The sequence below is a fragment of the Pelobates fuscus genome, chromosome 1, assembly GCF_036172605.1.
Source record: "Pelobates fuscus isolate aPelFus1 chromosome 1, aPelFus1.pri, whole genome shotgun sequence".
NCBI lineage: Eukaryota > Metazoa > Chordata > Amphibia > Anura > Pelobatidae > Pelobates > Pelobates fuscus.
The window spans coordinates 174,044,284-174,332,641 of record NC_086317.1 but is presented as its reverse complement, the minus strand read 5'-3'; the positions used below and the strand labels follow the sequence as shown (position 1 = coordinate 174,332,641).

Genomic DNA, 288,358 nt, shown 5'->3' with positions numbered 1-288,358 from the left:
GCTGCTGCAACATGGTCTATATTGCAAATTGGAGAAGTGCAGTTTTGATCAGTCTCAGGTAGACTTTCTTGGATACGTGATTTCTGGGGAGGGTTTTAAAATGGATCCTGTAAAACTTCAATCTATTTTAGACTGGCCCTTGCCCAAAGGACTCAAGGCTATCCAAAGGTTTATTGGTTTTTCCAACTACTATAGGCGCTTCATTAAAGGATACTCCTCTATCATTGCGCCTATTACCAATATGACCAAACAAGGGGCTGATACTAAGTTCTGGTCTAAGGAAGCTCTGGGTGCTTTCAAGACTCTCAAGGAACTTTTTGCCTCGGCTCCCATTCTAGTCCATCCTGATACGACTCTGCCTTTCTTGCTCGAGGTCGATGCCTCTGAGACAGCAGTTGGGGCTGTTCTGTCTCAAAGGTTAGAGGTGGATAAACCGTTACACCCTTGTGGTTTCTTCTCTAAGAAATTTTCTGGGCCTGAGAGCAGATATGACATCGGGGAGAGGGAACTGTTAGCAGTCATTAAAGCCTTAAAGGAGTGGAGACATTTGTTGGAGGGGACCCTACACCCTATTACGATTTTGACGGACCACAAAAACTTGTCCTATATTGGGGAGGCTAAGCGCTTATCCTCTAGACAAGCTCGTTGGTCCTTATTCCTGACTCACTTCAATTATGTACTGACTTACAGACCTGGTTCTAAAAACTCTAAAGCCGATGCATTATCTCGCCAATATGAACCTTCTACTGTACCTGAACCAGTTCTTTCTTCTATAGTTCCGAAATGCAATATCATTGCTAATACGAATCTCAGGATTCATTCTCCATTACTGGCCGAGATCATTAAGTTGCAACATCTAGCACCTAAACAGACTCCTGCGGGCCGTCATTTCGTTCCTCCTGCTCTTCAACTGGAACTTTTACAGTGTTTACATAATAGCAAGATGGCGGGACATCCTGGTATTCGCAAAACTTACGCGTTGATCTCTAAGGACTTCTGGTGGCCTGCTTTACGGAGGGATATTGAGGAGTTCATCGCTGCATGTGAAGTTTGTACTAAAACCAAACAACCCCATACGCTTCCATGTGGATTCCTGCAACCCTTGGAGGTTCCAGAAAAACCATGGTCCTGTTTGGCCATGGACTTTATTGTCGATCTACCCATCTCTAAAAGACAGACTGTTATCCTCACCGTGGTTGACAGGTTTACTAAGATGGCACACTTCATTCCCCTGCCTAAACTCCCGTCTTCTCCCGAATTGGCAGAGATATTCGCTAAGGAGATTTTTCGCCTACATGGGATACCCTCTCAAATTGTATCGGACAGAGGCTCCCAATTTGTTTCCCGCTTTTGGAGGTCCTTCTGCTCTCAACTTGGTATTAAATTAAACTTTTCTTCTGCCTATCATCCTCAGTCTAACGGAGCTGCTGAACGTACCAACCAGAAAATTGAACAATATTTACGATGCTTTGTTTCTGAACACCAGGATGATTGGGTCGGTTTGATTCCTTGGGCGGAGTTTGCACACAACAATCTCGTTTGCGATTCTACTCATTCAAGCCCCTTCTTCATGAATTATGGTTTTCATCCGTCTATTCTTCCTTCGGATTCCCCTTCCCAGGGGGTGCCGTCGGTTGATGTTCATGTTGCCAATTTGAGGAAGTTGTGGGATCAAACTCGACAAATCCTTGTGCACAACTCTATGTTGGTCAAGAAACACGCTGATAAACGTAGAAGGGCGGCTCCGGTCTTTGTTCCAGGTGATAGGGTATGGCTGAGCACGAGGAACATCCGTTTAAAAGTGCCCTCCATGAAGTTCGCTCCTCGTTATATTGGACCCTACAGGGTGCTGACCCGTATCAATCCAGTTGCGTATCGTTTAGCTCTTCCTAATACCTTACGCATCCCGAACTCGTTTCACGTTTCATTGCTGAAACCACTCATATGTAACAGATTTTCCTCCACAATAGCCCCTCCTCGCCCCGTTCAGGTGGAGGGTCAGGAGGAGTATGAGGTTAACTCTATTATTGATTCTCGAATCTCCCGGGGGACAGTACAATATCTGGTTGATTGGAAGGGATATGGTCCTGAGGAGAGGAGTTGGGTACCTCAGGAGGATGTTCATGCTCCCCGTCTCCGCAGGGCGTATCACTCTCGCTTCCCATCTCGTCCCGGTTCATTCCGCCCGGTGGGCGTATCTGAGAGGGGGGGTACTGTCAGGGTACCTGTGGTCTCTACCTCCGAAAGAGGTAGAGACTTAGCTGTTCCTCCATCCAGACGGTCTGATGGCTCCCTTCCCCGCGGTCTATCCGGTCATGCTAGGCCGGCCGCGAGGGAGTGACTGCCTTTTACAGCATCTAGGCAGGAAGTAGTCATCAGGACACTCCCCCGGAACAACCTGTCAGTCAATGGCTGCAGGACCAATCAGGACGCCTTGGAGGCGTGGTTACTGCTCTGAACAGGGTATTTAACAGAGCTTCTTTCATTAGCTCATTGCCCTGTCGTGGTTCTAGCTTGTTCTAGTCACTCAGTGCTTGTGTATTCTATTATCCCTTTTGGTTTTGACCCGGCTTGTTTACCTTACTCTGCTTATCTCTGTTACCCTTGATTCGGCTTGTCTCTCGCTTACCTGTCTTCTGTTACCCTCGACCTCGGCTTGTCTTTGACCATTCTATACTGTACTACTTACGTTAGTCCGGCCATTCTAAGGTCCGGTATACGTATCTGGCTACTGTTTGTACTCTGCGTGTTGGATCCCTGTCCCGATCCTGACAGCTACACACTCTCACTATCACATATTGTTTGTGTATATAGTGGATTTATTGTATTTTACACTGTAATAGATTGAATAGCAGTTAGTTGTCTGCCAGCTTCTGTGTCAGGCTCACAGTGGATACTGTGCCCACTTGCCCAGTGCCACCACTCATATCTGGTGTCACAATAGCTTAAGCTTGACATTTAAAAAGAAAAAACTTTTTTCACTGTTATAGATTGAATAGCAGTTAGTTGTCTTCAAGCGGGTGTCAGGCTTTCAGCGTGTACTCTGCCAACCTCAGCAAGTGCACTTTGCCACTCATATCTGGTGTGACTATAGCGTGCCTTTAAAAACAAAAAAAGTTTTTCACTGTAAGCTAATAGCAGTTAGTTGTCTGCAAGCGTCTGGGTGTCAGGCCTTCAGCGTGTACTCTGCCAGCCTCAGCAAGTGCACTTTGCCACTCATATCTGGTGTGACTATAGCGTGCCTTTAAAAAAAAAAAAGGTTTTCACTGTAAGCTAATAGCAGTTAGTTGTCTGCAAGCGTCTAGGTGTCAGGCCTTCAGTGTGTACTTTGCCAACCTCAGCAAGTGCACTTTGCCACTCATATCTGGTGTGACTATAGCGTGCCTTTAAAAACAAAAAAAGTTTTTCACTGTAAGCTAATAGCAGTTAGTTGTCTGCAAGCGTCTGGGTGTCAGGCCTTCAGTGTGTACTCTGCCAACCTCAGCAAGTGCACTTTGCCACTCATATCTGGTGTGATTATAGCGTGCCTTTAAAAACAAAAAAAGTTTTTCACTGTAAGCTAATAGCAGTTAGTTGTCTGCAAGCGTCTGGGTGTCAGGCCTTCAGTGTGTACTCTGCCAACCTCAGCAAGTGCACTTTGCCACTCATATCTGGTGTGATTATAGCGTGCCTTTAAAAACAAAAAAAGTTTTTCACTGTAAGCTAATAGCAGTTAGTTGTCTGCAAGCGTCTGGGTGTCAGGCCTTCAGCGTGTACTCTGCCAACCTCAGCAAGTGCACTTTGCCACTCATATCTGGTGTGACTATAGCGTGCCTTTAAAAAAAAAAAGTTTTTCACTGTAAGCTAATAGCAGTTAGTTGTCTGCAAGCGTCTGGGTGTCAGGCCTTCAGCGTGAACTCTGCCAACCTCAGCAAGTGCACTTTGCCACTCATATCTGGTGTGACTATAGCGTGCCTTGAAAAACAAAAAAAGTTTTTCACTGTAAACTAATAGCAGTTAGTTGTCTGCAAGCGTCTGGGTGTCAGGCCTTCAGCGTGTACTCTGCCAACCTCAGCAAGTGCACTTTGCCACTCATATCTGGTGTGACTATAGCGTGCCTTTAAAAACAAAAAAAGTTTTTCACTGTAAGCTAATAGCAGTTAGTTGTCTGCAAGCGTCTCGGTGTCAGGCCTTCAGCGTGTTTTTTTCACTGTTATAGATTGAATAGCAGTTATTTGTCTTCAAGCGGGTGTCAATCCTTCAGCGTGTACTCTGCCAACCTCAGCCAGTGCACTTTGCCACTCATATCTGGTGTGACTATAGCGTGCCTTTAAAAACAAAAAACATTTTTTCACTGTAAGCTAATACAGATCAGGTGGGGGTTCATCCATGGAAGATCATCCATAAATAACATGCGCAGACTGATTGACATGCTAAATGCATTGCAACAAAGAGATATCCTGTTGTTAGATGCCGCAAAGGCCTTTGACATGGTTGGATGGATGTACCTCAAAAATACTTTGTTTGCTTTTAGTATTGAGAGTAGGATCTTGGATACTATTACGGCTTTATACTCTACACCAATAGCTAGGGTGGTGGGGAATAGGTTCAGCTCTGAATAGTTTGGTCTTTGTAACAGAACCATAGTAAAACAAAAGGGAATTGGGGGCTCACCCACAACATGCATCTTGCAGAAATGGGGCTGCCGTAGTGACCAAAATGTATACATAATACAGATTAAGGAACAGCACACTCATAAAATAAATTTCTAAAGGGAGCGGAGCTTGCCACAGACCTGAATGGCTGCAGGGTAGCTAAGCTCCATGAGGCAAATCAGCAAATCCCATCTGACAGGCTAATCAGTGAGATGGGACACCCAAAACGTTTCCAAACCTCTCAGCACTGCTCTGGCAAGACCCCGAGCAACAAAGGGGATTCCCTTCCGAAATTCTTCAAAGATAACCGCGACTCGCACAAAGCGCTGGAAAGCCCAGACATGGCACCGGCCTCTCCACAAGAATCTACCATCGAGCCCGGCTGTTTGAGAAAATTCCTCCCTAGCTGCAGAAGGGGACCTAAGGGACATCCTAAAGACTCTACCTTCTAAGTGTGACCTAGCCGCCATGCTAGGCAAACTAGAGGCTTAATTCCAGTCGATGCTGACATCAGCCATGTTGGGGACAGGATGTCCATCCTGGAAGATGACAGGGACCTTCTCCACACCCAGGTACAACACATGCAGTCCACAATTGAGTCGCATAATCATTACCTCTCCTCTATCCAACGGGCCATTGATGACCTAGATAACAGGGGACGATGCAATAACTTGCACATTAAAGGCCTACCAGAGAGAGAACATGGAGACCTATGAACCATTCTGGGGGATCTCTTTAACCTGATGCTGGGGAAGCCCACCGATGACCCCATAAAATTAGACCGGGCGCACAGAACGATGTTTTAACACATGAGATTATCTACGCCAACACTTTTTTGTGGGAGATCCACAAATCATTATAAATCCAATTATGACTGGTGTTGCCTTCAACCGAACATCCTTCAGGTCGTATGTGTTCCTACCTTTATTGGTACAATACCACCATTGCCAGATTTCAGGGTTGCATACACCTACCAATATAGTACCAAAAACACAAAATACAAAAGTATGTGTTTACAAAAAGTAATAAAAAAGGCAAAACTTAGCTTTGTGACAGCTTCCCTTGGCAACCTTTCCACATGGATGCCTGATAGAGCAAATGTATACAAGAAATAGGGGGAAGACGCTGTCTGAACCTACAAGAAAATTAACAACTCATAGTGAAAAAACATATAAAGCATGCATACAGACACGCTATCAGAAGCACTCACAGAGTGATAGCGGGAATTTTTTGTACTGCACATTTGTATTTTTATGTTTTAACTAAAGAGGTCCCTGAAGAAGTTCTACTAGATAGAACGAAACGCGTTGGACCAGTGCCCTTTTTACTAATAAATACACACAATATTTTTACACTCTGATTCCTGCTCTCTTCTGGTGTCCGGGTTCCTGAGTTCTGTAGATCCACACTCTACCCCCCTAATGGACTAGGGGCAGGGCCGCCATCAGGGGGTGACAACCGTGACAGTTGTCACGGGCCCGGCGGCCCTGGGGGGCCCGGACTGCTCGGGCCCCACTTTCCCTCCCTGCACACTGCTTCTTCTCATCTCCTCCCTGCTAATAACGCTCGCGAGACCCGGTTGACATGGCAACGCTCCGCGGGTCTCGCGAGAGTTATTGGAGGAGAGAAGAGGAGAAGCAGTGTGCTGCCTGGGCCCCCTCTGCGGTAACAGGGAACCCGGGGGGCCCCACCATGCCACCGGACCACCAGGGATGGAATCTCCCCCCTCCCTAGACACAGGTAAGCAGGGAGGGGGGAGAAACAATTTAATTACATTATTATTATTTTTTAAATAATGTTAAAATGCCCCCCCTCCCCCTCCTCATTGGACATTTACACACACACACTACATACACTGACACAACACACACACACTACATACACTGACACAACACACACACACACACACACACACACACTACATACACTGACACAACACACACACACACACTACATACACTGACACAACACACACACACACACACACACACACTACATACACTGACACAACACACACACACACTACATACACTGACACAACACACACACACACTACATACACTGACACAACACACACACACACTACATACACTGACACAACACACACACACTACATACACTGACACAACACACACACACTACATACACTGACACAACACACACACACACACTACATACACTGACACAACACACACACACACACACACACACACACTACATACACTGACACAACACACACACAATACATACACTGACACAACACACACACACACACTACATACACTGACACACACTATATACACTAACACAACACACACACACACTACATACACTGACACAACACACACACACACTACATACACTGACATAACACACACACACACACTACATACACTGACACAACACACACACACTACATACACTGACACAACACACACACACTACATACACTGACACAACACACACACACTACATACACTGACACAACACACACACACACTACATACACTGACACAACACACACACACACACACACTACATACACTGACAAAACACACACACACTGCATACACTGACACAACACACACACACACACTACATACACTGACACAACACACACACACACACACTACATACACTGACACAACACACACACACACACACCATACACTGACACAACACACACACACACTACATACACTGACACAACACACACACACTACATACACTGACACAACACACACACACTACATACACTGACACAACACACACACACACACTACATACACTGACACAACACACACACACACACACACACTACATACACTGACACAACACACACACACAATACATACACTGACACAACACACACACACACACTACATACACTGACACACACTATATACACTAACACAACACACACACACACTACATACACTGACACAACACACACACACACTACATACACTGACATAACACACACACACACACACTACATACACTGACACAACACACACACACTACATACACTGACACAACACACACACACTACATACACTGACACAACACACACACACTACATACACTGACACAACACACACACACACTACATACACTGACACAACACACACACACACACACACTACATACACTGACACAACACACACACACTACATACACTGACACAACACACACACACACTACATACACTGACACACACTATATACACTAACACAACACACACACACTACATACACTGACAAAACACACACACTGCATACACTGACACAACACACACACACACACACTACATACACTGACACAACACACACACACACACACCATACACTGACACAACACACACACACACTACATACACTGACACAACACACACACACACACTACATACACTGACACAACACACACACACACTATATACACTGACACAAAATACACACACTACATACACTGACACAACACACACACACACACTACATACACTGACACAACACACACAATATATACACTAACACAACACACACACACACTACATACACTGACACAACACACACACTACATACACTAACACAACACACACACACTGCATAAACTGACACAACACACACACCACATACACTAACACAACACACACACACTGCATACACTAACACAACACACACACACACTGCATACACTAACACAACACACACACACTGCATACACTGACACAACACACACACTCTGCATACACTGACACAACACACACACTGCATAGACTAACACAGCACACACTGCATACACTAACACAACACACACTGCATACACTAACACAACACACTCTGCATACACTGACACAACACACACTGCATACACTAATACAACACACACCGCATACACAAACACACACACTGCATACACTAATACAACACACACTGCATACACTAACACACACAGTGCATACACTAATACAATACACACACTGCATTCACTAATACAATATGCACTCTGCATACACTACACACTAACACACTCACTGCATCCGCTACACACTAACACACTCTCTGCATTCACTACACATTAACACTCTGCATTCACTACACTAACACAGACTCTGCATCCGCTACACACTAACACACTCTCTGCATTCACTACACATTAACACACTCTCTGCATTCACTACACATTAACACACTCTCTGCATTCACTACACTAACACTCTCTGCATTCACTAACACTAACACACTATCTGCATTCACTACACTAACACACTCTCTGCATTCACTACACTAACACACTCTCTGCATTCACTACACATTAACACACTCTCTGCATTCACTACACATTAACACACACTCTGCATTCACTACAAATTTACACACACACTACATTCATTACACTGACACACTCTGCATTCACTACACCCTAACACACACTCTGCATTTATTACACACTAACACACACTCTGCAGTCACTAAATACAATATGCACTCTGCATACACTACACACTAACACACACACTCTGCATCCGCTACACACTAACACACTCTGCATTCACTACACTAACACACACTCTGCATCCGCTACACACTAATACACTCTCTGCATTCACTACACATTAACACTCTGCATTCACTACACTAACACAGACTCTGCATCCGCTACACACTAAAACACTCTCTGCATTCACTACACACTAACACACTCTCTGCATTCACTACACTAACACACTCTCTGCATTCACTACACATTAACACACTCTCTGCATTCACTACACATTAACACACACTCTGCATTCACTACAAATTTACACACACACTACATTCATTACACTGACACACTCTGCATTCACTACACCCTAACACACACTCTGCATTTATTACACACTAACACACACTCTGCATTCACTAAACTATGCACACATTCTGGATTCACTATACTGACACACACTCTGCATTCACTACACTAACATACACTCTGCATCAACTGTACACACAGCATCCACTACACAAACATCCTGTATTCACAGTACACACACTACATCCACCACAAATTGAAACATTCTGCATTCACTATACACAGACAGTGTCTAATACACACACTTCATCCACTACAGACACTGCATCCACTAAGCACATTTCATCTAGTACATACAAACACTACATCCACTACACAAACACACACTACATCACTGTACACACACTACATCCACTACTCAAACACTCTCTACACTACACATTAACACACACTCTGCATTCACTACACATTTACAAACACTCTGCATTCACTGCACTAACACACACACTACATTCATTACACTGACAAACTCTGCATTCACTACACACTAACACACACTCTGCATTCATTACACACTAACACACACTCTGCATGCATTACACACTAACACACACTCTGCATTCATTACACACTAACACACACTCTGCATTCACTAAACTATGCACACACTCTGGATTCACTATACTGACACACACTCTGCATTAACTGTACACACAGCATCCACTACACAAACATCCTGTATTCACAGTACACACACTACATCCACCACAAATTGAAACACTCTGCATTCACTATACACAGACACTGCGTCTAATACACACACTACATCAACTACAGACACTGCATCCACTAAACACATTTCATCTAGTACATACAAACTCTACATCCACTACACAAACACACACTACATCACTGTACACACACTACATCCACTACTCAAACACACTCTGCGTTCACTATACATACTGCATCCGCTACACTAACACACTCTGCATTCACTGCACAAACAGTATCTAATGCACACAAACACTACATCCATTACACACATTCTAATTCACTTACACTATACACACCACATTCAGTCCCGCATCATTGTCAGCGGACTAGGTAGGGCGTGGGCGGGCCCGGGAGGGAGAGTGAGGGGTGGAGTGGGGGGGGGGCCTGACCTTGTGCTTTGTCAGGGGCCCCAAAATTTCTGCTGGCAGCCCTGACTAGGGGTGGCACTCTGATTCCTGCTCTCTTCTGGTGCCCGGGTTCCTGAGTTCTGTGGATCCACACTCTACCCCCCTAATGGACTAGGGGTGGCACCCTGAAATCGCTTTGATAGTCTCCACTCTGTGAGTGCTTCTGATAGCGTGTCTGTATGCATGCTTTTTATGGTTTTTAATAAATTGTTAATTTTCTTGTAGGTTCAGACAGCGTCTTCCCCCTATTTCTTGTATATATTTGCATACACCTACCCACTGTCAGATAGATATAAGCTTCCTCTTAACACTACAACCACACCTTGAGGGTGATGCAAGTACTATATATAAAGTAGCATACAAACAATAAATAACTACGATAAAAAACAAAACAAAAAATAAATAATAATTAAAAAATATATATATATAAATAAAAAATTAAATAATACTTTTTACTACACAACACATTATAATAATGACCACCAAAAGCACGATGGCACCTGTACAGTCTTGCAGTATCTACTAGTTTTTCCCTTGGGTAGACACCAAGACTTGGCACAATGGCCATAATCTAGATTCCAATTTTTCCATCCACTGAGATTATGCCACAAGATCACATCACACACAAACACTGCTATTCTGCATCTATCCAAAGTCTCTCACACCTTAACAGCCACCAACTTCCACTGCCACAACACTGACCTAGATGACCAAACCCCATTGACCCACCCAATCTCTAATACTCAGATCCTCTGTCCCACCGCTATTGCTCATGGGATTACTGCTGGCCCGAACAAGCCTTGTGTACCTTAACCCTTGACACAGTCAGCTCTCCCTACACACTCGCCCCCTGCCCACATTGGGTTTCAATGAATTATGCAGCAGGGCGACAAACACCTGCCTTGCTGTATCGTTATATTTCTGTTATATTGTACATAGTTTCGTTATGCTTTTGTTTTTAATCTTGTTTCTGTACCTACCTTATTTATGCGCTGCTGCCCTGGGGCTCGAACAGGGGTTTGGGGAACTGACACTAGCTCTACTATGGCTACCCTACAAGTTATTCCTTTGAACACAGGGGGGCTCAACACCCCAGATAAACCATCACTGGCTCTGTCAGAACTACACAAGTTAAAAGCAGATGTGGCCTTTCTACAGGAGACACATTTCTACAGGAGACACATTGCGTAACCAAAAATTTTCACATGGCTATTGGTGGACTGGTCCCTCCTCTTTGAAACCCTCAATTTTATAGGTTTTGGCCCCAACTGGTTGAAATGGCTCTTGGCAGTTTACTCGACCCCTAGCGCCCATATCCAAATCAATGGACAATTATCCAAACCAGTCCAAATCAAAAATGGCACGAGACAGGGGTGCCCTCTGTCCCCACTATTATGCGTTCTGATAATGGAACCGTTCCATCAAGGGATCATAGATCACCCACATACTTCCAAGTCACAAACAACGAACATAAAATTGCGACCTTTGCGCATAACCTCTTATTCACACTCACAGATCCACTGACCTCTATGCCTCACCTTATTGATGAAATTTCCCAATACAATGCGATATCTGAGAGAAATATCTAAACAAGAGTGGAGCAGTATAGTGAAGTAAACATTTAGGTGATAAGCCCATACCAAATATAGATAGTGAAAGAGTTGTAGTAATACTCAATAGTAGGTAGATGGCCCCAGGTTGACACATCTCTGCGCATATGAAAATAAATGCATAAAAACACATAATGGTGCAGACTGCATTAAATTAGTAATGCTTTTAACATTGTTTGTACCAAGATTCCCATGAAGTTAACCAAATATTTAGGTTAAGGAAATCAAGTTCAAATTAAATAATGAATAGCTCAGTTTCTATCAATAAAGTTCATTCCAAACTAATTTATTCATTAAAAATTCCAGGGTGATAAAAGATAAACACACTGTCTCTTACAGAGGAGCGTGGTGAGTAGGCTGGCATACGCCGTTACTCACTGCCATTCCTTCTGAGCTCCTACAATCTCCACCCCAACGTCTGATACTTTTTACCTATTATAAGAAGGAAGAAAAACAAGAAATGTACATTACAATAAATCCTTAAAATGCACTAAATTAATAAAGAACCTTTTCAATTAACCAAATATCCTAATAAAGTGAATAAGTATATATTCAGGGATTGAGCTTGTGCTTTCATTGTCAGGAAAAATAGATATTCATAAGGAAAAGAAGAAGAGAAATTTCACATTTTAAACAATGGTGCATATGTAGTTACATGCATACAGTTTATCCATAAAATCAGGGCCGGATTAAGAGCCCAGTAGGCCTGGTGCTGACAATTATGATGGGCCTAATTACAGATAATCGACCAAAAACACTAAAACAGTCATACCTACCAAGCATCTTGTATCTGATGGAGATGGTGTTGGAGGGAAACTCAAAGGATGCAGCCATAAGAAAACACATACTCTATGCTAATCTCTCTCTAATTTATGCTTTCATCTTTCAAGTAAATCCATACCTCCAAACAGCAGTGTCCAGTGAAGCAGGAAGTCAATGGGCTGGGTTAAAGGGTGTGCCACTGACGCGAATCACGTGACCAGAACTGCCAAAAGGGGCGAACATGCCCAAAAGGCTAGCCTGGCATCAGTGTCCCTATGTATTACAGTGTCAGTGTCCCCATGTCGCCCAGTCCTCTAGTCTCCCAGTGTCTCAGTGTCCTCATTTCTCCCCGTGTACCCATGTCACTGGGATACTAGGGAACACAGTGAGACATGTGGACACAGTGAGACACTGGGGGACTAGGGGACTGGGCGACACCAAGGAACACTGAGACACCAAGGAACACTGAGACACCAGGGGACACTGGGAGACACTTGTGGATACAGACATGGGGACACTTGGAGACATGGGGACACAGACACTAGGGACACAGAGACAAGGGGACACAGACACTGGGAGACATGGGGACACAGACACTGGGAGACTAGGGGACACTGGGAGACATGGGGAAACTGAGAAACTAGGGACACTGGCTGGGAGGCATGGGGATACTGAGACACTTGGGGACACTGTGAGACATAGACATGGGGACACTGAAAAATTTGGGGGCACTGGGAGACATGTGGAGACTGAGACACTAGGGACACTGGCTGGGAGTCATGTGGACACTGGGAGACAGATATTTGCGGACACTGGGAGACATGGGGACACTGAGACTCTAGGGACACTGAAAGACATGGGGACATAGACACTGAGAGACTAGGGGACACTGGGAGCCGTAGGGACACTGAGACCCTAGGGAAATTGGCTGGGAGATTTGGGGACACTGGGAGACATGGGGACACTGAAAACATTTGGGACACTGGGAGACATGGGGACACTGAGACACTAGGGACCCTGGCTGGGAGACATGTGGACACTGGGAGGCAGATATTTGGGGACACTGGGAGACATGGGGACACTGAGACTCTAGGGACACTGAGAGACATGGGGACATAGACACTGAGAGACTAGGGGACACTGGGAGCCGTGGGGACACTGAGACACTAGGGACATTGGCTGGGAGACATGGGGACACTAGGAGACATGGAGACACTGTGTCCCTAGTGTCTCCATGTCCCAATGTGTCTCCCAATGTCCATGTGTCTCACAGTGTCTCAGTGTCCCCATGTTTCCCTGCTGCCTTTCCCCCATCCTTCACTTCCCTGCCTTTCCCGACATCCTTCACTGGGAGACATGGGGACACTAAGACACTAGGGACACTGGCTGGGAGATATAGGGACCCTGGGAGACATGTGGACACTGGCTGGGAGACATGTGGACACTGGGAGACAGATATTTGCGGACACTGGGAGACATGAGGACAATGAGACTCTAGGGACACTGAGAGACATGGAGACATAGACACTGAGAGACATAGGGACACAGACACTGGGAGCTGTGGGGACACTGAGACACTAGGGACATTGGCTGGAAGACATGGGACACTAGGAGACATGGAGACACTGTTTCCCTAGTGTCTCCATGCCCCAATGTGTCTCCCAGTTTCCCTATGTTTACAGTGTCCCCTAGTGTCTCAGTGTCCCCATGTGTCTCAGTGTCCCCTAGTGTCTCAGTGTCCCCTAGTGTCTCAGTGTCCCCTAGTGTCTCAGTGTCCCCTAGTGTCTCAGTGTCCCCTAGTGTCTCAGTGTCCCCTAGTGTCTCAGTGTCCCCATGTTTACCTGCTGCCCCCCCCATCCTTTTCCCCCCATCCTTCGCTTCCCTGAGCTGCAGTCTGTCTGCAGACTGGGAGCTGCTGTCTGAACTCTCTGTGCTGTGTAGCTGTTCCCCTGCGAATCAGTGAGTAGAGAGGCAGGGAGGGAAATGCTGTAACTTCCTATCCCTGTCTCTCTCCACACACAGTGACCCCTACTGGCTGGTGCTGGTATTGCAGAGTAATCTCCATTTATACTGAGAAAAATATCTGCATTTGTATTACTGGCACGGCCAGGCAGACCCAAATACTGACTGTGCTGGTAAAATACCAGTCAGGTGGCAAACCCAAGAGTAGTGTGTAAAAAAAAAAAAAAAGTAAAAAAAAAAAAAACTTAAAAATAATGGTTGATACTCATATAATTTATTTTTAAAAATAGCACATTTCAAAATCATTGTTTAAGCCATTCAGGACCATGGTGTTCTGGACATAAATCCACTTAATTTCTGCCCGTCCTATTTTTTGGTTAAAATCACCGCCTCTCCAGTCTCCCCTTATTTTTTGAATTCCCATAAAAGTCAGCTTCTTAGGATCTGTAATCTCTAAAGTGCAGAGACACTTGGTGTAGTGCGAACTTCATGTTCACAGATCCGTGCGTAACATTCTTGTTGTGTGGCCTATGTAGTTAAGTCCACACAGGTAAGTGAGCATGTATATAACATTACGGGAGCTGCAAGTCATAACATCACTAATATTGTATGAACAACCATTAGCTTCAAATTTGTTGTAACACTTTTTCTTTGACCCAGTTTTTAAACAGGCATTGCAGTTGCCACATTTAAAAAAAACCTTGATATGTGTTTTAAAAATTCCTCTTTAAATTTTCTCCTGGGGCTTCTAAAATATTGTCTGTGAGGATTCTTTTAAGGTTGGATGCTCCTCTATGTACTATTTTTGGTCTTGAAGGCAAGATATATTTTAAGATCGGATCATCCAATAGTATGTGCCAATAGTTATTTATGATCCATCTCACCTTTTGATTATGTCTTCCAGAGTATTATTGACATATAAATAAATTATTGACATATAAATGGTATTGTACTAATCAAATCTTTTTCAGCCCTTTTTCTATATTCTAATAATTTAATTCTATCTACGTCTTGTACATCTTTAGTTGCGGTATTTAAAATCTCCTCACTATAACCTCGATCTTTAAAATCTTGAATCAGTTCTTGGCATTGTTGGATAAAAACACTCGTCTCTGTACAGTTTCTTTTCAACCTAGTTAGTTGGCTTTTAGGTGCGATATGTAACTTCCTGGTCAACATCACTAAAAGTTAAATTTTACCATTACATCTTAATCTGGACACGGTGGTCTCCCTAAAACAAAGGTTCCCGTTTACATGGACTACCTCAGCAATCACATATCTAGGGGTAAAACTACCACGAGACTTATCACAATTATATGAGCTGAACTTCCCACCTCTATTACAGGTTGTCTCTAAAGACCTTGCTGCATGGAACTTGCCACACTTTGGCTGGCTATGCCGCATACACATCCTAAAAATGAATATCCTCCTTAGATTCCTCTATCTCATACAAGTACTCCCCATAGCCTTACCAAAATCGTTCTTCACCTCGGTGAATCGGTCTCTGATATTGTTTATCTGGTCACACAAACACCCCAGACTGCCATATCTCAACCTAACTAAACACAAATGTAGCATGGGACTGGGGATGCCCAACCTGGATAATTATCATATAGCAATCATTCTTATAAATATTTATGAATTGACCACACTAGCAAACCCTAAACAATGGGTGACGCTTGTTAAACCTGTATTCTAGTACAGCTTCATACGATCCCATGGCGCTACCCATATATCCAGCCCAACCACTCTAACCATCCGACCATCACTTATGCACTAAAACTGTGGTCTACTATCAGGACTCACTGGACTTATCTCGCCAGCCCTCTCCCCTATATCCATTAACGCTTAACCCATTGTTTCTACAAGGACTGTCACCAAGTGCATACGCAGCCCTACATGACACACCTTATCTCAATTGAGGCACCACTTTAGACCCTCAAGGTATAAAACCATTAGTTTCCGACATGCACAATAAACCTATTTTCTGCAGTCCACTCCGGAACTCCTCAAGGGGGGCTAGGCACACACTACTTTTGAATCCCACTGTGAAATACAAAATCTTAAGACCAAACACCTATCCACATTCTATAATATACTCCAAAAGGAACATGACAACATACTACCGAAATTCACTGCAAAATGGTCCAGAGAATTAAATAATGGCTTATCCCTAGAGGAGTGGAGGCTTGTCCACTATGTCCACAAATCCTCGACCTGTAACAGTATCCACAAAAGCCAGTATAAACGAATAGCTCGATGGCACTACTTCCCAGCACGCATTCACGGTATCTTCTCCTCAGCCTAAGATGCTTGCTGGAGAGGCTGTCAGGAAGGATCCAGGTACACTCACACACATTTGGTGGTCATGCCCACATATCCAGGCATATTGGAAATGCATACATGCCCTTATACAACTGATCATAGATCCAAACATTCTTCTCACCCCAAAATCAATGCTATTCCTCATACACTCAATCAACCTACCAAAAACTAAACTCCTACTCCTTAATCATTTACTAACAACAGCCAATTTACTAATTCCATTGCTCTGGAAATCCATATGTACGCCGAGTATAAGAGAATGGATTAAAAAGGTAGAGTCCATACGGATCATAGAAGAACTCAGACACTATATAATACATAAATACACACTTTACAAAAACACCTGGAAACAGTGGTTGTGATTCTTCACTAACCACCCAGGTACTTGAAACACAAGGAACTTACCCCTAGCAAAATTCACGCACCATATTGCTCTTGAGTCCCAACGTGTCTTATCTGCCATATTATACACATAGCTTTGCCTAACACACGCTCAGGTATCAAATGCAAAATGCATGGAAAAATCAACCCCAAGGCAGCAGTGGACCCAAGTGGTCGATTCCTTTGTTTGACTAAAATTATGATTGTCGCAATGTTGCTTTGTGATTCAATGATCGATGCCTTCCATCCTTCTGTTGATCATCTGACGGGGACATTGCCCCTACAATACCCGGTTCATTACTACGACGGGATGCCACCCTTTCAGGGGCCTTAACACCAAAAGTTATGACAAATACTAGCTTTCAGGACATTTCTCTCATGTCCAGGGAAGTATCTGATCACCTTCCTATCTACAATGTTATATATTATTTGTGTATCATGAAGCCTTTGACTACCTATCATAATGATCTGTAATCCACTAATAAAATCTTTAAAAAAATTACATAAATAAATTCATTTTAAGGCTACTTCAAATCGCCTATCTCAGCAAACCAATATGGGGATTCAGCGCTACCATATGGCCAAGCTGGGGTGTTGGGCGGGGTGCTTAACCCTAAGGAAATCTGGTCTGGAATGCAAACTTCCATAGTAAATACAACAGGGAATTTGAGGCACAACTGGAACATGCATCTTGCAGGAATGGTGCTGCAGAAGTGACCAAAATTTACACATAATACAGATTAAGAAACAGAGCACTCATAACATACATTTCTAAATTCTATAAGGCAACTTAAAATTGCCTATCTCAGTAAACAAATTCAGTTCCACCATCTGGCCATAATGTGTTAAGCCCACCACTACTTCACAGTACCCCAATTTCGGTGGGTCCCACACTAATTCCAATATGTATTTTATGAATTCCTTATTTCTTAATCTGTATTTAGTAACAGAACCAGACAGGATCGCCCATTGTCCCCATTATTTTGTGTAATTTCATTTGAACCTCTATCAATTGCAATTAGAGGCAATGTTAACATTAGAGGATCTGAGACCAGATGGCTAAGCTCCAAGATGAATCTCTATGCCGATGATGTCACATTGACCTAACAAAGCACTAGACCTAACAAATGACAGTTCTCTGTCATTTGGGAGTTGAATTGCTTTGTTTTTATAGCCCTGGTTTCTGGGAATGCCTTTACTGTCCTTTTAATCTCATTTCACTCTCTTTGTTTAATTCGCTAATTTGATGATTTTTACCATACTGTCACATTCGGCTAAAGTATTTTTTTTAATCTCAAAATCTCAATATCAAAAAAATATTTCCTCTGTTCATAATTTGTATTTTTTCATTCCACCTAATTACCTGCTTCTCCTGTCCGCCACACTTTTCTCAATAAAGACCTGCAAGAAAGTATATCAGAACTTGTTAATGACTTGTCTTTTATATTATACATGCAATTATAGGAACCCAGACCACTTCAGCTAATCAAAGTAGTCTGGGTGCAGTGTCTGATGTACAGACCTATTATGGTGATGTTGTCTAGGCAGAGGGGACTATGTTCATATTTGATGGTCGTGCAACCTCTTCAGTTATTTTGGAAAATGACAGCAGGAAAGATCAAACAGCTACGTGAGAATGTTTTAAGAACAGAGTTTTATTTTTTTGTCACACATGGTATTACACAAACTAGTAAATCCCAAACGAGACTTCATTACTCATATTTGAATAACAGCAAACATTGCTAACCCCACACTGACTATTAGTAAAAGGTGAAATTATTTTTCAATTGTTATCAAAATGGAGAGGAGTATACTCAATCACCACAGCCCCATATACGACTCCAGTGTGTACTTAACTCATATCTCGAAAAGTGTTTTTTTTATTAATGTTTATTAAACCATGGTCTCCATAATATATTATATTTATCCAAGGATTGATAATTCAAGTAAAAGCCCTTTTCTAATTCCCCTTGGGAGTTTACTTGATTTCTGACTAAGTTCCAACAGATTTTGTCTTTTGATCATCAGTTTCTTGCTATAGTGATCTTCATAGCTTTAAAAATCTGTGTAATCAGATATCTATCTTTAAATCTAAATTCTCCCAAGTCCATGTGTGATAATGCCATCTTCGAAGATGAGATTACCTTTATTTTTAATATCTCGGAGATGGTTTCGAAGATAGTTTTCCAAGTATCATCTATTTGAGTACATTTCCACCACATGTGTAGGTAGCTACCATTTTGATCCCCACATTGCCAGGCTGTTATAATATCTGTACTCTTAAATTTTGCTAAATAAGTACTAAATAGCATCTATAGTTCAGTATTAAGTGTGTTTCTTGTAGTGATAAACAATGTGTAACTTTCCTTATATTTAAAGGCTGTTTATCCAATCCTTAATGTCCAAGGGTACCTTTTGCCATGCTAGCATCGCTCTCAATTTTAATTCTTGTTTTAAAGTAACCATTATTCTATGAATCCTCTTAATTAATTTTATTTAATTGATATTATTATTATATATTTGTGCACTCTGATATAATTATTAATTCTTATCCAAGAATAGTAGCCAGAATTTGTTAAGAGGTGCCTGATTTTGATTTTGTATTTATCATATGGAGATTTCAGCACTAAGTTTTGAATATTAAATTAAACATATTTTTAATAACTTTATCTTTTATTGGAGTTTTTTTTCTTAAATCTTGTCCAGGCTAAAATAATGTTATAAAAAATAATAGAATTATTATATCTGATTATTGTTTTAATTTCGTTATGATGAGCCCACAAAATATTTTCTAAGTTCTTAATTTTTAATAACTCAGATTCTATCAGGTACCAGTCTTCCTGTTTACAGCTGTCTACTTAAAATTTATGAACTTGAGTAATCAGAACTACATTAGCATAATTTTCTAATTTAGGTAGGCTTAATCCTCCTTGCTGTGCCGTAGAATATAGTGTGTTTCTGCCCCCAGCCATATGAAAATTTCTGTGATTTTTTTTGAAAATAATCACATTTTATAGGAATTTTAAGGGGGATCATGCGTAAGCGGTATAACCATATGGGAAATGCATAGGCTTTTATTATATTCATCCTGTCCATCCACGAAACAAAAAGATGTTTCCACTCTGCTCATTTTTTTTTCAGATTCCTTGATTAGAGCAAGAAAATTAGCTAGCCAAAGATTTTCAACGTTATTTGTTAAGATGATCCCCAAGTATGTAATCCCTGATTTGTTCACCTGGAGTCTGTATTGTCTTTGAATTTTATGTATGATTTCTTCTTCTATTGCTATTGACATAATTTCAGATTGACTTATATTTACTTTATAATTAGACAGAGAGCTATATACAGATATAGAAAAGAATGTAATAGGTGCTCACTCCAATATTAAATATAAAATAATTTGTAGGCAGTACAAGGATTCCCAACCTTGTGAAAAAAGAATTCAAACAAAAGAGAAAGAGGGACCGCGCCCCAGATAGTGATTTAAAAAGTAATATACGTACACAAAGAGTTTTTTCAAATGGTTCACATATAACCTCAAAGATAAAAACAGAGAGGAAACACAATAGTACCATATGATTTGGTAAATAGGTGAAGTTGTGGAGTGAATTAGAGCAATATACACTCACATTTGATAGAGCTAACCAGGAGCTCTACCGTAATTCGCATGGACGGAACAGTCCCCGTCTAAGGATCTATGTAGAGGCGAATGACTCCAATATTCCAAAAAGGCGGCAATATAGAAGATATAAAAGGAAACTCCAATAGTGCAATATATTCTGATAAAAATAATAAGAAATAAAATAAAGAATGTGGTACTCACATTTACTAGAGCAGAAACTTGCTCTAGTATACTCAGCTTAGGTGGTATAATCCCCACCAGAGGATATAATGACCAGGAAGTAAAGTGTTGGATCCAAAATAAATAGATGTATGTAACTTTAAAATACACTATTTAATGACATATTAGTAAAACAAAAACAAGATGGCTATAAAAAAGTCCCACTTAACGCATTTCGCCTATCACAGGCGTCTTCAGAAGTTTGGGAAAGTCTTTAAGAATGTCCTTTATATAGGTAGTACAGTTATAGAAAATTACTTCCTGGTGTGTCCAATATCCTGTTACCACTCGTGGAATGTACGCGTCGCACCGGAAGTGCCGCGGCGTAACTACATGTTGTAATATTATGTGTTCCAGCTTGGAACGCATCGTCGCCATTATGGGGCCGCATGCGTTCCATTCAGCAAATATCGCTTACCGGATATAGTTACAAAGAAAATTCTTTGAATTCCGACAGTATTAAGTCTATTGTAAATACATATCCCCATTTTCTTCTGTTATATGTTGTTGGTAGACGCGTGTTCCCGGCGTCCGTACGAGGTGACGTCACTGGGTCTTCGTGGGCATGCTCAGAATAAAGCAGCAGTTATTTCGGCCATATTGGTGAAGGGCAAAGTATGGGAAAAACATGAAAAGCTAAATCAGTGCTAATCATTACATGTTAATCTATTAGTATCCGCACATATCGTTCTCAAACTGGAATAAAAAAGTGGAGATGTCTAAAAAAAACCTCTAAAAAATGGGGATGAGTATATAAAAGATACAGACATAAAAGCCATATATCCAAGAGTATAAAAGAATATTGAATTAATATTGATAAAAAATATGAAAAAGGAAAAACACTTAAAAACATGGGTACATATTCATAATGTAAAACAAAGCACTAATATACATATGGAAAAAGATGGAAACATACATTGTTCCAGAGTTATAGTATGACAAGGATATATGAAAGATATAAAAAAATATAGTAGGTAACATAAATACCAGAGTGATGATGGAGAGGTCAGAGATGGAACAAGGGTCAGTATAAAGGCGTGAGAAAAAAAATAATAATATTGTTACAAACAATTGAACAAATCAAATTCTATATTTAATCCATTGGGATATAAAGTGTCCATATAGTAAACCCATTCCATCTCTGTGCGTCCTATTCTCTTAATATAGTCACCTCCTCTCCAGTGGTTCTTAACGGTGGCAATCCCCATAAAGATAAGGTCTTTGGGATCATTATTGTGAGTGCAGAAATGGGATGAAACAGAGTGGTTCTTATAACCCTTTTCTATATTTCTACAATGTTCTGCCACTCGTATTTTTAAAGGTCTGATCGTGCATCCAATGTATTGGAGGCCGCATGGACACTCTAACAAATATATCACATTTTTACTATTGCAAGTAATTGTCTCTTTAATATTATATATTTTACCGGTATTGTTTGATTTGAAGGTGGTTCTTAATTTAGATGTTTGTTTGGTCTTTCTGCATGCTACGCATGAATTACATTTATAAAAACCCTTAATACCTTTCATAAAATTGTCTATTTTCTTGTCTTCTACCTTTGTATAGTTTTTAGTAAGGTGTATCTTTAAATTTGGAATTAAATCTTTTAAGATAGTATCTTCTTTCAATAGGTGCCAATGTTTATTTAAGATTTTTATAAGTTCTCTGTTTTTGTTATTTTAATCCAATACAATTGGGAGAGATATATTCTGTTTTTGAACCCTTTTTTTGGATAATAAATATTTTTGGCTAGCTGCTAATGCTTGGTTGATTGTGGATTGAATTATTCTATTATCATACCCTTTTTGTAGGAAACTTTTTTTCATTTTTTTCTGCTTGTTTAAAAATAGTTGTTACCGTATAATTTCTCCTTAATCTAAGCATTTGGCTTTTTGGTATACTATCTAACCAAACTTTGTTGTGACAGCTATTCATATCTATATAGTTATTTATATGTACTTCTTTGAAATGTGTCTTTGTGTTTATTTTGTTATCTTTAAGCAGCGGATCTTTTCCATATAAATAAAAGATCATCTATATATCTCGAATAGGACACCAGGTTTTTTTGCCCAGCCATGTGCGGATACTAATAGATTAACATGTAATGATTAGCATTGATTTAGCTTTTCATGTTTTTCCCATACTTTGCCCTTCATCAATATGGCTGAAATAACTGCCGCTTGATTCTGAGCATGCCCACGAAGACCAAGTGACGTCACCTCGTACGGACGCCGGGAACACGCGTCCACCAACAACATATAACAGAAGAAAATGGTGATATGTATTTACAATAGACTTAATACTGTCGGAATTCAAAGAATTTTCTTTGTAACTATATCCGATAAGCGATATTTGCTGAATGGAACGCATGCGGTCCCATAATGGAGTCAATGTGTTCCAAGCTGGAACACATAATATTACCACATGTAGTTACGCCGCGGCACTTCTGGTGCGACGCGTACATTCCACGAGTGGTAACAGGATATTGGACACACCAGGAAGTAATTTCTATAACTGTACTACCTATATAAAGAACATTCTTAAAGACTTTCCCACACTTCTGAAGAAGCCTGTGATAGGCGAAACGCAATAAGTGGGACTTTTTTTATAGCCATCTTGTTTTTGTTTTACTAATATGTCATTAAATAGTGTATTTTAGGGGGGCGGAGCCAGCACTCAGCCCGATCGGGAGCATGCCTGCAGCTCTCCGCCGATCGGACTCCTTCAAACTCCCAAAAACCGACCAAACCGGCTGCCTGCTGCTGGGCAATAAGCTCCACGACACCCCAACACTAATGGGGAAAAAGACGAAAAAACTGCGTCCAGATCGGCCGCGGCACTCCGCCGATATTGGCGAACTATTCCGGAGGCCGCATGGCGCTGCAGGCCCTACGATGGCGGCCGAAGTGGATGAATACTCTGACAGCACGGATGATTTTCCACTGCACTGTCCGGGAACTCCAGCATATCGAGAGCCGGCAAAGCCAGTCCAACCGACAGCGGGCCACCCGGTGACTACAGAGATACTCACCTCTCTCCTCTCAGGTCTGCGCCAGTCATTATCGACAGAGATTTCACAAGTGAGGGATGATGTAAGAGAGTTCACCGCCCGCTTGAACACCGTTGAGCAACTCACCCATGCTCACACAACCCAGGTGACAGACCTCCAGACACAGGTGAAAGAAATCACCACAGCCCAAAATGCACTGTCCCACCAATTAGCTGCCATGGAGGACAAACGCAGATGGAAGCACATTAAAATCCGAGGTATTGCTGACACGCTGACCCCGGCAGAGCTACCCCACTTCCTCCGCAGGCTATTTGCAACCCTGCTACCCGCCAAGCAAGCAAAAGGGATACAGCTAGAGGGCATGTTTGGTCTACCCAAACCACCACAACTCAATGGCTCCGCTACTGGGGACCTCCTAGTCAAACTACTAAATGGGCAAGACAAAGCTGCGCTCATGGGCGCCATCAAAGGAAAAGACCCCTATAACTTCGAAGGCATGGACATAACATTTTACGCAGACCTATCCCGCACCACCCTGCAATGGCGGAAATCCCTACGACCACTGACGACTGCACTGGCGGCCAGAGGGGTGACATACCGCTGGGGACCTGCTCATGTGCTTATGGTACCACACCAGGACACTGAATACAGAGTCAGCGCTATAACAGAGATGGACACTGTAATGGCAAAACTAGGCCTTACTAACCCCCACACAACCACAACGACATGGGACCCAGCTAACATTGTTCCATTCATTCCGGAGCAGAGGGCGCACAGGGGGAGAAAACTTCAGGAACCACCACCTCCAGTCTAACATGGCGCTCAAGTTTAATGTGTTTTAGTTTAATATGTTTTTATCTATACCATGTTTTCGTTATTGTATCTTACACTATAAATACCGGGTTTGACCCGGGAAGCTGGCTCCAATATACCAACCAACCCCCCCCAACTCCAAACAGCACACAGCATGCTTTAGCTCACTACTGAGGAGTTGTGTTATACGCCGTCCAGGCACTACGACCCTCTTTCCCAACCCACATTGGTCTAGGCTAGGTCACGGCCCCACCTCATACCTAACCCACCGGCCCCCCTAACGGCCAATTACAGCTCTTACTCTGCACCCGAACTAGCACGGGTCCACCTGCCCTACCCCAATGTGGTCAGCTTTCCAAAAGCGGTGATTGATAAGTTATGCCCCTACAGCGCCCACCGAGGTACCACCGCCCTTAATAGCACCGCCGACCAGGCGGGAGCGAAGGCTTTCTATAAGTATCCTAGCTGCGGTTCCACTTTAAGTTTGCTAATACCAGGTACCGAATAACAGCACTTATCATTGCCATTTAGAAGTTATATATCTAGCAGACACACCTACCATAGCTGTCGCAACCTCTTTAATCTACAATCTCAAGTTTTTCCTTAATGTTTATCTTTCATCACTTAAAAATGTGCAGTAATTGCAAATGTCATACTATTGTTATACATATAACTGATGCGCTTGATCTAGCTGTTGTGGCTGTTCAAGCAAGTTGTAAAGCTCGCACGCCAAAAATAAAGAATTCAAAAAAAATAAATAGTGTATTTTAAAGTTACATACATCTATTTATTTTGGATCCAACACTTTACTTCCTGGTCATTATATCCTCTGGTGGGGATTGTACCACCTAAGCTGAGTATACTAGAGCAAGTTTCTGCTCTAGTAAATGTGAGTACAACATTCTTTATTTTATTTCTTATTATTATTATCAGAATATATTGCACTATTGGAGTTTCCTTTTATATCTTCTATATTGCCGCCTTTTTGGAATATTGGAGTAATTCGCCTCTACATAGATCCTTAGACGGGGATTGTTCCGTCCATGCGAATTACGGCAGAGCTCCTGGTTAGCTCTATCAAATGTGAGTGTATATTGCTCTAATTCCCTCCACAACTTCACCTATTTACCAAATCATATTGCACTATTGTGTTTCCTCTCTGTTTTTATCTTTGAGATTATATGTGAACCATTTGAAAAAACTCTTTGTGTAAGTATGTTACTTTTTAAATCACTATCTGGGGCGCAGTCCCTCTTTCTCTTTTGTTTAGAGAGCTATATACGTCTATCTCTTTAACCCCTTAAGGACACATGACATGTGTGATATGTCAAGATTCCCTTTTATTCCAGAAGTTTGGTCCTTAAGGGGTTAAATAAGTAAGATAAAGATGTTTCTGGAGAATCAAGAGTAACTAATACGTCGTCTGCATACATGGTTAATTTACATTCCATTGTGCCTATGTTTATGCCCTTAAAATCTCTGTTCTATGAAATAATAATAGCAAGTGGTTACAAGGATATGATATAGAGTATTGGAGCTAGAGGGCATCCTTGTCTTGTACCGTTCTTGATGTTCAACCAGTTGGAACACAACCCTTGACCTACCACTCTAGCAGATGGGGTTGAATATAATGCCACGACAGAGTCAATTAAGCTATCGCCAAAGTTAAATGCTCTCATAGTTTCTTCCAGAAACAGCCAATTGACCCTGTCAAAGGCCGGTTCCGCGTCAATAAACAGCATTAACATCGGCTGACGTTTTCGGCTTGTATTGCATAATTAAATGCATTATATTCCTAATATTACTATTTGACTGATGGGATCTCACAAACCCTGTTTAATCTATTCCAATTATTGAGGACAGGATTATATTAATTCTCTCAGCCAATATAGCCGAATAGATCTTAGTATCTGAGTAAATTAATGGTATTGTTCTATAATTTGAGACAACTGTGAGGTCCTTATTTTGTTTCGGAATGGGCAAGATGGATGCTTGAAGCATCTCTTACGGAAACTTTTTGTTTTATTTCATTAAAAAGATTTGTCATAGGAGGAAACAGTACTTCTGATAGGTTCTTATACAATATATTAGAAATTCCATCTGGTCCTGGGGATTTATTTGTTTTTAGATTTTTTTATGGCATTTTTGACCTCTATTGTTTGAAAGGGAGCATCCAGTTTTTCTTTGTTCCTGAGTTATTGTCGGTAAATTAGTTGTACTTAAGTATTCTTTAATTTTCTGTTTATTTTGTTCTTGCTGAGGGATATAATATAAGGTATTATAATAATTCTTAAATGCGATACCAATTTTGTCAGGGGATCTATAAACTTCTTTATTGTCCACTATTTTAAAAATTCTAGATTTCAAATTCTGATTTTTAACTTGATTAGTCAGAATTGTATTAGGTCTATTACCCATATAATACCATTTTGTTTCATTCTCAATAAAGATTTATTCGCTTTGTCTAATACCGTATATACTCGAGTATAAGCCGACCCGAATATAAGCCGAGGCCCCTAATTTTACCCCAAAAAACTGGGAAAACTTATTGACTCGAGTATAAGACTAGGGTGAGAAATGCAGCAGCTACTGGTAAATTTCTAAATAAAATTAGATCCTAAAAAAAATATATTAATTGAATATTTATTTACAGTGTGTGTATAATGAATGCAGTGTGTGTGTATGAATGCAGTGTGAGTGTATGAATGCAGCGTGTGTATGAGTGCAGCGTGTGTATGAGTGCAGCGTGTGTATGAGTGCAGCGTGTGTATGAGTGCAGCGTGTGTATGAGTGCAGCGTGTGTATATGAATGCAGCGTGTGTATATGAGTGCAGCGTGTGTATATGAGTGCAGCGTGTGTATATGAGTGCAGCGTGTGTATATGAGTGCAGCGTGAGTGTATGAGTGCAGCGTGAGTGTATGAGTGCAGCATGAGTGTATGAGTGCAGTGTGAGTGTATGAGTGCAGTGTGAGTGTATGAGTGCAGTGTGAGTGTATGAGTGCAGTGTGTGAGCGTATGAGTGCAGTGTGTGTGTGTGTGTGTGTGTGTGTTGCAGAGCCTTGGTGGGGGATGGGCAATTTTTTTTTTTTATTATTATTATTTTAATATTTTTTTATTATTATTTAATATTTTTATTTATTTAATTAATTTTTTTATTATTTTTGTATTATTATTTAATTTCTTTTTTTTTATTACTACTAATAATTTTTTTTTTCGTCCCCCCTCCCTGCTTGATACATGGCAGGGAGGGGGGCTCTCCTTCCCTGGTGGTCCAGCATTGGCAGTTCAGTGGGGGGCTGTGGGGGCTGTGAGAGATGTTACTTACCTCTCCTGCAGCTCCTGTCAGCTCTCTCCTCCTCTGCGCCGTCCGTGCAGCTCCCTCTGTCAGCTCCCAGTGTAAGTCTCGCGAGAGCCGCGGCTCTCGCGAGACTTACACTGGGAGCTGACCGAGGTGCTGAACGGACGGCGCGGAGGAGGAGAGAGCTGACAGGAGCTGCAGGAGAGGTAAGTAACATCTCTCACAGCCCCCACAGCCCCAGTCTGTATTATGGCAATGCGAATTGCCATAATACAGACTATTGACTCGAGTATAAGCCGAGTTGGGGTTTTTTAGCACAAAAAATGTGCTGAAAAACTCGGCTTATACTCGAGTATATACGGTAGTTGTTTTCTGATTTCATCTTTCAGGTGATCTATTTTAATTTTGATCATAGAAGACAGGCTTATATTAAATTCCCTTTTCAACTTTTCCAGTTGAATATACAGATCAGATATCGATTTATGGTTCTTTTTTTTTTTATATGTGTCTAACTTAATTATTTGCCCTCTAATTACTGACTTGTAGGTACACCATACATTTGTAAGGCTTGTATCACCTGTCAGATTCTCATTGAAAAAGCACTTACATTCTTTAAATAATGTTTCAATGTTTTCCTCACTTCTTAATATGGATTCCTTAAGCCTCCAATAGGGTAATACTTTAGAATATTTCCTTTCTATCTCCATAAATACTAAATTGTGACCTGACCATTTCAATGTTAATCTTTTTGCAATCCTTTATATTTATGTCTTTGATCAATTTCATATCCAATCTTGAATATGCGTTATGTCTAGTTGAATAAAAAGTATATTGTTTCTCTATTAAATTCAGTGTTATTATTATTATTGCCATTTATATATAGCAAACAGATTCTGTAGCGCTTTACAATATTATGAAAGGGGGATTTAACTATAAATAGGACAATTACAAAAAACCTACGGGAACAATAGGTTGAAGAGGACCCTGCTCAATCGAGCTTACATTCTATAGGAGGTGGGGTGTAAAACACATTAGGACAGGAATTTGCAGCCAAATAAGGTGGGCTGCCCTTTAGGAGAGAGCAAGAGACAGGTATGTGAGGTAGAGGTTAGCCTTGGATGCCATAAGCTTTCCTAAAGAGATGGGTTTTAAGGCACTTCTTAAAAGATGCAAGATTAGGGGAGAGTCTGATGGCGGTAGGCAGGCTATTCCATAGGAAGGGACCCACCCTTGAGAAGTCCTGCAAGCATGAGTTGGCCGTACGGGTGCAGACAACGGACAGGAGGTGGTCACGGGCAGAGCGGAGAGACCGAGAAGGGACATACCTATGGATCTGTGAGGAGATATAAGAGGGGCTAGAGTTGTTCAGTGCTTTATAGGTGTGAATTAGTACCTTGAACTGACTCCTATAGCATACAGGAAGCCAATGTAGGGACTGGCAGAGGGGTGAGGTGTGAGAGAACCAACTAGAGAGGAAAATTAGTCTGGCAGCAGCGTTCATTCTGGACTGTAGTAATTTCATATGGTTTCTCAAGTGTTTTATTAATAAAATGCACTTGTTTTTTGTTAGGAGCATAGGTGTTCAAGAAAGAGAAAATTGTGTCATCCAATTTGCAAATCAAGAAGAGATATCAAACCTGTTTATCTGCCTGTTTAAAAATTAACTCATATTTTATATTGTTCGATATCATTATCGCCACCCTCCTTCTTTTCTCCCTTTTGTAAAGAGGAGTATTCAACATGTGGATATCTCTTGCTGATTAAATGATTAGCATCTTGGACAATCAACTGAGTCTCTTGTAGACAACATACATGTATTCTGTTTTTTTCCCCAACATATCTTGTAACATGACTCCTTTTTTGGGGTACATTTAAGCCTGTTACATTAAGAGTAATCACCCTTAAATTACTCATCCTTTATTTTTCAGTGCGTATCTAAAGCTTACCCATTTAAATCCTCGCCGCATGGAACTACATATCCAAAAGAGGTAATAAGTTTGCCAAGAGAGGCAGTATAAAGAGAAAATAGAAGAGGACCAAGGACAGAGCCTTGGGGGACTTCAACCGAGATAGGACGAGGGGAGGAAGTATCATTAGAAAAGGAGACACTGAATGAGCGTTGGGAGAGATAAGAGGAAAACCACAAGAGGACAGAGTCACAGTCTTCTCCATAAGTCGTATAATTTGTATTTACCCAATGTTTCCTGAAATGCTCTAGACATCCCTCTCTGAGAGGGGTCTATACTTTTCCCCTCTGGAATACTTTTATCAAGGTTAATATCTGACATACAGTTAAAATCTCCCAGGCATACAAAGGTACCTTGAGTAACATGACTCTTGTAACATGACTCTCTTTTGGGGTACATTTAAGCCTTTTACATTAAGAGTAATCACCCTTAAATTACTCATCCTTTATTTTTCAGTGCGTATCTAAAGCTTGCCCGTTTAAATCCTTCGCCGCATGGAACTACATATGCATAGTAAAAAATCCCCCCAAAAACACAGACATAAACAGACATAAAAACTTACACAACGCAAGTTAAAATACTTAAATCCCCCCAAATTCTGATTGAGAATCGAATATATACTGCCCATTTAGAAAGGAGATGGATACAAGGATACCAAAGTTCCCCACATACATGAGAAAAAAAAGAAAGAGTCACAGACTCGGATGAGATGCCTTTGCAGGTGCAGATGTGTTATACAGATGCAAGAAAAAGTATGTGAACCCTTTGGAATGATATGGATTTCTGCACAAATTGGTCATAAAATGTGATCTGATCATCATCTAAGTCACAACAATAGACAATCACAGTCTGCTTAAACTAATAACACACAAAGAATGAAATGTTGCCATGTTTTTATTGAACACACCATGTAAACATTCACAGTGCAGGTGGAAAAAGTATGTGAACCCCTAGACTAATGACATCTCCAAGAGCTAATTGGAGTGAGATGTCAGCCAACTGGAGTCAATGAGATGAATCAATGAGATGAGATTGGAGGTGTTGGTTACAGCTGCCCTGCCCTATAAAAAACACACACCAGTTCTGGGTTTGCTTTTCACAAGAAGCATTGCCTGATGTGAATGATGCCTCGCACAAAAGAGCTCTCAGAAGACCTACATTTAAGAATTGTTGACTTGCATAAAGCTGGAAAGGGTTATAAAAGTATCTCCAAAAGCCATCAGTCCACGGTAAGACAAATTGTCTATAAATGGAGAAAGTTCAGCACTGCTGCTACTCTCCCTAGGAGTGGCCGTCCTGTAAAGATGACTGCAAGAGCACAGCGCAGACTGCTCAATGAGGTGAAGAAGAATCCTATAGTGTCTGCTAAAGAGTTACAAAAGTCACTGGCAAATGCTAACATCCCTGTTAGTGAATCTACAATGCGTAAAACACTAAACAAGAATAGATTTCATGGGAGGATACCACAGAGGAAGCCACTTCTGTCCAAACAAAAAATTGCTGCACGTTTACAGTTTGCACAAGAGCACCTGGATGTTCCACAGCAGTACTGGCAAAATATTCTGTGGACAGATGAAACCAAAGTTGAGTTGTTTGGAAGAAACACACAACACTATGTGTGGCAAAAAAGAGGCACAGCACACCAACATCAAAAAGGCAATGCCGCGCATGCGCATTAGTGCTCCCCATAGGAAAGCATTGAAAACGAATTTCAATGCTTTCCTATGGGGATTTGAGCAACGCTGGAGGTCCTCACGTCCAGCGACGCTCTAGCACATGTTTCCTGTGCTATGAAGCAGGAAGTTCCCTCTAGTGGCTGTCTAGTAGAGGTGGAGTTAACCCTGCAAGGTAATTATTGCAGTTTATAAAAAACTGCAATAATTACACTTGCAGGGTTAAGAGTAGTGGGAGTTGGCACCCAGACCACTCCAATGAGCAGAAGTGGTCTGGGTGCCTAGAGTGTCCCTTTAAGGGGTTAAACACACTTCTTTTTTGTCTTGTTGTAATTGATAAATCTTGAAAGAAGGACACATTTGTAAATCTTTTGTCTGTTTGAGTAAAATTTCTGGCTGCTTGGAGGATCTTTTCTCTAATATAGAAGGAGGAGAAACAAATTATTATATCTCTAGGTAGTTCTTCAGGAATACCTCATAGTTTGAAGATTCTGTGCGCTCTCTCTATTACTGATTCGCTGTTTGCTTCTTCAATCGCCATCTCTTTAAATAGGTCCAGCAGGAATTTGCAAGGTTTCTATTTTCTCTGTAACCCCCTTATCCTTAAATTCTTTCTACAGCTCTGATCTTCATTATCAGTTATTTTATCTTCTATTACAGTTAACTTCTTTTTTAACTCCGCAATTTGTGCTTTGGCTTGCTGAAGTTCAAAATGCAATCCTTCAATCTTTTCTTCCTGATGTACCCAGTTTTATTATTTCTTCTTTAAAATTTGTGTACTGAGATTTCAATTCTTTTTTTATTTGCTCAATATGATTATCCAAGCAATTTTGTAATTGGGTAATATATTGCGTTTCTAGCATTGAGGTACTTAGAGAGGTTCTTCTCGATATATATCCAAGGTTCCTCCTACCGAGATTAAGGAATCTTCATGAGATTCTTCATCGTTGTTTTTTTTTCTTTGAGATTTGTAGGGAAAACATAAAAGTTAATTTCTGTTTTTGATCTACTTCTGCTCTCTTCTCCTTTTTTGTATTTATGTTCGATTCTCTTGTTTCTTTTTTTAAAGCATTTTCTGCGTGTTTCTCTGTAACTCAGAACACTGTTACTGGTTATCTGAGTATAATTCTCATTCAATTTACAAGTTCCCTCCTCTCTTTCTTTACTTTACGTTTCAAAGCCTTTGCTTCTTCTCTATGTCCCTCTTTCTCTAAAAAAAATACTCTTTTCATCTTGCGTCTCTTTTGTGACTGCTTTTCCTTTATGTTTCCTCTCCCTTTTTCTCCACTGCTTTCATCTCCCTTTCTATCCACTGCTTCCCCTCCTATATTTTACTCAGCTGAGCCCTCCTTTTCTCAGCTGAGTCCCCCTCAGGACTAAGCTGAGACCAATATTAAAAAAAGCAAAAAAAACATTGAAGTGTAGGAAGCCTGGAAGGCAAAAGGAAGATATTTCCCTTTATCTTGCTCTTTGACAATATCTCACTTTACTTAGATTTATCCCCCTTCATTTCCTTTCTCCTTGTCTTGCTTGCTTACTTCTTACCACTCGATATTCCCCTTATAGCCTATACTCACTGTTACCCACTCTCAGTATGGGTCTCGGCGTCTCTGGGGTTTCAGGGGTGGCTGCCCGGTGACCGGGACCCAGTAGGCCTGATCTTGATAGTGGAAGTCAATGTTTGGAAATGGATTATCAGGGCCTGGTGCAGTTTAACCGCACACCCCCTGGTGTTGAGCACCAGCGTTTGTGCGGCCACATACCAAGGCCCTGATGCAGCTTCTACGGATCCCAGGTGCCAGCTGACAAGAAGAAGACCTCCCAGGATCTGAATAGGGAGGCTCTGCAGCAGATATGTATCCTGTACTAGCAAAAAGGCAAGACTAGAACAGGCACCAAACAAGACAACAAGACAAAACTAGGAGAACCCAGAACCGGAGCAGGACAGAAAGCAGAGCCCAGAACATGTACACAAGACACGAGAAAAACAAGAATAGGGCAGGGCAGGACAGAAATAGAATAGAAATAGAAATAGAAAACCTGAAAAACCAAGAAAAACTAAACAAGAATTGTAAAAAGTGTACTGGATACCAGAAGCCAAGGCCAGACATCTCCGCAGAACAGAGCAGGATGTGACATGGGGTCAGGGACACTCTCCCCACGAGATTACTGTGCCCTATCGACCCGACACCACTGTGTCTCCACTCCAGGACCGCCACGCTCTTCTACCCCTGTCCTCTTTACAGCACAACTGAACTGAGAAAATTGGCACAGTATCCAGTATCTTGGAGTAGCAGACTGTTTGTTAGTTCTTTTGATGCAGGATCTTCCGGAGCTCGAGGAATCAGTCTGCATCCGCGGGCTTCTCAGACGCTCCGCCCACTCAGCGTCCTACGTCATGACACTTCATCTGCGCCCCATGAAATACATTTTTGTTGTATATTTGTCTTTGTAAAAGTATTATCGATATAACTTCTATTTATTTCTGATTGATATATACATCTGTTGTTTTATCTGTTTGTAAGACAAATAGCATAACGATTTAAAAAAGTCACCATTAGAGATGTAGCGAACATAAAATTTTCCCCACAGGGACTCTTTCTGGCCACATTAGTGATGGAAAAGTTGTTTCAAGGGGACTAACACCTGGACTGTGTCATGCCGGAGGGGGATCCATGGCAAAACTCCCATGGAAAATTACATAGTTGATGCAGAGTCTGGTTTAAATCCATAAAGGGCATAAATCACCTAACATTCCTAAATTGTTTGGAATAACATGCTTTAAAACATCACAGTGACAGACCAAACTCCCCATTTAACGCACCGCAAACAACCGCAAACAGTCCATTTGCACAACCGCAAACTCCCCATTTGCACAAGGTTCGATACCAAGCTAGCCATGTCCCGATCCTTGTCCTCACTGATGTCATTGAAGGTCTCTTCCTCCACCCAGCCACGTACAACACCAAGGGTCCCCGAAAGGTGACAACAAGCCCCCTGGGACGCCTGCTGTGTTTGGTCTTCCAACTCCTCAAAGCCACCTTCCTCTTCAGACTCCTCTTCTTCAGACTCCTCTCTCTGCGTTGCCTCTCTCTGCATTATTATAAGGTGTGTTAAGTAGTACTATTCCTATCAGTTTAATCTCTGTTACGTCCCCTATCAGGGGACGTGTATATGGCATCGATTTTAGGAACCGGGAGATGGAAAAAGATGCTTGGTCGGTCCTCCTACTTCAAATTTGGGGCACTGTGCGTGCAATCTAATGTGCCACCAGATAGGAGTGGTGTGTTAAGTAGTACTATTCTTATCAGTTTAATCCCTGTTACGTCCCCTATCAGGGGACGTGTATATGGCATCGATTTTAGGAACCGGGAGATGGAAAAAGATGCTTGGTTGGTCCTCCTACTTCAAATTTGGGGCACTGCGCGTGTAATCTAATGTGCCACCAGATAGGAGTGGTGTGTTAAGTAGTACTATTCTTATCAGTTTAATCCCTGTTACGTCCCCTATCAGGGGACGTGTATATGGCATCGTGTAATAGCTAAAAAAAATTGGAACGCCTCAGACTCCTCCAGCTTTTATGGTAAAAGCTGGCGGGCTAAGAGTTCAGACAAGCCAGCTGTCAGATGCCGGGCAAGGGGTGACTTTGTGACATTGGCTTCTTACGCTCAAACATGTCCTTGACAGACACCTGACTGTGGGCAGATGAGCAGGAACTGCTCAAGGCGATAGACGGAGTGGCGGATGGTTGAGAGGGGGCAAGGAGGACAGCAGTGGTTGAAGTGGCTGAAGATGCTGGACCAGGAGGAGGATGGCGGCTTTGAGTTTGTGTGCTGCTTGTACTCATGTGTTGATCCCATAGGTGTTTGTGATGTGCGATCATGTGCCTTCGCAAAGCAGTTGTACCTAGGTGGGTGTTGGACTTCCCACGACTCAGTTTCTTTTGGCACAGGTTGCAAATGGCATCGCTGTTGTCAGAGGCAGACACACAAAAAAAATGCCACACTGCTGAGCTGGTGGTGGGAACAGCATGCTTGATTGGCGTGCTGTCTGGCTGACCCCGGGTGCCGATGCATGCTGTCTGACTGTGCCACTAGCTCCTTGCGACGACCTCCCCCTGCTTACAACTCGTCTCCTCCTCCTCTCTGTCTCCCCATCTGAACTTTCCCCCTGTTCTTCTTCTCTTCTAGCGGGCACCCACGTGACATCCACGGTTGCATCGTCATCATCAACCGCTTCACTTGTATCTGACAACTCAGCAAAGGAAGCAGCAGTGGGTACAACATCATCATCATCACACAGTACGTCCATGTGTGTAATGCTGCCTGACTGAGACATATCCCTGTTATCTACATCCTCTGGCAATAATGGTTGTGCATCACTCATTTCTTCCAACTGATGTGTAAATAACTCCTCTGACAGATCAAGTGAAGCAGCTGTGGTGCTAGTGTTGGTGGTGGCGGCAGGCGGGCGAGTGGTAACTTGAGAGGTGCCCGAAGCTAAGCTGGAGGAGGATGGTGTGACAAGGTTCCGAGCGGAAGCTGTAGAAGATTGGGTGTCCTGTGTTAGCCAGTCAACTATGTCCTCAGAACTTTTCGAGTTCAGGGTACGTGGCCTCTGAACACTGGGCATTATTCTAGGGCCAAAGGGAATCACAGAACCACGACCACGACGGCCCTGGCGGGGTGGCCTGCCTCTGCCTGTAATTTTTTTTTGATTAGTGGTACTATGCGTGCAAGCTACTGTGACAACAGATATGAGTGGCACTGTGCACTGGCAGAAGTTGGCAGAGTAGACGCTGTAGGCCTGACACACACGCTTGCAGACAACTAACTGCTATTCAATCTATTACAGTCAAAAAAATTTTTTTTTAAATGTACACTACTGTTACACCAGATATGAGTTGCACTGGTGTGACACTGTGCCCTGGCAGGCCCTGAAACGCACACGTGTGAAGGAAACTGACTGCTATTATTTCACGGTCAAATTTCTAGTTTTTTTTTTAATGTACACTACTGTTACACCAGATATGAGTTGCACTGGTGTGACACTGTGCCCTGGAAGGCCCTGAAAGGCACACGCGTGAAGGAAACTGACTGCTATTATTTCACAGTCAAATTTCTAGTTTTTTTTTTTAATGTACACTAGTGTTACACCAGATATGAGTTGCACTGGTGTGACACTGTGCCCTGGCAGGCCCTGAAACGCACACGTGTGAAGGAAACTGACTGCTATTATTTCACAGTCAAATTTCTAGGTTTCTTTTTAATGTACACTACTGTTACACCAGATATGAGTTGCACTGGTGGGATACTGTGCCCTGGCAGGCCCTGAAACGCACACATGTGAAGGAAACTGACTGCTATTATTTCACAGTCAAATTTCTAGTTTTTTTTTTTTTAATGTACACTACTGTTACACCAGATATGAGTTGCACTGGTGTGACACTGTGCCCTGGAAGGCCCTGAAACGCACAAGTGTGAAGGAAACTGACTGCTATTATTTCACAGTCAAATTTCTAGTTATTTTTTAAATGTACACTACTGTTACACCAGATATGAGTTGCACTGGTGTGACACTGTTTCCTGGCAGGCCCTGAAACGCACACGCGTGAAGGAAACTGACTGCTATTATTTCACAGTCAAATTTCTAGTTAGTTTTTAAATGTACACTACTGTTACACCAGATATGAGTTGCACTGGTGTGACACTGTGCCCTGGCAGGCCCTGAAACGCACACGTGTGAAGGAAACTGACTGCTATTATTTCACAGTCAAATTTCTAGTTATTTTTTAAATGTACACTACTGTTACACCAGATATGAGTTGCACTGGTGTGACACTGTTTCCTGGCAGGCCCTGAAACGCACACGTGTGAAGGAAACTGACTGCTATTATTTCACAGTCAAATTTCTAGTTAGTTTTTAAATGTACACTACTGTTACACCAGATATGAGTTGCACTGGTGTGACACTGTGCCCTGGCAGGCCCTGAAACGCACACGCGTGAAGGAAACTGACTGCTATTATTTCACAGTCAAAAAAGTGTTTTTTTTTTTAAATGTACACTACTGTTACACCAGATATGAGTTGCACTGGTGTGACACTGTGCCCTGGCAGGCCCTGAAATGCACACGTGTGAAGGAAACTGACTGCTATTATATTACAGTCAAAAAAGTTTTTTGTTTTTTTAAATGCAAGCTATTGTGACACCAGATATGAGTGGTGGCACTGGGCAAGTGGGCACAGTATACGCTGTGAGCCTGACACACACGCTGGCAGGCAGGCAACTGCAATTAGATTACACAGGGAAAAAAAAAGCAGACTGATGTTCTAGCCCTAAAAAGGGCTTTTTGGGGTGCTGTCCTTACAGCAGAGATCAGATGAGTCCTTCAGGACTGTAGTGGACACTGAATACACTAGCCTAGCTATCGATTTCCCTATTAAATCAGCGGCAGCTACACTGTCCCTCCTCTCACTAAGAATGCAGCTTCTGAATGAATCTAAAATGGATGCTGTCCAGGAGGTGGGAGGGTCTGGGAGGGAGGGTCTGCTGCTGATTGGCTGGAATGTGTCTGCTGACTGTGAGGTACAGGGTCAACGTTTACTCAATGATGACGAATAGGGGGCGGACCGAACATCGCATATGTTCGCCCGCCGTGGCGAACGCGAACAAGCTATGCTCGCCAGGAACTATTCGCCAGCGAACTATTCGGGACATCTCTAGTCACCATTAGAACTCACAGGCCTGCTTTATTTTTCACTTTTATGTTAACCTTAATTGTATTTAATGTTGTACTCAAATGTTTTAATGAAAATGTTTATTGTAGAATGTTTTTCTAGAAATGTTTATTGTGGAACATTTGGCTCTTTCATTGTCTATTATTAAACTATCCTTAAAACAAATTAATTTAAAAAAGAAAAATATGTAGCACTATTCCTAACCCCAATTTAAATGTAATATGTAGGTCCTAGAAATTCAAGTTCTATGCTACTAGCCAGGCCTTAAAGGTTACTCTCCTAGAGGGTCCATTGCACACACTTCTTGCAAGAGCTATTTCCACTCACCAATGGCTAATGGTGTCTGGAAAGTTTTAATCTTATATTTATGTACACATAGTAATAGCCATTCATATGTCACAAAACAGTATTTATAAGTATATAAATTAAAAAAAAAACATTAAACTTATCCCCTATGCAGGTGTGCACGATTGGCTTGTTCTACCGTGAGTGCGCATGTTTGAGTTTAATCCACTCCCCTGTGTGTGAAGATGAGTGTGGTTTGTGGTTACCATGGGGATAATGCAATGCTTTCAGGCTATGGTGTGAGTGTTTCCAATTGGCTAAAATTGTTATGCGGGCGTGTATACATTTAAGTGATTGCTAAGGTGATCCGTATTTTTGATAGTAACATGGCTGCTTCACAGTGTCTTCAATTAAAGATTCCCACATCGGGAATATAATTTACCAATGTCCAAACATACCAGGATTTCCAGGTGAAAATAACATGCTAGATATTGAATACTGTGATCTAGGTTCCAACATTTAATAAAACAAAAAGTTTTTAATAAGTGTAAGAAGATATGGTTTTAAAATAGCTAAAAGTTCCATAAAGTGCTAAGAAGTTAGCTATATTTTAAAATGTGCAATTAAAGTGCTTCGTGCTGTTACAAATAAAAGTGCAAAAAGGTGTTACTGTCAATAGTTAATATATATAGTAAACAAAAAAAAAACACCAATACTGTATACTGCAAATTAAAAAATGTTGTTATAAAAATAAGGCTATGAAGAAAGATTCTCATCTACTGTGTACAGGCTACTCTTATTAAAGACAATCTAAAACTATTGTTAAAAATGTATGAATGTTGAAAATTTTCAGTTATCATAAAAATATACCAGGGGTGGCCATTAGGTAGGTCCCAACTCATGGGAGTTTCGTTGCACATGAGACACGGGTATATAACTGTGTTCTGGGTCTGTGTGGACAGACATGTCTCGCAAATTATTGTTCCGCTTGTATAAAATCATTATTTTATTTTTGAATGTTCTGGATAGGCTGTCATTGCTTGATAAAAGTCTCCAATTCACTGTGATTACAGATGCCAGTCTAGGAGTAACTGTAATGTACGTGACGGGAAATTGTATCCGCTGCATGTTGTCTGATTTTTATTGTTTTATTGTTTTTCTGGCATTTTATTGCGCTCTTTTTGGAGGTCATTGTATTTCTAACCTCTATTCCAGTATAGTTTGAACATACTCTGTAGTTGTTCTTCCATTTTGGCTTTATTAGAGTTGATCCTATGAACTCTAAGAAACTGGGCAATGTGAAAGTGATCTCTTGAGTGGTGGTCAGTGTGCACTTGTAGCATGCAATATCGTGTTGTGGTCTTTTGGATTAGAATACAAGCTGTATTGGATATTGCCACCTGTAATAGTTATTTCAAGGTAAAAAAAATTGGACAACATGTCTGTCAATATTTGTTGTCATTGACTGGTGTAGGTAGTTGGTTTATGGACTGAATCATATCACGTGCCTCATCTTCGCTACCCTTCCAGAAAAAAGTATGTCATCAATGTATCTGTAATATCCCTCTATTTTATATGGCCTGAGAATGTATCCTTCTTCAAATATAAAGATATATATGTTGGCATACATGAAGGCCATTGATACTCAAATCTAAAATAGTTTTTCTTGAGGGTTAATCTAATCTAATCTAATCTAGGCAAAAAAGTAGATGAGGTGTTTTTAAAAAAACTTTTAAAAACTAATAAAATCTGTCAACATTGAAGTTGCTGTTTAGTAGATAGGAGAGTGCGCTGGATCTTGTGTATTGTTTATTGTATAATATGGCCCCCAGCAGCACCCCATTTAAGCATGTTCAGGTGAGTGCAACCATCCCCCATGTTTCTTATATATATATATATATATATATATATATATATATATATATATATACATATATATATTGGAAAAAACAATATATATAAACCAGCCCTGTTTTATAAATTTCAGGCTGATCCTCCCTGAGTACTAGAGCAACGAGTGGTGCTTTTACCACTCCAATCTTGTGAGTGTAACACCTAAAGGGCACCTCTGTTTGCTTTATTCTATATATTTATGTGAATTACTATGCTGCACTAGGAGCTCTCTTTCTGTTTTTGTCTCCTTAATAGGTGTCAGAGTGATTTCCATGTTTGCAAGTATACCTACAGAATGTGCTTTGTTTCACCACAACCACTGTTTGTTTTTCATTTATTTATAATATTTCCACTCTGTAAACACCTCATTTTATGTACACAGGGTTACTTTCACTCTCTATATAAGAGTTCCATAGTGAATACAATTTTTTGTTGTTGCGCACCATCACTACTGTAAGTTATTTTATGTTCAAATCGTTTTACCAGGATTTTTTTTGTTGGTTGCTGCATGTACTAAGATCCTTCTCTCAATTGCGCCATCCTATTTATAATCGTTTTTTCATATATACACACAGTTTATTTATAATGTGACAATAATAATCATAACAATGTATATTATTATTCCTAATCCTGTGGTATGGTACATCCACTTTGGTAATACTTCTGTTAGGTTTGTCTACAATGTATAAATATCACAGTGATCAGCCCTCCATGTTATGAAAAATGCACCATACTGTGTAGCAGTTATTTTGCAGCATCCATTTTCTGTGAAGGTGCATACAATGAGTAATGGCCTGAGAAATCTGAGCGAGCTAATTTGCACTTGAAGTCTTTTCAGGTATATATTAGCTCTTTAACAACAGGCAGCTCTATAAAATCCTTAGCAGTCTGAAGAGAATGGAAGAGTGGGATTGTGATAGATGGTATGAGAAACTGTCTCTCCCTATTATACCTGCCTGTACATGTGCTGACTGCTCCCCCTGACTAGTTTTGTTTATCTGCTAGAAAAAAAAATCTTCTGAGCTAGGTTGTAATCAATTCATGACAACACTTCATACATTCTATTACTTTGTGCAGTTAGATAGAGAGATAGCAAACACAAGCCTAACTTCACATTTATACAGCAGAGTTCGAAAAAATATCTCCGGTTAAGAAAAAAAAAGATTTTTTCAAACACTACTACTTTTAAACTTTACAAGCTACTTGTCAAAGATCCATAGGTCTCTGTTCAGTGAATTAATACCACAGGGGGAAAAAAATCAAATACATATAAAAACAAAATAAGTAAAAAAAAATGTGGTAATAATAATAAAAAATAAACATCATCCAAAAAATGTACCGTAATTGTAAACTCAGAATTCTTGATGACAACAAAGGCCAATTGTATCAGGTTAATATTTATACTGATGCAATGTAATAGCCTTTTTGAGCAAATCACTACGCACTGATACTAAATTAAGCACATGTAGACAATATCAGTTTTGTCTGGAGGACTAGTGTCCCAAAGGCTGCCTTATCTATTGGCTTGACTTCATAAACAAAGATTTAGGAAGTGGGTATACGAGTGGAATGCCTTGCAGTTATTTTTCTAGAAGACATGTAGTGTTCCACTGGGCAGGGTAGTAGCCATGATGACTCAAATTAAAACCTTATACAGCAGAGTTATGCTCTTTCTATGAGGGATGCTGGCCTCAACAGAAGAAGAATGCATAAGTGGGACAGTTTATGTGACATTCATGTTTCATGTTTTTAGAAGAAATTTGAAAATACGATTCTTTTTATTATTTATGGCATTTATATAGAGTCAACTTATTCTGAAGCGTTTATAATGTTATAAAAGTGGGAAATTTAACAATAAATGAGACAATTACAAAAATGTTACACGAATAATAGGTTGATGAGGACCCTGCTCAATCGAGGTTACAATCTAGAGTCTTATAAACATAAACTCATCTAATACATACAAAACACATTAACCATTTCACAAGGCTCATGTTTTTTTGTCTTTTATATTTTGTACAGTTCTGTTAATGAACAGGTCGCTAGAGAGCTCTCTCTCTCTGTCTCTCTCTTTGTCTCTCTCTCTCTATATATATATATATATATATATATATAGCTATTTAAACTACTGGATCACAATGCCTACTCTTGACAAATCTGTTATTGTAGGGAATTGCATTTTTTTGCCCAAAAAAGTAGGAGAATGTTATCAAATTGCATGCTGTGGCTAAAATTTGCAATTTTCTGTTGAGTTTCTGACAATACATTAAGCTTTACCATCTTCTTTCTTTAGCTCCTGGAGCTTCATCAACCAGGAGCCCAAGTCACTGGTGCAGAGTAAAACGTTGATGTATGTCTGTAGAGGGTCCCTTGATACTATGGGAGCCTCCATGGATAAAGATTCTATTTTTATGAAATACTCATAAAAGAAGAATGTTTTGGTGACAAAGCCGCTTTAAAACAAATTTTTAAAGTTCTACAGAGCTCTGACACTTGATATGGTATCCAATTCTGTAGGTCAGAACTTCCTTTTACTCAGTTAACCAACACAAACCTATCTCAAGATACTCTGAATTAATGAATAATGGAGCTGAAAGAGCAAGTTAATGAGTCCTGATCATAGTAATTTTACATTTTCATTTTAATTAAATTAAGGTGAAACTTTTCACCTTCAAGACAGGAAATGAATAAGAGTAATGTAAGAGTAATGTAAGAGTTCAAACAGTTCAGGAGGAATTCTCTTCTTATACCCATATGGTGGCAAGGCATATAGGAACCAAGAGAAAAAAAGGGGTTTAAGCTGTCTACCTTAAAGACACGGAGGCCTGGAAGTTTAGAGCCTAAAAACTAAAAAGGCTCTAAAAAATGTGAGTAATGTTGTACTCACACTAAATACAAAATACTGTGTATATACAATATTGCACTATTATTCTGTATATCTCTCTTATTTTTCATGTACACCCCCACAAGCCATTAAAACCGGGGTGAGTCACTTGTACCATACATCAGATTGTATAAGCGCTGCACTCTAACCTGAGGCCTGGTGAGTGGAAACACTAACCAGGTCCCAAGTTATTCGTTCATTTTGGTGCTTTTCTATGGTGGGATATTGGGAATACCCACAGAGTGTTTACAGCAGCTGAAACTACTGCTACCATATAATCTTTCACTAAGCGCCAATCATTGTCACACCTTTTTGTTGTTTACAGTTCAAAGGAATTGGTTTGTCATGAACAGGGACTATGATTTGAATATGTTTCTTTAATAATTTTTATTTTCTTACTTTATCTTTACAGATTGGACCACAGGGGATGGCAACATGAAGCCTGGAACTCATGGTTTAAACTGGATTAGAATAATCCACAAAGTGGTTGTTAAAGTATAGGTACCCAAAGATACCTCATAGGGTTTGCCTCATTCCTCGGGTTAATTTTTATTTATTTATTTATTTTTTTTCCTTTATGGTCTTCTTTATACCCATTTACATTTATTTATATATATATATATATATATATATATATATATATAGCATCTCCCTCTCTAGTATAGAAGATGGCTATATTTCAGTTTATCCTCCCCATAGGGTATGGGCATAAAAAGTGATTAAGATGGAGGCTTGGGGACTGCGTTTATTATAGGGGAAGCTGGGTAAGAGTTGTGATGAGGACAATCTGTTGAGGTAGTTGACAGGCATAGGGTATTACCTGTACTGTACTGTGTTATAATATATTGTCAATATATTGATAGGCCGATTGTTGTTTATGTTTTATGTAATTTGTGTCATAGCAAGACTATTGTGAGAAATTTGTATCTATTCGAGTTTTATGTATTTTGTGATAAAACTAATAAAAAAAATGTAAAATTAAAAATAAAAAAGAATAATCCACAAACTACAAGATATCTTGTTTATAGTATGTTTAGGTAGAGTTAAAATAAATAATAGTGTTTATGGCTAATGATAAATTATGTAGCAGATTGTTTATTGCATATTGATATGGTTTGGTATCCAATCAACAGAATTTGAATTGGACGGTTTTTAATATGTGATTATTTCAATGTAGAAGACTTTACATAAAATTATATGTACCAAAAAGAAGTATTTTTATGGCACTAAATTGTATGCCACTTTTATTATTGTTTTTGCACTTTTTGATTGACACTTTATTTTGCAGGTGTCATTTGACTGTGCTCACATGTCTTATTACATGATCTAATATACACCTTGGAGTTTGCTCATTAAGATAATTAGGGGTGATACTCCACCTCATTTTGTTAATCAGAAGTCTATTTATACCTACACTTTTCAATTTAACAGGTACACAGGTCTAATTTAACAGACTGGATAATAGGTGGAGTGGGACCATATCTTTAAAGCGCATTAAATGAAAAGTAGACATGTCAAAACTGAATTTGTTTTGAATCAAATTTTAAACAAATTTGACAACATCAGAATTTAAAAATCTCTTTCAAATGGAAACAAACTGAAATTAGGGTCTAAAAAGTTTGTAGATAGCTCCCTAATTTGATATGCTTACCAGAAGTTGCCATAATTAAGGGTACTAAATTAGGGACTTATCTACTAAGCAACTGAAAGAGCAAATTTAAGAAAAGGGGCTTTTCTTATTTTTTTTTCCTTTCAGCTGTTTAGCAGATTACACCCTCATTTGGTATTCTACCCTTGCGTGGGGTTGCCATATTGAAGGGTACGTAATTACGGAGCTGTTGTGTTTTATTAGATAGCTTGCTAATTTAGTATCCTTGAAAATGGCAATCCCATATAAGGGTACCAAATTAGGTAGCTATCTACTAAGTCGCGTTTCTTAATTTTGATCTTTCAGCTTCATAATTTGCTATTTTGTATACATCAAATTCTGTACATATGCAGCCCATACATTCTGTATGAATGCAGCATTATCTCCTATACACAGTAGGGCTCAAAAGTTTGCATACCCTTGGAGAATTGGTAATATATGTACCATTTTAAAAAAAAACATGAGTGAGCAGGCAAAACACATTTCTTTTTTTCTTATGGGATTAATAGTCAACTGTAGGTTATAACAGAATGGCACAATCATAAAACATGACAACAAAGAAAAAAAATGGAATGACCCCTGTTCAAAAGTCTGCATACCCTTAGTTCTTAATACTGTGTATTGCCCTCTTTAGCATCAATGACAGCGTTCAGTCTTTTGTAATAGTTGTCTGTGAGGCCCCTAATTCTTTCAAGTTGTATAGCTGCCCATTCATCTAGGCAAAATGCCTCCAGGTCATGCAAAGTCTTTGGTTGTCTTGCATGAACCACACGTTTGAGATCTCCCCAGAGTGGCTCGATGATATTAAGGTCAGGAGACATTGATGGCCACTCCAGAACCTTCATCTTTTTCTGCTGTACCCACTGGAGGGTCAACTTGGCCTTGTGCTTAGGGTCATTGTCATGCTGTAAAGTCCAAGACTGTCCCATGTGCAGCCTTCATGCAGAAGAATGCAATTTGTCTGCCAGTATTTTCTGATAACATGCGGCATTCATCTTGCCATCAATTTTCACAAAATTCCCTGTGGAGCTCACCCTCCCAAAAAAACATCAGTGTGCCACTACCATGCTTCACAGTGGGGATGGTATTCTTTTCACTATAGGCTTTGTGGACCCCTTTCCAAGCATAGCGCTTATGGATGGTTTAATCACTCCAAATTACAGTGTGCCAGAAGCTGTGAGGCGTGTCAAGGTGAATCCCAAACAATTCTTCTGGCAGTTGTGGCTGAAATCTTTCTTAGTGTACCTGATCTTAGGTTAGAATTAAGAGACCCCAAATTTGTCACTTCTTAATAAGTGATTGAACAGTACTGACTGGCATTTTCTTTTTTGGTAAATTTTTGTTTATTCCATTTTTCAAGTTATATATGCAATGTTAACTGTGGACACGCAGGTCCGCTGATAAAACTGTTCAGAGTATTTCCTGAAGATAAAGTAAACATAAATGAAAAATAACAGTGGTGACGTGCAAGTCACCCAACCTCTGTCCGCAAACGTTTCAGGTAGGGCTCGCAGGACCTACAACATGGGTGAAGGCGGGCCTTGCCCCTTAACGAGTGGTCTCGAGAGCTATTCTGGGAACTCTACTGTAACGGGTGTTAACCCTGACCTGTGACTTGGTATATTAGTGATATACGATACACTCCCCTAAGGTGTGTCAGTGTGACGTCTCAGTCCTTCAGGTGTGGGCCTAAGGTCTACATTGTCGGTCAGTTTGGTCACTACCAGCCCGATCTGGGTGTTAGGTCTCAGGCCGTGCAGGGAACCCCTAGTTCACGTCTCTCGCTATATCGGGCACCCCTCTGTCCAGGTTCTCTGCGTCTGCCTACCCTTTCTGCTGTGTTGCCTCTCAGTTTTGGGTACCCCCGGGGAGAAGGGGGGGGGTGGTGGTGTGTATTAAGAGGGAGGGGGGGAGAGGGCGTGGGCCAGTTTCCATATTGGGTTGGTTTGCTTTATCTAACCTGCTTGATAGTGCTTTCGTGGTCCGGGTTCGGTGGTATGTCGTCAAGTCAGGCATCTCAGTCCGTCAGCAAGTCTCGGAAGTCTGCTCTGGTCGTTGTCAAGAGCCAGTGTGTCCAGATTGTCATATACGCCTGTGTCCTCCCCTCTGCCAGCAGGGAGAGCTCCTCCATCGCCCTCAACTCCTCCATCCATTGGAACCATGTGTCTAGAGGAGGTGCACATTACTTTTTCCAGTAGAGAGGGATCAGGCTCTTGGCCACATTAAGCATCCGGATGGTCAGGGATTTTTTATAGGTGGACATTTTAGTTGTAGTGTGATTGATCAGGAATGTTGCGGGATCTAAGGGTAGTGTGGTATCTGAGAGTCTTGTGATGATCTTGTGTATGGCTGTCCAGTATGGTCGGATGATCGGGCATTCCCACCATATGTGGAGGTATGTACCCGTGTGTGTGGTGCAGCGCCAGCATGTGTCGTTTTTCGTGGGGTCGTATAGGTGTGTTTGGAGTGGTGTGCGGTACCAGAGGGCTAGGATTTTGTATGCAGTTTCCTGCGTCCCGCTGGACGGTGCGCAGAGATTGTGAGAGGGTGCAGATTTTGTCCCACTGGTCAGGTGTGAATGTGATACCTAACATCGTTTCCCATTTCCCCATGAAGCTTGGGGGTGGCAGCCTCCTCATCCGCATGATCGTTTCATAGAGCGTTGACAGGCCTCTGGCCAAGGGATCTGGATCCATGCACAGCTCTTCGAAAGCCGTGAGTGGTCTGAGGGTGTGCCTGTTTTGAGTAGTGTCCCGTACGAACCCCGCTAGTTGTCTGTACCTGAATCGCGTCATAAATGAGTGATTGGGGGTTCCTGTCATGGCCTCCAGCGTCCTAGTGTGGCCGTTGTCCAGGGTGTGGCATAGCCTCGGTACTTCGTGGTTCAGAAGTAGAGCCAGCGACCTCGTTCTCTTCCCGGAGGGAAGGCTTGATTGTTGCCCAGTGGCAGCATTGGGGATGGTTTGGTGGTGAGCGAGAGTGGCGTTGCCATTGTGTGCCACACCTGCATGGTAGCTTTGATCAGGGGGTGTGGGGCTGCCAGTTGCCTACCCTGTTGGGGGTCTAGCCAGGGGAGGACTGCCATCGGTCTCCCTACTAGCGTCGCTTCCACGTCCTTCCATAATTTCTGCACCCCTTGTTTGGTCTACTCCAGTATCCTTTGGATATGGGTGGCCCTGTGGTATCTCTTGAAGTCTGGCAGGGCCAGACCTCCTTTGGCTTTCGGTAGTGTGAGCACGTCGTGTTTGATTCTCGCCTTTTGTTTCTGCCATGCGAACCCCAGGGCGAGTGATCTGAGGGAGGTGAAGAAGGCCTCCGGGATGGCCGCAGGGATGGCCTGGAACAGGTACAGGACCCTTGGGAGGATATTCATTTTGAGCACCCCCATTCTTCCGAACCACGAGAGGCGGACCTGGTCCCAATCTTGAAGATCCTTCTGTATGGCGGCCAGAAGCGGTTGGAAGTTTGCTTCGTATAAGCGGGAGAGGTCTTTTGTGAGCACTGCACCAAGATATTTCAGGGAAGTGTCTGACCATCGGAACGGTAACCCTCGTTGAAGGGCCTCTGCCCTGGGCCCCGGGATAGATACGTTGAGGATCGTGGATTTAGAGAAATTGATTTTAAGGTTCGATAGAGCCCCGTACGATTCAAATTCCTTCCTGATCTCGGGCATGGATACTTCTGGTTCGGTCACAAAAAACAAGAGATCGTCAGCGTATGCTGCGACCGAGTGTTTTCCATGTCCAGCCCTCAGCCCGGGGATGTTCGGATTGTCGCGCACCAAGTTCAGGAACGGCTCCAAGGCCAGTACAAAGAGCAGGGGGGAGAGTGGGCAGCCCTGCCTGGTCCCATTCCGTATTTGGAAGGGGTCGGTGAAGGCCCCGTTTATGCAAATTCGAGCAGTAGGTGTCGAGTATATTGCTCTGATCCAGGCCATCATGAATGGTCCCAGTCCTAGCGTTTCCAGAATCTGGAACATAAAGTCCCATGCGATCCTGTCGAACGCCTTCTCCGCGTCAGTTGAGAGCAGGAGAAGGCCCTCGTGTCTAGTCTTCGCGACGTGTATCAGGGACAGTGCTCTAATCGTGTTGTCTCGTGCCTCCCGGTGTGGGGTGAATCCCACCTGGTCTCCGTGTATCAAGTTCGGAAGATAGGCCTGTATTCGTTGTGCAAGTACCTTAGTGAACAGTTTCAGATCACAGTTGAGGAGTGATATGGGGCGGTAGTTCGCACAGTGTTCGGGATCTTTCCCTTCTTTGGGTATCAAGGCGATGTTAGCCGCCAAAGTCTGCGTCGGAAACTGCTGCCCTTCTCGGATCGTGTTCAGCGCTGTCGTGAGACGAGGGCCGAGAAGCTCCGCGTAGGTCTTGTAGTAGCGTGAGGGCAGGCCATCTGGACCGGGGCTCTTACCCGCCTTGGACTTTTTGAGGGCCCACGCCACTTCGTGTGCCTCGATTGGTTCATCCAGGTCCGCTCTCGCCTCTAGAGAGATGTGCTTGCGTATGCGCGGTTCTAGGTAGTCTGTTATCTTAGTCTTCCTGTCGGCTCCGGTCTCTTCTCCTCCTTGTGCGTCTAGCGAATATAGGCCAGCGTAATATGTCCGGATAGCTCTGGCCATCTCGGTTGGCATGGTTTGTAATTTCCCTTCCCCGTCCCGAATCCCTGGGATGTAAGCCGCCGCTCTCTTTTTGGCGATCATGCGGGCAAGGAGGGCACCACATTTGTTTGCGTTTGTGTGGAAAAATGCTTTGGTGTGTAGGTAGGCCCTGTTGTGAGTGGCGTTTAGGATGGTGGAAAGTTCCCTCCGAAGTTCCGTCAGTTGTGTCCAGTCTGCTGGTAGGTGGGTTTGTTTGTGTCTGTGTTCCAGGTCCTGTATATCCGTTATTAAGGTTTTAAGTTTCGCGGATCTGGCCTTCTTTAATGCGGCACTTTTTGCTATAAAGTGGCCCCGGATCACGCTTTTATGGGCCTCCCAGAGGCAGAGGGGTGTGACATCAGGCGTATCGTTCTCTGTAAAGTATTGTATCAGTCGTTCCCTAGTCTCCGTGGTCGTTACTACGTCATTTAGCATTGATTCGTTGAGTCTCCAGTTACTGCAAGTGGGCCTGTAAAGTGGGGAGACTAATGTCATTGTGATCGGGGCGTGGTCGGACCATGTCGCCGTCCCAATGTCAGTTCGTCTTACTTCGGTCAGGTAGTAATGCGGGATAAGGAAGTAGTCTATTCTGGAGTATGTGCTATGGGGAATGGAGTAAAAAGTGTAGTCACGGTCGTCAGGGTGAAGCGCTCTCCAGCAGTCCACTAGTCGCAGCTCTTTCATGGTTTTCGCAATATGGGTCAAGATGTGTTGGGGAGTCGCGGAGGACCCCATAGATGTGTCTATGTTTGGCGACAGGGCCACATTCAGGTCACCTCCCACGACTAGGCAACCCTCCCCAAATCCCTCAATCTTTTTGAGTGTCGTGCGGAGGAATTGGTGTTGGCGTTTGTTGGGGGTATACAGGTTCGCGAACGTGTATGTGCGGTTTGCGATCGTTCCTTTGACACAAACAAATCGTCCGTGGTCGTCTCGTAGTGTGTCGGTGGGAGCAAAATGAAGCGATCTGTGAATTAGTATCGCTGTGCCCTTGGATTTCCCTTCAGGGTTATTGCTTAAAAAACACTGTGCGTAGTGGCGGTCCGTCAGTCTGGGTACTTAGCCTTCTTTGAAATGTGTTTCCTGGATAAAAACTACCTGTGACTTCTGGCTATGAAAGTGTCGTAGGGCGTGTGAACGTTTTTCGGGCACATTCATGCCCTTAGCGTTAATGGAGAGGAATTTTATTTCGGCTTGTTTGTGTGTGGTGTGGGACGGCATATTCGGTACGGTTCTAAGTGAACAGGGTGTGACGGGTGGGAGTGGTCAGGGTGGGTGGGGGCGGCTGGCTTTCCCCGTGGGCCCCGCTGGGAGAGGCGAGCGTCAGCTACAAATAAACTGTAGAACAGGTTAGAACGATAAACCTTGTTGGTATCGAAGCACCAATAAAATGTGAACTAGAAGGATAAGGTGAAAAACACAAAAAGAAAAGACTAGGGTACTGGCTAAGCAGGAGTCGACTGCGCCGCACCTGTCGGCACCGTCGAGTCCCCTCGCCAATTTCTGTGTGCCCCTGTCTGTTGAGAGCGTGGCCTTGTGACCTATACCCCACTTTTCCCCCTTCCAAGGGCCAAGTGAGGAGTAACTCTTCCCTGTCTAGGTTCCCCATGTCCCCCGGCCCCTCTCTTCATGGGAGCTATCTGGTCGTTACGGGCGGTGTCGGCAGTTACCTGGCCCAACTTCCACCCTCCCCCTCCCACCTCGGTGTGTGTCCGTGAGCAAATCCCTGGAGTCGATCAAGTATCGCCTGAGTCACCTCCGCCACCCCACTGTCCCTTTGTGCGGCATTGTGTATCTGTATGCTAATGTGCAGGCTGGTGTGGCAGCTGTATGTGTCTGGTTGGCCTCGTTTGGTCCCTTACGTACTCCCACCCCCACCCTAGCGTTCGTGCTTCCCCGTTGAGGTTGTCCTGTAAGGTGGGGGGGCTCGGTTGGGGGTCTGACTGTGTTCCTCGGCTAGGGCATCTCGGGTTATCTTTTGGGGATTTCCTTCCCATGTGTCCCCCGGCTCCTTCTCCCTGCGGCCCAATACGTGGTCCCAATCCGTCCCTTCCTCCCCCCCCTCCAGATCCCCCACCCAATCAGGTGTTCATTAAGCATTAAGTCCCCAGTGCGTCTTTCTTGCTTCTCTAGGGTGAGCAGTCAGCTTATCCCAGATAAACTCTTCAGGGTACCCCCCCCTCCTCCCCCTCCTCCCCCCGTATCCCCCACCCAAGCAGGTGTGTAGTAGACATTAAGTCCCAGTGTGTCTTTTGCGCTTTTTCAGGGTGAGCAATCAGATTGTCCCGGATAACCTCTTCAGTGTACCTCCCTCCCCCCCTGGTACGTGTAGTGCAAGGTAGTGTAGTAGTGCATAATGTGGCCTAAAAGTGTTGTGGGCCTGTGTGTATATTGTCCCAATGCATAGTTACGAGTTCAGTGCGCTGCTCCCTGCTCGTTGGCTCGTCTCGGACGTCCTTTAGCGCGGTGCTCCAGCCGGTCTCACAGTCTCCAATCTCGTCCGGTTCCTGCGCTGTTGTGGTAAAGGTACTCCTTGCTGCATGGGTGGGCTATTGTAGAAATCCAGCGGGTCTGGCCAAGACATGTGGAGGGGAGGCAGGTGTAGTTCTTCTGACAGCTCTTGTAAGTCCTGCGGGGTGCGGATCAGCCATGGGCCTTGCTGGGTGGTGGCTATCAGGCCTGTAGGGAAGGTCCAGCGGTATCGGATTTTCTGCGATACAAGCAATCTGGTAAGTGGTTTCAGTGCTCTGCGATACCCCAAGGTGGCTGGGCATAGGTCTGGGTATAGTTGTAGTTGTCGGCCTTCGAAGTCGATGTCGCCTCTTGTGCGCGCAGCACGCAGGATGTCTTCCTTCAGGGAGTAGAGTGCCAGGCAGCAGATCACATCTCTAGGCGGTGCTTCTGGTGGACCCCTGGGTCTTAAAGCCCTGTGTGCTCTGATAAAGTCTATGGGAGTCTCTTTGGGGCGACTCAGGAGCTCGTTGAATATGGCCGTGAGTGTACCTTTAAGAAGAGCTGGTGAGTCTTCTCCTTCTGGCAGGCCCCTTATTCGTAGGTTTTGTCTGCGGCCTCTGTTATCCAGATCTTCTATATGTCTGGCCATTGCTTGCATTTGGGTGTTCTGTTTGGCTTGATTCACAGCATGGGCTGCTTGTGCTGCAGTGAGGGAGTCATGATCTGCTTCAATCTGGGCCATGCGGTCTGCTATGCCCTGGATATCAGCTCTCATCAGCTGTATGTCTGCCCTGATGGAGGACTGCAGGGCTGAGGTGGTCTGGGTAAGGTCTGCCCGTGTGGGCAGTGCTTGTAGGAGGGCTAGCCATTCTGGTGGAGGGGTTTCCCTGGCTTCATCACGGCCTGGGGAGAGGGAGTGTGGCGTGGAGGCCTCTGATGGTGTGTAGGCCTCGGACTGCACCTGGGATGGCGGGTCCGGCGCTGCGGCCAAGAACTGCCGCATGGAAGCGGTCTGACTCACCGGGCGGGTCCCCGAGGGTTTGGGGGTGCTCCCCGCCTTGGTGTGCTTCCCCATTCCGGTGTCCGTGGCTTGGTAATGTCGCTTGTTAGAGTGGGGCCGGAGGAGCTCGGTCTCTATGCGGCCATTCCGTTCCGCCGCCAAGCCACACCCCCCCTGACTGGCATTTTCAATGCTTTGGATATTTTTTTATATCCTTTAACATCTTTATAAAGTTATATTACCTTGTTACGCAGGTCTTTTGATAGTTTTTAACTTTTGATCAGGGCCATTTGGGTGATTTCATTTATCATTATTTAAATATGAGCCAAAAAACTATGTGATAATAAATGGTTTCATATGATCACTATCATTTAACAAAAAACATGTTTCAGTCATATTTTTTAAATCAATGCCAAGGTTATGCAAACTTTTGAGCACAACTGTACATGATGAAACACATACATTCTAAATACATGCATCATATTTACATTCTGTGTGCATGTACATACTATATACATGTAGTGCATACATTATATATACATATAACACTTAGAGCTACCCAGTGGACATGTGTCATCAGTGGCCTAGTGGTACGTTGCAGTGCCTAAACAGTGTGACCATACTCCTCTCATATAGTCAGCCAGCCCTGGGAGGAATTGAGTCGGCCCCTTCATTCCAGAAAAGCACTGAAGAAGGAGCACAGAGCAGAGGAGAGGGCAAAGAGGAGGGGGCTCACGCCGAGAAAGACAGCCCTTAACTCCTTACTGCCTCAGCCAGCAGACTGGACCCTAGGGAAACCACCTTCCTGCACCCAAACGGTAGAAAACTGAAGGGTGGCTCAAAAAAAGCACTGTATGTGTCATTGTGTGCTTTTTGTGTGTCTGTGTATCATTGTATGTATTTGTATGGCTGTGCATTTGTATGTGTGTCAGTGTGTATCTCGGTTTAAGTGTGTCAGTGTATGTATCTGTATGTCTGTGTATCTGCATGTGAATCAGTGTCTGTCTGTGTATCTGCATGTGTCATTGTGTTTCTTTGTCTTTGTATCTGTATGTGTGTCAGTGTGTGTATCTGTGTGTCTGTATATCTGCAAGTATGTCAGTGTGTGTATCTGTGAGCAGGGCCGGATTAACATAGGGGCTGATGGAGCTGCAGCTCCAGGCCCAGGCCCATGGAATAGGCCCATTGGTTTTAAAAAAAAAAAAAAATTTTTTTTTTTTACGCACTACTCTTAGGGTTGCCAGGTATTTCTCATGTATTTCTTAGGGTTGCCAGGTATTTCTCAGAAGTATTTCTCAGGTATTTGAGGCTGCCTAGCCGGTGCCGGTATTGCAGTAATACCGGCAATACAAATGTCTGTCTCAGTATAAACATAGATTATTCTGCAATAGCAGCGCCGGCCAGTAGGGGTCGCTGTTTGTGTGGAGAGAGGCAGTGATAAGAAGTTACAGCATCTCCCTCCCTGCCTCTCTCTACTCACTGATCCGCGGGGGAGCAGCTCTGCACAGAGAGTCCAGACAGCAGCTCCGAGACATGGGGATGCTGAGACATTGGGACACTGGGGAACATGGGGACCCTGAGCATGGACGTCCGCAGGAATTTTTCCGGGGAGAGATTGAATAATTGTAATGACATCCAAGCTTGGCACCTTTTTGACAGTGTCATGAAAGGGAAGGAGCATAGTCATTTTCACATAAAGCAAGGAGGAATAGCGTTTTCACAACTATGGTGTCAGGAATATATGTTTGTATTCCTGACACTATAGTGTTTCTTTCATCAAATTACAGGAACATTCTGGTCACCATAACAACTTTATCTAAATGAAAATGCTGTGATGCAAGGAGGCCCCTGGGTGCTCTTTCTTTGAAGGGGTGAAACCGCTCTCAAATGGTTTACCCCCCAAAGGCTTCCTTCAGCTCCAGATCTCCAGGTCGCTCAGTGGTATTCGACTTCTGAAACAGAGTGTCAGGAAGTGCAGATTGACGTTGGGCATGGGTGCCGCTGATTGGCTAGAGTGGTCAGCTGACACTCTAAGCCAATCGCTAGTTCCCGGTTCATAAAAATGTTTTACGTTTTTATGAATGGGGAGCTACTGATTGGCTTAGAGTGCTAGCTGACCCATCTAGTCAATCAGCGGCACCCCTACCCAGCGGCCCTCTGTGTTTCCTGACACTCAGTAAATAAAAGTGAACACATTAACACGGATATTGTTTGTTTTTACCTGGGGAGATGAGAAGGTCCAAAGTTTCCCTGCCAGGCCCAGGTACCAACGCCTTATGATGTGGTGTCCCGAAGGAAGTGCTCCAATCTCATTTTCTTCTCCTTCATTTGACACAGTCTTTTTTGTCTTCTGAGGCTCCTTCTGCTCCTTTACCTTTCTGCTACTTTCTGCTTATTTTGCGCCCTTCTGCTCATTTCTCTTTTTGATCCCTTTCTGCTCCTTGATGGCTCTTCCTGCTCCTTGATGGCCCTTCCTGCTTCTGGCAGACCCTTCCTGCTTCTGGCAGACCCTTCCTGCTTCTTACTGCCCTTCCTGCTTCTTTCTGCCCCTTCCAGCTTCTTGCAGCCCCTTACTGATCCTTTCTGTTCCTTCTGATTCTTCCTGCCCCTTCCTGCTCCTTGCAGACCCTTCCTGCTCCTTGCAGACCCTTCCTGCTTTTTGCAGGCCCTTCCTACTCCTAGCAGACCCTTACTACTCCTTGCGGACCCCTCCTGCCCCTTGCAGACCCTTTCTACTCCTTGCTGACCCCTCCTGCTCCTTGCTCCCTCTTCCTACTCCTTGCTGCCCCTTCCTACTCCTTGCTGCCCCTTCCTACTCCTTGCTGCCCCTTCCTGCTCCTTGCTGCCCCTTCCTGCTCCTTGCTGCCTCTTCCTACTCCTTGCTGCCTCTTCCTACTCCTTGCTGACCCCTCTTGCTCCTCGCAGACCCTTCCTACTCCTTGGTGACCCCTCCTGCTCCTTGCAGACCGTCCCTTACCATTCCTGCTGCCCCTTCCTATTCCTTGCTGACCCCTGTAACGGACCGTTTCACTTACAAGAGGATAAAACCCAGTTTAGGCGATAATCCCCGTTTCTAGAGACAGGCACAGCTACTGCAGAACACCAAACTCCCGATCTGGATACGAAATAACACTCCGAACTGGAACAGCTGAACAAGAAAAGCAATCCGCTTACACTCTTGGCAGTCAGCTTACAATCCATTTCCCCCCAAGAACGAGACGACACTTCATTTTGAGGGTTAAACAGGAACTACAGACTGGCTCATCCAGCCTGGCTTTTATTACAAACAAGTACATACAGGACACTCCCAGGGGGAGGATGAAATTAACCAATCACAGGGATGTACCTCCCACACATTTCCTCCCCTTAGATTAGCACTTAATATAATTATACCGTACACCCTTTTCCCCCAATTCCTGGATGTACCCCAAATACATATGCTACACCTCCAAAACAGGTATCCCCTGATAGCCCTTATTCAGGGGGACAACATATTCAAGAATCAGGTCATTCGGATGAATGGTTCGGGAGATATGAGGTTCCAAAGATTTGACCGACCGCATGGGTAAAGTATCCGAAAACAGTTCCATGCATTTTGGCCCTGTGGTCGGTCACAAACAAGTGAATGAAACAGACGAATTACTGGTGTTATAGAGACTAAGGGGGATTCGCATGAATCCCCTAGTTCGTACGTTTCTTTCTACCGAACGGCGGGCCGTTCGGTAGTTTCCCCACGAAATCCTGGAAGTCTGGAGGTCTCAGCGGTGTTTGCCTAGTCGAGTGTCCGATTTCAGTTCCAGACACTCGACGGCAAAACACCGCTGTTCGGTAGTTTAAGATGGCCGCCGCCACGTGTTTGTTTCCCGAATGGCGGCCACCCAGAGGACAAAGAATACATTACATGGATTGCCAATTACCTGTTTGCAACATTGTTGCAAACGGTAATTGGAGGCACACTTATTCCTGGGTGGTCTGGTTGTTCGGTAGTTTCACTCAATATAATGAATGGAGTGATTCTACCGAACGATCAGATGAATGCTGCATATATATCACCCAGGTTAACTGCATACAAAAATACATACATGACATTAAAGTATTAAAGGCAGGATTACTGTAATACGCTCCACAGTCTTAAAGGGACAGTAGTCCCAAAAGTCCCAATCTGTTCGTAGATGCTTTTAAAAGGGCCGGTAGCAGCAATATACATTATTACATGCCCAAATATAGTTTTTCCAGTATAATATGTCCAGGGGCCATAGTCGCAGGGCAGGAGGCTAGCAACCAGGCTTCTCCAGTTCACAGTGGCGAAGTTGGTTTCGCCACAACCCCTCCTGCCTCTTGCAGACCCTTTCTACTCCTTGCTGACCCCTCCTGCTCCTTGCTGACCCCTCCTGCTCCTTGCTGCTCCTTCTACTTTACCCTCCTGCTCCTTGAAAACCTTTCGACCCCTTCCTGCTTCTTGCTGCCCCTTTCTATTCCTTGCTGACCCCTCCTGCCCCTTGCAGAACCTTTCTGCTCCTTCTACTTTACCTTCCTCTATGCGGTCTCCCCCACCCCCCATCCCTCACTTACCTGCTCTGTGCTGCTCCCCTGCGGTTTCAGTCATGAGAGAGAGGCAAGGATAAACTGTCCCTAGTGTCTCAGTGGCCCCATGTCTCCCAGTGTCCCCATGTCTCTAAGTGTCCCCTAGTGTCCTAGTGACATCAGGACACTGGGAGACATGAGGACACAGACTCTAAGGGACACTGGGAGACATGGGGATACAAACACTAGGGGACACTGGGCGACATGGGGACACTGAGAGGCATGGAGACACAGGGAGACATGGGGACACTGGGCGACTTTGAGACATAGGAGACATGGCAGTGTCCCCATGTCTCCCAGCCAGTGTCCCTAGTATCTCAGTATCCCCATGTGTCCCTGGTGTCTCTCAGTGTCTGTAGTGTGCCAGTGTCCCTAGTGTCTCAGTGTTCCCTAGACTCCTAAAGTCCCCTAGTCTCCCAATGTCTCTGTGTCCCCATGTCTCCTAGTGTCTCAGTGTCCCCTAGTATAAAAGAAAAAATCTCAGGCACTCACTGTGATAGATTTAGACAGGTTTATTGGACACCGCAACATTTTGTCCTGTACCCAGGTTTTTATCAAGTCTCCAGTGTCCCCTATATATCACAGTGTCTCAGTGCCCCATGTCTCCCCGTGTCCCCTCGTGTCTGTCACCCAGTGCCCCCAAGAGTCTCAGATTTCCCAGGTCTCCCAGTGTTCCCTAGTATCTGTGTCCCCATGTCTCCCAGTGTCCCAATGTCTCTCAATGTCCCCTAGTGACATGGGGACACTGGGAGACATGAGGACACAAACACTAAGGGACTGGGAGACATAGGGACACAGACATTCCCCCTTTTTGTGTATGTTCGTCCTTTCGGCCGTTCTGGTTATGTGATTTGTGTCAGTAGCCCACCCTTTTACCGCATCTATAGACTTCCTGCTTTACTGGACACTGCTGTTAGGGGGTATGGGTTTACTTGAAAGATGAAAGCATGAGATTAGCAAAGGGTATGTGTTTTCTCATAGTTGCATCCTATGAGTTTCCCTACAGCATCATCTCCATCAGATACATGACGCTTAGGAGGTAGGACTGTTTTAGTGTTTTTGGTCAATAAGATTGTGATGTAATTCCAGTAAAATACAAGTTTAGCAGGCTAAGATTGCCACAAGGCATATGTATGTATATGTGTTTGTAGTATCAGTTAGTCAATTACACGTAGCTAAGATACTGTTATCACTGTACTGACCAGGTGCAGGAATGTAAGAACTGGAATTACGCGTCCCTCTCCTTTGTATCAGATGAGCCACGTGGTTAGACCGGATGGATGAGTTTAGACTCTATTCATTAAATAGGTTAAGGGTATGTGTGGGTGTAGTTAATTGTGGGAGGAGCTACAGTGCTATATAAGGAATGTACTCTATGTATTCAGTACTCAGACTTTGCTGTATTTTGGTGACGCTAGTCCCTCTGAGTCCCGATCGGTGATCCAATAAAGAATCTCTTCCTTCCTGAAGAAACCTGTGTCCATCTCTCTGTGCTTGGCTTCCGTCAGTTTCTCCGGTATCATTTGGTGCATTGGCCGGGAAGCTCATCGTTCAACGGTAGCTGAGAGGCAGAGGCGTGAGACGGTCTATCTTTGCCCACGTTCTCTACGGCTGCACCCCTGAACTTCTGCGTGGACCTCCCTTCGTCTCGGCGCCACTGGTCTGTTGTCCAGGAGATCATCGGCCTCTACGTGAGAAGTGCTGGGGTGTCCCCGTCGATGAGTGTGAACTCAGGTTCAGGAACGAGGAGGTAAGATAACTGCTGTTTTAGACGGCAGGACCCGCTAGGGGTATACCGATTGTGCGGTAGGCCCAAAGGGGTTTTTGAATCTGTATCTGCCCCCTCTGTCGGAGGGAAGGAGCGAAGGCGCACCGCTCGATCGAACGCTCTTTAGTCAGACCGTTTGATTTGGTTAGTCAGGCGGGGTCCTGGTGTAAATAGCCCTAGCCGGACACCGGTGTCTTGTCTAGACTAGCGTTCTAGGGTGTATATTACGTTCGCTAGGTCGGAGGGACCGGGAGACTAAGCGGCGCCTGTGTAAATTCGGTTCGCTAGTTCTCATCCTATCTGGGCTAAGTGGGAAGGCGTGTAAATTTGGAACCCACTAGACTTTTGATAGTACGACTAAGAGGCGCCTGTGTAAATTCGGATCTCTAGCTCGTTGTATAGTGCGACTAAGAGGCGCCTGTGTAAATTCGGTTCTCTAGCTCGCTATGTATATGTGGTGATTGGGCAGTGTGGCTAACCAAAACGGGTGTATATAGTTTTAGGTAGTCCATTCAAGGTACTGGCCAATAGTTTAGTTGGGAATTGTAAATGTGTTAACGATTGTTTTAGTAAAGTGTATATCTTGTTAGATAGCGCGAGCTCAGCCGTCTAGCGAGAGTGTTAATAGTGTGTTGCTGTATTATAGTGCACGGTACCATAACCCTGTATATTTACTGACACTGTATAATAAGTACTAATCATTGTCGTCCATTGCATGTTTAACACCATAACCACTAATAATTGTATTGTGACCTTAACTTGTGCTTTGACCTATGCTAACCGTACTGTAACCGCTATTTGTAAAAGACGATGTTACTGGGGTGTGTTATAGACGGGTAATTCGTATATAGAGAATTATAGCGTGGGTGACTGTGTAGTTACGCCAAAGGGCATAATATTGATTATATAGTGACTGGTGTAGCAGCTGTGTGTGTATGGGAATTCCCTGAGTGTTTATTGTTATTGTGTACGTTTCACTTGGTAACCATACCACGTGGTGCTGTTGCCAGAGGAAACGGGTGTGACTGTTGAATAGTACGCGTGTATAGTAATCGTTGTCGACGACGTTCCACTGTTAAATATGGGTGCGTCGCAGTCAACGATTCCTGATCCCTTAGGATGTATGGTTAAGAATTTTAAAAAGGGATTCAAAGTTTGTGATTTTGGGGTTAAGATGTCCCCTGTACGTTTGGTCACTTTGTGTACTAGGGAGTGGCCTACTTTGGTTGCGGCATGGCCGCCACGTGGCAGTTTGGATCCAACTCTGGTACAGCGCTTACACGTGGCTGTATCAGGTAGGCCTGAACTTTACGGCCAGTTTCCTTATATTGATTGTTGGAGACAGGCCGTAAATGACTCGCCAAAATGGCTCCGGACATGCCACGAGGAGCAGTGTCGCCTCATGGTAGCTAGGACTTGCTCGTCCACTAGGACTGGTGTTAGGCCCATTTTGGACACGCCCCCTGAGTCCGAGATCCCTTTGCCGCCCCCTTACTTTCCGGTAAGAGGAAGTGACGCAAATACAGGAAGTCCTGTAACCCTTCCCTCATTACCCTCATCCACTTCCGCTTCCTCCTCCAGTACAGGATCCACCCCCCCTCATACTAAATCTCCCCTTCCGGAACCAGAACCCACCCCCATTAGAAACGAATATCCTGATTTGGCGCCACTTCAGACTTCCGGTCAAGCTTCATCTAGCTCGGCCCGAAGTGTTCTATTCACTACCTTTTCCCAAAACCAACCTCCCACATCCCCATACCCTATATCTCCCCGACCGGAACCCATGACTGACGCTTCCCTACGTAGCCCCATCCAAACCCGACAGTTGACTGGTGCCCAACAATTAAAGCACTATCAGATGCCTCTTCGCTTAAATCCCGGGTCAGCTTATATCGATGCCGCAGGTCAAATGGCACACGCTGACCCTGTCTTCGTATATGTCCCTTTCACCACTACCGACCTTTTAAACTGGAAGACCCATAATTCCTCGTATACTGAGAAACCACAAGCCATGACTGATCTGTTCACCTCAATAGTACAGACACATAATCCGACATGGGCTGATTGCCAGCAGTTATTAATGACTTTATTTAACAATGAGGAAAGGACAAGAATAAATCAAGCAGCCATTAAAGCATTAGAGGATAGAGCCCGTGCTTTGAACCAAGCTAATCCAGCAGCATGGGCCGCAACACATTATCCCAACACTGATCCCGATTGGAACGTAAATGGTGCTGATATGGTTCAACTCAGAGCCTATAGAGACGCTATAATTGCTGGCATGAAAGCCGGAGGAAAGAAAGCCATTAACATGTCGAAGACAGTTGAGGTGATCCAGAAAAGCGATGAAGCGCCCAGTGTCTTTTATGACCGATTATTGGAGGCATACCGCTTGTATACCCCCTTTAATCCGGAAGACGCAGACAATTCCCGAATGGTTAACTCCGCCTTTGTCAGCCAAGCATACGGAGATATTAAGCGCAAGCTACAAAAGTTAGAAGGGTTTGCAGGTATGTCCATCACCCAACTAATGGAGGTAGCAAATAAGGTCTATATGAACAGGGATACAGAAAGTAAGAAAGAGGAAGAGCGCAAGATGCGTAAAAAGGCTGATATGCTAGCGGTAGCGATCGCAGGCGTAGATAAACGGGGCCCAGATAGAGGCAATAATAGATGGAGTAGGGAGCCTTTGAGTAGGGATCAATGCGCGTATTGCAAGGAAGAAGGGCATTGGAGGAACGAATGTCCGCAAAGAGAGCAGTACGAGAGAGACCAACCCAGGGCAGAGGTAGAGGAGGCCCCGGAGGGAGTAATGGTTATAGAGGGAGTAATGGGAACAGAGGAAGTGTTAGGGAAGACAGGTATATTCCAGCAGCGCAAAGGTCCCGCGATAGAGAAGGTAGGGACTTTGTAGGATTGGCTGACACTGTCATGGAGGACTATTGATACCGACCGGGCTCCATCCCCCTTGGTCGAGCGGAGCCTATGGTCGATGTATCAATAGGGGGGAAAAGGAGTGCGTTCATGATCGACACTGGTGCTGAACATTCAGTGGTGACTAATCTAGTTGCTCCTCCATCTGGAAGGACTATTACTGTGATAGGAGCAACTGGAAGAAGTGCTGAAAAACCGGTTCTTAAAAGTCGACTCTGTACATTGGGAGGCCACGTAGTAAAACACCAATTCCTTTATATGCCTGAATGTCCAGTCCAATTGCTGGGACGTGATATGCTATCCAAATTACAAGCGCAGATTACGTTCCTACCAGATGGAACAACATCTTTAAAGTTTAATGGACCTTCAGGTATTATGACTTTATCCGTACCAAAGGAAGAAGAGTGGCGACTTTATACAGTGTTGACTAGCCAAAACCCTAGGAGTGATGAGACATTGTTTAACATACCAGGAGTTTGGGCAGAGAACAACCCACCAGGACTGGCCCGCAATATTCCACCAATAAAAATTGAACTGAAACATGGGGTTTATCCAGTGAGCCTAAGACAATATCACATTCCGCAGAAGGCTAAGAAGAACATCCAATCCTATCTGGATAAGTTCATACGGTATGGTATCCTAAAATTCTGTACTTCCCCCTGGAACACCCCATTGCTGCCTGTTCAAAAGCCCGGCACAGATGAGTATCGACCTGTGCAGGACTTAAGAGCAGTCAATGATGCGGTTGTTAGCATACATCCAGTTGTACCCAATCCATATAACCTGCTTGCTTTAATTCCGGGCGGGGCTACTTACTTCACAGTTTTAGACCTCAAAGATGCCTTCTTTTGCCTCCGAATTGCCGCAGAAAGTCAATGTATTTTCGCTTTCCAATGGGAGAACGCTGTAACGGGCTCAAAACGCCAAATGACTTGGACAAGACTGCCCCAAGGGTTTAAAAATTCACCTACCCTATTTGGTTCAGCCCCAAGTCAAGATCTATTGGATTTCGAGTCCATCCCAGGAGAGTGTGTATTGTTACAATATGTAGATGACTTGTTGATAGCAGCAGTTACAAAAGAAATCTGTCAGCAAGCAACGCACGATCTACTACACATTCTCTGGAAGGCAGGATACAAGGTGTCTAGAAAGAAGGCTCAGTTGTGTTTGCCAACTGTCAAGTATCTAGGATTCCATATCTCTGAAGGTCAAAGAATTATGGGGCCAGAGAGAAAAGAGGCTGTCTGCCAAATACCAATACCCAAGAATAGAAGACAAGTGCGAGAATTCTTGGGGGCAGCAGGCTTCTGTAGGATATGGATTCCCAGCTATGCGATACTGGCAAAACCTCTGTACGCAGCTATCAAAGGTACAGAGCACGACCCCTTCCTATGGACCCAAGAACAGCAAACGGCATTTGAAGATGTGAAGAAGGCTTTGATGAGTGCCCCAGCATTAGGTCTACCTGATCACACACGACCATTCTACCTGTATGTACACGAGCAAAGAAGAATGGCTGTGGGAGTATTGACACAGTACTTGGGATCATGGCAAAGACCTGTTGCCTACATGTCTAAGCAACTGGATGCAGTGGCCAGCGGACTTCCACCTTGTCTAAGAGCCGTAGCTGCAGCCGCCCTGCTAGTAGCTGAAGCCGATAAACTCACTCTGGGTCAAGAACTTTATGTACGAGTCCCACATGCAGTACAGACGTTGTTGGATTACAAAGGAAATCATTGGTTTAGTAATAGCCGTATGACCAAGTATCAAGCAATGTTGTGTGAAAACCCAAGAGTGCATTTAGAGACTGTAAACACCTTAAATCCAGCTACCCTTTTGCCACAACCTACTGAAAGTCAACATGATTGTTTGGAAGTAATGGATGAAGTATTCTCAAGTAGACCAGATCTTCGTGATTTTCCCATCCAGAACCCCGATGTTCAATATTACACCGACGGCAGTAGTTATGTGAAAGAAGGGATCCGCTATGCAGGATATGCAGTGACAACAATAGACAAGGTGATAGAAGCTCGGCCACTGGCGAAAGGAACATCAGCACAAAAGGCAGAATTAATAGCACTAACACGAGCGTTACAATTGGCTGAAGGTTTAAGAGTAAATATCTATACGGACTCTAAGTATGCGTTTTTAACCACTCATGCCCACGGAGCTTTGTATAAAGAAAGAGGACTACTGAATTCAGAAGGCAAAGAAATCAAGTACGCAGCTGAAATCCTACAACTATTGGAAGCAGTGTGGGAGCCGAAAGAAGTCGGTATCATACATTGTCGAGCGCATCTGAGAGGAGATGGTGATGTAACCAAGGGAAATCGGATGGCAGATAGTGCAGCTAAGCGTGCTGCTGAATCAGGAAGACAGGAGTATGTAGGGCATATAGCTGCTCTTATACCAACTCCACTGTCCCAATGGACTCCAGTTTATACAGCTCAAGAAGAGGAGTGGTTAAAGACTGAACCGGGAAAGTATTTGGAGAACAAGTGGTATCAGCTAGAAGATGGAAGAATAGTTATACCAGCATCGCTAGCGGTAGAAATTGTCCAAAATTATCACAACGGGACACATTCTGGGAGAGACAGTACTGAAGAATCTCTTAGAAAACATTTCTACATACCAAGATTGTCCAACTTGACTCAGGCCATTGTACGCAGATGTGTAACGTGTGCTAAGAATAATGCAAGACAAGGACCAGTAAAGCCACCAGGAGTTCAGTTTATGGGGGGACTCCCCATGTCCGATCTACAAATAGACTTTACAGTGATGCCTAAATCGGGTGGACATCGTTACCTGCTGGTAATTGTGTGCACCTATTCAGGCTGGGTAGAAGCATGTCCTACTCGTACAGAGAAAGCAGGAGAAGTTGTGAGATTCCTGCTACGAGAAATAATACCCCGATATGGACTACCCTGTTCTATAGGATCGGACAATGGTCCAGCTTTTGTTCACCAGTGCCTACAACAACTGACTCATATGCTTGGTATAAAGTGGAGGCTTCATACTGCATATAGACCCCAGAGTTCTGGTAAGGTAGAGAGAATGAATAGAACTATAAAGAACCAGTTGGCTAAAATGTGTCAGGAAACCCAACTTAAGTGGAACGTTCTCTTACCCATAGCTTTATTGCGAATCCGCAGTACCCCTACCAGAAGGATGGGCCTCTCTCCTTTTGAAATCATGTATGGGCGACCACCTCCCGTACTTGGTAACTTAAGGGGGGACTTGAGTCAGTTGGGAGAAGGAATTACCCGGCAGCAGGTTGTAGAGTTGGGTAAGACTATGGAGGAGGTACAGAAATGGGTACAAGATAGATTACCTGTGAATATTTATCCCCCTGTTCATAGTTATCATCCAGGAGACCAAGTGTGGATTAAAGAGTGGAATAATGTACCGTTAGGGCCCAAGTGGAGAGGTCCTTATGTTGTTCTTTTGTCTACCCCTACAGCAATAAAAGTAGCAGAAGTGACTCCGTGGATACATCACTCCAGGGTTAAACCAGCAGCAGTCGATTCTTGGCAAGTTACAGCAGATCCAGAGAATCCCTGCAAGATCCGGTTAAAACGCACTACTCAGTCGGAGTAACGAGGAATTATTGTGGATTACAAATTTTATTGTTACAGGTGTGAGTGAGAAGGCCATAATAAAGCCTGTCCGCTTACCATCACATAGTGTATAAGCCAGGAAAGTCTCGAAGGGACACCTGTGAAGACGAGCAGAACTCCATTCCCTGCAGCCCCTCACATCCTGGAAGCTGAGGTTCCATCGCACGGACGAAGACTGAGGATGACGGCGAAAGATGTGCTTTTGATAGTGTTTATTTATATGTGTTTTTATATTCAGGAAGGTAGAGGTACCGACACTCCTAGCTGTGAGGTATGCATTAAGACTACGAGAACAGGTAACCATATTTCCCAAACCCTAATTTGGCATTCACAATACGAGTGTAAAGGAGATGTATCGAGATGTAGATACTTAAATATAGATTATAGTGTGTGCCATTTAGGAGTAGGAGAACCTAAGTGCTTCAGTCCGGAGTATCAACCTCGTACAATTTGGTTGACTCTCAGGAATGGAGATCCTCAGGGGACCCTAATTAATAAAACGGTGTTAGAATCCGTACATTCTTCGGGTGTTCTGCTATTTGATGCATGTAAGGCGATATCAAGTGGTAGAAAACCGTGGAATGTATGTGGGGATCTTAGATGGGAGAGGACGTATGGGTCTAACGATAAATATATTTGTCCCAGTAGCAAAAATAAATATGTAAGTCCTAGATGCCCAAATAGAGATTATAACTTTTGCCCATATTGGTCTTGTGTGGGGTGGGCGACTTGGGGACAGACAGTAGATAAAGACATGATAGTGACTAAGTTGCCGACTAGCCCTTATTGTAAGTCTATGGAATGCAACCCAGTCCATATACTTATTAATAACCCCGACAAGTTCCTAGATAAGTATGGAAATTTATTTGGGTTTCAGATATACGGGACGGGTTTAGATCCTGGGACATTATTGTTTATAGGAATAGAGACTGATACGGTATCCTCCCAGACTCATCAAGTATACCATTCCTTTTATGAAGAGATGAGTATAGATAATAAGATCCCCCATAACGCTAAAAACCTGTTCATTGACCTAGCTGAAAGTATTGCCGGTAGTCTTAATGTTACCAACTGCTATGTGTGTGGAGGTACTAACATGGGAGACCAATGGCCTTGGGAAGCAAAGGAGGTAATGTCCGGTTCTGAGGCAGTTGACCAACTAATATCTACACAAGCCGATTATCATTTGAGTGTTAGAGGTAAATCTGAGTGGAGATTAAAGACCTCCATCATAGGTTATGTTTGCATAGCAAGGAAAGGAATAATGTATAATACTTCTGTAGGAGAATTAACTTGTCTAGGGCAAAAAGCTTATGATGATGATACTAAAAATACAACTTGGTGGTCGGCTTCAAATGTCTCAGAACCATCTAACCCGTTTGCTAGATATGCCAATTTAAAGGATGTGTGGTTTGATCTATCCATCACATCTATTTGGAGAGCCCCAGCAAATTTGTACTGGATCTGTGGTAAGAAAGCCTATTCGGAGCTGCCACAGGACTGGGAAGGGGCATGTGTGTTGGGTATGCTCAAACCATCCTTCTTCTTGTTACCGATTGAAACAGGTGAGACTTTAGGTGTTAAAGTGTATGATGTGAATCATAGGAAGAAAAGGGGACCCATAGAGATAGGCGCCTGGGAAGATGATGAATGGCCTCCCCAGCGTATCATAGATTATTATGGGCCAGCCACGTGGGCTGAGGATGGTACCTTTGGTTATAGAACCCCTATTTATATGCTCAACCGTATTATAAGATTACAGGCGGTGGTTGAGATTATTACTAATGAGACCTCACAAGCACTCAATCTTCTAGCGAAGCATAATACCAGGATGAGGACAGCAGTGTACCAAAATAGATTAGCCTTGGATTACCTTTTGGCAGTAGAGGGAGGTGTATGTGGGAAGTTTAACCTAAGTAATTGCTGTCTTCAAATAGATGACGAAGGGCAAGCAATAGCTGAGCTTACTAGCCATATGGTTAAACTAGTGCATGTGCCTACTCAGGTATGGAAAGGGTACAATCCAAGTAGTTGGTTTGGTAGCTGGTATGAGTGGTTTGGAGGGCTTAAGGCAGTGGTAGGTGGAGTCCTACTGATTTTACTGTTGTGTCTACTCCTACCGTGTCTTATACCCTTAGTAGTTAGGTCTGTGCAAAGCCTGATAGGAAGTATAGCAGAGAGGAAGGCTGCTGCACAGATAATGGCGATATATAAGTATAAGGCTCTAGATCAGGGAGAACCAATGCAAGAAGATGAATGTTGAAGATTCACATCATAAGATAAGTCTGGTCTGGTTCATGGTAACCTGAGGTATATGCAAACCAAGGTTAAGTGATGCCTCAAGTAATTGTGAAATATCAGAGGCATCAAAGGGGGGAATGTGATGTAATTCCAGTAAAATACAAGTTTAGCAGGCTAAGATTGCCACAAGGCATATGTATGTATATGTGTTTGTAGTATCAGTTAGTTAATTACACGTAGCTAAGATACTGTTATCACTGTACTGACCAGGTGCAGGAATGTAAGAACTGGAATTACGCGTCCCTCTCCTTTGTATCAGATGAGCCACGTGGTTAGACCGGATGGATGAGTTTAGACTCTATTCATTAAATAGGTTAAGGGTATGTGTGGGTGTAGTTAATTGTGGGAGGAGCTACAGTGCTATATAAGGAATGTACTCTATGTATTCAGTACTCAGACTTTGCTGTATTTTGGTGACGCTAGTCCCTCTGAGTCCCGATCGGTGATCCAATAAAGAATCTCTTCCTTCCTGAAGAAACCTGTGTCCATCTCTCTGTGCTTGGCTTCCGTCAGTTTCTCCGGTATCAAGATTTTGTAATTAGGCCCATCATAATTATCAGCACCAGGCCCACTGGGCTCTTAATCCGGCCCTGACTACCAGTAATCTGTATAACTAAACACATGGCAAACTACCAGTAATCTGTATAACTAAAAACACATGGCAAACTACCAGTAATCTGTATAAATAAAAACACATAGCAAACTACCAGTAATCTGTATAAATAAAAACACATGGCAAACTACCAGTAATCTGTATAAATAAAAACACATGGCAAACTACCAGTAATCTGTATAAATAAAAACACATGGCAAACTACCAGTAATCTGTATAAATAAAAACACATGGCAAACTACCAGTAATCTGTATAAATAAACACATGGCAAACTACCAGTAATCTGTATAAATAAACACATGGCAAACTATCAGTAATCTGTATAAATAAACACATGAAAAAAACTATCAGTATTGTAAAGGAAACATTCCCCAAAGAAAATAAAAGAGCCAGAAAGGCACATAAATCTCACAACCAAGCATAGTTCATAACAATCATAAATAAATCACACTAAATCCCAAAGCCACCCACTAGAAGCAGGAGGCAGTGGTACTCTGACCTGTACTGATGCAGAGCAGCAAAGAAAGAGGAAATGGTGGCTTAGGAGGAGCCTTATATAGATACCTTATGTTTTTGTCTTTGGTGTTTATCTCTCTGTTAATGTGCTGCTGTGGAGTTCTAGTAAAGAGAGACTTAAGCAAGTATGAAGCCTCCTGTCATGCTATAAAATTACAATTGCAGGGTTAAGGGGACTGGGACAGTGCACCCAGACCACTTCAATGAGCTGAAGTGGTCTGGGTGCCTATAGTGTCCACTTACGTTTAGCTGGCATTGCTTACTCATGTCATCAAGACATTGGTGGTGTTTTTACTCACATGAAAACACTTGTACATGTTTTCGGTGTTCTATTTAATTGTACTTAGTGACTCAATGGGACACTTTAATCACCAGAACAACCACAGCTTAATGTATTTGTTCTAGTGGTTATAATCATTCCCTGCAGGATTTGTGCAGTAAACACAGTTTTTTTCCGTGAAAACGTAATGTTTACATAACAGACTAGGGATACCTCCAGTGGCTACTAGAGGTGTTTCCTGGGGCAGTGCTACACAATGTGCAGCACTGACATACAGTGTCTACATGGAGACACTGAACTTTCCTCATAGAGATGCATTGATTCAATGCATCTCTATGAGGAGATGCTGTTGGCCAGGGCTGTGTTTGACTTGTGTGGATCTGCCCCTGATCTGCCTCCTTGACAGTCTCAGTCAATCCAATGCTTTCCTATATGATATGATGTCAGCCTAGCAGGCAGATCAGCAGCAGAGCCAGCTGAGATTGTACTATATTTAGGGAGGGAAGGGGAGCTAGATTGTATTTTTAACACTATAGGGTCAGGGATACATGTTTGTGTTCCTGACCCTATAGTGTTCCCTTAGAAATTTAATTTGCTACGTATACAATAGTACTGTGCGTGTGTTAAAACTCTACTTTGGAAGGATGGTGATTACTTAAACTTAATATTTAACACAAGTTTAGTGCCCTTTTTCTGATAATGTTGAAAGTGTTGTGGAAAAGGTTTGGAATGGTGACATAATGATCCCTTTAACAGTGGTAGCCCTAAACAGGTCAATTATACCAACATATTACTTTAGGTTTCCCACAGTAATCAGCACCACCCAATACAGTTGATTCTCTAAGTAGTTTTGGATTTGTTAAATTTAGACATAAAAATTAAATCACATATTACATGGCCATATAAATATGCACCTAAAATGATCCTGTGAGTTTGTGGATCACTTGGTGAAATATTTTAACTACTAGATGCAGAAGACCATGAAGTAATACCTGAGGTTGCCACAGTTACTCCACACATTTCCATGATCTCTGGTATGAGCTAATGCAATCTGGACAGTCATTGTTTAGCCACACTAACTGGGACATCTTGAAGTAATGCCAGTTGCTGACCGAGACAACTTGACATTGCATAAATGTGCTTCAACCAACATGACATTGTGATTAGACAAGTTACCTTACTCCTTTGGCTCCTGATTGGAGGGCTCTCCTACTGATTGTTAATCCAAGTACTGATTTGAGTGTTCTAAATGCTGATTTCACTTATATTTCTGTATAAATATATTTCAATAAAATATATATCTGTCACTAGAGATGCAGTAACATACATAATCAATTTATCTTTGATGCTTCAGAAACAGATATATCTACAGGTCTTTCCTTAACTAATGTGATCAAGCAAATGAAGCATATGCAAAATACAATGCACCAACACACCTTTTATGCATTTGATAGCTTCTGTCTCAAATAATCAGCTAGATTATTGTATATCAAATTTTGCATAAAACATTTATTTATACATTTTCTGCAGAATCTTAATGGCACTTCATCTGATCTGCTATAGTGTCTTGACGGCTCTTTAGGTGGATTTGAAAGGGGAGTATTACAGTATTAGTAATGCACCAACCTCCATGATTGCGTCTTTTTGGCTGAGATTATCAGTGTAAATGATCTCAGCCAATGAAATGTTTCCCCATAGGGAAACATTGGGTGACTGGGGCACATGTACATCAAAACATTGCGCTGCCCCAATCAAATGGTCTCTATGAGACATCTGATTGAAAGGATGAGTTTAACTTTGTTATTGGAGGCTGCTCAATTCCCTCTCTCCAAGACTCGCTGCCTATAATCGCCAGAATAAGCACATCTCTTTAGTTAAATGGAAACTTTAGTGGCAGAAAAATGAACTAGTTTTCCTGCCACTATAGCTTCCCCCTCTGTCAAGATCCCCCCTCCCCTCGTGGTGCACTTATCTGGGTCCAGCGCCCATGTCCCTTGGTGCTGGCTCAGCTCCGCCCATGCTCCCTCCCTGTCAACATCACCTGGCAGACGAGACCTAATGAACATGCGCGGCAATGGGATTTCTCCATAGGAAAGCATTATTCAATGCCTTCCTATGAGGATTCCGGTGACGCTGAAAGTACTCATGCATAGCGTGAGGACGTCTTGCATTGTTTAGGTGACCAAAAGTTGCCTATCCACCCGGAAGTTCCTCTAGTGGCTTTCTGGTAGACAGCCACTAGAGAAGAAGTTAACCCTAGCAGGTAATTATTGAAGTTTATAAAAACTGCAATAATTACATGCTCAGGTTAAGAGTGATGGGAGTTTGCATCCAGACCACTCCAATGAGCTTAAGTGGTCTGGGAGCCTACAGTGTCCCTTTAATGGGGCACTCCCCCAAAACACCAAATTACCTCCTCCTCTTCCAGACTACAAGGTGACTCCCTTCTTCCTCTATATGGAACTACCTCCAAACACCTGCAATCCTCTCTTATGAGAACTCCTCCACTAACCACAATAACAGAGATACTCTGGCTCCCGATTGGTATGCCCTTATTGCCTCCCTACTTAAGAAAGAGGACTTCCAATTGACGAGGTGAAACAAACCTTCCGGAGTGATGGCTCTGGAACCAGCAGGCCCTGAAACACATCGCCCAGTGCTTGCCACCACTCAACACCATACACAGAGCATCATGGACTGCTACTGACATACAAGTCCCTCTACCCCATGAATGAAAGAATATATTGAACGCCAAATGTCCTTCCAGGGACACTGAACCAATCCCCTTAGCCAAAGTGGAGGAATAGTGCCATTTTGTTTTATAGCTGGTCTACAAGAACTATTCGATTTTGGTTTTGCCATTGGCTTCCTCAACCCTGTCTGCTGCAGCTCCTGATTGCTTTGTAACTATTGTTTGTTTATTTGTTTTTTAAATGTATTTACTAGTTGTCTTCTCTGCCCCACAACTCAAAGAAGACTCTTGATTGCCCACCGTAGGTACCACATACTCAGCTGGCACGGATCCCAACACCCATTACCATCTAACGAACAAGGTATGACTATTTGCAAACCACCTGGACTGACAGAAGATGTATTAGTGAGTGGTATGTACCAGGTGCTAACCTTGGACTGGGCTGTTTCTGTCAATATTGGAGTGGGTAGGATACCTACCGTAAGTTTTTACATTTATTTTAGCTTTCTGTTATTATTCTGTTGTCTTGCTGAATTTGTTAAAAAAAAGTGCAAGCAGGTAGTAGCGCTTAGGCCTTGTTACATCGCCAAATAGGCGCCCAATACTTTTTCCCACCTATACAATTATCCTATTCCCCCTAAGCATAGGATAAATTCAGCACAAGTATTTATAGTTCATCTAAACTGATGAGCTCACATAACTATTTCTTCGTGAATGTTTTAAAATAAGACCAAAATAGGGAAGGAGAGGTAAGGAAAATATGGAAAACAGGGAAAGAAGGGAAATATATAATAAAACAGAGTAAAAGTAGAAGAGGAAAGGGGAAAAAGAAAAGAGAAAAAGGAAAGAAAAGGAGAAAAAGTAAGCAAATAAAAATTAGGATAAGGGGCAAGAGGGAGTGTGGGGAAGGGAATAGGGATGAATTGACTAAGTTTGCATCGGAGGGGTTAGGGCAATGAAAGGAACTCTAGCAAAATGTGAGCAAATAGACATAAAATAAGAGACCATGGCATTGTTAAATCGGATATCTGCAGACTAAACCTTGGACACTTATCTGCTCACTTTTTTTCACTCTGTTTAATCTTACAGCTTTTTTCTGTACTTACTAAGAGCCCCCCTTGGACTTCTTGCCGTCACGCTGGAACTGGACAATAGGAGTAGCTGGTATCTCTTGACCTCGAGTCCCAGTGGCATACCTCCCCTACTAGTTGTTGCTCTGACAAATCTTACTTTACTTTTCTCCCTCTACACTCTCTTTTTTTCTTTTTTTAAGCACATGGTTACCAATTGGACAGAATTGCCTCTCTATACTATGAATGCAAGGGCGCTGTGAAAGCTGTGAGCAATGCAAATTTCCATAGCATTTTTCAGGAATCCCATTTCCTTTCCTCTAAAGCACCCTAGTTTTTAGATAAGTACTACTTCACATGGTTCTTTTCTAACAATCCCATTGCAAAAATTAAAGGTGTAGTGATCCTTTCTCAGCAGAAGTTTAATTTCCGATGTGTCCGGAGTTAGCGGATGCAGAGGCCAGGTACCTGTTCATTAGGGACCAATAAGTGCAATACAATTCACTTTAGCTAAATTATACATGCTAAATAAGGGTCAAAATACCCTTTTTGGCCGTAAAACATTACGTATTCTTAGATTATTCATTGTGGGCATACACATACTATGGGGTGATTTTAGTTTTCATCTGGAACTCAGGGTGGACACACCTGCTGGCACAACCCACCTCCCAAAACACAGGGAATACCTGCCCTTCGCCCTGACTTTCAGTTAATGGAGTGCTGGCGTGTATTACATCTCATCGGTAAAGGCTTTCTTCTCCCCACCATACAACACTTACTCATGAATAGATAATTTCCTCATAACACATAGACATCTAGACCAGTGTTTCCCAACCCAGTCCTCAAGGCACACCTACCAGTCCAGGATTTAAGGATTACCCAGTTTTGTCTAAGGTGTTTTTAGAAAAAAAAAGAAAAAAAACCTTAGACAAAACTGGGTAATCCTTAAATCCTGGACTGGTAGGTGTGCCTTGAGGACTGGGTTGGGAAACACTGATCTAGACAACCTACATTCTACTAACATTGTGGTTGAATAATGCCCCTGTGATCATCTCTATAATATCCCCACCCCACATTGAAATCAGTGGATCTGGAGGCTCAATTAATCACTTTTAAATTATCCCCTTACCCAATCGGATCTCTGTACTCACCTCGAACAGTTCTTCTTAACCAACGCTGACTCTGTATCTTCTCCCAACACCATAGCCTCTATGCCTTTTTGCATACACCTCAGCCTCTATCTCTCCATGTACCCACCTCATCCATTACAGCCTCTATGCCGCCCTGCACATATCACAACCCCATATCTGTCATCCCTATCCCTTCCTGCACCCAGTGCAGCACCTATACCTTCCAGCACCTGATTCTGCCAATACCACTCCTGCACCCACAACAGCCACTATCCCCAGCCCCATGCACACACTACTGTCCCTATGCCCCCTACACCTACTACAGTACCTGTGCTCTCCTGTGCCTACTACATCTCATATCCTTCTTATGCACTGCAGCCACTATGCACCTACTAACGTCCCTATGCTGCCCTGTTACTACTACAGTCCCTATGCCCCCCTGCACCCACTACAGTACATATCCCCCCATTCACAGCAGTCACTATCCGCACATATACTGCAACCTCTGTATCTCCCCCAAACAGTAGAGCCTCTAGTGTCCATACAAACACACACTACAGACCCAGTATCCCCCAGACACCTACTACAGCCTCCATCCCACACACATACAACAGCTCCTATCGACCAACAACCAGCCCTCTCCACACATGCACACCCACAAGGAACCTCACTGTATGCACATAATCCCACAAGCAGCATCTCCACACATGCAATACTAAATGCAGCCACTCTACACACACACATCACAAGCAGCATCCCCACACATGCAATACCGCATGCAGCCTCCTGACACACACATCAGAAGTATCATCCCTGCCATTGTACAACACAAAGGTTAAAATACAGTACAGGGCGCCACTTTCACAAAATATGAGGTACTGATAGTTAAGTGTCAAACTCACATGAAAAAGAGAAACAAAAAAATCATAGTGCAAACTTTAATAAACACAAAAAAGTTAAAATATGAAAGTAGGAACACTCACAAAAGTAATGGCACAATTGAAGCAAATCAATATGTGCACAAGCACTTTTGGTCTCAAATGTGCTAAGTCCCCAGAAATGTCAGTCAGCAATGTGTGTCTCAACTGGGCTTTCTCCGCATATTGCTAGTGATGAGGAAAAAGGGAGTCAGTCTTTAGATGCTGCTATGCTGAAGTCCTTTCTGGGATAATTATCTCCTCAACCAGTTTCGTTTCACTTCAGACTTCGTCAGGAGCATGTTCTCACTTCAAACTCTGGCATTTAAATATGCCGGGCAGCGTCCTTTCGCTGTGTCTGCGCATGGCGTGTAAAAAAAAGAATCACAAAATATAACAGTAAGGCCCATCTAATTGAAAAAGCAAGTAGAAAGGGGGGGGCGGAGCAGAGCGGACACAACCCAGCATAGCTCCCGACCAAAACCCGCATTAAAGCCTGTTATTTGAGGCTTAAAAACCTCAAATACCCACTCCTGACCGGGGGCATAAGTTGAACACAGCCAAGCTACCCCCCATTTGTGTACCCGGCACGGGCGAATCAGTGGAAACGCAGATCTGCGGCCTACAAACCCACAGCAGCCCTCGACTGGTTGGCACTGCTGGGCAGATTTGAACCACTGGGGGATCCAGAGGTGGGAGACTTCCACACAGGTCACATACCGACCCCGTTAACAATGGCCGTCAGTCTCAAAAACCTCCACCGGAATCACCCTCAGGGTCCAGGGACATAGGTGCCATTCTGCAACAACGACAACCGCCGCCAAAAATGGCGGGAACAGCGGAGCATAAAGTCGCCAAGGTACCTATAGACCCCCCACCACCTGACTTACCTCTAGAACGGGCACATACAACCAAGGGAAATCCGGATGGGTCAGCCCCAGTCACCCAGCGAGACTTTCACAACCTGGTTGGGGAAATCAAAAGTCTCCTGGCAACCAGCATAGCGGCCATTAAAGCAGACGTACAAGCTATCACTGACAGGATGCAGTCCGCGGAGGATGATATCTGAGGCATCAAGCAGGGACTGACAACCCTACAGGAATCTGCGCAGGCCTTACAAGCCCAACAACAAGCACTCTCCCTACACTACATAGCCCTCGATGACAGGACAAGGCGAAACCACATTAAGATCAGGGGAGTACCAGACGCCATCACTCCTGATGAACTGCCTCAATACATGAGGCGCCTTGTGGCCTCTATTCTGCCGCCAATGCATGACAAAAAAATGTAACATAGACGGGATATACCGTCTACCTCCCTCAAGCTGAACAGCCCCAATTATGACCAGAGATGTGATTGTATGCTGCGCCACTTCCCAGGACAAGTGAATCCTGATGACAGCCACTCGAGACAAGACGCCGCTCACATTTGAGGGAGCTCAACTCCCCATCTACCAAGACCTCACCAGATCCACGCTACAATGGCGCAGATCGTTGAACCCAGTCACCAGCACCCTCAGAGAAGCAGGGCTAGAATACCACTGGAGATCTCCCAGATTCCTGGTGGTCACACGTAAAGAAACGGTGCATAAACTCTCCACGCTAACTGAGTGCCCAACACTTTGTAAGGCTGTGGGCCTCCCCACACCCAAGCAGGATACTTACCAATGACCTGCTCCGGACGCCTGACCTCCATGGAAGCCGACTCTGCGACAGCAACCTGTGCATGCACTGTTAAGTTAAAATTGCCCTCTATTTCCCTGGATTGTGCTAAGCAATACACAGTCCACTTGTCCCACTTTCAGACGGCCTGCTCTGCCGACCCATTACAAACTTTTCTTTGCCTTAGATGAAATCTCCTTTTCTCCAGCCTAAATGCGTGACCTTGTGTCCTATGTATAGCTCTGTTTATGAATAGATTTCCAGATAATGGTTTGTACTGGCCCCGAATATATTTGTATAATGTTATCATATCCCCCCTGAGGCGCCATTTTTCCAAACTAAAGAGATTTACATTTTGTAACCTTTCTTCATAAATACAGTGGTACCTCGGTTTAACCTTTCTTCATAAAATGCTCCATTCCTTTTATCAATTTTGTAGCTCGTCTCTGCACTTTTTCTAATTACATGATATCCTTCTTTAGAACAGGTGCCCAAAATTGCACAGCATATTCAAGGTGTGGTCTTACCAGCGATTTATATAGAGGCAAAATTATATTTTCATCCCGAGAATTTGTGCCCCTATTTATACATGACAAAACCTTACTGACCTTAGCAACTGCAGATTGACATTGCATATTGCTGCCCAATTTGTTGTCTATAACAAATCCTTCTCGTGTGTGGTTATCCTATGTATACTTTTTATTAGAATTGCTATTCTGTTTCTATAACATGTGTACTATGTAACAGTGTTTATAATTCTTTTATTTCTGCTTATGTTTTATCCACAAATCTATTCTAGCATGGATACACGTTTTACTTTTTATTCACTCTTTCTTATAATCTGTATTTTATACATCAGTTTGAGATTTTAATGTTTTAATATCCAGATCTGTGGATATATTGTTCAGTAGCAAACGGCAAGAGACTCCGGCTTAAATGAATAAGTTCAGGGCTGTCCGTTTTTGCTCATAGCAATAAAGTTTGCTTGTGTTCCAAAGTGGAACGCGCATGCGCGGTAGACGATGACAGGGCGTAATGATATCATGCCATTACATAACCGCACATGTGCAGACACAGCAAAAGGACGCTGCCCGGCATATTTAAACGCCGGAGTTTGAAGAGAGAACAAGCTCCTGAAAAGATCTGAATCAAGACGAAACACGTTAAGCAGATAATTATCCCAGAAAGGACTTCAGCATAGCAGCATCTATAGACTGACTCGATTGTTCTTCATCACCTGCAGTATGCGGAGGAAGCCCAGTTGATGCACGGAGACACACATTGCTGACTGACGTTCCTGGGGACTAAGCCCATTGGAGGCTAAAAGCACTTTTGCACATATTGATTTGCTTCAACTGTGCCATTAATTTTTTGAGTGTTCCTACTTTCATATTTTTACTTTTTGTGTTTATTAAAGTTTGCACTGATTTTTTTTTTTGTTTCTCTTTTTCATGTGTTTGACACTTAACTCTACGTTATGGTAACTATCACTACCTCATATTTTGAGACTGTGGCGCACTGTACTGTATTTTACCCTTTGTGTTGTACAGTTTGCTTGCGCTTGGTTCTTTTGAAGGGATACAGGGAGTGTTTCACAGTTTTCAGTGGCTTGCCTGCACAATTGTGCACTTTGTTAATCACACTCACTTGTTATTTGGTTCCCCGTCATTGCAATACTGCATAGAGCATCCTTATACACATAATTGCAATTATTACAATTACTTATATAGCATCAACATATTCTGCAGCGCAGTACAATAGGTAAAACAAGAACAATGATTCATTCTACTTCAACATGTTGACATACAGGAACACAACATCACAAGCAGCATTCCACACACTGAACCCTACAAGTAGCCTCCAAACACTGGTGTTTGGAGGCTACTTGTATGGACATGAATGGTTGCACATGTGGGGCACGCTGCTTGTGATGTCACTAACAAACATGAAATAAATTTTGCTTTATTTCTTTATTTTAATTGAGAGGATGGGAGGGGGGGACTGAGGCATGCCAGTTACTGCATTCAAAAATAGTGTTTTATTATAACACCATTTTTGGTTCGATTAATCCCTTAAAAGAATATCTGGCCCTGTTTAAGGGGGTCCTGCAGGTGTGGGAGTCAGGACTGTGTGGCTCTCATACAGTCATTCTGAGTGCTGGGCAGCATGCATATGATATCTCTGTGAGAGCCACACAAACACCTTACAGCAGGGAAGGGGGCCTTGATCTCCTATTGACCTGTAAGTTGCCAGTCCGCCCCTGGTGGAGTCCATTTCCTTCTAGGCGCTTTTGCTAGCACAAAATCCCGTAAAAGCCCCTGCCCTGATGGGCTCACTGTTAAATTCAGTGGTACCTCAGTTTACAAACGCGTCGGGAAACATAAGTTTGGTTTACAAATGAAAATCCATTGAAAATAAGGCCTTGTTTTTTTTGCAATACAAAGCAAGTTTCCTCAGGATGCATTGCATCTGAGAGGTTTATAGCCCCGCACCCGTGCATGCTGGAGTCTGTGGGTAGCATGTGGCAACGAGTGTGGAGGTGTTGGAGGTGTTGAAGTGGTTTTTGCATCGAGTTTTGGAGCCATTTTGGAAAATCTTTTTAAGGGGTTTTGGGACTTTTTGGAACTTTTTTTGGTGCATTTTTCAAGCGGTGGAAAGGTAGGGAGCTGAGCTTTGTCGTTTGCATGCCTTTTACTGTGTGTTCTGCATTGTGGGTTGGTTTCCATGCCAGCTATTTTTCTTTTCTTCTGACCTCTGGATTAGTTGTTTTTTAATGCATTCCTATGGGAAACCACATTTCGGTTTAAAAAATGTTTTCAATAAAAAACATCCCAGAGAACGCATTAAATTCGTAAAACGAGGTACCACTGTACTCTAAAACATTTCTATACATTCTGGCCCCCCATTTACACTGCGTGTTCAAGCCAGCCAGGAGGAGAGCTATCTAAACCCCATACAGTAGCAGTACATGTAGTTGTTTTACTAAAGAGTGAAGACCCCTCTTTATGCCCAAGCTACAGGCCGAGCTCTCAAAGTGGAATTATTTGGTGAAATACTGGCAATCCACATACAACTACTTGTTCCAGACCTCACTCATCTGGACCAGGTGGTTATTGTTCAAGGCATGGAAGCCCAAGGTAATACCACAAAAGTACTTAACCTGATACATGTGACTCAGAAGCAAATCTAGCCCTCCCTCCTTATTTCAACAGATAGAGAAAAGGCATTAAACAGGGGGCAATTGCCCTTTTCATTCAAACACTATACTATACACTGGATTGCTGCACTATGCTCCAATACTTGTGAAGTATTCATTAATAGCATTAACCTCAACTCTTTGACATCAAGAACGGTACCAGAGAAGGCTGTCCTCTTGCATCCTCATTATTAATTTTGACTCCGGAGCCTTTTTTGAATTTTTGAATGCCATCTGAAACATCCAGACCATCCGGGATCTGTGGACATTGACAGCAAAGTCACTGCATATGCAGACAACCTGCTTTTTTTCAGTCTCTAACCCTGCCATTTCCGTCCATGCCATTATACAAGAGTTAAAGACTTGCGCACTGCTCTCAAACCTGAAAATCTATTTCTTGAAGTCAGAAATTCACATTTGATAGAACCCAGGCCTCTTTTCTTCAGGACTCCTTCCAATTTTGATGGTTTCCTGAAGCATTTAAATACTTGGGTGGTATGATCCTTGCCAACTTCTCAAGTACATACAAACGTAATTTCCCCCCGCTACATGAGAAAGTAAAGAAAGACGTATGGATGCTCCCACATATCCCTTGGTTTTATTGAAATTCAAAAGATGAACGTTTTTCCACGCTTCCAATATCTACTTCAAATGCTCCCGGTTCACATCCTATAAATCTTCTTTGTCCAAATTCGCAAAATCTTTTCAGAATATATATAGCACCACTAAAATGCCCAATAAAAATATGATCTACTGGTTCGACCTAAACAGCACAGAGGACTGGGGCTGCATGATCTTTCCAAATATCACAAAACGGGCCACCTTCGAAGAAAACTTTAAAGTGATATCTACTTCTGATAAGTTTTGGGTTCAAATGGAAGGTAATTTCCCTGAAGCTCCTTTTTATGCCCTTTCTTGACTCTCACCAAGTTCAAACTTTAGAGTATTGTTTTGGCACCCCCTATACCCAACACAATGTCAATTTAGAGACAGACCCATGTAGCCTCTTCCCGTTTGTTCCAGCTGTTTCCATTCACAGGATACCCTAACGTTTCACCAGTCACCTCCAGACTATTTGCTGTCTGTTTAGGCTTGTTCTATCCCCTTTGAGTAAAATTGATGTCTCCATCAATGATAAGCTTGCTCTATTATCAAACCTTAACATGGCACCCTATTTCATATTTGGTGGTCATGCCCTCTCATTCAGCCATACTGAAAGAGCGTGCATGCGATTCTCACCAAACTCACAGACATCCCCATAACTATCTCCTCAGAAGTATATCTATTGCACTCTTTCTATTCCATATACCATATATCCAGCAGTCTTATTTCAGGGTTCTGGAGACAAAGCATATTTCCAACAGTTCAAGATTGGATTAAAATAGTAGAAGACATATGCTCAATTAAAGAGCTGATATTGTTGACTTCAGACAATAGCCAAAAATACTCCTGTGTCTTGTTTTATTGGCTTTGGTGGCTTGTCTTCGGGTCAAGATATTCTTTCTTCACCACAGCCCTACGCTCCTTCCTAACCTCCATCTCTCCCCTGAAGGAAATGCACAGGTGAAGACTCCAACTAGTAGGTGTGATTTATTTTCCTTTCTTTCTCATTTTACTTCTTCATCTTCACTTTTCAAAGTATGACCGTCAACATCCCTCCCAAATTCTAACCTTACTGCTTGTGTACTCACTCCACACCACTATCTTATGGCTACCATAGACTTTGGATATTGATGACTTCTGCTACAAAATTATCACTGTTTTGGGACTACTTTTATTCAACATATATATAGTAGCCCAAATACAGACAGCATTGGGCTTTTGTGTTTTTGCTGACAAGCAGGATTGTTTGACTTGTATGTATGTATTTACACTGTGTGCAGAATTATTAGGCAAATGAGTATTTTGACCACATCATCCTCTTTATGCATGTTGTCTTACTCCAAGCTGTATAGGCTCGAAAGCCTACTACCAATTAAGCATATTAGGTGATGTGCATCTCTGTAATGAGAAGTGGTGTGGTCTAATGACATCAACACCCTATATCAGGTGTGCATAATTATTAGGCAACTTCCTTTCCTTTGGCAAAATGGGTCAAAAGAAGGACTTGACAGGCTCAGAAAAGTAAAAAATAGTGACATATCTTGCAGAGGGATGCAGCACTCTTAAAATTGCAAAGCTTCTGAAGCGTGATCATCAAACAATCAAGCGTTTCATTCAAAATAGTCAACAGGGTCGCAAGAAGCGTGTGGAGAAACCAAGGCGCAAAATAACTGCCCATGAACTGAGAAAAATCAAGCGTGCAGCTGCCAAGATGCCACTTGCCACCAGTTTGGCCATATTTCAGAGCTGCAACATCACTGGAGTGCCCGAAAGCACAAGGTGTGCAATACTCAGAGACATGGCCAAGGTAAGAAAGGCTGAAAGACGACCACCACTGAACAAGACACACAAGCTGAAACGTCAAGACTGGGCCAAGAAATATCTCAAGACTGATTTTTCTAAGGTTTTATGGACTGATGAAATGAGAGTGAGTATTGATGGGCCAGATGGATGGATTGGTAAAGGGCAGAGAGCTCCAGTCCGACTCAGACGCCAGCAAGGTGGAGGTGGAGTACTGGTTTGGGCTGGTATCATCAAAGATGAGCTTGTGGGGTCTTTTCGGGTTGAGGATGGAGTCAAGCTCAACTCCCAGTTTCTGGAAGACACCTTCTTCAAGCAGTGGTACAGGAAGAAGTCTGCATCCTTCAAGAAAAACATGATTTTCATGCAGGACAATGCTCCATCACATGCGTCCAAGTACTCCACAGCGTGGCTGGCAAGAAAGGGTATAAAAGAAGAAAATCTAATCGGGGTTCAGATCAGGTGAACAAGGAGGCCATGTCATTAGATTTTTCTAAGGTTTTATGGACTGATGAAATGAGAGTGAGTCTTGATGGGCCAGATGGATGGGCCCGTGGCTGGATTGGTAAAGGGCAGAGAGCTCCAGTCCGACTCAGACGCCAGCAAGTTGGAGGTGGAGTACTGGTTTGGGCTGGTATCATCAAAGATGAGCTTGTGGGGCCTTTTCGGGTTGAGGATGGAGTCAAGCTCAACTCCCAGTCCTACTGCCAGTTTCTGGAAGACACCTTCTTCAAGCAGTGGTACAGGAAGAAGTCTGCATCCTTCAAGAAAAACATGATTTTCATGCAGGACAATGCTCCATCACACGCCTCCAAGTACTCCACAGCGTGGCTGGCAAGAAAGGGTATAAAAGAAGAAAATCTAATGACATGGCCTCCTTGTTCACCTGATCTGAACCCCATTGAGAACCTGTGGTCCATCATCAAATGTGAGATTTACAAGGAGGGAAAACAGTACACCTCTCTGAACAGTGTCTGGGAGGCTGTGGTTGCTGCTGCATGCAATGTTGATGGTGAACAGATCAAAACACTGACAGAATCCATGGATGGCAGGCTTTTGAGTGTCCTTGCAAAGAAAGGTGGCTATATTGGTCACTGACTTGTTTTTGTTATGTTTTTGAATGTCAGAAATGTATATTTGTGAATGTTGAGATGTTATATTGGTTTCACTGGTAAAAATAAATAATTGAAATGGGTATATATTTGTTTTTTGTTAAGTTGCCTAATAATTATGCACAGTAATAGTCACCTGCACACACAGATATCCCCCTAAAATAGCTATAACTAAAAACAAACTTAAAACTACTTCCAAAAATATTCAGCTTTGATATTAATGAGTTTTTTGGGTTCATTGAGAACATGGTTGTTGTTCAATAATAAAATTAATCCTCAAAAATACAACTTGCCTAATAATTCTGCACTCCCTGTACATACTTTAATAAAACAAGACATGTAAAATTATGTATGACCAGATAATCCTTACATGGCAACTGTCATGTAGACAGAATAGATAGTGGAGCTGATGGAATTTGGAAATTCACTTCAAATTCCAGACAAAGCACCTGTCTGTCTGTGCTAAGAACATTTAAGAGTTCCCAAATACACACTGTTTTCAAAAGCATGAGCTATATGCTTATCACTGCATATTTCCCGATGGCAAAACATTTTACAAACCAAGGGGTACATTATAATCTATTTTTTTATTTATTTATTGAGACATTAAAATGTGCAGATGAGCGATTCAACATTAAAGTAATCCTGATGCCAATATTCTGATACTTTTCCATAACAAGTTTACCTTTAACAGTTTACTCAAACGGTGCCTCATTGAATACTGAAATTTGAGTGATTACAATTTTTCTGAAGAGGAATTATCAACACTTCAAATAAAAACAAGATTTGAGGTTAATTTATTTACACTATGATTTGGTAGATACATTTTGTAAAGATTGGACTGGATGAAAAACATGGACTGGATGAAAAACATCGAAAATAGGAAGTGAACAGATTTCTAAGCTATTGTGGTACTGAACTGGGGTTACACAGAATAGATTATATACAGGAACAGCATGAAGGCATTTATCAAACTGAGGATTTTGACATAGGCTTCCATTTAATATTATATATTTTTGGATACACTTTTAATATTTTTGGATAAAGTTTTAAAATATTTTTTCCATAATGTAAAAAATAGGGGTGCATGGCTTGGACATCGAAGGGAGCGGATGCATTTCCATTGAGCTTCCGCTGCATACACTGCTTATACCTTGTTTAAGGCATCTATTTACCCCTATTTTGCCTGAGATTTGCCAGGAAAATGGCTAAAAAGCTCAAAAACCCTCATGAGGGAAGGTTCCCACAGCACCAGCAACCACCGTCAGCTGCGACCAAGGCCTAAAATGGCAGTACCAGATATCCTTGATGCCCCTGACAACATACCTCATACAGAGGGTCTAGTCGCTCCACAACTGGAGGAACATTTGACAGCTGCAGCCACTAAGGGAGTCCAGCTACCAAAGATGGCCGCACTCACCAAATTTCAACGTGGAAGACTCCCCGCTTTCCCTTAGAGACTAGGCTTTAACTCATCCTCTGACAATGGCAATGGCCAGGTTTTTCTTGGAATGTATCTTGTAAGATTGTTCCTTTTACTCCACGCTCTGCCGTTGATACCGGCTGAAGAATGGGTGGACTCCTGGTTGATTGTACTGTGCTGGACCGAGCCTCTGATCAGTCTAATTTATTTAATGCTCTCCTTTTGCTATTTTCATTTCACGTTTATTATTGTTCACTTTTCTAAGATAAGCTCAGATGTAAAGGCATATTTCATGCCTCCCCCCAAGCGCTAAGGGGTTATTGAGTGGCACATTTCTTGTATTTACAAGTGTGGTTTTCTTCCTTTAATTATTTTTCAATTGACACTTTTCATGTTAAGATTTTACATGAGCCTAGCAGTATTGTCCTTGTAGTATGTTTTAACATGGTTAACTCATCTGACTCTGTACTACCTTCCAACCGTTATACTACTCATAGTTAGTTAGACAAATAGTCTAATTCCATTCACTTACTTACATAGCATAGTTGTTAGCCAGTATGTAGACCTGGGTCCCGAGCCTGAATGTGTTCACTTTGTACCTAACCCATGTGTCTTGCTTACCTACCAAGATTCACGGTACAGAGTCGCCTTATGTTTTGTTTTTTTGTCAATCTTTCTTTTATTATGGCATATGCGTTATGGGGTACAGAATAAAGAGAGGAGGCGGTGTGGGGTAATACAAGTTGATGGAAACAAGATGGTACATAGTACACTCCTATGAAGGACTGCCATATATTTTTTGTTTTTGAAACGTCAAGTAAACATAGTATTACAAGCAATTGTTGAAGAAATGGGTGCGACGGTCAGTTAGTAATTACTCAAATGGTAGGTTTCATGTGTACAATATAACAGGTTAGTCATGCTATGTGTTAAGCAGCTCTGGTTCTCGCTCAGTACATGTCAACATGGCATTGGTAGCTTACGGCACAACAGGTCAAGCGCTCTGGGTAAAGTAACAGGATTCTGCCACAGATTAATAACGTTAAACATATCCACATGGGCTAAACTCAGCTGTAGCGTGCTATAGTGAAAGATTACTCTGACTGCTCCTATTCTTAGGCAAGTTTGAGAAGAGACAAGCTTAGTGCATTATGTGTAGAGCATGTTAGGTATTTATCTACAGTGTCTGCGATCTATAAGCAGGTTTGTGTTGCCCTAGGAAATAGTACAAGCTAGCAATCCATGACATATCAGACATTTGTAGGGCTATTGCCCACAGCGCCATTTTCCATAGATTCGGCGTATATTAAAAATTCTAAAACAAGCGTGATAGGGATGTTAGAAGTGTTATGCAAGATACTATGTAGTAAGGCATAGACATACTGTGCACTCTGGGTATAAGGCATAGTTAACAGGTTAGGCTGGCTGTCGGTTTAGGCAGCATTAGGTTACATTGCATGCATGGTAAAAACAAAAAGAGATCCTCATAGAAATCTGCAACAATGCTAGGGCATGCTTGTGGAGTTGTCGACATGCTTGGCAGCCAATAAAATTAAGTAAATGATCAGGCCTAGGTAGTGAAAATAAAGAGGTAATCATGACTCTAGGCTTACAGTCTATTATAGTAGTGAGGGAGCGTCCAAAGTCCTGTTCTGTGTCCAAACTGGTAGTTGGGCTGCGATCTCTCACCCTATGCCACTGTTGTGCTGTATGAGGTATTCCACTCTGTGGTCTTGCGTGATGAACATGTAGGTGTTTCGTGGACCGCGTCGGCTGCCGCTCCAGCCCCAGGCCTCATGGAAGGTCTGCATCTGTATTCCACAGACTCGGGCATGCAGTGCAGCCGGGTCTTCCCCTTTATGGGCGCTACAGAGGACCCTGATATTGCGAAGCCGCCAGCGGCGGGCGGTTCTCCGGCGTCGTGGGCGATGCTGTGGGGGTTTACCCCTCTTGGCCTTCGGCCCAGGAAGGCAGGGAGCCTGGGTGGCGTGTGCTCCAGGCTGGGGTCTGCCCGAGCGGGACTCGCCCGGCCCTTTCATCTCGGTTTCTCTCACTTCCCGCGGCTTCGGTGCTTGCAGTGCCATACGCTGCTCCAATTGCTGCCAGAAGCGCTGGAATGCCTTGGCTATGCATCGGAGGGAGCGCTTGATTATGTCGTCGCCGTGGCCTGCATCAGTAGGCGCCATTAGTGTCGCAGCGTGCATGCTAGGCCCACTTTGTGTTGGGCCTGTGTCTTTGCAGGCTGTTAGGGTGTGAGCGAGAACCTGCTGCCTATCGATGGGGACCGTGATGACCCTCGCCGGTCCAAAGGGGGGAGAACAAGAGCCCAATATCGAGTGTCCAGTTTTTTTTTCAATGGGCTAGGTCGTGGTGTTTATTTAAAGTTTGAAAGGGGGCATACCACCATAACTTGATAACGGTAACATATTCACGTCAACTTTTTCACTTTACTTCCAAAACTTTTAACTTTTACCATTACTTAATTGCCAGTCAGTCATAGCTAACCTGACCGCCTTTTATATACAACCATTTAACACATATCCTTCCTCAGAACTTGAACCTGAGCATGACTTTGCCCCAAGCTTTCTAACACCACAATATTAATTATAAAGAAAGTTAGCAAATAGGGGAGGGAGGGCGGGGTCCATCCGTGCTTCTCCTGTCCTGCAAACAGCTGACAGGGATTGTGCTCGCGCTGACAGTTTTTATTCTTACCTGGCTTCCCACGCTTTGCTGGCTCGCAACCAGCAACCAATCCTCAGCCAGCTCTTGTCCCCATCAACAGCTGTGTCACTAAATCAGCCCAGCTACTTGTCCCACTCTGCCCAACAACCTAACCAGGGATCATGAACTCTCTCTAAACTTTTCCCTAACTGTACCAATAGGACAAATTAACCCTCTATTGCCACCATACAGATATGCCACAGTGTTTAATACCTGTGGCATCTTTTTTCATTAACACAAACAAAACAAGGCTAATGCTATATTCTAGTCACGTGTCTTTGCTATAACCCCTATTTCTTTTTTTCTGTATCGTATTACCAAATGCCTCAATAAAAGAAAGAAGAAGGAATGATAAAAAAATATTTTAAAAATATCAAAAATATGTCATATATAAAAATATATCAATAAAAAAAACTAAATATTTTTCCAAAGATATTAAATCATTGAAAAGCTTATCCAAAAATATTAAATCAATGCCACATTCAGCAGTTTTTTTTTTAAATCATAGTTTATCTTCCTTTGAACATGTACTAAAGAAGTTCTGTTTATATATTTTGTGTAACCTGGAACCATTGGACAGTTAGAAGCAGGGCCGGCCTCAGGCATTTGGGCGCCCTGTGCGAAAAATCTTCACAGCGCCCCCCCTTCCCGTCCCACCCTCCCCACTCCTTCCCCCTTCCCACACACCCTGTCACACACATACACAGGCAGACAGCCATACACACACACACACAAACACACTCAGGCAGTCATACACAGACAGCCACACACAAACACACACACACACACACACAAACACAGACATAGAATGTGACGGCAGATAAGAACCATTCGGCCCATCTAGTCTGCCCAGACAGTAACACATAGGCAGTCACACACACAAACACAGGCAGACAGCCACACACACAGAGGCAAACAGCCACACACACACACACACACAGACAGTCACACACACAGACAAACAGTCAAACACACACTGGCAGGCAGCCACACACACACACACAGGCAGACAGCCACACACACACACGCAGACAGTCACACACACACACGCACACACAGACAGTCACACACACAGGCAGACAACCACACACATACAGTCAGACACACACACACACACTCACTAACAGACACACACACTCAGACACACACATTCACAGAAACACACTAACAGAAACACACTAACAGAAACACACTAACAGACACACACTAACAGACACACACTAACAGTCACAGACACACACTAACAGTCACAGACACACACTCACAGAAACACACTAACAGAAACACACTAACAGAAACACACTAACAGACACACACTAACAGACACACACTAACAGTCACAGACACACACTAACAGACACACGCTAACAGACACATGCTAACAGACACACACTAACAGACACAGACACACACTAACAGACACAGACACACACTAACAGACACACACACTAAGACACACACACTAACAGTCACAGACACACACTAACAGACACACACACTAACAGACACACACACTAACAGTCACAGACACACACTAACAGACACACACACTAACAGTCACAGACACACACTCTAACAGTCACAGACACACTAACAGACACACACACTAACAGTCACAGACACACACTAACAGTCACAGACACACACTAACAGACACACACTCACCCACATTAACACATTTTTTAAAATGTATTTAAACATCCGCCCCTCCAGCCTCCTTACCTTTGGGAATGCTGGGGGAGGAGGTCTCTTCCTCCGTGGTGGTCCAGTGGCTGCTGGGCGAGCGGCACTGGCTGGCTGGCGGGCGGGCGGCTGGCGAGGGAGCACTTCCTCTGAGCTGTCTGCTCAGCTCCCTCGCGCGCCTCAGAGTGAGGCTGGGAGCCGGAATATGATGTCATATTTCGGCTCCCAGCCTCACTCTGCGGCGCGCGAGGGAGCTGAGCAGACAGCTCAGAGGAAGTGCTCCCTCGCTAGCCGCCCACCAGCGCAGCCCAGCAGCCCAGCATGTCTGTTAGCCGCAAGGCTAACAAGACATTTGCCTTGGGCATTTGGGGCGGCTTTTTTTGCCGCCCCCTGGAAAATGCCGCCCAAGGAAAATGCCTTGTTAGCCTCGCGGCTAATACGTCCCTGCCGTGTGAGCTATGCGGCCGCAGGGCGCCCCCTGCTCCATGGTGCCATGTGCGGCCGCACAGCTCGCACACCCCTAAGGCCGGCCCTGGTTAGAAGCATACATACAAAGGTTTAGTTAAAAAAACAGAAATGTTAAGAAGTTTTAAACTGGGGAGAATGAAAACAGATCAACGGATAAGAAAAAATTCACTGCACTAATTAAGGAAATCAGTAAGAACAGAGAATTAAAAAATAAGTCGAAAAAAAATAACTAATTAACTACTAGTAACCCGTGTCAGAAAGATATAAATAAAAGGACCTACTGTGAGATTTATGGACAGGGAAATAATTGAGGAATGTAAGGCAATGCAATGCAATGCACATTGTAAACAAAATAAAATTATTATGATGATCCGAATTTATATAGCGCCAACATATTCTGCAGTGCTTTACAATATTATAAAGTGGGAAATTAAACAATGAATGAGACATTACAAAATGTTACAGGAACAATTGGTTCTCTACTTGATAGAGCTTACAACCAAGAGGTAATTAATATATATATATATATATATATATATATATATATATATATATATATATGACGGCTCCTTGGATGTCCTTCAATTAGTAATAATGTTTTAGATTCATTTTGATCAGAAATTCAAATAAAGAGATATACCCCCGCAAAAAAAATATCACACTGAGATAAAATGCCTTTACTGTGCAGTAACACTTTGTCTTCTGATCCTTTTTATTGAAAGGGGACACAATGAATCCAAGAGGCTGTTTCAAGCCTCTCTCATAAGATATTAAATGTGAAGTTCACTTTGAAATCTTGACAAATCACACTTTAGTAAATAATTATGATATATTTAATCTACAGTTATACCATTGGGATATCAATCTCTTTTTCTTTGATCTGATATTTTGCTTTAATACATGTACAGTACATCTCCAGAAGCCACTGATTCCTTAAAATGATATACAATATAAATGTGCACTGTATTTTTATATCTAATGCATGCATGTATGGAAGCAATTAAAGGATCACTATAGTGTCAGGAAAACAAACCCGTTTTCCTGACACTATGTCATCCTTGGGGCACCCTCACCCTCAGGGTCCCCCTCCCGTGGCGCTGAAGGGATTAAAACCCCTTTAGCTACTTACCTTTATCCAGTGCCGGGCTCCCTCAGCGGTGGAGACCTCTCCTCCCCCGCCGATGTCAGCTTCCGAGTGGAGCGGAATGCATGCACATACTAACAGTCCATAGGAAAGCATTTCTCAATGCTTCTCTATGGACGTTCTGCACGCTGGATGCGAATTTCGCATCCAGCATCGCAGAAGCGCCTCTAGTGGCTGTCAGGAAGACAGCCACTAGAGGTTGGATTAACCCTGCTATGTAAACATAGCAGTTTCTCTGAAACTGCTATGTTTACATGTGAAGGGTTAAAACCTGAGGGACCTGGCACCCAGACTACTTCATTGAGCTGAAGTGGTCTGGGTGACTATAGTGTCCCTTTTTCAGGACAGAGACCATACATTAAGAAATGTAATTGTAAACTCATCCAATGAGTTATTTCATAAATATATGATATGGATAGGTTGACACTTTCGGTCTTTCGAAGAAGTATATGATATTTAATGTGGTATTCACTTTCTAGAATGTATTGGTTTATGCAAAATGGGTTAGTTTAGCTTGTTTTATGTATACCTGCGATGTCATCTCTAATTAGTTTTAATTTTTTGCCATTAAGATATATTTTTTCTTTGACAATTCTTTATTTTCGTTTTATTTTTGAGTTTTTGGAAGAACATACAAGTTTACGCAGGAACAATATGGTAAACAGGCTGTGAGAATATAACATAACATACATATTACATGCTGTTAATCATAGTCGTGTATTTTGTGTCGCTTAGGAGTTCACCTGGCACTAGTCAAGAGCACCGTGGATGCATGTTTTGTTAGCCAGGTCCAAAGAGACAATCATTGTTTTTTAAAAGTAAAATTAGAAAAATGAACAATAACGAATAACATTTGATATTTTAAATACAATGCAAGAGCATTGTGGTGTGGTTGTAAGTAGAAAAAAATAAGGCGATATTTTATCAAAAGCCAAGTTTGCAGGCAATTGTGAGGCCTTGTTGGTCTGTATGCCAATTGAGGTGCTTAGATAATGCGGTGCAAATAAATGGCCATCATCGTATTTGCTCTATTTAGCACACTCTCTGATATATTGCGTATTTTAGGTAGAGCAGGCCATTATAAGATTGTGGTATCCATACCCAGGGAGGGGATTGAGCTTTTAGATTGAGTGGGCGTGGGGATTGAGTGTGGTGGACCATGTGTTGTATGCTTTAGTTGGTAGAGGTGGGTGTGGTGTTGAGGATTAGGGTGGGTGTGAAAAGGAAGAGTACGATAAGGAGGAAAAAGAATGAAGAAAAGGTGAAGACAAAAACAGAAGGAGAGAAAAAAGAAAAAAGAAAGAAGAAAAAAAAGGAAGGGGGGGGGTTGGGTAGAGTAAGACAGGACGGTCGGGGAATTGGTTGGGACCTCTGCCAGGCCAGGCCCTTTAAGTGGGTATTAGGAACTCGAAGACCCAGGGTTCACAAATGTTGTCATAATGTTTAGTTGTGTCGTGGACCAGGGCAGAAAGTTTGTCTTCCACCTTAAGTTTCACTATGTCAAGTGATGGTATGTCTGGTCTGCCCCATCTCTCTGCTACTGCTCATCTGGTGGCTAACGCTACCTTCGCGATCAGTTTGTTTTGTGTCCTCGGGGTGTTGGTCTGAAGATATTTTTTTAACCTGTACATAATCATGTATTCTATGAAGCATAAAAGACAAGGTTTCACAGGAAGTGGACTCTCGAGAGTTATTTAAAATGTGTTTACAGTTATAATGATGGTTTGCCCTGTCCATCTGTTGCTGAGCACACCAGAAATAGAAGACAGGTCTGTGCAGCTATTTTTCCCTACTCGTGTGTTATTCACCTCTTAGGAGGTTCCCAACGCTGTTGCCTAGAAAAGAGGTAGGCAACATTCAGCACTCCAGATGAGTGGAAGACATCTTTCAACACCTAAAGTAGACATAATGAATGCACTGTAATTCGCTTTGTGTTATGTAACATCCCTGCTATCTTCTAAGATTTTATCAATTATGTCTTGAGGGAGTACTTAAAGTCACGTTATCATTTATCTTGACAATATTTTGCTGCATTCACCTTACATTCAGACACAACATAAACATGTTAGGACTGTTCTACAAACTCTACATGTTAATGGTTCATTCGGTAAATTGAAAATGTTTCTTTGATCAATAGTGATGTCCCGAACGGTTCGCTGCTGAATAGTTCCAGGCGAACATAGCATGTTCGCGTCTGCCACCGCGGGCGAAAACATGCAATGTTCGGTCCGCCCCCTATTCTTTATCATTGAGTAAACTTTGACCCTGTACCTCACAGTCAGCAGACACATTCCAGCCAATCAGCAGCACACCCTCCATAGCAGACCCTCCCACCTACTGGACAGCATCAATTTTAGATTCATTCGGAAGCTGCAACCATTTTATTTTATTTTTTCAATTTTTTTTTCAGTGCATATAAATGTTACAAGCAGATACTCCCCCCAGACACTCTGTATTACTGCAGATACTCCCCCCAGACACTCTGTGTTACTGCAGATAATCCCTCCAGACACCCTGTGTTATTGCAGATACTCCCTCCAGACACCCTGTGTTACTGCAGATACTCCCCCCAGACACTCTGTGTTACTGCAGTTACTCCCTCCAGACACTCTGTATTACTGCAAATACTCCCTCCAGACACTCTGTGTTACTGCACATACTCCCTCCAGACACCCTGTGTTACTGCAGATACTCCCTCCAGACACCCTGTGTTACTGCAGATACTCCCTCCAGACACTCTGTGTTACTGCAGATACTCCCTCCAGACACTCTGTGTTACTGCAGATACTCCCTCCAGACACCCTGTGTTACTGCAGATACTCCCTCCAGACACCCTGTGTTACTGCAGATACTCCCTCCAGACACCCTGTGTTACTGCAGATACTCCCCCCAGACACTCTGTGTTACTGCAGATACTCCCTCCAGACACTCTGTGTTACTGCAGATACTCCCTCCAGACACTCTGTGTTAATGCACATACTCCCTCCAGACACCCTGTGTTACTGCAGATACTCCCTCCAGACACTCTGTGTTACTGCAGATACTCCCTCCAGACACGCTGTGTTACTGCAGATACTCCCTCCAGACACTCTGTGTTACTGCAGATACTCCTTCCAGACACTCTGTATTACTGCAGATACTCCCTCCAGACACTCTGTGTTACTGCAGATACTCACTCCAGACACTCTGTATTACTGCAGATACTCCCCCCAGACAGTGACACAGAGCAGAATAGGGACTGTTCCCCCTACATAGGGTCACTTGGCAGATATGGATTGACACCTATCCTAAGGATCCCTGATACACACTGACACAGAGCAGAATAGGGACTGTTCCCCCTACATAGGGTCACTTGGCAGATATGGATTGACACCTATCCTAAGGATCCCTGATACACACTGACACAGAGCAGAATAGGGACTGTTCCCCCTACATAGGGTCACTTGGCAGATATGGATTGACACCTATCCTAAGGATCCCTGATACACACTGACACAGAGCAGAATAGGGACTGTTCCCCCTACATAGGGTCACTTGGCAGATATGGATTGACACCTATCCTAAGGATCCCTGATACACACTGACACAGAGCAGAATAGGGACTGTTCCCCCTACATAGGGTCACTTGGCAGATATGGATTGACACCTATCCTAAGGATCCCTGATACACACTGATACAGAGCAGAATAGGGACTGTTCCTCCTACATAGGGTCACTTGGCAGATATGGATTGACACCTATTCTAAGGATCCCTGATACACACTGACACAGAGCAGAATAGGGACTGTTCCCCCTACATAGGGTCACTTGGCAGATATGGATTGACACCTATCCTAAGGATCCCTGATACACACTGACACAGAGCAGAATAGGGACTGTTCCCCCTACATAGGGTCACTTGGCCGATATAGATTGACACCTATCCTAAGGATCTTTGATACACACTGACACAGAGCAGAATAGGGACTGTTCCCCCTACATAGGGTCACTTGGCAGATATGGATTGACACCTATCCTAAGGATCCCTGATACACACTGACACAGAGCAGAATAGGGACTGTTCCCCCTACATAGGGTCACTTGGCAGATATGGATTGACACCTATCCTAAGGATCCCTGATACACACTGATACAGAGCAGAATAGGGACTGTTCCTCCTACATAGGGTCACTTGGCAGATATGGATTGACACCTATTCTAAGGATCCCTGATACACACTGACACAGAGCAGAATAGGGACTGTTCCTCCTACATAGGGTCACTTGGCAGATATGGATTGACACCTATTCTAAGGATCCCTGATACACACTGACACAGAGCAGAATAGGGACTGTTCCTCCTACATAGGGTCACTTGGCAGGTATGGATTGACACCTGTCCTCAGGGACCCTGATACACACTGGGGGGACCTACTGTCCTCCCCCCACCCCCACCCCTGCGTGGTGGGTGGGGGCCATAAAAATAATGAGGGGGGACCTACTGTCCTCCCCCCGCCCCCACCCCTGCGCGGTGGTTGGGGGCCAAAAAAATAATGAGGGTGGGACCTACTGTCCTCCCCCCGCCCCCACCACTGCGCGGTGGGTGGGGGCCATAAATCACAATGGGGGGAGGGCCTACTGTCCTCCCCCCGCCCCCACCCCAGCGCGGTGGGTGGGGGCTGTAAAAATAATGAGGGGGGGACCTACTGTCTTCCCCCCCGGCCCCCACCCCTGCGCGGTGGGTGGAGGCCATAAATCACAATGGGGGGAGGACCTACTGTCCTCCCCCCGCCCCCACCCCTGCGCGGTGGGTGGGGGCCATAAAAATATTGAGGGGGGGACCTACTGTCCTCCCCCTGGCCCCCACCCCTGCGCGGTGGGTGGGGGCCATAAATCACAATAGGGGAGGACCTACTGTCCTCCCCCCGCCCCCACCCCTGTGCGGTGGGTGGAGGCCATAAATCACAATGGGGGGAGGACCTACTGTCCTCCCCCCGCCCCCACCCCTGCGCGGTGGGTGGGGGCCATAAAAATATTGAGGGGGGGACCTACTGTCCTCCCCCCGGCCCCCACCCCTGCGCGGTGGGTGGGGGCCATAAATCACAATGGGGGAGGACCTACTGTCCTCCCCCCGCCCCCACCCCTGTGCGGTGGGTGGGGGCCATAAAAATAATGAGGGGGGGGACCTACTGTCTTCTCCCGGCCCCCACCCCTGCGCGATGGGTGGGGGCCATAAAAATAATGAGGGGGGGGACCTACTGTCCACAGATCACTCTGATTGGTTAGATTCCAAGCCCACCAATCACAGTGCTCTGTGTCATTTTACACAGCGTGGGAAAGTTCTTTGGAATTTTCCCACGCTGTGTAAAATGACAAAGAGAACTCTGATTGGTGGGCTTGGAATCTAACCAATCAGAGTGTTCTGTGTCATTTTACACAGCGTGGGAAAGTTCTTTGGAATTTTCCCACGCTGTGTAAAATGACAAAATTACATTTTCCATGGGAGTTTTGCCATGGATCCCCCTCCGGCATGCCACAGTCCAGGTGTTAGTCCCCTTGAAACAACTTTTCCATCACTTATGTGGCCAGAAAGAGTCCCTGTGGGTTTTAAAATTTGCCTGCCCATTGAAGTCAATGGCGGTTCGCGAACCGAAAATTTTGTGTTCGCGACATCACTATTGATCAACAAAAGGCAAAAATCTCTGCACCGAAAAAAAGGTGTGGGAGGAAAAAAAAATTTAACTAAAGGAACACTGAATGCATTTTGCTTCTACTAGGATGCTTTATCAACATATATCATATGTTGATAATGAGCCCTAGAAGACGTGAAACGAGTTCAGTGTATCTTTATATTGTTTTTCCTCCCCCTTCTATCCGGTGCAAGGATTTTTTTCATACAAATATGTCCCTGCTACCTTTTTTTTTTTTTTATGAAATACGCCATGTAATATTTTTAACAAATCTGCATAAGGATTTTTTTTGCTCATGGATTGATTTGCTGGGTCTCTGAGTGTAGTGTATATGTATTGGCTGAGCATCTGGTCACAGTCTCTTCTCCCTCACAAATGGCCTACATCCTAACATGTTTCCAACTGCTTTCTGTAGCAAGGGAATGCCAGTCCTCGATACACATTTGGCTGAACTGAGAAACACCTGGAAACAGATCCAAGCCATCTTAGAGAGAAGCTTACTTACTCAAAAGAAGTGGACTGATAGACATTGTACGGCTGCTCTTATTTAACAAGTAGGTGATAAGGTTTGACTATCCATTGAAGCCTACGTCTCTGTGTCTCCATGAAATTGCCTCCTAAGTAAATTACGTAAATAAGTTCTTACAGAAAGTTGCATAACGTTAATCCAGCCTCCTATGCATTGGAACTACCAGAAAATCTTTGAAATTGATTCACACATCACTTTCCAAGCCTTTGATTTACTGAAGATATACTAAGCCTCGCTCTCCTCCTGTGTCTGTTTTGGTTCATGGTCATAAGGATTATGATGTGCAAGAAATTGTTGATTCCAGAATGTCCTGTGGTTCTCTTCAATATTTAATACATTGGATTGAGTACAGCTCTGAGGAGTGTATCTGGTTGCCTGCTCCTAAAGTCATGCTCCCTGACTTGTTAGTTGCCACCCAGTGGGTCTTCCTGCAGGAGGGTGGTATTGTTATACCTCCACGTTCTAGGTGTCCTCTGAGGTTTCTGGGCACTCCTTCCTGTTACGGCACCATCCAGCCAAACATGAAGACTTTAGAAATTGATCCAACATCAATAATGATGCAGAAAATTCCGTCCCAATTCACATTATTCCACATTGCAGTCTACGTCTTGTGTAGGCACCTAGACAATAAACAATGTCTACACAATACGGTTTGCATTCGTTTTGGCGAACTAATAAGAGGCCACATGAGTCTATATAGGAAAGCCCTTATTATCTCTCTTCCTGGCACTGTTGTGGTTTTAGTGGCTTGTGAGTGTGTTCCTTGATTCTCTGTGTATATCTGGTATTTGACTTGACTTTGTTTAACAGTTTACTCTGTATTCTAGAATCCCTGACCCTTGGCTCAGTTTTTTTCACGTTGATCCGTTTTTCATCAATCCCTGGCCTAGGCTGTCAGGATTCCCCCATATCTTCCTTTCCGATCGGCATTACCCGTACGACTTCCGGGTTTTGCCGATCTGACTCCCCCCATGCGTCTGATGTCACACGCTTCCCTTTGAAAAGGAAGCCACGAACTAATCAAGATTGCTCAATCAATTTGTGCTCTCAGACACTTGCTACTTTAATGCAGATTGCCGCCTGAGCTTTACTTCCAGTTTCTCCGTGTACCGAACCTTTCGGCTTACTCCTGACAACACTGTCTTCTCTGTGTACCGAACCCTCTGGCTTGCTCCTGACAACACTGTGTTCTCTGTGTACCGAACTTTCTGGCTTGCTCCTGACAACACTGCCTTCTCTGTATACTGAACCCTCAGGCTTGCTCCTGACAATGCTGTCTTCTCTGTGTACCAAACCCTCTGTCTTGCTCCTGACAACTCTGTCTTCTTTGTGTACCAAACCCTCTCGCTTGCTCTTGACAACGCGGTCTTCTTTGTGTACCGAACCCTCTGGCTTACTTCTGACAACGCTGATCTCTCCACTCCCAGACTTCGGAACAGACACCACTTCCTCTATATACTTCAAAGAACCATAACCCTCATCAATCCTTGAAAGGATTTCAATGCACATCATTCACAGTAAGCAAAATAAGTTCTCCAGTTCTTGGGATTATTAATAGGTTTGCACCTGAAGTATTTGGTAAGGATAAGATGGAATATAATTGTCTGCCCTTTGGGATTCAGGTACTCATCTCCTAACAAGACCCATTCATTAATTTCTGCCAGAACCTAAAGGACTCTGTTTCAGTTGCTAAGAAGAATTAGCTTGCGTTATTATTTGCTGAAGTTAAAGAACTTTATTATATGTTGCTAATTAAGGTGTTTCCTTATTTAATTTCTTTTGCCAAAACGTTATTCAGATTGAAGCAATTACCTGCAAGATTACCAAAGCAAAATTGCTTTATTTCAATAAATGTTATTTTCTTAAAGTGACAGTATCGAATAGCTTAATTCACCTGCAGTTGAGTTCCAAATAACATTTTCACAAGTATTACATAGGCTTTTATTTGATTATTCTATAAACTATAATTCCCTCATACTTTAAGCCCGACCACTCACCGGTCCAATAACACACTATTTGTCTTTATAGGGTTCTGCCTGCATCATTGAATGCATGTTCGGTATCTATTCTTGACAACATCCTATGACAGTGCCATAGTTTAATTAACTTAACTCTTCATAACATACAGCCCATTGTACTAGCAATGTTTGAATGTATGCCATTAATGTTTTGAATGTATCCCATTAAAAATAGATAAGGCCAAAACACAGGAATACAATAATGCATTTGGATGGCCATTTAGTGTAGGTCACTGGCACTCACTTGTCCTTGAGCTGTGCAACAAGGGTAGACTGGGAGAATTTGGAATCAATGTCACACCGACTCTAAGATACAACTGAATCAGCTCCCCTGCGCTCAAAGTTGTGACCAAAACCAAAACAAAACCTAGAATTTGAGCTATATATCCGTTCAATCATAATTTACCACTTTCCTATTAAGTGAACCTACACTTATTATATATCAATTTGTTCAGGAGAAATAGGGCATTCATTTCACATCAAATTTATATTTTATAATTTATATTATTTATATATGAAACTTAATTTAATACAAACAAAATCTAAAAAAGTCTGAGAAATGAATACATTTTGTTATTTTCCAAGTTCTGCATGGCATATTAACTGTGAATATCATAATAATGTCATAATACTATTAGCTTTTACTGCAATAAAATACACATATTTGTATGCTATGATGTCCTACTAGTAAAACAATGTTCCCATGTACATATATTATGGTGTTTTGGGAAGTTACAGGTTTTATAGTGTTTTGGAAAGTTACAGGGTCAAATAAAGAGCTTGCCCATGTAGTTATTTGCTAGATTGCTTTGCTAGATTGCTTTGCTGTGTCAATGTTGCATTTGAGACCTTATGGCAGCCCAGAAATGAAAATGACTTATATTATGGCAAACAATTTGCACAAGTAGACAACCCAGGGTATTCAAAATTGGGTATGTATAGCCTTTTTTAGTAGCCACTTAGTCACAACCTTTGGCCAAAGTTAGTGTTTATATTTTCTTTTTGCATTTTACACAAAAAAACTGCCCATTCACCAATGATATCATCATCATTATACATTTACCACTGTAAAACACATATTTGTGTTCAGAAATGTCACACGAATACAACAGCACCCCCCATTTGGAGATTTTATGGGGTTTTGAAAAGTTACAGGGTCAAAAATATGGCTTGCCCATTTCAATTTTTACGCATTAAAATATGCCAGATTGGTTTGCTGGACCTAGAGATTTTATGGAGTATTTGAAAGTTACAGGGTCAAATATAGGACTTGCCCATTTCAGTTTTGCCTGATTGGTTTGCAGGGCCAATATTGCCTTTGAAACCATATGGAAACCAAGGAATTACTCCCATCATGGCATACCCTTTGCAAAAGTAGACAACAAAGGGCATTCAAAATGGGGTATGCCCAGTCTTTTTAGTAGCCACTTAGTCACAAGCCCTGGCCAAAGTTAGTGTTCATATATTTATTTTGTGCGTTTATCACACAAAAACTGCACTTTCACTGATATCATTGTCATTATATGTTTAATAAGAGACACTATAACACTATGACCAGTTTAAGGGGCACTATAGTCACCAGAACAACTACAGCTTAATGTAGTGGTTCTGGTAAGTATAGTCAGTCCCTGCATGCATTTTAATGTAGTTGAATGTGATTTTCAGAGAAAAGGCAGTATTTACATTACTGACAAGTTACACCTCTAGTGGCCACTACTCAGACGGCCACTTAAGGGTCTTTCTGGGGCATCACTACATTCAGTGTGTTGAATTTTTCCCGTTGAGATACACTAATTCAAAACTGAAAAGTCCTTTTGCAGGGCTATAAAAACAGTCACAGTTTTGAAGTTCTGTCCTGAAGACTGAATTTAGCTCCCCGGTGTCCTAGATCTGGGGACAGGAGGGAACTGTACTCAAGCACAGAGCATGAGCGCTACATTACATTATCTCATGCTATGCAGCAGGCAATAAGACAATGGAGAGATTGTTTCAGAAGTGCTCTCTGCAGAGTCCTGCAAGTAGGTGGATGGCTGGAAGGCGGTCAATCTGGTTTGCGTGATGTCAGCCCCTTCTCTTCCTGGACAGACCTGCTCATTGTGGGGGTCAATTGCCTAGAAAGCCAGCCCACCCATCCTGATTTTGATTTTTTTACGTGTCTGATGGGTCTGTTAACCCCTTAAGGACCAAACTTCTGGAATAAAAGGGAATCATGACATGCCACACATGTCATGTGTCCTTAAGGGGTTAAAGTGTTGATAACTCTCCTACTGAAAATTTTAAACGTTAAACAAAAGTAATAGGACCCTATTTCACCAGACCAATGCTTGGAAGAATAGGACCAGTGAAATTTGAATCCTTTTAAAATTATGAAAATAACACTCTAAGCACCATAACCACTACTGCACACTATTGTGGTTTTGGGGCCAGGAGTGCATCATCCCATGTAGTCAAACCAGTTTGACCTCTTACCTGGGGTCTGCCAGACACCGCTCCCCACCTTACCTGGCTCTCTGGCTGATGTAGTGGTGCCATAGAGCACTGCTATGGTTATTGTGCTTGGAGCAACTGTTAACATATTGATAAATATCAAACGTTATACTGTGATGTGGACGTACAGTAAAATACATTTTCACAGACTGAAAATATGTATTAAAGGACCACTCTAGTGCCAGGAAAGCATACTCGTTTTCCTGGCACTAGAGTGCCCTGAGGGTGCCCCCACCCTCAGGGACCCCCTCCCGCCCGGCTCTGGAAAGGGGTAAAAACTTACCTTTTTCCAGCGCTGGGCGGAGAGTTCTCCTCCTGCTCTCCTCCCCGTCGGCTGAATGCGCACGCGTGGCAAGAGCTGCGCGCGCATTCAGCCGGTCACATAGGAAAGCATTCACAATGCTTTCCTATGGACGCTGGCGTGCTCTCACTGTGAAAATCACAGTGAGAAGCACGCAAGCGCCTCTAGCGGCTGTCAATGAGACAGTCACTAGAGGACATAGGGGGAAGGCTTAACCCATTCATAAACATAGCAGTTTCTCTGAAACTGCTATGTTTATGAAAAAATGGGTTAACCCTAGAAGGACCTGGCACCCAGACCACTTCATTAAGCTGAAGTGGTCTGGGTGCCTAGAGTGGTCCTAACACAAAATTGTAGGGGATATAAATATTTGCAAAACGTAGACAAAAAATAACTGATTTGGTAAACTCTTCAACTTTTTGCAGTTCGGATTTCAATAAAGGGCAATTTAGTGAATAAACCCCAATGTCGTATTGAGCTCAGACTAGAAACACTCTTTCCCTCTGCCGAGAGTCGTGCTAATAATACACTGTGCAATGTGTCAGTATCTATGTTTCTGGGTTACTCCTGCTATCCTACTGCAGCCAGGTCACATGTGACAAATGGAACTCAATCTCCCAGCTACTTCCTGTTCCATGTGACCGCCTAAAGTCACATGGCCCCGTGACGTCACCAGAAGACCTTGTTGCTACTTGTTTGAAGATGGCGGCCCCCATAGCTCAGCAGCTGGAGAGCCTATTAAACCCCAAACCGACCCTTTATGACCCCGAAGACGATCAGGATGAAGGTATTAGTGGACTCGGTTTTGGGCTATGGGACATGTCAGGGAAAGGCGTGTCTGGAAATTAAATCCACTGTTTGAATGCTGGCATCATTAACCACGTGTTTACCCTGTGGAGTCCACACACGTGTTTCTAATGGATAACTGAAGCCACGTTGTTGCTATTTTATGTCAGTATGTTCATTTATTGGCTTTGTGAAGCTCGAGTCTGTCTTGGGAGGTATTGAACCTTGGTGCAAACAGAATGTTAACATTTGTGATACAATTTTATGGAGTCTCTTGAATGCCTTCATGACCGAAGTCATTTTCATGGCAATTTAAGCCCTTGACTGACACCTGTTGTTATGTAATTGTTAATATTCATTATGAATGAACGTTCTAATGCTAGGCATCTTACCTAGAGGAACAAGCCAAACGCTAAGCTTGTTATAGTGATTATGGTGTATAGAAGGTATGTTTGCTTTCATATTGTCCCTAAACTTTCAGCGCTGCATTCTCTTAAAATGCCTTCAGGGCTTTAAAGCGGTACTTCAGGCAACTAAAGTATTTTGGCATGCTGAAATGCTTTATATATGAAGAGCATGTCATTTTTTAAATGTTTTTTATTATTTTACCAAAAGTGCAGATTTCTGAAATTTATATGCTGTCCCTGTAGGGTTTTCAATATAAACACAGCCTTTTCAGAGAAATGGCAGTGTTTACAGTGCTGCCTAGTAACACATCTAGTGACAGTCACTCAGATGGCCTAAAGAGGTGATTCCTAGTCCTGCATTCAGTGTCTCCACGCTCTGCTTGGATACTTAATGTTCCCTGTATAGGTGCATTAATTCAAAGAAGATGCTGATTGGCGCAGCACAGCGTTTTGTCGAGCATTCACAATAGCCTCACAATGCTCTTATATGGGAAAGCATTGGCTTGCCTGAGCTCATCATGGCAAGACCGGCATGGAGTGGGGAAAAAAAGATTAGTAAAAACACCATTACCATGTGATCGAGGCGTGTCTGTAACGTAAACAGACAAACTCACGCATACGCACAGACACCCACTCAGAGACACACACATTTTCTCACGCACTCACATTTTTAATTTTTTTTTTTTTAACCCAGCCTGCCTACCTTTGGGAACACTAGAGTAGGGCTTTTGTATTCTTCAAGTTCTTCTTCCTCTGCTTACTGATGTAGTTTGACATCACAGCAGTGAGAGCTAGAGAAATCAGAACAAGAACTGCAGGAATATTTCTGATCCCTTGCTGCCCAGCTCCACCTACCCCTGGCCAGTCGCCTCCACTCTCCCCCGGGCTGACAAACACCGAGGCACCAGGACAAAATTCATAGTCGCCATGGCAACTTGGCTCAAGACCTGACTTATTTAGAGGGGGTAGAACATTTGTCTAAATTTTTTTTCAAATGTTTGATCCGTGAACAAAGTGCAATCTGAGAGGAACTATTGTGTATGTTTGATTGTTCTTAATGTATTCATCCATAAAACTTATTGCACTGTTTTGCCAAGGTATAATAACAAATAAAAAACACTTCTCACTATTGCACTGTTTTGCACTAGCCCCCAATACTTCCCCATAGAGAAGCATTGGCTGGGATCTTCAGTAATAATAATCTCAGCAAGATGAACAGTGGTAGTCATGGTGCGATTAGAACACCGTGGGACTAAAAAGAAGTAGGTCTTATTTATTTTGATATGCACATTTTAAAGCACGTTCAACTATATCAAACTGCTATTAATTCAATATTTTTAAAGAAATGGAAATTTCTAAATAAACATTTTACATAGACCTGTATCTGGCATTGCAAAAATTCAGTTTAATACATTCTATACAGTCACTATCTCTTGCTAAGGCCAATCAGAGGGCGAGAAACTATCACGATAGAATTACCCAGCACACAGAATGTAACCCGAAACAGAAAATATAATTTTACTGGCCCTTAGATTGGCCAGGCTATAGGTAATGGACAGAGACAAGCCAGATAATATGGGAGTCAGAAATTAAGAGACAAAAGCCAGGTCAGTGGTACAAAAAAAAAGAATAATCAAGTGTAGATGAATCAAAATCAGAAAAGACAGTTCAGAGACTTGAGATCGACCATGGAGTCCTTCCAGAACCCTATGTGGGCCCCCTTAGGAGAACACAACTAAAGATACCTTGACAAGTACACCTGCTTGGGGTGTGATTGATATGGTAGCAACTTACATTGCAGGTGTTTCAGTGCTTTACTTGCAATCGGTTAATCTGTGAGTGTTCAGTATCTTTGCGAGCAAACGTTAGTGGCGGTCAGCTGGTGAAAAATAACATTAAAAGGCCACAATAGTTACCAAAACACATTTTTATCTTAAGCAGTTTTTGTGTATAGATCATGCCCTTGCAGTCTCACTGCACAATTCACTGCCATTTAGCAGTTTAATCACTTTGTTTCTGTTTATACATCACAGCCACACCTCCACTGGCTGTGACTGACGCAGCTTTCATGAAAACAAAATGGTTTTATTTTCAATCAAATGTAACTTAATTTAAATGTGTGTTTCTTTTCTTCTGCTCTGTAAACTGAACTTTAATTATATGTAGGAGCAGGAAATAAGAAATTCTAAATTAAAGCGGCACTGTCATGCTGAACCTTTCCCCAATCGATTCTTCTTCTCTACCTCTCTCAGGATCTGTTCTTCATTTCTTCCTGTCTGCACTAGTTTGCTTTAAATCTTAAGACAAAAGTAGGGACTATTTGTCTTATGGAGGTTTCCTACGCCTGACCATCTCTTGTCGGAAATTTCCCCACAATTCATACCTTTCCTCCGTGATCTTGCAATGCTTCTTGTCAGTATTCCCGAACATCCTGTCATTTTAGGCAGAACGCCTGCGAAACTACCAAATTTCGTCCCAACAGAATGAGAACAGTTTCTCTATTCGGGTTAGGATGCAATTTGGGACTTTGTTTGGATTGGAATTTCATTCCGTAGCTGCTCACTGTTATAAAAATAAAATAAAAACCCTAGTATCCTCCCTCCCGAGCCCCCACTGGCGCTACTGGCTGTTATTCATATGCAGAGTGGATACAAGATTGGGATTAGTGTCTGACCATCATATCTTTATGACATAACTTCTGTACAGTTGACATATCCGCTTGGTCATGGAATACATGCTATTGATACACTGTTGTTGTCTAGTTCCTAAATCCACTACTACCTGTGACCCTCCTAGCCAATTTTATAGTGCTAAGAGGAATAGATACGCATATTGAGAGAGAAATAATAGAGAATGGGAGAGAGGGGGAAAAAAAGGATAAGTGGGTGAGATAATATAGTGTAGTACTAACATGTATGACTGTGGAGCACCCATCACTGAGACTGCCGCCTCCCTAGTCAAGGAGTCCGATCAAGGCCCCCTATTCAGCCGCTAGAGTCACCATGGTTGCCATAACCCTGTTGCCCCTCTGGCTGTTTTTTAGATCTGCTGTTTACAGATAAGTATAGTGAGAAAATGCCAGTGCATTAAGTCAGAAGAATGCTTGTTAGAATCAAAAGGATAATGGTTTTGTTAGCAATTCGTCTCCGCTTTTTATTTAGTGCCACCCTTAATCAATATGTTTTGTGAACAGTAAATAATATGACATCAGCTATGCCTTTTGACCATGAAACATTCACAATATAATATAACGTGTCTTTTATTTGCAGCCACTGTTGCTAGAGTAATTGACACGTTTGATGAAGGTGAACCTGAAGATGAGCATGTAGTGACTGGGAATCTTAGGAAAAGGACTTCAGTGTATCTGTCTGATACAGATAAACGTTACTCAGGAAAAGCTACATCTCGAAAGATCTTGAAAGCAGAATTGGGAGAGACTTCTTTCTCTGAAGATTCTGGTAAGCATTTTAGATTTACATATAAGGATTTTGTTGATGAAATAACATTTTGTATAGTTTAATTTTATATTTGCTTATTTTCTAGTTTACTTACAAAAGCTAAGCTTTAAAGGAACACTATTGTTCCAATCAGCATTTCCTCATAGAGATGCATTGAATCCATGTCAATACATCTCTATGGGTTCAGCGACTCTGAATGCCAGTGCTGCACGCTGCAGCACTGGACTAGGAAGCACCTCTAGTGACCATCTGAGTGACTGCCACTAGAAGTATTCCTAGGCACCAATGTAAACCCTGCCTTTTCTCTGAAAAGCCTGTAGGGATTATAGACCCCAGAACCACTACATTAAACTCTATCACCACACTAGATCCACTATATTAAGTCCTTTAAGTGTAGCTGGTTTTAAAATAATTTGTTGGTAGTTACACTCCAAATTGGTAGATATGCAAGACAAAAACAAAGAAGTCCAATAGTGGAGTATATCTAAGTATTAGGACAAGAATGGATGTGGAGAACCACTTACATTGAATTGAGCTTTAGACAGCTCTGGGATTTAGGCTTGGACAGAACAATCCCCGCTTTGGGATGTATGGCGGTCCTTTTTTTTTTTTTTTTTATATATAACAAGTGTGGATCCTCAAAGGAATATCTATATGAAATCTAGAGCAGGACACAGAAGTATGGTTCTGCTTTATATTTCATGTACATGTACATAAACAATGAAAGGGATAATTTTAACCAAGTATCCATGTAGGCAATTACAATATGCTGTATTCAGAAGGTTTGTACATTTTATTACTAAGATATGAACATCATTATGCTATAACTGATCAAATTGTATTGCTTGTTGGTAGACTTAGCATCACAAGATGATGATGATGATGATGATGATGATGATGATGAGGCTGGGTACATTGATGAACGACAAAGGAGTGATGATTATGATGACGACGATGAGATGATGAAGGAAGTAACAGAAGATGAAGCAGGTGATGACAGTGAAGTGGAAGAAAGTGATGATCACGGTGAACAAAGTGATGATGATGAAGAGGAGTTTAATGAAAAATTACAAAAACATGACTTTGAAGAAGATGATGGTGTATTGACTATTCCTAAAGGAAAGCTCTCCAAGGATGTTGAAAAGGGGCGGTCTATACGTAACCAAATAGGTATGGCTTTGGGTTTTTCTTTAACTTTTTATTACTGTCTACCGTGTGCATATTGAAGGCATAGGGATTTTGTTTTTTAATCTGCTTAAATATTTTTGGTGACATACGATTCAGTCAATGCCGTAATTTAAAAATCAATAAACCAGTCCTTTTTTTTGATAACATCTCACAGGATTTTGCTACAGTGACAAAAAGATTAAGGTTGTTCCCTAGATATCCAATTGGCACGTACAAGGTTTTTTTAGGTGTCCATTACAGGCCATTGTTTAAAAAGAGAAAAATCTCAAAGCATCCTTCCTGGTAAATATTTCATTAAAACAAAAAAAAAAAACTTTTTTTTTTTTTTTGGACAAACTTGCAATTTATTTTTGCCCTTACGTAAACCGTTTCTTTGCAAGGAACTGTTCATCAACAGCCAAGTCTGTGCCATAAATTCAGAGACTTGCTCCCCAACTAAACAGACTACGGTATTATAAATAAATAAAACCCACTGTTCATCTGGTGAGGAGAATAGAACGGTTCTCATGGTCGTCTTATAGGTGGATGTACCGCAGATACATTGTAAGATGAATATGAGGGTACCCTCATTATGACCCAGTGTTTTCATCAGACAGCGATGGGTGTGAAAGGAGTGGGTTGAGGGAATTGGCACACAATGGCACCTTTGATTACCTTGAGCACTTCCTCTGTATGCCGTCTCTGCTGAATGCTTAGGTGCAAAGAATGGAGCTTACAAATGTGATTGACAGAAAGCAGGAATTGTGGATTTCTATATTAATTTAAATGTTCACACCTCACAAAAACATATTTGTTAAATCTAGAAATAGGTCAACATAATATTAAAAAAACATGGGTATTTACAGGTGCCCTTTAATAATATATAAACACAGATATTCTCATTTTGAAGATCCTGTCAATATTCAAGCCTTCTTTCTTTAATGAGCTTTGCCAAGACTAGGAAGTGACTCGGCCAGTTGTGATGTCCAATTAAAGAAACATACATCACTTTGAGACAGCTGTCTTATTCAAAAGCTTTAGCTGTGGATGAGACCGTTAACTCGCACTATAGGCTAAAAAAAAATATATCATTTGTGTGTGCTCGGAATTTCTAATAGGTTATGGAAAGTATCAGAAGATGCAAAGTTGGTTGAGGTGTGCCGAAACCAACGTACGAGTAGGCCTGTAATAAAAAGAGGACAAAAGGAGGTGTGACGAAGTGCCCATTGCCACTTTGTCCTGGAGAGGCCTGCTTGCCGGCCTCCTCCCCTGCAACTATGGCCCCGGGGAGATTGTACCCTCTTAAATCAGCATTTGGGCTTATGGACTTTTATCGGACTGTGTATGGCCCTTTAAGAACCGTCGGTGGGCACATTGTGACTTTGGAGAACAATGCCCCTTTAAGACCATGGCCCCTGGAAGATATTGCCTGTTAAAGACGATTTTAGCAGATTGGATTTTAAATTGCCACACACAATCTGCATTATGTATACACACACACACACACTCTGCATTATATACACACAGAGTGTGCGTATATAATGCAGAGTGTGTTTGTATGAGTGTGTGTGTGTATATATAATGCAGTGTGTGTTTGTATGCGTGTGTGTATAATGCAGATTGTTTGTATGAGTGTGTGTATATAATGCAGTGTGTGTATAATGCTGATTGTATGAGTGTGTGTGTGTGTTTGTATGTATGTGTGTATATATAATTATAAAAATCACAGCCCCAAGTTTTACCCTCGACTTATCCACGAGGCATAGCATATTTCACAATTGTTGGTCACAAAACTGCACACGACTTATACATGAGATCGACTTATACACGAGTATCTACGGTAGTCATTTTTTCAGTGTGAAATTGACCGACCGCACAGCCCAAATCTATGGAACTGTTTTGGGCAGGAAAATGTTCTGTCACAAAGGACTTCCGACTAACTTTTTAACTAATGGAAGGATTTGCATGATTTTTGAGTATGTTCATATTTCAAGTATGCTGATTAATATGTGTTTTATGAAAATTGGATGTGTGGTTTTAAAGTTATAGTACATGTATAAAAACTGTATTTTTCCTGCTTGTGATAATTATGTTAACCCATTGTGTACCATAATTATATCACAGGCAGAGGGGGAGGATTTTGTGTATAATTGCTGGGAGTGTTTTCTGTAATGTACGTGTGTTATTGGTTGTTCTGTAAAACCCTGAGGGTGGTCCTATGTAGGGAAAACCTGCATAAAAGAAGGCCCTTTGGTGCCAAGTAAATGAGATCCTGTTTGACCCTCAATACGTAGCCTTGTCTCGTTATTGGAGGGAGCTGCTATAATCACACTGGGGATTGCTATGCTCTGCATACTCCCTTGAGCTTTAATCACTTAGCTCTTTTAAGAGCTTGTTCCTGATACGCTCTCCTGGAGGAGAGGTCTTCCCCACACGGTCCTGGAGGACAGAAGCTCATCCAGGGTGGACAGAAGATGGCGAGGCTCCAGTTAAGCTACGGCGGTTGTGGTGTCTGGTGCGGTGCTTGTGGTCCTCGGCGCAAGATAGGAAGCGTCCATTAACGGAAGTTTCTGTTACAGGAGGATTCAAGGAAAACACACTTTATTGCAAGTTACAAAGCTAAACTTCTGAAAGCTTGACAAAGCTCTCCCTGGTTTTGTACCCCTGTGAGGTAAAGCTTAATAGTATTATGGGATCATTTGAGGTGTAGGTGACAGAAGGAGGCAAAAGCCACCATGATTGTAATGGAGAAGTCTCCTTACAAGTGAAACTCTGCAGTGAACTTATTGAAAATAGTCAGGGCCCTAGCGTAAGTGGTAGTGGTGTTGGGTGAGAGTGCGTAAGTGCCTGAGCGTGACTTGTAGCTCAGTTAGTCCATGATTAGCTCGTGAAAAGGTGGTATCCTGGATGGTAGGTGGTGGGCCATGGGGAGTGCCTGGAAGAAAACCTGAAAATGAAAGCGGGAAAGAACGTCAGCAGCTGTGTTACGGATACCAGGAATGTGAATGCAGACATGGTAAAACTGAGCGGTTGCTGCCATCCAAGTCATCTTGCGGACCAGCCTCATAATGGTAAGAGAGGAGGACCGCCCAATGTTTATAATTTCACAGGCTGCTGAGTTGTCTGAGTAGCATTTTTCTGCCTTGCCAGTCCAGAGATGACCCCATGTATGGGTGACCGCCACTATGGGGTAAATCTCGAACAATGAGGATGTTTCTCTAAAGGCCGGCAAGGCATCTGTCTCAGTGGGCCAGTTATCCCTAAACCAGTGGTTGCCAAAAATGGCAGCAAACCCGGTGTGTGCTGCTGCGTCTGTGTAAATAGTAGGTGAAAGCTCGGATAGTGGAGGTATGAACAGATAGACTCCATTCCATTCGGCCAAGAAATTTTACCACATGTGCAGATCAGCTCTGGCGGGACCATCCAAAGTAATTGGGCAGGAGTCGGACACCCCATGGAGTAAACACAGGAACCTAGAGACGAAAGATTTGCCCTGTCGAATGATCTGCATCGCAAAGTTAAGGGACCCCAATAAGGACTGGAGTCCCGTCCTGGTGCATGTATCATTCCCCAGGAATAGACCGATTTCGGCCCTAATGCGGGTCAATTTCTCGGGTGGTAGGCTGGCTTGGAAGGATACTGTGTCCAAAACCATGCCCAAGAAAACCAGTTGGTAGAGGGTCCAAGCGTTTTACTTGGTGGCAGGGGTACCCCTAGTGTAGTGAAGAGGGCTGTTGTGAATGCTACTTGGTGTGTGTGTGTGTGACCCCGGTTATAACAAGAAGAAATTGTCCAAATAGTGGATAACAGATGGACACCTAACTATGTTTAAGAGCAGCCAACCGAGCGTTTCAACGAAAATGTCAAACAGCTTAGGGCTGCTCCTTGACCCAAAAGTGAGCCGGGTAGAAAAATACCTGTCCCGCCATTTCACACCGTGTAAGTGCCAAAGTGAGGGGTGAATGGGTAGTAGCTTGAAGGCGTTAGTGTTGTCGGTCTTACTCAACCATGCCTTGCTGCCTGCGGTGATAATGGCTTGCATAGCGTCATCGATTTTTGTATAGTGTAGTGAAAACTCCTCAGCGGGTATGTGAGAGTTTATGCTAGGGACAGAAGAAGAATGAGGTGCAGAGAGGTCAATAATCTTTTTTTATTAGAGTATTTGTGCACGGCTATGCCAATGGGGTTAGTTCGCCAGGATGAAAACAGGAATACAGTGAAAGGGCTAATCATGAAGCCTGCTTTAGTTTCTGTGGACAGTAGATGATCCACTGTAAGAGGGTCGTTAGCAGCTGAGAACGGGCTAGGGCATTCGAGCGTGCCTGTGGGGGATGGTGATGAGGCCCGTGTGAAAACCCTGAGAGAGAACCTACACCAAGTAACCTACCAAATGCCTTGCTGGGTGGGAGCATAGGTAGTAAGCAACAATATCTATGTTGACCTCGGTCAGTCATTTTTTAGGTGACAGTCGAGCCGGGCACATGGTCTTTATATGCGCTCTGAAGCAAATGGAGCAGACGTGCAACAACCGACATGCGCTGAAGCTGCATGCACCAGCGTTAAAATTATTGCACACCTGCGTCTTGCCCAGAAACGCAATGGGTCTGCCCAGCTTGTCCCTCTGTCCGTCTTCTTGTCTAGAGTGTGGGGTAAAGGAGTGGTGAGAAGTGGAAGGGTCTGCTTCACAAGGGCACAGTCAGTGGAGTGGTGAAGTCGACAAAATAGGGACTGCCAGAGGAGGGCCTGAATGGCCTGGTAGGTCACCTGGGGTGGCTATGGCAGGTTCCACTTTCCGCAGTCTACTACTCATGGTTTGGAGATTGGCCAGAATAGCTGACAAGGTTTCTTGTGTACAATTGGAGGTGCCGGTAGACAGCCCCTGAAGCTAGTGCCAGGTCTAGGTTCGCTGGCCTGAGACGTCAAAAGTCTGTAAAGCTTTCTAGCAGTGGCTGAAAAGGGTATACCCCTGAGTCTAAGTTCGGCTGCCATTTTTGGGATAGTCCAAGATCTCAGGGACATGGGGTAGAGTGGGTAAGGGATTCTTCTGGCGACCCAGGCCTGGCTGGCGTGATGGGTACTTCATCTGCACAGCAAGGTGGAAGCATCGTAACCCAGTGTTAAAGCTATCGGCCTCCCAATAGTCTTTGCTATTTCTTTTAGGGACCATCTGTATTTTAAAAGAGCTGAAGTTAACCGAGCTAAGATTTATTTTTTCCCACCTAAGGTCATATCCATAGTGTTCAGCATGAAACCAGAAAATAGGATATTCCGAGTAGGGACTGGATTTTTGAAAATTTACAATAAACCTCAGATACTCTAATAAGGAAATTAGGTAATCTCTCTGCTGAACAAGAGCATCTTCCTCTGGATCCAACAACAGGATGTCGTCTAAGCAAGAAGGGCATAGAAATCCTCTATGCATGACGTGGGATAGAATAGCTTTCATGATCCTGGAAAATGTCTAAGGTGCGTTTGATAGGCCAAACGCCATTACAGTTCAGTGATTTATCTGTTCCTTCCAGCGCCTGTGTTTCATAGCGATAGGAACTGAATGGAAAGCATCTTTGAGGTCTAAATTTATGCAGAAGATATTTTTCTGCACTAGGCCTGGGAGGTCTGTTAAACCTACCATCCTGAATCTTTTCCTCTTTAGGAAAGCATTCAAAGCCTTGACATTTAGTACTGGTCTCCACGTGCCGTCTGATTTTGGAATAGGGAGCAAGGGACTGATCCAACCTGAAATTGACAAATCTGCCAATTGTATTTTATCATGAGCTAATCCCTGGGAAAGAGAGGAATCTAGAACTGGATTTACCTCTCTACCCAGAGCTTAACTCTGCAAAGGAAACTGAATGAGAGGGAGTTGTAAACCAATTTTGAGGGATGTGAGGTATACCACTTACGTGACCGCATCAGTCTTCGGTTTCCTGATGAGCCATGTCTGGTATGGGCTCCTCTGCTACTGCCTGGGGGTCTTGACCTTTCCCCATGGTGACGAAAGTGTGCTTGCTGAGTAAGTATATCCTCAGAAGGTGAAGAGGATAGGTGCCTGGCAAGGAAGGCTCTCTTATGGAGCCTGTGGCGAAAGTGACCTCGCAACTGGTTTTTGGAGGGGACTACATGCCAGCCTTTTACCCTGTGACAATGGTCCCTGAAATTGAACTGGTTAATGCACTTCAAACAGGCTCTGTTTGTGCAATTGGGACCATATGGTTCGTTTACCGAACAACCGCACGAACCAAGACCACCCTGGAGCTTGTTAACACCTATTAACAACTTGGAACGTTTCTCACCGCAGTTTTCTAATTGTTTGTCTGGGTGGCCACGATTCCTATGAACAACCACAAGGTGGCGGCCATCTTGTTCGCATTAACGCAGGCAGCAGTGTTTGGGCATGAATCTCATGGAACTAAAATTGGAAACAGAAACTCCCGGACACCGCTGGACTTCAATCATCGCCTGCGTTCGTTTCTATTCAGCTTAGAAGGGCACTGTTCGGTGAGATCATTCGTCTACTTGAAAGGAACAAGCTCCAGGGTAAGACTATTGACTCCGTTCGGTAGTTTTTGTTGGTTTGCAAACTACCGAACTAGACCGGCAGCAAGCCTTGATTCTCTGGAACAGTTTTGGACATGAAACCATGCATGCGGTCGGTCAAAAGAGACTCCCAGGAATTTCCTAAACCCCTGCTCTGATCTGGGTGATTTTTGGATATGTTGTTCACCCAGATCAGGGCTATCAGGGGATGTTATGTTTTGGGGTACTTATTGGACTTTTTATAAATGTGTGGTTTTTCTGCCTGGGAAAAATTAAGTTAGTACATTATCTACCTTAATTATATCACAGGCAGAGGGGAGGGATTGTGTACTGTATGGGAGAGTGTCTGACATTGTTATATTCTTATTTGTCTGTACCGTTTTGTAATGCGGCGCTCCATCAGGTCCAGGGGGTTGTGCCTCTGGCCTGAGGAACTGTATATAAAGCCAACGTGTACCATTAAACCTTCTGTTCTACTTCACCCTCAATCTAGAGTCTTGTCTCTTGTTTGGGGGAATTGCTATATCACTACAAGGGATTGCTATTATCATCATACTCCCTTGGATAATCACTAGCTCTTGTAAGAGCCGTTCCTTCTACGCTCTCTGAAGGAAGAGAGGTTTACCCACTGGAACCTGGAGCCTTGTTGTAGGTCCAGGGTGGGTACGAGACTGCGAGACCCCAACCAAGCAGCGGTTCGTGGGGTCTGCCGTACTTGTGGTGTCTGGAGAAGTGCTTGGAGCCCTCGGTAAGCACTAGGAGCATCTGTCGGCGGAGGTACCCAACCGGGGTTACACAACCAGGGTTCAGGAAGCTCCGTTACAGAGCATTCTAACACTACTGGGGCTGTATCTAGGAGAGACATTCACCATATCTGTGGCAGACACAGAAATGGAGTCCTCCATCAACGTTGCCATTTTAAAATCTGAGGTGATCAGGATAGCCGTGAAGCTCGCGGCAGCCCTCATCACCTGATTGGCTAAAACGCTTTTGCTGTGTAGGAGCACAGCACAAGCGTTTTTTTAGCACGGCAAAATAATTCTCCGGGAGGGACAAAGAGGAAATGCCTCAGTGGGAGGGGCTTGATATATGCTCTGCATGTCTCATATTGGTCATTTGTTTTTATATGTTCTTTGCTGCTATTGGAGTAGTAAAGGAAGTTACCGTATATACTCGAGTATAAGCAGAGTTTTTCAGCACATTTTTTGTGCTGAAAAACCCCAACTCGGCTTATACTCGAGTCAATTGTCTGTATTATGGCAATTTGCATTGCCATAATACAGACAGGGGCTGTGGGGGCTGCAGAGAGCGTTACTTACCTCTCCTGCAGCTCCTGTCAGCTCTCTCCTCCTCCGCCGGTCCGTTCAGCTCTTCTGTCAGCTCACAGTGTAAATCTCGCGAGAGCCACGGCTCTCGCGAGATTTACACTGGGAGCTGACCAAGGTGCTGAACGGACCGGCGGAGGAGGAGAGAGCTGACAGGAGCTGCAGGAAAGGTAAGTAACATCTCTCTGCAGCCCCCACAGCCCCCTCCTACACAGTGCCCATCCACTGGACCACCAGGGAAGGAGAGCCCCCCTCCCTGGCCAGCTAGCAAGCAGGGAGGGGGGACGAAAAAATTTATATATAGCAATAATAATAAAAATAATAAAATAAAAATAATAATTAAATAAAAAATTATAATAAAATAAAAAAATAATAATAATAAAAAAATGTAATGAAACAAAAAAAATATTAAAATAATAAAAAATAAAAATGCCCACCCCCCACCAAGGCTCTGCATCACACTCTGCATTACACACACACACACACACTGCACTCATACACACACACACACTGCACTCATACACACACTGCATTCATACACACACTGCACTCATACACACACACACACTGCACTCATACACACACACACACTGCACTCATACACACACACTGCACTCATACACACACACACACACACTGCACTCATACACACACACACACTGCACTCATACACACACACTGCACTCATACACACACACACTGCACTCATACACACACACACTGCACTCATACACACACTGCACTCATACACACACACACTGCACTCATACACACACACACTGCACTCATACACACACACACTGCACTCATACACACACACACTGCACTCATACACACACACTGCACTCATACACACACACACTGCATTCATACACACACACACTGCATTCATACACACAGCATTCTCATACACACACACTGCATTCATATACACACAGCACTCATACACACACTGCACTCATACACACTGCATTCTCATACACACACACACTGCATTCTCATACACACACACACTGCATTCATACACACACACTGCATTCATACACACACACTGCATTCTCATACACACACACTGCATTCTCATACACACACACTGCATTCTCATACACACACACTGCATTCTCATACACACTGCATTCTCATACACACACTGCATTCTCATACACACACTGCATTCATTATATACACACACTGTAAATAAATATTCAATTAATATAATTTTTTAAGGATCTAATTTTATTTAGAAATTTACCAGCAGCTGCTGCATTTCCCACCCTAGTCTTATACTCGAGTCAATAAGTTTTCCCAGTTTTTTGGGGTAAAATTAGGGGCCTCGGCTTATATTCGGGTCGGCTTATACTCGAGTATATACGGTAATGCAAAATATGAAGCCTCCTGTCATGTAATACAATTAATTTTGTTGCAGTAAGGGTTTTATAGCAGCAAAGTATGTGTGTATATTTATTTTTAAATGGTAACTCCAACCATCATAACCACTACAGGCCACTGGTAGGGGTATCCTGGCCCTGTTCGAAACTGATGGGGGGGGGTAGACCTTTTTGTAAAGGTTTTCCCTCTTATCTGCGTCCTGCTGGGCTCAGTCAATCAATGGATGCCAATCCTGCTTTCAGCCAGTCAATGAGAATTGACATTATCCAGCATGGAACTCTTGTCCCTGGCTAATGATTCCCCTTTAACACCTCCGACAGCAGAGGGTTTAATCACATTCAAAGTGAAACGCTTATCTCCATATAATGATCACTTCAAATTACTGAAGTGGTCATGGTGCCTGGAGTAACCTTTTATCTTCCACAGTGGTACATAAATCAAATGGTAAATATACTCATAAAAGGCAATTTAATTCTATGTTGCGACCATACAAAATGTGGAAAGGTCTAAGTTTGATTAATACTTATGAATGGCAAAGTCTATTTATGCTCGTGCATTGGTTTCACATATCTGTGCATACGCAGAATCTGCTATTCCAAGAGCTCATCTTAGCTTGCCATGGAACTGTGCTGACATCACCACATATTCTCTTAACCCCTTAAGGACACATGACGTGTGTGACACGTCATGATTCCCTTTTATTCCAGAAGTTTGGTCCTTAAGGGGTTAAAGGGATCCTGTAGTGCCAGGGAAAACAAACCAGTTTTTCTGGCACTATAGGCTCTTGGAGTGCCCCCCTCCCTCGGGGCCCCCTTACCTCGGCGCTGAAGGGGTTAAAACCCTTCAGCCACTTATCTTAATCCAGCGCCAGGCTCCCTCAGCGCTGGTGACCTCTCCTCCCCTGCTGACGTCCGGTTCCGTCTGGAGCGGAATGCGCATGCACGGCCAGAGGCGAGCGTGCATTCAAACACGCCCGTAGGAAAGCATTACTCAATGCAAAATATACACAGTGCTTTCCTATGGGTATCTTTTTTTGACACAGAAGGTCTGTGAGGACGTCCAGCGTCAAATAAGTGTGATTTACGCAGTGTAAATCGTGGAAGCGCCTCTAGTTGCTCTTATGGAGACAGCAACTAGAGGCTGGATTACCCTGCAGTGTAAACGTAGCTGAAGTGGTCTCGGTGCCTATAGTGGTCCTTTAACTGATTAAATAAGTGTCAAATTAATTAATTGAACACAAATACAGAATCATGCATGAACTAACATAAGTGGTTGTGGTTTCTGAAACTGTATTCCAAGAGCATCACTGCCTTTGTTGTGGAAACTAAAGATGTTTTGTATACATTAGGATTACAGTTTAAAAGCTTAGTTACTCAAAATGTATTTTCTTTTCTTTCTTTTTCGTTTTGAAGGTGTCTTTGGTAGGTAATTGTTTTAAAAAAAATTAAACCATTCATTCTCTGCAGCCAACATATCCTGGCAGGTTTGACAAGTAGCCCTGCTGTCTCTCCATACATAATGTACCGCCCCATGGTTCAGATACTCTCTCTGTTTAATTACATGATTTCTAATTTTGGCCAATGCCCAGATGTGGCTGTCTTTTGAAGCTGTTGGAAATCTGAACTTTTTTTCTTCATTCTTAAAAGCTTGTATTCTCTTCAATGTTTCATCATAAACACTTTGTCATTCAATTTATAACTTGCTTTTTCCCATTTTTATGCACTTGTGTGTGATATTAATTTACAGAAGGGGCACATTGTCTCTTATAGGTTTAAAGGGACACTAGGCATAGGGTGACCACAAATGCCATTCAGGCACACTTCCTTGCCCCTTCCGGACCCTCTCTACACACTGGACACAACGGCATAGCGTGGGTTTTAGCTTCCTTCCCCCCATATTTCATGTACACCCCCCATTTCATATCCACCCCCTCACCCCCATATTGTATGTCCATTCCCCCCCCCCCCTCTCCACACCCCATTTCATGTCTATTCCCCCATTTCATGTCAGCACTACTGCATCACTGAGAGGAAGGGGGTGAAATCTTTATCATGGAATCACTAGTAGTACTAGTGAGTCCATGATAAAGATTTAACCCCCCTCCATCATTCCACTTACCTGGACATGGTCTTTCTTGGCTCCCGCGCAGCCGTCTGCAAAGAAGACTGGGAGGGAGTGACATTATCGTGTGTGACCTCACTTGCTCACAGCGCTGGGAGGGGAGGGTTGCCGCTCACACATCTCCACCGGCGGGCAGCAAATGGGGGCCCCCGGCGCTGGCATACTAGGGAAGCCAGCGGGCCCACTCTTCACTAATATGGGGCCCAGCTCATTTCGAGACATTACGTTGTCCCGGAATAAAGGTGCCCGGGCCCCGGACAGACCCACAAAATGTGGGACTGGGGACACCCTAAATAGGCACCCAGGCCACTTTATCTCATGGGTGCAGTGTTGCTGTCCCCTTAATCCTGCAGCTGAAAATATTACACTTTTAGACAAACTGCACTGTTTACATTGCAGAGTTGAGACCGCCTCTAGTGGCTGTCTACCAGACTATGAAAGCACTGATTTAATGGTTTCCTATTAGGAAGGCCTGATGTGCCCTAGGCGCTTGCTGCACATGTGCATTAGGTTCATCCTTGCATTGACATCGTAGGGGGTGGTGCTGCAAATAGGTAAATGTTTAAAATGTTTTTTTTTGTTTTTGTTTTTTTAACCTCTCTTTAGGTTCTGTTCTTCATTTCTTCCGGTCTGCTCTAGTTTTCGTTAAAACGTAAGACAAAGTAGGGACTATTTTTCTTATGGAGGTTTCCTACGCCTGGCCATCTCTGACCAGCGGAGGAGTAAAGTGTGCTTCCTTTCCGGTGGTCAGAGCAATTTTCCCACAATTCTCACCTTTCCTCAGTGTTCCCGCGAAGTCTCCTTTCACTTTTCCCAAACGTCCTGTCATTTAGACAGAAGGCCCGGGAAACTACCGAATTGCGTCCTAACAAAATGAGAACATTTTCTCCATTCGTGTTAGGATGCAATTCGGGACTTTGTATCGGAATTTCATTCATAGGAACGAAACTCTGATCCTATTCGTGCCGCTGCTGCATCTTGCAGCCGCTTAGTAAATAACTCCCCAATTTCCACTGTAAATTTACTAATCCTAAGTAAAGGACAATAGGTCTCTTCCCCTCCCCCCCCCATGTTATTTAGGGCCCCTACCTGCCGCTCAGGGGTGGGGGAGGTGGGGATGCTATGTCCCCCCTTCAGTTTAATAGCCCCCCTCTCGTGGGGCTCGGGAGGGGGGATACTAGGGTTGTTTTTTTGGGTTTTTTTTTTTAACTAATACTCTTTGCTTAGTACTAGTAAATTTGGCTGAAAGATCAATTTAGGTCTTTCAGACTTTTGGTAGATAATAGGGATCGACCGATATTGATTTTTTAGAGCCGATACCGATACCGATATTCTGTGAACTTTTAGGCCGATAGCCGATATAATTTGCCGATATTCTGTACATTTACCATTTTGGAAAATAAAAACTATTTCTAAAGGTAAATGCACAAAATATACATGCCACGTGTAGTGGATGCAGTGTGCTTAGACAGGGGAGCTGTGTATGTTTGTGTAGTGGATGTAGTGTTTGTGTAGTGTTTGTGTAGTGTGTGTGTAGTGGATACAGTGTGTATTTGTCTAGTGTGTGTAGTGGATGCAGTGTGTATTGTGTATTTGTCTAGTGTGTATATAATGAAAGCAGAGTGTTTGTGTAGTGTGTAGGTAGTGTGCGTAAAGTGAATGCAGTGTGTGTGTAAAGTGAATGCTGTATATACTAAATGCAAAGTGTGCGTGTTTGTGTAGTGTGTGTGTATAAGGAATGTAGTGTGTTTATATAATGTATAGTGTATGTATATAATGCAGAGTGTGTGTGTAGTGTGCATTATATAAACACACTACACAAACACACACTGAATTATATAAACACACTACACAAAGACACTGAATTATATAAACACACTACACAAACACTGTGTATATAATGCAGTGTTTATATAATGCAGTGTTTGTATAGTGTGTGTATAATGCAGTGTGTTTGTATAATGTGTGTATATAATGCAGTGTGTTTGTAGTGTGTGTGTATATAATGCAGTGTGTTTGTAGTGTGTTTGTATAGTGTGTGTGTGTATATAATGCAGTGTGTTTGTATAGTGTGTGTGTGTCTAATGCAGTGTGTTTGTATAGTGTGTGTGTGTGTGTGTGTGTGTTTATAATGCAGTGTGTTTGTGTAGTGTGCATTATACACACACACTATACAAACACACACTGCATTATTATAAACACACACTATACAAACACACATTATTATACACACACTATACAAACACACTGAATTATATACACAGTGTGTTTGTGTAGTGCATGTGTATAATAAGAGTGTATGTGTGAGGGGGCATTTTTTATTAAATTTTTTTTATTTTTATATTAATTCTTTTATATATATATATATATATATTTATTATTATTAGTTTCTTGTTGTCCCCCTCCCTACTTGTTGCCTTGCCAGGGAGGGAAGATATGTTAATCCCTGGTGGTCCAGTGGCATTGGCTTAGCTGTGGGAGGAGGGGCAGCAAGCGTTTACTCACCTCCCAGCAGCTCCTCCAGCTCCCATGTGTAAATCTCGCGAGACCCGCGGCCGTGAGAGCTGGCCGCGGGTCTCGCGAGATTTACACTGGGGAGCTGGAGGAGCTGCTGGGAGGTGAGTAAACGCTTGCTGCCCGCCCCACCAGGACCGCCGGGCTTGTAATGAGCCTGGCGGTCCTGGGAGGTATTATCGGCAATATCGGTATCCCTATTGGCCGATACCGATATTGCCGAAAATACCGAATATCGGCCGATTATATCGGTAAAACCGATAATCGGTCGATCCCTAGTAGATAACTCCCTAATTCCCACGGTATTAGGGAGCTATCTAGTAAACAGCTGCAAGATGCAATTTGGTCATTTTGCGGGCGTTCTGTCTAAATGACCTGACGTTCTGGAAGAGTGAAAGGAGGCTTCGCGGGTCAGGCGTTGGAAACCTCCATAAGACAAATAGTCCCTACTTTGTCTTTTGTTCGAACGAAAACTAGAGCAGAAAGAGATGAAGAGTAGATCCTGAGAGAGGGAGAGGAGAGGAATCGCTTTAAGCATTCTCTAGACTGTGTAGATTCTTTCAGTTAATCACAGATAACCTATTATGCACATGTATAATAGGCAAGTAAGTGTTCACCCAGAGTATTCATTTAGAAGTTAAGTTGCATAGTCACATTAAATGTTTGCACTTTATCAAGTTACATAATATTATAATATATCATTGAGTTTAGTTGATTCTTTGGTCTCTCTAATAATGTCACCAATTAGAAATTCAATAGATGTTCATTACTCCTCAATAAAAACCCAGAGTTATGATGCTGATTTTTAAATTGCCTACTTATAATTGTAAAACTAAATTTTATTGAGGATCATGACGTTGCTAAACTGACTTGATGCATTTTTAAGTGATTTTTAATTTTTTGTTGTCATTTTCTCTTCTTAGCTTTATGGGACCAACTTTTGGAAGGGCGGATAAAAATACAGAAAGCACTTCTGTTGGCTAATCAACTTCCGCAGCCAGACACATTTGCAATGTTTAAAAAGGAAGGGGGCTCTGAATTCTCAACCTCACTAAAGAATAGTAAGACTTTATTTTTTATTGTTTTATAATGCTGTTTTACACTTTAAAAGAAATCTCTTGTTATTGTACAAGTGGTAGTTTTCATTATCTGAAATATCCCCCCAAAATGTACCATGCCACATTTTGACTCAGAACTCTAGGAACATTTTGGAACCATCCAGAAATAATAAATATTCAGTATGATTGTGTGATCAAGTATTAGTTTTGCCTTGATAGAGCTCAGCTGTTTTGGTTTCGCATTGATGCAAAAGGGCAGCTTGATATGAAATCTTTTTGTACAGCTGTCTTTAGTGGTTATGGTGCTTAGACTGCCCCTTTTAATATAAACAGCCTCACATTTGCCTAACTTGGCTGCTTGCCTAGTTTGTAGCTGGGAAACGGTTAGCTACCTGAACAGACACAGCCTCCTGGTTCTCTTGCTTTTCTGCATGTCTATGTTAAAGGGATACTATAGTGCCAGAAATACAGCTATGTATTCCTGGCTCTATTGCTACCTCCGCAAATCCCCCACACCCATCCTTATTTATTTACTTATTACTCCCCTTTTCCCAGCACCGATGTCTCTGGGCGGTGGGTCGTTGCTCCTCCCCCTCCAAAGTCACGCGACGTGCAGGCAAAAGTGGCGCACGCGCATTAGACCTCCCCATCGGAAAACGTTGAATCAGTGCTTTTCTACGGGGGAAAATCTGACGCTGCATGTCCTCATGCTGAGCGTGAGGACATCCAACGTCAGATACCGACCCAAAGGACCGTTACATTCAAGGAAGCGCCTCCAGTGGCTGTCTGGTAGACAACTATTGGAGGCAGACTTAGTTCTGCAATGCTAAACAACCAGTTTCAGAGAAACTGCAGTGCTTTCATTGCAACTTTAAGTGCAAAAGGGACTGCACCTAGACAACCTCAACAAGCTGAAGTGGTCTGAGGGCCTATAGTGTCCCTTTTATGTCCGTGCGATTTGATGTCATATTGCGTCTGTCTGTCTGTCTGTCTGTCTGAATGTGTCTATACTGCCCCATCAGAGACAGAGGTTGTTCTCTTGCATATTAGGATTGGTCAGAGTATATTATTTGATCCACCTGACTGCATTTTTTTTTTCTTCTATGTTGCCATGGATTTATTCTTAATGTTTTCTGTAGTTGTTGTACAGCACTGAACGGTGTTATTTCACATTATTGGAAATTATGACACTCACTGTAAAACTTAAATATAAGGACCACGGATAATTCATTGGTAAAATCTATTGTAAGGAACAAATTTTGAAAACACTGTAGTGTGTATTACAGATTACTTGCCGTTTGTTTGAGAAAAATAAATGTTTCAGCAATAAGATTCACTTCATTTACTGCCTATTAAATAACCATTTCAATCATATTAGTGCAATAGGCATAGATACTATTCTTTATGACATATATCCTGTGAACAACTTGCTTAAGACATATTTCGCAAACTCTTTAAATAAAAATGTATTGCAAGCTTGTTTCCAAATGGACTTTGCAAAAAAAAAAAATAATTTTAAATGCACGTATGTTTGTTTGTTATGAAATCTCTTGGAACTTTCTATGCTCTCTTCCCCCATTTTTTTTAGTGTGATGCACTAGAATTGTTCTTGAAGAGGTGATATATAGATTGTGATGCAGTCCCAGCACCAGTTTTGTGCTAGTGATTTCTAATTATACATTAGGAAAGTAACTATAATAGGACAGTGCAAATTAACCCCAATTTGCGTTTGAGATATGAGAGAGAAGGCACATGCTGTGTCCATGCTGTGCTGAGTAATGGAAATGTGTGTCTGGCCTAATTATTAAGTCGGTGGTAGGTTGGGTTCACATGCCGTGGGTGTAACACTGTCTTCTATTGGAGGTTCATCTGTATCCTTGAAATGTGTGTCTGATGTTCCAAGACTTGCTAAGGACATCTATACAAAAAAAAGTTTTATTTTCTTTTTTTTCTTGTCTGTTGTGATATATTTACTGGAATATAGTATTTTAGTATAGATTGTAATGCTCTTTACCACCTCAATGTAGATGGGGGTGAGGTGGAGTAAAATCCCCATACCTTGAAGAGAAGATGCATAATATAGAACCTTTCATATCTTTTTGATGTTTGTGGCTGCTAGAGGAATCGGAGCTCTCAGTTTGTAGTTATATGCTAGCTCTGTAAATAGTCATAGCTGCTCCACTGATGTGGAATTGATTACCTAGACATTACGTGTTTACTGTAAAGCAATGCCAGGGGCAAATGTTGCGTTTATTTCACCATAAAAAAAAAATTCGACTTGGTGTTAGCTCAGCTTTTTGACGTGAGGAGATGTGAGCTTATCATAACGATTGAACAATACTTGCATTTATTTCGGAATTAAGAACATTTATCTTCTAAAACTGGCATGCTTTTGGAGAACCTTGCTGTAGAATGTCATCTTAAAATTCAAGTTGAGACGGTTTGCAATGCTCGTTCACCACAGGGACATTGTAGGCTGAAGTGCTTCTAATATTGCACGTTTCATCTTTTGTTTGTTTTTTTCACTCAAACCAAATGCAAGAATCCAAAAATGCTGTCTCATTAACTATAAAGAAAACCGCAAGATTAAGTGCTCTCTCTGTGTGGAGAAAACGGCAGACATCTTGTCGCACAAAAAGAGGCAGCGGGATTTGGTCGTCGAGTGTCTGGAATGCCATATTGGACACTCGACTTCCCGAACACTGGTCAACTTCCTGAACGACTGCTTCTTTATACCAGCCAGCCAGGAGAGCGCTGTTCGGTAGGTTGACAAACGCTAAACATGAGCCAGGGAAACCGTTCGTGGATTTGTTCGGTTTGAAACGCCCGAAATAGACCGACTGCTACCTCTGAAGCTGTGGAACTGGTTTGGGCATAGGACAATGTGCGCGGTCTGTCAAATAAGTGACTTCCAAGAAAATCCCGAACCCCTGAACCGATCTGGGTGAGTTTTAGATATGTTGGCCTCTCAGATCGGGGCTATCAGGGGATAACTTGTGTGGGGTTTTCGTGTATATCGGGGGTACTTTTAGGATGCTTTATATTGTAAGTGTTATGTACTGAGAATTTAATTTTAAATGCTTGCTTGTAACTACCGTAGTCTCCTCTCAGGTCCAGCAGGGAATGCCCCTGGAATGTGATTTGGGAAACCTCTTTTATGCGGAGTTGCGTATAAGCCAGCCATTTGGCCTGAATAAAATTATTCCTGTTGTACCCTTCATCTAGTCTAGGCTGATGTTTGGGAAAGCGTCTGATTACTCGGTGGATTTATTTGTATGCTGTCCTTTACTCTGAAGAAGGTATGTATATATGTATGTATATACATCACTCAACATTGTATGTATAATCACTCAGCCTCTGGCAGTTCAGGAGAAAGCGAATGAACAGGTATCTGAAATACCAGCGTTTGTTACACTAGTAAATAAATACTCCTGGTTGCAAAATCGAAAGCATTATAATATGGCTAAAATTGGAACTTCCTCTTGCAATCTAAGATGGGGCTGGTGCCACTAAGCTGTCCAGTTTTAGAAAAACTGCTTGAAAACTGACCAAGAACTGGATGATGATGCCGGCAGCCTTCTAGCCTTAAACCCACTACAATTGTATGGTTATGATGCTTGGAAAACCCAATTTAACACATTAGTTCATTTCACAGGGATCTGTGGTGAAAAGGCTAAATTCTAACATTTAGGTTGAATAATCATGTTTTATGGCAAGACGTTAAATGGGAGAAGTTACCGGTTTGGAAATGGCCTATAACTTGTGTTAAACTTTGCTTCTGTATAACAAAATAGAAAAGTCGAGGCACTCCAAGGTACAAATCAGGCAATTTTATTGAACCCACTCCATCGCAACGTTTCGACCTACGGTCGTAGGTCGAAACGTTGCGATGGAGTGGGTTCAATAAAATTGCCTGATTTGTACCTTGGAGTGCCTCGACTTTTCTATTTTGTTATTCAGCATTTTGGTCTCTGGTACTGAGACTGTCTGAGTTGCACCCAGCTACATACTGCTTAAAGGGATAGAGTGCAGTTCCACACCCTACCATAAAAACTTTGCTTCTGTGTCCCACTAACTGTTCAATGGCAGAAAAGAGTGATGATTGATTGCAAACCAAATGGAGTCACCTAGTTCCAGGGTAGACATAACTATTGTGGTGTGGATTCCTATATTCAATTTTCAGTTTCATATCACACAAACTTACATTTGCTATATATTTTTCTGTTGTATTGGAGTAGAAAATATAAAATATAATTAAAAGGGTCTATGAAGAATTGGCTCTTTCCTTTAAAGGGGTACTCTAGGCATCGTAACCACTACTGGGGATTTAAAAATGACAATCCCCGTAGCTGCAAATGTTCAGGTTCTTAATCTCTTCTGCAGGAACAAGGAATTATTTCAGGTCCTTCCTGTATTCAGGGTATCTAAAAATGCCCTTAAACTATAGCCTTGTTATAAGACAATATTGACCTTTCGTAGATTTTTTTTAAATATTGATCTTTTTTTTAACCCCGTGAGGACCTATGGTGGTTCAGGACAGTCATCAGAAACATCCCCTTGAGAACTGATGACGGTCCTGAACTTCCTTAAAACGAGCAGCGGGAGCTTCCGCCGCAATACTGCTGTTACTATATGCCAGGCATGTGAGGCAGATAGTAACAGCCAATTATGTTGTTTTGAGCGACACGTGATCGCTCATTATTGGCTGATGTCAAAGTGGGTGTTTCAAACACTCACTTTGACAGTGAGCTCTGTAGCATTTTAAGAGGGAGAGATACAGAGAGAGTTTGTTGCCAGAAGTGTTCCAAACTGTAGTACAGTTTTAAAAAATAATACAATTACGTTTTAACCCCTTCCCTGCCAAATCCTGTTACAGCAGTGCATGCATTTGTACTATCTGTATTTATTTATTTTATTTTTGCTCTTAAGGATTTTTTTTGTTAAAAAGCTGTGTATTAGGAAGTTTTAGCCAGTCATTTTAGCATAGGGTCAGGTAGATTGATATATATATATATATATATATATATATATATATATATATATATATATATATATATATATATATATATATTATAGAAACAGCAATGTGATACTTGTGCTTATAGTCCTATAACTTAAAAAAAAAAAAGCATGTAAACACTGGGTGTTTTTAAACTCAGGACAACATTTTGAATCTATTTAGCAGTTTTTTTTCCATTAGCTTTTGCAGAGGAGTAAAAGATTTGTCAAGAAAGTAAAAAAAATATATATAATACAAATAATGGTACATAAAGAAAGCCCTTGTGTTGGAACAGTAAATAATGAGAGAGAGGAAAATTACAGACAAACACCACAAAAGTGTTAAAACAGCCCTGGTCCTTAACGTACACCACGGCCAAAACAGTCCGGTCCTTAACGTACACCACGGCCAAAACAGTCCGGTCCTTAAGGGGTTACATTAATAACCTTTTTAGGATTAAAGGCATGGCTTTTAAAAAATACCTAATCTAAATGTCTGAAAAACATCATGCCTGAGATTAACATTTATTACAAGGAGGAACAAATGTGTTCTCGGAGGTTGTCAGGCAAGCTAAATTAGATTCTTTAAAAATTGTTTTTCTAGTCTAAATCTTGCCTGCAGATCTACAGTTTTGTTTACAAGTGGGATTTTTTTTGGTATAATCTTGGTGTCAAAATAAGAGAAAGTAAAAGTAGGCAGTGGTAGGTGGAAAATATTCTGAAACATGACGAACATAAAACAGACATGTATGGAAAGCCCAGAATGCGTACATGATTATTTTTTAAGGTAATTTGATTCGTAATAGAGATCAAAGAGAGATTTGTTAGACATGTGAGCAATTTCTGGGAATGGTTGTGTCCCTAAGCTTTGATAAACCATGTCTCATAAAAATCTAGTTCACTCGCTGGTCAAAGCAGTTAAAGATGCTCTTGGCCTTAAAGGGGATTCCAATAAAGAGGGAATAAATTATAGGCTGTTTTGCTTTTAGAGAATGAAGCAGTTGTTACTAGTCCATAAAGCTAATATTCTAGCTCAAAGACAGAAAATAAAATCCTACCTCTTCCTTTATGGAGGCAGACTAGTTGGATATTGGATAATGCACCTGTTGCTCAAACAGTTTATGGTATTTAATTATGGAACAAAAGGTTGGAAGATAGTATTCAAATAATAGTCATGTGCTATTAATTTTAAAACACAGTCTTTACATAATCAAAAACTATTTTAGCCACAATAGCATTGTATGGGCGAGTAGTGTGAGAATCTCCACTGATTCGTTGGTTAAAGATTTGCTAGATTTAATATAATCTTGTTGTTTAGTATATAGTAAACTGTATTGAGGAAAGATCAAAGAGGAAAAACTATGACTTTTTAGCAAAATAAATAAAAATAGTAACACTAAACTACTCTAAATCATTTTTATATTTATCCTAATACTCCAGGCTCCATGACCATTTCTGCTTATAGAAGTGGTCATGAAGGAAGAAATCTCTATATGTAACATTTCAGCATACATGGTAATTTGCGACTTTGTGCCAGAGGCCAGTTACACGCCCGGCACACATGCGTTAGCCGGCTTCATGCTAACTCTTTGCCAAAATTTCTGTTGTCACTGGGAGTGTACCTGCAAGGGAAGCTTCAATGTCACCTCTCTCCCTCCTGGGTTCCCTTTCAGCCCTCCCACCTCCCTTAGTTCGGTCAATATACATGTATTCCTACCCTTTGTCAATCCCCTTTCTTTACTTGGCTCAAAACGCAAGCATGCACTCCAAGCCTGGGGAAATGGTCCAGTCAAATGCTTCTCTGTGAATATGTGATTGATGCATCAAGTCAATAGATGGCATGTGGAAATGAGCAAGGAGGACTGGTATGTTTTTAATTGATTCAAAGGAATTTTATTTAAGTATTTTTAAAAATAAAAATAAGGGGGATGGACAAATTAAGTAAAATATCTCTCTTTATGAAGTAGACACCTGCATAATCTTACCTATAGTGCAATCTTACCTTATATTGCAGTCTGCTGCTGGCTCTGCCCCTGATCTGCCTTCTTGGCTGGCATCATCAGAAGTGGTGATCTGAGCCAAACACCACAGGAAAGCGTTGGATTGGCTGAGACTGTCAAGGAGGCAGATAAGGGGCAGAGCCAGCACAAGCCAAACTCGGCCCTGGCCAATCAGCATCTCCTCATAGAGATGCATTTAATCAATGTATCTCTATAAGGAAAGTTCAATGTCTGCAGGCAGAGGGTGGAGACACTGAATGGCAATGCTGCACAGATTGCAGCACTGCTCCAGGAAGCAGCTCTAGCAGCCATCTGAGGAGTGGTCAGTGGAGGTATCCAGAGGCTGTAATGTAAACACTCTGAAAAACCCCCCAGTATTTACTGCAAAAAGCTTGAAGAAATAATTATACTCTCCAGAACAACTACATTAAGCTGCAGTTGTTTTTGTGACTATAGTGTCCCTTTAATAGCCATCACAGAAAATAAAATTGCCACATAAAAAAATATATATTTATATAAAGTAGCCATCTGCATGTTAATGTAGCTACTACCTGTAACTTGCTCGTGATTTTAGGGAGTTGAAATCCACATTATGTGTGTGTGTATGTGTGTATATTTAATATATATAAATATATATATATATATATATACACAGTGAATAAATTGAGTACTCCACAGGATTTCTTAAATGTGTATTGAGAGAATCATTCTCTCAAAAAACATTCTAACAAATCCTGTGGAGTGCTCCGTTTATTCACTGTTCAATATTTATGCTGGGAAGCACCTGGGTCATTTTGGAACTATTATTTTACTTTGGGTGAGTGCCAGATATTGGATTATTTTTTATGTGTGTATGTATATATATATTTATATTTGAGAGAAAATGTCTCTGTACATTAACCTCTTTGTTACTGCTTTGAAACCTTGTTGGTATGACGCATCTGCCTCCTAGCACTAGACAAAGCGAACAGCGCTACATTCTTTAAACGAACAGAGCTGACAGGTAAAGTGACGTTGCATTTTCATTGCATTTACATTGTGTTTATTGGTTCTCTGCATGATTTTATGCATGTAAGGTATTATTAAACTGTATTTTTTTGTTAAAATGCTGTAATTTTGTGGATCTGGAACCGATTAATCTAATTTACATGAATTCTTATGGAAAAATTTGATTCGGTTTTCGGACAAATCGTTTTTTTAAACAGCCTTCCCTGTATGTATGTATATGTATATGTGTATGTGTATGTCAGGGCTTGAAAAATCCCAGGCGCCGTGTCGACTAGGATTTGTGAGCCTGTTTCAACCCCTGAGGTGACCGGCAGTTGGATCATGGAGGGCTGTTTCTGGCAGGCAGCTGTTAGGGGTGGTGGCCGGCTCATGTATTAGAGTTAGAGGGGGGCGGCCAGTGCATAGATTGCGGAGGCAGAGAGGCGGGCTCATGGATTGTTGAGGGAGGCGAGCGCCCGGCTCATGGATTTCTGAGGGAGGGGGCGGGCGCCCTGCTCATGGATTGCTGAGGGACCGAGGGAGGCGGCTTGCAGTGTTGCCGAGAGCCGTGTTACGATGTCACTCTGGCCCCCGACTCACTAAACAGTGCCCGAGAGGGGGCTGAGTAGGGAGAGGACAGCAGCCCCTCTCGACCTTAGGGAAAGCGTAACCACTCCAGCTCTCCAAAGGTAGGGAGGCTGGGTGGATTTAAATTGTGTGTGTTTGTTCCCTCCAATCACATGGGAAAGGTGTTTTTATTCACATTTTTTCCCACGCCATGCTAGTGATGTCACGGTTGGTGCCACCTCCATGACTGAGATCATCAATCTTGGCGATCTCAGCCAATCCAATGCTTCCCCATAGGAAAGCATTTGGAAACTATTACGCATGCAAGGCAAAATGCCACTGTGCGAATTTAACTTCTCCTAGAGATGCACTGAATTAATGCAACCCTGTAGGGAACATTAACATCGTTTTTTTTTGTAAATCTGTTTTATTGATGTGGAACAGGAAAAGTATGATGCTCGCAGGCCTCCAGACATAACATAGTAAATAAGTGTAACATTTGGCGTTTGGTATGTTGGTTACAAGTTTCAACAAAACAAGTTTAGTTACAATATATGAAGATACGGATACAGATACTATCATGGGGTTCATAATATGTCTAAGTATCTTGGGAATGCATTTCCGAGTAAGTAACCTTCCTATTTTTGCGGTGGGTGTGTGTGGTAGGTCAGGTTTTTTTTTTTACTCTCGGGTTGTCCCCGTGTGCTATCCTCGTCTGTTGCAGTCAGTGATACCATAAATAGCTGTTGCTTTCCTATTGTCAAGAATGGGTAAGGTGTCGTTAAGAGATTTGGTTAGATAGAGAAAGGGTACGGTAAATGAGATGGGTATGAGGAGGATTCCCCCTTCCAACTTCGGCACCCCCTGTGGGCGAGTACTATGTGTGTTGCCATTGCCTGTCGTGAGCAGTCCATCGCTAGTGGAGTTTCGCATGGTGCGTATGTGGAAGGTCGTGTGATATTCCACAGAGATGTACCGGCTGGTCATTGCTAGGTGTAGCTGGGTGGTGTTGGTACGGTCTCCGTCCCTAAGTGTAGCTATCTGGGATTCTGTCGGTGTTGTGGTGGGACCAGCCCACCGAACGCCCGTCCATGCGTAGTTTTTCACATTTGATTTCCGCGACCTTGTGTCATGTGTCAGTGTGCGCATGGCAGTGTCGGTCAGAGTGGCCACCTGTCGTGTCGCCTCAATCTGTGTGTGCGTGAAAGTTTGTAAAATACAGTGTATAGTCTGTTATCAGGCAGTAGATGCCCTTATGTACTCAATCTATAGCCGAGGTACATCTCGCCTGAGGATGAACGCTGGTGCTGAATCGCCCGTCCCTCCTTCCCTCGGAGGCACCGGAGCCATCCGCTTACTGCCCGGTCGATTGATACAAGAACCATGGTCCCCAAGTCTCCGCGTGCCTGGTCGAGCGCCCCGCAATGGATGCATGTAGCGCCTCTGCCGACTGTATATCCCCTACCTTATGGAGCCATTCCGTACGCGTTGGAATTTCATTTTTTTCCCCAGTATGCAGGAATGAGGGATTTTGCCGCGTTGAGTAGATGGCACAGGATAGACTTTTTGTACCTGGAGATGGATTGTGAGGTCATATGTAGCAGAGCCAGTTCCATCGACCATTCAACGTCATCACCTAGCATAGCTCTAGTTTCCATGTGAATTTGGTCCCAGTACGGTGCAATGGCTCGGCACTCCCACCACAGGTGCAGTATGGTGCCTCTTTCCTTCTGGCATCTCCATCATATCGGGGACACCGCCGGAAATATCCGTTGTAGAGCCACTGGTGTTCTGTACCACATAGAGATCAATTTATAATTGACTTCTAGGTAGTATGAGCTAGAGGAACTTTTGTATTGCCACAGGAGTGCCGTGTCCCATTGTGCAATCGTGAGTGTTTTGTTACACTGATTTTTCCCACCGTCTCCTGAAAGTGTTATTGTCCGCGTTGTTTCCCACCAGCAAGTGTTGATAAAGTGTGGACACTGCGTTACCTAATCGGGCTCCTCTGTGACAGAGTCCCTCAAACCACGTTAGCTCCCTGTGGAGGAGCTCCTTATGGGGGACGGAGTCATAAAAGTGTACCAGTTGCAGGTATCGCGTAGTTGTCATGGGCGTCCGTGTTCTATCACCCAGCAGGGAATCCAGGGATCGCATCCGTCCCCCTCTAGCGCCGCGCGGATCGGAATATATTCACTCTCACCCAGGAATGTCCATGCCCCAGCCGGGCTGCCCCCTCCAATATTAGGGTTGTGTGTGATCGGGATTAAGGGGCTAGGACTCGGAGAGACAAACTCCAATTCCCGAATTGTTTCCCACACCTTCAGCGTCTGAGCCACCGGGTTCCCGTCGTCATCTCTCCTACGGCATCTCAATTTCTCCTGCCACACTTCGGCCCTGAATTTGGCCCCTGAGTCACCTCTGTCCAGGGTCACCCATTGCTTTGGATTTTCAGCTGCGTGCCACTCCAGAATGCGTTGCATAGTGGCAGCTTGGTGATATTTTTTGAAATCGGGGAGCGCTAGGCCTCCCCTGAACCTGGGTAAACACAGCGTCTCATGTCGCAGTCGGGATCTCTCCCCTCTCCAGACATAGCGTATAATCGCCGTTCTTAGGGTCGAGAAGAAGGCTCTTGGTAGTGCCAGTGGAATGCTTTGAAACAAGTATAGAATTCTTGGTAACACATTCATTTTAAGAACCGCTATACGCCCATGCCATGTGACATGCGGGTACGCCCATCTTTCTAAATCTGATGTAATTGTCCGTAGCAAGTAAGCAAAGTTGTGTCGGTAGATATCCTGGGGGTCGGTGTTTATCCATATACCCAAGTATTTCATCCGTTCTTCACGTCATTGAAACGGGAAAATAGTGCTCAGTTCAGTGTATTCATTCGATGGGAAGGTCACATTCAGCACCTCACACTTTGACAGGTTGAGTTTGAATCCCGACAACTTACCATAGTGTTACAGTTTCGCGAGTAGGCAGGGTATTGTAATTCGGGGGCTAGTGATGAAGAAGAGGAGGTCATCTTCATAAGCGGCCACCTTATGTTCCGAGCCCTTCCATGTGTAGCCATGAATGTCAGGATTTTGTCTCACCGCCTGTAGGAAAGGCTCCAAAGTCATTGCAAACAGAAGAGGGGACAGAGGGCATCCCTGCCTCGTCCCATTATTAATCTCAAAGCTGTCGGTCAGCGCGCCATTGACCCGGACCGATGCACGAGGCTGGTCATACACAGCGGATATCCACGACATCATCTTCTGTCCCAGTCCCATGGTGTTTAGTGTAGTCATCATATATGACCAGTTGACCCGATCAAAAGCCTTTTCGGCATCCGTGGAGAGGATGAGAAGGCGATCTTTTGCTTTCCGTGCTCGGTCTTGTATTGAGAACAGGCGTAAGGTGCTGTCTTTTGCCTCCCTTCCAGGGATAAACCCTGTCTGATCTGCATGAATGATACTCGGTAGCACTCGCTGTATTCTGGTGGGCAACACTTTAAAAGCTTCGTGTCCACATTCAGTAAGGAGATAGGCCGATAACTGCAGCAGTTCTCGGGATTCTTCCTTGGTTTGAGTAAAACCGTAATTGTGGCTGCCAGTGACTCCGCGCCGAAGCGTTTCCCCTCCGTGATGGCATTAACGACTTTCCACAGCCAAGGTATGAGGGTTGCGGAAAAGTCTTTGTAATATCCTGCTGGGAACCCGTCTGGGCCCGGCACCTTCCCTCTCTTAGTGTTCTTCTGGGCCGCCGCTACTTCCTCAACGCTGATTGGTTCATCTAGCAGGGTCGTCGTGTCCGCGTTCGTTATCCTGTAGGAAAGTCCCAGTAAGCTCTGTGATGTCTAGTCCTGATGTCGTCTCCGTCGGTGTAGTGAGCTTGTATAGCCGATGATGATAACGTTGGAATTCGTTTGCAATTTCTTCCGGGAACGACGACGTTGTCCCTCCAGGTATGCGTATTTTGTGCACTCTTGTTCGCGGAGTTTCCCCTTTCAGGAGACGAGCCAGGTATTTACCTCCTTTATTAGCGTGAAGTTAGAATACATTTTTGGAATACTGTAGGCTCCCTCCGATGGTACCTGTGCGTGATGAGGTCCCTCAACGTGCGTCTCGTGTCCGTCAACTCCTCGTGGGTGGTTGCCTTTTGCGTTTGTGTAAGAGTTCCAAAGTCGAGATGGTCCCGTATAATTCTGCCATCTCCTGCATGACCGCTTTCCTTTTGCGGGCAGCTATTCTGATGAGCGCGCCTCGGAGGACGCTCTTGTGTGCTTCCCAGATCGTGATTGGTGATGTATCTCCCACGTCGTTCTCCTTAAAATAGTTGTCTAATGCCCGTGTGATTTCCTCAACCACCTCAGGGTCTCGGAGCAGGGATTCGTTCATGCGCCATGTCCAGCGTGCTGGCTTTAACAGTGGGGATTCTAGTTCCACCATCACCGGGCCGTGATCCGACCAGGTCGCGGGTCCTATGGTAGCTGAACGGACAACGACCGTGGAGAGCTGAGAAGTGGGTATAGTCTCTGACTTCCGGATGTGTGCTCTCCAGCAGTCGACAAGCCCCAGTTCAGTCATTGATTTACGTATTGACTGGATACTCGAATGTGGTAAGCAGCTATGCCCAGTTGATGCATCTAGCCGAGGGTCCAGTGGGGCGTTAAAGTCGCCCCCCACTATGAGCACCCCCTCCGAGAATCCCCGTAGTCTGTTCAGCGTTCCCCGTAGGAATCGCGCCTGGTTTGTGTTCGGTACATAAATTGACACCAGTGTGTAGAGTTTGTCGGCAATGGTGTCTTTCAGGAAAAGAAATCTCCACTGCGCGTCCGACATCGTGTCCAGTTCCTTAAAGTCCAATTCGGCAGCTAAAATGATGGCCACTCCCGCCTTGCGTGATGTGGGGTGATTGCTGAAGGAGTTGCGTGGGTAATATTGGTTCCGCAACCTCGGCGCAGAGCCTTCCAGGAAGTGAGTTTCCTGGAGCATAGCTACCGAAACATGAGCTTTCCGTAGGTCGCGTAGCAGTTGTGCGCCACGCTCCGGTACGTTCAGGCCCCGGCAGTTAAACTTAAAACGTGCAGAGGGGTAGATTGATAAGACATGGCCATCCCGGCAGGTGTCTCCAGGCACGCGGAGACCTCCAACCCGTTCCACTGAAGGAGTCCCCCTGCTCCCACCCCGTGGCTCCCACCCCCAGGTGCTGGCGTCTGGCGACGCGACGGGACCAGAGGACCGGGACGTGCAAACTCAGGCGAGATAAGGGGTCACTGCTGTGATAGTAAGGGTACATTAGGAAGTCTTCTCCCCTCTTCCCCTAGGTCTGTATGTCGTGTCGAGTCGTGAGGTCCCAACTCACGTCAGATCCAGGTGTGTCGTCAACTTTCAATGTAGGTGGTATGCCGTGACTGCAGAGTTGGCGCCAAAGTCAGGAAGGGGTCACCAGGAGAGTAAAGGAAACAGAGGGGGAGGGAAGGAAAAGTATGACACAATAAAAAAATGGGGATAGAGCCAAATCCCCAAGTAGAGGCGCCTCCCGTAAGGTAGGTGAGAAAAGAAAGGTCACCTCGGTACCTCCCTAAAACCAGGAGGAAATAGTGGTGCGACAGCTGGGGCTGCCGGGAGCCACCTCGGCAAACAGACCGAGACGTGCACCCCCGGGCGCTCTGCCATCAGGGAGAAATGCACGACCCTAAGTTGGGGTCCGTAGCTCCGTCCCCCCTCACAACAAACGAAGATCCAGTGGGGTGAGTCCAGTGTCCGCGTCAGATCTCCTGTCAATAGAGGTGTCATCCCAGAGGAACTGGAGCGTCAAGTGGCAAGGGCTGAACCCATCACCCCCGCCCCAAGCCCATGAGGAACAGAGGGTTCCGAGCAGTGTAGGTCTGTTTTTCCGGGGTAGTGTAGGTGCACATCGGGGCAAAAAGAGAGGCGAGCTCCGAAGCGTATCCCCGGAGGCGGGCAAAGGGGTCCCCGATGTTTAAAGTATTAGGAGTGCTGGGCTGGAATGTGAGAGCCTAGGGGTGAGAGACCTCATGAAAGGGCTGCTTAATGTTCCGGTGCCTCCAGGGCTTTACGCCTGCGGGGGGCCGGTCCTCGAGGGGGGTCCTCCCCGCGTCTCCTAGGTGCTCACTGTGGTCGGGGTCTGCCCCCCAGTGGACCCAGTACCCAGTCTGGTATGGGTATCGAGGGTAGACCCATCTCCTCCAAAAATCTCGGGATCTCCTCTGGCCATCGAACCGATGCCCAGCCATTTTGGTGGCGGGCAAGGAGGTCAAAGGGGAAGCCCCAGCGGTAGGGTATTTTCCTCTCCTGTAAGGCCGCGGTTAACGGCTTTAGCGCTCTTCGAGCCTCCAGTGTAATTGGTGAGAGGTCATTGTATAGGGAAATCGATGCTCCCCCCCCCCTATATTCCCAGGTCTGTTGGGAACGAGTGGCCTTCATGATGGCGTCTTTCTCTTTGAAAGAGTGTAAGCAGCATATCAGGTCTCGGGGACCGTCCTCCGGCAGCCGGGGGCACAGGGCTCTATGGGCTCTGTCAAACTTAATGGTGCGTGGTGCGTCTTCTCCCAGTATCAACCGAAATACTGAGGATTTCTTCCACATTTTCTTCTCCCCTGTCCGGTTCAGGGATCCCGCGGACCCTGATGTTACACCTGCGCCCCCGATTATCTAGGTCCTCTACTGTCCGTCTCATGGTAAGTAGTAGCTCACCTTGACGTGTTAAGGCCGTGTCCGTCGCTTTATGCCTTACGGCATGCGCCTCCTGCGTGCCTTCCACTTCCCGTATTCGGCCTGCCTGGGCCGCAACCTCTGTCCGGATGCCCGCCATTTCTGCCCTTAAAGCATCTTGTATGGTGGTAGTGAGGACCAGAAGATCTGCCTTGGTGGCCATAGCAGTGGCTAGAGAGCGTAGTTCATCCCCAATCCTCTGCAACGCTGCACCATGCTGCTCCCGCGGAGATGAGGCCGTCGGCGCCATGTTGGATCCGCCTGCCTCCACGCTGTTGGCTGTAGGCTGGAGGAACCCGTCCATCGGGCCGTGCGGGTGACCCGCTTGGGAGCCCCTCGGGTTTTGGGGGGTATCAGTGCATCGGTGGTGTCCCATTAGTGCTTATGATCGCTGTGTCGGGGCCGTTTTAGGTGCCGGCGGAGCTCAGTGTATGCGGCCATCTCGGTCTGAGCTCAGGCCATGCCCCTTCAACATTAACATAGGTTAATGCTGCACCTCTAGAGGCCATCGGAGTGACTGTCGCTTTTGTCTGGAAAGTCAGTGTGTACGTTGAAAAGCGTTCAGGGACAGGATATAGACTTCAGAAAAACTACATTAAGCTGTAGTGGTTTGGGTGACTATAGTGTCCCTTTTAAGAATTTTATTTTGGCATTGATTTATCTGGCTCCTAACTTTTCTAGCTGGCTCCTAGATTCCAAGCAAATTTGTCAAGCCCGTGTGTGTGTGTGTGTGTATATATTTTAATTATTAAAATAATATAATTGTGATTTCAGGGAGTTAAAATCCACTATAGATACCTCTCTTATAATTTAGCGCTCCACTTTAGTTTGTTTTGCAGCTTGTTTTGCAGCTTGCAGCTTGGGCTTGTCACCAGTGGGGTACCTCAGGGATCTGTACTTGCACCCATTCTCTTTAATATTTTTATTAGTGATATTGCAGAAGGTCTTGATGGTAAGGTGTGTCTTTTTGCGGATGATACTAAGATATGTAACAGGGTTGATGTTCCAGGAGGGATAAGCCAAATGGAAAATGATTTAGGTAAACTAGAAAAATGGTCAGAGTTGTGGCAACTGACATTTAATGTGGATAAGTGCAAGATAATGCATCTTGGACGTAAAAACCCAAGGGCAGAGTACAGAATATTTGTTAGAGTCCTAACCTCAACATCTGAGGAAAGGGATTTAGGGGTGATTATTTCTGATGACTTAAAGGTAGGCAGACAATGTAATAGAGCAGCAGGAAATGCTAGCAGAATGCTTGGTTGTATAGGGAGAGGTATTAGCAGTAGAAAGAGGGAAGTGCTCATGCCATTGTACAGAACACTGGTGAGACCTCACTTGGAGTATTGTACGCAGTACTGGAGACCGTATCTCCAGAAGGATATTGATACCTTAGAGAGAGTTCAAAGAAGGGCTACTAAACTGGTTCATGGATTGCAGGATAAAACTTAACAGGAAAGGTTAAAGGATCTTAACATGTATAGCTTGGAGGAAAGACGAGACAGGGGGGATATGATAGAAACATTTAAATACATAAAGGGAATCAACACAGTAAAGGAGGAGACTATATTTAAAAGAAGAAAAACTACCACAACAAGAGGACATAGTCTTAAATTAGAGGGACAAAGGTTTAAAAATAATATCAGGAAGTATTACTTTACTGAGAGGGTAGTGGATGCATGGAATTCTAATTCTAATTTTTCTAATAAAGATATTAAAAGCGTATATACACTTGTTTCTTTTTGTTGCCAAAAATAATTATTTTAAATTGGTGGCAATTTCTGTGAAGTAACACCCCCAATCCCCTTCTTTCGATGAGGTTTGCCTTCATTAGGTTTCTTCTTTTAGGTAATATGGGCATAACCCAATATGAGCATAGCTAACCCATTTTTGCAACAGTAAGACATTGTGTCTTACATCTGGAGCTTCGTTTCGTCCCTTTAAAACCGTTACCAATGCAAAGGCCGACGTGGATAAGTTGTCCCAGCAGCACTGTGATTGCAGTGACTAGTTGTCTGTCAAGAATGGAGATACCCTAAAGGAACACATACCAGTCCTTAGAGTGGCCGGGCTAGTGTCAGAGACAGATAAATTAAATGTTTGCAAGCAAACTAAATAAGTGAAACTGAATATAGTACAAAACATTGAAACACAAATTGAAGATTATGCTAGCTTTAGTGTACTAATAATCTTAATTTTTTAATAATGACAGGAGGCAAGTATTTTGCATTACTTTCTTTACTAAAATCCATAGCCGCAAAGAAAAACTGAGGACCAATCATAAACAAGCATAGTTAACCCCTTAACCCCTTAACGACCGCTGACGGTTCAGGACCGTCAGCGGTAAAACGTGCGTTTGGACCGCTGACGGTCCTGAACCGTCATAACGGTTTTGGGCTACTTACCTGATCGCCGTCGGTCCCACGGCGGCGATCAGTGCTCCACCCGGTCCAGGGGGGTTGCCTGTCTGCCCAGGCAGTCCCCCTTCGGCAGATCAGGACCCCACGGCCATGTGATCACTCGATCACATGACCGCAATAGGTGTCCATGTGTCTGCCTGCAGGGGGACTGTCTGTGCTGACAGGCAGTCTCCCTGCAAGTAAAAAATCCAAAATAAAGTGTAAAAAAAAAAATACCCTGGGTTGTCTACTTTAAAAAATATGTACATGTTAGGTGTGTTTCGGGGATTTATGACAGATAACGGTGTAACAATGTCACTATTGATACATTTAAAATATATATATATTGAAACAGCAATTTCCTACTTGTATTTATAGGCCTATAACTTGCAAAAAAAAGCAATAAAGCATGTAAACACTGGGTGTTTTTAAACTCGGGACAAAATTTTGAATCTATTTAGCAGTTTTTTTCATTAGCTTTTGTAGATAAGTAAAAGATTTTTCAAGTAAAAGTCCAAAAACATGTTTTTTTTTTTATTTTTCACCATATTTTATTATTTTTTTTAAATACAATATATGACATAATATATATACTGGTATGTAAAGAAAGCCCTTCTTGTCGTGAAAAAAACAGTATATAACTTGTATGGGAACCGTAAATGAGAGAGCGGAAAATTACAGCTAAACACAAACACCACAAAAGTGTTAAAACTGCTCTGGTCCTTAACGTACAAACATCGCAAAAACAGGCCGGTCCTGAAGGGGTTAAGGACTGAGTCAAATGTACACGTTGTGAACAAAACGTAAACAAAACCTGGCATTTGCGCTATATGTCTGTCCAACCGTAATTCACCTCTTTCATATTAAATGCACCCCCCCTTATTATATATAATTTTATTCAGGGGAAACAGGGCTTTCATTTAATATCAAATATTTAGCTATGAAACATAATTTAATATGAAAACAATGGGAGAAAATAAGAAATGTTATTTTTTTAGTTCTACATGATATTTTAACTGTCAGTGTCATAATACTGTTTGCTTTTACTGCAATAAAATACACATTTGTATTCTGCAAAGGCTCACGTGGAAAAAAGTACCCCCTATGTACAGGTTTTATGGTGTTTTGGGAAGTTACAGGGTCAAATATAGCACGTTACATTTGAAATTGAAATTCGCCAGCTTGGTTACGTTGCCTTTGAGACTGTATAGTAGCCCAGGAATTAAGTTTACCCCCATAATAGCATACCATTTGCAATAGTAGACGACCCAAGGTATTGCAAATGGGGTATGTCCAGTCTTTTTTAGTAGCCATTTGGTCACAAACACTGGCCAAAGTTAGCGTTAGTATTTGTTTGTGTGTGGAAAAAATGCAAAAAACACAAATTTTGGCCAGTGTTTGTGACTAAGTGGCTACTAAAAAAGACTGGACATACCCCATTTGCAATACCTTGGGCTGTCTACTATTGCAAATGGTATGCCATCATAGGGGTAATTTTCATTCTTGGGCTACCATAGGGTCTCAAAGGCAACGTAACTAATCTGGCGAATTTTAATATGAAAAAAATGAAACACAAGCCTTATATTTGACGCTGTAACTTTTGAAAACACCATAAAACCTGTACATGAGGGGTACTGTTGTACTCGAGAGACTTCGCTGAACACAAATATTTGTGTTTCAAAACAGTAAAAAGTATTGCAGCAATAATATCGTCCGTGTTAGTGCTGTTTGTGCATTAAAAATACAAAAAAACTTCACTTTTACTGACGATATCATCGTTGTAATACATTTTACTGTTTTGAAACACTAATATTTGTGTTCAGCAAAGTCTCCCCAGTACAACAGTACCCCCCATGTACAGGTTTTATGGTGTCTTGGAAAGTTATAGGGTTAAATATAGTGCTAGCAAATTAAATTCCCTATAGTTTCGGCATGGGTTGTCAGCCAGGTCCCGCTAATTGTAATTAAGATACCTAATTATGTAAAAATTTTACATAAATATATATGTAGAATTAATAAATATATATATATTTATATATGTAGAATTAATAAATATATATATATTTATATATATATAGTGATATATATTTCGTTCTACGTGTATTTTGATATAAATATTTATAAATATCACAATACAGTTAGAACGAAATAACACACATCTATATATTTTTTATTTATTTTTTAAATTTTAATTTTTAACGTATATTTACATATTTTTTATATTATAAATATATAACCATAATTATATATATATATATATATATATATATATATATATATATATATATAATTTTTTTAAATCCGTATCAGTCTACGTGTAATTTGATATTAATATATATATATATATATATATATATATATATATATATATATATATATATATATATATAGTAAAATACACATAGACAGTGTGTGTGTGTATGTATATGTGTATATATATATATATATATATATATATATATATATACTTAGATCATATATATATATATATATATATATATATATACTTAGATCATATATATATATATATATACTTAGATCATATATAATGATCTAAGTATATAATTATTTTTTTACACTGATTAATTTTATTTCCAGCCAGCAGGGGGACTGTCATTACAGTTAGTCCTCCTGCTGGCAATGCCTCAGCCAGCTAACCCGGCCATGTGATTGTGAGGTCCTCGCAAGGGCCTTACTCTCACGTGGCCGGGGGGCCCACAGGAGGACGGATCTGCCGTGGGGGAGTCCCCCCAACCGCGATCGCCGGCGACCGGGTAAGATTAAAAAAAAAAACCGAAGGGCGTACTATTACGCCTGGTGGCGTTTAGAGCCGCTTAAAATAGGGCGTAATAGTACGCCCTCCGGTCTTAAGGGGTTAATAAGAGGTACAAGTAATAGAAGCACTTCCTCTTCATCTTGCGACATCACAAGTTCATCACAATGAGAATGATAAACCATCCGAGTAACGATCAACATGTAGGATAACACCAACGAAACATCCAGAATACAAGGATAACAGATACACAGAATCAAGTCAGTCAAAGGTCAGGATAACAGAGAGCAAGAATGATCAAACAAGCTGAGAAAATAGAAAATGTAATACACAGTATAAATACACTCTTATATACACACAAGGAAACAAGGACAGCCAGGAAGTATATATACACCCTATACTGGATTTTGATTGGTCAGAGGACCATGATGTCACAAGTGTGTATACATTATCAAAAGACTGACATTCTAAAAAGAGATCACTAGAAGGGTTCCGTGTAATATATGATGTCATTATGAGGCGCTAGGGATGGGTGTGCGTGCATCAGAACACAGAAGATACATCATTTCTGTGATTGCATGGTGCCGCAAGGGACCAGTATCGTGACACTGTCACAGCAATCACATTGTCTGAGACTGCACATTTACCATTGCTTATCTGCTTCAGACACCGAGGCACCCAGCAACAGCATTAATCCCACTATCGCTGCAAACCTGGTGATTTGGAGTTAATCTTGGTACATGACGGAATAATTCTGTCACTGGTCATCTTGGCACGAACTGCCATGAAGAAATAATTCCGTCCGTAGTCCTTAAGGGGTTAAAGGCACCATTACTACTTCAACTGATTAATGTGGGTATGGTGCCACTTTTTCACTATTTAGTAGGAGTGCTTGGTCCATTAGAGCCCGGACTCCAATGACAAATTGGCGGGTTTGGGGCTGTGATTGGCCAAGAACACTCAGGTGATGCGTTCAGTCTATCACTGCCTGTTATCCCTGGTATGGTTTCACCGTGGCCATTTCTTAATAGGAGGACGAACTCCAATTTTCAGCTAATTCAAACAGTATACATGACTGTTTCACTTTCTGCTAGTTCTAGCTTATCAAGAGTTTTTCTCTGTCATAGAACCAGTCAAAAAATGCAAACAGCAGTTGGAACAGTGTCCATGGCAACTAGTCCCCATTCTATTCGGCCTATGTTCCACTGGTACTGATCAAATTGTCTAAGCACAGAATGGTGTAAAATGGGTTCATCTCTGTAAAGACAAAACTACAAACCTTCAGCTAGAGGATCCACATTTTTCAAACCGTCCACTATTTTCAGTCGATTCCGTTATGTAGGCTTTGTGATCTGTTATTTATTTATTTTCTATTTAAGTTTTCCTGATTGCTTTTTTGAACAGCCATGTATTTTTTAAATTGATATCCTGTAGTTAGCCAGGTAAAATTGATTTCACTTGTACATTTGTTGTTCTACCTCATTGATATTTCTTTTAGTACAATAATATTACTTTTTTTTTTCAGGATTGGTTAAATGTTATGCCTCCCACGTTTGAAAAATTAAGCATTGGCTGGTTTGTATTTTAAGTAGTGGTAAACAGCTTTTATTCAAAATGATTAACAAACCCCAAAACAACCCATAATAAGCTGACCTTTACATGAAATACAAACTATTAATGTTTTTAATGAGATGCGTTGCAAATAGTGCAGAGCGTGGTTTAATTTACTAGTCTCAAATTTAATATGATTATAGACCTTTTTATTTTTTTGAGAAACACTGGTTGACATTTTGAAATTGTACGTGGGCAAAAAGCATTAAGTTACAGATATTTTAATGCTCTATAAATTCGTTGTCAATGTTTGCTCTTTAAAGAAGCCAGTATTGGTATTTTCCCCCTTTCTTTAAAAAAAAAAAAAAAAAAAAAAAAAAAGACAAGGCAATGCTCTACAATTGAGGGAAAATTGTAAAACTGAAGGAATATATTTGTATGCACAAATGCTAGAATAATGAATATTTGCATAACACAGATTTAGCACAAGGAAAAGTCAGGGAAATTGGGCCCAATGGGGTTGTCAAATGACAGAATATGTACATTGTTGGGTATCAGATAATATAAACAGCAACTTTCTGTCAATGATTACTAAATTTAAGTTAAAGGGAACCTGTAACCACTTGCCGTGGCCTCCGCTCTCGAGCCACAATCTCATTAAAGAAATCCACCTGTACTCCTTTGCTTTTCTCCAGTCCACAAGTGTTCCTCTTATGTTCTTCACTGAGACACTTCTCCAAGTATGACAAACCTCCTCAGGGAAGCTGACATGCTGGCTTCATTGCATGACATAACATCACTCTGTTCCTACACTCCCTAGCCAGTGCTGTGCTAGGGGTAGGCAACCTTCAGCACCCCAAATGTTGTGGACTACATCCCCCCCCCATAATGCTGGCAAAGCATCATGGAAGGTGTAGTCCAAAACATCTGGAGTGCCAAAGGTTACCTCTGCCTCGACCATAGAATTGATTGACAGGTGAGAAGAAAAACTATTTTTAAATAGCTTTTTTGCAATCTATACATTTGCTAACAAGACTAGTAGAACAAGAGTTGCCCTTCCTCAATACAAAAGAGGTGCTGGAACTTCAGAATTGATTATCTCAGACAATCACAATGATTTCCCACAGGAAAGCCCACTACTTAAGAAACTGAGTAGTGGGAAGTTCAACACCCACCTAGGTACAACTGCTTTGCGAAGGCACATGATCGCACATCACAAACGCCTATGGGATCAACACATGAGTACAAGCAGCACACAAACTCAAAGCCGCCATCCTCCTCCTGGTCCAGCATCATCAGCCACGTTAACCACTGCTGTCCTCCTTGCCCACTCTCAACCATCCGCCCCTCCGTCTCTCGCCTTGAGCAGTCAAGAAGCCAATGTCACAAAGTCACCCCATACAAGCTGGTGGAGTCTGAGGCGTTCAAAACATTTGTAGCTATTGGGACACCGCAGTGGAAGATACCGGCCAAAATTTCTTTGCACAAAAGGCAATCCCCAACCTGTACTCGATTGTGCAAAAGGAAGTAATGGCATGTCTGGCACACAGTGTTGGGGCAAGAGGCCATCTGACCACTGATACCTGGTCTGCAAAGCATGGTCAGGGCAGGTATATCGCCTACACTGCGCATTGGGTAAACCTGCTGACGGCTGCCAAGCATGGAATGCATGGCTCTGCAGAGGAGTTGGTGACACTGCCACGACTTGCAGGCAGGCCTGCTGCCACCTCCTCTACTCCTCCTACTCCATCCTCTTCCATAACCTCCTCGGCTGAGTCCTCTTCTGCTGCTGCGTCTTGCTCCACATCAACGGCACCCCCCCAGCTCCCCAGGTACTGTTCCACATCCCGGATACGGCAGTGTCACGCCGTCTTGGGGTTGACTTGCCTGAAAGCAGAGAGTCACACCGGACCAGCACTCCTGTCCGCTCTGAACGCACAGGTGGATCAGCGGCTGACTCAGCACCAACTGGAGATCGGCAAAGTGGTTTGTGACAATGGAAGAAATTTGTTGGCGGCATTGCATTTGGGCGAGTTGACACATGTGCCGTGCATGGCACATGTGTGTAATCTGATCGTACAACGCTTTGTGCATAAGTACCCAGGCTTACAGGACGTCCTTAACCCCTTAAGGACACATGACGTGTGTGACACGTCATGAATCCCTTTTATTCCAGAAGTTTGGTCCTTAAGGGGTTAAGCAGGCCAGGAAGGTGTGTGGCCATTTCAGGCGTTCCTACACGGCCATGGCGCACTTTTCCAATATCCAGCGGCGAAACATGCCAGTGAGGCGCTTGATTTGCGACAGCCCGACACGTTGGAATTCAACACTCCTAATGTTCGACCGCCTGCTCCAACAAGAAAAAGTCGTTAACGAGTATTGTCACTGAGAAGAGAAGTCGCCTAGGTCAAAAAAGTCTAGATTATCTCACCTTTATTAAGATGAATGAGGGATGGATCCCGAAGGGACTGACAGTGGGCGATACATTCAACCAAAAAAGGCCTGATGAGGGGGACGTAACAGGGATTAAACTGAGAAGAATAGTACTACTTAACACACCACTCCTATCTGGTGGCACATTAGATTGCACGTGCAGTGCCCCAAATTTGAAGTAGGAGGACCGACCAAGCATCTTTTTCCATCTCCCGCTTCCTGGGACATGGCTAGCTTGGTATCCAACCTTGTGCAAATGGGGAGTTTGCGGTGCGTTAAACGGGGAGTTTGGTCTGTCACTGGGAAGCGGGCGCAACCCTTACACTACCTGATCGATACATCATACCTGATGTTTTACAGCACGTTATTCCAAACAATTTAGGAATGTTAGGTGATTTCTGCCCTTTATGGATTAAATCCAGACTCTGCATCAACTATGTAATTTTCCATGGGAGTTTTGCCATGGATTCCCCTCCGGCATGCCACAGTCCAGGTGTTAGTCCCCTTGAAACAACTTTTCCATCACTGTTGTGGCCAGAAAGAGTCCCTGTGGGTTTTAAAATTTGCCTGCCCATTGAAGTCTATGGCGGTTCGCCCGGTTCGCCTAATGTTTGCGACATCACTACCCATGCCCAAAACCGTTCCATACACTCGATGATAAAACACTGCTGGACAACTTAAGCCGCCTCATGTTTGAATCTGTTCCAGTTAAAAGTCCAAGGGGCAGAAACCGTTCTTTTTAACATGGGTTATCACAGGGCCCATAGTCCCAGGGTAGAAGGCCGGCAAGCAGGCCCCTCCAAAAACTCATGGCAAACTTCCTTTTAAAAAGGGGAGTTTGTCACAGTCAGCCTGGCAGCAGCATTCATCACAGACTGTCAGGAGGGGCCGTACGGCTTCTGGGGAGACCAATGAAAACATAATTACAGTAATCCATGCGAGAGATTAGCGCATGAACAATCTCCTTGGCAGCATCTTGTGTAAGAAAGGGGGGGGTATGAGGGCAATGTTTTTAAGCTGGAATCGACCGGTTTTAGCAACAGATTGGACATGAGGCGCAAAGGTGAGGCGCAAAGGTGAGGCCAGGATCAAATGACACCAACACAGCGAGCTTGAAAGGATGGGGTGAGGCAGGTACCATCAACCTGCAGAGAGAGAGTGAAGGGAGGAGGATCAGTGTTATGAGTAGGAAAAATAAGAAACTCCGTTTTAGAGAGATTGAGTTTCAGAAAGCGGGAGGACATCCAATCAGAGATGGGAGGCAATTGGTGACACATTGTAATAGAGGTATATCTGGGTGTCGTCGGCGTGCAGGTGGTAGTGGAATCCAAATAAATGAATGAGTTTGCCAAGAGAGGCAGTTTAGGCAGAGAAAACAAAAGGGGTCCAAGAACTGAAACTTGACTCCGACTGAGACAGGACGCAGAGGGGAGGTATTGTTGGAAAAAGAGACACTGATGGAGCGTTGGGAGAGATAGGAGGAGAACCATGAGAGGGCTGTGTCACGGAGACCAAGAGATTGAAGAGTTAGGAGAAGGGGGCCATGCTAAACAGTGTCAAAGGTAGCAGAGAGGTCAAGAAGAATTAGTATGGAGTAGTGGCCTTTGGATTTAGATTTAGCTGCAATTAGATAATTTGTGACTCTAGTCAGAGCAGTCTCTATGGAGTGGAGGGGGCGGAATCCAGACTGAAGAGGGTCAAGGAGAGAGTTGGAATTGAGGAAGCAAGTCAGACTGGTAAAGACAAGTCTTTCCAAAAGCTTTGAGGAGAAAGGGAGCAGGGATATGGGACGATAGTTGGAAGGGGATGTAGGGTCAAGAGATGGCTTTTTGAGGACAGGTACAACCGTAGCATGTTTAAGGGGAACTGGGACAACACCAGAAGAGCAGTTGAATATGTACGTTAACGACTGCACCAGACAAGGGGCGAGAGATCTGATGAGTTGGGACGGGATGAGATCAAGCGGACACGTGGTGGGACGAGCGGAAAGGAGAAGCGCAGCAACCTCCTGTTTAGTAGCTGGAAAGAAGTCTTGGAGGGTAGGGATGGTATGGTCCAAGTGAGGTTGAGATAGAGAGGGGAGAGAATGTATTCCTTAACTGTTTAATCTGGTCCGTAAAGTAACATGCAAAGCTATCAGCTGAGATTCGTTTGTGGGGAGGCCACAGCAGGGCGAAGAAGAGAAAAAATAGTGTCAGCTCTATAATTGAATACCTAATTTAGGGTATCATTCTCAATGGGAAATAAAACACTTATAAATGTGGATTCCTGGAAATACTTCCAAATACAGTAAAATTAAAATAAACCACCATAAGTGTAATATTCAAATAGCCATAAAAAGTCTTGCTACAGGGTCCAATAAATCTTTGGGTGATGGTCTTTTATAGGGTTAAAACTTGTCTTGCAGCATCTGTTGGTACGTTGTTGCACTGTGGGTTTTGTACCTTAAAATGATACAAAAAAACCTTTCATAGGGTAATACTGCAATTTAATCAAGCTGACATAAAAAAACTTTTCCCCCAAATAAAAACCCTTACATCAGCAAGTAGTGGTGCTCGTCTCAAAGATACCACGATATAAGCTTAAAATAAACAGAGGCTTGGCAGCCGTTACTGTCCGTGTACACTCCCACCCGATCTCAGTACTGATTAGGGCGAAGAAGAGAGTTTAAAAGTATTAAAGAGATGACTAAGATTGCGCGAGTATGAACTAATGCTATTGTAAAGCGCTACGGAATCTGGCGCTTTATAAATGGCAATAATAATAGAGAAGAAAAGTAGGACAGTTTGCTGAGGGCTGTGCTGTAGTTAAATGATAAGCCCCCGAGGGAAAAGAGGGACTAGAGCTACCAGAGTGAACATGGTCCATGGAGATGTAAAACAAGAAGAAACAATGGACATTTGAAAAGTTTGTGTTTAATATTTTGGTTTAATGAAAATGTACTATATATGTATATTTAGTTTTAAAGGGTCACACTAACCGACATAACCTCTACCACCTGCTATAGTGCTTATGATTGGTGGAGTACCCTGGTGGTGTTCCCTGGTAATGGGGCAAACTGTTTTACAGTGGTTGAACCTCTTAACGAGATGCTGATCTCGCTGGCTATGCATTGGTTAGGAGCATCAACTGATGCCTCACAGCCGTTGAGTGAAATTTTAAGCTCGGAAATCTGCATATAATTGGCGTTGGCCAGGCTGGAACTCTTGTCTTGAAGTGGTTATCGTGCTTGGGACCTTTCCCCTTTCCTAAGGTCTAAAGGAACACCTTTTCTGTCTAGGTTTTTATTCCTCAAAAAAATATATTTTAGAAGAAAAAAAAAAAAGTATGGTTGAGTTTGTTTTTAGGTGAAAGAGTGGTCTGTAAGTAGATTCTAATTATATAGATCTTGGATTCATTGAACTAAGTTTAATTCTAGCAGCAAATCTAAGCTGTCAAGTTAAAGGAACACATTCAAGTCTCCAATACACCTGTGCGCTGCCACTTATTTAACTCTCTTTTTAGCAGCATGCACTTACCAGGCCAAAAGTGCAGCCAGGCAAAGCAGTGTTGGGTAAGTGCTTGCTCCCACCTGAGGTCTGTCAGGCATATTGACTCCACCAATCATAAGTTCTGACTGGTCAAGTTAAGGGCAGCAGTGGGGATGGGCTGACAACCTTCTGTTACAAATTATCCGGACACTTCACAGCTTCACTGCAGCAAAGGAAATCCATGCTCCTAGAAGCTGACGATATAAATCCTGTATCAATATTAATTTCCCCGACAATGAGTTTGGCATCAGTTAGGAAGGCTCTGTTTGAATTTTTCGCTTAAAATTATTCAAGAAAATATTTGGCTTTAGTTTACCCTGTTTAAAGAAATTCTGCCATTCCTGAACTTTGTTATGAAAGCTAGTGGAAACCGCACTGAAAAATTGCCAAAGGGTGGGAACTCTATCGTCCACCATCCTTATCACAGGTTATGAACCTAGAGAATTCCCCAAAAATTATTTAAGGTCTTCCTTTTGTTATCATAAAATATCTTTCAAATTTTGGCATTATCTGGAAACCAAGACAATACTGATTCAGTAATTCGGACCGTGTTGAAGAATGTCAACTCACTAGAGCATCCATCTTCCTGCTTTTCTATCCCTCACCCTTGGTTTTCTTCTTTTCATCCCTTTGTATTGCATTTCTTTTATACTACCCACATTCATGCAAGCTTTATTTTTATGTATGAGGCAGGGTCCACGATATAAAGTTACATGTTAATAGTGACCTTCTTTGAAGGAACACTCCAAATATGATAACCACAATAGTGGTTATGGTGCAAAAGTGCCTTGGCCTAGTACCAGAGTTAGTAGTAAAACCTTTTAAGAACGATTTCACAGCTTATCTTGGGTTTTCCAGGAGCTTGCCACTATTGTTTCTACAGTTTCTATTAGCTCACCTGAGCCAAACTCTCCAGTGCATGCATTACTGTCTTAATGGGTGAGAGTACCAGCTGACACCCCAACAGTGGGTGCCCAGGGGACCCCAGCATAGTTTTCAAACTTTTAAAAAAAAAAACATTTAAATGGTTTAACTATTCACTTTGGGAGTCCATATGGTTTCCTGGCACCATAATCTGCAAAGCGGGCTGCACTTGTAGTGTTCCTTTACACATGTATATTTTCCCAATGGTCCCTTGTATATAAATAAATGGTGAAATCTGTTTTTATTTTTTGATAAAGGAAACACACTGATAATACTTATGGACATTAAGAATACCCAACATTCCTTATGTAAAGTGCAGATGTAAGTGTGCACAATTTTTATTTTTTTACTTTTATTTTTCTCGTAAATCAAACGGCCATGTAAAATGTGATCTGCAACTCTCCTGAGCTGACATTGCTTTAAAGACACATCTCATTAATATTTTTTTCTTTTACCACAGCAGTGACTTTACAAGGTTTGGCCGTCCTAAGATTCCTGAGATCCCAAGTTCAGCTTGATGATTTACTGCAAAATTGCTTCTAAATTGAAGTAGAAAATGTTTTGCAGACCTGGCAGCTTTCATGCTTTGCACCCATTTGTCACCCAGCATTTCCCTTTGTGTATGGAACAAGAATTAATTAGGCTGCTCGGCAGGAAAACTTTATGGCTATAATTTATATATAAGAGGAATATCTTTTAAAGACACATTCTTCCTTTGTTCGAACCTCTATTTGTGATTATGTACTCTTTACTGTCCAGTTATCCAATACAGTACAATATTATGGGCATAAATGCATACAAAGCGCACAAATAAATATTATATATATATATATATATATATATATATATATGATAAATCATATAATAAAGGGGCCTTTAAAATGTTTAAGACAGATGGGTAAACCGCATCATATACAAAATATAAGGATGCAAACAGGGCATGGAAAGAGAATTTGTAAAAATTATGTACAGTATGTGAAGTATACCCCTCACATTTTTGTAAATATTTTATCTTTTCATGTGACACTGAAAAAATGACACTCTGCTACAATGTAAAGTAATACGTGTACAACAAGCATGTCAAACTCAAAGGCTAGCAAGGTCCAAATAACCAATGTTTAGGTATATGTGGGCTGCAAAAAAAATGTAAATTATCACCCCCTCTACTAAACTCCAGCCCCCCATCGTCTACTAAACTCCAGCCCCCCATCGTCTACTAAACTCCAGCCCCCCATCGTCTACTAAACTCCAGCCCCCCATCGTCTACTAAACTCCTGCCCCCTATCGTCTACTAAACTCCTGCCCCCCATCGTCTACTAAACTCCTGCCCCCCATCGTCTACTAAACTCCTGCCCCCATCGTCTACTAAACTCCAGCCCCCCATCGTCTACTAAACTCCAGCCCCCCATCGTCTACTAAACTCCAGCCCCCCATCGTCTACTAAACTCCAGCCCCCCATCGTCTACTAAACTCCAGCCCCCCATCGTCTACTAAACTCCAGCCCCCCATCGTCTACTAAACTCCAGCCCCCCATCGTCTACTAAACTCCAGCCCCCCATCGTCTACTAAACTCCAGCCCCCCATCGTCTACTAAACTCCAGCCCCCCATCGTCTACTAAACTCCAGCCCCCCATCGTCTACTAAACTCCAGCCCCCCATCGTCTACTAAACTCCAGCCCCCCATCGTCTACTAAACTCCAGCCCCCCATCGTCTACTAAACTCCAGCCCCCCATCGTCTACTAAACTCCAGCCCCCCATCGTCTACTAAACTCCAGCCCCCCATCGTCTACTAAACTCCAGCCCCCCATCGTCTACTAAACTCCAGCCCCCCATCGTCTACTAAACTCCAGCCCCCCATCGTCTACTAAACTCCAGCCCCCCATCGTCTACTAAACTCCAGCCCCCCATCGTCTACTAAACTCCAGCCCCCCATCGTCTACTAAACTCCAGCCCCCCATCGTCTACTAAACTCCAGCCCCCCATCGTCTACTAAACTCCAGCCCCCCATCGTCTACTAAACTCCAGCCCCCCATCGTCTACTAAACTCCAGCCCCCCATCGTCTACTAAACTCCAGCCCCCCATCGTCTACTAAACTCCAGCCCCCCATCGTCTACTAAACTCCAGCCCCCCATCGTCTACTAAACTCCAGCCCCCCATCGTCTACTAAACTCCAGCCCCCCATCGTCTACTAAACTCCAGCCCCCCATCGTCTACTAAACTCCAGCCCCCCATCGTCTACTAAACTCCAGCCCCCCCTCGTCTACTAAACTCCAGCCCCCCCTCGTCTACTAAACTCCAGCCCCCCCTCGTCTACTAAACTCCAGCCCCCCCTCGTCTACTAAACTCCAGCCCAACCACGTTTACTAAATCCTAGCCCCCCCACGTCTACTAAATTCTAGCCCCCCCGTCTACTAAATCCTAGCCCCCCCTCGTCTACTAAATCCTAGCCCCCCCTCGTCTACTAAATCCTAGCCCCGCCCCTCGTCTACTAAATCCTAGCCCCGCCCCTCGTCAACTAAATCCTAGCCCCCCCTCGTCTACTAAATCCTAGCCCCCCCTCGTCTACTAAATCCTAGCCCCCCCTCGTCTACTAAATCCTAGCCCCCCCTCGTCTACTAAATCCTAGCCCCCCCTCGTCTACTAAATCCTAGCCCCCCCTCGTCTACTAAATCCTAGCCCCCCCTCGTCTACTAAATCCTAGCCCCCCCTCGTCTACTAAATCCTAGCCCCCCCTCGTCTACTAAATCCTAGCCCCCCCTCGTCTACTAAATCCTAGCCCCCCCTCGTCTACTAAATCCTAGCCCCCCCTCGTCTACTAAATCCTAGCCCCCCCTCGTCTACTAAATCCTAGCCCCCCCTCGTCTACTAAATCCTAGCCCCCCCATGTCTACTAAATCCTAGCCCCCCCATGTCTACTAAATCCTAGCCCCCCCTCGTCTACTAAATCCTAGCCCCCCCTCGTCTACTAAATCCTAGCCCCCCCTCGTCTACTAAATCCTAGCCCCCCCTCGTCTACTAAATCCTAGCCCCCCCTCGTCTACTAAATCCTAGCCCCCTCTACTAAATCCTAGCCCCCCCTCGTCTACTAAATCCTAGCCCCCCCACGTCTACTAAATCCTAGCCCCCCCACGTCTACTAAATCCTAGCTCCCCCCACGTCTACTAAATCCTAGCTCCCCCCACGTCTACTAAATCCTAGCTCCCCCCACGTCTACTAAATCCTAGCTCCCCCCACGTCTACTAAATCCTAGCCCCCCCACGTCTACTAAATCCTAGCCCCGCCCCACGTCTACTAAATCCTAGCCCCGCCCCACGTCTACTAAATCCTAGCCCCGCCCCACGTCTACTAAATCCTAGCCCCGCCCCTCGTCTACTAAATCCTAGCCCCGCCCCTCGTCTACTAAATCCTAGCCCCGCCCATCGTCTACTAAATCCTAGCCCCCCCTCTACTAAATCCCAGTCTCTCCTCCCCCCCCCCCCCCCCCCCCTGCGTGCCACATGCAGCCCTGAACGGCTTGTAATGCGGTCTAGTTGCCTTCTGGGCGGGGAGGGAGGCAGGGTCCCCCATTACTTTCTGTGATTGTGTGTGTTTGAGGGGGGGGGGGGTTGTTGTGTTTGTCTGGGATTGTGAAGGCCGAGAGAGATTGGAATGGTTTAAAAGCAAAAAGTGCAGGGACTGCCTTAGAGCACCATAACCACTTCAGTCAAATGATGTGATTAAGAAACCTAAGGCATCTCTTTAAAGGGAAACTCCAGTGCCAGGAAAACGATCCGTTTTCCTGGCACTGGAGGGTCCCTCTCCCTCCCACCCCCCAATCCCCAGTTGCTGAAGGGGTGAAAACCCCTTCAGTGACTTACCAGAGGCAGCGACATGTCCCACGTCGCTGCTTCCTCCTCCCCAGCCGCTCCTCCTTCTGCTTACGTCAGCCAGTGGGCGAGACTGATCTCGCCCGCCGTCCGAGGAGACCTAATGCGCATGCGCGGCAATGCCGCGAATGCGCATTAGCGCACCCCATAGGAAAGCATTGAAAATGAATTTCAATGCTTCCCTATGGGGAATAGAGCGACGCTGGAGGTCCTCACACAGCGTGAGGACGTCCAGCGACGCTCTAGCACAGAAAACCTGTGCTATAGAGCAGGAAGTTCCCTCTAGTGGGTGTCTAATAGACAGCCACTAGGGGAGGACTTAATACGGCAAGGTAATTATTGCAGTTTAAAAAAAACTGCAATAATTACACTTGCAGGGTTAAGGGTAGTGGGAGTTGGCACCCAGACCACTCCAATGAGCAGAAGTGGTCTGGGTGCCTGGAGTGTCCCTTTAAGCTTTAGAGTCCTTTAGAGATTTCCATTTAGGGGTACATTTTTTTAAAATTAAAAAAATAATAGCACACGTAATAAGTAAGGGATTTAGGGGTGATTATTTCTGATGACTTAAAGGTAGGCAGACAATGTAATAGAGCAGCAGGAAATGCTAGCAGAATGCTTGGTTGTATAGGGAGAGGTATTAGCAGTAGAAAGAGGGAAGTGCTCATGCCATTGTATAGAACACTGGTGAGACCTCACTTGGAGTATTGTACGCAGTACTGGAGACCGTATCTCCAGAAGGATATTGATACCTTGGCGAGAGTTCAAAGAAGGGCTACTAAACTGGTTCATGGATTGCAGGATAAAACTTACCAGGAAAGGGTAAAGGATCTTAACATGTATAGCTTGGAGGAAAGACGAGACAGGGGGGATATGATAGAAACATAAAGGGAATCAACACAGTAAAGGAGGAGACTATATTTAAAAGAAGAAAAACTACCACAACAAGAGGAAATAGTCTTAAATTAGAGGGACAAAGGTTTAAAAATAATATCAGGAAGTATTACTTTACTGAGAGGGTAGTGGATGCATGGAATAGCCTTCCAGCTGAAGTGGTAGAGGTTAACACAGTAAAGGAGTTTAAGCATGTGTGGGATAGGCATAAGGCTATCCTAACTATAAGATAAGGCCAGGGACTAATGAAAGTATTTAGAAAACTGGGCAGACTAGATGGGCCGAATGGTTCTTATCTGCCGTCATATTCTATGTTTCTATGTTTCTATGTAAGAGCAAAATTTAAAATCTAACCTTTTCACCTTTCAACCTTAAAATTTTTCTGAGATTTGTTTTCAAACTTTATATCAATTAATTTATACCTTTCCCTTTTTTACATGTATTTTCTCCTTACCTTTTTTATGTAAATGTATATATCTTCGGTTTTCCTATAATTTTTTTTCTGTCGCCATTTAATTATAATGCATCTTTTGAATATTTGTTTTTTCTCACATCAGACTGATTATTTGTATTCCTTATTTGTCATTGTATAATCCGTATTAAAATTTTAGCAGCTCCCCAGTGTATTTCGGTTTAATTCCGCAAAATAAACATGACATAGTGAATAGAAGCAGGACAGCAAGGTTTAATAATGCGTATTTTCCAGCACTGCTACAAACAGAACTCCTGTAATGTGTTTTGTCCTGGAAGAAACATTTTCAGCCTTTTCAGATTTCATGTAACATCTCTCCAGCTGTGGGTAATTTATTTAAATTGAACGAGCCTATTTTATTTATTTGCTTTTCCGCCAAGAGGAAGGGGGTGAAGATTACTTGTTTGTTTTTCATTCTCCTTTTTTTTATTTTTTTTTCCCTATTTTTATTTTGTAATGTTTTTTTGTTTGTTTGTTTAGCAGCACATTAAGTTGCCTGTCTAGGGCTTTCTGGTTCATAGAGGTTTATATGTTGCATATTGTCTGCCTTAAAATTGAGATTGCTGTCAAAATTTAGGGGTGTGGACGTGATGGATTATGGGTTCAGATGTCCTTCAGTGCATGCATGACTGAAGCCTTAGTACATCAACCCACGTGATAACGCTAGCTCTGATATTCCTTACCCTTGCGGGATTTCTTCTGCAGTTGTAACTGCCCTGAGCCTTTTGACAGAAACGTTGTCTCCTAAATGTAAATGTCATCTGAAACTGCTGTAGCTGCAGAAAACCAGGCTGCATTTGTATTCTATGGTTTCTGGGACAGTACTCTTTTATCAAAGAAATGTTGGGATTCTTCTAAAGCTTTCTTTATTTCCACATGATTTTTTTTTTTTCTTTAATTTTCATTTACGGGTAAAGGAGCACACATGGAGCTTCATAGTTTTTCTTTCTATATTATAGAATATTGATTAGATTAGTATTTTAGTGTTTTACTCCTCTGTATTCAGTGTAATTGCACAGACAAGGATTTTTTAGCCTGTTGTGAGGGAAATACATGTATCAAACAGTAATACAGACACCCATTTCATTTTAGAAGTTAATTGTATTTGGCGATATTTGCTCTTGAGGGTGCTTACAGACTTAAGGCTAAAATAATTTACTTGTGGTACTAGCTGGAGAAACATAGAAGCATAGACCATTACAGGACTACTATAGGCACCCAGACCACTTCAGCTTAATGAAGTGGTCTGGGTACCAGGTCCATCTAGGTTTAACCTTTTTTGCTGTAAGCATAGCTGTTTCAGAGACTGACAGCAGCTAGAGGCGCTTCCGCGCTTCTCACTGGGATTTTCACAGTGAGAAGACGCCAGCGTCCATAGGAAAGCATTGAGAATGCTTTCCAATGGACTGGCTGAATGCGCGCGTGGCTCATGCGCATTCAGCTGATGATGGGGAAAGGAGGAGGAAAGTCCCCAGCGCCGAGGGAGCCCGGCGCTGGAAAAAAGGTAAAATTGTAACCCCTTTCTCCCCCTTCAGGGCCACGGGAGTGGGACCCTGAGGGTGGGGGCACCCTCAGGGCGCTATAGTGGTCCTTTAAGGAGCCTGGGGAAGCCCAGCATATACCATTAGTTCTTGAAATTAAATGAACACTATAGGGTCAGGAACACAAACGTATCCCTGACCCTAAAAACACGTTCTACCCCCCTGTTCATCCCTTGCCCCTCTAAATATAGTAAAATTTTACCTTTGTTCCAGTCTGCTGGTGCTAGCTCTGCCCTTGGTCTATGAGGAAAGTTCAGTATCTCCATGCAAAGGGTGGAGACACTGAATGTCAGTGCTGCACACTGTGCAGCACTGTTCCAGGAAGCACCTCTAGTAGCCATCTGAGGAGTGGCCAGTGGAGGTATCCCTATGCTGTAATGTAAGCGCTGCCTTTTCTAAAAAATAAAATAAAAAATATATATATCTTTACTGCAAAAAGCCTGCAGGGACTTGCAATACTCACCAGAACAAGCATTGTGATTGGATCAGGCTATCACTTCTGCTGATGTCAGCAGGCCGTGTGGGCAGGTCCAAAGGAAACTGGGACAAAGCATGCAGCTCCAGACTTGAATACAAGTAAGACTTTACTATATTTAGGGAGGCAAGAGGGGGAAGGGGGGCTAGATGGTTTTATCCCTATAGGGTCAGGACTACATGTTTGTTTTCCTGACCCTATTGTGCTCCTTTAAGCTGTAGGTGTTCTGGTTACAATTGTGTCCCTTTTAACGTTGCTAATGAAGGATGCAAAGAGCTTTCAACTCTTCTGGTGGAGGTGATTGGCTGCTGGCAGAACGAAAAGTAAGTTTGTAAAAAACTGCATGTTGCAAATTAAATCCGAACGAAAAAACTGATGCAAAAGGTTGTGACTGTTGCTGTGAATCGCTGGTATTTTCCATTTGGATTTAATTTGCAAAGATTTAGAAAAGAGTAAATGACACTGTAGTTTGGGCTAGTTCTTTACTCGTAGAGTAGATTTTTTTACATTTCCACACCTGTAACTGCTATTGGGTATCTGAAGCCAGGATGCATTTAGTGTATTTTAGCAGTAGTATTTCCATCATTCATGAGAAATATTGATTAGTGAAAAGCAATGTAGGTTCCTCTCCATCTGGATTAGGAAAAATCAATATGCTGGTGGTCTCTCCATTGTGTAATTCTAGATAACATGAGTCAAGGTGAGGTTCCGTCAGGGCTGGTACAAGGATTTCTGGCTACACAGGTGAATATGCATTTGTAGGTGGACAGGGGCTATGGTGGCAGGGGGGCTATGGGCAGTATTGTGGGGAGTTGGAGCAGTATAGTAGGGGACTGGTGATATTGTGTGGGAAGGGAACAGTTTTGGGGGCAGGGACAGTACTGTTGGGGACAGGGGCTATGGTGGGAGAGGAAATGCAGATATGGATTGGAGCTCCCTCGCTGGCCACGCTACAGGAAATGACCAAGAGAAGAGGAACGCTGTGCGCTTCCCTCCTACCAGTCACCTGGATATTTGCGCCAGGGAGCATGGAATTCATCCAGATGTGACATGGTCACGGATGTGAGAAGTAGTCGTGTATAAAATCTGGAGGTCTGTCCATTAGCTGTACTCTCTGCCAATATAGAGTGTTGCGAGATGACTCTGTGGAGATGTTACTATTGTGTAATATTTTGGGAATATGGATGGTAGGTTATTGAATAATATGTTACATTGAAATAAATATTTTCTCTCCTTTCTATCACATTAACAAATTGTCCTACCTTTTCTTTAAAGTCCGCCTAAACCCCTAGAAGACATCCTAAAATATATTTGCAGAACAAAATATTTTTGCTTTTATATGCACGATTTTTGCAAAAAATCTCTGTCCAAGGAGTATAAGTGAAAAGGAATTGGAAAATGTAAAACTCTCTCTCTTTGCTTTAAGTGGGAGAGTGTAGAGCACAAACATGTATTCCTGACCCTATGGTGTTAAAACCACTATCTACCCCCTTTGCCTTCCTAAAGATAGTAACATCTTACTTGTAGTCAAGTCTGAAGCTGCTGTCTCTGCCAGAAGTGGTGGCCTGATCCAATCACAATGCTTCCCCAAAGGATTGGCTAAGACTGACAAGGAGGCAGATCAGGGGCAGAGCCAGCACAATTCAATCACAGCCCTGGCCAATCAGCATCTCCTCATAGAGATGAATTGAATCAATGAATCTATATGACGAAAGTTCAGTGTTTGCATGCAGAGGGAGGAGACACTGAATGTTTGGATGCATTTTAGGCAGCCATGCCCCAGGAAGGATCTCGAACAGCTATCCGAGGAGTGGCCAGTGAAGTTATCACTAGGCTGTAATGTAAACACTGCATTTTCTCTGAAAAGACAGTGTTTACAGCAAAAATCCTGAAGGTAATGATTCTACTCACCAGAACAAATTCAATAAGCTGTAGTTGTTCTGGTGACTATAGTGTCCCTTTTAATGAAAGGACCAGGATTGGCTGCAGAATATCAGACACCGTTTCTGCAGACATGACTTCCGTATTACTGCAAATGAAGTAGTAGCTTTGCAAAGGTTATGAACAGAAGAGAAAAATGGTAAAACACACAAATGTGAAAAACACATCCACGATATGATTAGCATATCAGGGTTGGCATCAAAAAGTTACAAACATAACTAACTTATGAAGTATGGATGGCTAGAGATGGAACAACTCATCGTGGAGAAAAAATAAATAATACTTTGAGTTAGTAATCTGTTGCTTCTCTATGGACTATAGCAGGAGTAGGCAACCTTCAGCACCCCAGATGTTGTGGACTACAACTCCTTTTATGCTTTGCCAGCATAATGGCTGTAAGAGCATTATAAGATGTTGTTGTCAATAACATCTATACCGTGTCGAAAGTTGCCTACCCCTGCACTATGGAACTGACGAACATTGGCCAGTGATCCCAGATTAGCTTTCACTAATGAAATACCAAAGCAGCATGTAGTTTTTAAATTACATTTATTATACAGAAAATCTCCTGTGCTTTCAGTATGATGCATAAAGACTTATTTAGTTGCTGCTGGCTACTCATTGCTACATGCAATAAATGTTTATTTTGAATGGATTCAGAACGGTTTTAAAAAGCAAATCTCAAAACATCACTGCCAAATTACCGGCTCACCAGAATCTCCCATTAATTGGTTAGGGCGCGTGCATGCATGTACACCCGTTGCCAAAATCTGATTTATCAGGATGCCATCTCTGATTGTCGAGTGAGCTGAGGAAATGAACAATAGTTCGGCACCGTGCAAGCAACCTCAGTATTTTAATGTTTGGGTCCATGTGCAAGATGTTAAACTTTACCATCGGTTAGTTGGTAATTATTTTTCTTCTTTTCTTCATTATGTAATTGGTAATGTTCTGTGCTCCAGCTGCTGTGGATCTTTATTTTATGATAAATAAAATTCTTATTCCAAAATTACTTTGCTTGCAAAGTGAATTTTATTTTACCAACAAAAGAGTGGAAAAATATAGGTTTTTATTTTTAACAAGTGGTTTTTAACCTATTTTAGCAACAGGGAGTGCTTGGTATTTAACACAAGGTCTGTGACTTCAACTTTCACACCAATACCAGATACAATTTGCTTTCACTACATACTACCTGTAAAAGGGATTTTTTCCCCCCCAGTTTATTCCGATTATCATCAGAATTCTACTCTGTGTCTCACCCACATTCAGCACAAAAAAAAAATTAGCGAATTATTGTTAAAGAATTTGGGGTCTAAATGTTGAGGCTTATTGTTATTCTGAGTTTATAATCTCTGTCGTGGTTTAATAATTTTTCCTCATGCCTGGGTAGGCCGCGAGTTGCACAATAATCACTCTCACAGCTTTGTAATCAATGCCCACAGTAATAGGATTCCTCTGGCCACTGGCAATTAATAAATTTGTGTCTTTTTTTAAAACACTAGCAAGTCGGGTCTGAAATACGACTGACTGGCTTTCCTCATTTGCATATTTATTGCAGTGGAAAAATTCTTGCCGAATGATTGATGTCAGCCCTGCCTCTTGAATTCCAAGCAGCACATTATTATGAAATGAAAAATGCCGGCCCTAGAGTTGATTAAAGTTGAAGACAGTAGAATCTGTGTTTTTTAAGATTGTGGGAGAATTAAAGGCATATTTTAATGGATGTTGACAAGAAGTGAGCCAACAAAAGCTAAGCAAAGGATTTGCTTGAAAAGATTTAATCAGACATGTTTCTTGGGGGATTAATTGCTGGGGATGACTGGTGCAAGTGGCAGGCTTTGTGGATTTAAATGAGTATTGTTCTTGAGGTAAGGAATGGAGGTAGAAACAACAATAAAAAAAATAAACATTTTAAGTGTAAAACCTCAAAGCTTCTATTCGCTGTAAGATGTGTGTATTTCTATTTTTGCTTTATTTAGCAGATAAATATTTCATTCTGTGCTTATGAGTACTCCGGTTTGTGTATTTTTTTTAGCTACAAATTTGCTGATTTATATATGTACAGTGCTGGCCTGTAGCTTTAATTACTAAATTGGTGACATCTCTTGCTATTCAAGTATGGCATTGGAGGAAAACGGGGTGTACAAATAAGACGTGAAATAATATTTACACCATAGCTTATAGCCTTACAAAGCAACCTCACAGAAACTCGTCAGAGGAATGAAAACGTCCCATGTGCTATATTTATTATTCGTATTATTTTAATATGAAAATATGAAGCAAACCATATTAACCCCTTAAGGACACATGACATGTGTGACATGTCATGATTCCCTTTTATTACAGAAGTTTGGTCCTTAAGGGGTTAATGTGCGTTATACAGTTCCTGTACAGCCTCTCATGGCAAACACTACTATAGAATTCGCCCACCCACGCTCCTGTCTTAATCAGATCAGACAGGAGTAGTTTACGTGGACATGTTCCACGTGCACTCCCCTTTTTTTTTTACCCCCTGGTGGCTGCATACTATAATTAAAGTCAATACATGTAAAACAGACGTGGGGTTCTAATGTTGAGGCGAGACGGCAAACTATATAGAATAATAACAGATTTTTAAAAAATCTTCCATTATTTATAAGAAATTATTTTTGTATTTGGTTAGTTGCTATTCTGCCAGTTAATATGAAATAATTAACTGGATAGTGACCACATTTCAGACCTAAAGAAAGAGTGAACGGACTCTAAAAAAAAAAAAAAAAAAAAAAAAAAAATATCATTCTGCTTATCTATTCTTTAGGATTGTGTTGACCCCCTAGTCTGGTGCACCCATCTTGTGGCTTAATTGGTTGAGTGCAGTTCCATTTATTTATTTCTTCACTTTTCAGACATGTCATGATACAAAGGAAGCTGCCTAACCTCTGGTTAAGAGATGGTTAAACGATTGTGAGCCAGTGAAGATGATCTAATGTTATCCCACGTTTTTATATGTAGATAAAAATTATATATTTTCTTTTGAAGTACGCTTCACTTACACAAACCTTTCTTCTGTTTTTAGTTTAGTAACTTTGTATGAGCACATCTTAAAAAATAAAATAAAAAATTACATTTTGCTTTTTTTTTAGATTATAAAGCACTGAAAGAGTTAATGCGTTCTTTGGTACAACTGCAAGACGAACTGCTCTATCAGTTTCCGGAAACACGATATCTTATAGATGGCAAGAAATGTAAAGCAGACAGGTAATGATTGCTGTTTTGATTTTCCTTTTTATCTGTATGCACTCCCTCTAGCATGTAAGCTCATTGAGCAGGGCCCTCAACACCTCTGTTACTGTGTGTCCAACTTGTCTGGTTACAACTACATGTCTGTTCGTCCACCCATTGTAAAGCGCTGCGGAATTTGATGGCGCTATGTAAATAACATAATAATAATAATAATATGCGCTGGTAAGTTGTTTTTTTTTTTTTTACACTTGTCATATTGCATATTATTTATTTTACTGTGGCATGCCGAAGGAGTCTGCATGTAGTTTGAACTACCAGGTTTTAGAATATTGACACACTTGCACAACTTTCGTTATGGACACTCTTCTGCTATTTTTACAAAATTAAGTTCAAAGTTTGTAATTGTTTGAGCTAATCTGGAATACACATCTATGATTTTAAAACAGAATTAAAGGGACCCTTTAGTGCCAGGAAAACACACATTTTCCTGACATTAAGGGGTTAATAGGTCCCTCCCCTGTCATGGGGCTGAGGGTGTTAAAACCCCTTCGGCCACTTACCTAAATCCGTGTCCTTCGGCACTGGGTCAGGCTTTGCCCATGCCCCCCACGTGCGCATTAGACCTCCCTATAGGAAAGCATTATTCAATGCTTTCCTATGGGGAAAATCTGACTCTGGAGGTCCATGAGGACGTTTGGATTCTGGAAGCCCTCTAGTGGCTGTTTGTTAGACAGCCACAGAGGGCAGACTTAGAGCTGCAATGTAAACATTGCAGTTCTCTGGAACTGCAATGTTTAACATTGCAGCACTAAGTGCAATAGGGGCACAGCACCCAGATCACTTAAATTAGCTGAAGTGGTCTGAGTGCCTACCGTGTCCCTTTAAGGATGTTGTCTTTATAGTGTTTAAAGCAGCACTCTGAACACCTGAAGCACTTTAGCGTGCTGAAGTGCTTTAGAGGTTAACAGAGGGTTTGCTTCTTGTCACTTTATAAAAGTGCACTTTTCAAGAGAAAGCAGCACTTTTTTAAACTGGCATGGTTGCATCCTTCTAGGGGTCAATCATACACCCAGGTGGTTGCTCTTATTAATTGATTTGTGCCACATCACTAAGAGAAAGCATGTGCTGATGATCTCGTGGTGGGCAAAACTGCGTTTCACCGCTGAACTAGCGGTAAGTTAACCCTTTTATTTACAGGTACTGGGTGGCAAAGGGGCCTTGGGATACTCCCCAAGTCCAGCCTTATAAATTTATTCATAATAATGGTGTTCCTTTAAAGTAACAGCCATATTTTTTATATTCTAATTGATTTCCTTTCTACCTTATTTATATGCAAGGTTTTCTGAAAAAGGTAGTTCAGTTTTCAGCTTTCTTTGTTTTTTGTTTCTTTATCACTTTATTTAAGCTTCTGGTCAGATCAAAATTGTTAATAAAGGTAATGTTTTATATTTGTGCTTGTTTGTAAAGTATCAGTGCATGCACTGATATATTACACACATCTATCGATCAATCAATCAATCGACTGTATGATCTTTTAAAGTTTTCCTAAATATAGCTGGGATATATATATATATATATATTGTATTTTAAATTTATAAGTATAGTTGTGACAGTGTTCCTACGTTTCAGTATGGGACACTAATTAAGCAGTTTATGAGTAATTTGTTGAGCAGAAATGGCAGATAAAAAAAGGACACCACAGGGAGGATTTACAAGTCACTCTGCTTTGACATTAATTCCAGTGGGAGGATTCATGCATTTGCTGGCAAATATGTAGTCATGCACACATACTGTGTGCCGCTGCATTTCACATGCACAGGATTTTCTTCATTTCCTTCTTTTAATATAATCTTGTGCATGCGTTCAAGGGCCATGACATTGTATCTCTTCATACAAAAAGATCCGTCTCATTCTTTACTCTCAGAAGTGAAAAACTCAGGGTGATGTGCATTTTGAATGTAAAAGTAAGCAACCAAGCTGCTACTCATGAGCAGCAATCTTCTTCGGCTCAAAAATTTAAGTTTACAAGGTTTTATTGAAGCAAACTTATATTCAGAAGTACAATATGACATTTGCTATGTATGTGAGGCGCGCAGGTCTCAGTGCATATAAACAAAGGTAAGCAAGGCCCAAAAAGCACCACAAGACATAATCCAGTGGTAGTCATACATTTCACTGACCAGCAAAGTGCGGAATCTGTATCATTTTCATCTTTTTTGTTTTTGTCGACCTAACAATTTAACCGTTTTTGTTGCTGCACTGCTTTTTGGGTCAGAAGCATATAATAATAAGATTGGATTTTGGCATAAAAATAGCATTTGTGTCTCTGTAGATATCCATTTTGGGTGTGTAGAATTATAATGTGTAGGTAGGGAAAGGGGGTTGCTTGTGATACCTCAACATATTTCAATGACAGACATGAATGTACTGTGATTCTTGTCTTGATGGTAACACTACATATCACCCTATTTTTTTCCCCCAGAGCAAGTGTCCAAAGAATGTTTAATTTATATCTGTAGTACAACTTGTCTTTTCAGTCACTTGAGGTCTGTCATCCCCTGCCCACCAAAAATAATTTTCTGAGTTTTGGCCATGTCCCTCAATTGGAAGTTGTCTCCTGGTTTCGAAACTGTGTGGAAGATGTGACGGAGCTCCAGTACTCAGACTGAGTACCTCCTCCAAGTCTGCTTTCTCGTAGCTGTCAGGGACCCTGGAACACCAGACCCAGTCGCCGAGGCTTGACTGGGATCACTGAGAGCCTTTTCCACCCTGGGCCAGACGACACTTGGTGAAGGTTAAAACAACAACTCACTTTACTAGACATAGCACACATATTTTAAGCCCCCCAACAGCCTCATTTACATACAATGGTGCATAAAGCACTATAGTACAAGGAAGGGTGGGGTCAGACAATAGCAAGGGCTTATGGGAGATTGAGGAGGGACAAAGCAGCTAGTCTAAACTGGTCTGGAAGTGTCCCTGGGATAACGTCCTGCTGGTGAAACAATAGGTCAGGAAAAAGGGGGAAGGGGAGAGGCACATGACAAGCAATACATTAAACATACCCTGCACCAATAATGGGCACAGGGTGACCAAAACACAAAAGGAATTTGGGGAACCCCACATAGTGTATGTCTTCCATCCCCAGTGACAGTGACTACTGTCACATATCTTCTCCCCCCTAACCCCCCCCCCCCCCCAACGGTAGACTAACCATGTACCAGACCTCCAATCAGTCTGTGCCTGAGTTAGTCGGGTAACAAGTCCCAAAGAGTCAATCCATCCTGGCAGTCTCCTCGACAAAGTTACACATAGTTTGTAAGTTTGCCCCGGTCAGGCGCATGGAGCCCTCATAGCCGATCTCTTAGAACCATTAGCCGGTTTCCCAATCCTGGTGAAGTTCTTGGGGGTTAACCCCTTAAGGACACGTGTGACATGTCATGATTCCCTTTTATTCCAGAAGTTTGGTCTTTAAGGGGTTAAAACCCCTTCAGTGACTTACCAAAATCTCGCACTGGGTCAGGCTCCACCCACTCTCCTCCCCGGCCGACGTCAGCTGGGGGGGGGGGGGGGGGAGAGAGAGAGAGAGAGAGACCTAATGCGCATGTGCGCATTAGACCTCCCCATAGGAAAGAATTATTTAATGCTTTCCTATAGGGATTCCGGCGACGCTGGAGGTCCTCATGCATAGCGTGAGGACGTCCAGCGTAGTTTAAAACACATTTTGTGTTCTAAGAACAAGGAAGTCCCTCTAGTGGCTGTCTGATAGAGGAGGACTTGACCCTGCAAGGTAATTATAGCAGTTTATAAAAACTGCAATAATTACACTTGCAGGGTTAAGGTTAAGAGTTGGCACCCAGACCACTCCAATGGGCAGAAGTGGTCTGGGTGCCTTAAGTGTCCCTTTAACGATGTACCAGTTGTGCTGTATGGGGAAAAAAAATCCAATTTACTTCTGTTGTAGAACTGTGGACATAAATCTACATTTGATGGTATAGACATATTGAATATCCTAAGTAAGCACCTATACAAAGGTCCTGAAAGTGACTTCTAACTGCTGTGATTTGGGAAATTCACAGAAATAGGCCAGCCCTCTGTTACAGCAAAGGAAGCCCATGACACACAAATAGGAGCTGTATCTCTCTTTCTCCCTCCTTTACTGAGAGATCTGACATGGGTCCAGCAATTTACTGCATACACCTTGGTTCGCAAAACTATCTGGATGGTGTACGAAACAATATCAGTTGAGTTTTGGCTCCTATCAGTTTATTGAGCCGTTCTGCTCATCCTTGCTGCTGATCCCTGCCGAAGCTGCAGATTTACAGAAAATTGGAAAAAAATTTAAGTGTTTCAGAGACACACTCATCATTTCATCAACCCACTGAAATATGAGCTGAATGTGTGAAATAGTACTGGAAAAAAAACACAAAATGTAGCTTAGATCTTGGTTGCAGCGTTATTTTGTTTTGTGTGTGTTTTGAAAATGTATATTTTTATTTTTTAAATGTATGCGTCTTAAAAGGGGTTCATCTGCAGTCTCTTGTGCCCTCATTAAGATAAATGCCTATATTTATTTGTTGCAGATTTATTTTTATTTTTCATTCACTGGACACTCCAAAACTAGGGCAAGCCTTTTCTCAACAAATATCCATCCACATCATCTTGTCAGAAGCCAGTCACCTCAAATCAAACAAAGAAAAGCATGCCAGCACTTGTCTAAAATGAATTCTTTAATCACAGATAAAAAACAGGCTTAGAGAAGCTTCTCTCCCATTAAGGCTGTAACCCCGTAAATCTTCAGAAAACAGAGTTGCACACATAGAACTCTTTATTCTCACACAACAAAACTCAGAAGTTATGCTTATGTCTTGCAAAGACCAGGACACTGTATTTTTGTTGAGCGTTATTGATAGATTAAGATTTATTTAAATTTTGTAACCTTTCAAATTATAAATATTGCTTTTTTTTAAACAATGAGTTAGCTCACAAAAGTAGTAGAAGCTCTCAAATTAAAGAGCAAAGTGTTAATAGAGCTTATTTGTAAAATGTTACTCTGCAGAATGTTCATACGGATTAGAGTATTGTCCTGATGTATATGAAGCACTCTCTTTATGATACCAAAGTCATATAGTCCACACCGTAAATGTAGTAGCCCCTTCTAGGTTCTCCAGAACTTCTGGGGTTAAGATTTAAATCACAATCTATATGTATTAGAGCTTAAAATGGTACAATAACGTTGGGTGAGAAACCTCCACCATGTACACCCCATGTGGAGCTCTCACATTATAACAGTGCACTTGCACTTGATCTGTACCCAGTCCCAAATAATATACTGGAATAAAGTACTTCCTGCTTATCTTTAATCCAAATCTCCTTTTACACAGATTCCTCTCAAGGAAATCAGAATGAGCACCAATGTGATGGGTGGAGCACACAGGTGCTCATTCTGATTTCATTGAGAGGAATTTGTGGAAGAGGAGATTTGGATTAAAGCAGGATGTAATAGGGTGTATATGGTGGAGGTTTCTCGCCCAACGTTATTACACCATTTTAAGCTCTTATACATATAGATTGCTATTTGAATCAGAACTCTAGAAGTGCTGGAGAACCTAGAAGGGGCTACTACATTTACGGTGTGGACTATATGACTTTGGAATCATAAAGAGTGCTTCATATACATCAGGACAATACTCTTATCTTTATGAACATTCTGCAGAGTAACATTTTACAAATAAGCTCTATTAACACTTTGCTCTTTAATTTGAGAGCGTCTACCAGCTTTGTGCGCTAACTTATTATTTTAAAATATTGCATTTCTTGAGTTTTGTATATAGGGGAAAACTAGAGGATAGCAGCACGGGTCAGAACAAGTTTAAAGATACACTACTTTGTATATATAACTTTAAAGGAAAAGCGCCTCAGATCGATATTTACAATAATTGCTTTTTGTTCATTTTCAGTGACGAAGAAATCCCTAGTGACGAAGATGAGGCAGATTCAGAAAAAACAGAAAGAAAAGGTCCCCCTAAACGAAAGTTGGAGGTTGATGAATATCCAGACTTTATGGCTAAACGCTTTGCAGACTTCCGAGGGTATCGCGATAGCACATTGCAGAAGTGGCATGATAAGACAAAGCTGTCAGGGAAAATAGGCAAGGTACAAGAAACCTTTTGGAGTTACAATTTAATAAGGCTCATCATACACTAGCAGTCAGAGAGCCTAGCAGTGACCATTGTACTGCTGGTTATTACATGTGCACAGAACTTCCCTTCCTCGCACAAACCTTTTATGTCACTATTGCTCTTACATCCTGTGAATCTATTTCCACTGACCTAAAATGCTATAAAACGGTCACTTCTCTGAAATTTACACCATTGAATTAAACATTGAAAATCACCTCTAGTTTTGTGTTAACCTATTTTTCATGTGATGCTTCTGCCATGGCACACAATGCAAATAAGGAGGAAAATAGAAAGTGTTTCTGTTTCTCCCCCTGTACAGTGTCTTGACAGAGAACCAATATGGGGGTTCCAGTTCCAGGATAGTTTTTTTTCCAGGATTTTAGGATTTTTGTAAATATCTGTTTATTTCGAGAAGAGGTCCTCCCGCCATACTTTTTTTTTTTTTTTTGTATGAGTCAAGCATACCATAGAACAGCGTAGTACACAGCACGCAGGTCTGTGTCAATTAAGCGTAAAACCATGGAACTCACAGGTTCCGTGAACATTCCGTGAGCAGCTTGTGAGACACGCAGGTCTCCATTGTATTGGGTTAATTGCATGCCAGTTGGTTACTAGTTAGTGGACAATTGCAATTACTGTCTAACATCAAAAGAAAAAAAAGGGAATAAACTGCATTTTAGTAAGTGTTTGTGTGAGGTCGCTACCACAGTGACCATTTGGACGTTTGCCCATGTGGTGTCGGTATGTCTCTCTCCCACCATGCGGGTGGAGCATTGTCCTAGTCACCAGTGGCTGCTACCAATAGGTGCATCCCTATACGGGGCTCCCTGCCTGGAGAACCAGGGGATTGGCGAGTATCTGAAGAAAAAGGGGGAGAAGGAGGGTAGTAAGGGAAATAGAAGGAAAGTTTTGCTCTCAGTGAGTTGTCGTGCCCATATTAACGCGTCTCTCCAGCTCTACTGGTGGTGTCAGTAGTGTTGTACTCCAATAGCATTTTAAAGTCCGTGGAGACTGACAGAATCCGCTGAGTTCAGATATTCAGGTAAGTTTGGGGTCTCTCACTGCTACGGAATATTAGGTCTTCCATAGCACGGAGTTCTTCCTTTCATTGGAACCACAGTTCCATTGGTGGAGCTATGTCTTTCTTCCAGAATAAGGGCACCAGCCCCATGGCGACATTCAAGATTCGTATCGTCGGTGAGTTTTTGTATGTGGATGTGCAGGTTTTAGTGTGATGGAGAATCAGCGCCGGTCTGAAAATCTTTGAATGATACTGTAGATCTTTTTCCAGAATGGTTTTATTTTTGAGCACTCCCACCATAGATGAAGTAGGGTGCCCACCTCTCCTCCACACCTCCAGCAACTGTTATCTATGGTTGGTATCATTGCATGTAGGGACTGGAGAGTCCTGTACGGATTTTAGGATTTTAATACATCACATAAGCTTGGTTTACTTAAAATTAATACTATATCACATTTTCGTTTGTTTATTTGCAAACATGAACACATATACATGCAAGCATATACAGGGTTTTTCACTAAAGGGAATGTCATATTTAAGTTTAATAGCTGAACCTAAAACATTCTCTAAGTTTGCTCTTCTTTTGGTTTGGGTACTTTGGCCTTAAATTCAGAAGTCAGATACCAACTGAGGGACCTGCAGATTAGCGCTGGAGGCACACCAGGGGGGTTAACCTATTTGAGAATGGTTTAACCCCTTAAAGTAAGAGTGCTTCTGGGTGCCTTCTGGTATCATAACACCTTAATTTAGATTAAGTTGTTATGGTGATTGGAGTGTCTCTTTAAATCTGAAATTCACTTTGAACTCGCGTTCAATTCTTACTTAAGTAAATAACCTGTAAAATAGACACACTCAAACACATGTGCTATAATTAATACTTTTTAGAAAACCTTCTTAATTTTATTACATCACAGAACGTTCCTCACTAATGGCAATGAACACATGGTATTTATCTAAAATCTATAATGCCTGTTTGTGTATATTTTTTGTTTATTTATTAGGGTTTTGGAGCTTTTGAGAGATCAATACTGACGCAGATCGAACAGATTATGATGGATAAAGAAAGGCTACTTAGACGCACACAGACAAAACGTACGCTTTATAAGGTCTTGGGAAAGCCTCAACTTGATTCTATGCCAGAGTCTGTTCCTGGAGAAACAATGGTAATATTATTTACTGCATGCATTAAATCTGGATGGATATGTGGGTAGAGTGTACATCTGCTTTCCTTAAAATCAACCTGATAAACTACAGGTTATGTTTCCAGACAACTCTTTAAGAGCTGTTTTTTTTTTTTTTTTTATTATTATTGTTTTTTTATTTTTTATATATTTTACATTCACTGTTTTTCTCCTAAAATTGTCTGGGTCGGCGAAAGAGATACTCGCAGGTCCTGCATGTTTACTTCTGAACAGTAGTGCAGTTCTGTTACTTATTCTAGTTTTAATATATTACTATAGCCCTCTGCAGTGGTTATGGTGTGCCCTCTTGCATGTAGTGAAACTGTTTAAAGAAACGCTAAAGTGTTACGCTGCATACCCACTACTGAAAATCAGCTGCTGGTAATCTGTCCTGGTATAGTCTGCATTCACTGCTCACACCAAGCACACAAACTATAACAACGGGAGTGTATGGGATGACAACACTATTTAAAAAAAATAAAAAAATAAAAAATACATCCAAATGGCAGAACTGAGGCTAAATAAGCCATGTTGTAACTATAGCAGAGTTAGATAATTTTTCCACATTATTTACTTCTGCCTCTGGTTTTCCATTCAAAATGAATTGGTGAAAATTCAGAGTTTAGCAAATAGGCCTGTCAATGACCAGGGCTTTCGGCGACTGTCCCAATCTTTGTAATTTAAATTATTTCTTGTGAGGCTGACTGGCTGGAGAGATGCACACCATCTATTGGCATAAAAGTAAACTACGCAATAATTGTATAACTGGATACAGCAAAATAAACCACTTTTAGAATTTAAAGGATCACTATAGGGTCAGGAACACAAACCTGTATTCCTGACACTATAGTGTTAAAACCACCATCTAGCCCCTCATACCTCCATAAATATAGCAAAATCTTACTGTATTCAAGCCTGAAGCTGACATCATCAGATGTGGTAGCATGATCCAATCGCAATGCTTCCCCATAGGATTGGCTGAGACTGACAAGGAGACAGAACAGGGGGAGAGCCAGCATGATTCAAACACAGTCCTGGCCCATCAGCATCTCCTCATAGTGATGAATCGAATCAATGAATCTCTATGAGGAAAGTTCAGTGTTTGCATGCAGAGGAAGGAGACACTGAATGTTTGGATGCATTTTAGGCAGCCATGACCCAGGAAGGATCTGTAACAGCTATCCGAGGAGTGGTCAGTGAAGTTATCACTAGGCTGTAATGTAAACTCTGCATTTTCTCTGAAAAGACAGTGTTTACAGCAGAAAGCCTGAAGGTAATGATTCTACTCACCAGAACTAATTCAATAAACTGTAGTTGTTCTGGTGACTATAGTGTCCCTTTAATATAAAATGGTACTATTTGTTGACTTTTACTGTGTAGCCTAGGCTCAAATTGTAAGCACACGAGTCTGCAGGCCTAGTTTAGATCCAGAATTTGCACACTATTTTGAGGGTTGTCTTATCTGCTTAACGTGGGCTTAAACATACATTACACCTCTAATTTTGGACAGGCTCAATTACCAACACACAGCCTTCAGGGCCATGCAAGGAGCACTTCTGAAGTCCCCCCTGTTTGGTGCGCTTGCGCCATGCTGCTCGAGTACAGTTGCTTGGTGTCCCCAGATGCTTGACAGAATCCCAAAAGCGGGACTGTTGGGAGGCCTAGGAATGGTGTCACTTTTCTTTGATTTTTCCCTCTTAACCTAATCAAACTTGTCTATTATCTGCTGTCGCTTTGATGACCGAAAAGCTTTAGACTTGAGTAAGGAAGGATCTCCTGAAAACTTGTTGTTCCAAAATTAGTAGTCCAATCAAGAAGGTATAACAAGATATTCATTTCTCCCAGAGATGGGTAGATTAATAGGATTTCCATAAAGACCAATGTAATCCTGTTAAACCGAATTAGGAGGAGTAATACACTGAAAATGGAATCAAAATTATCAAATTAATTTTGTCTTGCGTGATTATATAAAATAAACTCATAAATGTATCAATAAGGTTACTTAGACCAGAAGGAGTTAATAATTATCATAAGCTTGCAGTTTTACTGGGCAGATTATTGGTATTTAAGCGGGTGAATTTTCTCTTCTCAAGTGGATATCATGATTTCCAAATAGGATACCTCAATAATCAGTGATATAGATTCTCCATGTTATTTCTTCTTGTTCTAGATACTATCACTAATATATGACACGCTAGCTTTTGTGGGCTATATTTCTGATGATGCGAACTGTCCCTACATATAGCCGTCGCAGCTCTCACTTATTATTAAGAATAGTCCATTTACTCAAATCTTTCCTTTGGAACTTTGCAGGAAATTAAAGAAGAAGGCAAATCAAATGCTCACCTTAAAGATTTGGATGAAAACATTTTTGATGATGATGACTTCTATCACCAGGTATGTTTGTTGTTCTTTGTTGTGAAATTGATCTATGTATCATTGGAATGCACATAATGGCAATTGGAATTAGCTTTACAAATACAACTATATGCATATATATATATATATATATATATATATTTTTTTTTTTAAAAAATTTTTAATTAAAGGGACACTGTAGAAACCCAGACCACTTCAGCTCATTGAAGTGGTCAGGGTGTTGTCACTTTTGCACCTAGTGCTGCAATGTAAAACATTGCAGTTTCAGAGAACTGCAATGTTTACGTTGCAGCGCTAAATCTGCCCTCAGTGGCTGTCTATCAGACAGCCACTAGAGGGCTTCCTGGATCGAAATAGACTTTTGCTCTGCATGAGAACATCCAGCGTCAGATTTTTCCCCATAGGAAAGCATTGATTCAATGCTTTCCTATGGGAAAGTCTAATGCACACACTGTATTTGCCGCACATGCGCATTAGACCCCCTTCTCTGGCGGAGGAGGGGGCGGAGCTTCAACCCAGTGTTGATAGACATCAGCGCTGAGATCAGGTAAGTAAATAAGGGTTTTTAACCCTTTATTTACCAGGTAGGAGGGGGACGTGAGGGAGGGGAGAAGCCAGACGATGGATCGGTAGTGCCAGGAATACTGCTTTGTATTCCTGGCACTACAGTATCCCTTTAAATATTCTATATTCCAAACAAACCTATCTAAAGTTACTCTTGCTGCAATACCCTTCTATTATGCTTTCTCTGCATTTGAGTTTGCAGGTAGCCATGAGTCATCAAGGTTCAGAATTTCCTTATTACTGGGAATCTTTCAGGCCCTGTAAATATAATACTCTTTTGACCCATTCTTGTCTTGGTCTCCCTTTTTTTTTGTATCCATTTGTTTACATAAAGGGTTACTCGAAGCACCATGACTACTTCACTGATTTCCAGTTATCATTGTATTGAGGTCTGTATGTGCAGCATTTTGCTATGAAACACATGATGTACAGAATTCCTCATCTGCTTCTAATGACTGGTTAATGTCAGTTCTGTCTTTGTTTGGCATCTGTCATCAGCATGTGCAGCATGCTGGTGACAGACAGCCAGTAATGCCCCCGTCACCCCTTCCAATGTTCCAATTTCTTACACTTTTCATTTCTTTTGTGTGTCTTTTTGTTCCCTCCAGGATCTTCCTTAATTTAATGCTAAGATCACAGTTTCAAATTCTGTATTGCTCCCTGTGTTGCAATACATGTGCATATTAGGGCCTTTATCTCCGTGCAAAACCACGGTATATATGTCCCAGGCTGCCTGAAGTTTATAATTACTGGGCTGCTGCCATAGTTCATCTTTGCAGCAGTGCATTCTCTCTCCGTTGCTTTACTCACATGCCTTACAAAACGAAATAGTCCCAACCAGTGCACATGTGTATATCTTATGTTTTCCATTCCGCAGCAGCTTGCATGACAGATAACAGACAATGCATGGTATTCCAACTTTTGAGTTTGTGTTTCCTGATCCATCTAGAACCTTGAGGTGGATTATTGATAATGTTATAAAAGGATCTTTTGTTGTGTGTAAACAAGAATAACTTTTTCAGTATCATGGCCCTAAGGGATTTTTAATGTCTCCTTAATCATTAGTGTAATAACTATCTTACGTTGGTTTACATATTTAGTATTTATGAGGGAGGCCAGCTTACAATATTTTACTTAGTTTTTGCTAGGGGATCGCATGTGTTCCCTATTAAAGGCTAATAAGTATGTAGGGGTTTAGGAAAACACACCTCTCTGGGGTGGAGCCTGACCCAGCGCCAAGGGACATCGGCGCTGGATTCAGGTTAGTGACTGAAAAGGTTTTAACCCCTTTGCCGCAATGGAGGGGGCGTGCAAGGAATGGGAGGGCGCTATAGAGCAGAGATGGGGAACCTTCGGCCTTCCAGATGTTGTGGACTACATCTCCCTTGATGCTTTGCCAGCGTTCTGGTTGTTAAGAGCATTATGGGAGATGTAGTCCAAAACATCTGGAGGGCCAAAGGTTCCCCATCCCTGCTATAGAGCCAGGAAAATTGGTTTGTTTTCCTGGCAGTATAAAATCCCATAAAAGTTTTGTTAATTTAAAAAAAAAAAAAATGGTTCCTAACTATATCTGACTCCTAGATTCAAATCAAATGTGTCAAGCACTGCATTTATTATTCTCATGGAGTCTTTCAGAAGCTTGTCTTCTTTGAAGTGTTGTTTACCAAGATATTTAGTTGATAACACCAGCACATTTAAATATTTTCCTAGATGAATACTTCCGGTATTACTTACGTCCTCTTCCTTTCCCTCCTTGTATATAGTTATTTTTTAATTTATTTTTTCTCCAAATTAATATGGCAGTGATTTTAAATTACCGTATATACTCGAGTATAAGCCGAGTTTTTCAGCCCATTTTTTGGGCTGAAAAACCCCAACTCGGCTTATACTCGAGTCAGAGTCTGTATTATGGCAATTTGCATTGCCATAATACAGACTGGGGGGAGAGGGGGGCTGGCAGAGCTGTACTTACCTTTCCTGCAGCTCCTGTCAGCTCTCTCCTCCTCTGCCGGTCCGTTCAGCACCTCGGTCAGCTCCCAGTGTAAGTCTCGCGAGAGCCGCGGCTCTCGCGAGACTTACACTGGGAGCTGACAGAGAGAGCTGCACAGACCGCGCGGAGGAGGAGAGAGCTGACAGGAGCTGCAGGAAAGGTAAGTACAGCTCTGCCAGCCCCCCTCTCCCCTCACTGAACTGCCACTGGACCACCAGGGAAGGAGCCCCCCTCCCTGCTATGTATCAAGCAGGGAGGGGGGACGAAAAAAAATATATAATAAAAAAATAAGAAATAATAATAAAAAATGTATAATAACAAAAAAAAGAGGTATAAGGACAACTATGGGAGGGAGGGGGGGGGATAAGGACCACTATGGGAGGGGGGGGGGGGATAAGGACCACTATGGGAGGGGGGGGGGGATAAGGACCACTATGGGAGGGGGGGGGGATAAGGACCACTATGGGAGGGGGGGGGGATAAGGACCACTATGGGAGGGAGGGGGGGGATAAGGACCACTATGGGAGGGAGGGGGTGGGATAAGGACCACTGTGGGAGGGAGGGGGGGTATAAGGACCACTGTGGGAGGGAGGGGGGGTATAAGGACCACTGTGGGAGGGAGGGGGGATAAGGACCACTATGGGAGGGAGGGGGGGGATAAGGACCACTATGGGAGGGAGGGGGGGTATAAGGACCACTATGGGAGGGAGGGGGTGGGATAAGGACCACTATGGGAGGGAGGGGGGGTATAAGGACCACTATTGGAGGGAGGGGGGGGATAAGGACCACTATGGGAGGGGGGGGATAAGGACCACTATGGGAGGGGGGGGATAAGGACCACTATGGGAGGGAGGGGGGGGATAAGGACCACTATGGGAGGGAGGGGGGGGGATAAGGACCACTATGGGAGGGAGGGGGGGGGATAAGGACCACTGTGGGAGGGAGGGGGGATAAGGACCACTATGGGAGGGAGGGGGGGGATAAGGACCACTATGGGAGGGAGGGGGGGTATAAGGACCACTATGGGAGGGAGGGGGTGGGATAAGGACCACTATGGGAGGGAGGGGGGGTATAAGGACCACTATTGGAGGGAGGGGGGGGATAAGGACCACTATGGGAGGGGGGGGATAAGGACCACTATGGGAGGGGGGGGATAAGGACCACTATGGGAGGGAGGGGGGGATAAGGACCACTATGGGAGGGAGGGGGGGGGATAAGGACCACTATGGGAGGGAGGGGGTGGGATAAGGACCACTGTGGGAGGGAGGGGGGGTATAAGGACCACTGTGGGAGGGAGGGGGGGTATAAGGACCACTGTGGGAGGGAGGGGGGATAAGGACCACTATGGGAGGGAGGGGGGGGATAAGGACCACTATGGGAGGGAGGGGGGGTATAAGGACCACTATGGGAGGGAGGGGGTGGGATAAGGACCACTATGGGAGGGAGGGGGGGTATAAGGACCACTATTGGAGGGAGGGGGGGGATAAGGACCACTATGGGAGGGGGGGGATAAGGACCACTATGGGAGGGGGGGGATAAGGACCACTATGGGAGGGAGGGGGGGATAAGGACCACTATGGGAGGGAGGGGGGGGGATAAGGACCACTATGGGAGGGAGGGGGGGGGATAAGGACCACTATGGGAGGGAGGGGGGGTATAAAGACCACTATGGGAGGGAGGGGGGGTATATGGACCACTATGGGAGGGATGGGGGGGATATGGACCACTATGGGAGGGATGGGGGGGGATAAGGACCACTATGAGAGGGAGGGGGTGGGATAAGGACCACTAGGGGAGGGGAGGGTAAGGACCACTAGGGGAGGGGTGAGTCAGGACCACTGGGGGGGGGGTGAAGGAACACGGGGGTGGGTGAAGGAACACGGGGGTGGGGAGGTAAGGACCACTGAGGGAGGAGGGGAAGTCAGGACATATGGGGGGGGGGAGGGGTCGGCAAAATGTTTTTTGCCTACGGCGGCAAATATCCTTGCACCGGCCCTGCACACACTGCATTCACACACTGCATTCACACACACACACACTGCATTCATGCACACACACTGCACTCATACACACACGCTGCACTCATACACACACGCTGCACTCATACACACACGCTGCACTCATACACACACGCTGCACTCATACACACACACATACGCACACACTGCATTCATTATACACACACTGTAAATAAATATTCAATTAATATATATTTTTTAGGATCTAATTTTATTTAGAAATTTACCAGTAGCTGCTGCATTTCCCACCCTAGTCTTATACTCGAGTCAATAAGTTTTCCCAGTTTTTTGGGATAAAATTAGGGGCCTCGGCTTATATTCGGGTCGGCTTATACTCGAGTATATACGGTAAGTCTGAAAGCAGATCTTTTGCCCATATAGTCATATTTTTAGCACCATGAATTTATCATTTCTTTTTTTTTTTTTTTTTTTTTTTGGTTTCTGCAATCCTATTTTTGACTCTGTGACAAACCTTTCTTTCTGTAAGCTGGCGATCATTCTTTTAGATATCAATGGAGCACCCCACTACTTTTCTGCCTACAACACATCCTGTTTCAAAGTCAAATTTATACTTTTGTATTCCTGAGTCTGCAGCTTTCAAGTAGTGTTCCTGACTAATTTCATCTTTGTGTCATTTTTCATGTGTTCTGTCTTGAAAATAACCATAAAGTATGAGATCAAAGTGTTTTGTTTGCTTTTAGCCCTGCATGCTACTAGCCCTATATTATGTTAGATGAACTCTAATGTGTTAAGAATACAGGTTTGTGTTCCTGTCCATAGGTATATTCAGGGCCTGCTGGATGCCATGAAAGTTTTCCTTGGCACTGCCTACTCTCCATCTCCTGCAATGTCATGGAGGAGGTATGGCTTCCTCATAGAGGAACCTTGGGGACCTGATCCACATGTACAGCGAGTGTCACGAGCACATCCAAGCTTCCCCATAGGATAGAACTGAATCAATGCTTTCATATGGGGGCTTCCCCACATCACGTGTCGGTCAGTACCGTGGATGTGATTATAGTGGCTGTCAGTATAGTGGCCACTAGAGGTGGGCTTATAGCCAGCAGACACCAGGTAACTTGTTAAACTTAAGCGGTTTGACCAAGGAAGTGAAGCAGTTACGTCAGGTTTGATGTATGCCCATCCGTGCTAATTATCGTTCTTAAAACCATAGTTAGAATACAGAACTACCCTGTATACAATTCACAAGACGTGCAGGGACTTGGACATTGAACCTCTCAGGTCTGACTAGGTGCTAGCTGTTACTTAACCTCACATTTAAGAGCTGACCAACATATCGCTCAACACCTGGTTAGCAAAGCGCATAGCTCACTGTTACTCAGGAATGCTGATAACAATTCCCCTTCACATGTGACACATACCACTCCAAGTGCACAACTTTTTTATTATGTCCTCACCCATAGCGGCAGGCGCAAAGCCAGACTCACTTGCTATAGACACCCAAGCATGTAACTAACATTCCCTTTCTCTTTACCAGTAAGGTAGTTCTGTTGGGCAGATGCCCATATATGTTTACGTTTGCATCTTCTATTACTATCGTTTTGTTTGTTCTTTAATAGCGTGTCAAGTTCGAATACTAAAGACAAAATTGTGTAGCCTTCACTACTCTGTCTTATACTATAGCGGCAGGCTCAAAGACAGACTCAATTGCCATTGAAACATGAGCATGTAACCAACATTACTTTCCTCTTTATCATTAAGGCAGTTCTGTAGGGCTGAGGCTCACTTATGTGTATGTTTGCAAGTATATCTTAATATCGTTTGTTATTCATATTGTGCCAAGCTAGAACGCTAAAAACAAAAAATTGTGCAGTCATAATCAATGTCGTAGCTCTGTTAATGAATAATGGCCCGTTACTGCTGAAGTGACATCACCGGCATGTATGTACCATTCCTCCTGCACTCAAAAAAAAAAAACTTAAGCGGTTTGATTACTTACACTGGGAGTGTGTCAGGATACCTCTTGCTTTACACCCACTATAGCTGTCTATTGTTATGTTTAAGGGTATTCCTTTAACATAGTTACGTGCCTATTTACGTGTCGTTATCCCAACATAATTTTTATCTTTGTATTTTTTTATAACTGTGTAGCATCATCCTTACCCATCTTCTGTGTGCTTGATTGTAACTGTAGTATAGCCATTAGCATGGTACCTTATGGTATGATTTGGATTTCAGCAATGCACCGTTGTTATTACAAGCAGACTTTGGTTCTGATGTACATATGCAAATTTAAACAAACTGACACATTCACAAATTGTTTAATGGGGTCATAAACCTCTTATTTTGTGCATGCATAAGTGAAGCAAATAATGATTTCTTTAAGTTCTGTGGAGCGTATTTTCCCCCTCTCTTCTTCCTCCCATCAGAATGAGAAATTCAGTAAAAACATACAATTTTAGGGAACAGAAACTATGCTTGTAATATATAAGCAGACGAGACCATGCACGTGCACAGGCTCAAAGTACATTCTCACTTTAGAAAGTGCTAGCAGTGACTAGTAAAACTTAGATTTCTGGATTGTAATTGCCACAGATTATATCTCTAGCTCAGTCTGAGAGAATTATTTACTAAACTGTGAACTGTTATGAATTGGACAAGAAATAGCAAGTTTTAGACCAAAATAGCCAAGCTGAACCATAACCTGAGTTGAAGAGATTTTCCAGTGTGCTTTTGTGGCCTAGAATTTGAATTTCCCTGGAGTTAACAAATAAACGCCTGATTTCTGCATTTTTTTTTTTTTTTCGTTTGTGTTTTGGTAACCTATTACCCTATAGTGTTTTTCCTATTGGTGGTGTTATCTTACACGTTATCTTTTGAGTGAATTTTTTTTCTTTCTTCATGCGCCCTTTTCTAAATCCTCTTTCCCCTCCATTTTTTCTTTTCCCATGCATTCTCCTGATTACTCTCACATGTGTCAACCTGTTTTCTCCTTTGCATGAGCCTTCGTGTTTGTTTTTGGCACATTTTTCTTCTGCCTCTATGCCCGCTATAAATGCTGTCATTTCTGGTGGTGATGGCATAACCTGTGTAATATACAAGCCATACTTATGACTATTTAGAATACATTTTTATCAGAATGTTTAGCTGGTTTATTTACATTTATTTTTCAAATTCCCATTTCTTTGATTTTAACTTCAAAAGGATCATGCTGGATTCTCAGACTGATTCCAGCATCAATTGCCTTGGAAATTCCTTATACTTAACCCTTCAGAACAGCGAGGTTCGCCTACCAATGTTTTTATTAAATATAATTTCCAACTTCATTTCTATTGTCGTTCCCACATTATTGGTTAATTTTAGTATGTCCATTCAGTCGCAATATATACAGCAGCAAAATATACTTGGCACTATAGGTTATGCCTATGTTGAGCACTGCACGGTCTTAAATAAATGTTCTACATTTGTATTCTTCCAAATAAGACAATATTGCCGTGTCTCCACAGAAAATTTTTATTTTTAATTCACCCTGAAGTGGTGAGTTCAGAGACTGATGGCACCAAGTGACCGGCCTCTTTTGCTGCTTCATAATTTTGACTCTGATAAAAATCCAAATCCAGAGTTATGAGTAGTCACATCTTATCTTTTTTTCCTCCTGACTGGTTAATTGGGGTGGCGGGGTTAATCTAAATTAAAACTTAAACTAATAGAGGTCAGTAAGGCAACAGAAACACCTGAGTAAAACAAATGAGGCTGCCAGCCGCAACTTTATCTTGGCCGGCTCCCAGGAGGCGATTGGCAGAGAATTAAAGTCGCTCTGGTGTTCTGTAAAGGTGAATGATGGCCGACACTTGTCAGCGCACAGCGTCTCCACAAATGTTCCAGATTGCAGGACTTCCATGCCAACTGCTGCCATCCGTACCTAGTGAATGCGAACACGAGCAGTTGTCAACATCTGGCAGCACAGCAAGCAATGGGTGCAAGGCTGGGAACCCTGCAGACTCTAAATATGGTGCTGAGAGCTGTGGAGGCTTTAATCACTTACCGCTCCTTGGCAGCAGGCTACAACAGCATATCCCAGCCTCGTTCATCACATGCAGACATCTGCTGAGCTGTAAGGCAGCTACACATTCATTTTCTTTTTCTCCACACCCCTCCCCCTTTGCTTTTTCTTCCCCCCCCCCCCCCCCCCCCCACTTTTCTCTCTCTCTCCCTCTCTCCTGTCTTCTTCTCTCTATGCTTTCCCCATTGCCCAGCTCCTCCCTTGTTCCATTCCCCTACAACAGTATTTCTTGGGAGAGATGATCTGTAAAGATTACCACTTCAATGTGTGCTAGTAATTGTAGGGAAGAGGGGGCCCCTGACAGACACAGCATAGCACCTGTTCAGCTGACCGGGTTAATTTCTTCTGTTGAGTGGTATTAGGCAGAGATTCAAGTTGAAGCCAATTCAACAATAAGGATAAAGAAAATTGCTGTATGTTTTCTGTCACCTTCTACGTTAAATTGAATGCTTTTCCTTTATTTGTCAGAGCAGTAAGCTCGAGATGAGCGTAGCATTTAGATACTGTAGAATGCAACTCAAACAAAAGATTTTTTTGGGGGTATGCTTCACATCTTCACGAGTCATTGTTGGTGGAAATGTTTGTATTTCAAAAGCCTATTTTTGTCATGTTTTTGTTGTATGATCGTAAACGGTGATCACAAAAGGACATTGGTGCAGTTATTCTCTGTAGTTTTTAATCCTGAATCCTGTTTACATAAAGTAGGAATAAGGATACTTTTTAAAATAATCTTATTTAGCATTTTTGTATTGTCTGTATTCCATACATGTTCATGAAAATCTTGGGTCCTGTTTTGTGGTGTAGTATACAAGATACCTGTTCTCCTGGTGTAATTTTACAGTTCCTTTGTTTTTGATCAGCCGAAACCATGTAGGAATAACCACAGCTATGGCTAATCACTATTCAGAAGCATTGACCGTTAATGTGCATGCTTGGGCTCCTGCTTTGATCTCCAGGCTGTACTCGCACTAAAGGGGTTAAAAGCATCTTAATTCAGTCTTCACACATCAGAGCTTATTGCTCAGCATGATTTACTCACACTTCCTAGTTAATTATTAGACGTAGAGAGACACCATATATCACTCTCAAAAAAAATATACTGGGTTTTGAGAACAGAGATTTCTATTTTGACTAATAAATTCAGAGCATAAAACTTAGCAGAATGATGAATGGAGCTTTAGGCACCTGTTTCCAAGAAAAATGTAGTCTTTTCATTTTATTTTGTTTCATTCAAGGTGTTCTGAAATCCAGCATGTACTGTCTTTGTGAAAGTTCTCCCTCTACCAAAGGGCTTGGATTTGTACTATAAGGACTACATTTTCAGGAAATATGATTCCGGTTAAAGCTTGACAAACCCTAGAAATCAGAGAACCATGGTTCCTAAAGACATTCCTGTTGGCACCTATTTGTTCTGTATACTCGTGATGGAAGTGGCTATTCATTCTAATTGAGTGTCTATTCTTGCATTAGGTTGTGTAACTTTGTTTTTACACAGTTATAAATTATCACTTTTATAATTTATCACTAAATAATCACTTTTTCTTTTCAGTAGTTTTGTTTCTTAGGTCAATACAATCTTATCTCTGGATGCCAGTTATTTGTTTATATATTTTTTACTATACTTTTTTTGATCATATTTTTACAGTGCACTTTATGCTTTATATTTTTTGCAGGTTATGCTTGATATTTTTTTTTAACATAATGAAACGCTTCTTACACAGTCAGGGTAGAAACCTGCAAAAAAAAATATCCCCTTCAGACATTGGAAATTATATATAATACATTGCAATCTATTTTACATATGAGTAGTAGTTTGTTTTTTCACTAAAATAACTTTAGCTTAATGAACTGGTTTTGGTCTCACTGCTCAATTAACTGCCATTTAGGAATTAAAGGGACACTGTAGTCACCAAAACAACCCTAGCTTAATGAAGCAGTTTGGGTGTATATATATCATGCCACTGTAGTTTCACTGCTCAATTCTCTGTCATTTAGGAGTTAAATCACGTTGTTTCTGTTTATGCAGCCCTAGCCACACCTCCCCTGGCTGTGATTGACACAGGTGGCATGAAAACAAAATGGTTTAATTTTTAATCTGATGCAACTAACTTTAAAGGTTTTTATCTCCTGCTTTGTAAATTGAACTTTAATTACATACAAGAGGCTCCTGCTGGGTCTAGCAAGCTATTAACAGAGTAGGAGATTAGAAATTTTAAGTTAAACAGAATTTAAAATAAAGGAAGTGTGAACATAAGATGACTCTTTACAGGTAGTGTTTAGGAAGGGGCTATGCAAGTCACATGCAGGGAGGTGTGACAAGGATTGTATAAACAAAGTGATTTGCTTTGTTCTGACTTCCCTGAATTCTGGTATCCTTGACTATTTACTATTCTTTGCAACTGTCTTTCGTTCTGTGTTCCGGACTTCGGCTAGTATTTCGAACATTCTCTGGTACGTTAAGTCCGGCCATGTTAGGGTCCAGTTAGACGTTATCCTCATTCCTAAGTGTGATACTAATACTGCGTGTTGGATCAATTGTAATACTGACAGTGGGTAAAGTTTTCTGCATTTTAAATGGATACAATTGGAAGGAATTGAGCCCCAATTAATAGATAATGAATGAGAAACGTGTCTGCAATTTGTAAGTAGAAGCGGACGCAGACTGGCAAGGAAGAGGCACCACCACTCAGAAGCCTCTTGTTCTGGCCTATTAAAGAATAGACCTGCTGAGATTTGTGGGAAATATCTAATCCCTAGTTTTGCAGTTCAGCTCATCACGTAGGCCGAGTGGCACTGCTTTATAATCTGATAGTAATCATACTGACGCTGTGTTTAGGGTTTATAAAGTCTGTTTCACAGTTTTCTGATCTGGGGTCAGTAATCCCTGATTGGCCAATAAATACCGTATATACTCGAGTATAAATCCAGTTTTTCAGCACATTTTTTGTGCTGAAAAACCCCAACTCGACTTATACTCGAGTCAATGTCTGTATTATGGCAATTTACATTGCCATAATACAGACAAGGGGCTGTGTAGGAGGGGGGCTGGCAGGAAGCTCTTACTTACCTCTCCTGCAGCTCCTGTTAGCTCCCTTCTCCTCCGCGCCGGTCCGGTCAGCTCCCAGTGTAAGTCTCGCGAGAGCCGCGGGGTCAGAGTGCGGCCGCGAGATTTACACTGTGAGCTGACAGGGGAGCTGACCGGCGCGGAGTAGAAGGGAGCTGACAGGAGCTGCAGGAGAGGTAAGTAAGAGCTTCCTGCCAGCCCCCCTCCACTGAACTGCCAATGCCACTGGACCACCAGGGAGTGAGAGCCCCCCTCCCTGCCATGTATCAAGCAGGGAGGGGGGCCGAAAAAAAATATTTAAATTATAATAAAAATGCCCACCACCCACCAAGGCTCAGCAAAACACATACACAAACACGCACTGCACTCATACACACGCACTGCACTCATACACACGCACTGCACTCATACACACGCACTGCACTCATACACACGCACTGCACTCATACACACGCACTGCACTCATACACACGCACTGCACTCATACACACGCACTGCACTCATACACACGCACTGCACTCATACACACGCACTGCACTCATACACACGCACTGCACTCATACACACGCACTGCACTCATACACACGCACTGCACTCATACACACGCACTGCACTCATACACACGCACTGCACTCATACACACACACTGCACTCATACACACACTGCATTCATTACATACACACACACACACTGTAAATATTCAATTAATATAATTTTTTTTGGATCTAATTTTATTTAGAAATTTACCAGTAGTTGCTGCATTTCCCACCCTAGTCTTATACTCGAGTCAATAAGTTTTCCCAGTTTTGGGGGGTAAAATTAGGGGCCTCAGCTTATATACGGGGGTTGGCTTATACTAGAGTATATACGGTACACAAAATTGCTGCTCTCATGTACAAGCTGGATAAATCGGTAGTAAAACTTGTTACTTTTTAACAAACCAGTTCCATAGGGCAGGTCTATAGTGGCAGCCATCTTTGCAAATAAGTGCATTAATATGCTACTCTTGGAAGAAAATCAGGGTGCAGGGTACTCTCTTCACTTTAAGCTTTGCAATGATGCAAACATGTTATGGTGCTAAAAGTGACTTGTAAGCAGAATCGGCACACAGAGAAACTATTCATAGAGTAAAGCATATGAGAGCAGAAATACAAATAGTATCCTCACTATGGGTATCTGTTATTTGAACAGCCGTGGTGAAAAATAGCACTTTACTAAAAGGCCAAACATGTCTTGAGAAATTGTTTCTTTTCCAAAAAGCAATAAGGAACTGCACTCAATCCCACCACTCTGAGCCATGATGCAACCAAGCCAAGACCAAGCGCCAGGTCCCAAAAACAATAAGCATGAAATACAAAATGGTTCAGGCACTCCAAGGTTCAGAAGTGTCAAATTTATTATAGCCCAATGTAACGCAACGTTTCGACCTACACAGTCTTTGTCAAGCTTGACAAAGATCGTGTAGGTCGAAACGTTGCGTTAGATTGGGCTTCAATAAATTTGACACTCCTGAACCTTGGAGTGCCTGAACCATTTTGTATTTCATGCTAATTGAGAATTTGTTTGCCCTCCGGTAACAATGGCTTCTATTGTGTAAGTGCTTTTTATTTTTTTTTATTTTTTTTTTATGTTTGCCTTTTTAAATATATTTAGTTTAGCATTTCAGCTCAATACAGGTGTTTACCTATAACCACACTTGTTTCAGCATTGTGTTCATGTTTATTACAAATTGTGAACGAAAGCATATCTCTTTGATTCTACAAAGAGAAATCAATCTGATATTGTTGCAGCTCAATGAATAATGGAATATCTTGATAAATTCATAATAATCCCTCAAGAGATTCCCAGTTCCTGACTTCTGCAAAGAAACTTTGCCATGATCACTTTATTTTAAGATTTTTATGTTACATTGCACTTAAATTTCACCCAGTTCTGTGATCCAAAATGGTCATTCATTATATTGACAATGTATTTAAAATAAACACCTCAACAAACAAAAGCTGTATACTAGCACAGTTGTGCAAGTACACAGGTTCACAGCAAATAAACCCCAGCATTTAGGAGGTTCTCATTCGACTCCATTTGCTCTGCTCTTGTTTGCTGTGATCTGCTAAGCCACTGACCACACATGGGCAACTGTGCTCTCAGTGGGGTGGAGAGCGAGACATCCTTCCTACTTACTCATGTGGCATCCAGACAGTGCACACAAAACTTCTTCCTAACTGTGACCGAGCCATGGAGGCTGGCTTAAAACTGCAGTGATATTTATTTTTGTTTGCGAGTGGGTAAATGATAATCTCTGCACCAAAAACTTTGTAACCGTGCAAAGCTATGATGCCAAGAGTGACTTTTTACGTATTAACAATTTTATCCTGATATTTAGGAGAAAAAAATACACATTCTTTCACTTAACCTGGCTTTTGTGCAATTTTTTGTTTTTGTGGGATGGGAATTAAGTTTTTTTTTTTTTTTTTAAGCCAGTGCTGTAATAGCAAGGTAATTTTTAAAATCTATTTATCAATATTAAAGGGTCACAATAAGCACCTACACTACTTCATCTCAGTGGTGCGTTTTTCTCTACCGCAAGGTAAAACAATGTTTACATTGCAGGGCTAAACACACCTCCAGTGGTGGTCTCTAGATAATGCTAGAACAGAGTCAAACTCTGTTCTTAGTATTCCGTAACATCACACATTGCACAAGGATGTTGACATTTCTCTCCGTACAGTGCAGGCAGTTGTGATGTGAGCACTCTTTCCTTTTACTCAGAAGCACATGCGCTTTTTCTCCTTAGTGATTTTCTGTAGGAAGCATTTCATTTGACAAAGTGATCATCAAGCCTGATGACATCAGTGGAGGTGGATTTAGTTGCAGAAACGAGGCTGGGTTATAGGTGACTAAAGGGTTAATTTCATTGATTTTTTTATTTTATTTTTTTTTTAACTAAAAAGGGCAGCCATGAAATATAAAAAAAAAAATAAACAAATAAATCCCTCTAACTATTAAGGCAAAAACCCTGCACGACTTGCTGCTACAGTGGTCTGCTCACAAGTACATTAAAGCAATTATATCTCACCTTGTTACTCTTGTTAAAGCTCTGTATTATAATATTTCTTCCTGAATTAATACATATGACATATTGCTTATCTTATTTATATATTTTTTGCATTAAAATCAAGAGGGGTGACCAATCAGGTTATTTTGAATTTCTTCATCAAAGGAGTTCATGTCAACATGTTCCTTGATTTGAGGTCTCTCTGCCCATGCAATATAGCTAAAAAAAAATAAAAAAATACAAATAAACTCACAATGCTAGAACTGTGCACCATAGCTAACGTTTGAATGCTGCTCCCTTTTATCATATGCATTATCTTGCACACATACAAGTACATAGAGTGTAATTTATCCATGTGTAGAATAATATAATCTTACTCAATGCCTACCTAAAATGTCTTCTTCTACAAGTACGCCATCACCATCTGCAATTTAAGAATATTTATTTATAAAATATTTTACCAGGAAGGATACATTGAGATTTCTCTCGTTTTCAATTATGTCCTGGGAATTTCAGATTGCATTACTAGGCATCTATGTTCATGCCATCAAGCTGGTGTGTACAGGCCATCAACTTTAAGCTTGTTTTGCTACATATATTTTAATCATTTTTATTCTCACTGACACAAGTCATATGGGAGTCGCTGTGTATTTTAACCCTTTTCCTGCTCTGTGCAAGCAAATATATATTCTTACTTCTTGCGCCCTTTAAGCTCTTTAGAGGGCACATGGGTGGCATCTTGTTCTTCCTTTTTTACCTAGATTTGGTAATCAAAAACATTCCTATCCCTATTTCTAACATAGCATTTAAGTGTCTGCACCAGTGTTTGTTCTTATTTTCTGCATTGTTCTAAGCATATAGAGCTGACCGTGGTGCTGAAATGCAGCACATGCTGTTGGCAGCATCACTGCTTCCTGACTTGAATTTGGAATGCTTCCACTTGTAACAATACAGTAGTCAGCAGACTGACTTCCTCTTCTCAGATGAAAGTAAAGGAAGGGGGGGGGGGGGGGGGGGGAGGAGGAAGAATCTATTGCATTTACATGTTAATACAAATTCTCTATTGTCATCCTCTGTAGAGCTGCAGGTTTTAGTTTTGTATAATGTGACATGTACAACAAACAATAGAATTGCCTGGTAACTAGTTTTGAATCCATAAAATGAACGTTCTCAATAAATGTGTATATTTTAGTTTCTGCGGCTATTAATTAACTAGGAAGGGCTCAGTGATTGTACTAGCGTGATCATCTTTACAGTGGCCTTGTCACCCCCCCAAAAAAATCACAATTCTGTAACATGTAAAAAAAAATATGTAAAGTGCTGATATTATGTAAATGGTGGCCAGTGCATTTGAGTCTGATTATGCGTTGTATAGGAATATGATTAGTTTCTGTTTGATAAACATTAATTCAATCAGATTACAAAGAGAATGAGCAGTTGGAGCTAAACTAAGCTGCACGCTCATATTTTTGTATTAGTTTTTCTCTTAAAACAAACTAAATTTTGATTTTGCATTCACCTAGTAGTAGCACATACAGTTATTACCACATAACAATTACCATTTTCATTAAACTACTAATAAGTGAGCTTTTTTTTTTTTTTTTTAAGGAAACTGTAATGTGCAGATTTTCTGTTTTATCTGTGTTAGGTTACGTTTTTGTTAATGTATCTATTTACATTTAAAGTTTTGAGAATCTGAACTACAAAAACCTAATTACTTGTTAAATCCTAGAATAAATGCAATCCAAAAGTAGAAATTCTGGAGGAGCCCGCCAGAATGATTTGTATAATCCCATCTAGGTGGTGTTCGGCTTGTTCCTGCCATTTAGATGCATATGTTACCCAGCCCAACCGTCTCAATGCCTTAGTTAATCTGCTTATCTTTAAAAAAAAAAAAAATCCATTAGATGTGTCATTATCAGTGGAATCCTAATTTGGTTGTATTAGGGTTAACAATATATTTGCGTACATCAAGCTTCATATTCTTTAAGTGAAACTCTCACTTCCTCTTATGTTTTCATATGCATTTTGTTCGGTATGTAAGTAAAGGAGTCGGTGATAAAGGGCATCCTTGCACAGTTTCTAAGCTCATACTGCAGGGATCAGATGGCCTACTCATTAATCACAATGCTTCTGTAGATGTCAAACATTCTGTATAGCGCATACATGGTGTGGGTAATCTGTGGAGATCAACAAATGAGGGTAGCATGTCATTTGCAGCATTTTTAAAGATTTGTTCATTGTGGTTTTTTTGTCAAATAAAGTGGTTGAAGATTTGAACAGCAGTGAACGTTTAATTCTGGACGAGGGCTCATTGGTTAGTAGCATGTTCACTTTTACTTTTTTTTTAGTAATGCATTAATTGCACAAGTATTGCACAATTTTGCATTGCTTCCCATGTTCTCAACTGTTGAATCTGGAAATGAATACATTGTAGTGTTTTTTTTATTTTTTTTATTTTTTTTGGTCCGTCCTATGTCATAACTCTACAATACTGCTCAGTTTTACAGCTCTTTTAAGTCCGTCACAAAAGGAGGCAGGGTTTTTTTTTCCAGTGTATACTACTTATTATTCATATTTTTCACTTCGTCCAAAACTATATATGAACATTAAAGGGACACTATAGGCACCCAGACCACTTCAGCTTATTAAAGTGGTCTGGATGCGATGTCCCTTTTGCACCAGAGAACTGCAATGTTTACATTGCAGCACTAAGTCTGCCCTCAGTGGCTGTCTACCAGACAGCCACTAGAGGGCTTCAGGAATCCAAACGGACTTTTGGTCCGTTATCTGACGCTCTGCATGAGGACCTCCAGCATCAGATTTTCTCTATATGACATTAACCCCGCTCGTCAGGGGCAGAGCTTCAACCCTGTGCCGATGGACATCGGTGCTGGAGTCAGGTAAGTAAATAAAGGGTTTTTAACCCTTTTACGTGAGGGAGGGGGGAGATAGAGAGGAGGCAGAGGGATTGGTAGTGCCAAGAATACATCTTTGTATTCCTGGCACTACAGTATCCCTTTAAGCATGTTGTCATTGATAACCATTCTTGCCTATGCCTATTCTGCCAGGCTAGGTAGGAATCTTCACTGCAAATCCTAAAAGCAAAGGTGATTGCTTGTGCATAGCTTGTGATAATTATCACTAGTCCCTTCCCAAATTCTTTCCTTAATGCGTAGAGAAATACACGGTTTTCTTAAAGGTTAGAATCGTTTATTCATTTCATACTATTGATTTAGCTAGCTCATTATGTAGGTGAAATGTTATCCTTTTCTAACGTTACTTGTAATGTAATTTAGTTTTTGTAACTGTGTTTTTAATTAGGTAAAAATTAGCTTAAAGGGACATGCATCACATTTTTTTTTAAAAACAAACATACAAATCAAAATAAAGCATGAAAAACTTTCAAAAGTATGTCATAGATATTTATAAACTTTATGACTGAAGTATCTCAAATCTTCCCTCGCCACTGATGAGTTCAAATTCAGTTTTCTGGCAGATAGGAATTTAGCCCTGATTAGTGTGCTTCCTGACCTGCAGTGGAGAGTAGGACTTGACATTTGCCATATGTGTGTATATATTTATTATTTTTAGTGATGGGTAATGTACAGGTTGCCAACATGTAGCTTTAAATATGACAACCCTACATAGGTTTTTGAAAGGTTCTTGCAGCAGCAAGTCACAAAGTTTTTGCAATACACAGCTAATGCTGGATGTCTCCCTAGTGAGACTGCCCCAGTCATTAGATTGCTGCAACAAAATGTTTAAAGGAACATGTAACAAAAATTGTATTTCTGATACTATAGGTGGGAAACACCATTTAGGTGTCAATTCAAAGTAGTTTACCTTTTTTACAGTGCTACGTGGGTCTCCTTACGGTTGGCTTCACCCACGCTTTGTCTCCTTGTTTGTTATTATTATGATATTTATAGAGCACCATCAAATTCCGCTGCTCTTTGCAATGGGTGGACGAACAGACATGTAGTTGTAACCAGACAAGTTGGACACACAGGAACTGAGGGTGAGGGCCCTTCTCAATGAGCTTACATGCTAGAGGGAGTGGGGTAGAATGACACAAAAAGGTAAGGATAGTATTAGACTAGTGACAGTTGCAGAAGAGGAATCAGTCAGGAGCTATTAACAGTTTAATTGATACGCTTTTATGAAGAAGTGGGTTTTTAACGATTTTTTGGAAGGGGTGGAGACTGGGTGAGCATCTAACGGAGGAGGGAAGCGAGTTCCACAGGAACGGTGCAGCCCTCGAGAAATCTTGAAGGCGAGCATCAGGGGTGGGAGTATGGACAGAAGATAGACATAAGTCTTCAGCAGATCGTAAGGGCCTAGACGGGACATACTTGTGTATAAGGGAGGATAGATAGGTGGCATTATGTAGAGATTTGAAAGCAAGAACCAGAATTTTAAATTGAGCTCTATATTTTATAGGAAGCAAATGTAGGGACTGACAGAAGGGTGAGGCATGGGAGGTGCGAGCGGACAGGAAGATGAGCCTCGCTGCCGCATTCATTATGGACTGTAACGGCGCAAGTTGGGAGCACGTAAGACCACTGTTGATGATCTCAGCCAATCCAATGTTTTCCCATAGGAAATCCAATGTTTTCCCATAGGAAAGCATTGGTGGGCTAATGCACACATGCAGCAAAATGCCGGGCTGCGCCAATCAGCATCTCTTCATAGAGATTCTCTATGAGGAGTGATCAGTGTCTCCATGCAGAGCGTGGGGAAACTGAATGTCAGTGTTGCACATTATATTGTCCTTTTAAATCATTTGGGATTATAATATTACTGTTAAATTCCAAATGATTTTCTTGTGATTTGTCCTTTTTCCAACTTTTGAACTCTCCATTACATTACATTTGTAAACCATAAGTCAAGCATAAAAGGGCAAGTATACTAACAAGCATGATGTCAAAAAACCATTTCAGTGTTTATGCAGTTATGTGTGCATTCCTTACCAGTCTTTTGCATGAGAAAAACGTTAAACAAAATATTAGACAGTTATGTGTACCAGGTAAAAAATAGAAGCTAGTAGAAAGCCTCCTTTATTGCTCAGTTCTTGATTCTTTTGATATATTTTCAAAGAAAAATATTTTGCCTTATTTTTTTAAACACTTTTATTGTAGAGCAAACCTTATTACTTTTAAAACAGCTGCAGTTTTACTAGTGTGTAAATTTATCGTTCCTAATCTTAGGTGGTGTTTGATTTTCATATTTGTTTCTCAATCTCTTGTAGCTGCTCCGTGAATTGATAGAAAGAAAAACCAGCTCCATGGATCCCAATGATCAAGTGGCAATGGGAAGGTGAGAATGAGGCATTAGCCGTCTTTTTGCCGCCAGTATTACTGTCCCTTTCACCGTTCAGGGTAAAACAAAAGTACGAAAGCTCACAGGTCAAGCACAATTAGATGAGCCATCAAGACTGGATAAAACAATTCTATGTGACATCAATCATTTCCAGTATTATTTGCAGATGATGTCAGAACCATTATTTCTCAGAAGAAAACCCCACTTTCCTCTCTAAAATATGCAATGATTTATGAATCTCTTATAATCATTTTTAATTCAATGTTATCAGTGGAGTCTGCTAAATTTGTATTTGATTCAAGATTCATTGTTGTGTTTATTGCAAACATACGCTTGCATACAGTTCTAATCTGGTCGTGCTATTACTGTATCGAGAATACATTTAATCTGAAATAATGCTACACAAAATGTATAGGTTATGATTCATTTCAATTTACTTTGAACCTTTTGCATATATAGGTAAACATTTAAAATATGCCTATGCAGTGTAGGTGGTGTGAGATGCTGGCAAAGGCATACATACTTATTTGCTGCATTGGTGATTTAATCATAACAGAGATAGAAAAGAGTCCCTGATAACTCTCTAGGAACTGTTTACTAAATTGAGAATTATAAGGAATTTGAATAGGACTGCAGTTCTAAGGCCAAGGTAGCTGAACCGGAATCATAGCTGACTGGCCACTTAGACCACAAGAGGTGCTTCCTGGGTCAGTGCTGCACAATGGAGCCGCTGAATATTTCCTAGAGAAATGCATTGTTTGAATTCATCTCTAGGAGTTAATGCTGAACAGCACTGCGTTTTGCCTCACATGCTCCATAGGATTGGCTGAGATCATCAAGACACGAAGGAGAACCTTGTCACCGGGAGACCGGCGTAGCATGGAAAAAAAATTAAGTATCACCTTTTCCAGGCTATCTTAGGGGTGCCGGCCACTTAAATAGCACTATATTGTCATGAATATTTTCGTATTCCTGACGCTGTAGTGTTACTTTAACTGTGATCAGCTATCAACTGAATTACAGCAACTGAGTTCTACCAGTAAGGAATTAATCTGCCAGAAGAAAAGTAATATTTTTATGTAACCAAGCTGTATCTGCAACTACCACTTGAAAACCTGTTGTCCTTTACAGAGTTGGCAATCTAGGGTTGCTTGATCATTTTTGAAATTGTCATTAATTACAACAATAACTGCTGAGAGCAAATGAGATCAACAGCCACTCAGGACCTGAGCTTCAATTAGTTAGTTGAGCTGCTTAGTTCATATTATTCAACTGTGTAGGCAAGATACAATTATGGTTTGACCTCCATGATGTGAGTGCCATATGAAAATCTAGGAAATGTAGGATTCCTTATTAAATTTAACCAAAAGATAAAAATTCTGATCACATTGTAAGAATCTCATAAGCTATATTGGTCATTAGTGTACTATACAATAAAGCAAATGCACTTCGATCAATAACATTGTGATTAAAGATCATAGTTTTATAAAATGACTTAAAATAAAACCCCAAATTTAAAAATGTTTTAATTGGATTCTTACTTAAATTCTTTAGAGGATTGTTTCAACCCCATTATGGCACTAACAGGGTTAAATCAATTAAACTCCTCTTTATTCCAGCTATGGGAGAGTATTTTCACTGCAAATCTCATCTTCCTCTTGAGAAGTCAACATTTCTGAGCACTTGTGTCCAATTAAATACTTCTCCCAGAGAAGCATTGGTACACGCCAACAATGCTTCTCATAGAGGAACACTCTCTTCTTCTTTGATCTATATTTCAAAGCAAGTGAGGCAGTGAACCCTCCAGGCTCTGCTTTTGATAGCTGGGAGATGTTACTAAAGGAATTTATAAAAGTGTTGATTTCTCGTAAAATCTGCATTTTTAGAAAATAAGCTTTTTAAATGTGTATTTAACCTCTTAAACACATTGGCAAGCTGTAAAACTTGAGGGGACTGGAGTGTCTCTTTAAAATGGAAAACATATCGAGATAACGCATATACAAAATGTGAAGACTCTAGATATGGAAAATGTATATGCAAACCTTTCCCACCAATGTGTGTTTCACTTGGCTGTATCTTATTTGAAATTCAGCTCACCTTAAAAAAAAAAAAATTATTCTGTTAAATGTTTTGCATAGTATTGTATGTAATACTAGATAGAGATGCAAGTATCTTAATACAGAATGTATTTTCTTCCTAAACAGTGACATGCTAACTCAACACTGTGATTAGTGTTTTACAGAACTTGTGAATCACCATGCAATTATCTGCTTTTATTTGAGTAATACATGCATCCCTATAGCACTTGTTTAGTAATAGATATACTGTATATTTATCAGGTTTCACAATAAAATAGATTAGGGCAATTAAGATTATATTAAGATTATAGTAATTGGATTTTGCTAGATGAGTTTAAGATGTTTAGATTTCATTGTTTTGATCTTGTACATGACGTTTTGCTGATTTTCTCCCAATTGCTGCTTCTTTTTTGTACCCAATTGTTTTGCTAAATGATCTAAATAATGAAAATCTAGCCAAAGCTATATTTCTCAGAATGCAGAAAATATTATTACCACCAAAATAAAATACTTGTCCTTTCACAAATGTCACTTTAAAGTGTAGCCCTGAGTGATTTACAGGTTTAATCTTAAATGAACATTGCAATGATCAAAATATGAATTAATAATAATGTGCGGTTCATTTGGTGGATTCGCTTGTGACACGTCTTGCCATTGTTCAGGGCAGGCAGTAATACCCTATATTGATTAACCATTGATCATGTCTGTAATTATTATTTAACTCTCTAACTTCAGCTGTGCCACTAAAATTCCCTTGATATATGACATAGCTGAAGCAAATTAATTCATTCAGTAATGAAAAGGCTAACTGTTGCTGTGTACATGGCCACAGGGAATTTGTTCCTGAACAGTTCTTCCCAATACGCTATTTGTGTATTTTGTGAGTGTCTTAAAATCAGGTGGTCTCATTGCCCAATAGCAAAACAAATAATAAACTATAACATCATGATGTGCTGTGCATGATGGTCTAAAGCAGGGGTAGTCAACCTTTTTCTACCTACCGCCCACTAATGCATCTTTCTTGATGGAAAAATTTCCTTACCGCCCACCAGTTTTTGCGCAAGTGCGGAATATTTTTTAGAAAGGAGGGTGTTTTTAAAAATAAAATAAATGTATGTACATTTATCTTTTTATTTCTACTTTATCCATGTTTATAATGTTTTTTTTAACTTTATAAAGTTTAATGAGAAAACAATAAAGTAAATTGAAATTACCTTTACTAGTGATTAATGAGGTCCTTGAGGTTGATGCTGCGAGACTAAATATTATCTGGTTCGATTTTCGTAAGGTGGATGGGGGGGCTGTAAGGTGGGTAGGTGTTCTGTAAGCTGGGTAGGTGTTCTGTAAGCTGGGTAGGGGTTCTGTATGGTGGTTAGGGGTTCTGTATGGTGGGTAGGGGTTCTGTATGGTGGGTAGGGGTTCTGTATGGTGGGTAGGGGTTCTGTATGGTGGGTAGGGGTTCTGTATGGTGGGTAGGGGTTCTGTATGGTGGGTAGGGGGACTGTATGGTGGGTAGGGGGACTGTATGGTGGGTAGGGGGACTGTGAGGTGGGTAGGGGGCCGTATAGTGGGTAGAGGGGCTGTGAGGTGGGTAGGGGGACTGTGAGGTGGGTAGGGGGACTGTGAGGTGGGTAGGGGGACTGTGAGGTGGGTAGGGGGCTGCATGGTGGATAGGTGGACTGTGAGGTGGGTAGAGGGACTGTGAGGTGGGTAGGGGGACTGTGAGGTGGGTAGGGGGACTGTGAGGTGGGTAGGGGGACTGTGAGGTGGATAGGGGGACTGTGAGGTGGATAGGGGGACTGTGAGGTGGATAGGGGGACTGTGAGGTGGATAGGGGGACTGTGAGGTGGATAGGGGGACTGTGAGGTGGATAGGGGGACTGTGAGGTGGATAGGGGGACTGTGAGGTGGATAGGGGGACTGTGAGGTGGATAGGGGGACTGTGAGGTGGATAGGGGGACTGTGAGGTGGATAGGGGGACTGTGAGGTGGATAGGGGGACTGTGAGGTGGATAGGGGGACTGTGAGGTGGATAGGGGGACTGTGAGGTGGATAGGGGGACTGTGAGGTGGATAGGGGGACTGTGAGGTGGATAGGGGGACTGTGAGGTGGATAGGGGGACTGTGAGGTGGATAGGGGGACTGTGAGGTGGATGGGGGACTGTGAGGTGAATAGGTGGGCAGTATAGTGCGTAGGGGAGCTGTGAGGTGGGTAGGGGGGCTCTATTGTGGGTAGGGGGGCTCTATTGTGTGTAGGGGGGCTCTATTGTGGGTAGGGGGGCTCTATTGTGGGTAGGGGGGCTCTATTGTGGGTAGGGGGGCTCTATTGTGGGTAGGGGGGCTCTATAGTGGGTAGGGGGGCTCTATAGTGGGTAGGGGGGCTGTGAGGTGGGTAGGGGGGCTGTGAGGTGGGTAGGGGGCTCTATAGCTGGTAGGGGGCAGTATAGTGGGTAGGGGAGCTGTGAGGTGGGTAGGGGGGCAGTATAGTGGGTAGGGGAGCTGTATAGTGGGTAGGGGGACTGTGAGGTGAATAGGGGGGCTGTATAGTGGGTAGGGGAACTGTGAGGTGGGAAGGGCAGTATAGTGGTAGGGGAGCTGTGAGGTGAGTAGGGGGCAGTATAGTAGGTAGGGGAGCTGTGAGGTGGGTAGGGGGGCTCTATAGTGGGTAGGGGGCTGTAAGGGGGGTAGGGAGGCTCTATAGTGGGTAGGGGGCTGTGAGGTGGGTAGGGGGGATGTGAGGTGGGTAGGGGGGCTGTGAGGTGGGTAGGGGGGCTGTGAGGTGGGGAGGGGGGCTGTGAGGTGGGGAGGGGGCAGTATAGTGGGTAGGGGAGCTGTGAGGTGGGTAGGGGAGCTGTGAGGTGGGTAGGGGGCAGTATAGTGGGTAGGGTAGCTGTGAGGTGGGTAGGGGGCTCTATAGTGGGTAGGGGGCTGTAAGGGGGGGTAGGGAGGCTCTATAGTGGGTAGGGGGCTGTGAGGTGGGTAGGGGGGCTGTGAGGTGGGTAGGGGCCTGTGAGGTGGGTAGGGGTCTGTGAGGTGGGTAGGGGCCTGTGAGGTGGGTAGGGGGGCTCTATAGCTGGTAGGGGGGCTCTATAGCTGGTAGGGGGGCTCTATAGCTGGTAGGGGGGCAGTATAGTGGGTAGGGGAGCTGTGAGGTGGGTAGGGGGGCAGTATAGTGGGTAGGGGAGCTGTATAGTGGGTAGGGGGACTGTGAGGTGAATAGGGGGGCTGTATAGTGGGTAGGGGAACTGTGAGGTGGGTAGGGGGGCTCTATAGTGAGTAGGGGGCTGTAAGGGGGGTAGGGAGGCTCTATAGTGGGTAGGGGCTGTGAGGTGGGTAGGGGGGCTGCATAGTGGGTAGGGGGCCTGTGAGGTGGGTAGGGGGCCTGTGAGGTGGGTAGGGGGCCTGTGAGGTGGGTAGGGGGCCTGTGAGGTGGGTAGGGGGGCTGTGAGGTGGGTAGGGGGGCTGTGAGGTGGGTAGGGGGGCTGTGAGGTGGGTAGGGGGGCTGTGAGGTGGGTAGGGGGGCTGTGAGGTGGGGAGGGGGGCTGTGAGGTGGGTAGGGGGGCTGTGAGGTGGGTAGAGGGGCTGTGAGGTGGGTAGAGGGGCTGTGAGGTATGTAGGGGGGCATTATAGTGGGTAGGGGCATTATAGTGAGTAGGGGGTCAGTATAGTGGGTAGGGGGCTGTTAGGTGGGTAGTGGGGCATTATAGTGGGTAGGGGGGCATTATAGTGAGTAGGGGCATTATAGTGAGTAGGGGCATTATAGTGAGTAGGGGCATTATAGTGAGTAGGGGGCATTATAGTGAGTAGGGGGTCAGTATAGTGAGTAGGGGGTCAGTATAGTGAGTAGGGGGTCAGTATAGTGGGTAGGGGGTCAGTATAGTGGGTAGGGGGCTGTTAGGTGGGTAGTGGGGCATTATAGTGGGTAGTGGGGCATTATAGTGGGTAGGGGTCAGTATAGTGGGTAGGGGTCAGTATAGTGGGTAGGGGGGCTGTATAGTGGGTAGGGGCAGTGAGGTGGGTAGGGGGGCAGTATAGTGGGTAGGGGGCTGTGAGGTGGATAGTGGGCTGTGAGGTGGATAGTGGGCTGTGAGGTGGATAGTGGGCTGTGAGGTAGGTAGAGGGACTGTCTGTGAGGTGGGGGGGTTTGAATGGTGGGTAGGGGGCTGAAAAAGGTAAATACCTTTCAGTGTCCTCTTGGTACGGTGGGCAGCTTCCCAGTAACGTGTGGGGGTGGAGCTTGAGGGCAGGAGGCAGAGCTTCTGTTTGGGGGCGGGGCATGCGACCGGAATGATTTTAGAGTGTGCAGGGAGACTGAGAGGTCTCCCTGCAGCTGCTGGCAGCCACACCAGCCCCCAGCTCCTCCCTCCTTCCTCCCCTCGGACTGACAGGCTGGCACAGTCTGAGGGGAGGATTAATCAGAATGATTAGGTCTGTCAGCCCAGCCCCAGCCACACCAGCCCAGCCACCCACTCTCTCAAACAGAGGATTTAGCCGCCGAAATCCCTACCGCCCACCTGGAATCCTGAAACGCCCACTAGTGGGCGGTAGGGACCAGGTTGACGACCCATGGTCTAAAGGGTTAAAACCAGAGCAGTAAAACAGTAGATATTAAGCAGATTCCTACTGTATATGGATTGCTTTGTAATGTTTTATGTATTGGGCCAATGAAGTGTTCTATTGTCTGGCTAGTCCGTTACCACACATTGAAGCTTGTTGCCTCTCTGGCAATGAAGGCTTTACATTTTAATTGGATTTGTAGGATAGCTTGGCCATTTTGTACTTTTCTGTATTCAACAACATGGTGTCCGATCAGAATTAGATGAATTACAATGTTCTCTTACAATCCATTCTCAGGCCCGTCCAATAGATCAAAATTTTTGGTCAACAGTTCAATCATTTTCAGACACCTGTGCACTAGTACTGGAGACCGCTCCCAGTTTCCATTTTTTAAAGTTTAATTCCAGTGCTTATATTTGCTTAGGACAGTTGGCTGTTTAGTGTCCCGAACATCTCTTTACATACATCCTCTGGGTAAAGAATTTTGGGTAATTGCAGGGAGGCACACGCCCAAAACCAGTGGGAAGTTATGGCTGGGCAGAGCTGATGGGCCTAAGCAATATGCAGAATACACAACACAGACTGTGAACTGGGTACTAAAAAAAAACAAAGATTGAATTGTTGTAGATTGCAAGGTTTTTAATAATATGATTACTTATCTCTGCATTTAACAAATATGTATTTGTGGGGTTTTGAATATTACATGTATAAACGCACACCCTGTTATGCCACTGGTTACCTCCTTCTTTGTTTCTGATCTGTTATTTTTATAAGTCCTATCCTCTGCACCTGGCCTATATAGAAAGCATGCAAAGTAGAGAAAATAAACACTGTTTCTAATTCTCCTCTTTATTTGCAATGTTTGCTCAGAGTTTGCCTTTTCAAAATTACATTATTATGTCTTGGGCTAAATCTTTAAAGGAACACTGTCAGAAATATATTATCAATGTTCTATTTTATCCAAAAGCATTTGATTGGTCAGAAATGTTCATGCCCAGCAATCATTAAAATGTAATAAATTCAATGCTCCACATAGAGAACCATTAAACCCAATGCTTCTTATAGAGAAGCATTGAACGCTTAATGTCCTCTAGGAATGCATGATGACGTAGAACATCAAGAACAGAGTTTGGCTTGTTCTGCACACGGTAGCACTATTTAGTGACTGTCAGGGTGAAAGCCCCTTGAGGCGTGTATAGCACTGCATTGTAAAACATTACTGTATCTCAGAAATGGCAACGTTTTACATTGCGGGAGGAAATGGTGGGGACACTTCACTGTGATAAAGTGGTCTGGTATCACTTTTTTTTTTTTTTTAAATATATATTTTTAAAAGATAACAAAGCATCTCATGGGGGAGAGACAAACGTTTTTCAAAGCAATTTTCAGTTAATTTTTTTTTTCAATGGTGTAAATTCCAGAAAAGTGACGGTCCCCCTTTAACATATGATTGTAATTCATCAGTTCAGTTATGTGCAGTGATACCGCCTAAAATAAATAATTGTATGCTGCTTTAACGGAAATTAAAATTGTGATAATTGTTTTATATAACTACATTTCACTGCTAATTTTAGTTTAGTATAATACGACCTACAATACATATATTTTTTTTCATACAAGAAACTGAAATTTTCCCTTGCAGACAGTGGTTGACAATCCAGAAACTGAGAAGTAAAATTAAGAAAAAGGTGGACACTAAAGCGAGCAAAGGCAGAAAAGTGAGGTATGTGTTGAAAAGAACTTAACTTTTTCATCTTTAGAGTCAAACACATATTTTAAGTATGTTTGTTCTTGATCTGGATAAAAAGAACATCCATTGGGGTCAAAACAAGTCTAGAGTTTTCCATTGCAACGAAAGTTACTCATGTATGTAAATTGTATAATTTCAAGAGGCGATTTTACATTACATTTTTCCATTCATAGTAAAATGCTTCTAACTTACCAACATACGTACTACAATTTATTTTATTCTCTATATGTCTTTAAAACATTTAAACCTATTCTAAAACTGCCCATGCAAGAGGTTGGTCAATATAATGGTAACTATTGTAGTGTTCTATTTTTATTTTTAATGTTTTTTTTTTGTTGTTTTCATAGTTTATAGGTCCCGATACATGTATAATGGTAATGTGAGTGCTCAATACAATGTATATTTCTGATTTTGAAATCAAACGCCAGAATAAATAGACGATAAGCCTTTAGTTCCAAAGGCATCAGATAGAAAGTCATGCAAGTCAGTCTGGGTCAGTTGTGGCATAGTAATTTTTAAGATTGATGTTCTGGGATAATTTATTAAAAGAGGAAAGAGCTGCTTTGTTGGCCTGAAAAGCCTGTAATTATTGGCTATCAATATTCTTTTCTGTCAGCATCACACATAATTGGATGTATTCATGATTCAGTCAAAAGCCGCTGACAACATCACACGACTGAGTCACACTCTCATAAAGCTTTTGAAATAATGCAGCCCATCTCTGTGTGCGCGACACGGACTATTCTCGTTCACTGTGAGATCAAGGCCCTACCATGGCAATCTTATTACCCAGCTTTAGATAACAATTGAACAGACTGGGCCAGATCATCAGTAGCAGAGAGGTGAACAAAATGTTCAATTACTATTTGAGCGAAACATCCTTAGTGAGAAGTTTAAGGATGTTATACTTTACTTCCAAAAAGATGCAAATAAAAGGATGTTTAAGCAGAGTGTCATGGATTTGCGGATTCCATTCTGTGGCCTATATACATGAAATTGCTTTGTGCTGTTTTATATCTGTGCAAAATTAGCAAATATGAATTGGCTGTGCTCTTCCCTGCTCAAATAGAAACAATTCATGAGATTGCTTCAAGCTATTTCCTAGATGCTCTCACACCGTTTATAAAACCTAAGCACAGTACAGGTCCTTCCCATGAACTGACCAATGAGCATGCAAAGACTTTTTCTGCAACGCTTTGGCTTAAAAATTCGCCTGTGTTTTCATTAAAGTTGGGTGAAAGAATTACAAGGCTTAGAATAAGCGTAGAGCATTTTTGATTGTATTTCAATTCCCCGCATTTGTTTTATGTATCACTTCATCTACATGCTTAATATAAATAGTTTGATTTATTTTGGGCAGAAACAAAGTACTACAGAAAAAAACTTATCTGAATAGGCTATGCCCAAACATGGCATGGTATCCATTTATAGGAGATTTTTGTTTACTTTACAGTGCACAAATAAAGGATAGCCATGAAAACTGCAAACCTATCTAGGTGAAACTGATGTTCACTTACAGTTCCTTCTTCACTAAGGATTGTGAAAGCCTGAAATGAACATGCCTGCTTTCCGTGCAATGATCATGGTAGATGAGCGATAAAGAATCCCTATTTGGTAGTGGTTCTGCTAGCACTGTGTATACAGTACAATTTAGATTTCCTATGGTAAAGTAGATCAAAGTTAAAAACTTGCAATAGAAAAAGTCTTAAATAAAAGTAAAATAGTAAAGCCAAGGCTTGGATAAATAACTAAATAATGCACAGTGAAGTTAACTTTAATTTGAAAAATACTCCTTTAGGATTTAGAGGACACTTCATACTCCATTCATCTCATTAAAGGCTATTAAAATGTTTATTAGGGTAACGTGAGGAGTGAATTGTAGTATAAACATTTATTTCACTTTAATGTGTGGGTGACATCATCAAGCAAATGCTCTAGGCCTGCACAAATGCACTTGAGTATCTACCTCACAATGAGTGTATGTGCATGCATGCTGCATCCCTACTAAAGAGCTGATACTCTGCATGCACATTCATAACTTTTGCATGTATCTTAGGTGAGTTCTAAACAAATGTATTTTATTATTTATAAAATATTTTTCCAGGAAGGATACATTGAGATTTCTCTCGTTTTCAAGTATGTCCTGGGTCCACAAAACATTGCATTGATACAATAGGGTACAATAACATACAAAAACAATATTAATACACAATATATACAAAATTTAACGCAGAACAGGTAAGTTATATATCATCAACCATGACAGATTAAGAGGGATCTCTTAAAGGATTTTAGGCCTGGGGAAGATTTGAAAGTGTGCGGGAGGTCGTTCCATAATTGCGGTGCTCTGTAAGAATTTGCATCATGTACTGTTTCTATCCCTAATTTTCTTTAGCATGATCAGTTTTAGTTAATCAAACCAGTTTGGTACAGGGTTTCCTTAACACTTTCCCTTCCAGAATAAAGTATAAACATTTTCTTGTACTTTGTACAAATAATATGGGGGAAGTGTGGCAGGGGGGTGAGTGTATCAGCTTTATCATTTCATGTTAGAATGGCATATATATGTATTATACTTGAATGAATACATTTTAACATTTTGTTGCCATTTTCAGTAAGTTGTACTGTCAGGGTCCTTACAGATGCCTATAAGTAAGCTATTTGGCAATTTTTATTTATTTTGTCATACCTACTGTATAAGAACAGTGTGTACTGTCTAAAGATTTTTACCCCCCCCCCCCCCCTCCCCAAACATTACTTTATGGGATGAACAAATAAATGAAAAATAAAAGTAGTGAACACTTACATATTTAATATTTTTAAATTTGCCTAAAAAAAACAAATCTGTACTCAAAATTGCCTTTTGTATTATATTTATATGGTCTAGTGATGCATATTTTGTTAGTAATAAATGTTACTTATTGAAGGGTCTAAGAGCATAAATGATTATATGAACAATCTGTTTAGAACATAAAATACTCTTACTTTTCCTGGGGATTTTAGAAATTCCGTGTTTTAAGAGACCTCACTATCCAACATGAAGGTGAAGAAGGTACATGTGACACTGGCATATGCAGGAGAGCATTCACAATGCAGTTCATATGCAAAATAAATACAAACTGTCCTGCTTTTACATACATTTACTGAATTGTGCATTATCTTTGCCCCTCGGACACAATTTACACTTAAATAAAATAATGCATATGACATCTCTGAAAGGAACAAGCAATATTGCATGCATGCTATATGTAATTGTGCATGATTATTTCTGGGTTACAACTTTTCCTTATCCCTTTTCACAGCTGATGTGCCTTTAAAACATTTCATAAAAATTCACACACAGGAGAATCCTGCAGGGCCTAGAATGCTTTTAACAGAGCAGGAGATAATACATTCTAGATTAAACAGACTATACTCTACAGGAAACTAAATATTCTGGGTTTCTTTATTGAACAAACAGTGATTTAACTCCTAAATGGCAGATGATTTATACACCAAAATTGCTTTGTTATGCTAAAGTTTATATCTCTTTAAGATCAGCTCTGAAGCCAAGAGTAACTGTGACAATGCCTATATCGTGGAATCCCTACTAGACAAATAGCCAGTCAGCCTACTGCAGTGATGAATGGGCACACTTATAGGGCACCTCTTTTCTGTATTTCAGTCCATATCAAGCACACTGTTTTTACAGATTCCAAAAGAAAACTGGAATGCTTATTCAATGATGCCAATGATCCATTTTGCGTTTTAGTAACAGGTTGTCACTTTTAACATCATGTAATATTTTATCTTAAATACATTATTTTGCACGAATAAATAATTTAATCACTGGTGTGTTATTAGGTTATACATCGTGTGTATTGTTTTTCACGTGGTGGAATAATTTATTATTGTTTTATATGTTTTATTTAGGCATTGAAATGTATAATGATTTAGTACCTTTATATTCCCTATCCATACTATATACCCATGTTGGCAGTGCAGCATTTTGGCACAGATGCACATCAGCCTCCAAATGCTTTCATATTGAATAATCTCAGAGAAGAAGGCAGGGCCAGCAGCGCCTCGTTATCTTGTCCTTAATTGTTGCGCAACATCCCCACAAAAGTTTTATTCATCTCTCATTGACTTCCATTGCTTTCATAAAATTGTACCTCTGACTGGCAAAGATTTGATTATTTTGTTTAATAAAGTTGACAGTAATTGTTGTCTGACATTTATAAACAAAATATATAAAATCTAAATGATTGGTTCTCAGAATAATGTTAAGCTCAGTGTGGCCTCCTGAAAAACTTGTACATACCGTATTTTTCGCTCCTTAAGACGCACCACACCATAAGGCGCACCTAGTTTTTAGAGGAGGAAACCCTGAAAAAAATATATTTTGAACAAACTATCCCATAGTGTTTTTTACTATGGGAAAGTTTGTTCAGAATATTTTTTTTTCTCCCCTGTCCAATAGTGTTCCTTACCACCCACTCCCCTCTCCTGTCCCTTAATGATCTTTAACCCCCCTCCCCTACCCCATAGTGATTTTTAACCCCTCCTCCCCTGTCCCATAGTGTTCTTTAACCCCCATCCCCTTGTCCAAGTGTTCTCTAACCCCCTCCTCCCCTTGTCCAATAGTGTTCTCATCCCATAGTGTTCCCCCCTCCCCTCCTCCCATAGTGTTCTCCCCCTCCTCCCATAGTGTTTCCCCCTCCCCTCCTCCCATAGTGTTCTCCCCCTCCTCCCATAGTGTTCTCCCCCTCCTCCCATAGTGTTCCCCCTCCTCTCCTCCCATAGTGTTCCCCCTCCTCTCCTCCCATAGTGTTCCCCCTCCTCTCCTCCCATAGTGTTCCCCCCTCCTCTCCTCCCATAGTGTTCTCCCCCTCCCCTCCTCCCACAGTGTTCTCCCCCTCCCCTCCTCCCACAGTGTTCCCCCCCCTCCCATAGTGTTCTCCCCCCCTCATCCCATAGTGTTCCCCTCCTCCCACCGTGTTTCCCCCCTCCCCTCCCCTTGTCCACCCCCTCTCCCCTCCCCATGTCCCATAATTACTTACCTGTCTTGTAGCGTGGGCCAGCTTCACAGCGCGCACCGCGGTGCTGGAACTTCAATTTCAGGTTCCGGTTTCCGGCGGGACTGAATGTAAGTGCGCACTCAGTGTGCCCACTGCACACTTCCTTTCAGTCCCTCCGGAAACCGGAACCTGAAATTGAAGCTCCTGTACCGCGGTGCACGCTGTGAAGCCGGCCCACGCTACAAGACAGGTAAGTAAAGCTTCATATTCGCTCCATAAGACGCACAGACATTTCCCCTCACTTTTGAGGGGGAAAAAGTGCGTCTTATGGAGCGAAAAATACAGTAAATGAACACATCACATTGCTGATCATCGATTTGATGTTTGTGTATATAACTGCTTTTATGTTGCTTCATTCAGGTACCATGTTCACAGCAAGTTGGTAAGCTTCATGGCTCCTATTGACCACAGCACAATGAATGATGATGCCAGGTGAGTAATTGGCTAATTATGTTTATCAAATAGTGCCATGACAGCGTGATATTGACTTGTTCTTCAGACTGTCGTCCTCTCTGCTTTTTCTTATCAGTTAACTATTTGTCACTGGTGTCATAGCAAGGTATCTGCTGCACATCTGCCCTTGCAATCTAGCTGAGCTTACATTCCTGTAATTACTGTAAAACCCTGCAAGATATTTACATTAATCTGATAACCACAAACCTGACAAAATGTGAAGAAAGTGTTGCATCCAGACAGTTTAAAGTCTCCATTCCTATTCCACACAGGGGATTTAAGAGGCCTTAGTAAATGTCCACAGTATAACGGGTTTGAAGAATAAATGAAATATATTTTCTGTTGAATATGTGTACCTCTTAGCCTGTCAAAATAAACACTATAGTGTTAGAAGTACAAAACTGTATTCCTAACACTATAGTATCCCTCAGCAACTACTAGTAATGCCATCAGGGTTCTTATGCACCCCATGTTTAAAATAAATGTTATAAATGATCAGATCAGAGACAACATGGGTTTACTTCAGGGAGATAATGCCAAACTAATCTTATTGATTTTTTTTTTGATTGGGTAACTAAAACAATATATCAGGGTGGTGCAGTAGACATTGCCTACCTAGATTTCAGTAATGCTTTTGACATGGTTCCACATAGAAGGCTCATCAATAAACTGCAATCTTTAAGTTTGGATTCCAATATTGTTGAATGGGTTAGGCAGTGGCTAAATGACTGGCAACAGAGGGTTGTTGTAAATGGAGTATATTCGAAGCAAGGTCTAGTTACCAGTTGGGTACCTCATGGATCTGTACTTGGACCCATTCTCTTTAATATTTTTATTAGTGATATTGCAGAAGGTCTTGATGGTAAGGTATGTATTTTTGCTGATGATACTAAGATATGTAACAGGGTTGATGTTCCAGGAGAGATTAGCCAAATGGCAAATGATTTAGGTAAACTAGAAAAATGGTCAGAGCTGTGACAACTGACATTTAATGTGGATAAGTGATACCCTACTAACCTCAACATCTGAGGAAAGGGATTTATGAGTAATTATTTCAGATGACTTAAAGGTAGGAAGACAATGTAATAGAGCATCTGGAAATGCTAGCAGAATGCATAGTTGTATAAGGAGAGGTACTGGTGAGAACACTGGTGAGACCTCACTTGGAGTATTGTACGCAGTACTGGAGACCGTATCTTCAGAAGGATATTGATACCCTATAAAGCGTTCAGGGAAGGGCTACTAAGCTGGTTCATGGATTGCAGGATAAAACTTACCAAGAAAGGTTAAAGGATCTGAATATATATTGCTTGGAGGAAAGACGAGACGGGAAATATGATAGAAACATTTAATTACATAAAGGGAATCAACACCGTAAAGGAGGAGACCATATTTAAAAGAAGAAAAACTACCACAAGAGGACATAGTCTTAAATTAGAGGGGCAAAGGTTTGAAAATAATATCAGAAAGTATTACTTTTCTGATAGGGTAGTGGATGCATGGGATAGCCTTCCACCTGAAGTGGTAGAGGTTAACACAGTGAGGGAGTTTAAACATGCATGGGATAGGCATAAGGCTATCCTAGACTTAAGATAGGGCCAGGGACTAATTAAAAGTATTTCGAAGTATTGGGCAGACTAGATGAGCCGAATGGTTCTTATCTGCCTTCACATTCTATGTTTCTATGCTAATATTTTTTTTTTTTTTCAAAGTTTAAGGGATTATTTAACTAGACTAGGCTACCTGATTTCAGCTGAAATTGGTTGTCTCTACTTTGTCACTCCTTATCACCAGTCTCTCTTTACTGTATGTACCGTTTGTTCATTCTGGATAGCCACCGGTTATTCTTTTTAGCAATCAAACTGTCAGTTAGGTTTATAGGAAAAGAGTTAAGAGAAAGGATCAAGGGAAAGGAAGAATTACTGGTTAGGAGCCAGTCAAATACGTATGGGGTTAATGATGGAGGAAAGAAGTATTGTGTGATCCAGGTGGCGTCTTCTGGTCCCATCACAAAAGTGGATCTTGAAGCATCCACAAGCTGTAAACATTAATAATAATTTTTTTTTAATCTGGAAAGTGGCTTTCAGACTTTCCGTATAAGATAGTTTTGAAGTTTTGTATTCCTTCATCTTTTTATATATGTAACCTCCTCCTTTAGCACTATATTTGAAACATATAATAAAAAATAAAGATTGACAAAGAAAGTATGCATCTTACACCTAAATAAGTGTTTCCCCTGCGGACTATTCCATGGTTTTGCTCCATCTACTATAAGGTCTACGCAGGAGCAGAGGTAGGGAGTAGTTTTAGAGACTGATACACAGACTGTGTGAACAACAGTAAAATGTACTGCTGACCTCTGTTAATCAGTTTAAAAAAATCACTTTTACGTGCCAAGTCCAATGTTAAATGAAGCTCAACAAGCAATATCTATTCATAAAATAGGCAAAACAACGCAGAGCTAACCTATTCATCAGGTTTCATTTAGATTTTTACTATTTGAAAGAGTATGCCTTCCCCTGCCTAGAATGCTTTAATGGTTCTGGTATTTTGCATTCAGGCTTAAAATAGTCAGAAGAGCCCATCATTATATTATTGTTTTTAGTACGATATGAAACCTTAACATTGTAGGCTTATTTCAGAAGTTTGGGTTATAGGTAACTAAGTGCCTCTTCTCTCTTCTCTCTTCTTGTCAATACATGACTCTATTATACTGCAGTATGTCCTTAACTCCCTCCATCAAGCCTACACATACCTAAATGATTTCAATTTCCAGAGTCTTGTAGGAATGCTTATTGCAGCTGTCAGCATTATCCAAGTTAATTTCTCTCCCCGTGCTTTGTTGTAATGCATCTGGATGTCTCCCAAGTTCTATATTTGGACCAAGATCAATGCCTTAGGGAGCAGGGTAGTGTATTTTTTTTATGTAATAAGAAATATAACACTTTAATCCTGTGTTGAATTAATTTATAACCCAATAAAACACCAGTTGCAATGTTTTTTATTTTTTTATTATTATTATATAGTTTCACTTCTTTACTCATATTAACACTTACCACATGGATTTCTGAAAATAAGTATTTTGTTTCTTTGCTACGACTGCCAATATATAATTTCTGGAGTGGATGTTCCTCATACATGTCATGAATTGCAGTGAGAGTGTTAAAAATCTATTTTTTTATTTTTATTTATTTTTCTATAATTTGTTTTAAAGGCATCAAATACAAAAAAATAGCATTCATGTTTGTTTCCACAGTTGTGGTTGTCTAAATTGACAGAATCTCTAAAACCACAATTTATATGCTCGTGACCATAACTCCCTTTATTTTTGTCTATGATGGGTCAGCTGATTGCAAGCACCCTCACGCACTCCAGAAACATAAAATAACTTAAACAGAAAAGGTACAAACTAGATCAGTTATATTACTTAATAGTTTTCAACCACTTCTTTGGTACTGGTCTCCGTCTCCGGTACCAGGATTGAGTGACTCTGGAAATCCATGCTTTAACTGAAGTACCACGTTTTAAATATGACTGGCACAGTCTGTCTTGATGTTGTGTAGGTGTGGTATCATTTTTCAAGATGTCAGGAACTGTGGTGACTAAAAAGGTATAGTAATGAAAAATATAGATAATATAGTGCACAATTTGTCTAATGATCTTAAAATAACCTTTAACAAGGAGCAGTTAGCGTCCAAAAAAGTGGTTTAAGAATCATATATATTTTATGCAAAGTGATATTTTTGTTAGTGTAAGGTAGTGTAGAGCTTAATGTTTATAGCGTAGTGGTTAAGGGAAGAACTTTACTGTAAAGGCTGTACTGCCCAAGACTAGTGGACGTTACAGCTTAAGGCAACCTCTACTTAAGCTTCTGTCATTAAAATGTTTGCAGATTCTGTTCAAGAGTGTAACTACCAATCTCTGACAGATTAGGACATTGGGACTTCCTAGTTCTGGACCAATTTAGGACTCTCAGACTTTACAGATCTGGTCAGTACATAATTCCCTGTTAATTATAGGGAACATTGCGTACATTATGTCCCTTGTTAATGCAATACAATATTTGAAAACATAAGTCAACGTATGAGAAGACTGAACTATCCAAATAAACAGTGTCTTGGGTCCCAGAGTATAGACAGGGAGTCGGACTACTAGGGCTTTTTGTACAGGAATTTATTTACACATCCCTAAGACAATATTTTGGTTCAATAAGAAGGTTCCTCAAGCTTGCCTACCAGTTTATGCACTCACTTCTCTACATCATTTTCACAACTTAACCAGTCTATTATCCTTCTGCCTGACAACTAGAGACGGTGATCATAGAGCATGCTTGGAACCTAGGAATGACCTTAGTTCCCTAGACGCCTTTAGCAATAATTCCATATAGACAGACACTGGATTTAGGGAAACAAACCATTTTATTGTAGGGCAATAGGTGGAGATGTGGAACAAGCAGATATTTAACTTTCTGTTCCTCTACACCATGGGTCGTCAACCTGGTCCCTACCGCCCACTAGTGGGCGTTTCAGGATTCCAGGTGGGCGGTAGGGATTTCCAGGTTGATAGTGCGGGCGGGTGCGAGCCGGCGGTACCCGTGCGACTGGGTACCGCTGTGACCATTTGCGGCTCCGGCCCGCACGGTAATCCGCCGGGGCCGCCTTCCAAAGTATCCATCGGGTGACCCATGCTGTCAGGGCCACCCGATGGATGCGGATTGTAAGGGGGCCCGGTCAGCGCTGGGCGCTTTAACAGCGTGACCGGGCCCCCTGTGATGACATCACAGAGCTGGGAGGAAGTGATTCCCCGGTCACTCATCCCAGCTAAAACTGAGAGCTGCGCGGGAGGAAGCAGAGGGAGTCAGAGTGGGAACTCTGACTCCCATCCACCTGAGCCACCACTAGACCCCAGGGAAAGTCACCCTCCTGCACCTTAAAGGTAGGAAACAGGAGGGTGACTTAAATATAATGTGTGTGTGTGTGTCTTTGTAGGTATGTCTTGTGTTTGTGTGTGTGTGTCTTTGTATGTCTTGTGTGTGTGTCTGTCTGTATGTGTCTTTGTATGTATGTCTTGTGTGTGTCTGTCTGTATATATGTGTGTCTTGTCTTTGTATGTGTGTCTTGTGTGTCTGCATGTGTGTGTGCATGTCTGTGTGCTTGTGTGTGTCATGTGTGTTTCGTATGTGTCTTGTGTGTATGTCTTTGTTTGTATGTGTCTTGTGTGTGTATGTGTGTGTATGTGTGTGTCTGTATGTGTATTTGTGTGTGTGTCTTGTATGTGTGCCTGTCTGTTATAGTGGACTATAGTAAGTGGGCTACCTAGCTCAGCCTTCCTACTGGGCATTGCTATAAGGAAGGTTAAAAAATAGAAAAAAGGTGAAAAAAAGGTGGGGAGGGGAATTGAGGAGGGAGAGGAGATGAGCTGACGCACAAATGAGAAATCATATTATGCGCAAACAGAGAAGTCGTCTGAATATCACTGAAAGAGACCTTTTTGTTCCTTACGAAAATCGAACCAGATATCAAATATTTAGTCTCGCAGCATCAACCTCAAGGATCTCATTAATCACTAGTAAAGGTAATTTCAATTTACTTTATTGTTTTCTCATTAAATTTTATAAAGTTAAAAACCTTATAAACCTGCATTAAGTAGAAATAAAAAGATAAATGTACGTACATTTTATTTTTTTTAAAAAACACCCTCCTTTCTTAAAAATATTCCGCATTTGCGCAAAAACTGGTGGGCGGTAAGGAAATTTTTTCAACCAAAAAGATGCATTAGTGGGCGGTAGGTAGAAAAAGGTTGACTACCACTGCTCTACACTGAGTGAGCATTAGGCAGTAATGTGAATGGGGACTAGATTGTGTTAACTCTACACTCTATTTGACAGTAGAGGAGAGGTCTATATTGATCCTGGTGACACCCAGTGAGCAGTTGCCATAGACTAGGGAACAAAGTTTATTGATTATAACACAAGACCCTTTTTTCCATCCCGCATTGTACATAACTTATCTTTTTTTTTTTTTTCAACCAAGCCAGGTTAAGACAATACACTTTTAGTTTCGTATTGAATTGTGCTGAGGTGAATGCTATAGTAATTGTATATAGCAATTACGGTACCTTTCCTATGCAATCCATATATCACAAATAATTTGTATATCTCGTCCTTATAGTGTCTGCAATTGCAGAGCACAAAACATATGCAGATCACAGGGCTCCCACACCCCAAACATGGGCAGACTAGATGGGCCGAATGGTTCTTATCTGCCGTCACATTCTGTAATTTAAAGAGCAAAAAAGGAATATAAGATTTTGTGCTATAATACATTATAATAAAATAGACCGCAGTAACAAAGTTGATATAGATATTTACATTAAGTAACATGCAAAGTTAATTTATGCTTTCTTCACTCTGTTAATGTGTACTTGAACTAGTAGGACGATCTTTGTGTACTAATGAGGTTTTTGTGATAAAACTGACAGCCAGATGGATCTATGTGCATGGATACACACAGTGAGCAGGGTGGTAAGCTGCTCAGCAGTAGTAGGCATGTCTGATTCTACTGTAAACACATAGTGTTGACTTGCTTGGTATATCCCTGCAGTTTTTTTTGTTTTTTTCTATTGTTGCCCCAAAGAATAGACCTGTATTTTTTTTATTTTTTTTTTTTGTAGCACTTTGGCTTCACTGCACCTGACACTCTAAAATATTTAACTGGCATGAACATGGGCAAGAAACCGAAAATTATTCTCTTGGGCACTTGATATTATAATGGCTTTTTTCTTGGCTTTGCAGTCACACACCTGAACGTTTTTGCCTAATACGATTCAGCAGAGATTTAACTATGCAAAGTAGATGGTTGTGCAAAAGAAATGGAGTCTTTCCTTTTTGGTTTATGAATAAATACAGCAACCATTTAGTCATGCAAGAATGTTGCATGTTGGATAAACTGGATTATTCTCTTGAGTTCATTCCTAGCAATTTTTCTACCACCAGTCCTAAAGGGGCAGCAAATAGTTCTGTGTCACCTGGCTGGGCAGAATTTGGTAGTTCCAAAATCCTGAAAACCAAGTCCAATGCTTTATAACACTTTATATATAAAAAACAAAAAAAAATAGACTATATAAATAATAATGTTGAATCTGTCAGACCTAACAAATTCTGCAGTACTTTATAATTTTATTAAGGGGACTTTAACAAAACAATGAGACAAACTAGTACAGGCTTTGACAGGAACAATAGGTTTATGAGAAATCTGCTTAAACGAGATGGGATATAAAAACACAGCAGGAGAGAAAGAAAGTAAACCAGTGACAGGATAGAAAATAATTCTAATTGGAAGGTGAGATTTAAGTGGAGAATGGACCCACTAATGAAGTTGAGAGAGTAATGGCCATTACCCTTGGAGTCCATAGGATAAGTAAAATGATTTTTTTGCACATACTGAAAGGAATATATGCTTTGAGATTGTTCTGCCAAATAATTTTATCTTCTCTACAAAGAGTTGTAAAAAGGCTGCAGTTTTCTCTATGGGTAACAGTAATGTTCATCATATTACTTGCCTTAGATGTTTCCTGTATCAAATATATATATATATATATTTTTGTAATTCTTTATTTTTTAAGTGCATATATAAAAATGTATTCACACTTTATGTATTCACACTTTAACAATTAACATTGATTTACCAAGGCATGGCATGACAACACAATGCACATTTTTATAGTATGCTATAGAGACTATTTTTGAATATGCGTGGTTGTAAATAATGAGATGAACATGCAAGATACGTCTTAATATGCGAGTTAGTTAGCATTAGATAAACTCTACACATTTTAGACTGCCTGTAAAGTAGGGTGTCTCTAAGTCAAACCGTCTAAGCCTAGAGGAACATTTGGCAACTCCATGTAAGAAAAAACATATTATGTGTACAGAGGCATAGCTTTGTTATATTCAGTAGTAGGCTGCGTGAGGGGAACAAGGAGAATGGGAGTAAGCGTATATTGTGTATCGGATAAGGTTAAAACATAAAATAAGATACATGCTTGTTAGATATAACCTTGACATGGTGTTTACATTAATTGCACAATCGTAAACTTAAGCCAAGCTGGACAATAGCCAGGATGGGCAAGGTAGCCTTGTGGAGTCTTGTGGTTAGTTGACATAATGATGAGCTTCTTCTACACAATCTGTTTTATTATCTGAGGCAAAATAATAGTTATACAGAGATAAGAAAAGTGAGTCATTCGGTATGCCCGTGGTATTTGACTCTGGTATGTACAGCCGCTCTGCGTTGTTGTGGTAATACAAAATTTAAATGTTGTAAGCAGTCATATCTGATTATACTTCATATTACATTGCCACCAGCTCATCCAAAAACGTAAAAGGTGAGTATTATAGACGCTATATGGATAAGTAGTTATAACCTGGGAATTTAGTGAGTGTCATGGTCGCTCTCTGTCATCCCCCGTGGGGCCTAGGGCGATCCCTATTGGTGGGGCTTTTGAGTGGCTTGTGTACTGCTAAGGTATATGCCTTGCTGGGGCCCGCTAGTGACTCTTATGGAGTCATGATGCATACTGTGGTAGAGCTCCACTACAACTCACATCGGGTAATGCAAGCACCCCGATAGCACAGGTTGGCCTCTCTAGTGGGTGAGCATGAGCCTATTGGCGAGATGTGTGAGTGATTTTCGTGGGGTTAAATTAGACATAGTGACAATATCTGTCAGTGACCCATGTGGGGTTAAAATAAACACTTTGGTGGTATGCGTTAGCAATACAGGTGGATTGTATCAAATAATTTTACTGATAATAATGCCTCCTGAAAATATTTTTTTCCTTCTTTCTTTCTTTTTCTTTTATTTACTTACTTTTTGCTCACTATATGTGAATAGCTAAATAACTGTTGTCCAAATGTTCATGTGGAAGTGCGCAGATCATGCAGGAGCAGAGAAGTTCTATAAAAACACATTACTTCATGCCACGTGGGAGAACTATAATGACCCATTAAGACTGTAGATAACTGTATTTTGCAGTATTTTAGTTTTTTGTTTCTTTCAAATATATTTTGCATTCCCCCAGCTTTCACAAAGATATAACAAAACATAGTATAGTCAGAAACCTGAACAATACATATATTTCAGGACACTTCTCTATTGAAGTTCTGTTCTTAAAGAGAATGAGAGAGATGAACAACAGTTGAAATTGTTAGTACTTTAACTAGTATCGTTTTCACAGCATCATTAAGGGTAAGGGTATGCTGAAGACTAGAACCTATTTTTTTTAGGTACTAGATGTCCTAGTAACAGGAGTGTTTGAGATGGTGAAATTATTTCCAAGATCCTTAAAATATTTTTAATTGGCGCTTTTGGGATTCATGTAATATTTTCCACAGGTGGCACATTTATTTATAATGGTAGCAATGTAAGAAAAAGCAGGTTTGATTCTTGAATAAGTGAGGACCCAGTGACTTCTTGATAGCCTATCCACAGTACTTGGGGTAAAAACTGTGGTAGAATGCTTGTCATGTTTCATGCCTTTGCATCCCTTTTCTTTTTACTTTTTAGACTGTACTGTAGGCACACTTAGCCTAAATTATGTTTTGAGTGTGCATATAGAGCTGACAGGCCTGTACTTTATGCTATCATTACCAGCACATTTAAAGATTCAGACCAATAATCTCCATCCACATGTTACTTTGTAAGCAAATTTCTGCTTTTCAGTGAGAGTGATTTATTTGCATAGGATTTAACAATGTAAGCACTTGCCACCAAAATTAAAAACCTCTTTAGTAACACAATTACAAACACCGTTTAGGTGACTGCTCACCTTAGTGACAGGTTTCTTTGAGAATCGTTATCTTTGTTTTAAAGATACAGGTTATTCTGACAGGTAAGACAAGGCTCTGCAAATATGCAACATTGATCTAATCGGTTGGAACAAGAGTAATATTTTAACTGGTGCTACCTTTTAACAGCATCATTAAGACCTCTCATTACTCTTTTATTAGAGGCTTGCTCTGTTTCTTATCAGATTACCGTCTGAACATAACTCATGGCACTGATTTGATCTCTTGTTAAAGAGGATTACAGTTTTGCATTAACTCAGATTGACATGGTTTATAATGCGATTGTTGATACCCAGTCTAGTGGTATCACATGTTTGACCCACCCCCCAGAAGAGCTGTAGAAAAGGACAGCCATACATCATCATTAAAGATGGCATTCAACACTCGGCCATGGGGCTAGGGAGGTCCTCTTTTTTTTTTTACAGGAATAAAAAAAGGCAAGAAAAATCAACAGTAGATATAAATTCATTATTTTCTGCATTTGTAATACATAGCAATTCCTATCATTATCCATATTTTTTTAAGTTATGTGACCTGGGTAAGAAACCTTACAGAAGTAATGCTTAATTGTATCCTTTCTACAAATAGTACTCGTATGATTTCTGAATATATGTATGAACACTGGTCATTTGGTATGGTATCGGAGGTTAGGGCGACTTTTGAGGAGCAGCAGAAAATGTCACTTTCCACCTAGTGGGAATTATCTCAAGAAATAGGCTGTTAACAACAGAATATTCCTGTGATGGACAGGTGGCTTCATTCAATTTGAAAAGCAGATAAGAGCAGACATGTTGTTGTTACATTATCTGCTCCAGCAGCAGCAATATATCAGTAGTGAGTTTGTGCACTCCAGTTATCTCTTGGCTACCTTCAGTTGTGTCCTGTCATTGTCCATAACAATGTAAAATTTTGTGACCTACTTTCATCGTAATATTACTTTATATATACTTGTATAGCTTTTCTGTAAGCACAGTGTTATATACCTAGATATATGCATATTTCGTTGTCTCCTGCTTAGATTTATGCTTGCTAGGGTATGTTTTTATTGCTATCCTTGTCCCTTCGTAGTAGATTAATTGTTACAGATACATTCTTCCATTACTGCATTGTTAATGTTATAACATTAATTTTAATTCCTTTTTTTGTTACAAAAATAAATTTACTAAAAACATCCCATCATGTTTCATATATAATCAGATCAATATTAATCTTAGAGGGAAAAATTGCAATTAGTTGAAAAACGTGACTGATTGATTAGGACTCATTTGGAGATCCGGAAAACAATTAGTTTCTTTAAATGCCTTAAACTCAGGGAAAAAAATGTTTCTTGATATGTGGTTCTACCAAAAAAAAAAAAAGTACAGTGAAGTCTTCACACATTCAGTAATATCTTAAATAGAGTTTGAAAGGAAATTGTGTAATCAAACATTTCCAGGATTATTGTATGATGGTTGAGAGGGGTAAACAGTATGTATGACTGAGAGATGGTTATGATCATAGTCTTCAAAACTTTGTATATAAGAAACATGATCTTTGGCCACAAGATTTATAGTTCATTTACTAGAGGAGAGAAGAAGCAGAAGATGCAAGATGACTGAGGTGGATGAGGAATAAGAAATTAATTGCAGTGAGGAAATGCATGTTCAATTAGGACTGATTTAGGATGGCAGTTCAGTAATCAAGACATGTTCTAAGTTGGTGAATTAATATTTTTGGTTTTGTATTGGCTTGAGAATATATGTAGTTTGAAGATGATGCATGGGTGCATTGGAGAGCAAGAATTGATTGTTAGTTTTAGTGTACTAATAATCTTAATTTTAATAATGACAGGAGGCGAGTATTTTGCATAATCTTTCTTTACTAACTCCATAGCATCAAAGAAAAGTAATGAGAAAACTGAGAACAATCATAAACAAGTAAACGTTATAAGAAGCGTGTATCACTGAAGCACTTCCTATTTAAACTGCGACATCACAAATCTATTAACCAATAAAACAGAAGAGACGATGTGAGAGAACTTTAAACGAACATGATGAATAAGGTCCAGTCGAATAGGCATTCTGTGCTCAACTGTAGAGTCCAAGTAAGCTGGAAAGAGAGTATAAAGAGTTTGTTTTATGGCAAGGGTAGTAAAAAAAGATCCATCCTGACTGTCCTGCTCTAAGCGAGGTAAATACAAAACCAGCCAAGTCCTAACCCAACTAGCGTAACTAGCTAATGCAATAAAGTCCCATACAAAGTAGAGTATTAGGCCCACAGGAGAAAAAAGTTAGCATAAACAATGGAACAATAAAGAACAGACTACTAAAGCAGAAATATATATGAAGAAACCCATAATTTGTGGGGGGGAGGGGGAGAGACAGGATGAGAAGATAAAGGGAGGGGAAATACTCGCCTCCTGTCATTAATAAAAATTATTATTAGTACACTAAAGCTAACATAATCTTCAATTTTAAAACATGACAGGAGGCTTCATATTTTGCAGTTTTAACGCTGACGTAAGAGAGAAAAGGCTGGATTCGTCAGGGGTCGGAAATAAAACGTCAAAGTAGAAATAGAATGTCGAAATAGAAAGGTAGATTCTCACGTCCAATCCACCACCGTTAAAATGTCAGGTAGCAAGGCACCCGTCGACAAGGCGTAGGAGGCAGCTGCCCTTCGCACAGAATGTGCCCCAAAGACCAGGTCTACCCAGGGCCGGCGCGTCCAAAAGGTGGTACAAGTGGCCGCTTTAGGGCGCACTGGCCCAGGGGGCGCTAAATTGGAGTGACCGGCAGGAGGTGGGTGCACAGTGATCTTTCCTGCCAGGCACTTAGTGTGGCATGGCCAAGCGGAGCAGTGCGCCGGACTGGAAGGAAGTGCTCACTGAGAGAGGGGGCGAAGAGAGAACACTATGGGATGAGGGGGGGGGGGGACGAGAGAACACTATGGGATGAGGGGGGGGGACGAGAGAACACTATGGGATGAGGGGGGGGACGAGAGAACACTATGGGATGAGGGGGGGGACGAGAGAACACTATGGGATGAGGGGGGGGACGAGAACACTATGGGATGAGGGGGGGGACGAGAACACTATGGGATGAGGGGGGGGACGAGAGAACACTATGGGATGAGGGGGGGACGAGAGAACACTATGGGATGAGGGGGGGGTACGAGAGAACACTATGGGACGAGGGGGGGTACGAGAGAACACTATGGGACGAGGGGGGGTACGAGAGAACACTATGGGACGAGGGGGGGTACGAGAGAACACTATGGGACGAGGGGGGGTACGAGAGAACACTATGGGACGAGGGGGGGTACGAGAGAACACTATGGGACGAGGGGGGGGACGAGAGAACACTATGGGACGAGGGGGGGGAACCAGAGAACACTATGGGACGGGGGGGGGAGGAGAACACTATGGGACAGCTGTTCAAGACCCTTCAAAAGGATATCAAGCAGAGGAGAAAGGTAAATTTGGGCGTAAGTTGGAGAAGGGATAGTCTATTGTTAGGTGGCCAATCTCGCAGAACTTGCAGGACAATACACTGACGTCCCAAAGTCGCACGTATTTTCTTCCCGGAGGGCAGCGTAATCGCATGCTTTGATGAAGTTGACAAACAAGAGCATCCTGTCCTACTGGAGTCCCCTGGAGAGGGATGTGAGCCACCGAAATAGCTGACCGTACCTTGTTAATAGACCGATACTCTTTCCTTGCCGTAAACAGAGAAGAGAGGAAGTTTAGGATAGAGGAAACCGGTGCAGTAAAGGGATAGAGGTTCCGTCCCAAGCACGAAGTGGACCAAGATTGCCACGGTGAAAGATAGCATCTTCTCATTCCCGGGGCCCAAGAGTACCATAGGAAGTCCTTAGCATCCTGCGATAGATCTCCAATGCGCCAGGAACCTCGGAAAGTGTCCAAGCCAACAGGGAGATGCAGACATCTATGATTAGGGGATGATGGGGTTGTCCCATCGGGTTCGTTGCGTCAAATGGTAAAAGAAGTGGGTCCTCTAAGGATAGCTTCAGAAGTTCTGGGAGCCAGGGTTGGCCTTGCCATAGAGGTGTCAGGAACATCATTGTCACCCTCTGCAGTCAGATTTGGTGGAGGACTCTCGCTATCATCGCGAAGGGCGGGAAGGCGTAAGCCGCGCGCTTCGGCCACAGTTACAGGAAAGCGTCCACTGCTATGCTCTCCGGGTCCGGTAACCAGCTGAAGAAGTCCCGTGTCTGCCGGTTGTCGCAAGAAGCGAATAAGTCGAAGTAGAAAGGACCTCTTTGATCGTACAGGGTAGCAAAGACGTGAGGGTCCAGCTGCTAATTGCCGTCTCGCCAGACTGTCGCGCTCGGTTACCGGCAGACTGTCGCGCACGCTTGCAGACACACAGTTACAATCGCACGCAGGCAGTCGCAGCTACACATTCCATTATGGCTGGAAGGGGGTAGTGGAGGTAGTGCAGTTGTAGCCTAGTTGTTGGGGAAACAGGGACTCTTTCCTGCTTCCCCCTTCCTGTGCAGCAGTTACCAGGAGCTTCTGGGAGGTTTTTTTGCAAGTTCCGCCCCCGCTGCCATCCTATTTACTTTCATCGTCCCAGGTGGAAAATAATTGTCCACCTGGGTATTTAGTTCCCCCTGCACTCCTGTCACCCGGCCATGAACGAGCTGTGCACAGCTCGCACACCCCTAAGGTCGTCCCTGACAATATACATAATAAATATATATATAATTATAAATCAATTCTTATATCCTTTCCTACACTTGGTGACAGCCTGCCCACTTATATGGCTTCAGTATACAGGATTGAAAAAACAGAATGAAGGGCTCATATTTACAGCATTAAATACTGTAGATGAAAGAGATCTACTAACTTTATACCAAGATAAAATTAGTATCACAAAGTAATTATTAGCATAATACATATGCATGAATAATAGACTGAATCTTGGCAAACGTTGTATGGGAATATATCCAGAAATATGATTTATGTCATTCTCTGAACATCCTGCCTTGTAGTTTATTAATGGAAAGCCCTGTTATGGCTTCTTAAAGGTACACTGTATGCACTGTCATTCATTGATATAATTTACTTGGTTATAGTGTCTGCAATCCCCTGTTACCATCCTTCCATTCCGCACTAAACTGTTATTGTTTTAATGCAAAATAAGAGTCCAACGCAGCCTCGTCCCCTCTGTGCTGCTTGGGCTAATGAGCTGCTTGGTACGGCTAGTCTGAGCAGTAATGGGCGGCTGTGATTGAATTATTGTGGCAGCTGACTGCTTTCAGCAAGCACAGCTCTCTTTGCTTGTGTGAATTGGTATGGTTAGAAGGGAGAGTAAAGTCTCTGCATTAACTATACTTCCAGTAGGGGTCGCACTATGGGAGGCCAGGGACACTTATTTAGTGTTAAATTGCTTGAAAATGCTCCACTGATTGGAGGGACAGTGCCAGGGGTCTCTAAATCCCCTTTCAGAAGCATTGGCTTGGTCGCATGGCATCCGTTGGTCAGCTCTTTCTAATATCTGATATAATAATGGTAATAAAACCAGCACCACTTAACTGAAATAAGTTACGCAAACAAAAAATTGGAAGGCACAACCAGAACATGCATTTCTCACCTGCTGTAAAGACCAAAACATATTCAATATACAGATTACAGAACAGCTCGCACACACAATACAGTTTTAAATCTTGCAAGGCTGCTTAAAATCCTCTATTTTTGCAAATAAATATGGGGATTCAGTTACACCATATGGCCATATTGTGGTAAGCCCACCACTACGTCGCAGTACCCCAAATGTCATTGGGTCCTACACTACTAATTTTAATAGGGGAGATAAACATGCTGACTGCAATACTTACTGCTTAAACTGCTTCCATATTCTCTCCTTAAATGTATGCGCTTGTTGTCACCTCCAAATGGACACCTATGGTGGAGGAAAGCATACATTTAACCCCTTAAGGACCGGACTGTTTTTGCGATGTTGTACATTTGCGACCAGGCATCTTTTTACACTTTTGTGGTGTTTGTGTTTAGCTGTAATTTTCCGCTCTCTCATTTACTGTTCCCATACAAATTATATATTGTTTTTTTCAGGACAAAAGGGGCTTTCTTTACATACCATTATTTATATAATCTCATGCAATTTAATTTTTTAAAAATGAAAACATATGATGAAAAATTGAAAAAAATACATGTTTTTTGACTTTTATGTGAAAAATCTTTTACTCATCTACAAAAGCAAATGAATAAAACTGCTAAATAGATTCAAAATTTTGTCCTGAGTTTAAAAATACCCAGTGTTTACATGCTTTTTGCTATTTTTTTGCATGTTATAGGGCTATAAGTACAAGTAGGATATTGCGGTTTCAAAACATAAATTTTTAAAATGTATCAATAGTGACATTGTAACACTATTATCTGTCATAAATCGCTGAATAACACCCCACATGTACATATTTATTTTTTAAAGTAGACAACCCAGGGTATTCAATATGGGGTATGTCCAGACTTTTTTATTAGCCTGTTAGTCACAAACACTGGCCAAAGTTAGCGTTCATATTTGTTTGTGTGTGAAAAAAGTAAAAAACTAAATTGAACGCTAATTTTGGCAGTGTTTGTGACTAAGTGGTTACTAAAAAAGACTGGACATACCCCATTTGCAATACCTTGGGTTGTCTTCTTTTGCAAATGGTATGCCATCATGGGGGTAATTCTCATTCCTGGGCTACCATACGCTCTCAAAGGCAACGTAACCAACCTTTACATTTTCAATGTAAAAATATTTGAACCATATATTTGACCCTGTAACTTTCAAAAACGCTATAAAACCTGTACATGGGGCGTACTGTTATACTCAGGAGACTTTGCTGAACACAAATATTAGTGTTTCAAAACTGGAAAATGTATCACAACAATTCTATCATCAGTAAAAGTGCTGTTTGTGTGTGAAAAATGCAAAAAAAGTCACTTTCACTGACAATATCATCGCTGTGATATGTTTTACTGTTTTGAATCACTAATATTTGTGTTCAGCGAAGTCTCCCGAGTAAAACAGTACCCCCCATGTACAGGTTTTAGGGTGTCGTAGAACGTTACAGGGTAAAATACAGTGATAGCAAATTAAATTCTCTGGACTTTTGGCCTGGGTTGGCAGGCAGGTCCCTTAAATTGCAATCAATAAAATAACTTAATTATGTAAAAATATTACATAAATACGCACGTAGAATTTAAATATATATGCATATTTATATATTTGAAGTCTACGTGTATATTTATATAATTATTTATGTAATTTTGTATATGGACATATGAATAGTTTGTATTCTTTTTATTTATTTATATATACATAGATATATATACAATTTCTTTCTAAGTGTATTTTGATATAAATATATATATATTAATATCAAAATACAGTTAGAATAAAATTTCGTATAGATATATAATTTTTTAAAAATTATTATTTTTACATGTTTAATTTAATTTAAATTACTTATTATTTGTATTTTATAATAATATATATATACAATATATATAGTTATTATATATATTATATATATGTGTGTAATTTAATTATAAGTGTATTTTTATATTAATATATGTACATATTAATATAAAAATACACTTAGCATGACATTATATATATGATATATAGACCTATATTATATAGGTATAATATATGTCTATATATCATATATATATATATATATATATATATATACACATATATAATAACATTTGTTTTTTATTAACTATAACTTTAATTTTTTTTTGATTTTACACTGGCAGGGAGACTGCCTGTCAGCACAGGCAGTCCCCCTGCAGGCAGACACATGGACACCTATTGTGACCATGTGGTCGCCCTGTTGAGCGATCATATGGCCACAGGGGTCCTAATTCGCCATGGGGAGACTGTCTGGGCTGCAGGCAGTCTCCCCACGACGGGAGCACCGCCGATCGCCGCCGGGGGAACGACGGCGATCGGGTAAGTACATTTTACATTTAGGACGGTTCAGGACCGTCGTCGGTCGGCAATGGAAAAATGCCGATGACGGTCCTGAACCGTCCTACGTCCTTAAGGGGTTAAGCAATAATTATCGAAGTTATCATTATTATCTCCAGTGCAAGTACTTTTGGCTTCCCAGGCCTCTTAGCCCCCTTTTTTGATTTCTTACCCCCTTTTGTGTTTCTTATCCCTTCTTTTGAATGTCCTACACCTCTTTTTAGTGTATCTTAGCCCCCATTTTTCTTGTTTGTGTCTAACATCCACTTGTGTGTTGCTTGCAGACCCCCAGTCTCTTTGTGTGTCTCCCCCCCCACCAGCACCTTTGTGTGTCTTTCCCCACAAGCCTCTTTGTGTCTTTTCCCCTTTTCCAGCAGGTTTGTGTGCTTTTTTCCCCTTCCCCAGCCACTCTCTCTCTTTTGCCTCCCATCCTCTTTTGTGTCTTTCTCCCCCTAGCCCGTCACTTTCCCCTCTGTGTGTCTTTTTCTATTCCACAGCCCCCCTGTTTCTCTCTTCCCCAGCCCCCTCTGTTTTTTTTTCCTTCCAGCGACTTCTCTCTCTCTTGCCTCACACCCTTTTGTCTCTCTTACCTCACACCCTTTTGTCTCTCTTACCTCACACCCTTTTGTCTCTTACCTCACACCCTTTTGTCTCTCTTACCTCACACCCTTTTGTCTCTCTTACCTCACACCCTTTTGTCTCTCTTACCTCACACCCTTTTGTCTCTCTTACCTCTCGCACCCTTTTGTCTCTCTTACTTCTCGCACCCTTTTGTCTCTCTTACCTCTCGCACCCTTTTGTCTCTTACCTCTCGCACCCTTTTGTCTCTTACCTCTCGCACCCTTTTGTCTCTTACCTCTCGCACCCTTTTGTCTCTTACCTCTCGCACCCTTTTGTCTCCTACCGCGCACCCTTTTGTCTCTTACCTCGCACCCTTTTGTCTCTTACCTCGCACCCTTTTGTCTCTTACCTCGCACCCTTTTGTCTCTTACCTCGCACCCTTTTGTCTCTTACCTCGCACCCTTTTGTCTCTTACCTCGCACCCTTTTGTCTCTTACCTCGCACCCTTTTGTCTCTTACCTCGCACCCTTTTGTCTCTTACCTCGCACCCTTTTGTCTCTTACCTCGCACCCTTTTGTCTCTTACCTCGCACCCTTTTGTCTCTTACCTCGCACCCTTTTGTCTCTTACCTCGCACCCTTTTGTCTCTTACCTCGCACCCTTTTGTCTCTTACCTCGCACCCTTTTGTCTCTTACCTCGCACCCTTTTGTCTCTTACCTCGCACCCTTTTGTCTCTTACCTCGCACCCTTTTGTCTCTTACCTCGCACCCTTTTGTATCTCTTACCTCGCACCCTTTTGTATCTCTTACCTCGCACCCTTTTGTATCTCTTACCTCGCACCCTTTTGTATCTCTTACCTCGCACCCTTTTGTATCTCTTACCTCGCACCCTTTTGTATCTCTTACCTCGCACCCTTTTGTATCTCTTACCTCGCACCCTTTTGTATCTCTTACCTCGCACCCTTTTGTATCTCTTACCTCGCACCCTTTTGTATCTCTTACCTCGCACCCTTTTGTATCTCTTACCTCACGTATTTATCGCCTTCCCCCAGCCCCTCTGTGTGTCTTTCTCCCCCTTCCCCCAGCTGCTCTGTGTCTTTCTCCCCTTCCCCCAGCTCCTCTGTGTCTTTCTTCCCTTCCCCCAGCTCCTCTGTTTCTTTCTCCCCCTTTCCCCAGCTCCTCTGTGTGTCTTTCTCCCCCTTCCCCCAGCTCCTCTGTGTGTCTTTCTCCCCCTTCCCCCAGCTCCTCTGTGTGTCTTTCTCCCCCTTCCCCCAGCTCCTCTGTGTGTCTTTCTACTACCCAGGTCCTATTGCGTATCTTTTCCATGTCCCCTCCCTTTTTGGTCGCTTCCCCTATCTCCTTCACTTTGTGGTCTTTACCACCAACCCTCTGCATTTGTGACCCCTCCTGTGCATGCTTATCTCCTCTTGGCATGGCTGTGCAGACCATGGGTAGAGGATCTTATACCTGGTCTGACAGGAAGCTGTTTGTAGCTCCCAGCTAGAAGCTTCCTATCAGACTTGGTAGATGATTTAGAGGAACCTCTTACCCTGATCATGTGGCCACACTACATTAAGTAACTGGCAGGATGTGGAACGCTTTGTGCTCTCCGCCTGACGGTCACCTGGACTTTGCTCCCCCAGACTGATGAGCCCAAAGTTGTCTGTCTGTGCCATTAATTGTTGCGCCGGCCCTGCTGATCTCCTGCTTTAAAATTACCATAACTCATTGATATTGGGGTAGAGTGATGTAGTGGTGGACTTAAAACAATATATATATATATATATATATATATATATATATATATATATATATATATATATACATACACACAAAATATTCTAATATTAAGAACTGTATTTTTGTTTGTGCTTTTGTATATTTGTATTTTTAAAATATATAAACCATCTCTCACATGCAGCTGTGTGCTGCTGTGATTGGCTGTCCAATCAGAGACTTCTCAATGCAGCTCAATGAGAAGTCTTTGCCTGCCTGTGTTTAGCTACGCTTTACAAGGGTAAACAACCAGGAAGTAGCAGGACTGGTTGTCTGATTGACAGCCTAGGGGATGTAACAAGGTTAATATATAAGTAATTTTTAGTAAATTGTGAAAAAGAGGAAACACTGTTCACGCATAAACCACTTCAGCAAGCTTTAACCCTTTCAGGACGGGTGACGGACGAGGTCCGTCATCCAGGGAATACCCTTAACGACGGGTGACGGACCTCGTCCGTCACGCGGTAAAATTAACCCCAGATCGCGGCGATCGTGGGGTTAATGGTGCTCCCGGTCTGCCTCTGTATTAGAGGCAGACCGGGAGCACCGGATCGGGCTGCCCCAGCACATGTACCCGCTCTGACAGCATGTCAGAGCGAGCACATGTGCTGTGTATACTTACCTTCCGCCTCCCTGCACTTCCGGGTTCACTGTGAAGTGCAGGGAGACGGATCAGTGCTGATCCTGCCCCCTAGTGTAAAAAAAAAAAGTTAATTTAAAATCCCACCCCCCTTTACCCATTTTAATAAAAAATAACCCCTTCCCTGCCAATTGATCACTGACTACAGTGATCAATTGGCAGGGATTACATTTTAATATGATCTGATTTTTTTTTTTTTTTTTTTTTAAACCCCTGAGGGTTAATTCGTTTTTTTTTTTTTTTAACCCTCAGGGGTTACATTTATTTTATTAATTAATTTAAATATTTTAAAATTATAAATTTAGCTAGCTGGGGAGGGTGGAAGTTAGTGGAGAATTGGGGGATTTAGTGTTAGGCTAATTAGGGGTTAACGTTAAAAAAAGTTTTAAAATAAGCTTTAAAAAGTTAAAAAATTAAGTTAAAAAAAGTTTTAATAACGTTTAAGTAAAAAATAAAAAAAATAAACCCTTTACCCAGTCCAAATAAAAATTAACCCCTTGCCTGCCAGTCTATCACTGCCTACAGTGATCAAAATACAGATCACAGTATTATACTGTGATCTAATTTTTTTTTAACCCCTGTTGATTAACTTTTATTTATTTTTTAACCCTCAGGGGTTACATTTATTTAATTAACTAATTTAAATATTGTATAATTAAATATTTTGCTAGCTGGGGTGGGTGGGAGTTATGGGAAAATGGGGAATTTACTGTTAGTGCTGCTTACTGCTAGTTAGGGGTTAACGGTAAAAAAAAAAAAGCTTAGAAAAATGTTAAATCTGTAAAAAAAGTTTTACGAAAGTTTAAGAAACTTTAAAAAAATTAATAAGCATAACAAAAGTTTAAAAAATAGTTTTAAAAAGTAAAAAAATACATTTAATAACGCTCATTGCCACTACACCTGGTACAAGCTAGCGGAAAAATTATCCCACGCTAAGGTTCAAAATATGCCTTTTGAAATACACTGGGATGTCTACTTTAAGAAATGGTAGGCCTTTGTGGGGTAGTTTGAATTTAAAACCTGCAAAGATGCTTGGAAATTGCACATAGGCCCAGCGTCAAAATCCAAAGTTCTGTAAAAACTGATATGGCTTGGTCTCCAATATGGCACTGTAGCTTCACGAAATAGTGCCATAGACATACAATGGGGGTGTCCTTTTACTCAGAAGACTTAGCTGAGCATAATTTGGGGGGTTTGAACTTAGTGGCACATATGAAATACCGTATATACTCGAGTATAAGCCGAGTTTTTCAGCCCATGTTTTGGGCTGAAAAACCCCAACTCGGCTTATACTCGAGTCAGAGTCTGTATTATGGCAATTTGCATTGCCATAATACAGACTGGGGGGAGAGGGGGGCTGGCAGAGCTGTACTTACCTTTCCTGCAGCTCCTGTCAGCTCTCTCCTCCTCTGCGCCGTCCGTTCAGCACCTCGGTCAGCTCCCAGTGTAAGTCTCGCGAGAGCCGCGGCTCTCGCGAGACTTACACTGTGAGCTGACAGAGTGAGCTGCACAGACCGCGCGGAGGAGGAGAGAGCTGACAGGAGCTGCAGGAAAGGTAAGTTACAGCTCTGCCAGCCCCCCTCTCCCCCCACTGAACTGCCACTGGACCACCAGGGAAGGAGAGCCCCCCTCCCTGCCATATATCAAGCAGGGAGGGGGGACGAAAAAAAAAAATATTAAAAAAAAAAAAAAAAAATTAATAATAAAAAAAAAAGGGGTATAAGGACCACTATGGGAGGGGGGGGGGGTATAAGGACCACTATGGGAGGGGGGGGGGGTATAAGGACCACTATGGGAGGGGGGGGGGGTATAAGGACCACTATGGGAGGGAGGGGGGTATAAGGACCGCTATGGGAGGGAGGGGGGGTATAAGGACCACTATGGGAGGGAGGGGGGGATAAGGACCACTATGGGAGGGAGGGGGGGTAAGGACCACTATGGGAGGGAGGGGGGGGGTATAAGGACCACTATGGGAGGGAGGGGGGGGATAAGGACCACTATGGGAGGGAGGGGGGGGGTAAGGACCACTATGGGAGGGAGGGGGGGGGATAAGGACCACTATGGGAGGGAGGGGGGGTATAAGGACCACTATGGGAGGGAGGGGGGTATAAGGACCACTATGGGAGGGAGGGGGGGATAAGGACCACTATGGGAGGGAGGGGGGGATAAGGACCACTATGGGAGGGAGGGGGGGATAAGGACCACTATGGGAGGGAGGGGGGTATAAGGACCACTATGGGAGGGAGGGGGGTATAAGGACCCCTATGGGAGGGAGGGGGGGGATAAGGACCACTATGGGAGGGAGGGGGGGTATAAGGACCACTATGGGAGGGAGGGGGGTATAAGGACCACTATGGGAGGGAGGGGGGTATAAGGACCCCTATGGGAGGGAGGGGGGGGATAAGGACCACTATGGGAGGGAGGGGGGGTATAAGGACCACTATGGGAGGGAGGGGGGTATAAGGACCACTATGGGAGGGAGGGGGGTATAAGGACCACTATGGGAGGGAGGGGGGGATAAGGACCACTATGGGAGGGAGGGGGGTATAAGGACCACTATGGGAGGGAGGGGGGGATAAGGACCACTATGGGAGGGAGGGGGGGATAATGACCACTATTGGAGGGAGGGGGGTATAAGGACCACTATGGGAGGGAGGGGGGTTTAAGGACCACTATGGGAGGGGGTGGGATAAGGACCACTATGGGAGGGAGGGGGGTATAAGGACCACTATGGGAGGGAGGGGGGTATAAGGACCACTATGGGAGGGAGGGGGGTATAAGGACCACTATGGGAGGGAGGGGGGGATAAGGACCACTATGGGAGGGAGGGGGGTATAAGGACCACTATGGGAGGGAGGGGGGGATAAGGACCACTATGGGAGGGAGGGGGGGGATAATGACCACTATTGGAGGGAGGGGGGTATAAGGACCACTATGGGAGGGAGGGGGGTTTAAGGACCACTATGGGAGGGGGTGGGATAAGGACCACTATGGGAGGGAGGGGGGTATAAGGACCATTATGGGAGGGAGGGGGGGGGGTATATGGACCACTATGGGAGGGATGGGGGGGATAAGGAACACTATGGGAGGGAGAAGGGGGATAAGGACCACTATGAGAGGGAGGGGGTGGGATAAGGACCACTATGGGAGGGGAGGGGGAAGTAAGGACCACTAGGGGAGGGGTGAGTCAGGACCACTGGGGGGGGGGAGTGAAGGAACACGGGGGTGGGGAGGTAAGGACCACTGAGGGAGGAGGAGGGGAAGTCAAGACATATGGGGGGGGGGAGGGGGCGGCAAATTTTTTTTTGCCTACGGCGGCAAATATCCTTGCACCGGCCCTGCACACACTGCATTCACACACTGCATTCATGCACACACACACTGCATTCATGCACACACACACTGCACTCATACACACACGCTGCACTCATACACACACACATACGCACACACTGCATTCATTATACACACACTGTAAATAAATATTCAATTAATATATTTTTTTTAGGATCTAATTTTATTTAGAAATTTACCAGTAGCTGCTGCATTTCCCACCCTAGTCTTATACTCGAGTCAATAAGTTTTCCCAGTTTTTTGGGATAAAATTAGGGGCCTCGGCTTATATTCGGGTCGGCTTATACTCGAGTATATACGGTATACAAAATGCCCAGCAAAAATGCAATCCGTATGTAAAAAATGCACACAATTATTTTTTACCACATACTTTGGCATGTAATGGTAAAAAAATGGGGGCATGTTAAGGCACAATATGCACTTTATGAGATACCCTGGAGTGTCTACTTTTACAAATGGTAGGCCTTTGTGGGTTTTTTTTGAACAGTCAAACTGTTATAATACCCCAAATGGAAGCATAGGCTCATTAAATCCGTCTCTCAAAATTCTACTGTGAATACTGAAAAGGACAGGTCTCCTATATGGCACTGTAGCTTCACAAAATAGTGCCAAAGACATACAATGGGGGTACCGTTGTACTCAGCAGAAGTAACTAAACACATAATAAAACTTTGTACAGGAATAGCATACACCAACTTTACAAAATACACATGAGAAGTTCTTTGTTATAAGTTTGTGTGCGAAAACCCCCAAAAAACACAATTTTACTCCAATATTTAGCAGAGGTTGGCGGTAAAATGGCTACGTAGAAAGTGTCAAAACAACCTTAGGTAAATAGCCTGTGGTGTCTACTTTATATAAATATATACTTTTGTGTGGCAATTTTGTTTTCTTTTATGGCTATTAAGCTTACAAGACAAGCATACCAAATTCTAAAATCGCTCCACATTAAAAGTTTATTTTACTCCTTGTGCTTTGTGACCTGTAACTACCAAAAAAAACTTAAAATCCCAGACACATTATATATTCTGTAAATCAGAACAACTAAATGAATTTATTTTTAATTACTTTCCTTAACCTGCACTAATTGTGCACACATTATTATTGCAAAAACTGGTTTTTTTTTGCATTTTTCTGTATTTTTTAATAATAAATAAGCATTTATGTAAATATATGTTACATCAAATTAAAGCCCTTTCTGTCCTTTAAAAAACGGTATATAATATGCGTCGGTGCAATAAATTAGTAAAATGCAAATTGCAGTTGAACGCAAACAGCAAAAAATGCTTGTCATTAAGTGAAAGACAAGCTTCTGATGCTCTGTCCTTAAGGGGTTAAGCAATTGCTATGTGCTGCGGTCTGAGCAAAAGGGTGTATCTGTTGACAAATAATAAAGGACCCACTTAAATTGAAGGGGGTACAAGTTTCAAAACCCATCCACTGATATTAAAGGAAAACTATACACCCATTGGCTAATTGAACATTTCCTATAGACAGTGATTACGATTAATATTTTTTAATTTATTTGTGTTATGCCAAACTGTTTTTGCATTTACACGGAATGTCTGGATGTCTTGGCACAGCTAGAGTATGCTGTGTAAAGTAATCCAAACCTCATGATGGGCACAGGCCAACAGCATGAGGGTGCATACAAACAGGCCGCATTTGAGAAAGATTGCCAGCATGTGCATGCGCATGTAGATAATTTGTCAGTAGCTGCATGAGTGTGCCCAGAGCATCAAGGGACATTGATGTTGCCACAGAAGTGGTTCCTTGCCATTTATGTTTACCAACACATTGGTATTAATGCTATTATTATTATTAGCATTTATATAGCAACGATATATTCCACCGAACTTTACATTTATAGAGTGGGGATATAGAGCAACAAGTAATTGACAGACAAAATAACATTGACGGCTAAAAGAGGTAAAGAGGTTCCAGCTCAATCAAGTTTACAATCTAGGCACGTATTAATGAGGCTTTCTAAACAATATATCCTATATAACTCACTGTAGTGGTTATGTTTGCTGGAGTTTCCTGGCACTGTCATTCTGTTTATTGCCAAGCATTGGCTGTATTGAAAATATGGGATTAGCACATAGATTTGCTGAGGGCACTGGGCTAACCTGCTCTTGGCACTCTCAGCAAATCACCACTGTCCAGGTCGGGCACAATTTACGTATATAATGTGGAAGTGATAATTGCAATGCTTTCTTTGCCATATGTGTGCATTGAATGCACAAATTGCTATAACTAAGCCCCTGCACCCTTATTCCACTTTGTGTGCAAAATTGCACGGTGATATTGAACGTCTTGTGGGCGCAATGGGAGATTTATTTGTTTTTGTTTAAGGGATCAATCTAGCTTTGTAGACCGCAATAATCACAATGTTATATCTTGCCCGCTTTGCAGCTATAGAGATTCTTTGATATCCTCACTTTTCAAGGGTTTCTTCATCAGCTCATTGTCCTACATGTATTGAGGTTTGTATTTCGAATGCAAAGTGGAATCTGTTAGGTTTACATGGAGGACATAACATTTCTATATATGATTTCTTTAGAAATCTGTTGTTTTTGACTGTGCTGTGGTGGGGTTGCATTAAAGGCTATGGACAATCCTTCCTGCTTTGGAACAACCACAGCTAAATTACATTTAAGAAAACCCATACATGGATTACTGCTTTTGGAAAATGTACAAGAAACCGCGCCCAAAAATTATGTACAGAAATGTATACATAAACAAGTCTTTTAAGGTTGTATACACAGTTGACCTCAAAGATAAAAAAAGAAAAAAACTAAAAATAATAATGCAGTACTGTATGTACAGTGAATAATTGGTGAATAATCTTGTGTAGTCTTGTGTAGTTTTCACTCAAATTTAATTGGGCTAACTCAGAGCTCAGCTGTTTTTACGCATGGACGGAACAATCCCCGTCTAAGGATATATGATGATATGGGCGTCCCAGATGTCTCCGATAAAGTGCAGTATGCAGAACATACATAAGAGCAAGTACAAAAAAGAAATACTCCAATGGTGAATATTAAAATGAGGAGAAAAAAAGTTACGTACTTACATTTACCAGAGCAGAGCTTGCTCTAGTATATACAGTATGGGTGGTATAATCCCCACCACATTATTCTTTTACTGACGTTCAGAGCTCCGTTCACAATTTCACAAAAATATTTGAAGATCCTACATTTGGCCTATGGATTACTGCTTATAAGGTATATTTTAGACCTCAATCTGTTCAGCCACTCTCTCCATGTACTACTGGGTCAGGGGGCAATTATACTTGCTGCTGCTGCTACATAATTTTTACCACTCTTTCTTTGTTAGGGGTGTATGTCAACTTTCCTATCCCTTCCTGGGGTTAGATAGTTTGGGGGTGGGATAGTTGGATAGTTAGTTGGGGGGTGGGGGGAGGGGTAATTAGATAGTTTGGGTGTGGGGGTAAGGTGTAATATGAGAGAAAATCTGCTGGACTCATTATCCTGTTTACCTTTCTCTGAGTTACAAGCAAAGGGGGGGGGGGGGAGATATACATAAACATACACACCAACGCACAACACTCATAAAGTTAATTGAAGTAAAACTAGACAGATATGAAATTATATGTTTTTATTGGTCAAGTTTGACATGTTTTAGCACATTTAAATGAAACGCGGCTTTTCAGCCACGTAGGTTTTTTTATTTTTTGTATGCATCATAATATACAGCGAGTAAGAACGGATTAATAATGATCAAATGATGGATTTTGCATGCTGACCTTGTTTTGATTGCATATGCTTGCTTGTTATGCATCAGCAGCTTACACAAAAGGTGTGTATAATCTAATGGTGATTAGCTATTTTACATAACCTTACATCTTTGTTTTACAAAATTAAATAATGCTCTTCTTCTCATTGTCTATAAAACATTCTGCTCTAATGCTGGAGGGGAAGGGAAAAAAAACCTTACTAAGCTACTGCAATGAATATTTGGCATTTCTTAAACTCCAGTAATTCACCAGCTCTCATTCCATTTCATTTACCAGTATTTTTCCTTTATGTCCTATTGTTTAGGGCCAATACTGACCTCCTTAAATATTTATAAATCTTATGTCTGATCTCATGAGAGGCAAGGCAGGGGTCACATGTCATCTTTGGTAATTTAAAGCCCCAGGGCTAAAAGCATTTGAACAGGCTTAGAGTACCCAATCCTGACCTGACCAAAAGAGAGGGAATTGAAACAGACCTTTCTGAATCTCCTCCAAGCATTGGGATGATGTTGATGATGGCTGGCTTGCTGTGTAATTTATAGCTGTAGCATGCACACACCGTTTTGTAACCCCACTAGAAAAGTATGTTAGAGTGTCACCTAGTGGTCTAATTTTTTTTTTTTTTTTTTCTTTGTTTATTTTTTTCCCCCTTTCCTATTGTTCGACTAGGCTAGTTGACCAGGGTATTCACTAAATTGTGAATTATCATAGGTTCAAATTAAATGTTCAAATTTTAGTAGACCAAACTAGCTGAGCTGACAATATAGTTAGTGGGTTTTTCCAGTTTGTTCTGAGATAAGATTTGACATTCATATTGCAGTCACTTCGAAATTCTTAGTAGCTACGCTTGAATAGAAGTTTGCTTTGTCTTTATGACAAGACTGGTGTATTGTTTTTCACATTTTTGTACTGTAATATTTGTTTGGTCAGCACTTTTTTTTTTTTTGTTTTGTTTTGTAAATGTGCATAGCAGATACGACTTCATTTGTAAGCATATACAATAAAATAAACAAAACAGACCAGGATATTTCTCCAGTATTAAACATTATAAGACTGGGTTCACTCAATCCAGCACCGTTATATCAATGCCTGAGCTAACCTGGCCCACGTTGCAAAATTAAACAAATGATTAACAACGACGAGGAAAACAAAACAAGAAGAAAAAAAATTCAAAAGTGAAGGAAGGGAATGTAGTCTATATTTCTTGACTCCCCGTTAGTGAAAGTAGTGTGCTTATATGTATGAATTGTTAGTTAATTGAGTGCAGGGTTTGTCAGTTCCCTCTGCTATATGGTCTGTCTATCCCTGCATAATCATTTTAAATTTATCATTAGTTGCTAGGATTCTGTGGGGCATTTCCTCATACATATAAACCAGGCATAATTATTCTAATGCACAGTGTTTAGTATATTTGTTGGTGTTTGCAATGAAAGTGGATCTCTACTGGAAATCAATATCAAATGATTTAATCTGGAAGAATATATTTAACTTTCTCTACTTTCAGAAGTATGTTATGTGGTATAAGACCTTATTACCTAAGTCAATGGTTTATTTTTATTGACATCTGGAGGATTAACAGCAAAGTGTCAGGAATTAAAATAAATCTGATTTAGGTTGAACATAAGTGAGGAGCATTGGAAAACTAGGCTATATCAATTTATTCTGTTGGTAATATGTGGTACTCGATCTTAAAACCTGTTGATACTTGTACCATAAACCAGAAGATGTATGCAATGTACTGGAGTAGTGTTTTCCTTTTTGTTGTTGATTTTCTGCCTGTTTGTGATGTACTCAGAAAGGAAATATGAACTCTGCACTTTTTTTTTTCTTAGAAATACTTTTTGCTGCATAATGACATAGTGGCATAAATGTTTACATTGCCCTAATCATACTGCTTGCTATTGCATAGATAGAATAATGTTTACTTTTATTTTAAGATTTCACGGGCACTTTTCAGGTACCATAATTTGTTATGATTCTTCCATAGTTTATCATAACTCCTAACTCTGGGGTAGATGAAAACCACATGGGGGATGTGGCTGGAGCAGGACAGGGCCTTCTAGTGCTCTGTTAGTGCCTTCGTGCATGCCACTGATTATATGCTACAGCCTAAAAAGAGGAAGGTTTTTGCTGGGTTGGTAGTACTCACTATTTACAAGTAGAGTGAATATAGTTAATAATGTGCTCACACTGCTCTGCATGGGGAAACGAGAATGTTGAGGCACATAATTTATGGTACTGCATGCTTACTTGTAACCTCATTTTCCAACTTGTGCAAATATGCAGTTGCTGCTTAACATGTATTTGCTCATAGCTTTACCATTGAAAACAATGGGTGCACAAGGATTCACATCTCAGCCAATTCTCATTCTTTGCAGAAAATGCAGTGTTAAATACAAAAAAACAACTAGTAGTAGTTAGACTCATATCCTTCACTTGCTTTCCTTTGATTATGTTTGACTGCTTTAATCCAAAAAGATAAAAAATAAAATAAGATGGCTGGTAAACTATGCTCAAACAAATAAGAAAAGCTCTATAGACTTCGTGTTTTTTTGGTTGTGGGCTGTATAGGTTTTAATAGATACATTTTTGGATTAGGGCAGTTAGCATATTTGTAACTTCCTTATTGGACATATTGCAATTATGTATTGGCTATAGCAGACCACATGCCACTTTTCACGCATCATTTTTTCTTTTCTTTAAAAAAATACATTCAGTGATCACAGTGCACATTCTCTCTATAGTTTAATTATTGAGAATGGCCAGGGGACATGTAGCTTCACCCTGTGATGTCATTAGCGCAATGGAGCTATAGCTTTGTATTCCTAGCACTGTAGTATCCCTTTAACGTTATTAGAAATCATTTTCTTTCATAGATAGTTTGCTGTAAATCACAACTGTGCAAGGATTGTGCACTTCCTTTTTATTTAATGTTTAACCCCTTAAGGACACATGACGTGTGTGACATGTCACGATTCCCTTTTATTCCAGAAGTTTGGTCCTTAAGGGGTTAATTCAAACACCAATCCTGTTTAAATTTGCCAAATGCTCCTACAATTTTTTTTTTTCTGTTCTTGTTTTTCTTGAATGTTTAATAACAAATTCATCAATTGGCTGAACATTAAAAATGCATTGGGTAATTTATCGTTGAATTCTGTCAGAGTACACCGCTCTGTCCATTGTATGTGGATATATTTATTGATCCCTGCCTATACTGTTTAGGATTTACTGATGCAGATTGTCAAGGTCACTTAAAGACCCGTGGATTCTGTCAGAGTTTATAAGAGGGAAGTATACGATGCATATCTTTATATGTAAAATTCATTGTAAGTAACTTTGCTACTAAACATTCACTGACATTTCAAGAGAAATTTCAAGTAGTTTATGACTTACCAAGAATCTTTTTTTTATTGTGCTATATTCACTGAAGGACTGAGTTTCTGAAATAAAAATATTTTAAATATAAAATGCAGGTATTAATTGAACCCAGAAAAGGATATCTAATCTGGACCTATCATGCACATACACAGCGCAGGATACATCATCCACAAAATTTCTATATTTTTGAAATACCGAACACCTATTCAGGTTGATATTACTAGAACCCGATTGTCACTGTAGGCCCACTGACCAAACTTGCACCAAAGGCTGTGCCTTGCATAATTAAACAGATGCATACATTTTCTGGTGTCTGTGTAGGACAGAAGACACTACTTTACTACAGAGTGTAATCATCACTACTAGTAGAGTATTACATGAGAAAGAAAGATGTCTAATCCTTAGATGCCTCTGTTCACACTTAGAGAAAGGCAGAAAGCACAGAAGATCCAACCACTATTGCTCCCGTCATACATTGCTTTTCTAAACATAACAAGTGGGTGTTCATCACTTGTCATAGTGGACAAGTAGTTAAAAGCTGTGGAAAAAAAATAGTTTGAAGGTTTTATCCCTTCCTTTCTACCTCTCCCTTTGCACTTTGAAGTGACCCAATTACAGATGTACCCCATTTTTGCACGTCCTCTGAAGGAGACCGGTGGAACTGTACAGTTCATGGTTTAGTGCAGTTGCCACCGATTTTTTTTTTTTTTTTTTTTTTTTTTTCCTCTGTGCTAGCACTTGATGGCAATTCGGGAAGTCATGTCTCTGTTGATGAAATACACACCATGTTGGCTGTGTTGCACCCAACATGTAAGGCAACCCAGCGTATGACCTCTACAAGAAGCAGGTTTTTTTTTGTTTTTTATAGTGGAACGCACACAAACTGTGTTTCATTGCAATACTAATAGTGCTTCATACATGTGTGAAAATGAATGCTACTTTGACACCAAATTATAAAATGCCTCCATCTATTCTTTTTATTTATAATGTTCAAGATCCAGAGCACTCACTAAACAGCAATTTCAAAGCTCACAGAATGTAATAAATGTATTTTTTTTTTTTTTAAAAGCACTTGGGTAAAAATAATGGGAGTTTAGTTACAGTAATATGATATGTGATTCTCACTGCTAGACTCACACAGGCAGGGCCACCATCAGGCGGCATCAGATCTAAGATGCCCTGGGCCATTCTATAAATGTGTGAAAGTACACCCTCTTTGTGTGGTGAGGTAAGAATTTGTACAAACTGTCCACCATATGAGCAACATGAATGGATTTAGAATGCTGAAAATGCCTCCCCGCTGCAAGAAATACAAATAACAGTTTACCAGAAATGAATCTATATATCCTGATTTGATGTTCTGTTAACATTACTTTTCATTTTTTTTCTTCTTTTACTATCCCAACTAAATAAGTTTCTGAAAAAAAGTACTCCATTCCTGCACTCTGACCAGTAGTAGCTAGTTTGGATATTCCACCCCTCAATAATCTCACTCCTGCTTGTCTTTGTATATAAAGGACCAGGAGATCCCTAGGGTTTAAAGCATGGAGCAGTTGTCAATTTTCCACAAAGGAAATTAGTTCTTATCTAAATTGTATACGATACTGAATCGTTGTTCCATTGATCTTATGCTCCTCACTATTAAGCTCCTGAAATCTAACCTATTGCAACCCAGGTAGGATATTTTTAAAAACAGTTGGTGAATTAAATAGAAAACCAGACAAGTTGATTTTGGGAAAGTGAAATAAAACTGAATGCAAAGTGAATTCCCAGTAATTGAAATGAATGTAAGAAACCGCAAGAAAACACTGTGCATTGAATGATGGTTAAATGCAGGAATTGTTTTCTCAAGGATGAATTGGATTTTATAGACTAAAAATCCATTGTTTGGCTGCTAGAGGACTCCTGATTTGGACACACTGTTTTACAGAATGCACCACTGCTATCATAAGTGGAATCCATGCCAAAAAAGCTTTGCCAAAGAAAAGACAAAGTATTGAATTAACCTTGAATGAAGGGAGCAATATTTGTTTCTAACTTGTATTGGAGAGGGCAGCGTTTAATAAGAATCTGCTTTTTATTAGTTATATTTTACGTTATTTAGATCTGTCACTCTGCATTTTCTTTCCTAGTTACACGTCTTTTTGAAGGTGAACCTGTCCTGATTTCTAGACTTGTGCACAGACAGAAATTTCAGTTCATACTTAGATTTGTAATATAAAAAAAAAAAAAAAAACTATTCGTCCAAACTGCTCTCTCTTGGTGCTCTTCCTATCTCTCCCAGCGCTCTTTCAGGGTTTCTCTCTCTGACTCTTCTCCCCCCCCCCCCCCTCCAAAATACTGTCCTTGGTCCCCTACTGTTCTCTATCTATACTGTCTCCCATCAGTTCCTTTGGCTTCCGTTATCATTTCTATGCAAATGACACGCAAATCTACCTGTCCTTTCCTGATCTCTCTCCGCCCATCTTGACTCGTGTCTCTGACTGCCTCTCTGCGATTTCCAACTGGATGGCTGCTACTCCCATGTCTGTCTCTCTCCAAGTCAACGGCACTACCATCACCTCTACCTTGCAGGCTTGCTGCCAGGGTGTTCTTTTTGACTCCAACCTCCTTGTTTTAACTGTATTTTGATATAAAAAAATTATAATATATTTATATGTAAATTCTACAAATATATTTTTACATAATTGTCATTTTATTAATTACAATGTGAGGGACCTTCCTGACAACCCAGGTAGAAAGTCCAGAGAGTTTGCAAGCCTTATATTTAACCCTGTAACTTCCCAGTACTGTTTTACTCGGGAGACTTCGCTGGACACAAATATTAGTGTTTCGAAACCGTAAAACATATCACAACGATGATATCGTCCGTGAAAGTGCAATTTTTTTTTTGAATTTTTCACACACAAACGGCACTTTGACTGACGATATAATTGTTGTGATACGTTTACTGTTTTGAAACACTATTTGTGTTCCGCTGAGTCTCACGAGTAAAACCAAACCCCCCCATGTACAAGTTTTATGGTGTTTTTAAAAGTTACAGAGTTAAATATAAGGCTTGCATTTCCTCTTTTCACATTGAAATTTGCCAGATAGGTAATGTTGCCTTTGAGACCATATGGTAGCCCAGGAATGAGAATTACCCGCATGATGGCATACCATTTGCAAAAGTAAACAACCCAAATTATTGCAGATGGGGTATGTCCAGTATTTTTTAGTAGCCACTTAGTCACAAACACTAGCCAAAATTTGCATTAAAATTATTTTTTTGCAATGTGAACTCTAACTTTGGCCATTGTTTGTGACCAAGTGGCTACTAAAAAAGAATGGATATACCCCATATTGAATACCCTGGGTTGTCTACTTTATAAAAAAAAAAAAAAAGTGTGATGTAAGGTGTGATTTAGAGATTTATGACAGGTAAGTGTTACAATGTCACTATTGATAAATTTAAAAATAAAATTTGAAACAGCAATGTCCTACTTGTACTTTTAGCCCTATAACTTGCAAAAAAAAAGCTAAAAACATGTTACCATTGGGTATATCTAAACTCAGGACAAAATTTAGAAACTATTTAGCACAGGTGTTTTTGGCAGTTGTAGATGCATAACAGGTTTTGGAGGTCAAAGTTAGAAAGTGTTTTGAAAATGTTTTTTTATAGTAAATTATATGATATGATATATAATATGTGTGGGTATAGTAAATGAGTAACAGGAAAATTACAGCACAAACACAGCAGAAATGTAAAAACGGCAATGGTCCTTCACGGTAAGAAAATTGAAAAACGGTCTGGTCACTAAGGGGTTAAAATGTGTAACTGTTTTTTTTTCCAGTAATGTTTACATTTTTAGTAAAAACTATATGTGGGCAAAAATTTTAAACTTATTTTGCTAGTAAATGTTTTGTAACAAAGGCCTCAATTTATTATATTTTGGATAAGCTTTTCAAATCATATATACATTTATATATATGAAAAAATATCAAATAATTTCAAAATATTATCCAACATTAAATTTGGGGTCAGATATGGAAATAAACTGATCTGGTACAAGGGATAGGAAAAAAAGATCTCCAATTTTTTTATTTTATGATGCAGTCCATCTCTACTCTGTTTGATTAGATATTCTTGATCTTTAATTCCAGCCCTTTGATAGAAGCTAATATTTCCCGGAAGTTTAAAAAGTTAACTATTCTGTATTCAGCAGGATATTGCCAATTTGGGATCTGCATTCCCTTGACCCAAGTTGTTTCTCTGTGTCTAATTTCACTACATACGAATTGAAAGAGATTACAAAATAACTTTTCAAAATCTGTGCCGACAAATGCTTTTTGCCTGTTTAACATCTGGCAACACAGATTGCAGCAAAGACATCTTGCATAATGGCACTGATAGGCATGTGCACCATATTCATCCATGCTTTCCAACATGTTGTTTTTTGAGTTGTGAGCATGTCAAAAGAACCCATACTTACCCACCTGGCCAAAGGTAAACTTGGTGTTTCTAATATAGAACACAAGTATCACTGTTCTAATAAAACAGTCAGCAATCAAAATGTACCCCAAAAAAACTTCCTATTACCAGGAATTAAACTCAGAAACGTCCACTGGTGCAGTAGTAGTTAACAGTAGCTACAAAAACCCTCCATTATTGTACAGTTATGAAATTCAGATAGAGGTGAGTGTAATGATTTATCTGGGTATAATTCCTATTCATATCCTGTACTTCTCTCCCCCCTCCTCCTTTCTCACACACAATTTCTCTTCCCGCAGCCAGATCCACTGAAATGTTTAAATAATTAAGCCCAGGTACTTACACACACATGTTTTATGGCAAATGGTTGTGTGATTCGTGGTCATTTTTTTCATAGAAACAAGTTTTACGATAATATACTAAAAATATTAAATTAGAAAATGCCTCTCTTCTGGTGATAAAACCTTACTACAGTGGAAATAGATAATTATCCCCTCTGCAGCCTAAATGACAGTTTAAAGAAATAAAAATGTTAGTGCTCATTACTTCCTTTTTTTGCAGGTTGCCGTAAAAGGTAAGTTAAGTCCTTCCATGGAGAGATTGCCGTCATAGACATGATTTCTTGTACCATAGCGATCTGTTCCGTGCAGTTTGATGGTGGAGATTAAGGCATAATTATTTTGATGTGTTAATTATGGCCTTTCTTTGTAAAACATGTTTAACCCCTTAAGGACCAAGCTTAATTTGTTTGTTCACTTAAGGACCAAAGCAATTTTTACATTTGTGTGTGTACCACAATTTCCATTGGTCTCATTTACTACACCAACACATATACTGTTTTTTTAAACAACAAATAGGGTACATTCATTTGACGTGACACATACATACATATATATATATATGTGTGTGTGTATATATATATATATATATATATATATATATATATATATATATATATATATATATATATATATATATATATATATATATTCTCCTCACAAGCGCATTAGGCCCTACCTCAATGCTTTCCTGTGGGGATTTCACGAACACTGCAGGTAGTCATGCAGAGCGTGAGTACCGCCAGCGTTTGTTAATGGACTTGGATTCTGCTAGAATCCATAATCTTATAGACAGTCACTAGAGTCAGTCATAGTCCTACAAGGAAATTATTGCAGTTTCTCTAAAACTGCAATGCTTTACATTGCAAGACTAAGGTGAACATGGACAGTGCATCCAAACCACTTCAATGAGCTGAAGTTGTCTGGTTGAGTATAGTGTTCCTTTAAATAAAAGTTTATTTATTTTCCCTGGTTTACAGAGTACATAATATGTCCAGGATTTCAGTTCAATACAACTACATAATGCGTCTAGGTCACAGGCATAGGCAACCTTCAGCACTGCAGATGTTTTGGACTACACCTCCCATGATGCTTTGCCAGCATTATGTGTGTAAGAGCATTAACGGGGATGTAGTCCACAACATCTGGAGAGCCGAAGGTTGCCTATCCCTGGTAGGATTTTAGTCAGAATACAAGTAGTAAAATGAAATTTTCAATGTGGAGCCATTTTAGAATTGGTTATGTTTGTCTTGTAAGTTTATTAGACAAAACAGAAAACACAATTGCCACACAAAAGCATATACTCATATAAAGTAGGCATCACAGGCCAAATGGTATATTGACACTTATTATATAGCCATTTAACTGCCAATTTCTGTTAAATATTGTAGTAAAATTTTGAGGGGTCCCTGATTTTTTTTTTTTTGATTTTTTTTACCTATAACAAGGTTTGTTTTTTTTTTGTTTTGTTTTTTGTATAATTTCATAAACGTGTTCTACTACTGTACAAAACCCAATGTGTAATATGTGTTTGTTCAAAGTAACCATTCCTGTTTTATGCCCCTCCATATCGTATGTATGGAAGAATGGGCTCAAAGAAAGCAAAGGCCGCACAAATGGGTCAGTGCCACCATTGACAGTCTGTCACCCATATGCTGTGCATGCAGAGTATCGATGTCATCTATGCAAAGAACTAGCACCCTGGAGGTGAAGTTACACCTCACAACAAAGGATTCAACTTTGTATTTGCAGCATTTCAAACTTAAAAGCTGCACATACAGACTTCCAGCACAATGACCACTTCAAATCAGTGAAGTGGTCATAGTGCTTGGAGTAAACCCTTTAATTTGCTTTTAAAAATTATTATTATTGTAATATACCCTTAATATATTTATTTTTAAATCACTACCCTATTTTGACATTTAGTATAACTTTGGTTCCTCTAGTCATGACAAAACTCAGAGGTTCAAATGGTGGTTTATTGCATGGCAAACACTTGTGCTCGCCAAGGGAAAGCCTATTGTCTCTAAGGTCATTACTTGATCAGGATTTGTACATTTTATTGGTTACACAATTTAACATGTGCTGCAAAGCAAAATATATTTTTGCAGATATGAATTAAATTGTAAACATTGTGATATTAAGTAGGGCTTGGTGCAGGGTACTTTATTCAACATGAACATCACAGCAAACTTAAAGGAGCACTATAGGGTCAGGAACACAAACTTGTATTCCTGACCATATAGGGTTAAAACCACCATCTAGCCACCATGCCTCCCTAAATATAGAAATCTTACTTGTTTTCAAGTCTGGCGCTGCTTGCATTGTCACGGTTTCCTTTAGACCTGCCTGCTGACATCATCAGAAGTGGTAGCCTGATCCAATCACAATGTTTCCCCATAGTATTGGCTGAGACTGACAAGGAGGCAGATCAGGGGCAGAGCCAGCATTGATTCAAACACAGCCCTGGCCAATCAGCATCTCCTCATATTGAATCAATGAATCTCTATGAGGAAAGTTCAGTGTCTGAATGCAGAGGGAGGAGATACTGAATGCTTGGATGCATTTTAGGCAGCCATGACCCAGGAAGGATCTCTAACAGCCATCTGAGGAGTGGCCAGTGAAGTTATCACTAGGCTGTAATGTAAACACTGCATTTTCTCTGAAAAGACAGTGTTTACAGCAAAAAGCCGGAAGGTAATAATTCTGCTCACCAGAACAAATTCAATAAGCTGTGGTTGTTCTGGTGACTATACTGTCCCTATAAGTGTGTTTGTTATTTAGAATGTCCCTTTAGGCCTGGCAAAACAGCCACATTGACTACTAATTTGTAGAAACACTTGATATAAAGGAGTCACACAATCCACTGCCCTAATAGTCACATTATAAATTCATATATAGGTGGCACTTCACTCCCTTCAGACTCCCTCCTACTAAATACGAACAAATGTTGGAGGGAATGCAGACAGGTAGGTACACTGTATCAGATCATTTGGTCGGGTCCAAAATTTCCATAATACTGAAAAGATATACACACGTTAATTGGAATCCTTACTACTTTAATCCCAACTTTGTCACCCACAATGTGTCTACTGAAGAAACTCCCAGATGGTTTACCCAAAGCTACAAAAATTATAATACGCCCATACCCTAATCCTAGCAACCTCAGTCATTCCTCGATATTGGAAATAGGACACTATTCCTTCTATGACTGAGGTGTTAAACACCACACTCGAGATCAAGAGGTGCAAATTGGCCTTTAGAGCACCCTTATACATTCTGGAAACCCTAAGATATTAATGGGGACTTTGGGAGCGGGACATCAGAAAAAGATATTCACTTTAACACTTACCTCACTTGACCAGACATCAACTCAGAAAGTTATTCAATATTATTTTATTTTTAAAACAACAAAACAAATTGTATTCCCCAGTTATATATATATATATGTGTGTGTGTGTGTGTGTGTGTGTGTGTGTGTATATTTTATGCAATGTTATTGTCATTATTGTTATTGAACAAATTTTTAAAAATAATAAAAAACATTTGAAAAGAAACACTTGATATAACATATATTGTGCTAACGAAGATTCCCTGTATACAACTCATAACTAGGCATATAATGAAGGCTCTTCCAAAGACCTGTTTTTGGTCAAGTTGTTGATCTCCTATGATTAAAAAGATTTTCACAATAAAGTCTTGCACGCTTAACCGTAGTTTTAATTTTCCATTGAAATGTTAATTGAGGACTAGTGTAAATAACATTGCATTTTTATATATTTTCTGATGTCTCAAATAAAGGAGTTATTTTTTATTTATTTTTCCTGTTCTTTGAAATAACCTATTATGCATAGCCTAAAGGAGACTGCCATATTTAAATGATCTCTTACCTTAGAGTATACATATAGAGACAAGGTTAAACCTGCAGGATTGATGGGTTTAACTCTGCTTGACTGACCTTGGTTAACGTTTGGTTCTCTGAACTGCAGCTATAACCTGCTCATATCACATAAAGTTTATACCGAGATGCAATGAAAAGATATTTCTAATATTTCGTCAAACATTGTCAGCAGGATTAGGGCTGTACTTAGTAGAGCATTTGGTGCTGGAATACTGTGCTTCAGATATAATTCTGGTACTTCAGGCATGTGGAGATAAATTGACTTGTCTAAGGTCACACTGAGTTGGTTGTGACCTTTAGTCTTTCACTTCACACCCCAGTGCCTCAACCACAAGCCTATTCTTTCCTTCCATTTGATGTGGCATATTCTTTTGCTTTTCCAGAATGTGTTCTGTTATAAAGCAGAAAACCCATTTTATTTTTATCAGGGTGTTGATTAATCAAATTGTCTTAATTTCTAAGCAGTACTAAATTTGGTATGAAGTGTATGAAATATATTTAAAACCTTTACAGCACTGACTTCCTAAGCAAACACGCGGACTATTGTTTATATTTAAAGATCAAAATCTGGCAGTAGGAAGTGTTTTTTTTTTTGTTTTGTTTTTTAACCGAATTTTTATGAGGACTATAATAGTAACATCACTAAAAATAAAACAGTAGCCATGTTTTTTATACATACTTAATGTATACATTCGAAACATCTATATTCTTTACATCTACATTCATAATACGTTTATTCTCTGTATGTGTTGTGTTTAAGAAAGAGAATACAAAAAGCAGGCTCTCCGATGCCACTGATATTATTGGCTCTGATCTAGCCCAAAGGCACCCTTTGCAAGACAAATAATCATTTATGATTTGATTTGTAGCATTGTGTCGTGATTATACACTGCCATGTGGCACAGTTCAATAATGCTGTCTATAGTGTCCTTGGTTTGTAGAATTGGAGGAGGAGATGCCTTATTTGCTATAGCAGAAAGACGTTCCAGTGTAATTTGATAACAAAGCTCCCCTGATCAGAACATTACAGAAATCCTAAAGTCATTGGTAGAAATCATGTTCAATATTGCAGAGAAAATAATTGTTAGAATAACTAAGTGAATAAATGGGATTCTTAACACGAGCCACTACCTTAGCGGTGTTCTCATTCCCATTTGTTGTGGTGATTTTGTCCTTTGTTTTTATGACACCCGTATGCCCATAGGAGTTAAATAGGCTTGAATTCAGATGGCCTTTCAGTCTGTCTTGACATGAGAAAAACCACATGTTCATCAGCATTGCTCACCTGTGTGTGAAATGATGCTTTATGAAAACACCGGTTTCAGCATTTCAATGGCAGCTGCTGACATGTGAACCCTGCTGGGGACAGTAAGTGCTGCTTACTACCTAGAAATTACACTTGCATTGCAGTGCAAGAGGAACATTTGCTTGAAGGCAAGATACACAGATATTAAATAGTTATTTAAAATCGCTTACACCATATGGAGAACATATTTCTAAACTTATGTTGAAGTTTTATTTTCTTGTTTTATTGCCTGTGTTTAAAACCATTTTTTCCTGACATTTAAGAATAAGTTCTATTTTGAGAGAGTGGATATGAATACATTATTGTGAACTCTGTATTATTGGAATATAATGCAATGAAAGGGCTCTGGAGATCTCCTAAACCATGAGAGCAAAGGTTGACTAATTTATAAATGTTTTCAGAACCAGAAGATGGCACAATTTTCCCATAACATATGGTTTACTGTTTTGTATCGTTCCTTTACATGATATTCTTTCAGGGCTTTCAAATATTCTATTATTGACATTTGTTCCTAAAGCATTAAGAGAATAAAGTAAGAGGTAGGCACACGCAAATAAGGACCCCTACCTTGCCTACAGCCCAGAGTTGACCACACTTTCAAGATCAGAAACAAAAGGCAGGACTGGGCACAAGTATAAGGAGTCCAGGGCAGATTTATCTGACAGTATCTTTTTGTGCCTAAATGTGGTTGTATACAATCCAGTGTATACTATTCTATAAACATTCCCTTAGACCTTATTGCAGTGCTCAGTCCTATTTCTTTGTTTTTACTGCATTAGAAGTCTCTGAGAACTGCAGTTAAATTTAACACTTTCCATGCAGAGTCAATTGCAAGCTTTCATTAAGTGACAAACAGACTAACACTGCTTTACTTGATCCAATTTTTCAACTACTAAATAACTTGCCTATATATATGGTTGTGTTTGCATACTGATGACATTTTTAAACTCTTTAACAGATCTTTCTTGATGTGGTTATAATCAATTCAAATCATTTACTAAGGCTGGGGTGGAGTGTGGTAATCACTGTCTGATCAGGTGATTTGGTTTCCACTGAAGGTGAGATTGCCATGCCAGATTCTAGAGCTTCAGGATATCTTCCATGCTTGCAGGTATTGGCCTGGCCTGTGGGAGGCCACTCATGTCCATCTTTAGACATGACGGTGGCTTATTTCAATTTTCAAGGAGCCCAGATGCCATGGTGGAGGTATCCTGGATTCTCCATTGGGCAGAGAACAAAAGGATAACTCTGCTATTCCAGGTGTGGAGAAATGGAAGGCTGACTTTCTCAGGGGACATTTTTTTTCTTTTACCCAGAGACATGAGTACTCCATCCAGAAGTGTTTGCCTCTTTGCTGGACAAGAGTCCCAGAGAATATGATCGTTTCACAACATGAAACCCCCAGGATGTTTTGTCAGATCCAAGTAAGCCTTGGTAGATGCATTGACAGTCCCATGGGCTTCACAGGCCGCACAAATGGGTCAGTGCCACCATTGGCAGTCTGTCACCCATATGCTGTGCATGCAGAGTATCGATGCCATCTATGCAAAGAACTAGCACCCTAATGACTGCTGGAGGTGACGTTACACATCTCACAACAAAGGATTCAACTTTGTATTTGCAGCATTTGAACATACTTGTCTTGGTGTTTTTACCATGACTTTAGGTGGAAGTCCTTCTAGGTATCCATGATCCAGGACTTTCTCCAGTTCATCCTTAACAAAGGCTTGTCTGACAAAACGTTGAAGAATATTTTATTTGCCCCATTTTTGTTTTCTTTTCATAGAAGCCTGTCATATCTTGATGTCCATTGTGGAGTCTGAACCTGGTTCTACGGTTGCTTCAGCATTCATTATTTAAAACTATGTACATGCTGGATCTACAGTATTTTTCCTCAACTGTTCGCTTCCTGTGGGCTATCTTTTTTAAGTAGGATATTTTTTAAACTTCCAACACTTAACGGTGCTTCTACCTTCCATCAGGATAAGGAAGTTCCAAGCCGCCAATATCATTTTGCACAAGATAACTCCTATTTCCTTCATTATTCAAGAGGAGACTAAACTTTGGAATAACGGCTCTTTGTCATGAATGTGGTTAGGGCCATCAAATATTACATGGAAGCTGCAAAGGCCTTCACAAATTTGATTCCTTTTTAACCCATTTTTCTGTAATTAAGAGGGTGAAGAGGTTTCAGCTTGTCCTTCTGGATTAAATCTAGAACTTGGAAGTCCTTTTCTTTGTTGATTGGCTTGCTGCCTGACAAGATTACTCCCCATTCTACTTGAGTAGTGGCTGCCTCTTCAACATCTGCAAGGAGTCACTTGGTTTTTCTCACACACGTTTTGCCATGTTGCGGTTTTGATGGTTTTGCATCCACTGATGCTTCTTTTGGTAGGAAAGTTCTGTGGGAAGTTGTTCCTGTTTTTTTTCCTTTTCCGGGAGCCCACCCATTATGTGACTAATTTCCATTCTGTTTAAGTATACCTTAACTCGTCCACTGAGCCCTGCATGATATTATCTGTTGGGGTACTATTGCCAGCTGATTTTGCTTTTGGCTGGATGCCTTGTGTATGCTTTTCCTGTTGGTATTCCTTCTACTTCTTTCTTCTGCTTGGTAAGAAAGCTAACTAGGGATTTCCTATGTGGTAGCAGGAAGGAACCGGTGTCTCAATGCTTACTGGGATAGTTTCTATCTTTCCAGTTGGGGAAGGAATATCCTACAATCTAATAGATTCTTATAGACGAAGACCACACAGACGACAATCAGTTTATCGATAAGCATAGCTTTTTCAGAATATCTGTAGTCTGTTGTTGCACTGAGATGATTCATCCTCTTTGGCCTTAACATGGCTATTTTAATGGACTTTAAGCTAATGGCAGTCATATAATGGGTCTTTAATTTCGCTCTTCTATAGGGTTTTAAGGGAGGGAAAAAATTAATGGCTGCCAATAGCTTTTAACTCCTATTAACATCTGCAGCAAGTGTCTTGAATCCAGATAGTTCCAATATTTTGACCCATTTGCAGCTTTTTGGTTTTGCTGCCTTGTGAAATAAAATATTAAATATTGTTTTAATTTTTCAAGTAACCTTAACACACCTTAACCCACACGCTGCACTCATACACACACACGCTGCATTCATACACACACACACGCTGCATTCATACACACACACACGCTGCACTCATACACACACACACGTTGCACTCATACACACACGCACACACACGTTGCACTCATACACACACACACACACACGTTGCACTCATACACACACACACACGTTGCACTCATACACACACACACACGTTGCACTCATACACACACACACACGTTGCACTCATACACACACACACACGTTGCACTCATACACACACACACACACACGCTGCACTCATACACACACGCTGCACTCATACACACACACACGCTGCACTCATACACACACACACACGCTGCACTCATACACACACACACACGTTGCACTCATACACACACACACACACACACGCTGCACTCATACACACACACACACGCTGCACTCATACACACACACACACACACGCTGCACTCATACACACACACACACACACGCTGCACTCATACACACACACACACGTTGCACTCATACACACACACACACACACGTTGCACTCATACACACACACACGTTGCACTCATACACACACACACACGCTGCACTCATACACACACGCTGCACTCATACACACACGCTGCACTCATACACACACGCTGCACTCATACACACACGCTGCACTCATACACACACGCTGCACTCATACACACACGCTGCACTCATACACACACGCTGCACTCATACACACACGCTGCACTCATACACACACGCTGCACTCATACACACACGCTGCACTCATACACACACGCTGCACTCATACACACACGCTGCATTCATACACACACACACACGCTGCACTCATACACACACACACACGCTGCACTCATACACACACACACACGCTGCACTCATACACACACACACACGCTGCACTCATACACACACACACACGCTGCACTCATACACACACACACACGCTGCACTCATACACACACACACACGCTGCACTCATACACACACACACACGCTGCACTCATACACACACACACACGCTGCACTCATACACACACACACGCTGCACTCATACACACACACACGCTGCACTCATACACACACACACGCTGCACTCATACACACACACACGCTGCACTCATACACACACACACGCTGCACTCATACACACACACACGCTGCACTCATACACACACACACACGCTGCACTCATACACACACACACACGCTGCACTCATACACACACACACACGCTGCACTCATACACACACACACACGCTGCACTCATACACACACACACACGCTGCACTCATACACACACACACACGCTGCACTCATACACACACACACACGCTGCACTCATACACACACACACACGCTGCACTCATACACACACACACACACACGCTGCACTCATACACACACACACACACACACACGTTGCACTCATACACACACACGTTGCACTCATACACACACACGCTGCACTCATACACACACACACACACGTTGCACTCATACACACACACACACACGTTGCACTCATACACACACACACACACGTTGCACTCATACACACACACACACGTTGCACTCATACACACATACACACACACACACACACGTTGCACTCATACACACATACACACACACACACACACGTTGCACTCATACACACATACACACACACACACACACGTTGCACTCATACACACATACACACACACACACACACGTTGCACTCATACACACACACACACACACACGTTGCACTCATACACACATACACACACACACACACACGTTGCACTCATACACACACACACACACACACGTTGCACTCATACACACACACACACACACACGTTGCACTCATACACACATACACACACACACGTTGCACTCATACACACACACACACACACTGCATTCATTATATACACACACACTGCAAATAAATATTTAAGTAATATAATTTTTTTAGGATCTAATTTTATTTAGACATTTACAAGTAGCTGCTGCATTTCCCACCCTAGTCTTATACTCGAGTCAATAAGTTTTCCCAGTTTTTTGGGGGTAAAATTAGGGGCCTCTGCTTATATTCGGGTCGGCGTATATACGGTAATTCTTTTCTTTTTTTGTAATTCTTTTTTTTAATTCTTTTCTTTTTTTTCTCATTTAGTGTTTTAATTTGTAGCTTAAATTTATTTACAAAAAAAAATTGCTGTAAAGCATCTAATATAGTAAGTGTATGTATAGAATACACATATACAAGCATATATAGATATCGGTATAGATAACCCTTTTGGATTCCAAAAGAAATATCTAAAATACTGCAAGCAATTTGTAGAATTACTTCAAACAATATATTAAAATGTAATGTTTTAACAATTCCATTTGTTTGTTCAGTCAATCCAAAAATTTTTTTTTTTTTTTTTTAACCATTTCTATTGTATTAAATGCTGTAAGTGTCACAAAAACAGAGAAAAATAATATCTATGGAAACTTGTATTAATAGTGAACAATATCACAGGTTTTATTTTAGCTGTAAGTTAGTACACCAGAGCACCAACACACAGCTGACCGCTCTTTTAAGGACTTTATCATCTTAAATGGAAACTACAGTGCTAGGAAAACAAATGTTTTCCTAGTACTCAGGTGACCTACAATGCCCCTGTACCCAGGGCGCTGGAAGGGTTAATTAAAAACCTTTTTGTCACTTATTTGATTTCACTGCCGATGTCTTTCGGCGCTGGGTCGGGCTCCATCTCCACTCCTCTGCCGGCAGAAAGACCAAATGCACAGGAGCAGCAAGCACCGTGCTTGCATTAGGGCTACCCCATAGGAAAGCATTGCTCAATGCTTTCCTATGGGATTTTCGAAGACGCTGGATGTCTGGTAGATAGCCACTAGAGGTGGAGGTAAACCTACAAGGTAATTATTGCAGTTTATCATAATTACAATTGCAAGGGGTATTGGGATAGTGCACCCAGACCACTTCAATGAGCGGAAGTGGTCTGGGTGCCTATAGTGTCCCTTTAACCAGTAGTCAGTATCATTTTAGAATGTGTTATTAGTATTATAGCTTATGATGGAACTATTTTGCTTCAGTTGATTAACATTCTCTGTTGCTGTTGATTTTTCTTGGGCATCTTTACGTGCTACTTATACCATATTATAAATTTGTAAAGTGTTGCAAATATAAATGTTGTCTGGAATAATATTGTGCATTGAAGTTTGATCGTGAACTCCTAATTCCAGGAAAAAATAGACTCCTGTAAAAAATATTAACATTCTTATAGTAAGAAATTCTCTTATTCCTGTTGTAAGATGATTGTGTGTTAATTTGAAAGTGACTGAGTTAAAGTGGGGGTGCATATTTGCGCTATTTGATCCCGGAGCGGCTGTTAAGGAGGCCTCTTCTTGGACTCCCAAGTTGCTTCAGACTTTCAGAAATGAGAAATTGTCTTCAAACAGCTGAGGTTTATGATTAATCAGTTTCTGTATCCATGGCGTAATGTGATGCTAGAGAATTTACGTTTCCTTTGCTCCCTGACTACCTGTATTGTTTGTTTCCTTTTTTATAAAGAGTCTATAAATCCACTCGTTCTTTTCAAAAATTGGAATGTTGTTACTGGGTCAGTTGTATTGTTTATCAAGTACCAGGAGCTCCTACAAAATGTATGAAGACTAAATTATAGCCCCTCTAAATGAATCTTCATTATTTCTCTGAGAGATCACATGTGCTATTAAAATAACCAATCAGGGTTTTTTTTTGTTACACCAAGAGCTTGTCTGAGAGAGAGCTAGACTCTCATTACTCAGTCACATAGGTTCCATCTATACAAAACTATTAACATAATCCTTTATTGTGCATGGTAGTCATTTTTTGATGGTACATTTATTATTGAAATGCATTTTTAATTATAAGAATGCCTTTTATGAAAGTCAGACTGCTGCTGTATCTGCGGACATGAGTCTGACCTTCAGTTTGTGTTCCTACCATAAAATAAGCAATTAACTAGGCATAAAATGTCTTTGTCAGGACAACTGGCACTCGTGATCTACTTAGTGAACTTTTAAGCTTTATTATAGCATCCAAAATCAAGGTTATAGGAAATGATTGCCTTTTCATTGGAGATTTGAATTGTCTTTCACAGTATGTATCATGCGTGTAAGCATATTTTTTTTTATTTTTTTTTTTTAATCTCTACTAAAAAAAAAAAAATCTTAATGTATTGCTTTTAGAGTATGTTGGGGATATTGAGTAACTCTGACATGGTTCAAAATAACCTGATTCATTCCCTCTTTGTGAAAAATGGGTTGAAGCTTTGTACTCACACCTTATAAAGCTTTTATTAATTTTGAAATGGTTACACACTTTTCACCTAAAACATTATAGTTGGGAGATGTGGTTTAACCCCTTAAGGACCAAACTTCTGGAATAAAAGGGAATCATGACATGTCACACATGTCATGTGTCCTTAAGGGGTTAAAGGGACACTATAGACACCCAGACCACTTCAGCTAATTGAAGTAGTCTGGGTGCTGTGACCCTTTTGCACTTAGTGCTGGAGTGTGTAACATTGCCGTTCCAGAGAACTGCAATGTTTACATTGCAGCTCTAAGGCTGCCCTCTGTGGCTGTCAGACAGCCACTGGGGGCGCTTCCGGAATCCAAACGGACTTGTGGTCCGTTATCTGACTGACCTCCAGCGTCAGATTTTCCCCATAGGAAAGCATTGAATAATGCTTTCTTATGGGGAGGTCTGATGCGCGCGCATCAATAGCCGCGCATTAGGTCTCCTCCACCGGCTGACGTTTTTTACCATCAGTCTCATTACTATTGTGTGTGCTTGTTCACATGTTCTAACAATAATCCATGTACTCTTTATGTGATATAGCTCAATCTTCGCTATTCTCAAGCAAAGAAAAAAGACAGTAATAGATTTTGTTAAAGATGTAACTGTAGCATGTTCACAGATCTTTCATACAATTTGTATTGCTGTCTGCCTTTTGGTTGTAAAAGAAATTAAACTGTGAAATATCAGAATTTGCCTATTTAATACTGTAAAACACTGTCAATCTTGAATATTGTTTGTTGCTCTGAAAGAAGCTAATGCTCTACTATGCCAAGACAATTTAAAAATAGAACAAGAACAGCCTGTGACTGAGTGAAAGCAGTCTGAGTTTACATGTGTATGTAAATATACGTGTGTATAATATATATATATTAGTTTAAGTTGTTGTTTTTTTTTTTTTTTAAGTTGTATATTTTTTTTCCCTTTACAGAACGGAGCTTTACCAGTCATTATTTGGAAAAATCAAATACCTGCAAGAGGACAAACAAATGTAACACAAATCAAAATGACTCCTTTTTTTGATCTTTGTCTTTTTTGACTTGCGAGAGGAGAAGTGAACTGCATTTTCAGCTGGCTTTGCAGAATTCTTTTCTTGCGAAGTGCCTGGATTTTAGGAAGTTTCTGTATATATGTATACATCATGATATGGCATTGTTACCAAATCAACAACTATGCTAAATGAGTTTTTGATTTAAAAAAGAAACATTCATGTGTAACCTTTTTTTTTTTAAACTTATGTTGCAATAAAGTATCTGTAATTCATAATTGTTGTCAATCCTTAACTTAAGTAGCATTATTAGGATTTTTAGATTTATATATTGCCATTACATGCTAATGGAACCTTGAAACTCTGTTCGTGTATGCCTGTCATGATATTGTGTGTGTATGTATAATTGTAGTCGGAAGACAATGGTGGTGCAACAGACATACGGATAGGCCTGTAAATAAGAAGACCCACCAAGGTAAGAAGTAGAGAAGTAATTATAATTAAAATATAGAAATTAAATAAGGGGGGCAGGTAGGTGAGGATGACCTGAGATGGAAACGGCCCACGAAAGAGAGCGGATAGGGTTCATATAGGCCAAACTCCTCCCACAAATACAGGCCTGTGGCTTTAAAACTTATATTTATATAGCGCCAGCAAATTCCGTAGCGCTGGTGGACTAACAGACACGGAATTGTAACTAGACAAATACACGCACAGGAACAGAGGGGTTGATGGCCCTGCTCAATGAGCTTACATGCTAAAGGGAATGGGTTATAGTGACACAAAGGGTATCAGTAGGGGTAATGAAATAGGTTGCTAGAAAAGTATTCACTTAGGTTATTTTTGACAGTTGCAGGAGAGGAGGGGGGAGGGGGGAGATGATAACCCGCTGTTTAAATGATATGCTTTCCTGAAAAGGTGTGTCTTCAATTTTTTTATTTTTGGAGACTTTGTGAAAGTCTATCAGAGAGGGGAAGGGAGTTCCACAGAAAAGGTGCAGCCCTGGAGACGTCTTGGAGGCAAGCATCGGATGTGGGAATACGGACAGAGGATAGATGTAGGTCTTCAGCAGAGCGCAGGGGCCTCAACGGGACATACTTGTGTATTAGGGAGGATAGGTAGGTTGGAGCAGCATTATGTAGGGACTTGTAAGCAACATCAGAAACAAAAAGGCTGTATGTAGACAATGGTGGTGCAAGTCAGTTATGGTGTGCCAAAACCACTGTATGTGTAGGCCTGTAAACAAGGCAAAAAGGTTGCAAAGAAAACACACTTTATTACCACAAAATTACAATGCTTAAGATTTAAAAGCTCTCCTAAGTTCTGTCTTTGGTATAACGGATGTAAAATGAGGATTTCCATCAACCCAGCCTTTTAATGATGTGAAATGTGTCGCTATTGGAAGCAGCCAAAGCCGCCCCTACTCTAAATGGATTGAAATCTAGTCTTAGAAGCAAAATCCTAACATAGAAAATTAATTTAGAGGTGGTAAGAGGCTATCCTTGGAGTAATAGCAAAGGAGAATTAGGTTTATTGTTGCGAACTGTATGAATGTAGGAATCCAGTAATTTGACTGGGCACTGTGGTGGGACCGCTGCCTCTCCGTGAATTACCTTTCTGATATTGTGTGTTTCCCCATCTCTTCGTATATTGTGCCTGCTGCCCGTTAGGGAGTGCCTCCACAAAGGGAATTAATTCTACTCCTGAACAGAGACCACCTGGATACCTCATTTAAAATGTTAGTTTAGAACCTTCACAGCTCGCAACATAAGTGTCAAACTGCAAGGGAATACAATTAATGAGCGCTCCCCTGACCAGCCGCCATTCATACAGATTGTTTCCCGAACAAGGACCTCTCCAGTGCCTCATTAGAACTTTCACACCAATTAATCAGAATGGTCCCATTTGCAACCTAAGTGTAAACCGCAAGGGAAGAAATAAATGCTCCCCTGGGTGTCCGCCTTTTCGTTTAGACGAATGCCTCCAGGGGGAGCATTTGTGTCCCGAAAGACTCTTCCCTTGCAGGCTTTCACACTGGAACCTTGCGAGCGGAGACCGGTCGAGGGAGGTACCGCTGTGAGATTGGTGTGGGCACTGCTGGGGCACTGGCGAGTTTAGAGGGCTTTTCGGTGCCTGCTGGGACAAAGAGATCAGCATTTTCCCACGGGTGGGCATTTCAGTGCCTGGCTTGTTCCCGCACTTACACTCCCAGGCACAGAGGCTCCTGGGAAGAAGACCCCCTGGCAGGCATGGAAAACCCTATACCTTTAGTGGCGAGAGTTGGGGACAAAGGGAACAGAGTCCTTTACCGCGCTGGTGACCCGGGGAGGTGACACTGGATGTTGGTATGATACACCCCTTGCATGGGGTATGTATAAAAGCCATGTGTGGCCAATAAAGTGGTTGTTGTACCTCCAGAACTGTGTGTCGTCCAGTTACTGGGGGAAGATGGATCCCTTTGTATTTTAAATGGTTCCTGATCGGCTGAAGGAAGGGAATCAGCGGTGGTAACCGGTCTGGTTACCCGTGGTCCACTACAGGCACCAGTTGTTATCTGTAGTGAATAATGGAATTATAGATGGTTGACTGGATTGGTTAGTCTTGGGTATTTTTTTTCTTCAATTTGTATTTTATTAAGATGTTCACATTTTACAACTTTTCCATTTTATGTGGTAAACCGTATACTTGGACATAACAATAACCCAGATGGGTGCGTACAATGAACTTGTGTTTGTTCACAGCAGTCCCAGAACTGTATGGTCAGGGGCTTGGGCTCCAAGACACTGCTTTTTGGTAGTGCTTTGCGGTATAATTTTAAAGTCACTTTTGGGGACGGCCCTCGTTTAGCAACTCTGTGTATGTGCCGGGTCTTCTGGCCACAGCTGGGTTATGTTCTCGCCCCCCCATGTCAGCTAAGAGGGATCCCTCCAATCCCCAACGGTACCTAATAGATGCGCCCCGCAGTCTCCTGGCTATTGGTGCCAGCCTTCTCCTCTCTGCTAAGACAGAGAAAGGGACATCTGTGTAGATTGCCACTCTGCTGCCTTCTCAGGCTATTGACCCCAGCTCCCTGGATCATTTCATGATCTCTGATCATGCAAAAACGTCACTGCTATGACGTCTCTAGGTGCCCCACTGGATGCAGCAGCCGATTTACGCACTCTGAACATTGAGGTCATTATTGGAGTTGTGTTTAATGCCCATAGAAGTTACAATATTGTGGACCCACGTGTGGAGCCTCGTATTTTCGACCGCCTCGGGAATGGCTCTGAGACACAGGTTTCGGCACCTGTGGCGGACCTCCAGCGTGGTCACTGCTCTACTCAGCTGCTGCACCTCAAAGGTAAGTGCCGTGAGGTTCTTGTCGGTGACTTGCGATTTCTCCTTCCTGGAGGCCACTCTTCCAGCTCCCGGACTTCTGGTGGTCTTCCTTCCATAACCACCAGAGGTCCACCAGAAGACGCTTGATGTCCCCTTTTGTAGAGGGTGACTGGAGGGGAGCTGTCTCCGACCTAGGTGAGGTGCGCCCCATTTTCTCTGTTCTAGGGATGTCTCTGTTCATGACTGGAATTTATCTTCGTGACTGAAATCACTGTTTTCCCTGGGCCTGTACAGAGCCCCATGGAAAGACGTCTGTTCAGTACAGTTGTCAGCCACTCCCTTAGTCTTGGATTTTTTTAAGGGTCAGAACGTTGTGGTCGGTAGCCTTAATGATATTAATTATCTGTCTGGCATACGACCGTGAATTCCCTTGGCCTCAAAAATCTATAAAAAGTTATGTAAATATCTGCTTTAATTACGTTATTAGTGTGACTAGGAAATGAATTGGTGTCTAGAAGGTCAGAGAGAGCTCTAAATTTAGAACTGTCAAGGGGCAATCTATGTGTAATAGGGGGACGGTCAGTTTTATTAATGCCTTTTTAAGGATTTTTTTTTTTTTTTTAAAATAGGGTAAGAAGAGAGAAATGGTGTCTTAATAGCACAGGAGTTGAGTATGTGGTGCTGAATACCTGTGAGAGAGTTTTATGGTATTGTGAACCAATTTTAAATGAAGGGGGCAAAGACCACCATGATTTCAATGGAGTAATACAAAGGCATATGAAATTTGTTAACAAATCTAAGAAATACTGCCGAGGCCCTATCATATGATTCAATGATGTTAAAAGAGCAGCTTGCGACAAGGAACGGGCATGTATGAGAAAATTGGTCAGTCCATGATAAGCTCCCGAAACTCCGTGGTTTAGGATGAACATCCTGAGGGGTGGAGCAGAAAAAGAACTGAGAATGAACTGAAACATGGCAGCAAGCAAGGTCAATTTATGGACCAAACGCATGATAGTCAAGGAGGAGGAGCGATCTTTATTGACAATCTGTTGTCTGAATAGCATTTGACCCCTTTACCAGCCCATAGATTACCCCAAGTGTAATATGTGCGCCATGTAGAAAATGGAGTGTGAGGAAAGGTGCCTAACATGAAACCCTGTAGGATTTCTTTCTGCAGAAAGTTCTCAAAGATAAGAGGATTGTTGCCTCCAGGGGGTGCAATTATGCCTGTGTGGAAACCATTCAAAATACCTGATACGGGAAAATCCACCAAGTGAGTAAAAGGGTGTGATCGTAGGTAGAAGGAAAGGTTGTCAAAGTTGATTTTGGTCAGTAATTTCTTGGGGAATAATTTAACACGGCACATGGACTTGACACCTGCTCTGAAGAAGAGCGAACAGATGTGTAATAACCTGCAGGCTCTGAAACAGCAAGTACCTGCATTACAGTTGTTACACACCTCTGCCTTACCAAGAAAGACAATGGGCCTGCCTAGTTTGTCTTTCAAGCTGCTCTCTTGACCGCCAGACGACCTGGGGTTGGCTCGGGAGGTGGAAGGGTATGCTTTGCAGGGGCACAAGTTGATGGAATGGGAAGTAGAAGAACACACTACACAAGACAGAGACTTCAAGCAGACAAAATGCCTGCAGAAGAGTTCTGAGTCAAAACTGGGCCACAGCTGCTGCTGCTTTGGCAGACACCGAATTATGGTTATCATATACTATAAAGCCACCGTACTTATGCCCCGAATCCACCAATTTGTGTAGAGGTCTAATTCCTCCCTCCTCTGGGGATACACCGAACAGATAAAGCCCCTGTATAACCCAAAGACCAGGACAAATTCAGGTTATGGAAAGTTTTTTTTTTAATGTAGTCTTGGGTCCCTGACCTTAAGGACCACACGCAAGTGGAGTTGGAATTTCCAGAGTACTGGTGGAACCAGGGTTGGAATGAGAAGCGAGCAATCTGATATGGCCGAGAAGGGAATACCTCTGACGCAGTTCCTCCCCTATTTTTGGAATAGTCCAAGACCTCCAGGATCCTGGAGTAGTGAGGTCAGGTGATTCAGCTGGGTTATCAGGTCTGACAGGGATGCAAGGCCTGGTGGTGGTGCTAGAGAGAGACAGATACTCTCTGTTAACTGATTCTTGGGACATATTAAAAGAAAAATATTAGTTACAATGATAAAATAACATGACCAGAACTTGCTTGCTATCTAGGGCCTGGGAGGCCTTGCTAGTTGCCATGTGGCAATAAGAGGCTCTAACTAGGAGTTGGGTTGAGGGGCTGTGGCCACTAAATGTTGTAGCGGGGTAATGCCCTTTCGGTGACAAAAGATTTAAAACGTGTGACCGTGACATGTGAGGCCCTAACTATAACCCTAGAGAATGGTGAGCGAGGCTATTTCCTATGATGCAAACTGTTTGGATATGAAACCTCCATGTTGAGACAGGGAGTTGGCCTCGCAGGACCGTTTTGTTAAGTTTATGCTATGCTAAAGGCCAGCGCCTGAACCTCACAGCCAGTTCTCTATCCCTAGATGGGGGCTCAAATGATGTTGGAGAATGAACGTAGCGTGAAACGTATTTATCATGATGGACAAGGTGTAAATTGAATGAGCCGATACCTAAATAAGCTAATAAGTGCATTAACCAGAGAATGTAAATGACTAAGAAGTGTAAAACTGAAAGTATAACCACGTACCCTTAGATAGTAGTAGCTAAGCGTATCTTAGAAGAGGTTAGAAGAGGGAAGAGCCTAGCTGTGACGTAAAAGTAAAATCCTGCTTCAACTACATACAGTAAGGTAAAATAGTATTTGATCCCCTGTAGATTTTTGAACGTTTGTCCACTGACAAAGAAATGATCAGTGTATAATTTTAACAGTGAGAGACAGAATAATACAAATTAAAAAAATCCAGAAAAACGCATGTCAAAAATGTTATACATTGATTTAAATGTCAATGAGTGAAATAAGTATTTGATCCCCTATCAATCAGCAATACTTCAGGCTCTCGGGTGTCTCTTAAAGGGAGTGCTCCTAATTTCAGCTCGTTACCTGTATAAAAGACACCTGTCCACAGAAGCAATCTATCAATCAGATTCCAAACTCTCCATGACCAAAGAGCTGTCCAAGGATGTCAGAGACAAGATTGTACACTTACACAAGGCTGGAATGGGCTACAAGACCATCGCCAAGCAGCTTGGTGAGAAGGTGACAACATATACGATTATTCGCAAATGGAAGAAATACAAAATAGCTGTCAGTCTCCCTTGGTCTAGTGCTCCATGCAAGATCTCACCTTTGTGGAGTTTCAATGATCATGAAAACCGTAAGGAATCAGCCCAGAACTACAAGGGAGGATCTTGTTAATGATCTCAAGGCAGCTGGGACCATAGTCACCAAGAAAACAATTGGCAACACACTACGCCATAAAAGGACTGAAATCCTGCAGCGCCCGTAAGTTCCCCCTGCTCAAGAAAGCACATGTACAGGCCCGTCTGAAGTTTGCCAATAAACATCTGAATGATTTAGAGAAGAACTGGGTGAAAGTGTTGTGGTCAGATGAGACCAAAATCAAGCTCTTTGGCATCAACTCAACTGACCGTGTTAGGAGTAGGAGGACTGCTGCCTATGACCCCAAGAACACCATCCCCACCGTCAAACATGGAGGTGGAAACATGCTTTGGGGGTGTTTTTCTGCTAAGGGGATAGGACAACTGCACCGCATCAAAGGGTCAATGGACCGGGCTATGAACTGAGACCGTAATTGAGCATGAATACTAACAATACATGTGATAATTCAGAACGAGGGTATAGGCAAAAATAAACCAAACGTATACCTTGTCAAAAGGTACGGCGTGAGGGGCTAAATAAGCAGACAACTGGGAAGGAGGACAATACTGTGTAAAAAAAAAAAAAATAATGTATTCGGACCGAAGCATAAGTAAAAATGAACCAGTGCCAATTGGAAATTTGAAAGTGCAAACTAATTTGGTCTATGCGTGATGCTATACCTGTAGTTTAAGCATAAGTGTAGCCATACTATAAATATATATAGTGGAAAGTATTAACCCCAAAATTAATAAAACCTGAGCACAAATGGACCAGAAATGAAAGCCTAATTTAGCAGATAAACCCTTTAAATAGCTAATATGCTGCAGGGAAACTAATATAAACTAAATTAGCCATACGTGGATAATATAGACATTTACAAACTACCAAAAGTATAGAACCAAGCTAGTAGCCCATGTACTAGACAGCCTGAATAGGAACAAAATGTATCGAAAGGACACAAATGCCTACAAACCCATGAAAGTCCCCCCTGAACTGCAAGCGTTCATCTGAAGGTGAGGACCTACAATAGTATATATACACTGCCTGGCCAAAATAAGTCACACACTCTAATATTTCGGACCACCTTTAGCTTTCATTACGGCACGCATTCGCTGTGGCATTGTTTCGATAAGCTTCTACAAGATTTATTTCTGTCCAATGTTGCATAAATTTTTCACCAAAGTCTTGTATTGATGATGGGAGAGTCGGACCACTGCTCAAAGCATTCTCCAGCACATCCCAAAGATTCTCAATGTGGTTATGGTCTGGACTCTGTGGTGGCCAATTCATGCGTGAAAATTATGTCTCATGCTCCCTGAACCACTCTCACAATTTGAGCCTAATTAATCCTGGCATTGTCATTGTGGAATATGCCCGTGCCATCAGGGAAAAAAAAAATCCAATGATAGAATAACCTGGTCATTTAGTATAATCAGGTAGTCAGCTGACCTCATTTTTTTGGGCACATAATGTTGCTGAACCTAGACCTGACCAACTGCAGCAACCCCAAATCATAGCACTGCCCCCACAGGCTTGTACGGTACGCACTAGGCATGATGAGTGCATCACATTATCTGCCTCTCTTCTCACCCTGATGCGCCCATCACTGGTGGCTCCCCACTATTCTTTCCGTTTTTAATAATGCGTTGGACAGTTCTTAACCCAATTTTAGTAGTTTCTGCAATCTCCATATGTTTTCTCTGCTTAAAGCATGCCAATGATTTGACCGTTCTCAAACAGACTAACATCTTTTCCACGACCACTGGATGTGTCTTTCAACATGGTTGTTTAAGAAATGAGAAGCTACTCATTGCATCAGTTGGGATTAAATAACTTGTTGCCAGCTGAAAGATAATCGCCCATGCAGTAACTATCCAATAGGAGGCTCTTACCTATTTGCTTAGTTAAATCCATGTGGCATCTTTTTTTTTGGCCAGACCGTGTATATGCAAGCAGAAACGCGTGAATGGGGGGGCAAAACGTGGGAATGCATAAATAACCGAACATGATAAAGGGAGTCTAGCCCAGCGTTCTTAGTCCTGAATGGTGGGAATAGTACAAACGTGACAAGTCCCACGTGTGACGTGCCGGCTGCGACGTTCATAGCTGGGAGAAGCTTTGTGTGGCAGCGAGGAGGACTGGATCCAGAGGATTGGAGCCGGAGAAGATCATAGGGAGACCCAGCAAGCAGAAAGGCTGGAAGGAATCAAAGAAGTTGAGAACTGGAAGTACAGGTAACCAAGATGGGGGGATAGGGTTTATATAGGCCAAACTCCTCCCACAAATACAGGACTGCAGCTTAGAAACACACACACACACACACACACACAAACCCATAATATATCGTAGAGAGGGTGTCGGGAATAGAGAGTTACCCTAACACGCAAACCTAAAGGAAACAGTAAAAGTACATGTACCAGTCCTTAGAGTGGCCGGGTTAGTGCCTAAATCAGATATATGAAATGTCTGCAAGCAGACCGAGAATAAACGAGAAACAAGCAGAGGTCAGGATTACAGAAATACATGGAATCGATGGCCAGGCCAAGATCAGGATAACAGTGAGCAAGAATAGTCAAACAAGCCAAGGTCAGATAACGGGAAATCCAATTCGCAGTAAACACACCCTCAGGTAACAAAACCACGACAAGGCAAGGAAACAGGGACAACCAGGAAGTATATATACCCTATACAATAAGCATGTCAAACTCAAAGTCTGGATCGGGCCACATAAACAAGTTTATGTGGGTCGCAAAAACCACACACACACACACACACACACCCTCGCTGACAGACACACACACTGACAGACACACACATACTCACTGACACACACACACATTCTTGCACACACATACTTTTTTTTTTATTGATCCTTACCTTATGGAGCCAATGTGGGGTCCTTCCTGCTCCTCACTGCTCCCTCGCGCGGTTTAGTGATGCCGGGTGCTGGAATATGACATCATATTCTGGCGCCCGGCTTCACTTCAAATGGCACGCACGAGGGAGCAGGAACACTGAGCTCCCTCGCTGGCCCTCCTCCCTGGCCGGGTAAGTGTTAGCAGAGTAGGCACCTGCAATGTGGGGAAAGCGGGTGCCTACTCTGCTCTTACACCAGCATGTACTCGCGGCTCACCGGGCCGCAAAGATGGTCCTTGTGGGCCGCGAGTTTGACATGCTTGCTATACAGGGTAGTGATTGGTCACAGAGGACCATGATTCTACAAGCCTGTACACATCAAAAAGCAACACATGGGCTGACACTATAAAAGGAGACTTATGGGAGGGGTCCACATTATATATGATGTCACCAAGAAGGCACCAGGAAGTTAGGTATGAATGTGTGTGCATCAGAACTCAGGAAATACATAATTTCTGTGATCGCACGGTGCCGCGAGAGACCGGAATCGTGACAGAGGGATTAAGTAATTTTTTTTTAAAATATTTTTTTTAGAGAAGTGTGTCTTTCCAATCATCTTTGAAAGATTGTTGAAAGAAACCTTAATAAGTAATATAATATATAGTAAATATTAAATCCAAGACATTCCAGGACCTGGATACTGGGCACCTGGCAGAGAAGTTAACAAAAACATTTAAAAATGCACGAACCTTAGATAAACATGCTTCCCATCACGCTCACACACCCCGTGAGACACTTACCTTCGACTGACCGTGAAGACCTCACACATAGTAACTGATAATAAAGAATAGAACACTTTAGGGGAGGCGAATTGAGACCCAAGCAACACTCGAGCTCCGTCATAAGTAAATTAGATCCTAATATCGCTTAAATAGAAATAATCAGGGGCAGACTGCTGACCCCCACAAGATAGAATAATTGATAAAGAACATAGACCCCTCTGTCAACAGACATGGGAGGGGACTTCGCCCCGAGCAATAAACATCAGCTTGTATAGCACATGGGAAATTCCACACTAGATTGAAAGCGTGAGACCAAGCAATAAACATTTTCACACCCCTTCACCTTTACATTAGAAATGAAACCCACCAAGTTACACATCGACCTAGAACTAAACACTCAAATACATCGAGCTGAGGGAACTTCTGACCCATGGTCTTGTATAAATATGCTTTCAGAAATATTGTGCCTCCCAAAGTCAAATACTCGTAGAGTGAGGAATATAGCGCTCAAGGGGAAGGATTCAATGTTATGAAGGGGTAAAATTGTATGAACCCTAAAGTAAGGGGAAGCTATCCATCTACACACATTCATGGAATCGGAAATGGACCTGCGAGTCCCATCACTAAATAAGCCTGCGAGCCGATAAGCGTACAAGTTATATGACTCTTACTTGAACTGATTGTTGTTTATATTATTGACTTACAATTGTTGTATAAATGTAAGGATCTGCGAATCCTACTATATACTATAGTAGAAGTTTGCAGACACTTTGCAGGTCTAAGAACACCGGCTTGCGCATACTGCTCCTCTACAGCCCATACAACAAATTTGTGTCCCAACACGGCGGATAAACATGCCTCCACGCAAGGAGCTAGTTCCTCTGGTGTTCCAGAGAAATTGTCAAGAGACAAACTGGGACGCCCAATCAAGTTCCTGGGCAAGTCCCAGATATGTAATAACTTCAATGTTGGGTCTTGTAATTATAGTGGATGTAGATTATTGCATATCTGTTCAAAATGTTTTAGGGCACATGCAAAGACCATGTGTCCAAATAAAATGTATTCCAAGCCTTACCTAACGTCCATTAATATGCCGGTATTTACTGCATTTATGTCTCAGCACCCATCTAGACACCTAGTAGACTTTCTTATCTCTGGTTTAACAGAGGGCTTCCACACAGGTATCCTACACATACCAGCCGGAACTCTGGAATGCCCTAATCTACAATCCACACAACCCCACAGCGGTTGACACCCTCATAGCCCAAGAAGTGGCTGAGGGCTTCGTATTGGGGCCTTTCAAAACTCCTCCATTCATAGAATGGCACACTAACCCCATTGGTATTGTCACAGGGAAATCTTTCCACAAACAGAGACTCATCATTTATTTATTGGCACCACACTCATCGGCCAACCCCAGTCTTAACTCCCTCATACCCTCTGAGGAATTCTCCCTGCAATACACCACCATAGATCACGCCATTACCGCTATCATACAGGCAGGGGTTGGAGCCTGGCTTAGTAAGACCGACATTACTAACGCCTTTAAGTTACTACCAATCCACCCCACACTGTGGCACCTGCATGGCATCAAATGGTCCTAGAACTACTATTTTTTTCTCCCGTTTAACTTTTGGGTCCAAAAGTAGCCCAGCTATTTTCGACACATTTGCCGAAGCATTGTGCTGGTTACTATTGAACATAGCCAGATGCCCTACGGTATTACATTACCTGGACGATTTCCTACTGGTCGAGGAGAATACTTCCCCTCCGAGTAGCCTCAAAGCTACCAACAAGCTATTTGAGCAACTAGGTGTACCAATCTCCCCTAAGAAAACGGAGGGGCCAGACACGATTATCACCTTTCTGGGTATCCAATTAGACTCGGCCACAATGCAAGCGAGCCTACCACACGACAAGATAGAGAATATTCTTACTTACATAGACAGCTACCTTCTGCTCGGTACATGCAACCGCAAAGAGCTATAGTCCCTGCTGGGATCACTAAATTTTGCTATACGCATCATACCTCAAGGCCGCTCCTTTATATCACGACTATTGCATCTTTTTCCACTTTTCCTACATGACACGCACAGGTTGTCCTTAGATACCCAAGCTGCGGCAGATCTAAACATGTGGAAGAGATTTTTAACCACTTGGAATGGTAAAAGTATGTTCCTCCCTCAACTGACTGACTCATCTCCTACCATTTGGTCAGATGCGGCATCTACCACAGGTTTTGCAGCAATTTTTGGGAACGAATGGCTTTGGGGCAGCTGGCCTTCAGCAGTTCAGGATTTGGAAGGTTTTTCCACTACCTCAGCTCTTTTTGAGATCTATCCCATTGTGGCGGCTGCCGTAGCATGGGGTCATTTATGGGCTAATATGCCAGTGCGTTGTTACTCCGACAACCAGGCAACCTGTCACATCATCAACAAAGGTCGTTCCAAATCCCTTACGATCATGAGATTTCTGAGGAAACTCACTTGGTTGGCAGCTTGTCATAATTTTTTCCTATGTTGTTTCCATGTTCCAGGTATATGTAACACAGCTGCTGACAATTTGTCTCGCTTTAAATTTCAGGCTTTTCATCAAGCACTCCCGTCAGCTGCGCCCACAGCCACCATCACTCCAACAACTCATACTGGACTAGAAACAATCATGCAGCATAGCAGGACATTGTCCCAATTGGCACTATAAAAAAATACACAAAACATACAACAGGGCTTTCACACTATTCAAAAGATTCCTTCTGGAACATAACATCTTTTTGGGGATTTGCTTATTTTTGCCACCTTAAACTTAAAATGTCATATAACACCATCAAACTCTATCTCACTGGCATTCAACACCATATGCTAATCTTACACCCAAATAACAATAGTTTCATGGCCTCTCACCAGATTAAGACCATACTCAGAGGCATTCAGAAATCAGAACCCACACATACAGCCCAGAGGCTACCCATAGATAACCATATCTTCAAAGCATTTTCTAACCTGCTTGACTTAAAACGGTTTGACACCAATACAAATTCTATCATCAAAACAGCAATATACATAGCTTTCTATGGATTTCTAAGACCTAGAGAGTTCACTACAACCACCACAACCCAATCTACTCCTATCCTCCTCTATTACCACTTAACAAAACACATGGATCATTACATCCTGACTTTACCTCACTCCAAAACTAGTCAGCACATACCCGTAAACATTCCGTACTATTCCACGCACAACAGATGGTGTCCCGTCAGGGTTCTTGATGCATACATACAGCATCATAACTTACTGCCCTTACAACCATTACTACAGCTACAAGGTTCAGTACTCACCACTACAACCTTCATGACCTACGTCCGGTCCTTGCTGACTCAACTGGGCCTCAACGCAGCCAACTACTCAGGGCACTCCTTTCGTATAGGAGCAGCGTCCACAGCCTCCAGTGTCAACATCCCAGCTCATGTTATAAAAACACTGGGGCGCTGGAAGTCATCCGCTTACTCACGATACATACCGAACCCAATACAAGAATTAAGGGATGCTTTCAAAAACATGTCTGGTTGATAAATGTATCTGTATTGGTTGTCTGTAATAAATTTGATTACTTAATTTTCGCCCTCTTCTTTCTCAGGCCTACCTCATCGTCGGTTCCGGCACACCACAACCGACTTGCTCTTTTTATTATCCTACATTTATTTATGGTATTTCACACTGTACTATCATAAGCAAAAGTAAAGTTTTGACCGATGGCACACGTGGCTGCTGCCTGAAATAGTTCCATAAGAAAATAAGTAGTGGCCAGTTAACTTTCAGGGGTTCCTATGAAAAAACAAACAAATGCTCCCACTGGCTCGTAGGGAGTGAATGTTCCTCTCTATCGGGAGTGTCTTTCCCCGAACAGTGCTCTCCTGGCTTGTCTGTGAGAGGAGCAGGCAACGGTATGCTTTTCACAGGGTTCGCGAGGTAAGGTATCCGACATAGTTCCACACACTCAACATCCAAGTACCACTGCCTGCATTCGGGAGACAAAATAGCCGCCATTTACTAGCTCACATGTGTTTGGGTATATGAATGCCGGCCACCCACAAAGAGCATATTGGATTCGGTAAAACGGTGGAAGGTTATATAGGGGAGTTCTTCACAATATATACATCTTCAAAGCAGATATCGCAATCTACTTGTCCTGACACAACATTTAAATAAGGATGAGTGGGGCCCCTGCCCAGAGCCATAGACATTTGCAGGGGTACTTGCAACTCAGAATTTTAACAAATTAAAAGCAAAAGTAAGGGGACAATTGCTGATGTGGAAGAATTCTCCAACTCCTTTATAGTCACAAACGTTTTTGCCTCACTTTTGCCATATAGTTTTAATTTGCAAATGTCCAAAGTTTAGTGTTTTTACTGGCATCCTTATTTTGATGCCAGAACCCTGTAGACAATTTGAAAATACACTAACATGTTTCGCCTGAAAATAATGTATTTGTAATTGTTTATTGTCACTGTTTTAAAACAAATTGGTTTTAGCCTTCATCCAGGACCATCCTTGGACTTTGCTGAACTCCACAAGAAATATCTTTGGTGAGTATAGATATTACCTGTGCCCTGTGGATTGAGCAACCTATATAGCTCCTAAATCTGTAAGTAGATATTCTTATTAATATTTCACCATCCTTCAAACTGTGAACGATGTTTGTGTTTTCTCTTGCATATTCATGCTGAACATACCAGTAAGAAGACTATCCTAGAGTAGGGATAAACCATTTTACACCATAACAGTAAGACACATTAGACTCAATAATATGTGAGTGTACATATTATTATTACTGCCATCTGCTGTCCTAGAACCTACTACACCACATATAGTTGTTTATCTCGTTTTATATTACATTTGCTGCTAGGACTCAAACCATAAGGAGTGAAGTGTATCCACAAGTGTAAGTTGTAATGCTCAATCGCATATATTAGAGCTAATATTCATCCCTGGAAAGTGTAAGTGCATACATTTACATTTATATCCACCTGGGCACTCAACCACGCTAGAAAATTGGATTGTCTCCTGTAGTTTGCTTTTGTCTCTCATACTCTCCCTGGATATTTGAGGTGCAACTTTCATCCTTCTTACAGATCCATTGTTACGGTTCTCTGTAAATTGTCATTGCAAGACATGATGCAGTTAGCTCTTCTTGATTTTATGTAATTAAGTTTTTGCAAAAAATTATAATGACTAGTAAAGTAAAAAGAAGAAACAGAAAATAATCCCTCCCTTAGGCAGGGACTATGGAGTGTGTCCTGAAAATATCCAGACAGGGGGTAACCCTAAATATTAACTTACAAAAGAAAAAGTGATCCTAGGGCAGGAATGTCCAGGATACACGGATAGGATATATCAGAGTATCTGTTACTGATAAAACCATAAGTTTATTAGTCATCATAAACAAAGACAAACAAAATAATAGTAAAAAAAAAACCTAACCCAAAATTAAACACATAAAGAGATAATGAAGCTCAACAGGCTAGGAAGTGGAGGCCAAATGAAGTGGAAATACCAGAGGTTAGATACAGTAAAGAAAACTCCGATATGGCATATAAGCCACCTATAGAAGGAATATGAATAGCTATAGAGCCTATAATGGATACTGAGCTAATCTCCAAGTCCCCCTAGTGTGAAGCCAATCAGTTGTCAATCCTAGAACTGATAATGTAAAGATACACTGAATAAATATTGATCTAAACACTCTAGCCCTATTCACCCAGATATATCAAATCTCTTGATATGTAATAATGAACAGCTAATTCCAAGTGATTATACACACTAAACTGTTGCACATCTTGTGCTAAAAGCTATCCATTACTAATCCTATATATAGGAAGGCTACTGAATCATTAGGAGACAAAGCCCCTTTCTAAACAGGGCTTAAATCTGGCTTCTACTCCCCATAAACTAAATGAACACCCCAACCAGTGCTAAAATAAAAGTGCTGTGAGTTAAAAAATCATCATAAGCCTAACGCGTTTCGGCGCTTAAACAAGCACCTTTCTCAAAGGCTATCTCCTCTTTATGTGTTTAATTTTGGGTTAGGTTTTTTTACTATTATTTTGTTTGTCTTTGTTTATGATGACTAATACATTTATGGTTTTATCAGTAACAGATCCTCTGATATATCCTATCCGTGTATCCTGGACATTCCTGCCCTAGGATCACTTTTTCTTTTGACTAGTAAAGTAAAATAGAGGCCACGGAAACTATAGTCTACACTTCCGGCAGGTCCTTGCCTTTCTCACAAGTGCAGGCTTTCAGAACGTTGTAGGTTACCATGGCAACTCTCCAGCATGGCACAATGCGGTGGTTTGCGAGAAAGGGAGAAGACCTGCTGGAGGTGTAAACTTCAATATGCAAGACAGCGGGAATCCTGCAGAGTACCACAAGACCGCCAGGGAATGTAGTGTCCCCCCTCCCTACCCACAGGGAAGAGGCAGGAAGGGGGGAATAAACATAAGATATATAATTAAAAAAACCATACAAAAAAAACTGCTCATTCCCAACAGAACACCGCCCCTATCCTTCCTACCCCACATAATTACTCACACACTGCATCCTTGTGGACCAACTCATGGGTGCATCCTGTGGACTGATTTCTGGCCTTGAGCGGTGTAAAGGACCCCAAATTTCTGATGGCAGCCCTGTGTTCCCCTATTCCGCTTTTTCCTATCTGTGTTTATCAGCGGATATATGTTGTGAGGTGATATTCTTTCTTGAGTACATGTGCTGTCAACTGTTGAAGAGGCTCTAAATATCGTGTATAGAATGATTTACATTTTATAGAATTTTTTATTGTTTCTATCAATATTAAACTCTTCTTTATATGTTGCACCCACTGATAAAGGGATGAAGATCCATTCCCCAAATAAACACGCTGTAAAATTGATTCTTATGTTTTTGCATAATTTCTGATGCATTATTTTAATATAATGACGTTCAAATAAATAGTAATTAAAATGGTGCATTCGAAAACTATTAATTGTTACCTTCATTACATTTTAGGTGTTTTTTTTTTGTTTTGCTTTTTTTTCCCACTACTCTTTTTCCTACTTGTGAGACATGATAATACAACTAAAGCTATCCATCTTATACATGGCCAAGGCACAAGACCAACATCTTTCCTCTCTAGAGATGCAGTGAACATATCATTTCTCCATAGGCTAAACAGCAGTACACAGATGGATATCTCCTCTTGAACAGCTCCCCTCTCCTTAGCCTTTTATTAGACAGATTTGCCACCACAATTCTAGTGGTTAAAAAAGCACCATTTAACGTTACAAAATGCAAATATTAATTTTTTTTTAAAGTTTATCCAAAAAAAAGCCATGGTGTATAAAATAGTTTATAGTAAATATGAAAAAAGTTGGGGGGAAGCTTAGACTGTAAAAATAAAAAAAAATTAAGTATTTTTTATTTTTTTTCTGCCCTATGTAGCAGTACACAGATGGAATTTAAGAAGCTGAATCCCTGAACTGTGAAATTGATATTGCTGTTTAGCCTGTGCCTGAAGAACTTTTCACTTGTAGGAACAAGGATACCCAACCCAATGTTTGGAAAATATATGTAGAGAAGACCATGAAGCCGCAATCTTGTGCCGACTTATGATGTTGGTACAGAACATTGTTCATTAAGCTCTTACTAACAACAAGATAGCATACGAAGATTGAAAATGCATTTTTGATCCATGCAATAACTGAAGTCTTTCTGCAGCAACTGAACTTTTTTCACTTTATTTTGAAAATAGATTTATTTTTAAAGAATACTTGTAACAAATGCCCTATTTGCCCTTCTCAAATCGAGAACTCACAGCCCCATTTTCCTACCATCGCGAACAATGAAATGCGGCTCTAGCTCTATCTCTGGCGGCAATGATAGCAGTCCTCCCTAAACCTGGCAAGGACCCGATGTATTGTAGTAACTACCGCCCGATCTCCCTTCTCAACGTGGACACCAAGCTATTCATGAAAGTTCTATCCAACAGGCTCCAAGCCCCACTACCGGGCCTGATACACGTGGACCAAACAGGGTTTATCCCGGGACAGGAAGCGAGGGATAGAACGCTACGACTATTCGCAATACAACAACTATCGAAGAGGTCGCAGAGACACCTCCTCCTACTCTCCACGGATGCCGAGAAGGCGTTTGATCGGGTGCAGTGGCCATACATGATAGCTACACTACAGGAAATGGGTTTAGGGCAAAACTTTCTCACGTGGATCAAAGCTCTCTATAACAACCCCAGAGCAGCTGTCAGGGTCAATGGGGCACTCACAGCCGACTTTCCGATATCAAATGGCACGCGACAAGGATGTCCCCTATCCCCGTTACTCTTCGCCATAACTCTGGAGCCCCTCCTACAAACAATTCGCCAAAATCAGGATGTGCAGGGATTCCCCTGGCAGGGGGGGAGCCACAAAGTGGCCGCATACGCGGACGACCTCCTCTTCTTCGTTAGCAACCCGAGAACCACACTACCATGCCTATTGGCGGAATTCGATAAATTCAGCCTAATTTCGGGATTCAAACTTAACTACTCCAAGTGCGAGGTGCTAAATGTATCGACCCCTGGGGAGGAATATAGAGCACTGAGGACGTCGTTCCCGTTTACATGGTGTACTACTAAAATGAAGTACCTGGGCATATGGATAACACCTGACCCGAAAGACCTATACCATCACAACTACACCCCCTTGTTGAAGACGATAATCAGGGACCTAGTCAAGTGGTCATACCCACACATCTCCTGGCACAGACGAGTAGCGGTCCTAAAAATGAATGTCTTGCCACGCCTTCTTTACCCATTTCAGACTATCCCAATCACCATACCACTCTCATTCTTCAACACACTAAAATCTGCGGTCCTCCGATACGTGTGGAGGGGCGAGCGCTCAAGACTCAAACACGAAACACTTTGCCTGCCCAGGCATTGTGGGGGACTCGCTCTGCCCGACTTTAAGAAATATTACCAGGCCACAATCTTACAACGTATCCTAAATTGGCACTCGAAAACAGGGCAAAGACAATGGGTGTCCTTGAATACCGAAGGTAACAGCGCAGCCCTGCACTCCACCATATGGGATACGCAGGGACTCGGCACGAGGGGAGGAGGAAGGACCAATAGCTCAGACACTATGCGGCTGGAGACCTCTAAGGGAGCAAAAACACATATCACCAACGCCGAGCCCATTACTACCTATTACCTATAATCGCAAAATAGGGGGAGGAATTCCCACACGAACTGGACCATTCTCGGAAGAACAAGGACATGTACCTATACATACGGTGCTTCAATTGGAGAGATCCGTTCCTTGGACTCGCTGCTGAACGGCAGACCATGCTCTTTACAACTAATACTCCGATACCTTCAAGTGAAACATTTCCACAGCACGCTCCGCAATAGAGACCGTCTGAACCGAGAACTCACATGGTTTGAGGAATGCTGCACAAATGCCGTCGAACTCGACAAAACGATCTCCACACTATACCAACATCTTCTAATTGGACACCACACTGAACACGACACGTTCCATGGCAACTGGGAGAAGCTCCTAGCTAAACCACTCACACGACAACAATGGGACAAAGCATTGCTCTGGCACCATAAAAGCACCATCAGTTCACAATTTCAGGAAACGAACTATAAACTGCTGGCCTCATGGTATAGAACACCCTCACTCCTCCATAAAATATACCCATCCGCCTCACCAATGTGCTGGAGATGCCTGACTGAACGGAGCACTGCGATCCACATAAGGGAGTGCAGCATGATTACCCCTTATTGGGAGATGATTAGAGCGGAGATACGTGAGATCCTAGGAGAAGTGACTGACTGGACGCCTGAACTAGCTCTGCTCCACATATCTACCCCCCTCTACCCCCCCACCCCCACCGTCCCCTATACTTATATCCCAATCCCCCTCTCATTTTCTTTACCTACATAACCGATGAGCCAGAAGATCCCGGCACATATATAGCTGGAAGGACGTATATCTTACCAGTCCGAACCTGTACAAAAAAACACATACCACGCACATACGACAGGCTCATGACTGGACAGGCCAACATAAACTCTGATAGCATAGGACACTGGCCGACAGAAACTGATAAGCTATGCATAGCACATACATAAAGGTCTCAACAAGCAACTGTAACAACTTATTGACATACAATGGAAGCTAACCAGACGGCATAGAACTAGCCCCCGAATAGAGTCCATGACTAACGACCAACACAGACAAGGGCAGCAGTAAGTCGCAACCCAGCGACGCATAGACCCCACCTGAAAACCGACAATTGTAACACGGAATATTGAATGCATATCAACACACCAACTGTATTGACATGTACAATAATACCACGTCTATGGTTGCATGGAATAATGATCGTAATTAATTGATGAATGTGTACAACTGAAACTCGGACCTGCGCGTCCACGACATTGTATTTCAAGATTCTCTACTCAACAAACCAAAAACAAAAATAAAAGATTTTCCAAAAAAAACAAAACAATGAAATGCGCGCAGCCTAAGTATAGTGTATGTAGATCAAAGTGTCACTACCCTGGGCTGGCTCCCAAAAGCAGGGCAAACTTATGATGATCTCAGGACATTTACATTGTAGATCCGTGTTCTACCTTATTATAGCATGTAGGCATAGGCGTGCGCAGCCCATTGCATAAGGGTGTGCACCCTAAAGCACAAACACACACGCCACATATATATATATATATTTATATATATATATATATATATATATATACACACACACACACACACACACCTGTGTGTGTGAAGGTGCTGTGTGTGTGTGTGAGGGTGCTGTGTTTGTGTAAGGGTGCTGTGTGTGAGGTCACTGTGTGTATGTGTAAGGGTGCTGTGTATGTGATGGTGCTGTTAGTGTGTGTATGTGTGAGGGTGCTGTGTGTGTGAGGGTGCTGTTAGTGTTTGTATGTGTAAGGGTGCTGTGTGTGTAAGGGTGATGTGTATGTCTGTGCTGTGTGGGTGCTGTTTGTGTGTAATGTGTGGGGTGGGGGGAGCATTTAGTTAATAGCCCCCCTCCCTTGTTACCTTATGTAGGAAGGGGGGATCCTTGTTGCTGCTGCCATCCCTGGTGGTCCAGTGGAGAGTGAACTCTAGCCTGCGGGGCTGATGTGGAATTATTAAAAATCTTTATTGTACTTGTATTGAATTATTGTACTAACTCCATTTTAACTTTATACTGTGACTTCGTCCTCCATTTTGTCCTCCTAACCTGACTTGTTCAATCCTCCATTTTGTCCTCATGACTTAACTTGTTCATTTTAAAACTACATTACGTGACTGAACTTCTCAACCCAATTAATACAGTAGACAAAGACCGTGTTTCCTTCAAGGACAAGTACCAGGAGGTGCTGGCTACTCCTTAAGACTTGCTGGCTACTCCTTAAGAGCTTGTAAGATAGTACAGTTTGAAGGCCACAGAACACAGTAGTAATGAAATGTTCTATTCATAAGAGACCTTGCACCTGGACATAAAGCCTGATATCACTGACCGTGTAAAATGACGCTTAGGACCCCCTTGTCCCCCACCCGTGTCCAGAATAATCCCACCTCTGATGGGTGGGCACGGGACAAACCTCTTAATTTTACTAACCAATAGGTAAGACACTAACTCCGTCACTTAACAATTAATCCAATTGATGATGTTTATTTGCTGATATTCTAATAATCAATGATGACGCAAAATGCCTCTTAAAAGGGCCTGCGCGCCCGCTTTTACTGCACTTGCCAATAAACTTTCTCGAAGTTATTTTAACCTGAACCTCGTGTGTCAGACTTAATTACTTCAGCGTATATACGCAATTTAATTTTATTGATTTGGACAGGAACAGATAGACTCTGAACATTTTGGTTTACTTTCAAAAAGTACCATAACAGGGCTAGAGTTCACTCTCGCGAGATCTGAGCGTTGGTTCTCAAACCAGTCCTCAAGACCCACCAACAGTTCAGGTGTTGTTAGTATCTCCATTGGAATAACACAGGGAAATACATAAATCCTGGACTGGTGGTTGCTGGGCCATGAGGACTGGTTTGAGAACCACTGACCTAGAGTCTCCCCACACCTACCACTCATGTGCAGTAGGTGAGGGCTCTAATTTATTAAACAATATGAGTTGACATGCTATTTTCCACCCCTCCCCCTCGCCTGCCTATTTTTCCTGCTTCCAAAATCTGAAATTCAAGAATAGCTGCTAGCTGGGTTAATAGCTGCTAGCTGGGTTAATAGCTTCTTGATCCTAGTTTGTTGCAAAATTGGAAGCGCTACAGACTAGGTTTTTTGCCTTCTTTTGGATCAACAGCAAAAACATATGTGAGGAAGGCTGAACTTGATGGACGCAAGTCTCTTTTCAACTATGTAACGGACACTTGCTGCAAATATATCCCATCCCTTGACAGGTGACATTGTAACAATATAATTAAATATAATCAAAGTAATTACCTTCAGTTATTCACTTGTGGCTAATCAGTGTAGATTACCGTACCACCTACCCTCACCCTAATAATAGAAGGGTGCCGATAAAGCAAATACTTATTGAAAAAACTAAAAAAATTAAATCCAAATAAAAATCTATAATTCCCAATGCAACTAATGAGGATAGAAAAAGTCAAAAACACAATATGATAACATTTATCAAATTTTGCTCATTGAGGACCTGCCGCAGACTGAGCTAGGCTGACACTAGTATCATCCCCCTTATATTATAATAGCCCTCTCCCATTGACTAGTGATCTGTCCACCACCCATTACTTGTTTTCATTCTCTTTTCCTGTTTGTATTGTGACTCGAGTAACTCTGTATTACCTGTTGTACCTTGTATGAGAAACCTCTGTCACATATTTGGTTGGTGCCTTGCAAATTGAAGAAAAGGCCATATTTCAGTCCCAAGGAGAAAGACGTAGTCTTATTCTAGGCTAATAATTTTAAATGAATCATTATAAATCTATGGTCAAGTAGATCTGTTATAACTAATCTGATCAGACTATAATCCCAGGGCCGGATTAACATAGGGGCTGATGGACACAGTGTCCCCATGTCTCCCAGTGTCCCCATGTCCCCCAGCCAGTGTCCCTAGTGGCTGTGTCCACATGGCTCCCAGTTTCCCCTAGTCTCCCAGTGTCTGTGTCCCCATGTCTCTCAGTGTCCCTAGTGACCCAGAGTCCCCATGTCTCCCAGCCAGTGTCCCCATGTTTCCCAGTGTCCTCAAGTCTCCCAGTGTGTGTCCCCATGTCTCCCAGTGTCCCCAAATGTCTGTGTCCCCATGTCTCCCAGTGTCCCCATGACTGTGTCCCAGTGTCCCCTAGTCTCCCAGTGTCTGTGTTCCCATGTCTCTCAATGTCCCTAGTGTCTTAGTGTCCCCAAATGTTTCAGTGTCCCCCTGTCTCCCAGTGTCTGTGTCCCCATGTCTCTGTGTCCCTAGTGTCTCAGTATCCTCATTTCTCCCAGTGTCCCCAAATGTCTGTGTCCCCATGTCTCCCAGTGTCACCATGTCTGTATTCACAAGTGCCCCCATGTCTCCCAGTGTCCCCAAGTGTCTCAGTGCCCCCATGTCTCACTGTGTCCCCTAGTATCCTAGTAACATGGGGACACACTGAGACATGGGGACACTGGGAGAAATGGGGACACTGGGAGACTATGGGACTGGGCGACATGGGGACACTGACACTGTGATACATAGGGACACTGAGACACTGGGTGACTTGCGAGACTGAGACACTGGGAGACAGGGAGACACTGGGAGCAATTCATCTACACAGCAGAATCAAACTGTGAGTAGTTTGTTGGTGATTTTACAGAATTTTCTCTTATGCCACTCCTTGTGATTTACATCATGTGATTTCATGCATAACTAATTAATTATACAAATGATTAAGGCTGGTATTTTTTTTCCAAGAAAGGTGGCAACCCTAACTACTCTTCACATACTCTTGCTTAAAGGAACACTATAGGGTCAGGAACACAATCATGTATTTCTGAGCCTATTATGTAAAAAAACACCATTTAGCCCCCTTGACCCCCTCTTGCCTCCCTAAATATAGTAAAATCTTACTTGTATTCAAGTCTGCAGATGCTGGCTCTGCCTCTGAACTGACATCATCAGAAGTGGTGGTCTGAGCAAATTACAATGCTTCCCCATAAGATTGGCTGAGACTGTCAACTAGGAAGATCAGGGGCAGAGCCAGCACAAGTCAAACATAGCCCTTGCCAATCAGCATCTCCTCATAAAGATAAATTGAATCAATGCATCTCTATGCGGGAAGTTCAGTGTCTGCATGCAGAGGGTGGAGACACTGAGTGGCAGTGCTGCATACTAGGCAATACTGCCCCAGGAAGCACCTCTAGCAACCAACTAAGGAGTGGCTAGTGGAGTTATTTTCTCTGAAAAGACAGTGTATAATGCAAAAAGCAAGGGAATGATTCTATTTACCAGAACAAATACAATAAGCTGTAGTTGTTCTGGTGACTATAGTGTCCCTTTAAGTTTGGAAGCTTAAGAGGGATGTATTGCAACAAAACTTGTGTGGACTGGCTGACAATAAAATTAGTTTAGGTTAGGCAGGCATTGGTTTCCATAACACTGGGGCATGTCCCGTTTCTTCTACACTCACTACCTACACCTTTACTCTGTCCCAGAATATATACCAGGAACTTCTGCCTGCTAGTAAGATGATAAGGAGACAAGTGGACATGTGAGTGCTAGGGGACAGTCCTTAGAAAGCATGGAGTAGGTGCATCATTTGATGCATTTATGTCAAGCTCAGGGTGCTGCCTGCATAGTTGGACAGCCTGCATGATTGGCAGGCAGCCTGACATGCATTCATGCCAGGCTGGCCTTCCAATTCTTTGGACAAACATGCCCCCTTTTTGGGCATGTTCACCCCTTTTGGCAGGTCTGGTCACGTGATTCGCGTCAGTGGCACACCCTTTTACCCCGCCCATTGACTTCCTGCTTCACTGGACACTGCTATTAGGGGGTATGGATTTACTTGAAAGATGAAAGCATAAATTAGAGAGAGATTAGCATAGAGTATGTGTTTTCATATAGCTGCATCCTTTCCCTCCAACACCATCTCCATCAGATACACGACGCCTGGAAGGTATGGTTGTTTTAGTGTTTTTGGTCGATAAGGTTCTGTAATTAGGCCCATCATAATTGTCAGCTCCAGGCCCACTGGGCTCTTAATCTGGCCCTGTATAATCCAAAAGCAGCTACGTGTACCTGATTGTTCAAATAGGCTTTGGGGAAGTTTTAAATCAAACATTAGAATCTATGAAGCACGAGCAGATACTGGATCAAATATAATTTATATAGCGCCAATATTCTGCGCGCTTTACAATATTAAAAAGGGGGAAATTCAACAATAGCTGAGACGCTTACAATAGGTTAATGAGGACCCCGCTCAAAAGAACTTACAATCTAGAAATATTCTTTGGTAAAATGCCATAAAAGCTATTTTCTAAAACATTTTCATTGGATATGTCTACCTTTTCTGATGCGAAATGGTGGCATATTCATCCAAACCTTTTTAAGTCCCAAAATCTCCTGTTCAGATGCCACAAGGCCAATTAGATTTTATTTCTTTTTGGGACTGCCTTAGACATTTCAGGATCTTTGTAATTTTTGTTGGAGAAATTTTTTTTTTTTTTTTTTTACACCCTATCAATCTTAATCGGTATTAGCAGTATTAGGAGTCCTGTCTTCATTGTACCATTTCCATGCCTAACAGTTGAGTTCCTTGGTCTGATACTTAACTTGATCTATAAACTTTTATAATCTAGTTGTGAAAGCAAAATTATTTTCTGCTTTTTGCAGAAGGTATAAACACTGCTTACTATGCAGAGGAATTGATTGAAAGTGTTGGGAGGGATCATTTTTTAATAATCATCATTGATAAATCTATGCATTCCCTAGCAATTCAACTAACACACAGTTTAGATGAGTTCCTGTCTTCATTTTAGATGGTTGAGTATTGTAATGAATGCACTTTAAATAGCTGTGTATTACTTTACACTTTCAACACAAGTAATTCCGACACACAAACATAAAAATACTTTGCAAGTTATAAAACTATCAGTATGCAAAGGTTATATAGCGGTCATTTTCTGTAGAGCTAAATACATTATTAAATCAATAACAGATTTAAACCACAACAGAAATACAGCTTATACACACAGTGAACACAAAAACTTAACATGTTTTTAGTTTTTTTTTTCTTAGAATTATGTTGACAACTAGTATCTGACTATAGTACTACTTTCTAATCAGTTTTTCAGCTGAGCGAGGACTAGCGTGGCAGCAAAGCATTAATATAATTATATATAATTAACATGGTTATTAGAACCACAAATCAGTTAAATTATCAGCCTCACTGCAATACCCAGTAGATGTAAAAAGGATTTCTAAAGCATGGATAGTATTAACTGATCTGATGGCTTTTGATGAGGTTTATGAATAGCATGCATATCCACTGAGGTATCCCTGTATGTGATTTCAGTTCTGCAATGGATATTATGTGTGGGTTTTTGCACCAGAATTCTTATAAAGCTCTATTCCAGAACTGTCTTTGTGATAAACATATTGCCTTCATTGGCTTGGACACAAGTGTTATCGTCCTATACCAAAGACCCATGACTGGAGGATCATCCAAAGGTTCCATTCTGTACCCTCTGTTAAATGCACTTTAAACAGATGCTTGGCCATGATACTTATGACTCGCATTCCTTCCAGGGGGCAATTTCAGACCTTTTATTAAGACTCAGGTTAAGAGATGGTTACCAAGAGCACCAACAGTGGTCTATTTACTGTCCTGAATGGGGATGTTCTAGTTAATACACCCATCTATATTTGCAATAATTTTAGATTATCCTAGCTTTAGTGCAGTGACAGAAAGCAAATATTTTGCTATCTTTCTTTATTGCCACTCCATAGCAGCAAAGAAAAATAATAAAAAACAACCAATCAGATCAACACACATCAGTTATATAAAGTCTCCCCAAAAAACATTGATTAGTCTATCTTAGTACAGTGCGAAATGGAGAACATAACCCCCCATTGGATTGAATGCATAGACATCAGACAAACAACCTGAAATGAAATATAATTGTTTGAGAGAGAGAGTTTATCATTATTCGGTCAGTCAGGCAGAAGAGTAGGCACCCCCCAGAGGGAAGAATATATCAGACCCAAAGGCCTAGAAAGTAGAACGCTGTGCATCAATCTGCACACAATGTGATCTTTTCCAATCAAGACGCCTCAGAGAGTCAATTGTACAATGTGACTTGATTTATAGGAGCGTCCTTCAGCAAACAGACTTGAGAGGTGGTTGATAGATAGTAATTGGGATAAGGACTGTAAAGGGATCATACTAACTTTTCAGACACCAACTACACCAGGCATTCCATGCAGAGAAGGAATTGCAGAGAAGGTTGGAGAGGATAAAAGAGTGAGCTCTGCTTACGCAGTTGATGTATTGAACCACTGAAAAGTTGTCCATTCACAGAAAGATTCAACTGTTTCACATATTCTTGGCAAAGCTGCAAATGACTAGGAATCCTACTATGATTTCCAAGCAGTTGATGTGCAAGTAGGCTTCTGGTCAACACTCTGGTCTGCCCATGGATCCAGCTTTGCATGTCGCTCTTCAACCTAGGGGTTGAGACGAATATCGCACATCAATCCCATGTGTATATGTGTCTTAGCCACCAAGGCAGTTCAGTCTGTCTTTCTTTTTCTTTTGTAATAGGGGCTATTTAGTTGTACGAAGTAGATGACCATAAGTAATGTGCTTTCAGCCACTGCATGGCCTTGTAATAGAGGGGTCTTAGAAAAATTGCCTGAGTAATAATGCTAGTAGGCCTACTAGACCAGCCAGGATCCTCAGGGAAGGAGATTACAATTTCACTACTTTGCAGATCTCTTTCTTTATCTTGGTAATCTTGTTCATAGGTAGTTTCAGGATACATGATCGGGAATCTATCTTGAAACACAGGATTTGTATCCTCTGAGTAGGTGACAATTTGGATTTTTCTCAACTTATCATGAACCCCAGAGATTCCAGGAGATAAATCACGTAGTTCATCTGAGATTGTAATTGTAATTGTCTTTGAGGTCTAGCCGGTGAAACTAATCCCCTTCTTGAAGAAGGTTTCTCAACAGATAGATTCCTTCTATCTTGAAGTTTTGGTAGCGGACATATGTGTTGAGATTGTGTAAGTTGATGACTGGTCTCCTATTTCCTGTTTTCTTCCTGACAAGGAAGATGTTGCTGAAAAGTCCCCCTTTACTTGTGGCCGGTTGAATAGCCCTTTTTTCTGTAGGTTGAGAATTTCCTTGTTTATGAGGTTGCATTGCAGAGTTGGAGAGGTCAATGGTCATTGAGCAAACTTTTGTTCTACGAAAGAATGATATTCTTTGCAATATC

General features: G+C 42.0%; 1 protein-coding gene across 1 annotated transcript; it reads left to right on the top strand.

Moving 5' to 3' along the window:
• The first annotated feature begins 103,701 nt into the window (after nucleotides 1-103,701).
• Nucleotides 103,702-259,776, top strand: AATF (apoptosis antagonizing transcription factor). Its single transcript, XM_063444396.1, has 12 exons — nucleotides 103,702-103,820; nucleotides 107,496-107,684; nucleotides 108,546-108,854; nucleotides 123,661-123,798; nucleotides 164,990-165,104; nucleotides 171,050-171,245; nucleotides 173,294-173,455; nucleotides 175,787-175,870; nucleotides 195,820-195,887; nucleotides 204,165-204,245; nucleotides 209,693-209,764; nucleotides 259,502-259,776. Exons 1-12 carry the CDS (start codon nucleotides 103,736-103,738, stop codon nucleotides 259,563-259,565), a joined length of 1,563 nt encoding a protein of 520 aa, XP_063300466.1. The 5' UTR covers nucleotides 103,702-103,735; the 3' UTR covers nucleotides 259,566-259,776.
• The last annotated feature ends 28,582 nt before the right edge of the window (nucleotides 259,777-288,358 follow it).

Excerpts from the sequence above, each read along its gene's own strand:
- AATF (XM_063444396.1), top strand. The coding sequence starts at position 103,736 with ATGGCGGCCCCCATAGCTCAGCAGCTGGAGAGCCTATTAAACCCCAAA. Across the intron at positions 103,821-107,495 it reads CGAAGACGATCAGGATGAAG|CCACTGTTGCTAGAGTAATT; the intron begins GTATTAGTGGAC and ends TTTTATTTGCAG. Across the intron at positions 165,105-171,049 it reads AAGAAATGTAAAGCAGACAG|TGACGAAGAAATCCCTAGTG; the intron begins GTAATGATTGCT and ends GTTCATTTTCAG.